At 41.9% G+C, this 249,022-nt stretch overlaps 4 protein-coding genes across 12 annotated transcripts; 1 reads left to right on the top strand and 3 right to left on the bottom strand.

Annotated features, from left to right (window-relative positions):
• Positions 1 to 24,365: 24,365 nt before the first annotated feature.
• On the bottom strand, positions 24,366 to 42,463 carry MANSC1 (MANSC domain containing 1). The gene is made up of 4 exons (XM_061204818.1): positions 42,172 to 42,463; positions 37,426 to 37,746; positions 34,262 to 34,402; positions 24,366 to 26,135 (listed from the first exon to the last, which is right to left on the bottom strand). Exons 2-4 carry the CDS (start codon positions 37,646 to 37,648, stop codon positions 25,264 to 25,266), a joined length of 1,236 nt encoding a protein of 411 aa, XP_061060801.1. The 5' UTR covers positions 37,649 to 37,746; positions 42,172 to 42,463; the 3' UTR covers positions 24,366 to 25,263.
• A 3,228-nt stretch (positions 42,464 to 45,691) lies between these two features.
• On the bottom strand, positions 45,692 to 46,228 carry LOC133101064 (large ribosomal subunit protein uL5-like). Its single transcript, XM_061205651.1, has one exon. The coding sequence runs from the start codon at positions 46,226 to 46,228 to the stop codon at positions 45,692 to 45,694; it is 537 nt and encodes a 178-aa protein (XP_061061634.1).
• Positions 46,229 to 54,817: 8,589 nt separating this feature from the next.
• On the top strand, positions 54,818 to 152,219 carry BORCS5 (BLOC-1 related complex subunit 5). 2 transcript variants are annotated; one of them, XM_061205209.1, is made up of 4 exons: positions 54,818 to 54,859; positions 57,591 to 57,734; positions 119,199 to 119,356; positions 151,577 to 152,219. In XM_061205209.1, coding segments are annotated over exons 1-4 (534 nt in total). In that variant the 5' UTR covers positions 54,818 to 54,858; the 3' UTR covers positions 151,808 to 152,219. The 2 variants fall into 2 exon arrangements, with proteins under 2 accessions (XP_061061192.1, XP_061061191.1); XM_061205208.1 differs by lacking the exon at positions 54,818 to 54,859 and adding an exon at positions 54,866 to 55,232.
• Positions 152,220 to 158,228: 6,009 nt separating this feature from the next.
• DUSP16 (dual specificity phosphatase 16) lies at positions 158,229 to 244,021 on the bottom strand. 8 transcript variants are annotated; one of them, XM_061205334.1, is made up of 11 exons: positions 243,281 to 244,021; positions 236,503 to 236,626; positions 231,402 to 231,464; positions 230,238 to 230,315; positions 222,024 to 222,067; positions 205,265 to 205,855; positions 204,134 to 204,272; positions 187,184 to 187,347; positions 170,992 to 171,151; positions 165,551 to 165,674; positions 158,229 to 162,011 (listed from the first exon to the last, which is right to left on the bottom strand). In XM_061205334.1, exons 6-11 carry the CDS (start codon positions 205,490 to 205,492, stop codon positions 160,832 to 160,834), a joined length of 1,995 nt encoding a protein of 664 aa, XP_061061317.1. In that variant the 5' UTR covers positions 205,493 to 205,855; positions 222,024 to 222,067; positions 230,238 to 230,315; positions 231,402 to 231,464; positions 236,503 to 236,626; positions 243,281 to 244,021; the 3' UTR covers positions 158,229 to 160,831. The 8 variants fall into 8 exon arrangements, with proteins under 8 accessions (XP_061061317.1, XP_061061321.1, XP_061061315.1 ...); XM_061205338.1 differs by lacking the exon at positions 222,024 to 222,067; XM_061205332.1 differs by lacking the exons at positions 222,024 to 222,067; positions 230,238 to 230,315; positions 231,402 to 231,464.
• Positions 244,022 to 249,022: the final 5,001 nt, after the last annotated feature.

The following is a 249,022-nucleotide window of genomic DNA, read 5'->3' as shown; positions in this document are numbered from 1 at the left end:
TGGTTTACCTAGAAGTGAGGGACAGGGGACTTTCAGTGCTAAAACTGGGATGGTTCTGGGGAAAGCCAGACGGTTGGTCACCCTCTATCTTCCTCTCCAGCTCTCTGATCTGCTGCTCTCCACTCCGGCTTCAGAGAATCTCTGTGTCCAGCCTCTCCCCCCCTGTTTTTACACCCTATCTTTGATTATGTTATTCCTTTCGTCACAACACATACCTCTACCTTTTTTTCTTAGCTACTTCCTACTTTTCCTTCAAGACTATATTCTGAAGTGTAGGTACCGATTTCTCCAGGAGACCTTCTTTAGGTCTTAAATGTCCTGTCTTTGTGCTTCCACATCACCTCACACAGACCTTTATCATAGCATTTAAATTTACTGTATTTAAATCATCTGTTTCTTTGGTCATCTCTTCCAGAATCTTTTATACTCCTTTGTAAAGCATCTTTTTATCCCTATCCCTAGTAGAGTTCCGAGCATATAGTAGGCAGGTAATAAAGGTCTGTGAGCAGATCAGATGATACTAGAACTCTGTAAGAATTTTTCTCAATTCCCTTCTACATACTTCTTGCCAAAGAGAAGAGGTCTCCCTCAGGGCAGCAAGGAGACAGCTCAAGAAGCGGGCAGAGGTTAGGCTACAGAAGCCTTGGCCTTCCATGCTCAGGGGTACAGACTTTCATGGTTTAGCAATAGAGAGTCATTAACGGAACTGAAACAAACGTTAACATGATGAGTGGGCTTTTTTCTGTGAACTCAAGAAGAGCCAGAGCAGGAATAAAGGAAATGTGGGTAACCAGCCCAGCCAGAAGAGAAACTACACGGAAGACCTCCTAGTCTACCCAGAGTTCTACACACCCTCCTCAGGGCCAGAAGCACCTCAGAGTGTGTCTACCCGAACCCACAGGTATACCTGGCTGGAGTGAGCAGTGAAGAACAAAGAGGGAAACACTTCCTGACAGGAAAAACTCAAATAGTTTCGCTGCAGAGGCATGCATACAGGCAGGTACTGTATAAACAATTCCCTGGCATGGTGGTTCTCAAACTTGCATCAGAATCACCTGCGAAGGAGCTTATTAACACACAGATGGCTGAGGCCCATCCCCAGAGATTCTGATTCAGTGGGTCTGAAGTGTGGCCACAGAATTTGCACTTCTAAGTCCCCAGGAGGTGCTGTCAACCTGGGGACAACGCCATGAAGACCACCACCCTAGCACCCACTCCACATCTCTCTCCTCAACAGACGATCTTGCCTGTCCTTTCACCAAGGCCAGCAAGGTCCCCTGTGACCCAAGACTTACCTCTGTCTTTGCTAACAACCTCTCTCATTCTTCTTTCACAGACTCATTCTCCTCTCGACATTCTCAGATCTGTGCTATGGGGGTTGAGGGAGCAGGGAAAAGACAAGAACCCTTTCCCTTGATAGAGTTACTTCTTAACCATCACTCTATTCCTCTTTCTTTTCCTTGCAAACTTTTTTTTTTTTTTGGCCATGCTGTGCAAGTTGCAGGATCTCAGTTCCCTGAGCAGGGATTGAACTTGGGCCACAGCAGTGAAAGCCCGGAATCCTAACCACTTGGCCGCTAGGGAACTCCCTCTTGCAAACTTTTTAAATTGTTTACATTGACTATTTTATTCCCTCACCCTTCATTCTCTCTTTAATGTCCTGTAATCTTTCTCCTACCCCCATCCACCACTTTACTGTTCATCAAGATTGTTTGTAACTTTATGATCACCAGATTCAGTTGTTGTTTGTCAAACTTGTTATGTGACACAGATTTGATATTATTGACCACTTCTCAGTATTTATAAGAAAAAGTTCTATGTTTAGAACTTTTCGCATAGGCCTCCCATCCCTTCATTAACTCATTTTGCTTCTCCCTACTAATGCTACTTGCTTCCATGTAATATAATTGGTTTGTACTTACTGGACAGAGATTAATGCGTCTTGATAATAGAACCTCAATTTGGTTCAGGTGTCCAGGTGAGATAGGCTCCTCCTACTTCTGGGGGGGATAAACCATGATTGATTTAAGCCAATTTATTAATCCCTATGCCCACTACCAGTGATTAGCTCTGTTCTGGCCAATGAAACAAAGGAGAAGTGTGGTGGGGGACTCCTGAGAAATATTTTTCTTCTTTAGAAAAAAAGAAGCATGAGGAGAGATTACTTTTCCTGCTTCGAATATAGTTTGATGAGGATGTGATGGAGCTGCAGCAACCATTATATTACAATGAAAGGTTACATCCAAGGACAAAAGCCAACACATGGAAGATGTCAAAGCAGAAAGCTGGAAAGCACGTGGATTATCAACAACATCATTTTGCAAGTGAATTAACAAACTCCAGAATGATCTATCTCCAGACGTCTGTTATGTGAAATAATAAACCCCTGTTTGGTCTGAGCTAGTGCTTCTCAAACTTTAATGTGCACATGAGTCACCTGGGGGTTTTGTTAAAATGCAGGTTCTGATTTAGTAGGACTGTGGTGGAGCCTAGCTTCTGCAGTTCTATCAAATGCCCAAGTGATGCTCCAAGGACCACATTTTGAGTAGCAAGGATCTAAACTGTTACTTGCAGTGTAATGCATCCTGACCTCTAGGATATCTAAGTATTTGCTTACAAATGCAACTGAAGTGTTCATCACAGTTTCATTTTTAAAAAAAGCTTAAAGCCCTAAGTCAAAGGAAAGGAAGAGAAAAAAGTATTTTGAAAGTCATAAGATCCAGGATATTTTGGGCTCTGGGTATATGTTAGGTAGAAATGGGTGATTGTTATCATTGTATTTGGGGTGGCTGTGAATGAGGTTAAGGACTAATTTTTTTTTTCTTTGCTTAGGTAGACTTTTGAGAAACATTTCTCTTCCTGTTTTCACATAGAGAACCTAATTTCTCCTAGCTTTTTTTTCCCCATTGGAGTTAAAAATAGCATGGATCTATTTATTTGTGCCTATTTCCCTTAGGATGTCTGCAGATGTTAAGAGATACTTCAAAGCTGATAAAGGAACCTCACATTTTCACCCAGAAGTGGGTGGAGAATGGAGGCCCTTGAGCCCTATTAATTTACTTGGGTATCACCGTCATTTTCACTGCTAAGAAATTTTTCTTTTATGAAAATATGAATATTTTCATTTTAATGGCAGTTTTATATCTACGGTAAACTTATAGGCATTAATTCATTCACTACCAAAATGTATATTTCTCAGAACCAAGACCCACAGGCCATTTAACAGGATACATTTAACAAAAGAATAAATTAGACAAGCAGGAAAAATGAAAATTACATCTATCTAGAACTGCAGAAAGGATTTCAAGTCACCAGATTGCATGCTATTACCAATTCTTGATTAGCGATATTAGTGCAGTCAATTCATTTATTGATTCATTAAAATCCTAACTGAGCTCCTCTCTGTACACAGCACTTAGGTAATATGGGTGAATACTAAAAAACAGAGCTCAAAGTCAGTTACATTTCAGGACATATAGCGTAGTTGAAAACATTTGACATGTGCATAGGAAAAGCTAAGTAACAGTTCATAATGGAAAACAACCACACAAGAAATTTTGAGAAGCAGAGTGCCAACTGAGTGATAAGGATAGTAAGTGCTAAGAATTCATAGGCACCAGCACTCTCACGATTTCATGAAGTAGCTAAGATTCCCTCTTAGGAAATAGAAGCAAGACGAGTATTCTATTCAAGGAAGACCCAAGAGCAAAAGCCCATTCAGGGACTAGTGAATGGGCCAATCTGACTGGAGAGATTTTCAGACGATGAAAAGTAAGGAAGTCATATCCTAGCAGAGTTAGAAAATATCTAAGATTTCATCAACCAGTTCCCTGGAAGAAATTGAGACTGGAAGGTTAGTTTGATTGATCAGCATCTAGTAAAGGTGAAAATGCACATCTCATAGGTACCGGTCAGCATCTTGGCAAGAAAAATGTGCTCTCAGGCTGGGTCACTGAGGAAAGTTTAATAAAAGGACTATTTACAAAAACATGGGTAGGGTTAATTGAAACTTTAAAAAGCAACAAGGGTAGCAATAGTGGGGAGTTTGGGGAACTTCATTGCAACCCTTAGGCCTGAAGAGGTAAAGAGAGGAGTGTCACCAGATCCCAGAACCCAAGGGGCAGCAGCCTTAGGGAGCCTTAGGGAGAGAAATGCAGTCAATCCACAGAGACCCAGCAGGATGCGAGCCAGGAGGATAAATGCCCAGATCTCACTCTCCTCACCCCCCTGCTTTCCTGATGGTACCTCCCACTGGCTAACTATCCAACAGGAAGCCAGTAGGGAAAGGGAATTCATTGATGTAGTCCACAGAGGTCAGCTTTCTGTGGAGGAGAGAGTGGATCTGAGGGGCAAATGGAAAACACCCCTCATACCACATGACCAACATCGCTACTTCCAGGTTTACACCCTACAGAAACTCTTCCAACGTGTGTACAAAAGGACATGCACGGATATTGTCGTGCAGAATTGTTCACAGTAGATTGGGGGGGAACCTGATAAAGGGCTAGATAAATTGAGGTATTTTCATTTGTTAGAATATAGAGCATCCATTAAAATGAATGAACTGTGTATCTATATAAGTGTGTGTATCTATATAAGTGTGCGTGTGTATTGTAGAGAAATACGTAACAGTATAAAAACGTTTAAAACAAACAGAAAAGACAATTGTTGTATGTTATCTATGCCTACATATATGTAATAGAAGTATAAAAACATGAGTAGAAGAATATGTGAAGTCAGAGAGAACAGAGTTATGATAGTGGTTTCCTTTGGTAAAGGAGGAAAAGGGAATGATATTGGGGGAAGATGGAATAAAGGACCTTCAACTATATTCTTTATTTTAGAAAGATCCGAAGCAAATATGGCAAATATGATAACTGCTAGGAAGGGGGGGGGGTGGAAGGCAAAGAAATGAGACAGAGAATGACGGTGGATAATACTTAAAATGTAGGTAGAATGATTACAAAATGCTCCTCTTGGGAGGTGACATTAGAGAGGAGACTGAAATGAAGGGAAGGTAAAGCAGATAAATACCCAGGGCAGGCATACTGCAGGCTGAGGGCACAGCAAGCGCTAACACTGAGGGGGCAGCAGGTGTGGCCTGTTCAAGCTCAAGGCCAGTGTCAACGCAGGACAGTAAGTAAAGGAGAGGGTGGTAGGAAAGAGCTCAGAGGGTTAGGCAGGGGCCAGGTCCCCCTGGAGCACTGTGGGCCATAGTAATAAGAGGGTAAGAGGGATGGGGAATGGGGAGAAGGAAAAAAAGGTCGGTATCTAAGAAAGGAGAGAAGAGGGTCAGGTAAGTAGCCAGCCCCCTCCTCAGGGGAATAAAATTGGGGTCATGCTCTAGAGAGCAGCTACAGTGCTTGATGTCAAGGAGGAAGCAGGTATTAGTCATGATATCTGTATCTACATCTATAGATATATTTACATAATAAAATAATAATATATAATATATTTATACAGATATATACATATACATACATATATAAATGTATATATATACAGATTTTTTAATGTATTAAGATGAAATTCACATAACACATAATTAGTTATTTTAAGTGAACAATTCAGTGGCATTTAGGACATTCACACGTCGTGCAATCACAACCTCTATCTAGTTCCAAAACATTTCCATCACTCCAGAATAAAACTCTGCATTCATTAAGCAATTTCTCCCCATTTCCTCTTCTCCCTCAGACTCTGGCAGCCATCAGTCTGCATGCTGTCTCTACGGATTTACCTATTCTGGACACTTCATAGAAGTGGAACCATAAAATACAACCTTTCGTGTCTGGCTTCTTTCACTTAGCAGAACATTTTCAGGTTCATCCATGTTGTAGCATGTGTCAGTGCTTATTCTTTTTTATGGCCCAATAATACCCCATTGTGCACGTATTTGCAATCATGATTTAACATGTTTTACATTGTAGGAAAATACACATGACATAAAATTTACTATCCTGGCTATTTTTAAGTGTATGATTCAGTGGCATTGAGTACATTTACATTATTTCACAACACTCATCACCATCTGGGAACTTCTCCTCAAACTGAAACTTTGTTCCCATTAAACGGTGACTCCCAATTCCTCCTTCTTCCAGCCCCTAATAACCTCCATTCCACTTGCTGTTTCTGTGAATTTGACTGCTCTACGGATCTCACATAAATGGAAGCATACAGTTTGCCTTTTTGTCACTGGCTTATTTCACTCAGCATAACATCCTCAAGGCTCATTCACGTTGTAGCGTGTGTCAGATTTTCCTTCCTTTTTTAAGGCTGAATAATATTCTATTCCAAATGTATATACCACATTTCATTTATCCATTCATCTGTTGATGGGCACTTGGGTTGTTTCTACCTTTTCGTTATTGTGAATAACGCTGCTATGAACATCGGTGTACAAATATCTGTTCGAGCTCCTGCTTTCAATTATTTTCTGTATTGTATTACAGTTCGCCAGAGAAACAATAGGAGATAGATAGATCCGTAGAGGGAGAGAGAGAGAGGGAGAGACTATTACAGGGAATCGGCTCATGCAATTATGGAAGCTGAGAAGGCCTATGATCTGCCGTCTGCAAGCTGAAGACCCAAGAAAGCTGGCAGTTTAGCTCTAGTGCAAGTCGGAAGGCCTGAGAACAGAGCGCCAGAGTGTAAGCCCCATCCTGAGAGCAAAAGACAGATATCCCTGCTCAGTAGTCAGACAGAGAGAGAGAATTCTCTGTTCCTCCACCTTTTGTTCTGTTCAGGCCCTCTGCAGATTGGATGGTGCCATCCACACTGGGAAGGGTAATCTGCTTTATTCAGTTCACCTGTTCAAATGCTAATCTCTTCCAGAAACACCCTCACTGACGCACCCAGCAATAATGTTTAACCAGACATCTGGGCATCCTGTGACCCAGTCAAGTTGACACATAAAATTAACCATCACAGGTATATACTCAGAAGTAGAATTGTTGCATCTTATAGTAATTCTATTTTTAATTTTTTGAGGGACCATCACACTGTTTTCTACAATGGTTATACCATATTACATTCCCACCATCAGTGTGCAGTCATGATATTTTAATGTTCCCCAACTCAGTATGTGTGGGGAGGACTGGAAGATTGGATTGTCTGGAGTAGACAGTCACCTGCATATTGCCTGATGGGTCTCTCATTGGCTCTACAGGACAAGACCAGGAAGACAGGCGTAAGCCAGGTGCTCATTGTGACAGGAAAATACACAGGTTGGTAGTCCTAGAAGAGGTTTGGAATCAGGAACCAATGGGTCAGTTGAGAGGTTGGTGCCTCTATGGAAAAGAGATGAAAGCAAGAGACATTATGTAACAGAGAAGAATAAACATGACTCCATATTGGATCTCTTCTTTTAGCTCTAACCTTTTGCTCTGTTGCCTGTGCTTAGTCATGCTGGCTCTGCACCTTTTATAAAAGAACGTTGCCTATAACCTGAAATATACATGATAGCCCAGTCTCAAGGCTCTGACCTTTAAAGGTATAACACTTTCCCTTTCATATAGAGATAAAAAGTTGCAGAACAGAAAATAACAATTGTCTTGTTGCAGGTTTATAGAAACATTGTGTCCAGACCTAAGTGGACAGCTGTAAGAACAAAGGATTCCTGCACCAAGAAGTCTGCAACAACCAGCCACACTCCCTCCCCCTTTAGTATAAAAGAAGCCTGAATTCTAACTTGGGTGAGATGATTCTTTGGGACTGTAGTCCACCATCTTCTCGGTCTGCTGGCTTTCCAAATAAAGTTGCTATTCCTTGCCCCAATAACTCATCTCTTGACCTACTGGCCTGTCGTGTGGCCAGCAGTATGAGCTTTGACTTGGTAACAATTAGAAGATGGCTAGAATAAAAAAGTCAGGTAATAACAAGTGTTGGCAAAGATATGGAGAAATCAGAGCCCTCATACCCTGCTGGTAGGAATGTAAGATGGTGCATCTTCTTTGGAAAACAGTCTGGCAGTTCCTGAAATGTTTAAACGTAGAGTCACCATATGACCCAGCAATTCCACTCCCAAGTATAAACCCAAGAGAAATGAAAATATATGTCCAATTAAAAACTAGCACACAAATGTTTATAGTAACATTATTCATAATAGACAGAAAGTGGAAACAACCCAAATGTCTACCAACTGGCCAAATGGGTAAACAAAATGTGGTCTGTCCATAAATGAAATATTATTCAACCATAAAAAGGAATGAAGTACTGATACATGTTACATCATGGATGAATCTTAAAACCATTATGCGAAGTGAAAGAAGCCAGTCACAAAAGACTGTATTTCACAGGATTCCGTTCATATGAAATGTCCAGAACAGGGAGATCTATAGAGATTGAAAGTAAATTAGTGGTTACTTAAGGCTGAAGGTAATGGGGGTATATGGAGGTGATAGCCAAAGGGTATGGGATTTCATCCGGAGATGATGAAAATGTTTTAAAACTGACTGTGGTAGGGACTTCCTTGGTGGTCCAGTGGTTAAGAATCCGCCTTCCAATGCAGGGGACGCGTGTTCGATCCCTGGTCGGGGAACTAAGATCCCACATGCTGTAACTAAGCCCACAGGCTCTAGAGCCCGCGCGCCACAACAAAGATCCCATGTGCTGCAACTAAGACCTGACGCAGCCAAATAAATAAATTAAAAAAAAAAAACTGACTGTGGTGATGGTTGCACAGATCTGTGAATATATGAAAAACCATAGAATTACCCACTTTAAATGGGTGAATTGTATGGCTTGTGAAATATATGTCAAAGTTGTTTTAAAAAAAGAGGGATGTTAGAGAACAGAGCTTTGACTTCATGAGTGACTAGTTTCGGGGGCTAGAGAGAAAAAGGAGGAAGGGAATGCCTACTACCAATCCATCATGATAGGGAGAATGTGACAGAAATAGGGCAGTGTGGAAATGGAGAGAAATAAAAATGCAGTTTGGAGGAAGAGATCTAATAAGGTTAAGGAAAAATATCAGGACACTCTAAGTGATTTTTAGGTTGATTTTAATTTTCCTAGCTTCTTTCCCAGAAGCTCCTAGAAAATGTCTTTTTCATATATTTTTATATCTCATGGGCCTATATCAAGTCATGGCCCTGGACCAAACACAAATCAATCTAGGTTTGACAGAGGGACTTCCCTGACAGTCCAGTGGTTAAGACTCTGCGCCGCCACTCGCATGCCGAGTGGCACGGCCCAAAAAAAAAAAAAAAAAAAAAAAATCTGGGTGTGACAGAGACGATAATTATCCCTCAGTTTCCACACTTCCCTTTTTCATCTTAGCAGAACCACCACTTGCCCCAGTTTTAGCTGAGAACATGGCCACTTCCCAGCTTCTCTTTCCCCTTGATGTGACCATATGACGGAGTTCAGGTCAATGGGGTGGGAGGGAAAGTGATGCATACAAGTTTCAGATCACCTCCGTAAGGACTAAAAAACTGCTGGCAGTGAACTCTCTCTTTGCTCTTCCTGCAGACTGGAATGTGGATGTCGGCTTCCCCTGCAGCACGTGGTTTTGTAGAGAAAAGGGAACATGAAAAATCAAGTTGCTTTTCCAAAGAAGAACAGGGGATGGGCATTGAGCAACCGAAAGCAGAAACTGTCTGCTACACCCTAGGTCAGGGTTTCTCAGCTTTGGCACTGTTGTCATTTTGGGCTAGATGATTTTTTTTTCTTGGTGGCACCACACTGCTTGCAGGATCTTAGTTCTCTGACCAGGGATTGAACCCAGGCCCTTGGCAGTGAAAGCTCAGTGTCCTAACCACTGGACCACCAGGGAATTCTCGGGATAATTCTTTACTGGGGTTGCAGGGTGCTGTCCTCTACATTGTAAGATGTTAGCAGCACCCTTGACCTCTACCCACCACTATATACCCCTGGTCGTGAAATAAAACATGTCTCTAGACACTGACAACTGTCCCCTGGGGAGGGGGCAAAAATCTCCCCTGGCTGAGAATCACAGCTCTGGAGTCTTGAAGCTGACTTTTCTGCCTCTCACCCCTAGTCTTTTTCTTACACGCCTGGCAGATTTTCTTTTGTAACAGAAACATGCCATGCTTGGAAATAATGACTTTATTTTGTGCATTCATAGGGTAAAATCTAAACTCTCAAGCAAGGCTTACAAAAACCCTTCCCAAAAACTACCTTGCTAGTCTCACGTACAATTTTATTCCCACATACCCATTGCTCTAGTGATACTGAATTTCTCACTATTCTCAAAGTTGCCCTGCTTTTTTTTTTTTTTACTCCTATGCCTTTGTACATAGTATTCTTTCTGCCTGGAGTACCATACTCCACTTTTCTCTTAGGGAAACTCCCCTATACTCTTCCAGACCCAACTTGAACATAACTTCCCGTGTTTTCTTTTTTAAAAAAGGCCTTAAATTTTCTAAGAAAACTGTCTCTCTGTACAGTTTTGTTCATCCTTCTAGGGTTACGTGTGGCACAATGTGTTGTAATTGCTTGCACGTTAATTGTGTTTGAATCACCGCAACGCCTGACACAGAGACGTTGCTCAATCACTGCTTCATAAATGGATGAATGAAGTGAGGAAAACTGCCACAGAAGTCCCTTCAGATTTCACCAATACAAACTGTAGCTTGGCCAGAGAACCCAGACTGGGATTATGACAGGTGTCCCTGCTGCTGAAGTAGAAAGCAGGTGGAAGGCGAGCCTCAGGACGTGGAATTAAATACTTTCTACCCTGTGTCTCGGTAGCCCATGGATCAGTGAGCATGAAGTGTGTAAGCAGTAATTTCTAGCTGCTGCTGCCAGGGAGATATTGAATGATGTACCACAGAAAGTATCATGTTATAGTTTGTTACACAGGAACCTCTGTGAGGGTAAACTGGGCATGGTTTGCATCCCAGAGCACGGGCTCAAACAAATCCATTTGTCTGTTATATTTGTAAAGTCTTGATTTCAAGAATTTAAAATATGTGTTTTGGAGACAGAGGTATAGCTAATACCTGGACCATAGGAATCCTACATCAGTAGCTGAATTAGAATTCTAGTGTCCAGGTAGCTCCCAAAGTCGAAGAGGATGTCCTTTTACACACTCACAAGGCTCGTTTTAATCTTATTGGATCTCAGGTCTCTTTCTACTTCAGGAGAGAGATTTCCTAGCAGAATGTGCCCACCTAGAAACAGCCTCCAAACTGCCTTTGCTGCTTCTCATCACTAGTCCTCTCACAAAACTGGCAGAATAACCTTTCTGTTAACCCAAATATGTCATGCTTGGGAACTGTAGAGTCTGTTTAGGATGACACAAACCCTGCAGTCGGGTCTGAGAATAAAAATGTCACAACTGATCCACCAACTCTGATTTTTTTAAAACTAAAAATATTAATTCTGTATAACTTCAAAGCACAACTCTGCACTTTGTAATATGGATAAACCAGATGGAAATTCATGAGGGAGAAGATGAAGAAAGGGCAGGCAGAAGGAGAGTCCCTTGAGTTGGTGAGAGATAGGAGATCTCAGGGTCCCCACTGTCATGGCTTGCTTGCCCTGGTCTAGTGGATCTCCATCTGTCTTCTGCACACTATGACCGCCTGGGAAACTTAAAAAATAATGATGCCCCTGCTCCAGTTGAATCAGAATCTCGGGACATGGTCGGTACAGCCACTGCTTAAACATCCAATCATACATCTGGAGTCTGAAAAGGCTTCTGTTTCATAAGCAGAGCACGCTAGAGTTCCACCATGGCTACGTGGAGCCAAGGAGGCATTGACCTCCCCTGCCCCCAACCCTCCGATCCCCCATGCCCACCAGAAAAAATAGGATAGTGTTACCAGAAGAAGCAGGAGGGATGCTGGGCAGGGGGAAAAAAATGAAAAATAATTACTATAGTTTTTATAATTGTGCTAGGGCTTAAAGTTCATACACTGGTCCCAAACAGCAATTACTAGCTGCCTAAGTCCTATTTTAGTTCTGGATTTGGATGGAGTTGAGCTTGAAGCTATAAGTAAACAAGGCTGGGAATGCAGGATCCAACACAGGTAACAGCAAAAGGTGTGGGCATATTTTCTTAACTTTGAGTGAAGGGCATAGAAATCGGGAGGGGAAGCTCCCTTTTTTTTCTTTGTTAAGGTTCTATCTTATAATGTTGGAAATTTGGAGGTAAATATTTATAACCCCCCAAAAAATTTTCAAATGGGTTACATAAGGTATAGTCAATTGGATTAAGGTATGATTCATAATCTGTATGTGTAATTCTGTTTCTTAATCAAAAATTGCATAATGTTTGTCAACTTTACAACTTAAGGCTTAAGAGAAGAAAGTGAACACTGCTTTGGCTCCCTCCTATTCCAGAGACACACTAATAAAGGCAGTAAAGCTTCATTTTACAGGCTGTATATACAGGTGTGGTGCAGATAAGGCACTGATGCTCCAGGTGAGAAGATCAAATAATCAGCGTGTCACTATGAATTTCCCTTGACTTAGGCTCCTGCAGGTCTGGAGACCACCTGGGTGGTCTTTAATGAAGAATGTCTAGGCTTGGTCCATTAGGCAAAGTGTTGCCTGAGGATCCCTGATTCTTACCCACATATGCCCAAACCTCATTTTATGAGAGTCAAGAAAGCAAGAACAACAACAATAATAAATATAAACGGTAAAGTGACTTGGATTTAGTTGTACTATGTAGGTTCTGTGCTGAATATTTCACCTATCATATTTCATCTAATCCCCACCATAACTCTGTGAAGTAGAAATTAGCACCATGTCACTTGGCTGAACTGGGTATGTCTGAGCTAGGTCTTTGAGATGTACCTCTGAAACTGAGGTTTTCCCACTTTTATCCACAGCCCCTCGAACTGGGGAACTGCACCTCTGGCTCCTTAAATGCCTCAGATCACCCACAAGTTCCAGCCCCTGGGATTGATGTCTGAGGCCCTGCTGCCATATCTCCCTGTTGCCAATGTCCTCTCTGGCCTTCTTCCAATCACCTGCCATTGCCTGCCCCACCCCAGCTCGGGCTGACTCTCAGATTCTACAGGGACTTGGCTTATAAAAGTGAGAGTCCATCTGTCTTTTCCCCTTAGGCTTATCTTTTCGTCTTGGCATTTTCTCCAAAGCCTGTGACCTTAGCCATGCACCTATACTGAGGTCAGGGGCCTCTGCTTGTTCCCACTGGTATGCCTGATTTCTGGCTTATCCCGTGGTAGATTTCAAAAGAGGTGTTTTATGAAAGAGATGACTTTTTTAGACTCCAGGCACATGATTGGATATTTAAGCAGTGGTTATACATGTTTTCATGCTTATAAGTGCTGTAGCAAATGCTTCTTCTCCAAAACATGTAAATTGTGGAGCCCTGTCCTTTGGGGGGGGTCAGAGGCTTCGGTATTAAAAATATAAATGTGGTGTTATAAGTGTTTTAAAAAATAACTTTTGTGTTTTTCTAATTATAAACATAATATTTTAGTTTTTTATAGAAATTTGTAAAATACCGATAAATATAATGAAACAAAATCACTCAAAGTCCAATGACCCAAAAATGGATAATCACTGTGAACAGTTTGGTGCATTTGGTAAATTTTCTTTAAGCCTTTTCACACATATAAACCCACATATATACAAAATCAGGATTATACCTAATACAGTTTCATATTTCATTTAATATTATCTTGCTAGCATTTACGCATGTCATTAAAATGATTTTTTTCCTAGATTTATTGAGGGATATAACAAATAAAATTATAATATATTTAAAATGTAGGACTTCCCTGGTGGTGCAGTGGTTAAGAATCCGCCTGCCAATGCAGGGGACATGGGTTTGAGCCCTGGTCCAGGAAGATCCCACATGCTGCGGAGGAACTAAGCCCGTGCGCCACAACTACTGAGCCTGCACTCTAGAGCCCGAGAGCCACAACTACTGAGCCCGTGTGCCACAAATACTGAAGCCCATGCACCTAGAGCCTGTGCTCTGCAACAAAAGAAGCTACCGCAGTGAGAAGCCTGCGCACCGCAGTGAAGAGTAGCCCCCGCTCGCCATAACTAGAGAAAGCCCGCGTGCAGCAACGAAGACCCAATGCAGCCAAAAAATTAATAAGTAAATTAAAAAAAAATAAAATGTGCAATGTGATGATTTCATATAGATACGCATTGTGAAATTATTACTACAATCAATTTACACATCCATCACTTCACAGTTACCTTTATGTGTGTGAGAATGCTTAAGATCTACTGTCTTAGCAAATTTCAAGAGTACAAATATTATTAATTATAGTCACTGTGCTGTGCATTAGATCTTCAGAATGTATCCATCTTACAACTGAAATTTGTACCCCGCTCCTTCTTTTTTGGCCACACCACACGGCTTGTGGGATCTTAGTTCCTGGACCAGGGATCGAACACATGCCCCGTGCAGTGGAAGCACAGAGTACTAACCACTGGATTGCCAGGGAATTCCCCCAAATTTGTACCCTTTGACCAACATCTCCCTGTTGTCCCAATTCCCCCAACTCCTGGCAACTAGCATTCTACCCTGTTTCTATGAGTTCAACCCTTTTTTTAAAGGTTCCATATAGAAGTGATACCGTACAGTATTTGTCTTTCTCTATCTGGCTTATTTCACTAAGCCTAATATCCTCCAGTTTCATCCATGTTGTTGCAAATAGCAGGATTTCCTTCTTTTCTATGTCTATATAATACTTTATTGTAGGTAGATAGATAGATAGACAGACAGACAGAAAACACATCTTTATCCATCTGTTGATGGACATTTAAGTTGTTTCCATATCTTGGCTATTGGAAATAATGCTGTAATGAACATGGGAGTACAGATATCTCTTCAAGACAGTGATTTCATTTCCTTTGGATAAACACCCAGAAGTGGAATTGCTAGATCATATGGCAGTTTTATTTTTAATTTTTTGAGGAACTTCCACACTGGTTTCCATAGTGGCTGTACCAGTTTACATTCCTACCAACAGTGTACAAGGGTTCCCTTTTCTCTACATCCTCGCCAGCCTCTATCTCTTGTCTTTTTGATAATAGACTTCCTAACTGGTGTGAGCTGATATCTCTTTGCAGTTTTGATTTGCATTTCCCTAATTAGTGATATTGAGCATCTTTTCATGTGCCTGCTGGTCATCTGTATATCTTCTTGGGAAAAAAGTCTGTTCAGGTTCTCTGCCCAATTTTCAGTCTAATCACTTATTTTTAAAATTTTGAGTCGTATGAGTTCTTTGAATATTTTGGATATTAACCCCGTATTGGATATATCATTGCAAATATTATTTTCCCATTCAGTTGGCTGCCTTTGCATTTTGTTGATGGTGTCCTTTGCTGTGCAAAAGCTTTTTAGTTTGATGTAGTCCCACTTGTTTATTTTTGCTTTTGTTGCCCTTGCCTGTGGAGAGAGATCTAAAAGGATATTGCTAAGAGTGACGTCAAAGAGTTTACTGCCTGTGTTTTCTTCTAGGAGTTTTATGGTTTCAGGTCTTAAGTTTAAGTCTTTAATCCATTTTGTGTTGATTTTCATGTACAGTGTAAGATGAGGGTCCAATTTCATTCCTTTGCATGTGGATATCCAGTTTTTCCAACACCACTTATTGAAGAGACAGCCCTTTTCCCATTGTATGTTCTTGGCACCTTTGTTGAAAATTAGTTATTTGTATCATTAAAATTCTTTGAAAGTATGTTCACTAGCTATATAATATTCTACCTTATAAATGTACTATGAATTATTTAACTAATCATATTCAGAGACCTAGACTGATTCCACTGATCAATGTGCTGCAATGAACATACTGTGCATTAATTTTTATGTGCAATTCTATGTCCTTAGAATGGAATCCTAGACGTAGAATCATTGGATGGGACAAATGGTAAGATTATCTAAAGCAGTGGTTAATCGGTTTTTAGTCTCAGGACCCCTTTGTTCTCTTAACTATTGTTGAAGACCTACAGAGATTTGGTTTATATTGGTTATATCAATATTTACTATATTAGAAATTAGAAATGAGAAATTTAAAAAAATATTTATTACTTCATTTAAAAATAACAATAAGAAACCCATTCTTTTCGGACAAATGGGTGAATCAGTGAGAGGTACAAGTCAAGCATTCAACTTTCCTGCAGCGGACTAAAGAAATTCTCATTTCTAGTGATCCTGTTCACAAAGATGGAAGATGGAGGTGCAGAGAGGACGAGGCAGCCTTCCTGGAGGCAGAGGTGGGAAAGGTGGGGAGTCTGAGGGAGAGTCAGCCTGTCTCCCCATGGGACACATGGAAAATTTTCAGGACTCCAGCCCACTGGGTGAAACTTCAAAGGCTTAAGCCACAATCTTCCCTCTCAAACTTCTAAAATGCCTTATAAAATACCTCCTTTATAGAGTTTTAAATACCTGCTTTATAGGGTTCTTTTTACAAACATGAAGCCACTTATTCTCAAAACCCAACGATGAGATAGACTCCACGGATAGGAATTCTCCGTCTTTTCACGAGGAAACTGAAGCCCTGGGAGGTTGTGTGACTCGTCTCAGGCCCCTGGGGCATTTTGCGGCGAGGACTAGTCACCACCCGCCCATCTGTCCGTCCGGATTGCTCGCCCAGCGGTACTGCCCGTTGATTCCGCAGAGTGAAATTGTTGGTTCATCAGTCTATCTTCTAAATCTGCCGCTTCTAAAAGTGATTAAAAGGTACAAAAAGTCCAAGTTATTCCCTAGGCTACCAGGCAGGTGCCTAGCTTTGTTCTGGGGTGGTCGGACCCCTCTCACCTTTTAATTTTCCACTGAGAGATTGAATGTACAAACAGACAACGCCAAACCATATATGACAGTAGAACTCTGACTCACAGCATCTGCCGCAACCAGCTGGGGAAGCCAAACCACTCGGCTTCCAACTCAGGAGCCCTTTTCCAGCCAGGACCAACCTGAGAAAGCCAAATATGCCCCCCAAACCAACCACAGAGGTCGCCCCGATTCTTGGGAGCCCGCCTCCACCTTCCCCATGCCAACGACCCTCGACTCGGGCACACCCCAAGCCTTCCCTTTCTTTCATTATGAAGCTTCCTCACTCCCCTCTCGGGCCTGAGTCTCTGCCCGATGCAAGTGACGGTGGCTGAGGCCCTCACTGCCGCAAGCAAGCTCCGAATACGTAGCCTCTGTGCTCGTTTGACTCCTCCGCGTTTGTTTCCACACCACCGAATGAATAATGAAGGATGTTACAAAGCCCCGTTATGAAAAAAGCATCAGTTATTAAACATTTGTAAAGTGCTTGACAATCATTTCAGTGTGCCTTGGAAACTCCTTGTGAAGTCCTGCTATCCCCATTTTAGAGCTGAGAAGATTGAGAAGGAACCAGGAGATGAAGCCATTTGCCCGATCTGCCCGGAGCTGGGATGAGAACAGAAATCCCCGTGTTGTTTGAGGTCTGTTGTTTATCCACGGAGCTCGCCCTTCACTTTGGAATCATTACCATTTTAAAGCATTTTACTCTGGGTTGAGTGAATACTAAGAAGTAGATCACATTTCAGCCTGGCAGGCGCTAAAGTATTGTTTTTAGTTTGTTTTTCTAAGTTTTAGTAGACGCCATATGGGCTCCATTAACTTTACTATGTAGCACAATTTTGAAGATCGTTTCTTTTCCAAAATATTTTTCACCGTCATTTAGCATTTTAAAGTTCAGCACACACATCAACCCTTGATACTTGTTTTTCTCAAAACTGTGGCCTTTTTCTCTCCCCGGCAAGGGGGGAGAGAGGGAGGTCATAAATCCAGCCAGGGGTGTGTTGTGTTACTCTGGCTGGGTGGGGTGACATGGTGGGGACAGTGTAACCTGCCCACGCTGGACGAAGTCCTCCTAAGGCAAGGGCTTTCCTTTTTTTTTAAAGAGAGCAGATTTTGGTCTCCACCCTGCTTCACGTCTGAAGATTGCTGATCATGTTGACTGAAGGGGATGAGAAGAAAGCCAAGATGCGCAGAACCTGACTTGAGTTACAAGAAGCCCCGTCTGGAAGGCAGAGGCAGGAGGGACTGGATGATTCTCTGTAGCTCCTTGTTGGCTGCAAAAATGCAGCTGCCCCTGTTCCTCTCCATCCCAGGGCATTCAAAAAGCAGGCTGTGTGGCAGCAGCGTTTGGCCTGTGTTCCACTGAACTGGTCTGCCCAGTGAGGAACACCCTAGTGATTTGTTAGGGACACTGGCTGAGGGTTCACCTAGGCACCATCACTCCCTCTCCCTCACTTCTAACCTTATATGCTGGCTCCAAATTCTATTTCTTTTACATTATCCTTTCAGATTTCTTCAGTTTGGGTTTTTTTTTTTTCCAGGTTATTATGTATAAACATGCATAAAGGGACTTCCCTGACGGTCCAGTGGTTAAGACTCCGCACTTCCACTGCAGGGGGCAGGGGTTCGATCTCCGGTCGGTGAACTGAGATCCCACATGCTGCGAAGTGCGGCCAAAAATAATAAACAAACAAACAAACAAACATGCATAAAAGGTCTGCAAATATATGTGATCAGGTATGTGTTGTGATGTCTGGTAAGGGTTTTCTTTTTCCTCTGATGATGGGAGTGAGCTTTCAGTGATGTGAGAACAGGCCAAGTCTCTGAGGAGACAGGCAGCTCATCAGAGGCTGCCCATTCTGTGTTTCTGCCCATTTCTCGCTGGAGCCAAGGCTCCGAAGGCAGAGGGGAGGCTGGAGGGGAATGCAGGTCTCAGGGCCTGAGGGGCTGAGGGTGGTGTTGGAAAGAGAGGGGAGAGGAAGGACCGGAGGGATGGCGCGGAGCATGTGCTGTACCCACACGAGGGCCCACCACTCCCAGCTTTTATAATTCTTGCCTGGCTTGTTCGGGCTTCCTTTCATCCCATGAAACAAAGGCCCCAAACCTTAGAGTTTAGAAGTCTAGAAAATGTTCCAACTAACACATTTACTGATAACCTATTCAATGCAGGGCCAGCACGAGTTGTCACAGACACAAAGCAAGGATGGAGAGGCAGAGTTCGAGGCTGGGCCAGACCTTGCATGCTCTGAGCTGTGTCTTTCGTATCCTTCCTGCACTGTAATTAGGACTAGATGAGAAAAAAAATTAGGCATGAGTGCCAGCCACAGGTGGCAAACAATAAATGATGCTAGCAGATAAAAAGAAGTATAAGATGGAGTGCTGATCTTCCAGGCACTTTCAATATTGCTGGGAAGACAAATTGTCCATATGAAAAGGTGAACACAAATACAATGTTACAGAGTAATGCTGTTGGCCCTTGATAAAGACAGTATTTGCATATAGTCATTGAAACAGAATTTAGCCTTTAACCAGTCCTATGTGTCCTCATTTTCAAATATTTAAATGTAAATGGATGTCTCTCATGGAGAACAGATGAAAAACAAATGTTTACTAAAGATGTTATAAATTACGTAATATACAATGAGATTGAAACTCAAAATTAAACACCTCCCACCCCATGTCTGGGTGTGTATGTTATTAGATGCGTTATTTCCATAGAGACACAGCCCTGCTCACAGTAGGATGGCTTGGTGGAAAGAATATTGAATCAGAAGGTTTCAGTTTTGACTCTTTTGCTAACCAACATCATAATTTTGGGAGAGATAACAGATTCTGGGCCTTATTTTGGCAATAAAAGTGCTCTAAAAGTTGCCTTAAAATTAACCAAAAATGCAGTCACTATGGAGAACAGTATGGAGGTTGCTTAAAAAGCTAAAAATAGAGCTGCCATATGATCCAACAATCCCACCCCTGGGCATATATCTGGAGAAAACTATAATTCAAAAATATACATACACCCTTATGTTCAGAGCAGCATTATTCACAATAGCCAAGACATGGAAGCGACCTAAATGTCCATCAACAGATGAATGGATAAAGAAGATGTGGTACATGTACATATACTGCTCAGGCATAAAAAAGAATGAAATGATGCCATTTGCAGTAACATGGATGGACCTGGAGATTACCATACTAAGTGAAGTAAGTCAGACAGAGAAAGACAAATACCGTATGATATCGCTTATATGTGAAATCTAGAACAGGACACAAATGAACTTACCTATGAGACGGAAACAGACTCACAGACACAGAGAACAGACTTGTGGTTTCCACAACATTGTAAATCAACTATACTTGAATAAAATAATTTTTAAAAATTAACCGAAAATATAAGAGCACCAACAAAAACCCATTCCGTCAGCTCATCTTCCCATAAGCTAAGTAAACTGTACTACTTTAACTCTAAGAAGAGAAATAAACAAAATCAAATTGCTTATCTACTGATTCCTCAGCACATGGTCTTCATTAAAATAACAGTATACACTTCATCATTGTGCACCTGGATTATATTCCATTTTCCTAAAAAAAATGCATATAAGTGGGGTCTTGCCTGTATTTTCTCTTCATGATATAGAAGCTGTTACATATCCAGCTGATCACATTACTGCCTGTTGCTGAAAGGCATGAACTTCAACAAACAGGTTTTAAAATTCACTCGTGATCATTTATCGAGTGTACTGTGTGCCAGGCACACACTGAGTGTGGGAGAATCACAGGAGCATTGCTCTCGAACACAGTGGTGTAATATATAAATGGATACATGCAAAGAGACCATGGAAATGTCCTGCTGATGGTATAAATCAAGAGCCGTGCCAGAAATCCAGGAGGAAGAATACCTCTCCTGGGAGACCCTGGGAAGACTGCAGTGGAGGTGATGTTTGAGCTGAGTCTTGAAAGATGAGTGGAAATTTGCCAGGTGAAGGAGGGCAATTTACAAGCAGAGGGAATGGGATGGCTCATGAAAGTGCCTGGCACGTTTGAGAAAGAGTGCAAAGGTTTGTGTAGCTGCGGCCCAGGTTTTGTGGGAGGGAAGGAAGCTGGGAGGACAGTTAGGTCAGGGCTAGAACACAGGAACCTTGTTAGCCTACACTCGGGGTGATCACCCCTGCAGGTAATAGGGGGGCACAGAGGTGTACTGCATGATGTATTGTGTGTGTTGTGCTTTTAAGGGGAGTGGAGGTCATACGGAGTGAATGTGTAACTTGGGAGTAGAGTAAGGAGAAATGGGTTAGGGAGACCAAAAGGGAGGTGGCAGTGGGAAGGGTTAACTTTGAGAAGCAGGGACTTCCCTGGTGGTCCAGTGGTAAAGAATCCGCCTTCCAATACAGGGGATGCGGGTTCGATCCCTGGTCAGGGAACTAAGATCCCACATGCCACAGGCTAACTAAGCCTGCACGCCACAACTACTGAGCTCATGAGCCTCAACTAGAGAGCCCGCGTGCTGCAAACTACAGAGCCTACAGGCCCTGGAGCCTGCGCATCACAACTAGAGAGAGAAAACCCGCACGCCACAACTAGAGAGAAGCCCGTGCACCACAATGAAGAGCCCACATGCCTCAACGAAGAGCCTGAACACCACAAGACCCGATGTAGCCAAAAAATAATAATAAATAAATAAATAAATAAAACTTTGAGAAACATTATTGAAAGAGAATAGATAACACGTGGTGAACCCTGGCTGTGGAGGTGGAAGGGCAAAGCAGAGTATGACTTTGACGTTGCTCAGTACAGGGGAGACTGGGTGGCTGGTGACACTATTAATCCAGATGCAAGAACATGGAACATGATGGGTTCTCTACTCGGGTGTGCCCCCACTAAAGGATGACCATTAACTATGGCACAGGTGGCCAGTGACCGAACAAGAAGGCAGGATGACAGTGGCTGAGAAGCCTGCCCCAGAATGAGACCTCTGATCTCCTCATTTCCATGCCTCTGGCTCATGGTATCCATCATTCGGTTCAATACCATTTGAAAGCTGTTATCTAGAAGATATCTGATCTACTGAAAACCTCTTTTTTTGGTTACTTCTTATCTGTCCTGTTATAAGAGTGTAAGTGTGGGAAGTCTGGAGCCAGATCATTCAGGCAAGTGACCTCCAGCAAGTCAGTTAAACCTTTCTGTGCCTCAGTTTCCTCATCTGCGAAATAAGGATAAAAATTCTTCATGAGGTTGTTACAGGAATGAAATGAGTTAGTCTACGTAAAAGGGTGCCTGGCACACAGTGTAAGTACCTTGTGAGTGTTTGCTATCATTATTAATAAGTAATGGAATACTTGACTAAAAGTGGTACAAATATTAGAGATTTATTATCACAGAACAAGATTGGAAGTGGGCAGTTCCAGGTTGGTGCGAGGACCAGACCCTTCCCATATCCCACTCTGCCATCTTCGGCTTGTTAGTGATTTCTCCCCTCATGGTGGCAGAAGTAGTAGTAGTCCCAAATATCAAGTCCTCACGTGACCGGCATTTCAAGCAGGAAATAAGGGCTTTCTTCCTTGTGTAGCCCTCACTTATCAAGGAGGAGAATCTTTCCTAGAAGCCCCAGTTGGTTTCCTTTCAGCTAGAACTGATGGGTCACAGGCCCATCCCTAACTGCAAGAGGAGCTGGGAAAGAATCTGGCACTTCCAATCTATAAACAAATGAAGCAAAAGTGGAGCTGGGCTGGCTGTTGCATGGAGAATCCGCAGTGCCCGTCACAGTCTGGGAGCCAAAGATTTCAAGACTGCCTCACTTAGGCCAGGGATAATTGAGAAACAAGGACATCGCACTATTCTTCCAGAGTAAATGAGCCATAGACTTCATCCTTCGGGGGTCATTAGCTTTTTTAAGGATAGCTTTTAACTCAGGTGAGTAACTTGTTGGTGAAATACAGAGAGAGGATATTTTTGAGCCCGGGGACCTTCCTAGTCTTCTCACCTGTTCTAGGCTGTCACCTTCCCTTCCCACAAACCAAAGGAGGAAGTTTATAATTCAGTTCACCTTGTCTAGAAGGTTGGCTAGGCCAGTCACTCTTAAAGGTTCTTAAAAGGAAGTGGATGCAGGCTTCACCACCTTTTACTGCCCCATGCAGCATCTCACCCATGGTGATGGGGTAACAAGCAGAGAGCTGTGTGAGAAGAGCTACTCTTTCCCCTTGAGAAGGACGTCGCAAATCAGCAGTTCCCCTACAATCTACATCCCCACAGTCATGGCCAGAGTTTTGGCCCATAGCATCTCTCATCTGGGCTCCCAATCAAATTTCTCCATCGCAAGAAAGACTGCAGACGGCAAGGTGGATGGCGAGCTCCAGAAGAACGCCTTTATAAACATCCACAGAAAGCCCTATTTCCAACATCCAATTCCGTTAACAAAGAGAGGAGAAATTTTAAAATTCCAAGGTACTTAGTTACTAATCTGATTCTGGCCTACATGTGGATATTCAATAAATACTTGTTAAATTAAACTGAGTCAAGGTTTTATTTATTCAACATACTTAAAGCTTATGTAAACCCCTTGGAGATTTGTGTCAAGTTGTTAAGTTGGAAAATACATGAAAAGTAGTATTTTCAATAGACCAGCTTTCCTCTTAATGAGCTTTATGAGCTTAGTGTAAACCAGGGGGGAGGGGGAGGGGTTCCAGGCGAGGGGACGGGAAGGAGGAAGGAAGGAGGAAAAAGGAGAAAAGCCTGTTTCTGTCTCTGTCTACATTTGCCTTCGTTGCTCTACTTATTAACCAGTTACTGCCCTCTAGCGTTCACTGTATAAATTCTCACCTGAATCCCATTTTTGTCTTTAAAAACCCTGATGACACCAGGGACCAAACCTCTTGATTTGCAAGCAAGCAAATTGAAGTCCAGAGAGATGAGATGTCGAACTGATCCAGGCGGTCTCCTGGATTCCCAGTTACCCCACTGTAACTTGTCCAGCAAACCCCCGTTATTCAAAACATTTCTCAGACACTGTAATAACTAATCAATAAAAATTACAGCATGCTAATCATTTAATAATACAGGCAGACCTCGGAGATATTGCGGGTTCGGTTCCAGACCACTGCAGTAAAGTGAATACGACAAGAAAGCGAGTCTCACGAATATTTTTGTTTCCCAGTACATATAAAAGTCATGTTTACACTGTACTGTAGTATTAAGTGCAATAGCATTGTCTAAAAAAAGTATATACCTTAATTTTAAAATATTGCTAAAAAATGCTAACCAACGTCTGCGCCTTCAGCAATTCGTAGTAGTAACATCAAAGATCATTGATTACAGATCCCCGGAACAAATATAATAACAATGAAAAAGTTTGAAATATTGAAAGAATTACCAAAATGTGACATAGAGACATGAAGTGAGAAAATGCTGTTGAAAAATGGCACCAATAGACCTGCTTGAGGCAGGGTTGCCATAAACCTTCAATTTGTAAAAAATGCAATATCTGTGAAGCATGATAAAGTGAAGCACAATAAAATGAGGTATGCCTGTAATTTTAAGTGCTATTATTTCCAATGTTATTCCAAATAAAGTGTTATTCCACTTTATTTATTCCAAATAAAGCCAAACTTGACGATTGGTCAAGTTTAGATAAGGACTTATAAATAATATTGTTACATTTTAAATTTACTTAAGTTTGGAAAATGCCTATTTTACTTTTTCTTTTTTTTTTTTTGAAAAAATAGTTAACTAGAACAGACCCAAAGTAGATCTGGCCATTTATCGGAACTTATCATCATCTCCATGCAGGCTAATATTCTGCTAGAATTCTCCCAAAGGAACCTCTTTTGCTCATTGATGGGATAAGGGGGGTTTGTCATTTTAACTTAGAACACATATTTTCATCATTTAATCATTTTGCTGGTGGGAATAAATTTAAAGTTATCCAGCTGGACATGTCACTTACAAGAATATTACTGAGTACCAAAAGATTTATTCAGATATTTAATTGGAAGGAAATACATCTGGAATAAGTTTTATTGGAATTCATATAAAAAGGAAAGTAAATCCATTAGAATTAATACCATAAACAGTCGACTTTATCTGGAACCAGAAACATTAATGAATTGGAGCCTAGGAGTCCTAACCCTTTTTCCTTGTAAAAAGCCAGTCGTTTTCCAATTGATGTGGCAATTATTCTTTATTGCTTTAGGTAGAGCTTTGTTTTCAGCTAATATTTTAGAGACAGATCCTTCAAATCACCCAGTTTGTTTCTTTCCCCCGCTTCTTTTTGAAGAACAAGCAAAAAGAAAGCAGTAGGAGGCATCTTTGCCTGTCTTCAAAATACCTGAAAAATCTTACGAAGATGAGCAAATCAGCAGAACCTCGCTGCATAGGGGCTATTAGTAACTACATGAATAAAGAGACATCTAGGGACGTCCCTGGCAGCCCAGTGGTTAAGGCTCCCCACTTCCACTGCAGGGGGCACGGGTTCGATCCCTGGTCCTGGTCGGGGAACTAAGATCCCACAGCCAAAAAAAAAAAAGAGGCATCTAATGTCCTCCTTAGATGTCAGCATAGATGCCATTGATCAAATAATCAAGCCTTGAGTAACGTTTCCTGCGGAGGGATTCTAAGAGCGTTCTGCCCAAGAGACCCAGGCCTATGGCGAGGAACAGAACCCCAAAGAGCACGGTCCCGACCAGGAGCCACTGTTCAAATGCGAGGCCCTGCTGACTTTCCGGAGCACTGCTCAGGGAGGGCCCACCAGAGCTGGCCTTCCCATCTTCCTGGGAAGCTGCTGTATTTGTAGTGGGAGAATTCACATTTGACAAAGGAAACATAGCAGGGTCCCGGGCAGCCTCTGTGTTCAAAGTCAAGCTGGAAATGTCTCTAAAGGGCACCGTGTCTGGTGGGCCTTTCGAGTCTGTCGATGCCCTAAAGACGGAAGTCGGAACCTCAGTTGTGGTCGTGTTAGTGACCGTGGCTACAGGTGGGGCAGAGGTGGCCCCCTGAGGCTGAGAAGTCACAGAAGGTATCCCTGCAGCGCTGGCGGCAGGGAGAGATGCAGGCTTTGGAGTGGTCAGGACGGTGGGCAGAGAAGCAGCTGCCACTGTACTGGGGAACACTGTCACGTCTTCAGGCAGCAGATGAGCTACCGTCTGTTCTGAGGGAGATGGTGACTTCTGAGAGTGGCCTTTTTCTTTATAAACAGTCCACTGTGGACTCGCCAGATCAATCTTGAGTAGTTTCTCCAAGTGATCTGAGGATCCAAACTTCGGAGAGAATGAATCTCTCCATAAGACCGTGGGCTCTGAAGCACCTGTGGGAGGAGGGGGCGTGGGAGTGATGGTGTGTGAAGACCTGCTGCGGAACAGAGACTCTTCTTGGGCTACCTCCTGGCTTGGCAAATCAGTTCCCGCCAAAGATGGAAAATCTGAAGACGGAAAGAAAATAAAAAGAAGACTTCCATATTTCCATGCGAAGGGAGGTTAACAAGGACAAACGTTATCAGCTTGTTCAGTAAGACCTCAAACTGTGGATTCTTGACATTTCATGGTGCAAAATGGAAAAACACGAATTGCTAAATCAGATCCTGATGACCCTGCCTCCTCCCCAGATGCTGTGGTTTATTTCTAGAGTGTTGGCCCAGAGGAGAAGAGAAATGTGCAGAGGAGGATCGGGCAAATGAAGGAAGAGGTGGGAGGGGACCAGCAGAGATGCTAAGAGGAGCTCAGCATGGGCAGCAAGAGGTTTAGGAAGATGGAGACCCTTCAGGGGCCAAGGCCAGGGAAGGCAGCTGGGCTGGGGTGATGTGGCAGCAAGAGGACTGGCAGAGAAAATGCTGGTGTGAGGCACAGGCTGTGCCAGCTGGGACCGCAGTGACAACTGGGAAGCAAGCCATCACTAGGGGAGATATCACGGGGCCGGGGGGTAGCCCACAGGACAATGAGGAGAGGAGACAAAATCCCAGTGACTTGCCTTCCACGAGGAGGAGGAGGAGGAGGAGGAAGCTGGAGGGTCCCTGAAGCCAAGGCAGCAGCACAAAGCTGATGACGTTTTTCAATGAAAAAAAATGGGTTTCAGGGACTTCCCTGGTGGTCCAGCAGTTAAGACTGTGTGCTCCCAATGCAGGGGTCCCAGGTTTGACCCCTGGTCAGGGAACTAGATCCTGCATGCCGCAACTGAGAGCCTGCGTTTTCATATTTTTAATATTTATTTATTTATTTGGTTGCATCAGGTCTTGGTTGCGGCACGCGGGATCTTCCTTGCGGCATGTGGGATCTTTCGTTGTGGCACACAGGCTTCTTTCTAGTTGTGGCGCATGGGCTTCAGAGCCCGTGGGCTCAGTAGTTGTGGCACGTGAGCTCTAGAGCACGCGGGCTTAGTTGCCCCGCAGCATGTGGGATCTCAGTTCCCTGACCAAGGATCGAACCCACATCCCCTGCATTGGAAGGTGGATTCTTAACCACTGGACCACCAGGGAAGTCCCAATAAATAAATATTTTAAAAAAAAACAAAAAAACAACCAGCTTTCAGCACCATACTCAGGGGAGGAAGGCGATCTGAGAGATTTTCTTTTGACCCTTGAAGATTAAAATTTTAGAGCCAATATCTTAGGTTCTGAGGACCATGGACCAGTATTTGAAATCATGATGGCCACGTGGCTAGCATAAAGAGCAGAAAATCACACAGTCCCAACTCCTGCTGAGGAGGAACCAGCCTCAGATCCTCCTCCTGTGTGAGAAAGTTTAGAGTTTTGCTCTTTGTCACACATGCCGTTTATCACAGCTCGAACTGAAAAGGCTGGTTAAAGCAATCCGGGGCAGAGAAAGACCGCTTGAATTGCTCTGTATCACTCTGCTACTTGGCTAATCATTTCACTTAAATTAGAATGGCAGAAACACAAGGAAGGAAGCAAAGGTGATTCTCTCCTCTTCTCTTTTCCATCTTCTATTTCAACTCCCCTCAATACCAGTTTCTAAACTAGACCTCACTCTCCTCTCTGCTAACAAATAGATCCAGAGGCAACTTCAGATTTGTGACATCTTTGACTACTCTCTAAGCTTCCACTACTCAGAGGTCCTTTAGAACTGTCACTTATTAATCCATCTAGGACAGGGGTCAGCAAATTATGGCCACTTCTCTTTATATGGCTTGCGAGTTAAGAATGGTTTCTACATTCTTAAATGATTGAAAAAAATCAAGAAGGATAATATTTTGTAACGTGAAAATTATATGAAATTCACATTTCAGTGTCCATAAATAAAGTTTTATTCGCATACAAGCATGCCCATTTGTTTACATATTGTCTATGGCTGCTTCTACTACAAGGACAGAAGTGAGGAGGTCCAACAGATTGCATATGGCCCACTAAGCCTAAAAGACTTGCCTGAAAAGCCTAAAATACATATTATTTGGCCCTCGACAAAAAAAGTTTGTGGATACCTGCTCTAGGACACTCTAAAATAGAATTTAGATGCCTGAAATTCCTCCAACAATGCTGAAGAAAAGAGTTTCTGCTGCAGGTGATATCACATTCATAGGCATAGTGTCACCACGAGATAAAGAGCACCTGTATTTTTAGGTCGTGTCAGATATTTTTAAAAAGAGCAGGACTCATCATATTTCATTTTAAAGTTTAAAAAGAAGGCTAGGGCTTCCCTGGTGGCGCAGTGGTTGAGAATCTGCCTGCCAATTCAGGGGACACGGGTTCGAGCCCTGGTCTGGGAAGATCCCACATGCCGCGGAGCAACTAGGCCCGTGAGCCACAATTACTGAGCCTGCGCGTCTGGAGCCTGTGCTCCGCAACAAGAGAGGCCACGATAGTGAGAGGCCCGCGCACCGCGATGAAGAGTGGCCCCCGCTTGCCGCAACTAGAGAAAGCCCTCGCAGAGAAACGAAGACCCAACACAGCCATAAATAAATAAATAAATGAATGAATGAATGAATGAATGAATAAATAAATAAACAAATAAACAAACCCAAAAGTTAAAAAAAAAAAAAGAAGGCTAAATAAATGCTCTGTGATATGTGTGAACTCAAAACTTAAAATAAGGCCATTGACAAGAATGACCAAAACAGCTGTTTTCTTTCTCAAGAATACAAGGTCATAAATAAAGCAAAGCTAGGGCTATTCCCATTTCTTGATAAGATTCATCTATTGGCAAAGATCCTAGAACCACACAGGGATCCTCCACACCTGCTTCATTCACCTCACCCACTGATGTTTGCCTTTGGGGTGTGGTGTTTTCTCTCAGTCACATAGCCATGAGCTACAGAAGGAGCTGGGAAATGTGTCCTCAACCGCTCCTTTGAGTTTCATTTTCAAGTGACTTCACTAGATAAAAAATTTAGGGACTGACTATTAACTTGGAAACCAGCTGAGCAAATAGACTTTCAATTTATTCTATTTCTGAATTCCCCTATTCTAGTCCTTGGAGGAATGACAGACCACCAAGCTCCAAAAACAAACAAACAAAGATTAAATAATGCCAAGCTACAATGGTTTTACAGAATGAACAGAGCACACTATTATCTTTCAAACTTTCAGTCTGTAAATATTAGTCAATTACAGGAAATAGAGTTCATCAGGAAACAAACCACCAAACATATCTACTGAATTTCACTCTGACCAGGAGGCAGATATTTATTTTTATGGGGCAATCTCAATCCATCAACACGGGCAGATTCATAAATAGAATTACAAACACAATTTGTAAACATCTGTAGATACAGACAGCCCGCTGCACACCAAGTCCGGGGTTGGTGCCATTTTGCCCCTAGATAGCCACCGGCTCTGGGCTGATGGTGCCCCCTGGTGGCTGACACAGGAACTGTTCGATTCTAATTCCACTTCATTCACTACCTTCACACTTGCCCTTAGAAGGTTTAGGCACAAGCCAAGTTCCCTTTTCTCCCAGTTCCACTGGAGAAAATGGAATCTTTACCACATACTCCCTCTTTTACACATGCATTATAAAATCAATAACATGACAGAAGTATTATGAAAGTTATAAAACAAATTCAACGATAATTTCTATCATGTCCCAGCAACTATTAACATTTATGCATACCTTAAAATTAAAATTTTTTTCATGTAATTTAAAAACTGGGTGTTTTTCACCTGAAATTTAGGTGACATTTTATTTCTACAGCTCAAACTTATTTTTTAACATCTGCATTGTATTCCCTCAGGTGGATCCATTATACTTTACACCCAACCATTCCCTAGCATTTGGACATTTAAGCTGTAGAAACTTTTAAACTAATTTCCTTTAAACTAATTCAAAAAGTGCTGTTTTCACTTTTTAAACTAATTACACAATAAACAGTTTCACAACAACAGCTTTTTATTTGGTATAGATTTTATGGAAGTCGAATGACTGGATTCAATTACCTATAATTTCTTTAATATTCTGCTTTAATTGTGAAATAGCTGATAGACATAGGGAATACACACTGACAGTGGAAGAAAGGACACAATGAAGAAGAGGCAGTGAGAAGGGATCAGAGAGACAGATGTGATGGTCCAACTTCCACCTGATGGGAGCTCTTGAAGGAGAAAAATAAACATTCCAATTAGTGTCTTGAGCCCTGACCTCACTGGAAACTCAGACTGCGATGTCCATTTCCTGCTGGATACCATCCCCAGGTGTCCAACAGGCTCTGCCACGTTCCAGGTGATGAAAAAAAAAGAGGACAAGCAAGAAGCCATACCCGCACAACACTGTAGGTCCCGGTGTTTTTAGCCAAGATTATATATAGACGTAAAGGAGGCGAACAGTCAGGGGCAACTGCCCTGGCCAGTGTGAAGCCCAGAAGGGGCAGGGAGACGACAAGATACTTTCCACCCAAGGTAAGATCCTGGGTGCTCTGAGAGGCCTAATTTGTTCTGTGCCATAGTCTTTTTTTTTTTTTTTTTTAAAGATGACTGTTAATGTTACCAAACTTATTCTTTTTTTTTTTTTTTTTTTTTTATTTATTTATTTTTGGCTGTGTTGGGTCTTCGTTTCTGTGCGAAGGCTTTCTCCTGTTGTGGCAAGCGGGGGCCACTCCTCATCGCGGTGCACGGGCCTCTCATTATCGTGGCCTCTCTTGTTGCGGAGCGCAGGCTCCAGACGCGCAGGCTCAGTAATTGTGGCTCACGGGCCCAGCTGCTCCGCGGCATGTGGGATCTTCCCAGACCAGGGCTCGAACCCGTGTCCCCTGCATTGGCAGGCAGACTCTCAACCAGTGCGCCACCAGGGAAGCCCCTGTGCCATAGTCTTTTTAAAAAATTATTCTTTTTAACAACTGTGGTAAAATATACTACATACAATGTACCACTTTAACCCGTTTTTAAGAGTATAGTTCCGTGGCATTGAGTTTGCGCAACCCTCACCATCAACCATCTCCAGAATTTTTCATCAGGCAAAAGTGAAACTTTGTACCTTATCTGCCAATCTTTTTAGACTTGGGCTTCTACCACTATGTAGGAAGAATTTACACAAGCAATCTGTGCTTTACGCTCCTGTTTAAGGGAATGTTTGACACGTCAGGTTTTCCTGCTTCATGAACGAAACTCAGACACAGCCTCACTCAGGAGACAAAGGAGAGTCAGTGTCCGGATGCCCTGGGCAGCATCATTCCTCAAAGAACCCTGATTGCACTCTCCCTCCCAACCGCAAAACCACTTCCCCGGCTCAGTAGACGGCACTGCCATCCATCCAGATGCTCAAACCCAGGACTAGGACCCAGTTTCACTCTTCTCTTTTCCTCATTCCCCACATCCACACCACCAGCAAGCCCTGTCAATGTTATCACTGAAATGGCTCGTGTGTTTACTTTCCTCCATCTCCTCCACCGTCTCCCTGGTCCCCAAGGCCACGACCTTTCACTCGGATCTCGTCCCAGCCTCCTACCCAGTCTTCCCACATGCCCTCTTGCTGCTGCGTCATTGTCCATTCCCAATAGAGCAGTCACAGTGAGCTTTGAGAAATCACCTTTAAAACAGCACGTTATATGTGCCTGCTGAAAACCTTCCAACGGCTTCCCATCATGCGCCGAAAATAAAAACTCCCTACCCCCTACAGAGCTTGATGGGATCGCCCCACTTTCCTTCCTTCTTGCATATCACTCTTTACATGGTTCACTATGAGTCAGCTGTTGAGATTGGAGTGTTTGAACAAACACTCCCAAACCATTCTGCCTTAGGATATTAGAACAGGCTGTTTCCTCTGCCTGGAAGGTCTTCCTACAATCTTCCCACATCTGGCTCCTCCGTGTTCAGATCTCAGCTTAGGGGTTACATCTTCACAGACGCTTCCCCTGATCACCTAATCCAGATGGTCCACTCAGTGATTATCTATTTTTTCTTTTTTGGCTGTGCTGTGTGGCATGCGGGATCTTAGTTCCCGGACCAGGGATCGAACCTGCGTCCCCTGCAATGGAAGCGAGGAGTCTTAACCACTGGACCGCCAGGGAAGTCCCTCTGTGATTATCTATTATGTTGTCTTAGCTCAAGTATCTGCATAGCTCTTATGACTATTTTTTTTTGACTATTTTTTTAAATGGGAATTTTGTTTTAATTTTCTCTGCTTTGAAAATATATTCTTATATAAAGACCATGTTTCATTTTATTATGATCACTGTTATTTTTTTAATTTAAACTTTTTTATTGAAGTATAGTTGATTTACAATGCTGTGTTAATTTCTGCTGTACGGCAAAGTGATTCAGTTTATATATATATATATATACTTTTTTTTAAGGGTAACCACCTCTTTTTTTTTAAATAAATTTATTTTATTTATTTATTTATTTTTGGCTGTGCTGGGTCTTCGTTGCTGCCCGCGGGCTTTTTCTAGTTGTGGCGAGCGGGGGCTACTCTTCATTGTGGTGCGCGGGCTTCTCATTGCAGTGGCTTCTCTTGTTGCGGAGCATGGGCTCTAGGCGCACAGGCTTCAGTAGCTGCGGCACTGTGGCTCACGGGATCTAGAGCACAGGCTCGGCAGTTGTGGCGCACGGGCTCAGTTGCTCTGCGGCATGTGGGATCCTGCCAAACCAGGGCTTGAACCCGTGTCCCCTGCATTGGCAGGCGGATTCTTAACCACTGCGCCACCAGAGAAGCCCTACATTCTTTTTTTTATATGCTTTTCCATTACGGTTTTTCATAGGATTTTTTTTTTTTTTTTTTGGCTGCAGTGGGTCTTTGTTGCTGCATGCCGGCTTTCTCTAGTTGCGGCGAGCGGGGGCTACTCTTCATTGTGGTGCACGGGCTTCTCATTGCGGTGGCTTCTCTTGTTGCAGAGCACGGACTCTAGGTGCGCGGGCTTCAGTAGTTGTGGCACACGGGCTCTAGAGCGCAGGCTCAGCAGCTGTGGCACACGGGCTTAGTTGCTCCGCGGCATGTGGGATCTTCCTGGACCAGGGCTCGAATCTGTGTCCCCTGCATTGGCAGGCAGATTCTCAACCACTGTGCCACCAGGGAAGCCCTTTCATAGGATACTGAATATAGTTCCCTGTGCTATACAGTAGGACCTGTTGTTTGTCCATTCTATATATAAAAGCCTACATCTGCTAACCCCAGCCTCCCACTCCATTCCTTCTCCACCCCCTACCACTGGGCAACTGCAAGTCTGTTCTCTATGGCCGTGGTGACTATTTTTCTTGATTATTTATTTATTAAGGTCTCTCTCTCCTAAAATATTAGTTCCAGAAATGAGAACCTTGTTTTTCATGTTTAGTGTCGTATCTTTCTATCCTTAAGGCGTAAAAAGTGCTTGGCACATAGAAGATGCTAAATAAAATTTGTTTCTTATTGAATAAATGAACAAAGGGAATATTATTAATACCTAAGGGTGTAAGGTCAAAAACTTTATAAAACTGAAATAAAAGTAAACTTCATACTTGAAAGCATTTCATCCTGAAAAATTAACAAGCCAAAATCTCACCAAGGCATATCCAAATAATTATATTATTTTTACTTGTTTATTTTCTGTATTCTGAGCAAATATGTAATTTCCAAATGTGGAGACTCTATTTCCAATGCCTGCACAAAATTTGGCATGTAGCTTTTTCTCAAAAACTTCTTAAATGAGCTTCCTTGCAGGTCTGGATAATAAAATCCAGTGAGTTTGATTTCAGAGAATGTGATTACAAAATAATTGGAACCTAATGACAAATGTACTGGAATTTTATATACTGTATTTACATCGTCTTAACCCTTTCAAAATAGTCACCCCTGGAGACCAGTATCCTTATTCCAGTATTGCTGACACGGTTCTAAAGACGTGTTTCAAAATGTTTACATGAAAGATCTATGTGCCTTTTATCTTAAGAAGGTAAAAACAAAAACAAAACAAAATACTATCATTCATAGGTATAAAATACTTTCACTGGAAAAAAGAAAGATGTTTGGTTGAATCAACTGAATTTTAAATCATGAGATTTTTTCTGATGTGCCTCTATATTTGTGATCCCTTTTGGCAGTTCTTCTTAAACTCTTGCAGGCAACCTTTCTACATGAATCATATCCTTAAATAATTCCAATCACAAAAGACAAAGAACAATATTTTTATTACCTCTAATGATCCTGTAACTCATAAGTCCCTTTGCTGGTTTCAGGGGACAGGCTTCCTCACTGGGACAGAAAAACAGGTAGCAGTTGGGTAGTTTAGTTGTTTTTCGAGTGTCGAAGATCATCAAGTTACATGCTTTGTCCCCTGCAATGAAAGGTTTCATAAGCATTATTCTGAAATAGGATCTTCCAAAGAATACGGTGAGCAGGAAAACATTTATTCTAGCGGCCAACACAAAAACCTTTGTTCATTGCCTGCTGGCCGCTGAGTCATTTCCTTTTCCTTAGTTTAGTCACTGAAAGCAATTTTTAAAGACCTTGGGTTTAAAAATCAGAATGAAGGTAATTTTGGCGAAACATTTTTAATAGTACATTTCATTCTTTAGAAAGAAGCCTTCCATTTACTAAAATATTTATCAAAACATACATAGAAATACAGAGTCTACAACTCACTACTGAGTCCTTCGGAAATGGATCTAACCCTAATGACTGTACGTACCTCTTGCATCCTGAAGGCATCTTAGATGCCTACGAAGCCATCAGTCTGGTTTTCTTGGTGTGGGGCGAGGGGAGGGTGGTGGGCAGGGAGGGTCAGTAAATTCAGCCTTATACATATCATGCCTCCTTCCACAATGGAGCTGCATAGCATATGGAATGCCAAGTCTATTTTTTACTTTTATCAGTACCATTCTTCTTTTGGTTCTTCAAATCTCTGCTCTTCCTTATCATTTTTGTTTGTCTCCCAATCAGGCAGTGCTCAGGGATCACCCTTGACTCCCCCAGTGGGAAATAAGACTGAGTTCGTTTCTGCAGGGGTTTTATCCTATCATGTCTCCATTAGCCAGGTAACAAGAAAGGTACTCTGGTTACTTTGGCTTTTCCTTTCCCCACGATGTGATAATTCTACAAACCATTTTTGGGGGCACTTAGGTAAAGGGGAGGGTCCATAGGGTCCAAGTTGTACACAAAATTGTGTGTCCTTTGTATTTGTGGGCATTTTTCTAGAGTCTGTGGGTATAGGCAAATTATCAAAGTGCTCTTTTGGAACCCTAAATGGTCAAAAACCAATGCTCAGTAAAAGAGGGAAAAGTCTGAGATCCATTAACTGAGACCCACAGTACCTCTGCTTAGAGTAAAGCAGTAACAGTACTTTTGCTTGTAGAATAAAGCCACAAACCCTCATTTCTTACTAAACACCTATCACGGAACTGAAGAGAAATGCAAGGTTTCCTGTGTTGCCAGGATACGCCCACATGGCATTCAGTCCTATTTGCAGGTGATGTTTCTATTCCACATGTACGTTGATATCAACATTTAAAGAAAAACTAGAAATTTAAATGAGATCTCTATGACTTCCATAAATTACTTCTCTATGAAGAGTGTCCAAAAGCACACAGCTCAATTTGAGAAGATCATTGAAGTATTTGTTTCCTCCTGACAGCAAATACCTGGTGTCATTTCTACAAGAATGCTCTAGTTCTCTGATTCTCTAACACCAACGGGGTGTCTTACAATTCAATTCAATTCTAATACTAACTGCCTGGAGTGAGAATCAGACCCTACCGGTCTAGGGCTCAGTCCCATAAGACTGTCCCCACTCAGACGCCAGTCACAGTATCGGGTCCTCAGGTCACTCACACATACGGCAAACTTGGCTATCACTCCCACCCCCTCACCCCAGGTTCAATAACTTGCTAGAACTACTCGCAGAACTCAGGAAAATGCAATACTTACCGTTATAGTTTATTACAAAGGATACAAATGAACAGCCAGATGAAGAGGTACATAGGGCGAGGTCTGGAAGGGTCCCAAGTGCAAGAGCCTCTGTCCCTGTGGAGTTGGGGTGCCTCCTGGCACATGGATGTATTCACCAACTTGGAAGCTCCCCGAACCCATCGTTTAGGGGTTTTCATGGCAGTTTTATTACATAGGCATAATTGATTAAGTCATTGGCCATTGGCGACTGAATTCAATCTCCACCCCCTTTCCCCCTACCTGGAGGTGGGTAGAGAAGACTGAAAGTTCCAAGCTTCTAAGCAAAGCTTGGTCTTTCTGGCAACTAGCAGCCATCCTGGCGTGATCGAGGGTCCCATCAAGAGTCACCTCGTTAGCATAAGCTCAGGTATGGTTGAATGGGGCTCCTCATGAATAACAGAAGAAGCTCCTAAGCTCAGAAAATTCCCAGGGTTTTAGGACCTCTGTGCCAGGAATCAGGGACAAAGACTATAAATAAATATAAATACGCAAAAGTCTGTGTCCTTCAATTTCATGTCCATGTGTATTTGTCTTATTATACCACAATCATTATAGCACGAAACGGAAATAAAGATCTAAGAGAAAACATATGATTTAGTCAGCTGATAAATCAAGTAAGGATCACGAGTCCCGTGTTCACTAGCTCTTCTAGGGTCCTTGATGACAAGGTCTTTTCCATCTTATTCATTGTTTTATCTCCAGCACCTACCAAGGCATTAGGTGCTCAGTAAACTTATGCGGTTTTTTTTTGTTTGTTTATTAGATATATACTTCTGTTTTCAGGTCATAGGTTTGGAGCCTGAAATATGCAAGGCCATGGTTCAAACCTGTGGGCCTCAGTTTCCTTCTGTGTCATGGAATGGGTCATTCTAAACCCCTTCCCATGCCTCTTAGATTCCTAGAAGCTGCAATTAGTGGCCAGTGGCTTCCTGACTCACCTGTGCCACCAGCTCCAGGGAAGGGAGATAAAACGGAAATTTTGTGCTTCTACTTAAAACTCAAATGCTGATTCTCCTATGGGATGACTTTAGAATTTTATTTTTTGCCTCAACTCCCTTTCTGTTTAAACGTTCTTTCTAATATCACACTGTATTCCAATATTCCATGATGTTGGAAGCCAAGCATTTAAATAGGACTTTTGTTTTCTATATCTCAGATGCCTGTTAGAACATAACACCAGTGGTTTTCAACCCTTTTTCTACCCACATATCTGGGTGATATATATACACTCATCAGTAACTTTGGCTCAGCTTAGGGGACGGGAGAGCACACCATGGAACATTCCCTAGTGATTTTGCTACCCACTTTTCTACCCCATTGAGAATCACTAGTACAAACCATTCAGCCTCATCAACCAGCTACTTACATCACAAAACACATGGAATAAAGAGTTGCCATGGCATTATTACTTACCTGATATGTTTTTTGTTGAGCAGCAAGAATTAACGCAGTCTTCTTGAGTTAATGTGTGTATGGGCTCATTGCCTCTGATTCCCTTGGAAAGGGATGACTGGATGTCAATGACCATATCTTCTAGACTCTTGGTGGGGCAGTTCTGACTGGTGGACAGCCTTAGTGTCAGGAAACAAATTATTACACGAGTGTAAGTCAAGCTCCATCCCTCCCGGAAGAACATTTTAAATTTCAGTTTAGTCTTGGTCTCCAAAGGTCGGATAACTCTCCCTCTGGCCTGAGTTTGCTTCAAGAAGATTGTACAGATGATGGAATTTCTCTCTAGCACAAAAATAGAAAATCATCAATGAGTTTTGTTTCTTTGAACAAACCTAGAGAAGATACATTTCATTTCCTTCAAGTCAATGTAAACAACTCACAATTCATAGGACAGTAATAAACAAGTATTTATTTGTTTCACTTTTAATAGATTTGAGACAACCTTTCATTAAAAACTTGGCAAAAAGCTAGTAAGCACACACACATACACTCTCCCATCAATGCTTAAAATCTGACAAGTATCTATGAAAGAAGAGGTAGTCTGCTTTTCAGTTCTAGAATCCTTCCTCTTCTTGCCTCTCCTAAGCAGGAGGGGAAAGGACACAAAATCTGTGGTCATTGATGAAGCAGTGATCAGCGCTTTGGACATATTTTCTTTCTCAGTAATAACAATTAGCATTTTTAAATCACCTACTGAGTGGTAGGCAATGTGCTAAGAAAATTACATATATTGTCCTTCTAGGAATTAGCTCATCAACAGGGGGAATATTCTGGCTCAGTTGAAGGAAACTGTAGGGGCAAGTGTTCTTTCTGACATCCCTAAAAACACAAAAGTCATAATACATATAATGCCAACTCCATTGGTGAGCTGGTTCTTCCAGAAAAAAAACGTTAAACTGGCAAGGCTATACCAGAAAATATCCTCATTTCCAGAATACAAATTGTTCACTAAATGATAGCCTAGATCAGAATTACCGCTTCTTTTTTTTTTTTTGGTTATGAACCCTTTGGTACTCTGGTGATGCTTAGGCTCTCTTCCGACATGTTTTAAAATGTATAAAAGATATGTTGTTAAATGTATAAAATGAAATATATAGGATTACAAAGGAAGATAGTTATACTGAAATATAATTACTGAAAAGTTTTTAAAATGTGCCTATAAGACTCTGATAAAAGATATCAAAGAAGATCTAAATAAATGGAGAGATATTCCATGTTCCTCAATAGGACTACTCAATATTGTTAAGATGTCAGCTCTTCCCAACTTGATCTACAGATTCAATGCAATTCCAATCAAAATCTCAGCAAGTTATTTTATAGACCTCAACAAACCAATTTTAAAGTTTACATGGAAAGGCAAAAAGGCCCGGAATAGTCAACACAATACTGAAGAAGAACAAAGCTGGAGGTCTGACACTACCTGACTTCAGTACTTAGCAGAAAGCACTGCTAATCAAGACAACGTAGTACTGGCAAAAGAACAGACAAATAGATCAATGGAACAGAATAAAGAGCCGAGAAATAGACCCACACAAATACAGCCAACTGATCTTTGACAAAGGAGCAATGGCAATTCAATGCAGAAAGGATATTCTTCTCAAAAACGGTGCTGGACAACTGGACATCCACATGCAAAAAAAATCTAGACATTGACCTTACATCTTTCACAAAAATTAACTCATAATGGATCATAGACCTAAATGTAAAATGCAAAACTATAAAACTCCTATGTAACATAGAATAAAGTCTCTGTGACCTTAGATTAGGTGAGTTTCTAGATAACAACACCAAAAGCAGAATCCATGAAAGAAAAAATTGATAGGTTGGATTCCATTAAAATTAAAAACTTCTGCTCTGTGCAAGACACTGTTAAGAGAATGAAAAACTAAGCCACAGACTGGGAGAAGGTATTTGCAAAACACATATTTGATAAATAACTGGTAGCTAAAATACACAAAGAACTCTTAAAACTTACCAAAAAGAAAACAAACAACCCAATTTAAAGTGAGCAAAAGACCTGAACAGACACCTCACCAAAGCAGCATATGAAAAGGTGCTCAATATCATTGTCATTAGGAAATTGCAAATTAAAACGAGATGCCACTACACACCTATCAGAATGGCTAAAATCCAAAAAACTGACAATACTAAATCCTGACAAAAACCTGCATACAAATATTTATAGCACTTTATTCATAATTGCCAAAAAACTGGAAGCAACTAAGATGTCCCTCAATAGGTGAAGGGATAAACAAACTGGTATATCCACACAATAGAATATTTTTCAGCAGTAAAAAGAAATGAGCTATCAAGCCACAAAAAGAGTAACCTTAACTGCATATCGCTAAGTGAAAGAAGCCAGTGTGAAAGGTATGATTCCAACTCTATGACATTCTGGAAAAGGCAAAACTACATCGACAGTAAAACATCAGTGGTTGTCTGGAGGAAAGGGAAGGGCTGAATAGGTGGAGCACAGGGGATTTTTAGGACAGTGAAACTATTCTATATGATGCTGTAATGATGTATATATGTCATTACATTTGTCAAAACCTATAGAGCTGTAGAACATAAGAGTGCATCCTGGGGCTTCCCTGGTGGCGCAGTGGTTGAGAATCTGCCTGCTAATGCAGGGCACACGGGTTCAAGCCCTGGTCTGGGAAGATCCCACGTGCCGCGGAGCAACTAGGCCCGTGAGCCACAACTACTGAGCCTGCGCGTCTGGAGCCTGTGCTCCGCAACAAGAGAGGCCGCGATAGTGAGAGGCCCGCGCACCGCGATGAAGAGTGACCCCCACTTGCCGCAACTAAAGAAAGCCCTCGCACAGAAACGAAGACCCAACACAGCCATAAATAATAAATAAATAAATAAATAAATAAATAAAGAGTGCATCCTAATATAAATAGGTAGACTTTGGTCAGTAAAAAAAATAAAGTACAAAATAAAAGTTTTTAAAAAAACAGTATATGGTAATACACACAAGTTTAATACCTTCCTTGCTAACTGTTATGTCCAACTTTCTAAAACAGTAAAATGAAAGTAACATTTATGGTTCTCTATGCTAAGCACTTTACATATATTATGTCATTTAATCCTTACAAGAATCCTATAAGCTAGATCCCATTAGCTCCATTTTCAGTTAAAATAAAAACAACTGTGTGATAAATAACAGATGGTAGGTCTAATCATTGCCATAATTTTGAAGTAGTGTTGAATGTAATGATTTTGAGATATATGCAGTAAGTCACATGACATAGAAATATCTATGATTTCTACTGGTGGCAAATCAGAGCTACCCTACCACTAATACTCCTGTGGCTTTTGCCTACATGCCTCTTAAAGGAAATACTACACTACATTTAGAGGTTAGCAAAATAAACTTTTCCACCCAAGTTCACAGACTTTCTGAATACTGTCCATGGACTCCCCAGGTTAAGAATCCTGGCACAAGTTACTTTTTATGCCGCCACACTTTGCAAGTCACTGGAGAAAACAAAACAGGAACAAAAAAAGAAAAACCAGGCCAACACTTCACTTTGAATGGATTCTAAGAATCTCTCCTCAAGCTGCTGCAAAGAAACCTGAACTGTGCCAGGGGATGCAGGAGAAGAGCTGTGCTTTCAGTACCAGCATCTTTATTGCTCCTGGATCACAAGCAAATACTAAAGCGCTTATCTCATTAATGGTACCAAACAATTATTAGGTAAATTAATTCTTCTAATACATTATTACTTAGGCCTTAAAGGTCCAAAGATGAACAGATTTTTAAAACGTGGCGAATACCTAAAATGGAATATTATTCAGCTACAAAAAGGAATGAAATTCTCATACATGCTACAATCTTGAAATCATTATGCTAAGTGAAATAAACTGGATACAAGAGGACAAATATTGTATGATTGCACTTATATAAAGTATCTAGAAGAGGCAAATTCACAGAGATAAAAAGTAGAATTGAAGTTACTAGAGGTTGGTGGAGGAGGGAATGGGGAGTTACTGTTTAATGGGTACAGAGTTTTCCTATCGGGGATGCCAAAAATGTCCTGAAAATGGACAGTAGTGATGGTTACCCAATAATGTGAACGTACTTAATGCCACTAAATTGTACACTTAAAATGATCAAAATAATATTTTGTTACAGTATGTCTATTTTACCACAATAAAAAGATCAAAACAAGCTTACAATTAAAAAAAAAAGGTTCAAAGTGAAGTTGAATCCTGTTGAAATAGAGTGGGAAAAGGATACAGGTGGGAAGGAGAAGATGCACCTGAGCTTTACATGCCTGCTGACTGGAGTTACGGGATCGTACCTGCAATCAGTCAAATATTGGAAATCATTTTTCTCACAGCGTAATCTAACTTAATTTATCAAGGTGTTTATAACTGTGTATAAACACACGCTCTACAGAGTACTAGACAATTAGCGGGTTCGATAAATACAGGATACAAATCATACAAGAAAAAATGGGAAATCTGCCTTTTCTTTGAGGAAATGTACGTGGCTCACTAAACCATTCTTCTGACCCTGCTGCTGGCTTGCCTAAAGACCGTCTCCAGGATACGGGGGCCACCAGCATCCGGCTCAGCCAGTTCTCCGAGCTCCCGGACGGGCGGAGGAGGCTTTCCCCGGGAAAGGGCGGGGGGCGCCGCTGCCCCCGCAGGTGGCGATACTGCCCGCGGGGGCTGGACGGGAGGATGGAGAGCCTTTACCTGGAGACGGGAGGACCGGGCCCTGCTGCCCTCCCGGTGCAGGGCAGCCCCGCGCGCTCGGGGAAGCAGCGGCGGATCCGCGAGGGGCTCGGCGAGGACGCCCGGGAGACTCCGCAGCTCTCGCCCAGCCCTGGGTTTGTGATTCACGAGTTCCTGCTTCCGTTGCGGCGGCCGAAAGTTTGCCGGAGGTGGAAGGGCACGTTCCCGCCCTGCAACCCGGAGCTGCTTCCCAGCAACCTGGAGCAGGCCCCCTGGGCACCGGGGAGAGCCGGGAGCCCCTCCCCGGGTCCCCCGGCTCCCGCCTCACCCACTCCCGCCCTGCATAGCCGCTGTGCGCGCTGCCAGGGCGGGGGCGCCACCCTCGTGGGTGCCTGAGGGTCTGCAGCTGCGCCTTCTCGCTTCCTGGAGACCAAAGAACAGGCAAATACCCACGATGAAAGTCAAACAGTACACAAATGTACACTGTACAGGCATACCTCCGTTTGCACTTAGCAGAGACTGCTTCTTTTTTTTTTTTTTTTCCAACAAATTTAAGGTTTGTGGCAATCCTGCCTGGAACAAGTCTATTGGTACTGATTTCGGAGAGGCAGCGGTGAGTGGTGGCATGAAGCGAGATCTTAATTCCCTGCCCCGTAATTGAACCTGGGTAGCCTGGATGAAAACTAGGAATCCTAGACACCACACCCCCTGGCTCTTGCCCCCAGTGAAAAATGCATTTCTCATGGAGGCAAAAACTGTAAAAACAGGTACAAAGTTTATTATTGGAGACATAGCACAACAAGTGGGAGAGCAGACAGAGAAACATTTGTTTAGTTGAGGTAGAAGCAAGGCAGAGATGCACACCCGGAGAGAAAGGGTGTGGGCGCCCTCCCCCGTGAGGAGGAGCACGATAAAGAGGCGGTTAGGTCATTTATATAGGGCAGTTCTTCCAGGTCTTTGTTTACCTTTGGCCAATTATCTGGTTTCTTTTTCCACCTGCCCTGCCCTAAGACCCTCCCCAACACGCATGCGCAACTTTTTCCAAGCTAGATTACAGCCCAGAGGCCTATGGGACCGCCTTAGCATCACATATTATGGGGTGGCGCCCCCTCCTTTTTGGCCCCCAAGGAGCCTTTCCGTGCATGTGCAATGTTTCCCTTGCCCCAAGGATGGGAATTTATGACCTTGATCTTTTAACAGGGTTTAGTCCCACTCTGTCCCTGCCATAAAGATGTCCAATGTCTGGTTATTTACTCTATTTCTGTTGCTGGTTTTTACATCGAGGTGCAGATCTCGAAATATAGACAGGAGTCCGGTCATAAATGTGTAGTCCTGGAGCCCGTTTGTCTCTTGCTTCAGGAAATGTAAACAGGGGGTTGGTAATGAATGTCCGGCCTGGAGCCCATCTCCTTCTCACCCCAGGAAGTGTGAACAGGATGCCAGTTGGAAATGTCTAGCCTGGAGCCCATCTATCTCCTACCTCGGTGCCACATCTCCAACAGCATTTGCTCGTTTTTTCATTATTATGATATTTATTATGATGGTGATTTGTGATCAACGATCTTTGATGTTACTACTATGACTTGCTAAAGGTTAGGATGATAGCTAGCATTTTTTAGCAATATTTTAACATTAAGGTATGTACTTTGTTTTTTAGACATAACGCTACTGCACACTTAATAGACTACAGAAGAGTGTAAACATAACTTTTATATGCACTGGAAAACCAAAAAATTTGTGTGACTTTATTGCAATATTTGCTTTATCTGGAACTGAACCGTGGTATCTCCCAGATATGCCTGTACAATGAAAACCCTGCCTCTCACCCGTGTCCCAATCTAGTTCTCCTCCCCAGAGGCAACCACTGATCAGTTTCTTCACGTTCAAGAGTTTACAGTGCCTGGGCTTCCCTGGTGGCGCTGTGGTTAAGAATCCGCCTGCCAATACAGGGGATACGGGTTTGAGCCCTGGTCCAGGAAGATCTCACATGCCTCGGAGCAACTAAGCCTGTGTGCCACAACTACTGAGCCTGTGCTCTAGAGCCCGCAAGCCACAACTACTGAAGCCCGCGCACCTAGAGCCCGGGCTCCTCAACAAGAGAAGCCACCGCAATGAGCAGCCCACGCACGGCAACAGAGTAGCCCCCCGCTCGCCGCAACTAGAGAAAGCCCGCGTGCAGCAACAAAGACCCAACACAGCCAAAAATAAATTAATAAAATCAAAAAAAAAAGAGTTTACAGTGCCTTCTATCAGGGGCATAGTTAAGAGAATCCTATTTCAATCGTTCAAGGCATGGCGGGTCCTTAATTAGGTTGGCAATTCTTTTTTTTTTTTTTTTTTTTTTTGGGTTTTTTTTTTTTTTTTTTAAACATCTTTATTGAAGTATAATTGCTTTACAATGGTGTGCTAGCTTCTGCTTTACAACAAAGTGAATCAGTTACACATATACATATGTTGCCATATCTCTTCCCTATTGCATCTCCCTCCCTCCCACCCTCCCTATCCCACCCCTCTAGGTGGTCACAAAGCACCGAGCTGATCTCCCTGTGCTATGCGGCTGCTTCCCACTAGTTATCTATTTTACATTTGGTAGTGTATATATGTCCATGACACTCTCTCACCCTGTCACATCTCACCCCTCCCCCTCCCCATTAGGTTGGCAATTCTTGAGTTAAACGTGCAAGTCAAGACTCCGGGAAGGCATTGGGATTCCACATGATTTATTGTTAATAGGTATGGGTAATAATGATGAAAACAATGGTGTCTATTATTAAAATTTTATCCCTGATATTTAGCATAGTACCTGGTATGTAATAGGTATATAGTAAATATTTAACAAAAATATATTTGTTAATTGCGTGAATGGAAAAGAAGGGCTAGGCGTAGGTTTTACAAGTGTGTTTCTAAATTAGTGCTTGCTCCCCCCAGCCTCATATACAGGTGAACAAGTGCAACGTTACTAAACCACTGACACAGCTTGCCAAGTGTTCTAACCTTTCACGGTATCTCTACCTTGGTCGGTGTGAAAGAGCTTTCAAAACTAAGGCACGATGCAGCTGTAGATTATTATTCTAGGCCTGAGAACCAACAGCTCTAGTTTTAGCCAGTAGCTACTGGAGGCATATGTTGCCAGAGATGCCTGTGAACAATGGTCCATTGTGTGAAACTAACTCTACTAGTTGTATCCAGAGGATGACCTGCTCTTGAATTACAATAATGTTGCGAATATTTATTTTGAAGAGTGACCAAAGTAAACTCCAGTGTGAATTCCCATTGGAGTAATTTTCCTAATGCAACCAGAGACTGATGTGCTGAGTACATTTTATCTGTAGATGATATACACGAAGGTCCAGGGTATAGAGAGGTCACAACCTTTGAATCTCCTTTCATAGGTGGTCCATGCTAGGAGCTAAGTAGACCTTTCCCCACTTAGGAACTTCAGATTCAAGGTTTTGGTTTTTTGGGTTGTTTTTTGTTTGTCTCTTTGTTTTTTACATTTCACTGAAAACTTTTCATTGGCCTTTTGGATTGAAACGGGAATTTACTTGTCAGGAAGGATGATCCCATCATACTTCTGCTGAAACCAGCACATGGCCTCCCCTTTGCTGATTAGGTGTTTGGCCCCAATGCAGCCTGTCCTGCGCTTCTTGTCTGTGATGCTGAAACCTGACCTACCCAGCACCACGTAGAAGTTTAGGCCGTAGATGCCAATGCTTGGGTCATATTTGATCCCCAGATCGATGTGTTCTTGGATCCCAAAACCAAAGTTTCCAGTACCTGAGAAGTTATTTTTTCTTAATTCGCACTCTCGCACCTTTAGACCTTCCTCCAGGATTTCTTCTGCGTTGGCCTCACAGACTGTGCAGTGGACGGCAATCTTTTCATTTCTCCTGACGCCAAAGGATCTGAGAGTGTATCTAGCTTTGGAGAACACAGGGGTCTGGCCTGTGAGCTGCTCCAGCACCTTGGCTGCCCCGGTCAGTCTGTCTCCACTCTCCCCTACACAGATGTTGAGGCAGAGCTTGCAGATGCGAAGTTCCCACATGGGGTTCTCCTTGTCACCTTGATTCTGAACCATGACGGGAAACAGGAAGAGAGCCAGATGCAAGGTTTTGATACAATGAACCTGGTTATGGTTGAAGTAATATATTTTTCAGTTATGACAGTGAACAGAGGACATTGATGAAAATAATGATTAAAGAAAAATTTTCTATTGATATGAACCAGGAGTTTAAATTAGAAATTGTATCCATTGTCACCTTGTTGCCGAAGAGATTCTAAATCCTCTTCTCCTAATACTTAGAAGTACCATTTATGCGGAGGCAGATTTTTTTAAGTATTTTATTCAGAAAATATGCATTAAGCATCTGCATGGGAAATTAAAGACGGATAAGACACGAATCTGTTATTGAACACAAGTTCATGTGCTCTACGCACAGTGAAGCCAAACAAACTAAAATGTCAAGAGTTTGGAATTGGGAGCAGAGAAAGGTTTATTGCAGGGCCATATGCTAGGAGAACGGGTGGCTAGTGCCCAAAAAACTCCGGAACTCCCCGAAGCGTTTCAGCAAAGTCTTTTTAAAGGCCAGGTGATGGAGCGTCCCAGCATGTGTGATCAGCTCATGCATAATTCTCTGATTGGTTGATGGTGAGGTAACACGGCAGTTAACATTATCAATCCTTAGGTGCCAGAAGGTCTGGGAGCTGCTTGCCCATTATCATCAAATAGTTAATTTCTTCCATGTGGTGGTGGTTTTTAGCCTCTGAAAAACTCATGAAATATGCGTGAGATACTGAGACCAGCTGGGACCAGGGAACCTTTGCTGCAGTGCTTGCACCTGGACAAACCTCTCCTCAAGCAGCAAAATACAAAGAAACTATATGGGACTAAAAATAACTGCGTGCATGCCTTGGGGCAAATTATGGACAAAAAGATACAAAAGACCAAAAAACTCAAAAGCCAGTTTTGAAGAGCCCGGAGCCAAAAGCAGGGTGTTGGGAGAAAAGAAGGGTACTGAGCATGCCCCCTGCACTCAACACCACCTAAGGGGTGGGCAAAACACCTAAGCCACCCCTCTGGCCCCACATAAGGAAAAAGCTTGTTCTCGCTCCCTCCTGCTGCAGCGGGGCCCCAGGAAAGCCTTGCCTGAATTTCTTGTCTGGCCTCTAGTCAATTTCTATTGATTGGGGAAGGCCAAGAACCCTGGTCGGTATCAATACTATATCTGGGTACTCCAGAGAAGAGCTACAGCAGAGGATATGGGGGAGGGTCTGTCCTGGGAAGGCCCCATAGGGTCCTGCTTGGTTATAAATCTATCTTCAGGATGCTTATTGTTCAGTGGGAAAGACACACAGGTAAACCAATGATAGTGTAAAGACTACATGTTATAATAGAAGATGCTAACTAAGGAAGCTCACAAAGGGGACATCTAATCTGCACTTCTGGGGGGAGGTGCATAAGTTCAAATTTTTTTTAAGACTATTTTTTTAGAGCACCTTTAGGTTCACAGCAAAATTGAGACGGTACAGAGATTTCCCATATGCCCCTGCCCCCACTCATGCACAGCCTCCCCATTATCAACATCCCACATAAGAGAGGTATATTTGTTACAACTGATGAACCTATATTGACCCATTAAAATCACCCAAAGTCCACAGTTGACCCTACACTCATTCTTAGTGTGCATTCCGTGGGCTTGGACAAATGCATAATGATATGTATCCACCATTATAGTATAATACGGAGTATTTTCACTGCCCTCCAAATCCTCTGTGTCCAGCCTATTCATCCCTTTCCCTTACCCCAAACCCTGGCAAACACGGGTCTTTTTACTATCTCCATGGTTTTGTCTTTTCCAGAATGTCATGCACTTGAAATCATACAGTATGCAGCCTTTTCAGATGGGCTTCTTTCACTTTGTAATATGCATTTGAGGTTCCTCCATGTCTTTTCATTTTCCATTGTCTGGTCCAGAGTTTGTTTATACATCCACCGAAGGATACTTTGGTGGCTTCCAAATTTTGGCAGTTATGAAAAAAGCTGCTATAAACACCTGTGTGCAGGGTTTTGTGTGGACATAAGTTTCCAACCATAAGTTAACTCTTGAAGGATGAAGTTCAGTTAACTAGATGGAGAGAGAAAAGCTGAATATTCCAGACAGAGAAAACAGGACTTCTCAGGGAATTTCATCCAAACTGGCATGAACTTTGCCTGTATAAAAAGGGCTAGGGACTACCCTGGCAGTCAGTGGTTAAGAATCAGCGCTTCCACTGCAGGGGTGCGGGTTTAATCCTTGGTCTGGCTGAGATCCCGAATGCCATGCAGTGTAGCCAAAAAAAAAAAGGGATAGAGAGAGGCTGGGGTCAGAGCAAGAATGTTCTCATATGCTAAATTTTAAACTTTATCTTGAAGCCATGGGGAATTATTGAAGGTTTTTAGCAGGGCAGTGATAGGTTCAGAGACCTGATTAATATTCTAGAAAATTCTCCATGCCAGCCACATGAAGGATGCATTGAAGGAGGTGAGGCCAGAGGCTTCTGTTTTCCAAGGAATGAGAGAAGCGAGGAGGCCCTGAACTGTTCACGGAGACAAAAGAGAAATTAAGGAGAGAGGCACTCCAGACGCGGTGGTGGGCTGGATATGGTGGTGAGGCTAACCAGGTTTCTGGCTTGGGAGACCAGGTGGATGGGGTGCCCGGTAAAATAAAGACACAGGAGGAGGAGCTAGTCTGGAGTAGACAGAGGCATAATGAGTTTTAGAAAACTTGAATCCTGGTTTTATCACTTACTAGCTGTGTGATCAGGAGTAAACCCCTTAACCTCTACGTAAAATTAGGAAAGTGTTATCTACTTTGTAGGCAGGTCATACAGGGACAGTATATATGAAAGTGCTTTATAAACAGGAAAAGGCTATTTAATTCTTACTTATTGTGTATATAAGCCCCATAGGTTGCTATTCATGTGGAAGTGATTTTAGGGGTGCTACAGGTGTCAATCTCAAACGTATCCTACCTCTGAAGCCCCTCCAGCGGTACCCTGAAAGGCTGGGGAAGCTGGGTCCTCACCCCACTCCTTCTTTCTAGCAAGGGGAACTCTTTCTTTTTTTTTTCTTTTTAATTAACTTTTATTGGAGTATAGTTGATTTACAATGTTGTGTTAGTTTCTGCTGTACAGCAAAGTGAATCAGTTATACATATTCACATATCCACTCTTTTTTAGATTCTTTTCCCCTATAGGCCACTAAAGAGTATTGAGTAGAGTTCCCTGGGCTATACAGTAGGTCCTTATTAGCTATCTATTTTATATATAATAGTGTGTATATGTCAATCCCAATCTCCCAATCTATCCCTCCCCCCCCTTTCCCCTTGGTAACCATAAGTTTGTTTTCTACATCTGTGACTCTATTTCTGTTTTGTAAATCAGTTCATTTGTATCATTGCAAGGGGAATTCTTTCTTGCTGGCAAGTTCCCTCTTTGTGCTGAGTAGTGCTGGCTGCGGGGGTGGGACAGTGTGGACAAAATGAAGCTACCTTCCTTCTCCAGCAGAATCCTTGTGTTATAAACGCCCATTTAGGGACTTCCCGGGCAGTCCAGTGGTTAAGGCTCCGAGCTTCCACTGCAGGGGGCACAGGTTTGATCCCTGGTTGGGGAACTAAGATCCCACGACCTGCGGCCAGAAAAAAAAAAGTCCATTTAATTTTCTTGCCACCAGACTGTAAGCTTCCTAAGGATAGGGAGACTGAGTCTTGCTGGATCTTTCTTCCCGAGTGTCTAGCAAGTGCCTGGCAAATTATAGGCTCCCAATAAACTCTGAGTCAATGAATGAAGGCATTTTATCTTCCAATATCCTTTTTCTGAGTAACAGGTTTATTGAGATATAGTTCACATACTATACAATTCGCCTAAAGTGTGCAATTCAGTGATTTTTAATATATTCACAGAGTTGTGCAACCATGATCACAGTAAATTTTAGCTTTCTTTTTTTTTTTTCCTTTGGCTGCACCACGGGTCGTGCGGGATCTTAGTTCCCCGACCAGGGATCGAACCCGTGCCTCCCACAGTGGAAGCACGGAGTCCTAACTACTGGACCACCAGGGAATTCCCACCACAATAAATTTTAGAACATTTTCAACACTCCCAGAAAGAAATCCCCACACCCATTAACAGTCACTCCCCATATCCCCTCCGCACCCGCCCTCCTTTTCAGCCTTAGACTTACTTATTTTTGTCTCTATAGTGTCCCTTGTGGACATTTCATGTAAATGGAATCTACAATACGTGGTCTTTTGTTGTGGGCTTGTTTCACATAACATAATGTTTTCAAGGTTTATCCATGTTGCAGCATGTATTAGTACTTCATTCCCCTTTTTTTCCCCCGCCAAATAATAGCCTACTATACCACGTTTTATTTATCCATTCATTGAAAACAAATGGAAACATAGGAGGCCCCAGCCTCTGTGCCCCCACAAAGATGAACAGTTAGACAGCTATCTACAAACAAAACCAGGCCTGGGAGAACTCTGGAGTCCACTTAAGAAACTACAGCAACCCAGCAGAACAAAAAACTTGAGAATAACTACACAAGGAAAGAAGGAAGGTAGCTTCATTTTGCCCACATCATCCCATCCCCCTAGCCAGCACTGCTCAGCACCAAGAGGGAATTTGCCAGCAAGAAAGAGTTCTCCTTGCTAGAAAGAAGGAGTGGGGTGAGGACCCAGCTTCCCCAGCCTTTCAGGGCACCGCACGATGGTCCACGTTTGGTTTCACCCCACCCAGACCTGCAAAGCTAAGACGTATAGAGATGGCTAGGAACGAGAAAGAAAAGCAGGAACTTCTAACAGCAGTTATGCAGCAGAAGAGATCACGGTTCCAGTGACCTGCTCTGCAAACAAACCCAGCAGCTTTCACCACTGAAGAAACCGATGACCAGCACAGCTACCTCAGACCCCACCCCCATAGATTTCACCCTACAGGTATTCACACCCACTGATGACAGCTGCCTGTGTCCCTCTCTGCTCCCTCCCCTGCCCCTATCCTCCCCTGGAGTCTGGAACCACACTGGCAGCCAGCCCAGGCCTCTGTGGTTGCATGAATGCAAGATGCCAGTCTGGACCCTCTGGTTGACCTCCACCATCATGTGCACAATCTGGGCTAGCCCTTCCAGCTGCAACCTTGCATGCCAACCACCTGATGCCCGTCACTGGCCTCCACCGTAGTGCACGTGCCTGGGGCAAACTGTGTAGCCACAGAAGGGCGTGCCAACAGCCAGGGCCCCCGCAGCTGCTCGTGGGCCCAGATCAGGCCTTTCTGTCACTGGCCTGTACCACTGTGCTCACCTGCAGCCAGTCCCTCCAGATGTGCACCTGCATGCCCCTGGCCAGACCCCTGTCACTGGCCTCCACTGCCGTGCACCCACGGTGAGACCTGGCAGCTAAAGGAGTGCTAGCCAACAACCAGGACCCCTGCAGGTGCCAATGAGCATTTGGTTGGCACTGAGCCTTTCTGCCTGCCCAGTCCCCCACTGCTATGTGTGTGTTGGCAACCAGCTCCTGCTTCTCTATAGGCACCTGCAGCTGCACCCCCGCAGCTGAGTGTGTGCATCCCTATGGCATCAGCAACCACTACTACCTGTCTGGTCTCTAGCCACTGGATCTGGAGGGGCTGCTGAGGACCCCAACAGCCCTTAGAGCCACTATAGACACACTGAAGTGCTTGCCAAGGGCCACAGTTGTTGACACTGTGGATTCCAGTGGCCTGAGTTAAAAGATATCATGTAACTCTGAACCCTGTGCCACCACATACCCCTGCACTTGGCGCCCTGCACCACTAGACTTGGAGTCACAGCATGCTCCAGCACGTCCCCACCTGCAAGTGAAAATCTTCCTTTACCAAAGTCAGCTCATAAAGCCTGGAGGAGGTGACTGCTTCTTCAAATGAGCAGACACTTATGCAAGGTTACAGAGATCACGAAGAATCAGGGAACCATGAGTCCTCCAAAGGAATATAGTAAGCCTCCAGTAACTGGCCCCAAAGAAATGGAGATCCAAGAATTGCCCGATAAAGAATTCAAAATAATTGTTCTAAAGATGCTCAGAGAGCTAGAAAAGAACACAAACAATCTAGCGCTATCAGGAAAACAATACAAGAACAAAATGAGTTCAACGAAGAGAGAGAACACATAATAAAAGAACCAAACAATAATTTTGAAGCAGAAGAATATGACTGAAGTGAAGAATTCAACAGGGAGCTTCAACGGCAGGTTTGACCAAGCAGAAGGAATCAGTGATCTAGAAGGCCACTAGATCAATTGAAATTACCCAAACAGAGGAGCAAAAAAGAAAAAAGAATGAAAAGGAATGAAGAGGACTTCCCTGGTAGTACAGTGGTTAAGAATCCGCCTGCCAATGCAGGGGACACGGGTTCGAGCCCTGGTCCGGGAAGATCCCACATGCCGGGGAGCAACGAAGCCTGTGAGCTACAACTACTGAAGCCTGCGTGCCCAGAGCCCGTGCTCCACAGCAAGAGAAGCTACCGCAATGAGAAGCCCGCGCACCACAACGAAGAGTAGCCCCTGCTTGTTGCAACTGGAGAAAGCCTGCGCCCAGCAACAAAGACCCAACACAGCCAAAAATAAATTAATTAATTAATTTGAAAAAGAAAAGAGAAGAAAAGAAAAGGAATGAAGAAAACCTATGGGACTTATAGGACACCACAAGAGAGACGATGTACGTTATCACTGGAGTCTCAGAAGGAGGAGAGCAGGAGATAGGGTAAAAAGCTTATTTAAAGAAATTATAGCTGAGAACTTTCCAAACCTGGGGAGAGACTTGGACATACAACTTCATGAAGCTAATAGCTCACCCCGAAATCTCAATCCAAAACGTTCTTTTCCAAGACAAATTATAAAATTGTCTAAAATCAGAAACAAAGAGTGAATTTTAAAAGCATCAAGAGAAAAAAAATCTCTCATACATAGAGTTGTCAGCAGATTTCTCAGCAGAGACCTTGCTGGCCAGTAGAGAATGGGATGATATATTTATCTATTCATCAGTTGATGGACAAAATATTCCTTTTAGAATGAAACGTTTATCCTAAGGGAAGCATACAAACCACCATCACATCAGTACAGATTAGGGTATGGAACACAAGATAAATATACTTTGGTGTGGAAGAGAGGGAACAAGAGTCAGAATATGACTTACTCTCCCCACTCCTACTTCTTCTCTCACCCATCCCCAAAGAGGGAATGTCTTGAGAGAGAGCCCCAAGAGGGAATGGGCACATTGCTTAGTAAGGCCTTTCCAGTCCCATCAGCCTGGTGGTTTATGTAAACTTCAACAAGACTATAGTCTTTTAGGAGACTCTTTTGATCTCTCAGGCAGTTTTCAGTTCTATCTTCACATTCCCACAAAATACTGAATTTACATTCATTTGCACTTTTCTCAAGGTACAGTGGGCCCTCCATACCCAAGTGTTCCTACCCTTCGAAATTGGAGGGGCAACTGTAAGGGATTTGAGGATCCATGGATTTTGGTATCTGCTGGAGGTCCTGGAACCAGTCCCCCGTGGATACCCAGGGACTGCGGATACCCAGGGACGACTGTATTGTAATGGTGAGCAGAGGAAAGAGCATGAGATTTGTAACCAGAGAGTCCTAAATCCTAGTTTCACCACTTACCTAACCACGAGGAAGTTACCTGTTTATGGGCGGCAGGGTTGTTGTGAAAATCAAATGAGTGAAAACAGGAGAAATGTCTGTGATATGGTAGAGTGGAAGGGACTTGAAAATCATTTCATCAATTTGACGCTCTCAGGGCATTTGCTGGAAATTTCGTGAAACAAACAATATAAAATGAGTTGCAAAGTTCTGAGAACCCCAGAGCCACCCAACTCCTTGGTGGGAATGCATTGCTAGGTGTAAGTCCTTGACCTGCCAAAGTTGGAAGTTTCTGTACTGCGTTACCTGTAGTACTTCTTTCTTGCCTTTGCTCGTTTCAGAAGGCCTCGTGGATAATTGTCAAGGTGGCCAGAAAGTGACTAGACTTGGGGCATCCACTTTCCTTTGAAGATGCACAAACGCCCTAACACATGAATCAGCATTTTCTACTCATTTCCAGCTCCTTCTTTCACCATCTAGTATTTTTTGTACGGTCTTCCACTGCCAAACTTCCAGCTTTGGGAACTGAAACAGGAGCTTGGCATCCAGGCAGTTGTGGATTCCAATTCTAAATCTATCTAGCACCTCTCTTTCCCCATCTGTAAAACAAGGTTAAATTTTTTGCAATATATTACAAATATCGTATCATTATGTTGTACACCTGAAACGCATACAGTATTATGTCAATTATATGTCAATTAAAAAAACCCAAAAATAAATACCAAAAAAAACACACACAAAAACAAACTCCCCAAAAGCCTATTAATAAAGTTCTAACGATGGGGATAAAGTGCCTAGTGTGTGGATGATACTTAAAGGTGACGCGCAACATTGCAACAGGAAACGGGTAACCCTTTGGGGCGGTTCTGGTTTTGAGGTGATCGGGCCCTTTAAGGCTGCGCCCCCGGAGTCGCCAGCGCGAGTTTCCCCGCCCTCCCTCGGGCGCGGGGCGGTGGCGTGGGGGTGGGCCTTCTAACCCGGAACTGACGGCTGCGCGCTGCCGGCGCCGCCAATCCGCGTCCGAGAAGGAAGGAGCGTGTGGCGCCCGAGCGAGTGAGTGAAAGCGGTGCCGCCCGCCGGCTGCAGGCGCGGCTGGTGCCCGGCGTTTCCCCGCCTCCTTGCCTTGGGTTTCCCTAAATAAGGCAGACGAGCGGTGTGTAGCTCCGCCGCACCTCCTTGCACGTCCTTCCCCGAATAGGGCCTCCCCGTCCCCCGCCGCCCGCGCCCCCGCCTGGGCTGGGCGCGCCATCCCCACAGCGCAGCCTGTGTAGCCTCCGCATCCCGGTCTCCGGCCCCTTCCCTGTCTCCCTGTCGCCCCGCCGCCCGAGCGGTCGCCGCCCGTTCCGCCGTTCCTCCGCTGCCAGCACCATGGGCAGTGAGCAGAGCTCCGAGGCCGAGAGCCGACCCAACGATCTGAACTCCTCAGGTCGGTGCCCTGATCTCCACCCTTCTCCAGCCAGCCCTGTTTGCTTGCGGGGCGGGCTGCCTTCCAGCCTGCTGGGGACTGGGACCGGCGGACAGGAACGCACAGAAAGCCCTCACCATGCTTTTTTCTTAAAAAAGAAAAAAAAAAAAAAATTACCGTCTGCCCTAGCCTTGATTCCCCTGATGGAAGCCGGTACCTGTGATTGCAAGCTAAGCCAGCGTGGGCGCCCGAGCCCATTATTTGTTTTCAGAACAGCTGTTCCTCTCAGCTGCAGCCTACTCTTTGAAGGAGGACCTAATTAATATTTGGCTTTAGTATTCATGACTGACAGTGAGATTTGGGTCGCGCAGTGGATGGGTTATAGGACCTGAAAGAACAAATTTCTTCTTAAAAATGGGTCCTAGAGATTCTTTTCCAGAAGGGATGTGTGGCAGGTGAACAATCGCTGAATGCAGTCCAGAAACTGCATCTTCCCATCGGAAGGTGTCTCGGCTCCCTTTCTAATGTAGAAGTTGGCCAGGAAGGCAAGATCTGGTGTTTTTCCCTATTCTTCCCCCACCCATGTTGTTTAGATTTCTCTCCCGAGTTTGATGTAGGAATGGGAGGATTATTGTTCCTGTAGTATAGTGAGCCCTCAAATAAAACAGCTGATGCTTAATTGAGGATCATTTGCTCCTTTTTTTGTTGTTACCCACCAAACTCTAGGACCACTGGGACTGTCCCAGATAAGCTCTGGAGTTGCTAATCCAAATTGGCTTATATCTGGGTCCTTAAAAGAGCCCTGGTCATGGACTGCTGTGATCTTGGTAGGATATGTAGTTCAGAAATGTAGAAGCTAGCAGGTCTATGGGTATTCCACACTGAAATGTAACCTTCAAGGCTAGTTCAGTCTACCATTCTGGGGGCTAGATTGAGACAGCTTTTAACGGTGAGCAGCATCTACTGCTACATTCATTCTTATTTCTTTGAAAGATCCGGAATGTAGTATCTATTACAACAAATGCAGTAATAATTGTTACCCCTTACCTTCTTGCCTCTGTGTCGGGCCAGAAGCATATTTTGTGAGAAGCATGTCATCTTTTTAATAGGCTTGCTCACCTACTAACCAACAGCATGGGCTGTAACCAGTACTAGAGCATACTAACCAGTACTACCGATTAGCATAGGTTAGAATTTACCTGGTTCCCTGTGCTAAGTGCTTCACATGTGTTCATGTTTAATCCTCACAGTAGCCCCATTTTACAGACAAGTAGTAGAGACTAGCTAGAATCTAGTAAACTCTGTTTTCCTCTGGAATCTGGGGAAGGAGGAATCACTGAATTTGTACTAGGAAAGATTTCTGGCTTGGGATTTGTAAAACATTAGGTAACTTACCGAAAGAGGCGAAGAGAGACTTCTTGAAGAACAATGAAAGTAGCTGAGATTGTAAAAGAGTGAATGCCAAGCCTTAAGAGACGTTAGCCTCCAGGAGGCAGGGCAGTTCTATGGCATACCTGGATCAACCTTTGAGACATGATTATGATGGGCCTGCAAATACTACCTTCTAGAGTGTAAAACAATAAAGATTCACTGTTGCCCCAACCAGAAGATGTTTGGGAGCAGAGGATGTCTTGGTCTGGGGAGTCCTTGATAGTTTGAATCACTTCCCTCTAAATGGATTACATTCTCCTAGGTACCTGAAATTGACCTGCCTCTTTAGCAGTCCTTCAAGTTTCTTTATTTTGCCTCAGCCTACAGTGGACCTGCCGGTTCTTTCTGCCCTGTGACTCTAAGGGTGAGGGGGCTGGTGCCATCATCTAGAGTTAAGAACCAGGATTTTTTTCCTGTGACTAGGATCTATTCATCATGCTGGGCTTGCTGTGATAGGGTGGCTACACAGCTTTGCAACCCCAGCGTCACTGGGATGGGCCATGTACACCAACAATCCATTTACCTCCAATTTCCTTCTTAACTTTGTTTCTAGCACTGGTGACTTTGGGCAAGTCACAGCTAAATTTTGTATGCTTATTTCCTCATTGGGAAATAGGGACAAATGTCAGGAGGATCAAAGAAGTAAAAATTAAAAACAATCTGGTTATTATTTTGTGTTTTGAATAATAAACTTTTAATTACAAAAGCAGTCTCATAGATGTTGTATGGTCCTATAAAGTTTGAAGGTGTTTTTGGAATACCATGGGAAATAGAGGTAATTCATCTCTGTAATTCATCTCCCCTACCCAGCCCCCACTGCAGGATAACTGCGGTGAACATCTTTTGTGTAAAAAATATCCTTTTTAATGACTACAGTGAAAACAGCTTTGGTGAGACGGAGGTCGCTAAATAACATGCAATTCCTGAGTGGTGTAACTTTATTTTCAGTGGCCCCTTCTCCAGCTAAGCATAGAGCCAAGATGGATGATATTGTGGTTGTAGCTCAGGGCTCCCAGGCCTCACGGAATGTCAGCAATGATCCCGATGTCATCAAGTTGCAAGAGATTCCAACCTTCCAGCCACTTTTGAAAGGTAAGGGCTTGCATTTCTTAAAAAAAAATTTATTGAAGTATAGTTGATTTACAATATTGTGTTAGTTTCAGGTGTACAGCAAAGTGATTCGGTTTTTTATATATATATGTGTGTGTATACACACACACACACACATATATTCTTTTTCAGATTCTTTTCCATTAGAGGTTATTACAAGACATTGACTGTAGTAGCATCCCACTGACATCTATAGGCAGATCTTCCAGACGGAAAATCATTAAGGCAACAGAGATCCTAAATGACACAATAGAACAGTTGGACTTAATTGATACATACAGGACACTACATCTAAAAAAACAGAATACACATTCTTTTCAAGTGCACACAGAACATTCTCTAGGATAGGCCACATACTAGGACCCAAGGCAAGCCTCAATACATTTACGAGGATAGAAATTATTTCCAGAGATTGCATTTTATCTTATCTGGACTTGCTGGAAAGGTGTGCATAACCCCACCATTCTCCCCTGATATCTCTGTGCCTTATGCATCTTCTTTAGGTCTTTGCTTAAATGGCATTTTCTTGGTGAAGCCTTCCTTGACTGCTGTATTTAGAATTGCAGTCCTTTTCCCTGCCTGTTTTTCTCTGGAGTACATAATCACCCTTGACTTACTGCATAGTTTACTTATTTGTTTACTGTCTGTATTTCCCTGCTGGAATGTAAAGCTCCATGATGGTAGGAACTTTCCATGTTTTGTTCACTGTTGAATCCTCAGCACTTGGAATAGAGCCTGGTGTAAAGCAGGGACTGAGTAAATGAATGAATGAATGATGATGAAGTTGGCTTACCTGTCTTATTTCCACAAAAAGATTTTCATTCTTATTTTTGATCTGGACTATGGTTTGACTAGTTCAGCTCCATAGAGAAAATCTCCATGATCACTGATACACTTATAATTAATCCTGGCAACTGTTTTGTTTGACAGAGAGTTCGTGTCTGAAAGGAGAGAATGTGTACAAACCGTCATCCCTCTTAATATATGATTAGCATATATTGAGGTAGTTACCTTTTAATATGAATTTTATTATTCATTTGATAATTTTATTTTATACTTTTATTAACTTGTTATTAATACATGCATTAATTTATTTTATTATTTTCATATCTTTTTTAAGTAGTGGCAATGATTTTCTATTAACTGAATGGGGTTTCTGCTGTAAGAATCACTCTGTCTCCCTCTCACCACAAAAGATTAGGAAATGTAAATGATTTAGTTGACCTACCCTGGTTTACTTAACCTGGTACAATATAATATGAAACATCTTACATTTATAGAGCTATTTGTATTAAAAGGTTCCCTCCCCTACACACACATGTACAGTATCCCTTTAGTTCTTACATCATTAAATATGTTTGAATGATTTGTGCCAGATTAGACAGCTGGCAGCTAGAGGTTGAACTTGAACCTTTATCACTGATGTCAAATCCTGTACTAGTTAAACTATTCCACACTGTACTTAAAAAACAAAAATAAAACCAAATGGTGCTTTATAGATGATCCATATACTTCTCATTCTTCCCAGTACTTCATCTGCTTTACAGATGAGGAAATACAAGCTTTCAATCTTCCCCCGGAGGCCTCAGTGCTAGACACTGGTAAACTCTTCTGATTCTTATGCAAAACAACACATTACATCCCGTTACCCATCTTCTCATTAGTTTCTGTTATTTTGAGGAATAATGTGATTCTCCAAAGAAGCCAACATTAGTGAAATTTCCATTTTCATATATCCTTGTGCAACCAGATTTAAAACACACACCTTTATCTTTAGAAACGTAGGGGCGGACACTTGTGTTCTGTCCTCCATCCCTTCTGGAGTTGCATGTATTGCTCACAGTCACAATGTTCGTGCCTCCACTTCCTGTTAACTATGTCCTCTCTCCTCCCAAAGTCGTCTAGTCCTGGGTGAGGCCTGTGAGATCTAGTTTTGTCCCCACTTCTGGGAAATGCTAAAAACAAACAAAAACTAAAAACTAAAAAAAACAACCCCAGAACTTTGAGATGTATTTAATAATTTTCTGGAATTAGTGTTTCTTCTTTAAGCATTTGAAATAATTCATATTTTATGATAAGTTGACTAGTAGGGGAAACATCTGGGAGAAGGTTTGGTGTTAAGGGAAGCTCACCTCAGATTTAAAATCATCACTGGGAACCCCAAGAGTGAATTATTAGTGTGGTGCAGTTAATGTGACACAGCTGGACTTGCTTGCATTGCTACCTGGATTTTATTTATTTTTTTTTTATTGAAGCATATTTGATTTACAATATTGTGTAGTTTCAGGTGTACAGCATAGTGATTCAGTATTTTGCAGATTATATTCCATTGTAGGTTATTCCGACATAATGGGTTTAATTCCCTGTGCTATGCAGCATATTCTTGTTGCTTATCTATTTTATTGATATATTTAGTAGTTTGTATCTGTTACTCCCATACCTCTGATTTGTTCCTACCCCTTTTCTCTCCCCTTTGGTAACCTCAGATTTGTTTTCTATATCTGTGACTCTGTTTCTCTTTTGCATATACCTTCATTTGTATTATTTTTTAGATTCTGCATATACATGATATCATATAGTATTTGTCTTTTTCTCTGTCTGACTTATATCACTAAGCATAATATTCTCCAGGTCCATCCACATTGCTGCAGATGGCAGTATTTCATTCTTTTCTAAGTCTGAGTAATATTCCATTGTATATATATTACCACGTCTTAATCCAGTAATCTGTTGATGGGCACTTGGGTTGCATCCATATCTTGGCTATTGTAAATAGTGCTACTGTGAACATTGGGGTACATGTATCCTTTCGAATTAGTGTTTTTGTTTTTTCTGGATGTATGCACAGGAGTGGAATTGCTGGATCATATGGTAGTACTATTTTTAGTTTTTGAAGGAACCTCCATACTGTTTTTCACAATGGCTGCACCAATTTATACTCCCACCAACAGTTTACAAGGGTTCTACTACCTGGATTTTAATTGTGACTTGGCTACCAACTGGCTGTGTTGCCTTGACTTTGTTTTTCACCTCTTTGAACCTTGGTTGTTGAGTATGTTGAGAGTAGGTGCAGGAGAGAGGAAAACTCGCGAGAAGCAGCATGTAGTTAAGAGGAGTCCTAGGATTTGGCTAAGGAGGGTAGAGAAATCACCTGAGGAGAGTGATGTGAAAATAGAAATGGTAACAAGGGGCAGTGGCCAGACTGCAGGGAACAAAATAAGCCAGTGAGCATTTAAGTTGATGCTCGCGTTTCACTTGTGAAGAAGAAACATCTTGGACAGTGGTTAGAAAAGGTAGGCAAAGGGGACAACTGGGTGGAAGTGATAAGTATAATCATGATAGTAATAGTAGCTAGTCCTCACCTCCCGTGCTCTGCATACCTATTATTCTTTCCATTTTCTACATTAAAACATTGAGGCTCAGAGAGCTTCAATTCATTGCCTAGAGTCCCATGGCTATAAGTGATAGCCCATCTCAAGATGACATCAGGACATCGAGTTTTAACTATTTTGTACATAGAATAAGACTCAGTTTCAGACTCATAGATACAGAGAACAAACTGGTGGTTGCCAGAGGAGAGAGGAGTTGCAGATGAGGGAAATAGGCGAGGGAGATTAAGAGGTATAAACTTCCAGTTTTAAAATAGATAAGTCATAGGGATGTAAGGTACAGCATCAGGAATATAATCGGTAATATTGTAATAAGTTTCTATGGTGACAGCTAGTAACTAGATTTATCATGGTGATCTTTTCGTGATGTATAAAAATATCGAATCACTATGTTGTACAACTGAAACGAATATAGTGTTGTAAGTCAATTATACTTTGATTTAAAAAAGAAAGACTCAGTTTCCAATTCCAGCGAAGCCCATGGTAAAAATCATGAGGCTGTAATGGGAAATAGGGTGATGGGCATGAGCTGGTTTGGATTTTCAGGTGCCGTGTTTGTTACAGAGCCTCCTGCTTTGACATTGTTCTGCCTGGTAATGTAAAGCCCTGCATCTGCTTGCTGGCCTGGGCAGGGATCACTCATCTCTGTTGCCTTTATACTCTAATCTCTTTCCCCCTTTACTGCTTTCAGAATGAGGCTGTTTCTCAAAGTAGTAGAAGGGCCACACAGTGAGGGCTACCCCCCAGGTTTGATTTCAGAAAGCTTTTATTCCAGTTAATGACAGTGTATTCTTTCAAAACAATACATTCAAGTACTACACAGAGTTCACAATTGTTCCATAATGTCATATGATGTAATGCTAATGCTGGTGGGTGATCTGCAGAGGCAGTGGCTGGGCGAGTTTGGGGCTATTCCTATGACTGAGGTAATGTGTGCATTTTTAATAAGCAAGCAGATTCTTTCTTTGGTCTTAACCCTTTTGGGTAACTATCCCAGGGTATAATTTATGCTCCATACGCATGCCAAATAACATTACATTAGTAAAGTTCCTCTTTTATTTTAAGCCAAAAGAATTTCTTTTTTTCATAGCAGTCTCTGAAGTACCAACTTACTTTGAAATGTAACACACTTAAGAGAAAATGAGAAATTAAAAAATTAGAAGGTAGCAATAAATGGCCACGACAGAGCACAAAAGCAAAATGTAGATTTGATGCAAATTAGATTCCCAGAGGTTAAACAAACCCTATGGATTTCTTACTTAAAATTCAACCATTCATATTTTTTAATTAATCCCACTATCTTATGTCATTCTATAGAAATGAAATACAGGTGAAATGCAATATTGATGTTTTATATATAAAAGTTATAAAATAATTATTCTGTTCACTCCTGGCGATGAATATATGTGCATGCGTGAGAGGACATGGTGGTACGTACATATATGACTTTCTTTGCAACTGACTGATCATTTTTGTTACTGACTCTGGATACAACAAGATATAAGATTGTCAGACTTCCCTGGTGGCGCAGTGGTTAAGAATCCTCCTGCCAATGCAGGCGACACAGGTTCAAGCCCTGGTCCGGGAAGATCCCACATGGTGAGGAGCAACTAAGCCCATGCGCCACAACTACTGAGCCTGCGCTCTAGAGCCCATGAGCCACAGCTACTGACCCCGCGTGCCACAACTACTGAAGCCCACACGCCTAGAGCCTGTGCTCCGCAACACGAGAAGCCACCGCAATGAGAAGCCCGCGCACTGCAATGAAGAGTAGCCCTGGCTCGCTGCAACTAGAAAAAGCCCGCATGCAGCAACGAAGACCCAACGCAGCCAAAAATAAATAAATAAATAAAATAATTAAAAAAAAAAAAAAGATTGTCTTGCTGCCTAAGGAGGGGACTGTCTTTGTTACCAACAAGGGAGATCAAACATATACAGTGTAAAAGCCTCAGTGACACTAAGCAGCTCTGTTGGGAGTTCTGTGCTTGGTTGTTAAGAACGTGATGCATATGTCCAAGTATATTCTTTTATTTACTTGTAGTTTGCTGTTGACAGTTCTGACAGTGCCCAGAGGTAACGTTTGTGCAGATGCCAGTGGGACGGGTGCAGAGACAGGCAAGCCAGTCCCCATGCACCGCCTCCACCAGGAGCCCCTCCTCTCTGCTGGGTCACAGCCACTGCTGCCCTGGCTGCTGCTTCTGCAGATCTGTATCCAGGTCCTGACTGGGTTTTACTCTCAGAGTCCCAAGAATCCTGGACTGCCCCACACGTGCTAGTTATTGCCACGTATATTTTCTTTGCTTATAGACCAGCTCCATTGTTCCATAGGACTTCATTTAGAGACACAGGTCCTAAGATAAAATTATTAAGAATTTCAGAAGGCAGCACAAGAGCGTTGAACCAAATGTGGGGGACCCCTTTTGAGAACGGGACCCTGTGGGACTGCACAGTTGCACGGCTGTGAAGCAGTTGTAATCCCACAGGTAGTTCAGGTTTAGGTGCTGTTTGATCCAGAGGTTTATAATGTCAGGGTCTCATTTTACTTTTCTGTAATTTTCTCTGTCTTCTCACTCTGTCGTCCTTCATGTATTGGTTCCATCCATTGACTAGTTTTCTACATGAAAGCAAAATGGCTACAGGAGTTCCAGGTCTTTTATCCATATAATGCACACTCTATAGCAAAAGAGATTCTCATTAGTTAGTCAGGCGTGGGTCACATGGTCATATGCCTAGGTGACAGGCTACCTGATTGGCTTAGTCTAGCTCACATGCTTCACCACTAAAGTATAGTAAGGTTTTCTGGAACCATATGGCTCCTAGCATGGAAACTGAGGACTATTAGGCAGGAATTGCTACTGTGGGAGAAATCACAAATGTCCACTACAGACTGTTTCTTGAATTAATGAGTGACTGACAGATTGGAGTACTTCATCCTGGGAAAGGATTTGTAAATATGCCTCTTGCTTCCAAAATCTTAACTGAAATTGTAACTAATATTGTATAAACTGATGTCTAGATAATTATAATATGGCAATTGTTAAAAGAACTGTGATAAGAAAAAATCCTATTGCCTATTTAGAGATATTGAAAAGGAAGCACTCAGTACCAAAAATGTTATCAGTGTTTTTCCAGCACTGCTGGAGGAAGATGCCTCAAGGCTTCCAATGACCAATACTGATTATATTCTAGGTATATGTGTCTCTGAAGATATAAAGGATAAAACACCAACGTCATGGGACTACCTTTCAAGCAATAGCAAAACTTCTTATTCTGTGATTAACGGGCAGCTTCTATTATATACAGTAATTTGGTTTTTGTGATGAACCTACACACCAGGAGGAAATGTTGTATACAAATGTATAGTAGCTATTAGTAAATCAGCAATTTAGCTTAAAAAAAACCATGATGCATGTGAAGGAGATTTTGACAATTAAAAAGAGCCTGGGGCTTTCCTTGGTGGAGCAAAATCTCACAAAACGGCAGTGAAGGCTCTCAAATCACATGGAACGTTGAGAATTAGCGCTGGAGGTTGAAGCAGGGAAAGAATGAATCAATGGAAAAGGTTGATGTGAAGAACATGAGGGAGCTGGATTTCAAATGACCAGTTTATTCACATCTTTCTCGCCAACCCACTTATCAGCCAGACAAATAATATAAACGAAGAAGGTCCTGGCATTTATCAGACATCTGCCTGTGCCAGCTGTTGGGCCTTACCTCTGCATTGGAAAGTGGAGTGACAAAGGAGGGGATGAGGAGGTAGGTCTTAATCAGAGCCACAGTCTTCTCTGAACCGCTGAGCCGTGACCTCCAGACCCAGGGTTGATCCTCAGAGTGTATTTTCCCCCAGATACCATCTTTGAAAAGTTGATAATTCATTCCCGATTACCTTGTAGGTTTATTTGTATGTGTAATAGCACTTCAGTTAACCTTTTAAACGTGGCCATTAACTGGCGAAGTGTGAGTCTTACTCAGAAGAGTGGGATGCACTAGGAGAATGGTCACTCGAAACCAATGGAGAACGTTTGCGAGAGCAGCCTCACTTTGTTCCGCAGTCCAGCAAATCTCTGTGCCTGCATCAGTTCTTGTTTCTTTCCAAGAAATCTCAGAGGAGGTGTGTCTGTGTCTTTTAGTAAAGAATCATATATCTTCTAAAGAAATTAAGGGAAGAAAAAACCATATGTAGAATGTTTACACCCATGTTGATCATTTCTGGAATTCTTAATCCCTTCCTATGGATTCACGTTTCCATTTGATGTCATTTATTCTTAGTCTGAAGAACTTCTTGTAGCATTTCTCATAGTGCAGGTCAGCCGGAAACAAATTCTTTGTTTTTATTTATATAAAAAAGTCAGTTTTGCCCAGTTTTGTTATAAAGTTTTTTCTTTTTCTTTTGGTAACTACTATATTTTTGAGGATATACTGTGAGACTTTATGTAATCTTGTTTTTCAACATACTTTCTTTCACCAGTCATAATATCCATTGATATTTCTTGCTTGAATTAATTATACAGTGATGGTTGCCAAACAGTGATTTTTCTAACTTTATCATTCCTTCTACATTTATTAGTTTGCATTTTACTGTAAGGAAGACCTTTCTCTTATCCCCAGTTTTTATTCATTTATTTGTTTAAGTCAGTGTGGAACAGTGACTTCCTATTTTATTCAATGAGTTGTGATCTGTTAAAGTCATTACATTTGGCCTTCCGTATCGGTGGGTTCTGCATCCACAGATTCACCCAAGGGCGTATTGAAAATAGGAAAAATATTCCAGAAAGTTCCAAAAAACAAAACGTGAATTTGCTGAGTACCAGCAACTATTTACATAGCATTTACATCAATTTATACAGTATTTGCATTGTATTAGATATTATAAGTAATCTAGAGATGATTTAAAGTATACGGGAGGATGTGCGTAGGTTATATGCAAATACATTTTATATAAAGGACTTGAGCATCCAGGGACTTTGGTATCCACGGGGGTCCTGGAATCATTCCCCTCATGGACACCAAGGAGCGACTATTTATTTTTAACTGCAAAATGCTCCAAATTTGGCTAGTTGGAATACCATCAGTTTAGCTTCCTGTGTCCTTTTGACGTATTCTCATTATCCTTTGAACATACTTTTATTTTATGGCACGATATAATGTTCCAGACTTACCTTGCTCTTCCTGGGCCTCAGCCCTAGAATCAAGCATTTCTCCAGGAGCCCTGCTTCTTTTAGTGGAGGGTGGTGTTTAGAAACCACTCCCAGACCCTCTTGGTGTGTTTAGCAAGGAAATATATATATGTGTATATTTATATATACAAACACACATTTACACCTGTATTTTTATATTTAACCTATATATATTGAAAAGGATGAGTTCACACTAATGTGCACCATATGTCCTTTGATCTATAGGGTTATAGTTATTATCAAATACTTTGGCCATTATTTCTTCCAGTATTTTTCTGCCCCCTCCCTTCCCAATTTCTATGTTTGACCACCTGGTGTTTTCTCACAGGTCATTGATGCACCTTTTGGATATTTTTTTCCTTTCTGTCTTTTTCCTTTCTGTCCTACTTTGGGTAATTTTTAATGCTGTGTTTCCAGGTTGAGTGGTCTTTTTTTTCTGTCATGTCTATGCTGCCATTAATCCCATCCAATGCATTTTTTTTAAACTTTTTATTTTAGATTGGAGTATAGTTGATTAACAATGTTGTGATAGTCTCAGGTGTACAGCAAAGTGATTCAGTTATACATATACATGTATCTATTGTTTTTCAAATTCTTTTCCCATTTAGGTTGTTACATAATATTGAGCAGAGTTCCCTGTGTTACACGGTAGGTCCTTGTTGGTTATCCGTTTAAAGTATAGCAGTGTGTACATGTCAATCCAAAACTCTCTAGCTATCTCTTCCCCCCACCCTTGTATTTTTAATTTCAAATAACTGTGTTTTTCAGCTTTAGATATCCCTTCCCCTCTTTTAAAAAAAAAAAGTCATTTCTTTGCTTTATCATGCTTATGTTCTCCTCTACTTTTTGAACATATAGAGTATATTTATAATAACTTTTAACTCTTGTCTGCTACTCCATCATTTCTGGATCTGTTTTTTTTAATTGAATGAGCTTTCTCAAGTCACATTTTCCTGCTTTTTTCAAGCCTGGAAGATTTTTACTGTATGCCAAACATTGTATATTTTATGTTTTTGGGTGCTGGATTTTGTTTGATTCCTTTAAAGGAGATTGGACTTGGTTCTGGCATAAGGTTAAGTTACTTGTAATCAGTTCTAGGCTTGCTTTTGAGTTTGGTTAGGGCTCATCCAGAGCAGCCTTAAGTCTGGTTTAATTAAACCTCCCTACTAAGGCAATACCCTTCTGAGGACGCTACCCCTTGCCCCATATATTATGAGGTCTTTCCACTCTGGCTGGTGGGAACATGAACTGCTCTTAGCCCTATGTGAGTTTCAGAAATTGTTTGGCTTACTGCTTTCCTGGTTCTTTCTCCAGCCTTGTGGAATTTCGGCTCATAAATTCACAAGTTAGCGTGCAGGGGTTCAAGAGTGCCCTGTGTGATTTCCAGAGTGTGCTTGTGGAACGCCCTTCCCTCCCATCCTCTTTCGTGTAAGTTCTAGACACCTTAGTCTCTGCAAACGCCACTCTCTCTTCAACTCTGAGGCCACTGGGCCTCCCTGGTCTGCATCCTGAGACCTGCCTTTCAGCTGTAAGCTGGGGAAGTGATAGAACTCACTTGTTTTCCTTCTTGTGGGGCCTAAAGTCCTGCACTGCCTGTTATACAATATCTGAAAAGAGTGTTTCATATATTTTGTCTGGTCTTCTAGCTGTTTATGACTGTCAGGCGTAACAGCAGATAATCTTTCATGGGCAGAAGTGGAAATCCTCCCCCAAAGATGCTTTTTAATCCATATTCTTCTCTCAGTTACCACTTCTTCATTTTACTTTTGTGCCTCATGCCCACAGCTTTTGATAACTACATTGGGCATTCATTTCTGCAAAATATTGGTAAATTCCTGCCCAGGTCCTGGTGGTGCTCCAGATAGCAGAGATACAAAGAATATAAGACACCGTTTCTGCCCTTTGGGAGCTTATAGTTTTGTGAGTGATTTAGACAGGTAAATAACTCGTAGTGATATAGTATGTGTAATGCTGGCCAGATGCCCAAAAGACTAGGTAGGCATGGAGGATGGAATCATTAATTTGACCTGGGAATTTGAGGTAGGCTTCACAGTGGAAGAAATATTTGAGCTGGGCTTTCAAGGATGAATGGAAGGTAGCCACATCGAGAAGACAGGGTCGGGGGGGGTGTCCATAGTTTAAAATCTTCCATATAAATAAAAAGATAAAAGTTGCCAAGAGAATTCTTGACCAGAATTACATCTGGGATGTACTGCTTTAATTTTCTGTTCTTAGTCAATGTATGCAGGTTACCCAAATGTATGCAGGTTAAATTCTGATTTTAGTTTCAAGCCATATTAAATATCAACTTACTGGAATAATTATCAGATAGTTTATATACTGATTATTCATTCTTTTCTGTTTCTCTAAACTTTCAATTTGTGTTATATTATGACTTTAAATAAAATATACATGGTTTTCTTTAGCTAGAACCCAAGGATATATCTTTCTAAACAATATCATTTCCTGCATGAGCTAGCCTTTTACCCCTGGAATATAACAGTAAAGATGGATGTACAGTATATATTTCCTTTTAAGGTTCTGGTTTGTCAGCAGTTTCTGCTTAGTGATAGCCTAGAAACAGCCTAAGGCTGAATAGTATAAAATTTTGTTAGTCATTTTCAATTTTTCTACTTTTCCAAAATTCGCATACAAAAATTCTTCTATTTTAAAACACACTAGCGACCCACCACCAGTCCCTCCCATCAGGAAACTTGCACAAGCCTCTTAGATAGCCTCATCCACCAGAGGGAAGACAGCAGAAGCAAGAAGAACTACAGTCCTGTAGCCTGTAGAACAAAAACCACACTCACAGAAAGATAGACAAGATGAAAAGGCAGAGGGCTATGTACCAGATGAAGGAACAAGATAAAACCCCAGAAAAACAACTAAATGAAGTGGAGATAGGCAACCTTCCAGAAAAAGAATTCAGAATAATAGTGAAGATGATCCAGGACCTCGGAAAAAGAATGGAGGCAAAGATCGAGAAGATGCAAGAAATGTTTAACAAAGACCTAGAAGAATTAAAGAACAAACAAACAGAGATGGACAATACAATAACTGAAATGAAAACTACACTAGAAGGAATCAATAGCAGAATAATTGAGGCAGAAGAACGGATAAGTGACCTGGAAGACAGAATGGTGGAATTCACTGCTGCAGAACGGAATAAAGAAAAAAGAATGAAAAGAAATGAAGACAGCCTAAGAGACCTCTGGGACAACATTAAACACAACAACATTCGCATTATACGGGTCCCAGAAGAAGAAGAGAGAGAGAAAGGACCCGAGAAAATATTTGAAGAGATTATAGTCGAAAACTTCCCTAACATGGGAAAGGAAATAGCCACCCAAGTCCAGGAAGCGCAGAGAGTCCCATACAGGTTAAACCTAAGGAGAAACACACCAAGACACATAGTAATCAAATTGGCAAAAATTAGGGCTTCCCTGGTGGCACAGTGGTTGAGAATCTGCCTGCCAATGCAGGGGACACGGGTTCGAGCCCTGGTCTGGGAAGATCCCACATGCCACGGAGCAACTAGGCCCGTGAGCCACAACTACTGAGCCTGCGCGTCTGGAGCCTGTGCTCCACAACAAGAGAGGCCGCGATAGTGAGAGGCCCGCTCACCGCGATGAAGAGTGGCACCCGCTCGCTGCAACTAGAGAAAGCCCTCACACAGAAACAAAGACCCAACACAGCCAAAAATAAATAAATAAATATTTAAAAAATTGGCAAAAATTAAAGACAAAGAAAAATTATTGAAAGCAGCAAGGGAAAAATGACAACATACAAGGGAACTCCCATAAGGTTAACAGCTGATTTCTCAGCAGAAACTCTACAAACCAGAAGGGAGTGGCATGATATACTTAAAGTGATGAAAGGGAAGAACCTACAATCAAGATTACTCTACCCAGTAAGGATCTCATTCAGATTTGATGGAGAAATCAAAAGCTTTACAGACAAGCAAAAGCTAAGAGAATTCAACACCACCAAACCAGCTCTACAACGAATGCTAAAGGAACTTCTCTAAGTGGGAAACACGAGAGAAGAAAATGACCTACAAAAACAAACCCAAGGGCTTCCCTGGTGGCGCAGTGGTTGAGAATCTGCCTGCTAATGCAGGCGACACGGGTTCGAGCCCTGGTCTGGGAAGATCCCACATGCCACGGAGCAACTAGGCCCGTGAGCCACAATTACTGAGCCTGCGCGTCTGGAGCCTGTGCTCCGCAACAAGAGAGGCCGCGATAATGAGAGGCCCGCGCACCGCGATGAAGAGTGACCCCCCACTTGCTGCAACTAGAGAAAGCCCTCGCACAGAAACGACCCAACACAGCCATAAATAAATAAATAAATAAATAAAAATTAAACTTCAAAAAAAAAAAAAAACAAACAAGCCTTCAAAAAAAAAAAACAAACCCAAAACAATTAAGAAAATGGTCATAGGAACATACATATCAATAATTACCTTAAACGTGAATGGATTAAATGCTCCAACCAAAAGACACAGGCTTGCTGAATGGATACAAAAACAAGACCCATATATATGCTGTCTACAAGAGACCCACTTCAGATCTAGGGACACATTCAGACTGAAAGTGAGGGGATGGAAAAAGATATTTCATGCAAATGGAAATCAAAAGAAAGCTGGAGTAGCAATACTCATATCAGATAAAATAGACTTTAAAATAAAGAATGTTACAAGAGACAAAGAAGGACACTACATAATGATCAAGGGATCAATCTAAGAAGATATAGCAATTATAAATATATATGCACCCAACATAGGAGCACCTCAGTACATAAGGCAACTGCTAACAGCTCTAAAAGAGGAAATCGACAGTAACACAATAATAGTGGGGGACTTTAACACCTCACACCAATGGACAGATCATCCAAAATGAAAATAAGTAAGGAAACACAAGCTTTAAATGACACAATAGACCAGATAGATTTAATTGATATTTATAGGACATTCCATCCAAAAACAGCAGATTACACTTTCTTCTCAAGTGCGCACGGAACATTCTCCAGGATAGACCACATCTTGGGTCACAAATCAAGCCACAGTAAATTTAAGAAAATTGAAGTCATATCAAGCATCTTTTCTGACTACAACGCTATGAGATTAGAAATGAATTACAAGGAAAAAAACGTAAAAAACACAAACACATGGAGGCTAAACAACACGTTACTAAATAACCAAGATATCACTGAAGAAATCAAAGAGGAAATCAAAAAATACCTGGAGACAAATTACAACAAAACACGATGATCCAAAACCTATGGGATACAACAAAAGTAGTTCTAAGAGGGAAGTTTATAGCTATACAAGTCTACCTCAAGAAACAAGAAAAATCTCAAACAATCTAACTTTACACCTAAAGGAACTAGAGAAAGAAGAACAAACAAAACCCAAAGTTAGCAGAAGGAAAGAAATCATAAAGATCAGAGCAGAAATAAATGAAATAGAAACAAAGAAAACAGTAGCAAAGATCAATAAAACTAAAAGCTGGTTCCTTGAGAAGATAAACAAAATTACTAAACCATTAGCCAGACTCATCAAGAAAAAGGGGGAGAGGACTCAAATCAATAAAATTAGAAATGAAAAAGGAGAAGTTACAACAGACACTGCAGAAATTCAAAGCATCCTAAGAGACTACTACAAGCAACTCTATGCCAATAAAATGGACAACCTGGAAGAAATGGACAAATTCTTAGAAAGGCATAACCTTCCAAGACTGAACCAGGAAGAAATAGAAAATATGAACAGACCAATCACAAGGAATGAAATTGAAACTGTGATTAAAAATCTTCCAACAAACAAAAGTCCAGGACCAGATGGCTTCACAGGTGAATTCTATCGAACATTTAGAGAAGAGCTAACACCCATCCTTCTCAAACTCTTCCAAAAAATTGTAGAGGAAGGAACACTCCCAAACTCATTCTATGAGGCCACCATTACCCTGATACCAAAACCAGACAAAGATACTACAAAAAAAGAAAATTACAGACCAATATCACTGATGAATATAGATGCAAAAATCCTGAACAAAATACTAGCAAGCAGAATCAAACAACACATTAAAAGGATCATACACCATGATCAAGTAGGATTTATCCCAGGGATGCAAGGATTCTTCAATATACACAAACCAATCAATGTGATACACCATATTAACAAACTGAAGAATAAAAACCATATGATCATCTCAATAGATGCAGAAAAACCTCTTGACAAAATTCAACACCCATTTATGTTAAAAAGTCTCCAGAAAGTGGGCATAGAGGGAACCTACCTCAACATAATAAAGGCCATATATGACAAACCCACAGCAAACATCATTCTCAGTGGTGAAAAACTGAAAGCATTTCCTCTAAGATCAGGAACAAGACAAGGATGTCCACTCTCACCACTATTATTCAACATAGTTTTGAAAATCCTAGCCACGGCAATCATAGAAGAAAAAGAAAAAATACAAATTGGAAAAGAAGAAGTAAAACTGTCACTGTTTGCAGATGACATGATACTCTATGTAAAGAATCTTAAAGATACCACCAGAAAACTACTAGAGCTAATCAATAAATATGGTAAAGTTGCAGGATACAAAATTAATGCACAGAAATCTCTTGCATTCCTATACACTAATGATGAAAAATCTGAAAGAGAAAGTAAGGAAACACTCCCATTTACCATGGCAACAAAAAGAATAAAATACCTAGGAATAAACCTACCTAGGGAGACAAAAGACCTGTATGCAGAAAACTATAAGACACTGATGAAAGAAATTAAAGATGATACCAATAGATGGAGAGATATACCATGTTCTTGGATTGGAAGAATCAATATTGTAAAAATGACTATACTACCCAAAGCAGTCTACACATTCAATGCAATCCCTATGATATTACCAATGGCATTTTTTGCAGAACTAGAAAAAAAAATCTTAAAATTTGTATGGAGACACAAAAGACCCCGAATAGCCAAAGCAGTCTTGAGGGGGAAAAACGGAGCTGGAGGAATCAGACTCCCGGATTTCAGACTATACTACAAAGCTACAGTAATCAAGACAATATGGTACTGGCACAAAAACAGAAACATAGATCAATGAAACAAGATAGAAAGCCCAGAGATAAACCCACGCACCTATGGTCAACTACTCTATGACAAAGGAGGCAAGGATATACAATGGAGAAAAGACAGTCTCTTCAGTAAGTGGTGCTGGGAAAACTGGACAGCTACATGTAAAAGAATGAAATTAGAACACTCCCTAACACCATACACAAAAATAAACTCAAAATGGATTAGAGACCTAAGTGTAAGACCGGGCACTATAAAACTCTTAGAGGAAAACATAGGAAGAACAGTCTTTGACATAAATCACAGCAGGATCTTTTTTGATCCACCTCCTAGAATAATGAAAATAAAAATAAACAAATGGGACCTAATGAAACTTCAAAGCTTTTGCACAGCAAAGGAAACCATAAACAAGACGAAAAGAGAACCCTCAGAATGGGAGAAAATATTTGCAAATGAATCAACAGACAAAGGATTAATCTCCAAAATATATAAACAGCTCATGCAGCTCAATATTAAGAAAACAAACAACCCAATCCAAAAATGGGCAGAAGACCTAAATAGACATTTCTCCAAAGAAGACATACAGATGGCCAAGAGGCACATGAAAAGCTGCTCAACATCACTAATTATTAGAGAAATGCAAATCAAAACTGCGATGAGGTATCACCTCACACCAGTTAGAATGGGCATCATCAGAAAATCTACAAGCGACAAATGCTGGAGAGGGTGTGGAGAAAAGGGAACCCTGTTGCACTGTTGGTGGGAATGTAAATTGATACAGCCCCTTTGAAGAACTGTGTGGAAGTTCCTTAAAAAAACAAAAATAGAATTACCATATGATCCAGCAATCCCACTACTGGGCGTATACCCAGAGAAAACCATAATTCAAAAAGACACATGCACCCCAATGTTCATTGCAGCATTATTTACAATAGCCAGGTCATGGAAGCAACCTAAATGCCCATCGACAGACGAATGGATAAAGAAGATGTGGTACATATATACAGTGGAATATTACTCAGCCATAAAAAGGAACGAAATTGGGTCATTTGTTGAGATGTGGATGGATCTAGAGACTGTCATACAGAGTGAAGTAAGTCAGAAAGAGAAAAACAAATATCATATATTAACACATATATGTGGAACCTAGAAAAATGGTACAGATGAACTGGTTTGCAGGGCAGAAATTGAGACACAGATGTAGAGAACAAACGTAGGGACACCAAGGTGGGAAAACCACGGTGGGGTGGGGATGGTGGTGTGATGAATTGGGCGATTGGGATTGACATGTATACACTGATGTGTATAAAATTGATGACTGATAAGGACCTGCTGTATAAAAAAATAAATAAAATAAAATTCAAAAAAAAATTTTAAAAAAACCAAAAAAACACACTAGCATTTGAGACTGAAATGTTTATTTAGGAAAGCCAGTGTTTTAAAGGTATTTTCAGAACTTAAAAAATTGCATTTCTCCCAGCCCCCAAAACTGAACTGATTATTAGACATTAATTTGGTGCTAATTTAATCATTTTTGGAACTGGTACCACATAATATTCCTCACTGTGAGCACAAGTGGAAGCCACATGCTTTTTTTTTAGAACTGTGCTATTTCATATATTTATTTATTCATTTAACCAAATTCATTAAGCTCTTGCTATTTATCTGATATCGTTAGGCTAGAGACACAAAAGCAAAACACATTACTCCTTCCCATGAAGAGAGCTCACTGTCTAGTGAGGGAAACTATATTGTTAACAGATAAATTGTGACCCAGTATGGTAAGTGCTGTAAATAAAGTGTAAACCATCAGAGAACCTAAAGGGTGGAACAGCTTATTCTGTCTGAAAGAGGCAGGAAAGGTTGACTAGAATTAGAACAAGTTAGAAGAATTTATGTTTGTGGTCTTGATAGTAATTATTTCCAAAACTTTATTTTGCGTAATAAAGCTGATTATAGGGCCCCAAACTCAAGAGTCTGATTCAGTAGGTTCATTTGTAAGGTATCATCTGTATGTTGAACTAGCATTCCAGGTGATTCTGAAATGGGTTCATGGACCACACTTTGGAAAACATCGAGCCAGAAGTTTATGAACTTGAATCTTACCTGAAATTAACAGAACTGTTAGATCATTCAACTAAATGATTCTAGAAAATTTTTTTAAAGAGATGTGGTTATCAAAAGTGTATCTTGGAATATGTTATTAGGTTTCTACTATTTTTGGATGAACTCAGTTATTAAAACTATGCTTCACAGTTAATGCCTATACATTAAATTTTAGACTCATTGGGAATTCATTATTTGTAGAAGAATGTTAAAAGTCACAGGTTTTTGATAATGTTTAAGTGTGTTTCCCACCAAAATCCAGTTTCACAAAAAGCCAATGAAATGCAAAGTGATATTTTAAAGAATAAGTTTCGATAGATAATTATTTGCATTATATGAGCAGATGAAAATCATTAACAAAAGTTTACTGACATATGGAAGTGTCAGTAAACAAACATATGGAAACAAAAATGCAGTTGTGATTTGCCAGATTTTTGGATCAGACATACCACCATTGGGGGTTACTTGGTTCTTCATTCAGTCTTTTTAATTGAGGGCTTTTGTTTCACTTATAATTAAATTATTAGTACGTTTTATTTCAGTAAATCTTATATCAAGATTAATATTTACCAGCTACAAAAGAAGGAAAAAATGATAAACCCCAGTGAGAGGGGTTAACAGTTATATAGGCCAAAGAGACAGTGAAACAATTTCTAATGCTAGTAAATACCATAGTTCTTTCTCATATTTTGCCACTTGTTTTCGTAAGATGGCCTCCCTTTAATGTAGTTTAATTTATAGCAGTGCGGTTTTTAACCCTTTTGCCACTAGATGTCACTAGACTAAAACAGTTGGTAAGCTGGTTGAAACTTGCTACAACTTGTGGCAATATTTGCAAAAGCCTTTGGTTAATTAAGTTTACTCTGTACCATCTGGGTTTCTCATAAAACCAGGTCACAGCTTGCTTCAAGCACAAGCTGGCTGGAAAATATACATGTTCTGTGACACATTAGCAATCTATAATTAGTTATTTTAGTGTTTATCAGGACAGAAAAAGAAAAAATTTACTACCACAGGAAACTTGCAGTGACCTTAATTTTTTGAAGAGAAACTCTGTTTTCAGTGTATCACTGTACTCAAATGTTTATCACATAAAAGATTTCTGAAGAATTGGGATTGTGTCTTAATTATCTCTAATTTCCCAGGGGCTACCACAAAGCTTGGCACTTGTAGGTATTCAGTAAATGTTATTAAGCATTAGGGTAGTATAGGAGATGTCAGAGGGAAAAAAGGCCACAATCCTCCTCTCAAAAAAGTCTCATTTGGGAGACAATCTACAAAAACATATGCCCACAGCACAGGGTAGTGTGTATGTACCAAATGAGTACTGCAGTTGTTAAATTCTGTGGGATTCCAGAGGGTCAGTAGCTCTTGGGAGCTAGGGACAGTGATTAAAGGTGTCTTCAAGAAAGGGTATTTAGAGATGAAAAGGGAGGGCAGGTACAAATGAAGAAAGCAATGGCCAAGGTTCAAGGGTAGGAAAATGTGGGCAGTAAAGATTCAGAAGGATTAACAACTCAAGGGCTCTGAATTTAAGGCTTAATATTGGACTTAGTATTTTTTAGGGGGGACATTAAAGGATATTGGAGTGGGGGAATAATAATCCGTTTGGTAATGTTTTGTAATTTACAAAACACTAGCACTTGAAGAAAGGTGAGTTAGAGATGATTACTGTTTGATTTTAAAATGCTTCTGTTCTAAAGTCTATTAAAAACATTTCTATTTTAAAAGAGATAATCTAGATAGAGGGCTAAGCATTGTGCCTGGTACTTAGTAAACCCTCAATAAATGATCCTTGTTAATAATAATATTATTAAATCAGAAAAAATGTTAGGGTCATTCTACAAAGTAACTGACTACTGTTCTTCGTAAGAGTCAAAGTCATGAAGGACAAGGAGTGACTGAAGAATTGTCATAGATGGGAGGAGACTAAGGAGACCTGTAATGTGGGGTCCTGAAATGGATCCTAGAATAGAAAAGGACAATAGCAAAAAAAAAGGGAATTTGAGTAAGGTGTGTAGTTTAGTTGATTGCATTGTACCAATGTTAATTTCCTGGTTTTGATCATTGTACTATGGTTGTGTACTGTGTTAATACTAGGGGAAGCTGGTGAAGGGCATATAGAGGAATCCTATATTTCATGCAGTTTTTCTTAAAGTTATTTTAAAAATTAAAAGTTTAAAAATATAGTAATGGCTTAGAAAATGTTGCAATTCTATATTTGAACTGGATGTTCTACTGAGGTCAGATGTTAGAAGAAAAGTTTTACAATCTCCTACCTTGTAGAATCTTTAGGATGGACAGCTACTAGGATGGCTTAAGGCAAGAGTGAGTTCCCTTGAAGACAAGGGAGGAGAACTTCTGAAGAACCTCAGTCCATTTTAACACCTCTAGACATATTGTAGCTAATACATAAAATTTTCCAGTGTCTCGGTCTTTAAGGCCACTTGAAATTTGGCTCTTCAAACTGTAATTTAATACCCTCAGCCCCCTTTTCAGGATGTTCATAGTAATCTAATGAGGCTTCCCAGGGCTTTGCCATCAACCCATACACTGTATTTTAATAAGAAAGGATTTCTTACAGCATTCTACCTATGAGCCTTTCTATATATTTCATCATCTTTACTCAGATTACCTGTGGGCCAGAACAACAGTGGAGGAACATCTCGTGTTTGTAGAGGTGTTGGGTATAATTAAGTTCTAAAATCAGTGCAAGAATTTTATATTTACTTATAACCTTGGAAAATTTTTAAAATTATCAATAAAGCATACTTTGAAATATTTATGCTCCTGTACTTTAAATGTTTAGGATAAAAGGAAAGTCTGCATGCACATATCTGGACATCAGACCTTTATGACCTATCATAAATAAGGGATTAGTTTGTAGTTTTTTTTTCTTTTTTTTCCTCTTGTGATTTCTTTGGCATGAGGGAATACTGGATTCATGAAATCAGTTGGGAGGTATTTCCTCCTTTCTTTTCTGTAAGAGTTTGTGAAGGATTGGTATTGTTTTATCTTTAAATATTTGGTATAATTCACAGTGAAGCCACTGGGCCTGAGATTTTCTTTCCTTGGTATAGGGCTATTCAGATTTCTATTTCTTGAGTAAGTTTTAGTAATTTTTGTCTTTCTAAGAATTTATTTCACTTATCTAATTTATTGGCATAAAGTTTTTCTTAATCCCTTTTAATCCTCTAAATTTCTATAAGGTCAATAGTGATGTTCCTCTTCCATTCCTGATTTTGATCATTTGAGCCTTTTATCCTTTTTCCCTGGTCATTCTGGCTACAGATTTGTCAGTTTTGTTGATCTCTTCAGTGAACTAATTCTTGTGTTATTGATTTTCTCTATTGTTTTCCTGTTTTTAATTGCTTTCTGCTCTAATCTTTATTATTTTCATCTGCTTGGTTTGGATTTCATTTGCACTTCTCTTTCTAGTTTGTTGAGGTACAAGTTTAGTTTATTGATTTGCCATCTTTCTTTTTTTCTGAAATAGGCATTTAAAAGCCATAAATTTTCCTCTGAGCACTGCTTTAGTCATCACTAAACACAACAAAACCTAGAATTTCTCTTGTTATTGTCTAGGAGTTTTATAGTTTTGTGTTTTACATTTAGGTCTTTGATCCATTTTGAGTTAATTTTTGTGAAAGGTGTAAACCGTGTGCACTTCTAAAGAGTGTGTCCTCTGCAGTTATTGGCTGAAGTTATGTCAAGTTGGTTGATTGTGTTCAAGTCTTCTATAAACTTATTGATTTTCTGTTTAGTTTTATCAATTATTGAGAGTAAGGTACTAAATTAAACATCTGTTATTGTTGAATTGTCTGTTGCTCCTTTGAATTCTGTCAGTTTTTCCTTCATTTGTTTTGAGGCTACACTGTTAAGTGTGAATACATTTATAATTATATAATAATACATTTATAATTATATCTTACTGATGTAGTCACTCTATCATTATGAAATGTCCTTTTTCTCTAATAATACTTTTTGTCTTAAAGCCTATTTTTTTTTTGGTTGTGTTGGGTCTTTGTTGCTGCACGCGGGCTTTCTCTAGTTGGGGCGAGTGGGGGCTACTCTTCGTTGCAGTGCGCGGGCTTCTCATTGCAGTGGCTTCTCTCATTGCGGAGCACAGGCTGTAGGTGCACAGGCTTCAATAGTTGTGGTGTCCGGGCTCAGTAGTTGTGACTTGTGGGCTCTAGAGCGCAGGCTCAGTAGTTGTGGCGCATGGGCTTAGTTGCTCCACGGGATGTGGAATCTTCCCGGACCGGGGCTCGAACCCGTGTCCCCTGCATTAGCAGGTGGATTCTTAACCACAGTGCCACCAGGGAAGCCCTTAATACCTATTTTACCTAGTATTAATATAGCCACATTCTCTTATAGTATACTTTCTCTGTAGTATATATCTTTTTTCATCCTTTTACTTTCAACTCATTTGTGTCTTTGAATCTAAGGTGTGTCTCTTATAGAAAGCATGTAGTTGGATCTTGCTGTTTTATCTAGTCTGACACTTTTTGCCTTTTGGACTTTCATTTGCCTTTTTGCCATTTCTTTTCCGTACATTCTATTCTTGTCTATTTTGTCCCTTTGTTTCCTCCTTGACTGCCTTCTTTTCTATTAAATAAGTATTTTTAGTGTACTAGTATTTTAACTCTTCTGTTGATGTTTTTTAAACTGTATATTTCTTGGAGTTGTTTTCTTAGTGGTTGCTCTAGGGATTACAATATGTATCTTAATTAATCAGACTCTACTTCAGATTAATACTAAATTAATTCTGGTAAAATATATAAGCTTTGCTCCAATATAGCTCCATTCTTTATTTCTCCTTTCTACTATTATATATAACACCTATGATAAAACATATTAAAAACATAAATATATCTTTATATATATTATTAACCCCAAAATGCACTGTCATATTTATTACTTTTAAAATGTTTACGTCTTTCAAGGAAGTTAGGAGAATAAATGAGTAAAAACATATTTATAGAATCTTTTATATTAACCCACACATTTACTATTTTTGGTGTTCCTCATTTCTTGTGGCTTCAAGTCACCAACTGTTGTTATTTTTTTTTCACCCTGAAGAGAGTTCCTTGGGTATTTCTTGTAATAATATAGGTCTACTAGCAATGAATTTTCTGTTTTTGTTTATCTGGGAATGTCTTTATTTTATTTTCATTTTTGAAAGATAAATTTGCTGGTTGACAAAAATTCTTGGTTGACAAAAAATTTTTTCCCCAGTACTTTGTGTATGTCATTCAACTCTCTTCTAGCCTCCATTGTTTCAGATAAGTCACTTTTCTCTTGCTCTTTGACTCTGGCTTACAACAGTTTGTTATGTAACTATGTGTTGATCTCTTTGTATTTTTCCTACGTTGAGTTTATTAAGCTTCTTGAATGTGTGGATTAATATTTTCATCAAATTTGGTAACCTTCTCCTCTCCTCTCCTTCTGGGATTTCCATTGTGTATGTGTTCGTATGCTTGATGTTGTTGCACATATCTCTGAAGCTCTGTTCATCTTTCTTCAATCTTCTTTCTCTGTTACTAAGATTGGATAATTTCTATTTTCAGGTTCACCGATTCTTTCTCCTGCCATCTCAAAACAGTTGTTGAACTGCTGTAGGGAATTTTTTATTTCAGCTATCGTACTTTTCAACTCCAGGATTTCTGTCTCCTTATGGGCAATTTCTGTTTGCATATTCATTGTTGCCATACTTTTTTTTCTTTAATTTCCTTTAGTTTTGTGAACTTATATGTGTATAGTAACTTCTTTGAAATATTTGTCTGCTATATCCAGTATCTGGGATACTCAGAGACAGTTTTTATTGGCTGCTTCTTTTCTTGAGTATGAGTCACACTTCCCTGTTTCTTCTATGTCTTGTAATTTTTTGTGAGAACTGGACATTTTCGATAAAATATTACAGTAGCTCTGGATTCTGATCTCAGGATTTTTGGTGTTTTTTAAATTGAGGAGTATTTGACAATTAAATATTGTATATGTTTAAAGTGTACAATTTGATTTGATGTACATATTCATTGTGAAATAATCACCACATTCAAGCTAATTAGCATATCCTATTGTTACTTTTTGTTTGTTCGTTGTTTCTTTGCTTAGTAACATGCTTGCTAAACCTGTAAAATCTCTCTTCCCTGTGATTTATGGCCACTGATGTCTCTGTTCCTTTTTAAACTTGTTTTATTTTTAAGTCTGCTTTCCCAGGGGTTGTCCTTATGTTTCCATTGCTTGTTAGTCAGCCAGTGATTGAACAGGGATTATATTCAACCACCTTGATCCAGTAAGGTTTTTGTCATCTCTCAGTGGATCTGCGTGTGGGTAAGTAGCACATTCAAAGTTCAAGCCATTTTCAAGTCTCTCCCATCTTTTGAATTCCACTGGGTCCTTTCACCTCTCGTCTTGGCGTGCGCACAGCCTCACTTTCAGCCAGGAGTGTGTGACTGGTTGGACTCTCTCGGGTCTTTGCTGTAAATGCATGCAGCCTCAGCCAGGAATAAACTTGCTCCAGCCATGACCACAGCCTTGTGCTAGTAGAGCTTTTAGCCCTTCCCACCTGCCATCTCTGAGATAGTCATTCCACCGACACTATCGCTGGGCATGGATGTTACCCACTGCTCAAAATCATGTGAACCTCTTTCTACTGCAACAGAAAAGTTGCTTATTCTCGCAACCTACCCCATTCTGGCACAACATCTGCTTCAACTGAGGCAGGAGGGGTAGGAGAAGCTCTAGGTTAGAATGCCACAGATTGCCACTGTTCTTATCCAAGTTCATCTGTTTTTTAGGCATAAATGCTTTTTAGATTATTGTATGCCTTTGATTGATTTCTCAAGCTTCAAAATGCTTGTTTTTTAAAATTTGTCCAGCTTTATAGTTGCTTTTTATGGAGAGGATTTGTTGATCACCTCATTTAGCTATAGTAAGAAGTCATACCTGGCTCATTCATTTGCTGTTAGTCTAACTCTGTGTTATATTTAAAGTGGATTTCTTGTAACCAGAATACAGTTGAATCTTGCTTTTTTATTCATGTTGAAAAATCTCTGTCTTTTAAACAGTATCTTTAGCCTTCTTACATTCGATGTAATTTCAGCATTGTTGCATTAAACTCATCCACCTTGCCATTTTCTGTTTATTCCATCTGTTCTTCAATCTTTTCTCCCTCTTTTTCTGTCTACTTTAGCATTAATCAAATCTTGTTATGATCCAATTTTTATCTCCCCTGTTGGCATATCATTTAAATGTTAAAAACTTTTTGTGTGGTTGCCTTAGGGTTTATAATGCACGTCTTTAATTAATCACCACTTCACATATAGTATAGAGTTTTTATCACAGGAAGGTATTTATACTTCAGTTTCCTCTTCATATTTTGTGCTATTGTTGTTATATATTTTTCTTTTACATATGCTATAAACCCACAATACATTGCTATTTTTGTTTTAGATCAGGGTGGCAAACTTTTTCTGTAAAGGGCCTGATAGTAAGTATTTTAGGCGTTGTAGGCCATCTGGTCTTTGTCTCAACTACTCAACTCTGTCATGAAAGCAGCCATAGACAATACATAAAAGAATGGGTGTTACTGTGTTCCAATATAACTTTACTTACAAAAACAGGAAGTGGGTGCGATTTAGCCCTTGCGCCATACTTTATTGACCCCCTGCTTTAGACAATCATTATTGAGAGCTATTAAAATTAAGAAAAAAAGGTAGTTCATATTTACCTTCATTTCAGCCATTTCTGGAGATCTTCATTTCTTCATATTGATCCAAGTTTCTGTTTGATATCATGTTCCTTTTGCCTGAAGAACTTCCTTTAGCATTTCTTGTAGTATGGATCTGTTGGAAATGTATTCTTTCAGTTTTTGTTTGGTCTGCAAAAGTCTTTATGCTTAATTTTTAAAAGATAATTCTTATCATTCCTCTGTATATAATGTATTTCTTTTCTCTGGCTGCCTTCAAGATTTTCTCTTTTTTTCCCTTTTCCTTTTTCTTAAAAATTAAGATGTAATTTAAATTCACTAAAATTTACGCATCTTTTTTTAAAATTTAATTAATTTATTTATTTACTTTTGACTGCGTTGGGTCTTCATTGCTGTGCGCGGCTTTCTCTAGTTGCGGCGAGCGGGGGCTACTCTTCGTAGTGGTGCACGGGCTTCCCATCGCGGTGGCTTCTCTTGTTGCGGAGCACGGGCTCTAGGCACGCGGGTTTCAGTAGTTGTGGCACGTGGGCTCAGTAGTTGTGGCTCGTGGGCTCCAGAGCGCGGGCTCCAGAGCGCAGGCTCAGTAGTTGTGGCACACGGGCTTAGTTGCTCCACGGCATGTGGGATCTTCCCGGACCAGGGCTCGAACCCGTGTCCCCCGCATTGGCAGGCGGATTCTTAACCACTGCGCCACCAGGGAAGTCCCTACACATCTTAATATACAGTTCTGTGAATGTTGATATATCTGTACAGTTGTGTAACCACCCTAACAATCAAGAGATAAAATAGCTTTATCATTCTCCCAAACTCCTCCTGTGTCGTTTTGCAGTCAGTTTCACCCTTCACCACAACCTCTGACTACCGTTGATCTGTCCCTGTAGTTTTGCCTTTTTCAGAATATTGTTTAAATGGAATCATATGGTATGTAGCCTTTTGAGTCTGGTTTCTTTCACTTAATAATGCTTCTGAGATTCATCTATCTGGTTATATCAGTAGTTTGTTCCTTTTTGTCGTTGATCAATATTCCATTTTATGAATCTACCATGGTTTGCCTATAAAGCCACTATAATAGCAGTTTTGCAGCTGTCACAACGTATGGCAGGATTGTTTTCCAAGAGATTTAATAAACCAATTTATAGTAAAACAAGCAGTGTCTGAACGTGTTAGTTTCATAGTATCCTCTTTAACACTGGGCATTATTTACATAATTTTTTATCCAAAATGGAAATATCTTTTAATCTGATCATAAAAGTCATGTGTGCTCATTTAAAAATTGTGGAACAGGCTCTTTGTAGACAAAACAATTTCAGTTCCTTGTATAAAATGATTTTGCCCCTCTCAGCCCTCTGAACTGAAACCCAAACATACTCTGTTTTGGCCCTTTTAAAGTGTGACCCCTAGCACTAAACAGAGTATTCCAGGTGTGAGCTGGATCTTCTGCCCTGCTCTTCAAGCTGTATTTCTTTTAAGACAGCCCAAGTTTGAAGTTGCTTTTTTGGCAGCCACATGCATTTGAGTCATATTGAATCATCTAAAACCTAAAGTCCTTTTCACATGTGCTGATGTTAAGCCACACCTCCCTCATTCTGTATTTCTCCAGGTAGCTTTTTGGACATTCAGTGCAAGACTTTACAATCATCTATAGTTCGGTGTCACGTGGCCTGTGTCTCTAACTTCTTGAGGCTCTTTTTGGACCCCCATGATTAACATACTTTGTCCTCATTCCAGTCATTGAAAAATGCTTGATAGGACCCAGATCAGAGAGCCAGAGAAGAGCTCAGGCCATATTACAGTCAACAGACACAGAACTCTTGCCATCTGTTAAGGATATTTTTTTTAATTTTCTAATTTCTGTTTAGTGTTCTTTGGGATAAGGAGATTGCCACCTTATATGTAATTAGTGAGAGGTAATATTCAATATTGTAAAATTTATTGAGACTCATTTTGGTATCTTTTTATTAGCACCATGTTTTATTATATATGTCATTGATGCAGTATTTATTATGATATCCTATGTATAACCCTATGTATATTATTATTATTACAGTACTTATTTAAAATGTTGAGGTGTTTTTCCTGAGACTTTAAACCACATTGTGGACCACACTTTCCAAACATATAGTGGGAGTCACCAGAGAGGTAAAAACCACACCATTGATGGGAGAAAAAAAATCCTATTTTAAGACCTGCCCCAAACCTAAATAGGCTAGTAGTGTCATGGCTGATGCTAATTTAGTTTGCATGAAATCAACAAAGAGGAACTGCTAGCCAGGGATAGTTAATATTCAAAAGCAAAAGAAATATATCTGTAACTAAAGAAGTTAAAATAAATTTCATCATGACATCCACTGTTTTCTTTGGATGTGGTTATTGAGCAGTAGTAGATAAGCATATTAGTAAAACCACTGTAACAGGCAGCGTTCCATAGTAATGCAATAAGGAAAAATAGGACAAGGCATGAGTAATTATGGAAAGGAAACCAGACTCATAGGGGGCGCATATAAGAAAAGGTAAGAGTCATTTGGAAGTCTGGTCCGAGGACCAGAGGAAGGCTAACATTAACATTGTGGCCAGATGGGCTTTATCTTTCTGCTGTTCTTTCCATTTCCTGCCAATATACTAGAAGAGTTGGGAACACAATATCAAGGCAGCCCCACACATTGAAAGTGTGAGATGGAAATGAAAAAAATGTTCCCAGATATGAGCATAAAATAACTCCTTTTGGTTAGACAATTAAGCCATTCTTTTAGCAAGTTGAAGCCAGCCCTCCTCCGACTTGCAGTAAATCCTGGCAAGAAGCTGCAGTTCTGGGGCCTCTTTATTTTGGCTTTGTTTTATCCCTACTTTTGCTTTGGAGACATTCATTGACTCTTACTCCTTCCAACATGGGGACAGGACACAGGTTGCTGAGACAAATGTTATGGGTTCAAAGAGAAAGTATACAGAAAGATACTAACTATCCCTAGCCAGGTTTTTTGCCTAGGCCCATATAAATACATTTTAAATGAACATTTTTAATTCTTTCTAATTAATTATGCACACGTCTGCCAGAATCTTTCTTAAGCCTAACTCAAGTTATGTGATTCCTGCTTAGAGTGTTGGGTTGCTCCATACTGCCTGTCAGATTCAGGTCTGAGCTCCTCAGCTCGACGTGAAGATCTCAAGAAGTCGTTATATCCCATCAACTACTGCTTGCATGTGTCTTGAGCTCTAGGCCAAATTGGACTGCTTCCTTTGCTTTACCACCTCCAAGCCTTTGCTCATGCTGTTCTGTCTGAAGGCTGTCTTCTCCATTGTGGCCTGCTCAAATCTGACCATCCTTTGAGATTTTTTTTTATTAATTATTTATTTTTGGCTGCGTTGGGTCTTCATTGCTGTGCGCGGGCTTTCTCTAGTTGCTGTGAGCGGGGGCTACTCTTTGTTGTGGCGTGCGGGCTTCTCATTGCATTGGCTTCTCTTGTTGCGGAACACGGGCTGTAGGTGCATGGACTTCAGTAGTTGTGGCACATGGGCTCTGTAGTTGTGGCTCACCGGCTCTAGAGCACAGGCTCAGTAGTTGTGGCGCACGGGCTTAGTTGCTCTGCGGCATGTGGGATCTTCCTGGGCCAGGGCTCGAACCCATGTCCCCTGCATTGGCAGGTGGATTCTTAACCACTGCACCACCAGGGAAATCCCATCCTTTGAGATTTTGATTGTTCATTTGTTCAGCAAATATTAGAGAGGCTACTATGAACTCTAGGCCCTGTTCTAGTAGGTGAGCCTGTAGTGAAATATAAATTCTTTGCTCTTGTAGAACTTACTTTCTTATAGATCACCCCACTAGAATGTCAGTTTGCCTCAAACCACCTCCATCATCTTTTTTACTTTCTCTAAATTGATATGATACATCTTTACACAAATCATGATGACCAGAAAGAAAAAGGTAAGATATTTGAAGTGATCGCTGTGGCTGGGCAGAGAACATTCCAAAATGCTCTAATTTTTAAAGCTTGTGTCCTAAATGTAGAAAGAAGCAAATGTGACCATAGACTGGTATAAAGGAGTGATAGGAACTGGGATGAATAGGGTCAGGATATACAAAGGTTAGGATAAACAGAGGCTTCTGAGGTGAGGGACATGAAGGATAAACAGAAATACAAAAAGTTATGTTCAGGGCAAAAGCAGCTATAAGTAGATATAGGCAGCTTCTTGTGCCAGCTGAGGTCATGTTAATGTATGACACAGCAGAGCTATTTATTACCTCTTTTGCTTCCATATTTTCTGTTGAGAAGAAAGATAATAAACTGGAAATGATAGAACAAAGGAGTAGCTAAAACCCCAGATGGAAGGAAGACATTGTAGGCACCATTAGCTGATCACAATGCGTTGTTTTCTGGTGCTTGTCTCGTCACCCCCGCTCTATCCCTCCACCGCCTCCACACCCCTCCACACCCCTCCACACCCCTCCGGTCCAGGGAACTGAAAGAACGTGTAGATGAAATGACTGAACCCGCCGTCTTTAATGAATTGTGGAGAACAGAAGAGGTGCCAGAAGCTTAGACATATAAAAAAGTATTTTCATTAAAATGGGAAGGGATGAGGGAAGATGGGGCAATTGATAGAGGGAAGATAATTCCAAAATGTGCATCACTGTAACATTCCATCCATTGGTGCCAAATCTTTGTACCTGCAGAGCTTGCTGCCTTTTAAAACATAGACTCTTGTGCCTTCATCAGCCTTGTCTTTTGCAAACTAAATATTTTAAAGGTAAGCACACAAGAAGGTCACCAGTAAGATGCCACAGGGTTATGACCTTGACTTCTTATTCAACATCGTATCAATTACTTAGCTCCAACCAAAGGATCCTGGATATACTTTATAACTCATTAAAGATTTGTTGATTGGCTTTAAATAGAGGTAGTGGCATAGTAATCAAATTTGCAGATGATAAAATGTTAGGAGGAGTATCTAACATGATGCATGACAGATCCAGGGTTCAAAATGATCTCAACAGACTTGAAAGATGGGCTGAAACCACAGTGACATTTAAAAGCAATAAATGTCAAGTCCTGCATTTAGATTAAAAACAGTCAGTTACATAAGGACGGGGTGTGGGAAAACTGGCTCAGCAGCAGTTCAGTGGGGGTTTTTAGTGACAGCAAGATTGAACTGGAAGCAGTAGTCTCAGGCACTGGTGCCTCTATACCTGCAAGAGTGTTCTGGGTGTCGTGTTTAAGAAGGTATTTATAAACTAGGGTATATCCTGAATAAACGACCAGAAGGTCGTTGTTTGGAAACCGTGTCATGTAAAGAAGTCTTGAAGCAGATAAGAGTTTTTAGGCTGGAGAAGAGATGACTTAGGGGAACACATCTCTCCTAATATTTTTTTAAATTAAATTAAATTTTTTTATTTTTTATTTTTTAAAAAAATTTATTTATTTATTTATTTTTGGCTGTGTTGGGTCTTCGTTTCACTGTTGCGGCCTCTCCCGTTGTGGAGCACAGGCTCCAGACGCGCAGGCTCAGCAGTTGTGGCTCATGGGCTTAGTTGCTCCGCGGCATGTGGGATCTTCCCAGACCAGGGCTCGAACCCGTGCCCCTGCATTGGCAGGCAGATTCTTAACCACTGCGCCACCAGGGAAACCCCCTAAATTTAATTTTTTTAATGACTTAAAAATCTTTTATTGAAGAATAGTTGCTGTACTCTGTGTTCTAATATTAAATGGCTGCTGAATAGATATAGCATTAGATCTACTTTTGTGACGTCCCAGTGACCAGAACTGAGGTCAATGGGGAGAAGTTTTTGGGATGTAGAGTTTGGTTTGATATAAAGAACTTTCTATAATAATCACTCTAATGGTAATATTTATTGAGCAGTTGCAATATGTCAGGCAGTGAGCTAAGCACTCTTCATGCAGCCTCTCACATTTAATCCTCACAGCAACCTTGTCATGTGGGTACATTTTAGTCCCATTTTATAGGTAAGGAAACTGCCGTTCAGAGAAATAGATTTGTTGAATGTCGTGCAGCTACAAAGTAGCGAAACAGCTGTTCATAACCTAGATTTGGCTGGTCTCAAAATCCTGTGCTCATAACCACAAAGCTGTCTTGCAAAGTAATGAACTGTTCCATTTCTAGATATGTTTAAGCAGAACTGAAAGGATCCTCTTTCATAACTTAGAGTCAGTTCTTGCAATTCACAAGAATATGCAGGGGCAGTGTGGCATGATGGGAAAAGAATGCAGACTTTGGAGTTAGTTCAGGAATGGAAAATATCACACATGGGCCATATGATCTTGGGCAAGTCACTTAACCTCTCTGAGCCCCGTTTAATATCTACCTTAGGGGGCTAGTAGGCGGATTAATTTATTTGAGCAGCATGGCTTATGTGTAATATGTATTTGGTACATAGCAGGGATTCAAAAAATAATTGCTTTAATCATGCAAAACGTTCTTCTTAGTTTAACAATTTTGATCATTGGACTTAGACCACCATCATTTTAACTTTGTATGTTCCTCTCTGTATTTTTTACTATTAGGGCTACTTTATCTCTGAAACAATACATGCTAAATGCCCCAATTAGAACAGAAGCTTTGGTTGCTAGACTTGATTTTGTTTACAATTTTGTACAGGTCAGGTGTGTATGTTTACTTTTTATAGTTTTTCTGTTGTCACCCTTGCTGATAACAAATAGCAGCCACCTCCTAATTGCTGTTGGCTTGGAGACCAAAATAAAAATCAGTAGGCCCTTAGGGGCCATCTGAAGGGCTTCCTGTTAATAAAATACATAGGCATTAGTGTATGGAATTTATAATAACTATTTGGGTGACCTGTAAGCCATTTTATTTGTTTTCCCTTGTTTCTTGGCTTTTTAGGGAGTTGAAATTCTTAAATAAGTGAGATGCAATTGGATGTGACATGATTTTTGCTCCTGGGTAGTTTTACAACCTAGTAGAAAAACCAAAACATCATGATTGACTTAAAGCCTAGACTCTTAGAAGCACAGTGCTCATATAATATCATATGATGTTATAATACCTACCATTTGTTGAGTGCCTGTTTACCATGTACCCAGCTATACTAGTTGCTCTCCATGAGGAATCTTCTTTTTTTCATCTGCAAAACAGTCTTATGAAGCAGGTATTAACGTCATCCTCATTTTGTAGGTAAGAAGGCTGAGCTATGAGAAAGAGAAGTTAGACAGCTTGTTCAGTTTCCACAGAGATGTGAACTCGGGTGTGTCATATTCCAAAGACCCAGTTCTCCTGATCACCCTGGGCGAGGTGGACCACAGTCATAGGAAGCATCTGTGCAGAGGAGTTATTAATTGAGCTGCACCTGAAAGAACAGGCAGGATTTTGGTGGGATGTGTCGGCTTGGGCTGGGAGGGGTGGAGGGAGGAATTCTTGGGTGGGAGGATAGTATGAGCACAGTGGGCCTGCATCTGCTGCTCTTAGGGAGCTGGGGTGGAGACCATGAGAGAACCGCTTGACCAAAGAGAAAGGTGCATGCATCTTGAGGAGCAGTAAGAAGTAAGGTCAGAAAGTTAAACAGTGGCCAGATCATGGATGCCCTTGAAAGCCAGGGAAAGGAATTTCGAGGTGATGCTGTAAGAAGCAACTGGAGTTTTATGTTTGTTTGTTTGTTTTAAAGATTTTTTTTGATGTGGATCATTTTTAAAGTCTCTATTGAATTTTTGTTACAATATTGCTTCTGTTTTACATTTTGGTTTTTTGGCCGTGAGCCATGTGGGATCTTAGCTCCCTGACCAGGGATCAAACCTGCACCCCCTGCATTGGAAGGCGAAGTCTTAACCACTGGACCTCCACGGAAATCCCAGAGTTTTATGTTTGTTACAATAGGGAGCAGGGTGTTGACAGGCTGAGAGCTGTGTGTTTTGGAAGATTGGTATGACAGTAGCCAGAGATGAACACACCAGTTAGGAGACTGTTGTAGTTTTCCAGTTCTGATGAGCTGATGAAAGTCTGGACTGGGGTGGGGACAGTGGAAGGAAGAACAAATTTGAGAGACATTTTCAAGGAAGGAATGACAGGACTTGACAGATTAGGTGTAGGAAATAAGGGGAAAACAGCTATAGGGTCGCTTGCTTGGGAGAGCAGAATGACAGCAGAATTGGGGAGGGAAATTAGGTTTTTAAATTGGCCCTGCAAAACCACAGCTAGTAGGAGTCATTTCGGTGCTGCACACAGAATGTTCCCTGGCTGAGAACCATTATAACACCCCCTCTGATCCCGGAGGAGAACACTTAAGAAGGTGGTGCTGGGATGGGGTGGGGTGAGGAGTGTAGGAGGGAATGAGAGGGGCAGGTGTCTTTCAAAGTTTGCTCTGTTTTCCAGACTTGATTTGCTGTGGGTCCATTGAATGCAGTATTACAGTCATGGCAAACGCCTCCGTGCTGATGTGTGTAAACACAGATGGGATGTTTTATAAAGAGCAAGCTAAAAATCTTGGGTGGGAGTTGGGGGGATTATGACTCTTCGTGTTATTATTTTACTCTTCATGCCAGGGACCAATTCACCCTTCTGGGTCTGTATCTTCAAACAGAGTGAATGCTAATATGAATTTACAGTACTCAGGTTGGAAATTGCTACCCTTATTTAGAAGCCATTAACCTTTACGTTGATAAAATGATGTTCTTCACTGAGCACTGAAATCTGTGCTGAACAGCTGCAGCCTTTCCGGAGCACTAACTTAAAAAGCACTCGTCATACTTTTTGAAAATCAAAAGCATGTGGGTGGGATGAAGTCACCTGAGCAATTTTCTATAATTACAACTTTCAAGGCCTTTTCCTTTGTTTTTTTTCAGGCTGACTTCACACGCGCACACACACAGCACAAACCTATGATTTTCTTTTTCTTTATAGACTTTTTGCACTTGTTTTTGTTAAATAGTTGCAGTTCTCAGGGAAGGTAAATGCTTTCCTGTTCCTCTCCTGTTTTATTTTAAACCTGGTATCTCTGAGGGCTTTGGAACCGCCCCAAACAGAGCTAGCTATCTCCCTAGACTTCTGAGCTATGAGTGACTCCTCTGAAAGTGTGTGTGAGTGCTTTGGAACCAGTGCCTTGATATCCTGGACAGTGAACCAGGAAAATGTGAGCATCATCACACGTTTTGTGTGTGGATTAGGTTCCTCAGTGGCATCCTAGTCAGCAAGTACTGGAATGCGACAGAATTGGCAGTTGTGCCGGGACCAATCCACATTGGGAATTCACTTCTACATTCTGATAATTAAGTGAGGTTAGCTGCTAATATTCCCTGAAGGAAGGAGAAGGAGGGAGTCATATTGTTTCCAGTTGTGCCTTTTAATTAACCGAGGGATGGAATGGAAAGGGTTTTAAAGAAGACTTCATGAGGGAGGATTAGTACCTGACATAGCTCAGTAGTTCCATCATAGTTGGACACATATTAAGAATACCAGCACCAATTTTTCCAGCAAACTAACTGAAAATAATTCTGAATTGTAGCTTCTTTTATGTGTAGAATAAAATTGTTGGCTTTTCAAAATTATGCATTAAGTAGTGCTTTGCCAGAGTGATGTTGAGCAGGAAGTAGTGTAATACATCTGTCTTACTATTTTAAAGATCACCCATTTTTCTTCTTCTTTTCTTCCCCTAAGTAACAAAAATTCTTTACCTAGAATAGACTTTTGGGGCTTACATTTTCTTTAATATTGATAGTTCTTTCTTGTTACTGAAAGCAGAGGTATCGTTTTCAGGGAGATTAAAATGATCAGGTTACCTTATGTTATCTTTTGCCTTCTTAGTAACAGAGGCAATACTTTGTCTTCCTGAAGCCGTTTGAAAAGATCTCTGTATACAGGTATAGTGCCTCGGGTCATAGAAACGAGGTGTTATGTCACTTGTTTCAGAAGATACCTAATGCATCAAAAACAAATGACAGGGAAAACAAAATGCAGTTAGTAATCTTGTTGCTTCAAAACGAGCAAACGTTTTGTGAGAGCGAGTTCTTGCTGGACATCACTAAATAAGAATGAGTTGATGTCACACTTGGCAAGAAGCAACTCCGAAATTTTTTTTTTTCCATACAAATAGTACAACATGGTGGGGAGGGAGGGGGGATTTCGGGCAAAGGGTAAAGGATTACAGGGAAAGAGTAAGCTGGAGAAGGAGTAGGAGAATGAGTTGCTTGTTACAAAAGCATTACTATGATATAAAAGCCATGTTTGTTTTGTCAGGAGGTATCTGAGTTGGAACTTGAACTGATGAAGGAGAGAGATGTTTACCGGGCTCCTCCCACGCTCCCTCCGAGCCTTGTGTGCTCGGATCCCTGTGGAGGGTTGTGTAACTGCCTTGACTCATTTTCAGGGAAGAATGGCCCCTGTAGCTGTTTTGGCTCAATAGAGGGCTGCAGCAAGTTATGAGTCAAGAAGTCCCTAAAACCCAGTAATAGCAAACTTAAAATCATTTTCGTTAGGATTTCCAAGCACCAGTGGGTAATACTGCAGACTCTGTGGGGTATGTGACACCACCTGCCTCCCTCTTCCCAAAATTCTGTGCAGCCTTGGGAATGGGGGGCAACCTGATGGCCAACTTCACATATTCCTAAAAGCCCCTATCAGGTACTGCTAACCAACCTTTGTGCTGCCTTGAATTCACGGGACACATCTTAAAGAAAGCACCAGACCCTGACTGGACCTTGCCTTTCTAGCAAGGTTGAAGAGAGTCTTTCTGGAGGTATCGTTGCCAGTAGACAAGATCTCCAGGTTACAAGGTGTGATGCTTATGGTCTTCATCTCCTGAGAGCACGCTGTGAAAAGATTGTTCCACCAAAGATGGTTATTTTTAATAGAAGCAATTAAACCTTTGCAATATTGAAGTATATCTCCTTTTATCAGGCCCAGATCAAAAGAGGCAGGGGCCAGGTGCCTTGGATGTCCTGTGATTGTATCACACGGTGAGAGCTTATGAGTTCCAAAGGTGTGAACCTGAAATTTGGAAGGACCAGTAGCAATGCTTTTGGCCAAGGTATTTGGAGCGTCTCTACAGATTTTGCCAGTTGAGTCTTAATAGTGCTATTAGAGCACTCGACTAACCCTGGAACCAAATGTAGTCCTTGTTCTGAGGTCCCGTGGCTTAAATATTGAAACTGAGTTTGGGTAAACTGTAATTTTTCTTTAGAGACTTTATGTCCCCTCAAGGCCAAAAGTTTTAACAGGTGGATGCTGTCTTCGTGTGAAGAGGTTTGAGAAGGGGAGCAGAGAAGCAAATAATCTACATATTGTAACAAGGTTGAGCCTGCAAAAAACTTTATATCATCCAGATCAACTTTCAAGATTTGTGAAAAGTAAGAGGGACTTTCTTTGAAACCCTGGGGCATAACCAGGTGTATTGCCTTTCTTCCCAAGTGAAAGCAAAAAGGTATTGGCTAGCCTTATCAACTGGAATACTAAAGAATGCACTGCGTAAATCGATTACAGTGAAAAATTTGCTTTCATTGGGAATGAATGTCAGTAGTGTGTTCAGGATAAGAGCAACAAGGTGTCAGGGGATAGCCATGTTGTTTATTGCTCGTAAGTTCTGGACAAACCTCCATCCTTGGCCATTGGGTTTTCTCACAGGTAAAATAGGAGTGTTACAGGGACTAGTATTATTGTGGCCCTGGGCCTTGTCATCCTCTACTATGGGCTTGACACACTGAAGAGCTTCTTTATTTATAGGATATTAATTAATACTTGGGCAAGGTTTTGAGAGATCTCTTTGAAACTTGATAGGAGGTGAACTGTGAATTCTACCAATATCAGTTGAAGATTTTGCCCTCAAGGTGGATAGTAGCTGATCCAGTAGGGACAGTTGATCAGTGTCCCCAGATTCAGCTATAGTGCCATCAGAAACGGAGCAAATAAAAGGTGTCAAAGGGTCACTTAATTCACTTGGTTGGCTGCTTTGACTGCTACTGTCAAATTCTAGAATTATTTCCCCCTTTTGGGAGAAAGTAATTTCAGCATGATACTTTTCTAAGAAGTCTCAGCCTAATAAATGAATAGGTAGGGGTAGAGGAACTGAGGAGAAAAGGGTATGTATCTCATAAAGGGAATAGGTTCAGAGATAGGAACCTGTTGAGGTTCATTAGAGACCCCTACTATTTGAACTGTTTTAGTACTCCAAGGCAGGGGCTGCTTTACAGCAGTGGGGTTGAGCACCAAGGGTGTAGCTCTGGTGTCATTAAGGACAGAGAGAGATTCATTCCCAATCTGGAGAGTGGTTTCTCTGAGTCGATTAAGAGGGAGGATTAGGTACAGCCCATGTAGTTCCTTGGAACCCCATCACTGGAAATTAGGAGAACATTGGAAAGGCTGGCTAGAGGGATGGAAGCCTGGAACACTTAAGTTTGCAACAATCTTTTTTCCAATGTCCTGGTTCTTTGCAATAATAGCAGAAACCGGGGCAGGTGTGTGTGTGGGGGGGTTGTGTGTGGGGGGGTTGTGTGTGGGTGTGGAAGGGGTTGGCTTGGTTCAGGGGCCCTCATTTGCCCGAGTTGAAAATTAAAATTTTTTTTTTCTGTCACACCTCGAGGCTTGTGGGATCTTAGTTCCCTGACCAGGGATTGAACACAGGCCCTTGGCAGTGAGAGCTCAGAGTCCTAACCACTGGACCTCCAGGGAATTCCCAAAAATTAAGAATTTTAGTGATATTTCTTTTAGGTGGTTCATGTAGCATGCGAGTGAGCTGATTTGCCAAATTAACTAAATCTAGAGTGGACATAGTTTTCCATTCCACCCTGGTGCTTTTAAGGAAACGAGAAAGATCCCAGTTCAGCTCATGAATAAGCATAGAGTTAAAGGCTACCTGAGTGGATTCAACATCAGAAGGAAGACCGGAATTTTCTTTGAAAACAGTCTGAAGTCGATTATAATAGCCATGAACAGGTTCATCAGATTTTTGTGTGCAAGCCTGAATTTTGTTCCAGTCAGGAGGCTTAGGAAAAGCTACTGTTATTGCTTGGTGGAGGTTTTCAGCATTTTGTCAAGTTAGGGGTTTGTTTTTCTTAATTTTGTTCAGAATGTTCCCATCAGGCAAGTTTCATCCAATGTTTGACCCTCATCAAGAAGCATGTGGACTGACTAATATAAATCTGAGAAACCAGGTTGAGAAATTTGAATAACTATGTTAAATTCTTCAGCAAACCTGTGGGTTACTATAGGGAACTCTTTTAACTGTGACTCGCAATTTGGCCTTACTCCAGGAAACATAAGAAATTTGGGGTTTATTTGCATCCTCAGAAGAGTTACCTTTAAAGGGGCAGGTTCTGATAGGTTCAGAGGGGAAGGGACTGGGGAGAGGTTCAGGGAAAGGGGGAAGTATAGTGAGAGCATTAGAATGGGAAACTGAGGGTGTAGAGGAGGTGGCAGTGGTGGGGAAGGGGGTGGATGATGGCACTGGAGGTGGGAGTCAAAGGAAATGGGACAGGGGAAAGAGAGCTCAGAAGCCTTTTTTCCTTTTTTAGTTGTTTGTTTGCCTCAGTTAATTTATAAATTATATTTTGCAAAGAGGCAATTTTAGACTCTTGATAGCATTTGGAAGCCTCAAAATACCAGTCAAAATAGGCATCTCATTCAGTTTTAACAATTTTAGAGCCATGGCTGTCCAATTCTGTTTTAAGAAAAGTAATTTTGGGGAGTATGAAAGTTCCCTTTAATGGCCATTGTTGTTCTCAATTACTTTTGGGTTAAGTTGTTCCATTTGGTTAGAAATGGGCATGAGGAGGGACCTCAATTTTTAAACATAAAACTGGCTGGGGTCCCAGAAGAGGAGGCACCCTCAAAGCATTTTGATGATTGGGATCCCATTTCTTAGAGGTTTTTCTCTGGAGCAAAAAGAAAAATTCCTAAACACCTGTTTCAATAGGAACAGTCTGGTTCCCAGAGGAATTGGATCAAAGGCCAGCACAGTTCTAATAGGAACCACCTGGTTCCAAAAGGAATCAGACCAAAATCCAGCATGGTTCCAATAGGAACAGCCTGGTTCCAAAAGGAATTGAGCCAAAAGCCAAGCAAGTAGTCTCAGAAAGGACAAAGCCTTTAAACAGATCCCTAATAAAGCCCAGAGAACTCAAAATGCAAAGAGAGCAGAGCTCAAAATCCAGGAGAGACTTGCCCTGTAACTCCAGGGTTGGTAAGAAAGCAGTGGGCCCATTTGGCTCTGTGGTTACCAACACCTGTTTGCTCACCAGCCTCAGAGTTGTTGGGGTGGGGAGGGTTCATCTCTGGATCCCACTTCTGACACCAGGTAACGTTGACCTTAAAAATAAAAGTCAGACTTCCCTGGTGGCGCAGTTGTTAAGAATCTGCTTGCCAAGGCATGCGACGCGGGTTCGAGCCCTGGTCCGGAAGATCCCACATGCCCTGGAGCAACTAAGCCCATGCGCCACAACTACTGAGCCTGCACTCTAGAGCCTGCGAGCCACAACTACTGAAGCCCACGCACCTAGAGCCCATGCTGCACAACAAGAGAAGCCACCACAGTGAGAAACCTGCACACAGCAACAAAGACTCAACACAGCCAAAAATAAATAAATAAATAGATAAATAAATAAATAAATAAATTTATTTATTAAAAAATAAAAGTCAGTTATTTTACCAGCAAAAATGGGTTTATTCAGGAATAATAGAGAATTGCAATTCAGGATAAGCAAGCCACTGCAAAAACCATAAGCAAGTCCAATAAATAAAGGTTATTTTATAGAGAAAAAGTGGGAAGTTGGGAGGGGTTGTTTTGAATGAAAGTCCCTTGGAGAAAAGTGAAAGTACAGGATGATGATGATTTCTCACTGGCTGCCTTGCTGGGGTAGTCAGTTTCTTGTACCAGATGCAATGTACATCTTTTCCTGTTGGGTCCTGTAATAGATGACTCTTTTCTGTTGGTGTTTCTTCTGTTGGGATCTGAAATTGACAATTCTTCCTGTAATTGACATCAAGTGGTACTGAATGAGAACTCCCTCTTCTGGCCTCCCAACTCCATTTTAGTGAGGCTTCCCTTTATTAGTTTTCACACCCAAAAGAGTAAGAATTATTGCTGTGGATAGAGAACCTTGCCCTCAATAGCGATTGCCAGCTGCTACCTAAAATTTCTTTTTTCATTTGAAATATCTTCACAGGTAGCAAAAATAGCAAACACCTGAGTCTTCATTTACCAACTTTGTCGAACTTTAGTGTTTTGCCGTATTTGCTTCCGATCTTTTTTTTTTTTTTTGCCCCCAGGAGAAAAATATTTCAAATAAAGTTAAGTCCCCCACCACCAACAACAACCTTCCCTAATATTCCTTCTCCCTTCCTCTCTGCAGGGAGTCATTGATCTGACTGGTGTTCATCATGCACATGCATTTTTTTTACGGCTTTACTTTTTTTTCTTTTTTAGTATTTATTTATTTGACTGCACAGGGTCTTAGTTGTGGTACGCAGGATCTTTGTCGATGAGTGCGGGATCTTTTAGTTCGGCATGTGGGAACTTTAGTTGCGGCACGTGGGATCTAGTTCCCTGACCAGGGATTGAACCCGGGCCCCCTGCATTGGGAGCGCGGAGCCTTAGCCACTGGACCAACAGGGAAGTCCCTCATGGCTTTACTTTTTCCTACATGTTTATGTGTCTCTAAACAATATCTAATATATTCTTTTATGTGTTTTGTCTTTATATGAATTGCATTCTACTAGATGTTTACTTCATATACTTTTATAACTTGCTTTTCTTTTTTTTTGGTTTATATTTTTGAGATTTATCCATGTTGATATATGCCTCATTTTTTCACTGCTGTGCAGTATTCCATTGTATGAATATTTCACAGTTTGTTTATCCATTGTCCTGTTAATGTTGGAGTTGTTTCATACTTTTTCACTATTAAACAGTTTTGCAGTGGGCACCTTGTACATGTCTCCTTGTGCACATGTGTGAGAGTTTTCTCGAGGGTATGTAGCTAGGAGTAAATTGCTGTCTAGTAGGGCACATGTATTTTCAGCTTTACTAGGTATAGTCAAATGACTCTTCAAAGTGACTGTGCTGATTTATATCCTTACTAGCTATGTATGAGAGTTCCTGTTGTTCCACATCCTCAATCACACTAGATATTGTCCCAGCTGTTCCTTGTTTACTGATTAATTTAAAGACAACACTGTGCTTAGCAACCACCTCAAACATAGGGTCAGATGCATACTTATTTTTTTATATCAGGCTTCCTCCTTTTAAAGGAATTATTTTCACTTTCAGAGTTACAGAACCAAGATAACGATTAGATCGTTTTTTTGGCTCATATTTATTTTTAGAAATTAATGTTTCTTTTTTATGATCACAAAGTGAATATATGATTATTTTGGATAATTTGGAAAAGAGTTACAAAAAAGAAAATTAAAAATTCCACCACCTACATATAGCCATTGTTAACATTTTACTATGTATTTCCTTCTAGTGTAAACATATATATGATATACATTTACTCTCCAATTAGAATCATGCTAAATTTGTCATTTTATATCACAGTTTCACTTAAGATTATATTGTGGCATTTCCTGTCATTGACTCTTATTTTAAAACTCAAATTTAATAGCTGCATAACACTTCTTCGTATAAACGTTATAATTTAATCATTCTCCCCTCAGAGGACAGCTTTGATATTATTTTAGTACTGCAATAAACAATCTTGGTATATAAATCTTCTTATGAGTTTCAGTTTGTTTCTTTGGGATAGATTTCTAGAAAAGGTCGGTAAATATGTGTGGAATTAGTTTGAAGAGATTGTAAGGAAGGCATCCAGGGAGAAGAAAAAAGCAGTCGAGAGAGGAAAATAGAACATAGTTCGGGGGTCATGAGATCCATTAATTTAGCTTCTCTCATATTTGAGTTGAGTGGCAAATCTGTCCTTTAATTGAATTTGGGCACCCTTCTCTTATTAGGGATGATATTAGAGGTGAACTTCACTCTACCATGGACACCAGAGAGTTGCTTGTATATTGTAGTGTTCAAGGATTATAGCATTTTAGAATTGGAAGGGACTTTAAAAATTTTATCATCCAATCTTCTACTTCTTGCAGAGTCCCCAAATTGAGTGTATTTTGTAGACTATCTCACTGAAGTAGACGTATAGGCTTGACTTGCTAAATATCTAATCCCAAACAGGTTGTTGTGATAAAAGGCAGTCTGCTCCTTTATTGGACAGCTTTGATTAGTTGAGTGTGGTTCTGTCCCTTAAGCCCAAATTTGATTTTTTATAACTTTCACTTACCATTTCATTTTTTTTAATTGAAAAGCTCCCTAAAAATAATGCTGGAAATACTTCACCTTTATGTATTTGTCTGTTAGCTTCTACTATAATTAACATGAAAACAAACATATGTTTGACCTGCTTTTTGTCTTTGTTTCCTTCCAAGGTATAATTTAGTTTTATCTTGTCTTTGTAGTGAAAATTATATATGTGAACATAGGTAGGCTAGAAAAACCTTCCACATATTTTTATACTTGGTAGACAGAAAAGTTCCAAAGTGCCTATAGGTACTACTCGTTTTATCATTATTTCTTTCTGTGTGTCTCTCTTTTTTTTTTTTTTTTGCCCAAAGGTGTTACATATATTACCTTCTTTAAATCCTGAATTACCTCTTAGGGTAGGCATTTCCCTCATTTGGCAGGCAAGGATGCTGAGGCTCAGAGAAGTTTAAAGACTTTTCCTGTCCCACAGCTATTAAAGGTAGAGCCAGGTGTAAACACAGGTCTAATTCTAAAACCTATATATTTAACCAGTTTGCAAGTCTGTTCTCCTCACTTATTTATATCAATTTCATAATATAAAATCATAAAATCAGATGTACTTCTGTTAACAAAAATGTTCATATGTTCGGGTTACTCAGTTAATATATCATATTGGTGGTGCGGTGAGACTGCTGGCAGTATGTTGCTTCTACTTGCTCCTCTTTGGTAATCCCAGCCCCTCTCTGCTTGGTTTGGGCACACCAAGGATTTCCTTCCCATCTCTCCCTGGCACCCTATGGGGCTCCTTCCCGTCTCTGGGGAAACTGAAGCACAGGGTGAGAAAAGAGTAACAAATACTTACATAATTTTTTCTTTCTGACTATTATCAACTGATATGTCCCATAAAGAAGGATGTTTTCGCAGCTGTGTGCTTTAGGGATAGTGGGGAAAGGTTGAATTTTTATAACTTTGGGTATCTTCTACGACAAAGGCAGTGGCACACATGCTCGATGGGCTTGGAACGTCGAAACCCGTTCTCTCAGCCCTGTGAATCTTGCGTTTATGTCACATTGGGATCCAGATAACGTTATCTCAGTGAACTTGAGACCAAGGGTCAGAGGACCAAGGAGGGGACTTGTTGAATATATGATTTAATTACACTAGATCAATCAAGCTTTGACTTAGTGATGACGGGATATACTGTGTGTGTGTTTAGGAGGTTGCTAGGGGAAAAGAACAAAGTTTAATCCTCGGTTTTGTTGACCTTTGGTATCACTTTTAGCAGTAGTTCCATAGCACTGCCTCTGCCGAATTTTCAAAAGACTGCAGTCAAGTGATTTATAGATTAAGGCCTCATTTACTACTTGCACAAGAAGAGCCTATATCTTTCAATACGGGTGACATAAGTTTACTTTAGAGACAGGAATGATTTCATTTCTTTGGAGAGATATGAACAGAATGTGTGTCTCTTGCTCTGGTGAGAAATAAATTTAAATCTGAACTTTGCTTGAAGGAAATGGAATGGAGTGGCTGAGCACTCGAGCCTTTAGGATTAGGGAGCTTTAGCCAAGGCCCAAGGGGGCACTAATTGTGTGTTTGCAGAACTCATCCAAATATGAGCATTCAGTATATGAAACAGCAGACATCTATGGAGAACTACTTTGTATACGTCTATAAGGCACTTATGTGCCTTGGGTCTGAATTTCAGAGACAAAAATACATGATTCTTTCCTCAAGGACCTTACCAGGTAACTGGGAGAAAGCAAGATGGTCAATAATAATACACAAAAAGGATGCTATGGTAACTGCCAAAAATGAACCTTCCACCAAGCGTATTCCAGAGATCCAGCCCCTGAAGAGTAAGATTGTCATAAATGAGCTATGTTGCTGCTGAAAACATTTTGATTCCAAAGTATAATCAAGTCTCAACTAAGCAGAACTGTCTTAAGCATAAATTAAGAGGAAAATGGTATTTTAAATAAGTTGCCAGATTTTGGACACTAGAATTTCAAGAATTGGCAACTCCAGTTCTTGGTTTGGCTACTGTATTATCTCCCTTAAATTACAGTAATATTTCTGTCACCAAAAATCATTAATTTACAGTATTTCTTCGTTAATTGCATCACTGTGATTTGTTGTCATGATTATTATTACTATTTACTTACTTAGTATAGAGGATACTAAAATCTGCCTCCTAAGGTCATCCTGACAAGTAAGGTAAAATGTATAACATGATCAGCATGGTGCTTGGCTAAGAGAGTGCCATCATTAATGTTAGCTGTAGTTTTTCTCAAAATTTAATGCTTTATATAGTACCTGACATATAGTTAAATTTTGGTAAATTATAATAGTATATGGCTTATTGTTTACAAAGGGCTTTAACATATCTTGTTTAATCCTCTCAGCTACCTTCAAGGTACATAGTTTTACCCCTGATAGAGAAATCGAGGTTAAGTGTATCAGTCAGATTTTCTGGCTGATTTAAGCCAAGAAAGAATTTATTGAAAGGACAATGGCTAGTTTACAGGATCTCCAGAAGAGCTCTAGAATCAGGTTTTGGACAACCTACCCAAGCATAATGGCCAAAATCAGGCCACGGAACTGACCCACTGAGGTCACTACTTGCTGTCACGACCAAGCACTTGACATGCCTTGTGCCACACACGGGGCCAGCTGGCCGTAGAGACTGAACTTTGCCACTGGTTCTGCTTCTGTTGCTTCCTCAGAAACACTGGTTCTCCAGAAACTGCTGTCACCAGAGAAGGTACCTCTTGGAAGGCCCCTATTTTGCACCATTTGCTCCCTATTTAGAGGCTGGGGCATGTGTATAGATTGGTGGAACTTCTGTTACGACCTTGTGTTCTGGCTGCAGGGCAGGTGGGAAAAAAGAGGCTCTTGGTTCTTCAGCTTTGGTATAATAGGTGACTAGTTTCTCGTATGTGACACTTTGCTTTATTGCCAGCTCCCTGGGTCTTAACTCTCTCTCTTTATAGAAAAAATACTCTTTATTTCCTGTTAATTGTATATAAGCTGAGTAGAAATCAAGATCGTTTTCCTTATTAGTAGACTTCATGTGTAGAAAAATCAGTTTTTTTCTCAAATCCATCTTGTGCTTAGAAATTAGCTGTTATAAATGAACAGTATTGCCTCAGCATTTTAAGCTGCTAATAAATGAGAACTTTCCATATGATCAGGGTGTTTTCTTCAGTGTAAACAATCCTGTGTGTCTCATTATCCACGTGACAGGGTATGTAATCCTTCAAGGAAGCCATGAGTTAGCACCTACAAGAAGGGCAACCCCTCTGAGCAAGGAAGTCCTGGTATTAATATTTCAGATGGATTTTTTGTTGCATCCTTTTCTCAGTACTTCATTTGTTTTTGTGGAAAGTGAATCTGTGATTCATCTTTCTGAAAACCTAAAAAAAAAAAAAAATTCAGGTTTCCAATGTGCTTGCCGTTGGCTCTAAAGCGATAGCCTCTCCTCTTTTAGAGTTGGTCTTAGTGTGCCTTGCAGAGCCTGTATTTCTAAGAAGCTGTGTACACAGACTTCAAACTACTGTAAGTAGAATCATATGTTAAATGCCAATTTTTAAAAGAGCACTTTGTTCCTTAAAGCAAACTCTTTTAGCAAGGGAAGAAGCCTTTGGTGCTCCAAACAACCATCCTCACTTCGTCTGGAAAGCTGCAGTTTTGGGGTATTGATGTTTCAGCAAGTGGAGAACACCTGGGCGTGGTGAATGTTAGCTGCCAAGTTGCAGGGAGGACCCAGGTGCCTCATTTTTACAGGCTGGCAGTCGTTCTTCCAGACAAGTGAGGCAGAGTGGGCTTTCTGTGTTCATTCAGTGAGAGGTGCTGAAAGGTTGTAGCATCTAAACTACGTATGTTTGTAGTAGACTGCTTTTTTTTTTGGGGGGGGGGGACGCACCATGTAGCATGCGGGATCTTAGTCCCCCAACCAGGGATTGAACCCGTGCCCCCTGCAGTGGAAGCGCAAATTCTTAACCACTGGACCGCCAGGGAGGTCCCTAGACTGCATTTCTCTTATTTGCATACTCAGAGTAAGGGTCTTCTGAATTTAAATATGTTCCTTTCTGCAAATAATTCTAAATCAATCTTTGTAAAAAAAAAAAAAAAGAAAGAAAGAAAAAGAAGCATGCATGGTACAGCAGTCTAGAATATTACTTTGTCTCTCTCCTCATAGAAACATGGAATTTTCAAATGTAGACTTGGAAGAAAACATGGTTCAACTCGCTCAGTTTTCAGAGAAGGAAATGAGACTTATTTTTTTCCCTTTCGTTTATCCTTTTTTATATTGGTATATATAAATTGGTATATATAAATATAAATATTGGTATATCCTTTTTTATATCCTTGGTTTATATTTTTCTTTTGTTCCCTATTGGCCACACGTTTTTTGACCACTTTATTAGAGGGGTATTGTGAAATATTTTTGTTTAGCGAAAGTTAAACTCAATCTACTTGACTTTTTTTGTTGTGTAAAACATAACATAAAATTTACCATCTTAACCCTTTTTGAGCCTGAAATTCAGTGGCATTAAGTCCATTCACATTATTGTGCCACATCACCAGTGTCCATCTCTAGAACTTTTCCATCATCCGAAATTGAAATTCTGTACCCATTAAATAGTAACTTCTTATTTTCTCCTCCCCTCAGCCCCTGGCAACCGTTATTCTACTTTCTTTCTCTATGAATTTGACTGTTCTTTGTACCTCATGTAAGTGGAATCATACAATATTTTCCCTTTTGCGTCTGGCTTATTTCACTTAGCATAATGTTCTCAGGGTTCGTCCATGTTGTAGCGTATGTCAGAATTTCCTTCCTTTTTAGGCTGAATAATGTAACATTGTATGTATCTACCACATTCTGCTTATCCATTCATCCTTTGGTGGATGCTTGGGTTGCTTCCACTTCTTAACTCTCATGAACAATGCTGCCATGAACATGAGTGTACAAATACCACTTCGAGACCCTGCTTTCACTTCTTTTGGGTATATACCTGGAAGTGGAATTGCTGGTAATCGTATGGTAATTCTATGTTTAATTTTTTGAGGAACTACCATGCTGTTTTCCACAGTGACTGTACCATTTTACATTCCCATCAGCAGTGCACATGGGTTCCAATTTCTCCGCATTCTCACCAGCACTTGTTGTTTTCTGCTTTTTTGATAGTAGCCATCCTAATGAGTGCGAGGTAGTATCTTACTGCAGTTTTGATTTGCATTTCCCATATGATTAGTGATTTTGAGCATCGTTTCATGTGCTTATTGGCTATTTGTATATCTTCTTTGGAGAAATATCTATTCAAGTCTTTTGACCATTTTTGAATCAAGTTGTTTGGTTTTTATGTTGAGTTTTAGGAGTTTTTAAAATGTATTCTGAATATTAACCCTTTGGGTTGTCTTTTTACTCTGTTGATAGTGCCTTTTGATGCATAAAATTTTTTAATTATCATGAAGTCCAGTTTGTCTATTTTTTTTTTCTTGTTGCTTGTATCTTTGGTGTCATATACAAGAAATCATTGTCAAATCAAATTCGTGAAGCATCTGCCATTTGTTTTCTTCAGAGTTCTATAGTTTAGGTCTCTGACCCATTTTGAGTTAATTTTTGTATGTGATGTTAGATAAGAGTTCAACTTCATTCTTTTGCATGTGGATATCCAATTTTCTCAGCACCATTTCTTGAAAAGACTGTTCTTTCCCCCATTGAATGGTCTTGACACCCTTGTAGGAAATCATGTGACCATATATGTGAGGGTTTGTTTTGGGCTCTCTCTTCTGTTCCGTTGATCTATATGTCTGTTTATGTCAGTAGCACATTGTTTTGATTACTGTAGCTTTGTAGTAAGTTTTGAAATGACAAAGTATGAGTTTTCCAGCTTTGCTCTTCTTTTTTAGGATTGACTACTGAGGTTTCTTTGAGATTCCATATGAATTTTAGGATGTGGTTTTCTATTTCTGCAAAAAATGTTGGAATTTTGGTAGGCATTGCATTGAATCTGTAGATCACTTTGGGTAGTATTGATATCTTAATAGTATTATGTCTTTCAGTTCATGAAAGATGAGTTGTCTTTCCATTTATTTATGTCTTCAGCTTCTTTCAGCAGTGTTTTGGAGTGTTCATTGTACAAGTCTTTCATCTCCTTGGTTAATTCCTAAGTATTTTATTCTTTTTGATACTTCTGTAAATGTAATTGTTTTCTTAATATCTTTTTTGGATTGTTCATTGTTAGTGTATAGAAATGCAACTGATTTTTGTGTGTTGACTTTTTTTTTTTAACATTTTGGGTTTTTAAAATTTATTTTATTTATTTTTGGCTGTGTTGGGTCTTCGTTGCTGCGCACTGGCTTTCTCTAGTTGCAGCGAGTGGGGCTGCTCTTCGTTGCGGTGCACACGCTTCTCATTGAGGTGGCTTCTCTTGTTGTGGAGCACAGGCTCTAGGTGCACGGACTTAAGTAGTTGTGGCGTGCAGGCTCAGTAATTGTGGCTCAAGGGCTCTAGAGCGAAGGCTCAGTAGCTGTGGCGCACAGACTTAGTTGCTCTGCAGCATGTGGGATCTTCCTGGACCAGGGCTCGAACCTGTGTCCCCTGAATTGGCAGGCAGATTCCTAACCACTGCACCACCAGGGAAACCCTTGTGTGTTGACTTTGTATCCTTCTACCTTACTAAATTCATATATTAGTTCTAAAAATTTTCTTTTAATCTTTAAGGTTTTCTATATTAGTTCTTATTATTCTAGTTCCTTAAGTTGTAATGTGAGGTTGTTGACTTGATATCTTTTTTTCCTTTTTAATGTAAGCTTTTGTAGCTATAAATGTCCCCCTTAACACTGCTTTGCTGCGTCCCTTAAATTTTGGTATACTATGTTTTTGGTTTCTTTGTCTCTTAGTATTTTAAAATTTCCCTTGTGATTTCTTCTTTGATCCATTGGTTGTTTAAGAGTGTGTTGTTTAATTTCCACAAGTTTGAATTTTTCAGTTTTCCTTCTGCTGTTGATTTCTAACTTCATCCTGCTGTGATTAGAGAAAATACTTGGTATGATATCTGTATTTTGAAATCTATTGAGACTTAACTTGTAAGTCTGTCCTGGGATATGTCTCATGTGCACTTGAAAAGAATGTGTATTCTATTGTTGTTGGGTAGAGTTTTCTGTATATATTAGATGTAAGTAACTTACTGTGTTGTTCAGGTCCTCTGTTTTCTTACTTATCTTTTGTCTGATTGTTCTATCCATTATTGAGAATGGGATATTGATATATCCAACTATTACTGCAGAACTGTCTATTTCTCACTTTAATTCTGTCAATTTTTGCTTAATGTATTCTGATGGTCTGTTATTAGGTGCATAAATGTTTACAATTGTTATGTATTTTGCTGTATTGAATCTTTTATTAATATATAATGTCCTTCTTTGTCTCTTATAAACTTTTTTGATTTAAAGTATATTTTGTCTGAATTAGTATGACTACCCTTGCTCTCTTTTGGTTACTGTATGCCTGGAATGTCTTTTATCATCCTTTCTCTTTCAACCTATTTGTGTCTTTGGATGTAAAGTGAGTCTTTTGTAGATAGCATATGGTTGGATTATCCTTTCTTTTTTAAATCCATAATGCCAATCTCTGTCTCTTGATTTGAGAGTTTATTCCATTTACATTTAAAGTAATTAGTGATGAGGAGGGACTTCTGTCATTTTGCTTTGTTTTCTTTTATGCCTAATAGCTTTTTGTCCCTCATTTCCTGCATTACTGTCTTATTTTGTGTTTAGTTGATTTTTTTGTAGTAAAATTTTAAAATTCCTTTCTTACTTTCTTTTGTACATTCTGTAACTATTATATTTGTTGTTACTATGGGGATTATATTTAACATACTAAAATAATAACACTCTATATTGAATTTATATCAGATTAACTTCAGTACCGTAAAAACTCTGCTCCTTTACAACTCCATCTTCACTCCTTTCAGTTGTAGATGTCACAAAATTACATCTTTATACATTTCCCAAAAACATAAACTAATAATTTTTTTAAATATATGTCTCTTAAATCATATAGAAAACAAAGTGAAGTTTCATACCATTGTTACAATAATGCTAGCTTTTATAATTGTCTGTGTATTTACCTTTACTGAGATATTTATTTATTCATATAGTTCCAAGTTACTGTCAAGTATCCTTTCATTTCAACCTGCAGGACTTCTTTTAGCATTTCTTGCAGGGCAGGTCTAGTGGTAATGAATTCCCTCAGCTTTTGTTTATCTGGGAATATCTTAATTTCTCCCTCACTTTTGAAAGATATCTTTGCTGCAAATAGGATTCTTGGTTGACAGTTTTGAATATAAAAGCACTTTAAATATATCAGCCCACTGCCTTCTAGCCTGTGAAGTTTCTGTTCAGAAATCTGCTGATAATCTTATAGAGGATTCCTTGAATGGAATGAGCTGCTTTTCTCTTGCTGCTTTCAAAATTCTTTCTTTGTCTTTGACTTTCGACAGTTTGATTATACAGATCTTACTCAATTTACAATGGGGTTATTTTCCAATAAACCCAGCGTAAGTTGAAAATATCATAAATTCATTTAATACCCCCAACCTACCAAATACCATAGCTTAGCCTAGCGTACCTTAAACATGCTCAGAACACTTACATTAGCCTACAGTTGGGCAAAGTCATCTAACCCAAAGCCTATTTTATAATAAAGTGTTGAATATTTCATGTAATTTATTGAATACTTTTCTGAAAGTGAAAAACAGAATGTCTGTATGGGTACAGAATGGTTGTAAGTATACCATTTTGATCACATCGCTGACTTGGAGCTGTGGCTCACTGCTGGTGCCCAGCATCTTGAGAGAGTATCATACTGAATATCACTAGCCTGAGAAAAGATCAAAGTTCAAAATACGGTTTCTACTGAATGTGTATTGCTTCTGCACCACCATAGAGTCAAAAAATCGAGTTGAACCATCATAAGTTGTGGACCATCTGTAATGTGTCCCGGTATGGATCTCTTTAAGTTCATCCTACTTAGCGTTTGTTGGGCTTCTTGGATATATATATTCATGCCTTTCATCAAATTTGGGAAGTTTTCAGCCAATATTTCTTCAAATATTTTCTCTGCCTTTTTCAAGAGAAAAGTCCTTTTGGGACTTCTGCAGTATGTTTGTTGTTCTGCTTGATGGTGTCCCACAGGTCCCTTAGGCTCTTTTTACTTTTCTTCAATCTTATTTCTTTCTGTTCCTCAGACTTGGCAATTTCCATTGTTCTACTTCAAGTTCACTGATTCTTTTGCCTGCTCAAATCTGCCTTTGAATCTCTCTAGTGAAATTTTCATTTCAATTATAGTTTTCAGCTCCAAAATTTTCTGTTTCTTTCTTTTTAGGTTTTCTATCTCTTGAGATATCTCCATTTTGTTTATACCTCATTATTCTTGACTTTAATTCTTTGAGCATCTTTAAGACAGTTTTAAAATCTTTGTGTAGTAGATCTGCCATCAGATCCTTTTCTGTTTCTGTTGTTTGGGACAGTTTCTGTTGTTTGTACCTTGGAATGCTTTTCTGTTTCTTGTGGGTTTTGTGTTTTTTTGTTGAAAACTGCACATTGAATTTAACAGTGAGGTAACTCCAGAAATCAGATTATTCTTCTCCAGGGTTTACTGGCTTTTGTTTCTGTTTTCTGCTTTTGTTTGATTGTTGTAGGCTATCTCTCTGCTGAGGATTAGGGCTTCCCAGATCTTTTCTGAGCCTGTACCTTTCCTGGGCATGCACAGTGACTTTCTGATTTCCCCCAAATATGTGGTTGCTTTTGAATGTTCTCATGTTCAATGTCTAGCTCCAAGAGGGGAAAAAGAGAAAAATGAAAGGGAAGAAAAAAAGTACCAGTCCTTTAAGTCCCCTGGAAGTCACTTCAGCTGGAGAGTGAGGGGCCTGCAGTAATGGAGGATGTGCAACAACAGTGGCCACTGCCTCCTTGTCTGTACCATGGTGATCAGAAGACCCAATCAGTGGTCAGAATACAGACCCCTGATGTTTGAAGGATAGGGTCCTTTTTGCCCACCCTGGCTCCTGCAAGCTGTGTGTAAGTTGCTCACAGCTGCCTGCCACCGGGGTTGGGGGATGGGTAGGTGCTGCTGTGCTAAGAGCTGAAAGTGACTGAAATTAACCACAGTTTACCATCCAGTCCTTCCACTGGAAGTTGAAGCCTTCTATAGACTCCAGAGCTCCAAAGTATAATAGTTACATCAGACAGATTCTGCCTGTGCAATTGTTGTTTAGGTGGGCAGACAGATTCCTGGTGCTTCCCATTCTACCATTTTCCCCTAATGCTCTCTGTGTTTAGTTTTTAAAGGAACTACCATATTGCTTTCCACAGTGGGTGCGCCATTTTACATTCTCACCAGCAATGCATAAGGGTTTCCATTTCGCCACATCTTCACCAGTACTTATTATTTTCTGTTTGGGTAATAGCCACTCTATTGGTTAAAAGTGGTATCTCATTGTGGTGTGTGTTTCTTTTGTTTGTTGTGGTTTTTTTTTTGCATTCCCCTAAGGATTAGTGATGTTGAGCATCTTTAATGCGTTTATTGACTTTTTTGCATCTTTGGAGAAACGTCTACTTAAGTCCTTTGCCCATTTTTGAATTGGGCTTTTGTTGTTCTATTTCATTTTAGTCCCTATTTATATCTGCATTCTTTGTATTTAACTCCTGCTTCTTCTAGTAATCTGCCTGAGGTGTGGGATCACTTCTTTATTATTTTCTACAGTGCTGGTATATAGAAGGAGGTGCTAGCAAATATTCATATATGGTAGGGTTGGCCAGTCATACAGCCAGATTTGAAACCCTGCTTATTTGATCATGGCAAGAGTTGGTAGTTGGGGACTTGGGGACCTTGAGAAAATTAACATGAATTGAGTACCTACTCTGTGCCAGATACTCTGCCAGGCATAACTTGATATAATTCTCACAGTACTCCTTTAATGTGCATAGTATTTAATTTATTGATGAAGGGTTTGAGTTCAGGGAAGTTAAGTGACTACCCTCACATGACACAAGTGGTAAATGGCAATCCCTGGATTCAAATTCCCAGGTCTATTTGACTCCAGAGCTTGTACTTTTTTTCATTATGTCATGCTGCCTCCCTTCCCTGGCCTGAAAGTTCAGCAGGAAAGCAAGGCTTTGAACCTGGGAACTGTTGAAGGAGGATGATGAGTTGAACCTTTTGCTTAACTCTTTGGGAGGAGATTTTAAAAAACTAAGTTCATAACGGTGGATAGGATTCCTTGAGGATAGTGAGGTGTCTCATTTGTGGTTACTGATCATTTTTGTAAAAGCTGTATCTACTTTTGGTTGTTGACATCCGCTGTTCTTGTTTCTTTGGTACCATAAACCAGGGCCGTTGACCATGGACAAATGGGTGCCTGAACCTAGAGGGATGAAGTGCTTTCTGTAACCTACCACAGATTCCCTCCAAGCCTGAGTGCCCCTTTACCTCCTGAGTCTTAAGAAAGACGAGATTAAAGGGAACAGATATTTATCAGGATCCTGTATGCTAGGCAAACCCTAAAAGGGAGGTGATCATTATCCCAGTTTTACATGAGAAAACTGAGGCTCAGAGGTATAAGGTAAATTGTCCAAATTCACACAGCTCAAATAATAATGGGGCTCAAATCACATTTTCCCATATTCCCTGTCTTAGTACATTTGGGCTTCTATAACAAAATACCACAGATTGGATGTCTTCAAACAACGGAAATTTATTTCTCACAGTTGTGGAGGCTAGGAAGTCCAAGGTCAAGGTTCTGGCAGATAGATTCAGTGTCTGGTGAGGGACCACTTCCTGATTCACAGACAGCAGTCTTTTTGCTGTGTCCTACATGGTGGACAGGCCAATTGAACCCTCTGGGGTTTCTTTTATAAGGACACTAATCCCATTCATGATGGCTCTACCCTCATGACCTAATCACCTCTCAAAGGCCCTGCCTCCTTATACTATCACATTAGGTTTCAGCATATGAATTTTGGGGGGGACACAGACATTCAGTCTTTAGCACCACCTCAATGAGAAAGTTCTTCTTTCTTGGCCCTCTGGTAGGTATTGGAAACCGTTAGGAGGGAGATCCTGGGAGCATTGTTTCTCTCCACACCAAACATTGTGATAGGTTGGCTGCTATTCTAGGGCTGTCTACACTTGCAGTCTCTTCTGCCACATGGATTAACCAAAACAATGATGGTGGCCATTCTGGGTGGCTGCTTCTCCTGGGTGAGATTGGTGTGCCTCTGAGGTGACTGAAGGGAGATAAAAGTTCCTAAGGGAACCAGTCATGGAGGGCACCCTTTTTCTGAATACGCCAAAGGAATTGATCACTAACACACATCATAAGGTCCTGTCCAAGTGGGTCAGGTGTTTTTAGACTTTTCCCTTTCTTTAAGGGAAGGTGAGAGAGTGCCTTTGAGAACTAGAGTTCATATTAGGTAAATAATACACATGGTTTATGTGGTTTTGACTTTGAAATATACTGTGACCAGCAGAGTCAAAAATCACTTATTAGTTTGGGGGAAGATTTCTTTTTTAATTATCTGTTGCTTAATTGTACCTTCACAATAACTTTTGTCAAAGTTACATGCGTTCTGCTTTCTGGATTCTGTAGGAGGAAATGGATCTTGTTATACTGTTATCCAGATGTGAGCCCATTACTCACAATACTCATTTCCAGTCCTGGAAGCAGCTAAGCGTCTAAAAGTTAAGGGATTCAGTTTGATAATAGCAGAGGTTAATACCCATATGGCTCTGTACTATACTTTAGAAAAACTTTTTTTTTTCCTACCTGACATTTCAGAAAGAAAAAGATTGCTCAGCAAAATATTTTCCAAATTTCTAACCTGATGATTTTTCCACTCAACACTTTACACAAAGAGCTAGGTACAGATGGCAATTTGCTGGGTCTGTGTAATATTCAGGCTTGGTCCTCACCCATTCCCTGGAGCCCACTCTCCATTCCTGTATAAACAAAGTGGTTTCAACAAGGTCTTAGGAAATGTCTCCAGTATTTACCATTTGCAAATATGGAATCCATTAAATCATGTTTTTAACTCAATAAACATCTACTTTGTATGCATCACTGTTTTACGCTAAAGAAGAATTAGAAAACGGAGGGTAATGGCCCTGTTCCCTAGCACAGTAAAGAAGACATAATTTAGAAGCTTTTATTTAACATGAAAAACTAACCATAGATATGTAGAAGAACAGAGTATTAGGGATGAAGTGTCATGATCTCTAATTTTTTTCATATTGCTCAGGAAAAGAAAAAAACAGAAAGATGAAGTAGATATGATAAAATATTAGTTGCTGATTCTAGATGGTATCTGAGTATATATTTTTTTCTTACTTTTCTGTATGTTTGAAAATTTATGTAATAAAATGTAAAAAAAGAAAAAAAAAACTTAACCATAAAGACCATTTATAAAACTATACAAAAGATAATTTCAAGGGGATATAGGGTTCATTCTCTGTTACCTAAGCTAAGGGTTTAGGTTATTATTAGAGTTGGTAAGTAAGAATTGAAACAGAGGTGTAAGCCTAGAGGCCCTCAGAGGCCGGGCCGGTGATGTGAATGAGTGAAGCTGGCTGTCGGGGTTGAGAGAGCAGGAGAGCACACACCTCATTTAAAGCATCTACAATTAAAAAAACAAAAATTTAATGTGCATTCAGAATAAAAACAATTCGGAGGCCTGGCAGTATGTGGTCTTCTGAAAATGAAAATATTTACCATCTCTAAATTTACCCAGCTTTCTGTCCTCCCTCTTCCTTTTATCAGAAGATATAGGAGTGGGTCAGTCATCAAAATGGGGGAGGCGGGTTCCTGACACTTGAGAGTGATGGGAAAACTTTGTACCCGTTGCCTGTAGGGTTGGCCTGGCTTGCCATAGCTCTGTAGCTTCAGGAGTAGAAAAAGTGGCCCATCTTTTTCTCTCTGTCTTGCTCCTTCTGTGTTCTGGAGCAGGATTTGTGGCAGATTTTCAGAGATTCCTGTGAGTCTAAGGAGCACATTCTGATAATAGACCCACGTACCTGGGCTTTGTTTTTAGGTGATTTGGGGGAGGGTACAATTGTGCTTTATAAGGGTGATTGGAAGTGTAATTTCTTTGACTTTGGAGTTGGCTGGGCAGCTTGATTGGAACACCTTAGTGTGCCTTCTAGACTTGGCAACTTTCCCCCCACTTCCCCCACCTTTTTGTTTTTAAGAGGAAGAGTCAGGGTTTTGGTTTGAGAGCTAACGCTGGGTTTGGGGCCCTCTGCTTCGGGCCTCTGGTGACCTGGGCTGGCCCTGGAGCTTTCCGCCTCGCCGCTCTCCAGCGCAGCCTCCGGAAGTCTTCCTCACTCACCTCGGAGGGGCAGGTGTGGACTGAGACCACGCCTCACTCCGAAGTATATGTGGAGAAGACAGAGTAGGGACCCCGAGAAGCCTTTTTTCCTCCTGAAGTCTCCCTCAGCTCACTCTTTCCTTGGAATTCCAGCAACAGAACTGCATCCTCTTAGCCTAGTTGGAGAGCCTTTTATGTACCAGGCGCTATAATGCACGAGATAAAAAGTAAAACATGGCCCCTGTTCTCCCCCAGCTCACAGTTTGTTAGGAGGCTTTTTAATCACCTTGGAGAAGATACTGTTTGAAGGTATATCCAGCCATATAGGCCCTGGTGAGCATGAAAGAGAGGGAACTGGTTTTGACGGACAGAGTTGGGGATACTTGGGGTGGGGAAGGGGAGAGAACGCCCAAGAGGACATCACTGATAGATGAGAAGGACCTTGGCTGCTTTTTGTTAAAGTGACTTTATTTATGTAAACATTTTGGAAAGGGAAATACATTCATATGGTTTAAAAAATGTTAGAAGTATACTCTGAAATTCTCCTTCCCGACCCTTGTTCTCCATCTGTCTAGTTCTTGGAGTCATTCCAGAGTTTCTTTATGACAATACAAATAAATATGAATATATGTTTGTATTTACTTGTACCCCTCCCCAATTTTTACACAGTGATAGCACACTCCATACACTATTCTATATACCTTTCTTTTATTTTTAATAAATTTGTTTATTTTTGGCTGCGTTGGGTCTTCACTGCTGCACACGGGCTTTCTCTAGTTGTGGTGAGCGGGGGCTACTTTTCGTTGCGGTGCGCGGACTTCTCATCGTGGTGGCTCCTCTTGTTGCAGAGCACGGGCTCTAGGCGCGTGGGCTTCAGCAGTTGTGACGTGAGGGCTCAGAAGTTGTGGCTCGCGGGCTCTAGAGCACAGGCTCAGTAGTTGTGGCGCACGGGCTTAGTTGCTCCGCAGCATGAGGGATCTTCCCGGACCAGGGCTCGAACCTGTGTCCCCTGCATTGGCAGGCAGATTCTTAACCACTGCGCCCTTTTATTACTTAATATCTTAGGGAGATTTTTCCATGTGAGTATGTACCTTCCTCATTGTTTTCTATGGTCACGTAATTCCATTTATGGATGTTCCTTGATTAATTAGCAAGCTCCCTACTGATGGATACTGAGGTGTTTGCTTATCTTTTACTATTACAGTCACTGCTACAGTGAATAACCTTATACATAATTATATGTCATTTAGCATGTGTGCTAATGTATATATAAATTCCTAGTAGAGAAATTGCTGCATTAGAGGCTTTATGCATTTGTAATTTTGATATCTTTGCCAAATCACCCTCCATGGCAGTGACAACTTACATAAAAATCAGCAATGCCTGTTTCCTTATCGTTCCACCTAGGGAGTTTTTATCACACTCTTGGATTTTTACCTATTTGATAGGTGTAATATCGGCTTGAGGTGAAGTTTTAATTTCTATTTTTCTTATTATGAGTGAGGTTCTGCATCTTAGAGTTGAGGCATTGGTATTTACTTTTCTGTGAAACACCATTCATATCCTCTGTCCATCTTTCTTTTGCTGATTTTTTACTTGCCAATTTCTAGGAGCTCTTTATCCAATAGGAAGCTTACCCTTTGTGATATGAGTAGCAGTGGTTTTTCTTGTTTGTTTGTTGTTGTTTTTTTTAACTTATACTGTTTTTTGCCATGAGGAATCTAGTTTTTTATCTTGTTGGATATATCAGTGTTTCCTTTATGGCCTTTGCATTATCCTGGCCCACTTTTGATGGCACAGAATCATTCATTCCTCTTCCCACATTGCCTCCTCACTCTCTTTTTTTTTTTTTTTTGTCTGTGCTGCACGGCTTGCAGGATCTCGGTTCCTGGACCAGGGATTGAACCCGGGCCACAGCAGTGAAAGCACCAAATCCTAAGCACTAGACTACCAGAGAACTCCCCGTTCTCACTCTTTTTCTACTTCAATCCTTGATTGACAACAAAAAGCCGTTCCTTTCTTCCGAAGTCTGCATTCCTGGAACTGTATTCTTTGTCAGTAGTAGGGTAGCCCTTGATAATTTTGTTAGGAGATTTTAGTGGTCTGAAAAATCCCCCATTTGCTAGGTTACGGGCACTCTAGAAAACAGTTTGGCAGTTTCTCATAACACTAAACGTGCAGTTGTCATGCAACCCAGCAATTGCACTGTTGGGCATTTATCCCAGAGAAAGGAAAACTTACGTTTACGCAAAAACCTGTACGACGACTGTATAGCGGCTTCATTTGTCATGTCCCCAAACTGGAAACAACCCAAATGGCCTTCAGTGGGTGAAGGGTTAACCAAACTCTGGGATGTACATACTGTGGGATACTACTCAGAAATAAAAGGAACAAACTACTGATACATGCAACAACTTAGGTGAATCTCTAAGGCATTGGGTAACATCTTACGGAAAAACCCGGTGAACTTTTTGGCCAACCCAATATTATGTTGGGTGAAAAAAATCCCAAAAGGTTACATGTTAGATTATTCCATTTTTGAACATTTTTGAAATGACAAAATTTTATTTATTTATTTATTTAACTCTCCTTTATTCTTTTTTGTTTTTAATTAAATTTATTTATTTTATATTTGGCTGTGTTGGGTCTTCGTTGCTGCACGCTGGCTTTCTCTAGTTGCGGCGAGCAGGGGCTACTCATCGTTGCGGTGCGCGGGCTTCTCATTGTGGTGGCTTCTCTTGTTGCGGAGCACGGGCTCTAGGCGTGCGGGCTTCAGTAGTTGTGGCTCGTGGGCTCCAGAGCACAGGCTCAGTAGTTGTGGTGCACGGGCTTAGTTGCTCCGCGGCATGTGGGATCTTAGTTCCCGGACCAGGGCTCGAACCCGTGTCCCCTGCACTGGCAGGCGGATTCTTAACCACTGCGCCACCAGGGAAGCCCCTGAAATGACAAAATTTTAGAAATGGTGAACAGATTAGTGGAGGATTGGGGAAGGCTTCCGAAGACAAACTTTGACGTGGGCGAGTTCATTCTGATGGTGCCCAGCGCATGTGCTGTTGTCGTGTTTATTTCGGAGGACCCGTGTTGTGCCATTGGCTCTGGTGTGCGGGTACTGCTCTCAGTGGGGTGGGGAGTGCCTGAGAGCCCCAGGACCCTGCTAGGGATTCTCTGAAGTCAAAACTATTTTCACAGTTAATACTTAGACATTTGCTAATTACTTTCACTCTCTTACAAGTGTACAGTGGAGTTTTTCAGAGGCTACATGATGTGAAATAGCAACAGATTAAATGCAGAAGCAAGTCTGAGAATCCAGCTGTTTTCTATGAAGCCAAGACATTTAAAAGACTTACAAAAATGTAAACGAGTGCCACTCTTCTCACTTTTTTGTTTTGGGGAGTAGATTTTCTTTAAAATATGTTATTTATGTTAACATGTAGTGGGATTATTATTTTTTAAAATGATTTAATAAATATTCAAGAATTTTCTGTTTTAATTTTTAACAGATGAATATTGATTTAAACTACATACACAAGTGCTCTTTGGGGGTCCTCAGTAATTTCTGAGAGGGTAAAGGGGTCCTGACACCAAAAAGTTTGTGAACCTTCAGGCTGACAATAAGCACTTGACCAGAAGTCAGGAGGCTTGAGTTCTAGTCAGGACTTTGCTGTGTGACCCTGAGCACGTCATTTAGCCTCTTTCATTGGTATTTCATCTTTTGTAAATGCTAATAATTATCCGGTTCTACACACCTTAAAGAAAGGGAAGATAATTCTGTGTGAAAGGCTTTGAAAATATAACGTCCTGTTCAAATTTAAGGGAATTTAATAGTTACACAACTAAACTGATGTTGAAAGAAAATGTAAAGGTTGAGGCTTATGGTGTGTTAGTGGACATCCTGTTCACCTTCTAAATGTTTTCCTTTTTGCATCTCCTCCTAACAGTTTCCATATATATATACATTCTTTCTGTTTCTCAGACAACCATTTTAATTAGTTAAAGGAATTAAGTAGGTACATCTTCCAGATTTTTCAGTCAAGAGGGGTTTATACTTCTGATGCTTTAAAGTAGTGCCGTAAGGTCAGGTGCTCTGTCTTGGAGAAATCACTTATTATGTGACTTTAGGAAAGTTACTTAACCTCACGGCGTCTTGGGTTTCTCACCTATAAAATGGGGCTAATAATAATTTACTTTCCTGAGCGATTATATGAAAAGTAATGCGCAGGAGGCACTTTGCCAAGTGCTTGGCACGTAAGATGCTCCATAAATGATAGTTGCCGTGATCGTCACAGGTATATGACAAAAGATGCAAGATTAAATTTAAGCCTCTTACCCTGCCTTCAGTGAACTTGTTATTAAGCTACTTTATTCACACGCTTATTAGTAATTTCCATTTCATTTGGTTTTATTCTTTTTTTGCTTCCCAGGGCTGTTGAGTGGCCAGACTTCTCCAACAAACACCAGACTGGAGAAGTTGGATTCTCAGCAGGTGCTGCAGCTCTGCCTCCGTTATCAGGATCACCTCCGTCAGTGTGCAGAGGCTGTTGCTTTTGATCAGAACGCTTTGGTCAAACGAATCAAAGAGGTAACTTATTGTGAGAAAATATCATGGCTGACTCAATCTTGTGATTCCCTGTGACTCCTGAGTCCTTTTCTCCTGGGGTGTAGAGCCGATGATCCCAACTTTCTGGGAAGTAATCATTTTCTATCTAAATGTCTTGACATCTGTCCCCATTGCTTTGAGAAGATTGTCTTACCCAGCAGTGGAATGTGATGGTGGAAAAGAGTGGTCCATGGAGTAGACGAATCTGGAGTTTGAATCCTGGTTCACCACTTATTTGCTTGGGAAAGTTACTTTACTTCTCTTGGTCTCAGTTTTCCTCATCTGAAAAATGGGTCTAAGCGTAGTAATCTACCCGCAGGGTTGAGTGAATATTAAATTGCTTAGTAAGTGTTAACTGTTATTAGTATGTGTGAAGTCCTGCCATACTGATTTGCTTTGGCTAACATTAATTGATTTCAACCCTTTCCTGTGTGTAATTTATATTTTGTTTTCCAGTCGGGTATCAGTTCTTTGAGAGCAGGAGCCCTGACATCTCCCTCAATTATATTTTTCACTGTGTTAGCAGGAAAAGCTCGGTGATTCTTATTGGTTGGATAGAAACAATTATGCCTACTTAACCCACAGGGTTTTTGTGAGGAAAGACACAAGATAATTCATGTGAAAGTACTTAGTAAATGAAAGAGTGTGGTACACATGTTGAGTAATTATGAATAACAGAAAGTAGGTATTCTTTTAAGCATTTAAATATATCACTGATTGGGCCACTGCATGGCACAGCTCTGGGAGCACCAAGGTATAAGTAAATACGTTTTCCAAAGTTTTCAATCAAGAAGGGATTTCTGTTCTGTTACCTTGAAGTAATGTCATAAAAAGAAAAGGTCAGGAGCTGTATCGTGGAGAAACCACTTACGTGAATGGCACTGCCTGGAGTTTAACAAAATAGTCCTGATCATTGACTCTGGCAAGAGAAGGTGGACATGAGGAAATACACAAGGAAAGGGTGGAGAGTCACTGCAATTGATGATCAGTTTGTAATCTCAAGGATGTAGTATGTCTATAACTAAGTAGTCATTAGTTATACTGATAGATTTAAATTTGTCAAGACCTCCAGTATTTTACTACTTACCTTTCATAAAATGTATGCATGTATGCATCTCTCATGGACTAAATACTTTTATATGGAAAACTATTAAATATGACCTTTTATTTTGGTTGGCATCTGTGTGGCCTTTCAGATATTATATTTATTTTACTACATTATGATCTAAAGAGCTTAAGTCCCAAACATGACTATGCATTGGATTATATGAATTATTATTATTGGATTTTGTTTCTTTTAATACTGAATTCTCCTCGCCCCCAGTAGGTCTAGGACATGGTCTGCGAATCATTATTTTAATAAACTTACCAAATGATACTAATGCCATTCTCCGTGACCTGGGATTTGGGAACCACTGGTCTAGAGCATTGTTTTCCAAAATAAGTTCCATAAAACTAATTCCATGTAAAGAAGGTCAGACTTTTTGCATAGTTCATAACCACCCTTGGAAAGTCACAATGCATGTTATCTTATTAAAAAGTTCTTAGGAATCTTACAGTAAAGAAAATCAGCGCTTTTCAAACTTCTTTGATTTCGGAACCCTTATCTTAGGTAACATCTATTAACATCTTATAGAAGTAGTGTTTTTTAGAGCTTTCTTTGGGAAAATGCTTTTGTGGATGTAAGACCTTATCATTTTTGACTGTGCTAGAAATTAATTATGATATTAACTTTCATAGGATTTTAGAATAAATCAGCTTTTTAATGCTTCCTGTCTTCTTCTTGAAAGGTCCTCTACTCCATTCCTGTCATTTCATAGTTAGGAAAGTGTGGTACAGAAAGATTAAGTGACTAATTCATTGTCCAGGAGCTGGGTAAAGTATTTTGTAGCTGATAGTACCAGACAGAGCTCATTATACCACATTTTCAGGACTCCAGAGCAGTGTTTTTTGGCCCTGAATGAGTGTTAGAATCACCTGGGAATTGTTTCCTCCAATATATATGACGGAAAATTTTACGCACACACTGAAGTAGACAGATACCCTTCCTGTCCTCATTGCCCAGCTACTACAGATAATCAGCTTGTGAAGACTCCTGTTTCATCCACACCCCGACTCCCTCCCTGCCACCTTCCTAACTGGTTTGTGTTGCAGGAAATCTCAGGCGTATCATTTCATTCATGAGTATTTAAGTATGCATCTTTAAAAATAAAGGACTCCTTTAAAAACGTTTTTAATTTGAATTACTTTTAGACTTAGAGAAAAGTCACAAACATAATTCAGAGAGTTCCTGTATGCTTCTCACACGGCTTCCTCTAAAGTGAGCATCTTACAAAACCTTAGCCCAAAGACAAAACCAGGAAATTAACATTGGTACAATACCATTTACTAAACAGAGACCTTATTTGAATTTCACCAGTTTTTCCACTAACGAAAGACCCCTTCTCAAAAACACAGCCAGAGTGCCCTTATCATACCTAAAAGATTACCTTAATTCATTCAGTATAGCTGAGATGCTTTGAAGAAAATACTGATGTGTAGATCTCACTCCAGAGCAATTAAATGGAAATCTTGGAAGGCTGGGTTGGTGGGAAGGAAGCTGGGCATTGATTGGTGTTCATGAACGTGCTCTAGATCAGGGGTCCCCGACCCCCGGGCCCCTGTTGGGAATGGGGCATCACAGCAGGAGGTGAGCAGCAGGAAAGCGAGCAAAGCTTCATCTGCCGCCCCGCATTGCTCCTCATCGCTCGCATTACCGCCTGAAACATACCCCCCCCCGCCCCGCCCGGGTCCATGGAAAAATCATCTTCCACGAAACCGATCCCTGGTGCCAAAAAGGTTGGGGACCGCTGCTCTCGAGGATTCTCACGTGTGACCAGGGTTGAGCACCAGTGCTGTGGAGCATTCATTTAAAACAAAATTTTAAACTGAGTTTAAAATTCTGCTTGAGGAGGCTTGGGATTCACTTTGAGCAGTCAGTAGTGACCCAGGATTGTTACCAAGCAGAGAACAGCAGTCCCGGTATGAGCAGTACCTTGGTAGTTCTCTTAGGGCCGAGGAGGTGAGCACTGCTTTAGATTCTTCACTGAAGACCTGTCTCCTCTGTGGGTGCAAACTCCTGAAACATACACATCCATGTGTGCTCAACTTCAAACCTAAGGGCTGAAATTAGTCACTTCCAAATGAATAAAGCAGAGGATGTAGTTTTGATCAAACACCAACTCTCTGATATTATTCCAGATGTTTCCTGGAAGTTGAGTTGCAAGTGTGAGGAAGTAACATAATGCTATATGTGTTGAAAAGTCAGGGAACTTAATAACCGTGGAGAATGTGTGTTAGTGGAAGTAGAACCCGGGTCAAGCAGAGGCCCAGAAAGCTGCAGCACTTGTGATCACTTACATTTGGATCAAAGGGAAACATGGCTGTAACAGTTTCTGATTCAGAGAGAAGAAAATCAAGGAGTTAGCTGAGCTTTCCTATTGCTAAATTTGGATGATGCTTTTTAATAAAAAGTTGATGTTTTACAAATTTCTGTGTAAGAGAGGCGTGGAAGCCAGGGGTGGTCTTCCTTCACACCAGAGTCTTGTACACTGACCACTAGTTTCCTCAGTGGCTTCAGGATGACCCTCAGCCAACCAGCCAGCATGGCTGAGCAACTACTGCTGACCAACTTAGTGTGAGGTCCTTTAAGGGTTACAGAGAAGCGTGACTGGTCCCTGCTCGCTGAGAGCTTAGTCTGGGCGAGGGCATGAAGGTACGCAGAACAGTAAGGTGAAAGATACAGTGCCATCAATGCAGAGTGCTCAGTCGTGGTTCACAACTGTAGTCCTAGGAGAGTTAAAGATCAGGATATCCTGGGATATAGTGGGTGAGGCTGAAGCCACGTCGTAAAGGAAAACCGGGATTTGGGAAACGAGTGGAGAGAAAGCGGAGAGCGCTGCTGGCTGCAGGAACAGCTGGGAGTCTCGGAAGAAAATTAACTTCGGGGCTTCCGGGGACAGTGGAGAAACTAAGTTTGTTCCAAGAAATCTCTCCATTAAGAACCACAGATGTTGGAGCTGGAAAGACCTCAGAGACCTTCTGGTCCAGGACCCTCATGACACACAGATGCAGAAATCGAAGCCTGTTAGAGAAAGTAAGCAATTAATCCATGGTCACAGAGGAAGATAGAGGCTGAAACTGTAGAATTAAAAGTGGATGAAGATTGGGACTTCCCTGGTGGCACAGTGGTTAAGAATCCGCCTGCCAGTGCAGGGGACACGGGTTCGGGCCCTGGTCCGGGAAGGTCCCACATGCCACGGAGCAACTAAGCCCGTGCACCACAACTACTGAGCCTGCGCTCTAGAGCCCGTGAGCCACAACTACTGAGCCCGTGAGCCACAGCTACTGAGCCTGCGAGCCACAACGACTGAAGTCCACGTGCCAAGAGCCTGTGCTCCGCAACAAGAGAAGCCACCGCAATGAGAAGCCCGCGCACTGCAACGAAGAGTAGCCCCTGCTCTCTGCACCTAGAGATAGCCTGCACACAGCAACAAAGACCTAACGCAGCCAAAAATAAAAATTAATTAATTAATTAATTATTTATTTAAAAAAGTGGATGAAGATCAAAGGAGGTTTCGGGTGTTTTTTGCAGGTGGTATATTTGAACGTGCTTCCGGGTTGAGGGGAAGAGATGGAAGAGAAGAGATGGAGGGTGAAGGATAGAAAGGGGATTCTGAGAGTGAGGTCTCTGAGGCAGCAGGAGAGGGATGACTTAGAGCCCTGAGGGCATTTGTTTGAGAGAACAGGGAAGATCTAGGCAGGTTTTTAAGAGGCTGCCTGGCACAGGACAGTCATGCCTGAGGAGCCTGTGTGTTCTCGCTGAAGGAGAGGGGAGGTCATTTGCTGAGAGCAACTGTTGGGTAGTAGTACAGTTGTGAGGACCAGAGCCATTGAAGGCTCAGCTGAGGTGGAGGAACTTGGACCTTGATTTTGTGGGCAGTTCTGCATAGTGGTTCTGAGTACAAACGCCAGAGCCTCACTGCCTGAGTTCAAACCCTGGCACTGCCTCTAGCTGTGTGACCTTGAGCAAGTTACTTGATTCTTCTAAGCCTCAGTTTCCTCTTCTGTTACATGGGGATGAGAATACTAGTCTACTGCAGAAAGGTTCTCTTGAGGGTTAAATGAGTTACTCTAAAGTATGGGACCATGTCTGCCATGTAGTAAACACTATGGTGTTAGCGCTCGTTATTGTTTTAAATAAAAATGATGACTAATAGAAAAAAATAACAACAACAAAAAATAATGACTGATAGGGAAAAGCCTAACCTTATTGCTGTGAATTGGCCTGTGTGAAGTTTCTTGATACCAGTAGTAGCCTAAATATTGGCTCATTTTAAGCTCTACTCTCAACAACCTGAGTATCACAAAGAACTAAATGGAGGCAAGACCGATCATTTATAGCCCAGGCTGCAAGCCCTGCGTGATTTCTTTCATGCCACAGATATGTGCTTTCTGGCATTTGTGTAGTTAATTTAACTGTTTATCCTGCTCTGTGAAGAGCAAAGTGGTGCCTGGGGAACGTGGATGGTGAGAAATGTGAAACCGGACGGCAGCACGTGACGCGTCCTCGGCTTCTGGGCTGTGGATGCCTTGCCTCTTACCGTTCCTGTGATTTCTGTGATATCTCGTCGTTTCTAGTTAAGGATTCAAGTTGGCAGGCAGACACTTTCAGTTTTAGGTCACATCTGCCATTGAAATCTGGGTTACTGAAAGGTAAAGGAGGAAAGAACGTGCATCTTTCAAATGTGCGGGCTTTCACCAGCGCGGGGGCAGGAGGCAGGTGGCAAATACACAGCCCGAGGAAGACGTTGTTAAGACGTCTGGACTGGCTCTGGTTGCTGTCAATGGGCAAATATATTCATGGTTTAGAATACCTTCCTAACTAAGATGAAGCCGTTAGGTTAATTTTATTACAGTTGCTATGTGCTTGCTTAAAGGCCTTGAGACTAAATTCATGAGTGATTCTGGTAGCCTCTGTGTTTCATTGTTAGGTGTGTGGATAGCATGCCTTCTTAGCATTAACCAATGTGAACCATTGAATTGGAGGTTCAGATGGACACAGAAGAGTTGCAGTCCTTAGAAAGCCACACGATTTCCTGGGATTATAAAGACACCCTCAGGTTTCTCTAATTCAGCCCTTTGGTGGCACACATGAAGAAAACAAGGGTTCCTGAGTTTATCTGGAATTTGTCCAAGGTTTTTCTCCTAGTTAATGACCAAGATGATAGAAGTCGAATCTTCCTGATTGCTGTCCTCTTATCTACCTTGCCATACTACTTATGTTCTACTTCCGTGGAATCTTATCATTGCGTTTCTCTTCCTTTTTCATGCAGTAGGCTCTCAACTAGTGTTGGAAGGAGTGAGCTACCGTTCATGGGCCTGCACACAGAGCCGGGCAGGGATTTCTTTCAGTCGACAAAACTGTAATGTTTAAGACCCAGCTGGAGCCATTTTCCAAGTATTTGACCCGACTTCCTGTACCGTGTTTCCTCCCATGGGGCTGGGGGTGAGGCTGACCAAGGTTAAATGAGTTTCTCACAGTTTGCACAGAGAATCAGTGTTTGAACTGGCATTAGCATTCACTCTGAGCCCCTTCAATGAAAAGCCTGGTTCGTGAGCCGTTGGCCAGGTGAGGCCGTTACCCTGCCTGCCACCTTGAACCGAATCTTCTTTAAATGACAATGTTGTTAGATTCCTGTGGCTGCTTTTAAACATACCCTGGCATTGGTCACTGCTTGCTTGACTTCAAATTGTAAAATCGGTTGGGAGTGTTTAAAGCTACAAAGTTTGAACAAGAACATTTGAGATGTTGGGCTTCTTTTTGCCGAAATACTGAGGGCAAGGCATTTCAGGAACATTCGGGGTTTCCTTTCTATCTTACAAATTACTCTGGTGTGAATTACAGGTTGAGCCCTTAGAACACAGAGTTGTCCCCCCTTCTTGTCCTTTGGGCAGCCTTTCTTTTTGGGAAGAAGTACAGCTGGTCCCTTGAGTGGCAGGAAATCCAGATGGGGGATTGGACTTATTCTGGTTTGTCTGGCTGTAAGGTATGCTGTACAGCACTTCCTCGGGCCTGGGCCCACACTTCCTTTTCACCAGCGCTGTCCTGCCACAAGGCAGAAATCCTGGAGGAGGGCCCAATCGAGTTTATTACTTGCCTGTTGGAAATGTAGGCTTGTGTTTTTTGGCGAGGCATAAGCAAGACCCAGTTATTCGACTGCCCTGAGATTTACCTCCATTCAGGTTCTGGATATGGACATGAAACATGTGTGAGCAGCAACCCCATTTCCCACCTGCCCTAGACATTCCCCTGGACAGCGGGCTCTGCCAGCTTTCCCAGTACTGGCTGCATGTGCCAGGTACTTGAGCCCCTGTCCCACTCCCTCCCCGGCTCCTTTCCAGCCTGCGAGGGTAGGCCATGTTAGAGGCCCCTTCAGCTGAACTGCAATCTGTAAGCCAGCAGGTGAGCAGTATTAAGGGCACATGGTTATAGAACTGGAAATAGGGCCGGGAAAAGATATTCCCTGTCCTGTGTCTCTTTCAGTGAAGAAAAACAAGGAATTTTAGCACATTTGAATGTTGCTGTAATGCTTAGAACAATGCCTGGCACATAGTAGACATATAATAAATGCTTGTTAAATGAACAACTTAATATAGTCTTCAGTTCTGTCAATATCTTTGTCATAGTGACTGATAAGCTTTCTCATTCTATTAGAGAAAATATAGGTTATGAGAGTTCTATTAGGTACGAGTAGGCTAGACTGCAGCTATAAATAGACTCAAAATTGTGTAATAGCTCAAATGCAAGCAAAGTTCATTTCTTGCTCACGTTCAGGGTGGATGTTTCTGGTTAGCAGGTGATTCCTCCATTGAGTTCAGGGATTCAAGGCTTCTCCCATTTTGTGGCTCTGTCATATCCGGAGACCACATTGCTGATAGCATCCAGTTGGCAGAAGGGGAAAGAGAATGGAGTAGCACAGATGGAGGTTCTCCGGGACCAAACCTATAAATGTCACACATCACTTTGGCTAGAACTCAGTCACATGGCCACAGCTAACTCCAGAGGAGGCTGGGAAATGTAGTCTATATGTGTGCCCAGGGTCGTACTAAATTTTGAGCTACATTTTGAACATCTGTGTTATCTTTGAACTTATGTTCCTAAAATGCATCTTTAGCTCAACTTTGAGATTCACAAGGGTTGGTGCAAGGTCCCAAGGTCCCATGGTAGATTTCACTTGATTTAGGTCCTTCTGTCAGTAAAAACCAAGTGATATTAAGCAAACACTTAAGCCATTAACACTAAGTGAAAAAGCTAGTACACAACATTATATAGTTAACATGATTTCAAATATGTTAAATATCTTTTTAAAAAGATTAGAAGGAAATATGACAATTAGCTGTGGTTGCCCTTGAGTGATGAGATGACCAGTGGTATTTGTTTTTAGACTAGTTCATTCTGTTTTCCTGTATTTTACAAATCTCTATCTTGAACATGCATTTTTTTTCCAACTTGGAATAACTCTGTTCTCTTTTTCTCACAATATATGAGCCTTATTAGGGTTCTGTCTCCTTGGCTGCAGCTTTTTGCCTCACTGAGATAAGAATATGCCTTTCAGAACATTACATGCATGTGCCTCTACATGTCCACTTCATTTATGAACTCATTCAGCTCTGGGCCAGGCTCTGCTCTAGGTGCTAAGGATGTATCACTGAACAAAACAGACAGAATCCCTTCCTCATAGGCCTTACATTCCACTGGGGAAGCAGACAGATAATAAACACGTACAGAGCAAGCCAGGAGACTCTTCCTCAAAACTCTGTCTATACCTAAAATTTATCAAAAATCTTTTGACGAATGACAATCACAGTACCCAAGATTCTATCCATTATTAACAGTCTGTTCCTTGTCACACTTATCTGGATGTTCTGAACTAGAGGCTCATTTGCTCTCTCTGTTGTTACTTGGGAGGACACTTACAGAGCCACCATACTCCTTTTAAAAACATCTCTCATTCTTTCAGGTCTCAAGGATTCCCAAAGGATTTCTCTAGGAAGTGTCCTTAGAGCTTGAGGCAACAGTTAACTTTTTTCCACCCGTGTTGACAGACCGTGCTTTGGTATCGTGAGATTTTATTTTATTTATTTATTTTTTTAAATATTTATTTATTTATTTAGGCTTCGCTGGGTCTTAGTTGTGGCATGCGGGATCTTTAGTTGCGGCATGCGGACCTCTTAGTTGCGGCATGCAGACTTCTTAGTTGTGGCATGCGGACTCTTAGTTGCAGCATGCATGTAGGATCTAGTTCCCCGACCAGCTATCAAACCCGGGCCCTCTGCATTGGGAGCGCGGAGTCTTACCCACTGGAGCACCAGGGAAGTCCTGGTATCGTGAGATTTTAGATGCCGTCCTGGCCTCACTCCCCAGGGCTCGTTCTGCACATGAGTAGAGAGCATGTCGTTTGTCTAAGGTCATGTGAAACAATTACCAGAGCTGCTCTTGCAGAAAGTTAAGGCGGCAGCCAACCTGCAGCCCAGAGCAAATGGGACAGTGAAGGTGTAAGTCCTCTGCAGGACTCTGAGGAGCTGTGTAAATTAAAGGATTCTTTTAGGGAGTGGAAGTCGTTTCTTTCAAATGCAGCAAGACCAACAATGGGGTGATTGCAAGATGTTATTGTAGAAGCGTGAGCATTCGTGGCACAATTACAATATAGTTTAGAAGTGATTTCTTCCTGCATTCTCGCGCACCTCAGCCATTTTCTTTTTATTAAGGTATAGTTGATTTACAGTGTTTGTTAGTTTTAGGAGTACAGCAAAGTGATTCAGATATATATATAACCACACACACACACACTTTTTCAGATTCTTTTCCCTTATAGGTTATTGCAAAACATTCAGTATAGTTCCCTGTGCTATACAGTAGGTCCTTGTTGGTTATCTATTTTATATATAGTAGTGTGTGTATGTTAATTGCAAACTCCTAATTTATCCCTCCCCCCCACCTTTCCCCTTTTGTAACCATAAGTTTGTTTCCTATGTCTGTGAGTCTGTTTCTGATTTGTAAATCAGTTCATTTGTATCGTTTTTTTAGATTCCACATATAAGTGATAGCATATGATATTTGTCTTTCTCTGTCTGACTTACTTCACTTAGTATGATAATCTCCAGGTCCATTCATGTTGCTGCAAATGGCTTTATTTCACTCTCTTTTATCAGCCATTTTCTCTTTCACCCTTGCTGATACCAAGACTCTGTCAGCACGTACCTGCCCTGCCATCTTGTAATCGTCATAGTTGTGTTCCGCAGAATCCACTCACTTTAGGCGTCACTCGGGTCCCCACTCCCGCCCCCCCTCCCGTGTGCTCCCTCCTGCTGGACTCTGCCCACCCTCCATCTCCGCCTGGTGCATCTCCATTCCCATCTGGCTATGCCAACAGCCTGTCCAAATGCACTCCTGCTCTCACCTGGTCAGAGGGGTCTCCTGCCTCATTCCTCTCCTCGTGCCCAGGAGGTGTTCACCGGGTGAATCTGGGTGGGGAAGTGGAGTTGTCACTTCAGCTGTCTGCACGGGTTAGTGACACAGGCCTCTGGACTCTAGGCCAGGTGCACACATGTCAGGAGAGGTCACCCGGCAGAGTGTTTAACAGCATGGCCTCTGGCGTACCCTGAGATCTACCAGATGATTATGTTAGTCTTATCTCCATCATCAGCGTCATTGTCGTCTCTTCCTGGGTATCTCTGGTTCTTTCCTCAGGCATAGGGTACAGGATTTTAGCTGTAAAATACCTACCTCCACACCACCTCCGAAGTCTGTTCTCTACTCTGAGTCAAAAAAGGGGTTATATTCATGGCTAGTTTGGGTGCGTAAATGAGGGAATTATAGGACGCCTCATTAACCCAGTTTTACATTGTTTAGTAGTCACTTTAGCTCAGGTTTTAAAATATTGAATGTGTCGCTTAGGTCATACAAACTTACATTTATTTCCCTTTAATCCTGGACATTGGGAAGGGGAATCCAGGTTACTGATGTGGCTCCCAGATTTTCTTCATATCTGCCCACTCCGTCTATTACCATGGCTCCTGCAGCTCCTCTCCTAATGTAGAAGTAAGCGTGGTAACAGTAAGACTGCTGTCGTTTTTTTACATGTTTACCATGTGCCAGGTCTAGAATAGGCATTTTATATACATTATCATCTACTTCTGACAGATACAGAAACCAAGGTTCAGAGACCTGAAAGGAAAACCATTTAAGGTCACATGGTTATTAAATGGTAGAGCCTGAGACTCAAATCCAGATCTGAAACCCACATGTAAGACTCCAGAGCCCATGCTTTTTCTACTGTCCTTTTCCTTTACTTCTTTATCCAAAGGATTTTTACTTCCCAGCTCCTCTCTTTGTTTGTACCTAATGTCCTCTTTCCCTAACCCCATATTCCTTTACAATATTCCCTCTGTGGTTTCACAGCATACTTTCATATTTCAAATGCAGTCCTTAATGGGAAGCAGCCACACTTAAGGAAATAACCCTGATCACCCCACATTTACATCTTGAAGATGCCAGCTCTGCCTATTTGAGGCTAACTTTCCCACACTCCCAATCGGTCACTTTTTCGAGAAAGGGATGTTTACTGTTATCTCGGAGGACCATGGTAGCAATGAAGGTGGACAGAGGGACACCATCAGGGAAGCCAGACGGTGGTCTCGTGCTGCCCCCTCCCACTCGGGAGGGCTGCAGAGAGGGGGCTTTAATGAGAGAGAAAGCAGAGCAGGGACTTCTCAGGGAAGCAGATCTTTTAGGGTGTCTGTGGCCCCTGAGCTAGTATCAGTATCTTTCGTAGAGTGCAGTGAAAGTCTCCCAAGGGAGGGAGGAGTGGAATTTCTGCCCTTGAGTTTTGATTTTTACCCTGATCTTTTTCTCGTCTTGTTTTGCTGGCTTTCAGTGTCACTCTAGCCCTTTTTCAGGGGGAGGGGGGATGGACGGGGTGTGTGTGTATGATCTGCCTGACTTTTATGTTTTGAGCTTTGGGACCCGCTTAAAGGTTTTGAAGTTTCTTTCCTCCCTTCCTGCCTGGACATAATGCCTCCGAGGGTAAGACGGCACATGGGGAAGTTGGACAAGTCATAAGCTAATTATTGGGGCACAGTGATGCCACTCAGATTCCTGAGACCCCAGTGTCTCTTCATTCTCTTGGAGGCCGAAATAGAAGGTGTTCCTTTACTGAGACATTTAGATACATTGTTTGAACAAAGGAAACAGGGTCACTGCAAAATGTCCATTATGTGGTAATCAATGCCATTCAGTCTGTGGTGTAATTAATGAAAACACTGGCGACAGTCTGCCCATTGTTTGTCCCTTGCGCAACAGGAAATGGCAGACTAATAAGGAGCTGGAGAAGGCTTACGTAATTCCAGAAGGACACAGAAACTGTGCACAATTGTGACTGACATCCTTCTAACTGCAGGTCTAGGCCCACCTGAGAGGTTCCTCTTCCGGAGGGGCATGGGGACATTTGATTTGACCCTGTCATTTGATTTTTTTAAAAATTTTATTATTATTATTTTTAAAATTTATTTTTAATTTTATGTATTTTTTGGCTGCATTGGGTCTTTGTTGCTGCTCATGGGCTTTCTCTAGTTGCAGCAAGCTGGGGCTGCTCTTCATTGCAGGGCGCAGGCTTCTCTTGTTGCGGAGCACAGGCTCTAGGCGCGCGGGCTTCAGTAGTTGCAGTGTGCGGGTTCTAGGGCACGCGGGCTTCAGTAGATCTGGCTCACGGGCTCTAGAGTACGGGCTCTAGAGCACAGGCTCAGTAGTTGTGGCACACGGGCTTAGTTGCCCCGTGGCATGTGGGATCTTCCCGGCCCAGGGATAGAACCCATGTCCCCTGCATTGGCAGGCAGATTCTTAACCACTGTACCACCAGGGAAGTCCCTGTCGTTTGATTTTGACATCAATTCACAATAGATTTTTGTGTTCCTTATGGCCAGAAATGGTGTCTTGAGAAACTCTGTTTTATTCATTTATTTCTTTTTTTATTAAAGTATAGTTGGTTTACAGTGTTGTGTTAACTTCTGCTGTACAACAAAGTGATTCATATATATACATTTATATATATATATATATATATATTTTTTTTTTTTTTGGCTGCATTGGGTCTTCATTGCTGTGCGCGGGCTTCCTCTAGTTGTGGCAAGCGGGGGCTCCTCTTCGTTGTGGTGCGTGGGCTTCTCATTGTGGTGGCTTCTCTTTGTTGCGGAGCACGGGCTCTAGGCGCACAGACTTCAGTAGTTGTGGCACGTGGGCTCAGTAGTTGTGGCTCATGGCTCTAGAGCGCAGGCTCAGTAGTTGTGGCGCACGGGCTTAGTTGCTCCGCGGCGTGTGGGATCTTCCCCGACCAGGGCTCAAACCTTTGTCCCCTGCCTTGGCAGGCGGATTCTTAACCACTGCGCCACCAGGGAAGTCCCTACATTCTTTTTCACATTCTTTTCCATTATGGTTTATCACAGGATATTGAATATAGTTCCCTGTGCTGTACAGTAGGACCTTGTTGTTTATCCATTCTCTGTATACTAGTTCGCATCTGCTAACCCCAGACTCCCAATCCATCCCTCCCCCACCCCCTTGGCAATGGAAGTCTGTTCTCTACGTCTGCAAGTCTGGAGAAATTCTGTTTTAGATCACAGTTGTGACACACAGTTAGAACTCATTTGACAAGGTAGAGCTAGCTATGGAAAAGTTGGCAGTAGTGTTGCGTGGTGGCCCTTCAATCAGCAGATCTGGAGTCCAGCCCTGGCTCTGGCAGTACCTGCTGTGTGGACTGACCCACTCTGGGGTGGCCTCCCTCTGTAAAGTGAGGGGGGTGGGATTGAATGATCTCCAAGGACCCCTGCAGCGCTAAAATTCCATGTTCTGAGCCCCCTCTGTGAAGTCAAGGATTGTGAAATGCTTATACAAGTGAAAAATCAGAGTACAAAGTGTACAAACAGACTTTGCCAGTGAAAATGTCATTCAAATTTATCTGCTAACAAATAGTTTATTCCCTTTGGTTTCCTCTTAGTTTTTGTTTTGTGAATGTTCACATTATGTCTGGAAACTTGTTCTTTTTGTTATTAAAAAAAGAAATGGTGGTTAAATTAGAAACAAAAGTGTTCTTTCATTCTACCGGAAAACTGTAAAACTTGCCATTTAAATTCATCTGTCAAGAATTTCAAAAAGGTCCTGAACACATTGCCCAACATGGTGTATATTTAATTGAAATGAATTGATGTTTGAGTTAATGAGCTCTGTAGAAAAGATAGGCGAAGATTAGGCTAAAAAGCATGGGTGTGAATTCTGGCTTCACTGCTAGTACAAGCTGTGTTACCCTGGACACATTTTTATGATCTCTGACTCTCTGATTCTGCAGCTCTAGTAGGAGAAGGGAATTTTCCCCGTAGGCCTATTGCGAGGAATAAAGATAATGTATGTGTAGTACATAGTACAATGTCTACTTAATTGATACTCAATGAATAGTAGTTGTAACTGTTATACATTATTTTATTACATTAATTAAAATATCTAGGGAATTACTAAATATTATATACTGTGTTCCACCTTCCTGGTCATCCTAGTATACTATACATAAATTGCTAAAAGAAACAGTCCCACTAGTATGGATTTCAGTTTTTGTTTTTGGTAGACCGTGTAGACTGAGGTTTGCCAGAGAGGGATTTCTCTTCTTGTCTGACTTACAGATCAAGGCTGTGATATGAGAATAAATGGCAAGAGTTTACTCTTATAAGCTGTCATTGTAAACTGTTGCCTTCAGAAACAGAGTCACTTCAAAATGTCCAGTATGTGGTAATTGGTGTCATTTAGCCTATGGCATAATTTTTGAAAACGTCTGCCCATTGTTTGTCCATTGTGCAAGAGAGAGGCACCCCGGAGAAGGTTCCCACAGAGAGCTCCTAATCCTCTGCAGGGATGGTCATCTGGAGGAAGGTCAGAAAGCCAGAAAACACAGATTTTCCTTGCGGCATGGCATGCAGGATCTAGTTCCCTGACCAGGGATCGAACCCGGGCCGCCTGCATTGGGAGCGTGGAGTCCCACCCACTGGAGCACCAGGGAAGTCTCTGCTTACAAGTTTTTGTGTGAACATATGTTTCAGTTCTCTTGAGTATATATCTAAGAGTGAAATTGCTGGGTCATATGGTAACTCTGTGTTGAATTTTTGGCAAAACTAAACTGTTTTCCCAAGTGCTGCACCATTTATGTTCCCAGTAGCAGTGCACAAGGCTTCCAATTTCTCCACATCTTCAGCAACACTTGTTATTGCCTGGCTTTTTATTTCAGCCATCCTAGCGAGTGTAAAGTAGTAGCTCTTTGTGGTTTAGGTTTTCATTTTCCTAATGACTAAAGATGTTGAATCCCTTTTCATGTGTCCAGTGGCCATTTTTACATCTTCTTTGGAGAATTTCAAGTTGTATCTGCAACACCAGATTTTGCCCTTGGGACAGTACTAATTTATAGAGTACTAACTGCTAACTGCTCTCTAATCAGGAGAATTGGTAGTTCTGAGATTCAGAACACACGAAAGAGTGAAGCTCTTTATAAAACATTGAAGCAGTTTCTTTTGAATGTGATCATATAATTGGAGAATTTCTTAGTTTTATTTTAGTACTATGAAAAACAAATCTCCAAGCGTATTTGGCCATTCAGTGGAATTTTTTATAATCACATAACATTACATTTTTACAGTTCTGATCTGTTTTTAGATCACTCTTATATATATCATCTCATTTGTAATCTTTATAACATTACTGTAAAATTGGATTGGATGGACAGACGGACGGGTATCATTATTCCCATTTTTAAAAAGTAGAAGCTCAGACTCAGTTTGTGATGTGTCCAAGGCCACATAACCAGTAGGATTTAAATTCAAGCCTTCTGACTTCTATCTTTTTATGTTAGTGAATTATTAGCCATGTCAAGGATGGGGGGTGAGCCTACATTGCTAAACATCAGTGATATACCCATCTCCAAAAAGACATTAGATGCATGGCCACGTCCCCATAGATTGTTATTGACCTGAAAATTCATTTTTTGGATAGCTGTAAAACAGAATGAATTCTCAGTTTTCCATGTAGCCCCTCTAGCTAGAAAAAAGCAATAAAAGCAGAATTGTGCGTCACTGTGTATTCATTACATTTGGGGGCACAGAAGGATATCCATCAAAAGTACAAAGCTGGGGCTGGGTTTGGAGGGGTTTTTTTTGTTTGTTTTTTTTTTGGTTTTTTTTTTGGCTGCCTTGGGTCTTCGTTGCTGCGTTCGGGCTTTCTCTAGTTGTGGTGAGCGGGGGCTACTCTTTGTTGCGGTGCGCGGGCTTCTTATTGTGGTGGCTCCTCTTGTTGCAGAGCATGGGCTCTAGACACACGGGCTTCAGTACTCGTGGCTCACGGGCTCTAGAGCGCAGGCTCAGTAGTTGTGGCGCACGGGCTTAGTTGCTCCTCGGCATGTGGGATCTTCCCGGACCAGGGCTCGAACCCGTGTCCCCTGCATTGGCAGGCAGATTCTTAACCACTGCACCACCAGGGAAGCCCTGGGTTTGGAGTTTGAAAAGAGAGCAGCCCTTGGTTTGCTGGCCTCAGCACATCGTGGCCTCCACCTCCCAACCCCCATGTTCCTAAATTGACCTCCTTGGGAAACTATAATTTAAACGTAGAATGAGTGCAGAGAAAGTGAACTATTTGAGACCAAATAAAAATTGACCTTGAGGCTTAAGTTAACATTAAGAGCTGAACATTTAAAGGGTGGGAAAGATGAGTGACTTTTTAAAATGTAGTCTCAATTAAGTCCTTAAGCAATTTTTTTTTGTTTTTAACATTTTTAAAAACCTTAAGTTACTGAGGGAGAGGAAAAGCAATAGTCTGTTGATCATATAGACTTGAATTTTGTTAACTGTGAAACACAATTTACCTATTCATTTTCTTTTGATCTATGAAAAAGTTAAATTTGCTTTTGACCACCTTGAACCTATCTACAACTTAAGGTTTTAGAATTCAGAAGATGTACAGTCTTCTTTCTGAAGCTCTTACTGTTGTTCACGCATCTTTTTTCTAACTTAGAACTATAGGCCCTTGTAGTATGTATCCCTACTTTGACAAGGTTACCTTTACTTTGAAAAGGAAGTTACATCAAGCATTTAGACATCTTCCATAGGACGACCCACCTGTCCCAAACCAGCATCAAAGCTTATTCTATCAGGATTTTTTTTTTTTAATATTTATTTATTTATTTATTTGGTTGCACTGGGTCTTAGTTGCGGCAGGCGGGCTCCTTAGTTGTGGCATGCGAACTCTTAGTTGCAGCATGCATGTGGGATCTAGTTGCCTGCCCACGGATCGAACCCGGGCCCCCTGCATTGGGAGCATGGAGTCTTATCCACTGTGCCACCAGGAACGTCCCCAGGAAATTTTTAATAATTTTTGAAGCAGTGTACTCTTGTTGGAGAAGATATCATTCATTAAAGCTCTTCTGCTTGTTTTCAAAGTATTTTTGAAAAAAATATATATATCTGCAAGTACATGGGTATTTTTAAATTTTACTATGTTGGGTAGCAGCAAACAGTGGTAATAGTAACTCATTCTCATGGCTGAACATATAAATCAAAAACACATGGAAGGACTTGTAGGTGAATAATGATTTCAGTTATTAAGTAGTGTGAAATGTTTCTGTAAGGGAACTTTGGGGTGAGTAATGTGACTCTTTTGTAAGATTTTCAGTAGCAGAAGTTCAGAACAGAAACGAAACATGTCAGCAAAAAACACAATGGTAGATTGTCCTCTGAGTGATTGCATAAGCCTTGAAGATATTTAGTGTAACAGGGATGAGGCATAACAATAGCTCCCTGCCTTTACAACAGAGATACATGTGCCTATTTGGATATCTTCAAATGTCATTCTTTCTGCCCTTATTTACTTAATCTTGCTTTTCCATTTTTCATGTAAAAGAGGTTTCTAGACATAGTTTCTCTTTCAGTTCACATTTATTTTATAATTTATGGAGCTCTGGGGGGTTCTTTTGGTTTTGTTTTTTGGTGGTTTTTTTTTTTGGCCATGCTGCGCGGCTTGCAGGATCTTAGTTCCTCAACCAGGGATGGAACCTGTGTCTCCTGCAATGGAAGGGCAGAGTCCTAACCACTGGACTTCCCTGGAGCTCTGTTTATCTGGGGCTGTTCTTTATCTCATTTATTCCTCACATTTAATCCCGTGAGATAAGTCCAATCATTATCTCCAGTTTAAGGGTGACGAAACTGAAGCTCAATGAGGTTAAGTAATTGGTTCAAGGTTACAAAGATAATCATATGCACAACCAAGACTTTGACCCAGTTCTGTCTGACACCACTGTCTTCACCTGCAAGCTACATATAGTTGTCCATAAAGCTTGGTGACTCAAGCCTCACAATAATTCTTTGTTTATTTCGTTGTTTCTGTCGAAGCCCCCTCCCCTTCTGAGAGAAGCCCACCCCTCTCAGAGCGATTCTGAGTCACTCACCTCCAGCTCAGGATGCCTCCGATGTGTAGATAGGTTATTCCCAGGCTCTGGATGGTCATTTCACACCGGAGGTGAAAGCTCTGGTGAAACCTTGGGAGGTGAACTACTGAGAATTTAAGCCAGTGGGTCTGAAAACCACTGAGTCCTTTTCTGCCACCCCAGCTCAGCCAGGACGGGAGCGTCCGTGAAACAGGTCCCTCCCGAGGTGAAGTGCGCAACCTCATGGACGTTGGTGTCATGAATAGCCATTTCTCGTCTGGTAGCAGTAACTATCCAGAGACAGGGATGGCATCCAGGGTCATCTTGGTCATGGACCTGAAGCCTCCAGAGTCCTCAAAGTGATGTGAAAATTGACCAGAATGTTTTCCCTTCCACACCGTGTCGGGCCTTCCCCAAATGAGTTCTGGGGAGACTTGTCTGGTGAACATCTAGCTACTCTCTTTTTCCTGGTCTGTAGTCCAGCTTAACAGCGCCCGTGGGTTCAATCTTCAAGCAAGTTTTACTCTTTTGCTTCCTTGGACCTTTTGTCCCAAGAGGACCAGATCCCACTTCAAGCTCATCTCTGGCAGGACTTTTCTGTAGGCTCCCAGGCCGTTTCCAGTGGCTCTTCACTGGCCTCCTCTCCCCTCCTTTTCTTTTTAATAAATTTAGTTGATATTCAGCTCATCAGTTGGAGGCTCACTTTCCTGGAAGGGATCTAAATTCTCCTTTTAAGGATCTCAAAAGCAGATCTTTTAAAGAAATGCAGTGAATGTTCTGAGACGGAGGCCCAGGTCAGTTCTCCTGAAAAGATCCCAAATTTGGATTTTTTTCTTAATATTGAGTTTTAAGAGGTCTTTATATATTCTGGATATGTCTATTATCAGATGTTGATCAATCGATCGATAGATAATATTTCTTCTCTTAGTCTGTGGCTTGCCTTATCGTTTTCTTAATGGTATCTCTCAAGGAGAAGTTTTAAATTTTGATGAAGATCAATTTAACCATTTTTTGCTTTATGGTTAATGTTTTTTGGACCTGTTTAAGAAATCTTTGCCTACTGCAAGATAGCAAAGGTTTTTCTTCTAAAAGTTGTATAGTTTTAGCTTCTATGTTTAGGTCTGTGATCCATTTCATGCTAATTTTTTTGTATGGGGTGAGGTGTAGGGGTTCAGGTTTTATTGTGTTCTTCCAAAAATTGTTGAAAACCTTTCTTTTCCCCATTAAATTACCTTGAAAACTTTGTAAAAAAAAAAAAAAATCAATTGACTCATGTATGTTTAGATCTGTTTCTACACTCTGTTCAGTTTCATTGATCTATACATGTCTCTATGCCAATCCTGATTACTATAGCTTTTTAAAAAAAAATCTTTATTGGAGTATAACTGCTTCACAATACTGTGTTAGTTTCTGTTGCACAACAAAGCGAATCAGCCATATGCATACACATGTCCCCATATCCCCTCCTTCTTGAGCCTCCCTCCCATCTTCTCTATCCCACCCCTCTAGGTCAGCGCAAAGCACCGAGCCGATCTCCCTGTGCTATGCTGCTGCTTCCCACCAGCCAACTATTTTACATTCCGTAGTGTATATATGTCCATGCTACTCTCACTTTGCCCCAGCTTCTCCCTCCCACCCCATGTCCTCAAGTCCATTCTCTATGTCTGCCTTTTTATTCCTGCCCTGCAACTAGGTTCATCAGTACCATTTTTTTTTTTTTAGATTCCATATATATGCGTAAGCATACAGTATTTGTTTTTCTCTTTCTGACTTACTTCACTCTATATGACAGACTCTAGGTCCATCCACCTCACTACAAATAACTCAATTCCGTTTCTTTTTATGGCTGAGTAATATTCCATTGTATATATGTGCCACATCTTCTTTATCCATTCGTCTGTCGATGGGCATTTAGGTTGCTTCCATGTCCTGGCTATTGTAAATAGAGCTGCAGTGAACATTTTGGTACATGACTCTTTTTGAATTATGGTTTTCTCAGGGTACATGCCCAGTAGTGGGATTGCTGGGTCATATGGTAGTTCTACTTTTAGTTTTTTAAGGAACCTCCATACTGTTTTCCATAGTGGTTGTATCAATTTACATCCCCACCAGCAGTGCAGGAGGGTTCCCTTTCACCACACCCTTTCCAGCATTTATTGTTTCTAGCTTTTTTGATAATGGCCATTCTGACCAGCATGAGGTGATACCTCATTGTAGTTTTGATTTGCATTTCTCTAATAATTAGGAATGTTGAGCATCTTTTCGTGTGCCTTTTGGCCACCTGTATGTCTTCCTTGGTGAAATGTCTATTTAGGTCTTCTGCCCATTTTTTAACTGGATTGTTTGTTTTTTTGATATTGAGCTCTATGAGCTCTTTGTATATTTTGGAGATTAATCCTTTGTCTGTTGTTTCATTTGCAAATATTTTCTCCCATTCTGAGGGTTGTCTTTCTGTCTTTTTTATGGTTTCCTTTGCTATGCAAAAGCTTTTAAGATTAATTAAGTCCCATTTGTTTGTTTTTATTTCCGTTACTCTAGGAGGTGGGTCAAAAAAGATCTTGCTGTGGTTAATGTCAAAGAACGTTTTTCCTATGTTTTCCTCTAAGAGTTTTATAGTGTCTGGTCTTACATTTAAGTCTTTAATCCATTTGGAGTTTATTTTTGTGTATGGTGTTAGGGAGTGTTCTAATTTCATTCTTTTACATGTAGCTGTCCAGTTTTCCCAGCACCACTTACTGAAGAGACTGTCTTTTCTCCATTGTATATCCTTGCCTCCTTTGTCATAGATTAGTTGACCATCGGTGCGTGGGTTTATCTCTGGGCTTTCTATCTTGTTCCATTGATCTATATTCCTGTTTTTGTGCCAGTACCATACTGTTCTTGATTACTGTAGCTTTGTGGTATAGTTTGAAGTTGGGAAGCCTGATTCCTCCAACTCCACTTTTCCTTCTTAAGATTGCTTTGGCTATTCGGGGTCTTTTGTGTTTCCATCCGAATTGTAAAATTTATTGTTCTAATTCTGTGAAGAATGCCATTGGTAGTTTATTAGGGATTGCATTGAATCTGTAGATTGCTTTGGGTAGTATAGTCATTTTCACAATATTGATTCTTCCAGTCCAAGAACATGGTATATTTCTCCATCTGTTTATGTCATCTTTGATTTCTTTCATCAGTGTTTTATAGTTTTCTGAGTACAAGTCTTTCACCTTTTTCGGCAGGTTTATTCCTAGATATATTATTCTTTTTGTTGCAGTGGTAAATGGGAGTGTTTCCTTAATTTCTCTTTCTGATTTTTCGTTGTTGGTGTATAGGAATGCCAGAGATTTCTGTGCATTAATTTTGTATCCTGCAACCTTACCAAATTCATTGATTAGTACTAGTAGTTTTCTGGTGGCATCTTTAGGATTTTCTATGTATAGAATCATGTCATCAGCAAACAGTGACAGTTTTACGTCTTCTTTTCCAATTTGTATTCCTTTATTTCTTTTTCTTCTCTGATTGCTGTGGCTGGGACTTCCAAAACTATGTTGAATAAGAGTGGCGAGAGTGGACATCCTTGTCTTGTTCCTGATCTTAGTGGAAATGCTTTCAGTTTTTCACCATTGAGTATGATGCTTGCTGTGGGTTTGTCATATATGGCCTTTATTATGTTGAGGTAGGTTCCCTCTATGCCCATTTTCTGGAGAGTTTTTATCATAAATGGGTGTTGAAGTTTGTCAAAAGCTTTTTCTGCATCTATTGAGATGATCATATGGTTTTGTTTTTTTTTTTAATTTATTTTTGGCTGCGTTGGGTCTTCGTTTCTGTGCGAGGGCTTTCTCCAGTTGCAGCAAGCGGGGGCCACTCTTCATCGCGGTGGGCGGGCCTCTCACCATCACGGCCTCTCTCGTTGCGAAGCATGGGCTCCAGACGCGCAGGCTCAGTAGCTGTGGCTCACGGGCTTAGTTGCTCCGCGGCATGTGGGATCCTCCCAGACCGGGGCTCGAACCCGTGTCTGCTGCATTGGCAGGCAGACTCTCAACCACTGCGCCACCAGGGAAGCCCCGATCATATGGTTTTTATTCCTTAATTTGTTAATGTGGTGTATCACATTGATTGATTTGCATATATTGAAGAATCCTTGCATCCCTGGGATAAATCCCACTTGATCATGGTATATGATCCTTTTAATGTGCTGTTGGATTCTGTTTGCTAGTATTTTGTTCAGGATTTTTGCATCTGTGTTCGTCCGTGATATTGGTCTATAATTTTCTTTTTTTGTGATATCTTTTTCTGGTCTTGGTATCAGGGTGATGCTGGCTTCGTAGAATGAATTTGGGAATGTTTCTCCTTCTGCAATTTTTTGGAAGAGTTGGAGAAGGATTGGCGTTAGCTCTTCTCTAAATGTTTGATAGAATTCGCCTGTGAAGCCATCTGGTCCTGGGCTTTTGTTTGTTGGAAGATTTTTAATTACGGTTTCAATTTCATTACTTGTGATAGGTCTGTTTATATTTTCTACTTCTTCCTGGTTCAGTCTTGGAAAATTGTACCTTTCCAAGAATTTGTCCATTTCTTCCAGGTTGTCCATTTTATTGGCATATAGTTGTTTGTAGTAGTCTCTTATAATCCTTTGTATTTCTGCAGTGTCAGTTGTGATTTCTCCTTTTTCATTTCTAAATTTATTGATTTGTGTCCTCTCCCGTTTTTTTCTTGATGAGTCTGGCTAAGGGTTTATCAGTTTTGTTTATCTTCTCAAAGAACCAGCTTTTAGTTTTATTGATTTTTGCTATTGTTTTCTTCATTTCTATTACATTTATTTCTGCTCTGATATTTATGATTTATTTCCTTCTACTGACTTTGGGTTTTGTTATTCTTTCTCTAGTTGTTTTAAGTGTAGGGTTAGATTGTTTATTTGATATTTTTCTTGTTTCTTGAGGTGAGATTGTATTGCTATAAACTTCCCTCTTAGAACTGCTTTTGCTGCGTCCCATAGGTTTTGGGTCGTTGTGTTTTCCTTGTCATTTGTTTCTATGTATTTTTTAATTTCTTCTTTGATTTCTTCAGTGATCGCTTGGTTATTTAGTAGCACACTGGTTAGCCTGCAAGTATTTGTGTTTTTTACAGTTTTTTTTTCCTGTAATTGATTTCCAACCTCATAACGTTGTGGTCAGAAAAGATGCTTGATACGATCTCAATTTTCTTAAATTTTCCAAGGCTTGATTTTTGACCCAAGATGTGATCTATCCTGGAGAATGTTCCATGTGCACTTGAGAAGAAAGTGTATTCTGCCACTTTTGGGTGGAATGTTCTATAAACATCAATTAGATCTATCTGGTCTATTGTGTCATTTAAAGCTTGTGTTTCCGTATTATTTTCTGATTGGATGATCTGTCCATTGGTGTAAGTGGGGTGTTAAAGTTCCCTACTGTTATTGTGTTACTGTCGATTTCTCCTTTCATGGTTGTTAGCATTTGGCTTATGTATTGAGGTGCTCCTATGTTGGGTGCATAAACATTTATAATTGTTATATTTTCTTCTTGGATTGATCCTTTGATCATTATGTAGTGTCCCTCCTTATCTCTTGTAACAGTCTTTATTTTAAAGTCTATTTTATCTGATACGAGTATTGCTACTCCAGCTTTCTTTTCATTTCCATTTGCATGGAATATCTTTTTCCATCCCTTCACTTTCAGTCTGTATGTGTCCCTAGGTCTGAAGTGGTTCTCTTGTAGACAGCGTATATATGGGTCTTGTTTTTGTATCCATTCAGCCAGTCTGTGTCTTTTGGTTGGGGCATTTAATCCATTTACATTCAAGGTTATTATTGATATGTATGTTCCTATTACCATTTTCTTAATTGTTTTGGGTTTGTTTTTGTGGGTCTTTTTCTTCTCTTGTGTTTCCTGCTTAGAGAAGTTTCTTTAGCATTTGTTGTAAAGCTGGTTTGTTGGTGCTGAATTCTCTTAGCTTTTGCTTGTCTGAAAAGCTTTTGACTTCTCCATCGAATCTGAATGAGATCCTTGCTGAGTAGAGTAATCTTGGTTGTAGGTTTTTCTCTTTCATCACTTTAAGTATATCCTGCCACTCCCTTCTGGCCTGCAGAGTTTCCCCTGAAAGATCAGCTGATAACCTTATGGGGATTCCTTTGTATGTTATTTGTTGTTTTTCCCTTGCTGCTTTTAATATTTTTTCTTTGAATTTAATTTTTGTTTGTTGGATTAATATGTGTCTTGGTGTGTTTTTCCTAGGGTTTATCCTATATGGGACTCTGTGCTTCATGGACTCGGTTGACTATTTCCTTTCCTGTGTTAGGGGAGTTTTCAACTATAGTCTCTTCAAATATTTTCTCAGACCCTTTCTTTTTCTCTTCTTCTTCTGGAACCCCTATAATTCGAATGTTGGTGCATTTAGTGTTGTCCCAGAGATCTCTGAGATTGTCATCGATTCTTTTCATCCTTTTTTCTTTATTCTGCTCCTTGGCAGTTATTTCCACCATTTTGTCTTCCAGCTCACTTATTCGTTTTTCTGCCTCAGTTGTTCTGTTATTGATTCCTTCTAGTGTATTTTTCATTTCAATTATCGTGTTGTTCATCTCTGTTTGTTTGTTCTTTAGTTCTTCTAGATCTTTGTTAAACATTTCTTGTATTTTCTCAGTCTGTGCCTCTATTTCTGAGATTCTGGATCATCTTTACTATCATTACTCTGAATTCTTTTTCAGGTAGATTGCCTATTTCCTCTTCATTTATTTGGTCTTGTAGGTTTTTTACCCTGCTCCTTCATCTGTGAGAAATTTTTTTGCTATTTTTTTTTTTTTTTTATGAGTGGGATTGTGTTCCTGTGTTATTGGTTGTTTGGCCTGAGGCTTCCAACACTGGAGTTTATAGGCTATTGGGTAGAGTTGGGTATTGGTGCTGAGATGAGGAACTCCGTGAGACCTCACTCTCATGAATATTCCTTGGGGTCTGAGGTTCTCTGTTAGTCCAGTGGTTCAGACTCGGAGCTCCCACTGCAGGAGCTTCGGCTTGACCCCGGGCTTGTGAACCAAGATCCCGAAAGATGCCTGGGGTGGCAAAAAAAGAAAGAACAATAACAAAGTGAAAAATAAAATTAGACTAGGAAACTAACAGATATATTAGGAAGAATATAAAAATAAAAATATAGATGAATCAACAACCAGAAGGTACATCAGTACCACAATAGTAAAAAAGAGGAGGGAATAAAAAAAGGGAGGGGGGAAGAACTTGGCTCTGGACGGTGGGGCCTAAGCAGGGGCGATGTTTGGGTGGGGGGCGGGGCCAGTGCTCAGGACCCACAGGGCTGGAAAAGGCCCTGGGGGCTGTGAGAGGCGGCCCTTAGGCTCAAGGAACAGAAGGGGCCCAGGCGTGCCCCCCACCCCTGGTCTCAGAGTGCAGGACACCTCATCTGGGAGCCCAGCAGGCTTCCTGGGCTTGAGTGAGTGGAGCAAATGCCCTCCTCTCCTCTCCTGCTCCTCCAGTCTAGGAGGGCCTCTCCTCCCTGCCTCTCCCGATCTCCCCGGCCTCCCTCCTATGCCCCGAGGACCCACGTGGCCTGGATGGGGCTTTGTGGCGGGGGTACCGCCTTGGGAGCTCAGCAGGCTTCCCGGCCCGAGTGGGCCAGGCGATCGCCCTCCGCTCCTCTCCCGCTCTTCCCGGAGAGTCCCTCCCACCTGCCTCTCCTGATCTCCCTGGCCTCAGGGGCACCGATCCTGTCTGGCCTCCACTTCTCCTCCCTCCTCAGTCCCTCTGTGTCCTACCGGTTCACTTTGGGGTTCCTCCCATCACCTGGGCCTCAGAGTCCCTCACCAGCGGCTGACAGGCGCCCTAGTTGTGGGGAGACGCTAACTCCGCATCTTCCCACACCACCATCTTGACTCCGCCCTGTAGCTTTAAATTAAGTCTTGAAAGAATTACTGTAAGTCTTCAGACTTTGTTCTTTTTCAAAATTCTTTTGACCATTCTGTTTACTTAGAATCAGCTTATCAAATCCCTACCAAAAAAAGCCATCTAGAATTTTGATTCAGGTTGCAAATGAATCTATAAATCAATCTGGCAAGAACTGACATCTCAGTGATATTGAATCTTCCAATCCATGAACATGGTATACCTCTCCATTTTCGCGATCTCCTTTAATTTTTCATTGCAGGGTTTTGTAATATCAGTGTGTAGGTCTTATACATATTTTGTGACATTTTCTCTAAGTTTTTTATGTTGATGCAGTTGTAAATTTTGTATTTTTTATTCCATTGTCCAGTTGTTCATTGCAAATATATAGAAATACAATTGATTTTTGTATATTGACCATGTATCTTGCAACCCTGCTAAATTCACTTGATGGTTTTATTAGTTTTTTGTTCTAAGTTTCCTTAAGATTTTCTAGGTATACCATGTCATCTGCAGATTAAGACCCTTTTATTTATTCCTCTCCAGTTCCTGTGCCTTTTATTTCCTTTGGTTGACTTATTGCAGTGGCTAGGACCTCTAGTACAACTTTGAATAGAAGTGGTAAGAATGGGCATCCTTGCCTTATTCCTGATCTTAGGGAGAAAAGTGTCTTTCCCACTATGATGTTAGCTGTTGGGTTTTCACTGATGCCCTTTATCAGACTGAAGAAGTTTCCTTCTGTTCCTAATTTGCTGAAATTTTTCATAATTTGTTGAATGCTTTTTCTGCATCTGTTGAAATGATTATATGATTTTTCACCTTTATTATATCGAAATGACAAATTACTTTGATTTTCAGATGCTGAAAAAGCTTACATCCTTGAGATAAACCCCACTTGGTAATGATATACTATCTTTTTTGTATGTTTCTGGATTTGATTTGCTAATATTTTGGATCCATTGCTGGCAGTGGACTGACCAGGTGGGCAAATAGGCTGCCCCATCCACATAAGGTATTTGGAACGACTTTGAGCCCCTTCTGTAGATGTCTAGTGTCATAGTAAAGCCTGCACTTACACCCACAAATAATCTCACCTCCTTTTTCACCTGCCCTTTGAAAGGTACTGCCACCAGAGACAGTATATGAATATGTGGGGCAAGGTTTGAAGTATGAGTTTAAGAGTAAACAGTGAGTTCCTTAGGGCAGGGACTTTATCACATTCATTCTATCAGTGTAAGATTAAATCGAACTGGTGTTACAGAGACCTAGAATTATGGTGGCTTATACAGAATGGAAATTTTTTTTTGACCTTGTTTTTTTTTTTTTAAAAAAATATTTATTTATTTATTTATTTATTTGGTTGCACCGGGTCTTAGTTGTGGCAGGCAGGCTTCTTAACTGCGGCTCATGGGCGCCTTAGTTGTGGCATGTGAACTCTTTGTTGCGGCATGAATGTGGGATCTAGTTCCCTGACCAGGGATTGAACCCAGGCCCCCTGCATTGGGAGTGCGGAGTCTTTTTTTTTTTTCGTTTAATAGCTATGCATTGATTTTAATGTGCATTAAGAAAACAGCAAATCCATGAATTCACACCTACTGTATATTATTTAGACCAGTTCCTCTTTAAATAAGTTTAAAAAACAAATTGATTTGAAGAGCCAGTATTGACAGACTAATAAATCAGGTGCTTATAGGTGTGTGGCAAAGTGAAGGCTGACTAAGCCCTGAGAAACCTGCTTCAGTAATTCCAGGAAAAAGGTGGGCTGTGGAGTCTCACAGAGTAGCATGTCCTGTTAGGAACACTCACATTCTTTCCCGCCTCACCACCCCGCAAGCTTTAAATCCTTGTCCTAAAACATCAAAACAACTCTAGTTCTTTTGCATTTGTATTCTATGACTTATTTTGCATATTATTCTCAGTATCTTACAATAACTTGCTTTCTTTAAGATATGTGAACTTACATATTTGCTGCAATTTAAAAGTGTGATTTTTATAACATTTCAGGACTAGGATTCTTTTTCCTTGAGGAACACATTTTCAATTTTATAATGAAATTCAGCTGGAATATAAGACTGCATATTGGAAATTACCTTAGAGACAAATTTTCAATATCTTTTTCATTTATAAATGAGTTGCATTGTTATTAAAAAGCAACTCTATTCAGTTACATTCCTTTATTTTACACTCCACCTCATTCCATATAGACTTGAGACGACTCTAGCAAGAACACATGATAAAATAAAAATTTTAAAAACTAAGACTGGGAATTTAAAGTAAGAAGTCAGGGGGAGGGAAAGTAAAAGCACAAATATGCAGGCTTTACAGGTCCAAGTGGTTAATGTAGTAAAGTTGAGTTTCAAATTTGGCTTTGAGCTCCCTGGCAACTGAGGAGAAAAGAGACACACAATCTTTTCATGATTTTCATTTTGGGGAAAGAGGAAGCATGTCAGTTCCTCAGGGAAAGCAGAACTTCTCCCAGGGAGTGCGGAGTCTTAACCACTGTGCCATCAGGGAAGTCCCGACCATGTTTGTTTCTTTTAAATTAATTTTTATTGGAGTCTAGTTGATTTACAGTGTTGTGTTTCTGCTGTACAGCAAAGTGAATCAGTTATACATATACATATATTCACTCTTTTTTAGATTCTTTTTCCATATAGGTCATTACAGAGTATTGAGTAGAGTTTCCTGGGCTATACAGTCAAAATGGAAATTTGTTGTTCTCTCCCACACCTGGTACGACTCTCATGGGGAAAAATCCTCATGGACCCAGACTTCTTCTAGTTCACTGCTCTGCTGACCCACAGATTATGACCTTAGTTATTCTCGTGGTCGGTGGGGGCTGCATCTGCATTTCAGCAGCAGCAGAGGGAGGGAAGGGACAAAGGAGGAGAGGAGGAGCATGCCAGCTAACTTTTAGGAAGGCGCCCGGAAGCTCCATGAGAGACTTCCTCATATACATGCCGCTGACTAGTACTTAGTCATGTGGTCACAGCAAGGCCAGGGTTTTGAGGCAAGAGTCGTGGGGAATAAATAGTCATTCTCTGTCTGTTGGAAAATCTAATAGTTTTTTCATTTAAATGGCTTTTCTGGAAGTTCCTGAAACAAAGTTATTTGCAACATTCCTCCTTCTGGGCCTGAGTTTCCTGGAATAGTAAAGTCATGTTAACAAAGAGAGTGGAAAAGAAAAGTCATGTTAATGTACACAGTAAGCCGTGTGGGTGTAAATAGTTTTGGTTCTTAATATCTGTATCGCTAGGACTTTGCATTGTGCATGGCACACGATAGTACTCGGTAAATGTCTGTTAACTCTGTGTGTTGTATTTATGCTTCCTTGTTAGAATCTACATGCCAAACTAGAAACAGGAAAGGTGAATATGTTCCTGATTGTCAAAATGGTAAGATTCAGAATTGCATTAGATACTGACATTGCCCAAAGTCATGTCAGAAATGCTAGAATAAGTCTATACCTGGGGTTCATGGGTACATCCTAAGGAAGGGATTAGGGGTCAGGAGGAGTATTGTCTGAGCAAAGGGCAGGGCATGAGAAGTAGGCATTACCCATTTTATTACGCTTTTCCAGGTATTAAAGTCTTAGTTGCACCAAATTGAGAGTTTACTTGCAGCAATCAGAAAGAATGGGAGATTTAAAAGGCAGTTACTTTTCCATCACGTGATTTGATGCTCTTTAATGCCATGCCATGTACCAACTAAAATCTCGTGTGCCCCTAATGGTACACTGTCTCAATTAAATACAGTAAAAGGAAGATGCTGGACGGAGGAATTCTGGGTTTTAGTCTTGGTTCTGTCACTGTGAGACCTTGGAAGTCGCTCAGCCCCAAGTTTCCTCTTCTGTGGTTTTTTCCCTCTGGGACTGTCATGGAATTGACTCTTGGAAGACATACTCTAAACATGTTTGAACAGCGTGCTTGAATTCAGTGTGCTCACCTGAGCATTAAACATGACATGGCTTTGGACAGAAGCTCTGGACACATTAAACGTGGCCTCAGCTGGATGTGGAAGTGTGTAAGGAAGTGTATGCCATTGAACAAGAACTTTGCTAAGATGGTTGTAAAAGCTGTCTGATCAGGTGTTAATCAGGCCATAGGGGAGGGGATGGGTTGATTGCCAAGGGCCTTAGGCACGATAAGGTAGAGCCTTGGAGGCCATTTCAGATAAACTCTGACTCAGGAGTCTGTCTAGTCTGGTAGAGTTGGGGGCTGGGGGCCAGGAATGCCCCTGCCAAGTGAAACGTGATGACCCGAGAAGGTTCTGAATTCTGGTGCAGGCTGTTCCATGAGCTGTGCTGGTCCCCGAGGGGGGGTTCCAGCTGGCTCCCACAGTCTCTCAGAAGGCGGAGTATTCCTAGGTGCTGGATTGAATTGCCATCCTGAAAAGGCTGGCGCTGTCAGGAAGACGATAATTTCCTGCTTCACCACCTCCAAAGTGCTGAGTGCCTGAACAGGCTTACAGAGAACCCTCTGAAGGTATAAACTGTTTCCACCTTGTCTGGAGTTTCCCATTCAGATGGATTTTTTTTTCTCCCTGCACACCCCAGCCCTTCACCAGCTGTCTTTCATTGTCCCCTCGGCATTTCAAAACAAGTGATGGGAGAACCAAGGGACAAAATGAGCCCTGAGTTCTTGTAACAAACTCCCTGCTCCTCACCACCGTCCCTCTCTCCCCACACGTACAACGTCAAAATAGAATTGGTTATTTTTGGGGGGGGCGGTGCCCTGGCTTGAGTCTCTTATATGTTAGAGTGTTTGTTTTGTTTTTGTCTTTATCACACCATTTTCGGAGGCTCTGCGGTAACTCGCGTTGAGGGCCAGCGCTTTGCTGGATGCCGGGGTTGGGAAGGGCCGTGCTCCTGGGAGAGACAAGAAGGAAGGGTTGAGGTGGCATTTGAGCTTTGGGACAGAAACGTGAGTCTCGAGGGTGTGACTGTTCCCTCCCTGGTTGGGGAAGGAAACAAGTGGGGAGGGAGTGGATGTGGGTCCATGCAGAGGAGGGTACGGGCATCCGACACGCTGGCGGTTCCCTCCTCCTCCTGTTTTTATCCGGATGATAGGTACCAAAGAACCTCGCCAGGGGAGGAAAAGAGGTCACAAAAGGGGAGCCCAGAGCCTCAAGTTTGCTTGACTGGGGGGAGGGTGCACGAAGCAGTCCTCTGTTTGCCCCGCATGGTATATAGACTTGACTTGGTTGGCATCTGTGGTCCTGGCGGGGAGTGCCACCCCCTCCAGGCAGCTCTCCCGGAGTGACTGCGGTCTGCAGCCTCCAGGGAGGAGGGAGGACAAAGCTGAGTCCTGAGCACGTCTCGTCATCTCGTTTCGTCCTCACAGCAACCCTGCAAGTCTGCCATCAGTCCCCTGATTTTTGCAGATGAAAAGCCTGAGACAGAAAGCATACATATTAGCAACTCAAGTGGCAGAGCCGGAGTCAAACCTTGGTCTGCCTGGTTTCTGAGCCCAGGATTCTTTCCTGTAGAGAGAAAGAGCTAGAAATCCCAGGGTCTCAACAAGGACTAGATGCCTCACGCTCCCAGAAGGCGGAGCTGGAGGCCGTCATCCCAGTCTCCCTGTGCAGAGGGTTCTGGGGCAGCAGCTGGTCAGGCCGTGTCCTGGAAGGTTTTTATGCCCAGCGATTCCGCTTCCTGCAAAGCTGGTCGCCCCCCACGTGGCCTGTGGGCTCCGCACCTCGTGCTCAGCCCCCAGCCTCGTGACGGGCCTTGTTTCCTCTGGATTGAATGTGTCTCACTTCTCTCCCTCTTGCAGATGGATCTGTCTGTAGAAACCCTCTTTAGCTTCATGCAGGAGCGCCAGAAGAGATACGCCAAATACGCCGAGCAGATCCAGAAGGTCAACGAGATGTCGGCCATCCTGCGCCGAATCCAGATGGGCATCGACCAGACGGTGCCGCTGCTGGAGCGGCTGAACAGCCTCCTGCCCGAGGCCGAGCGCCTGGAGCCCTTCAGCATGAAGCCCGACCGAGAGCTCAGGCTGTAGCTGCCTCCCCCCACCGGCTGTGGCCGGGGGACCGCCGGGGCCCCAGGACGCTCGGAACCAAAGGCGTTGGAGGTGACTGAAGGCCACTGGGGGTGTTAACGCTCCCTGAGGGCACGGGAAGCAGTCCAGCCGCCCTGGAGACTGCGATGCCCCAGCCCTTCCCTTGACGCGCTCTCCCTCTGCAAAGCCAGCAAACCTACTCTCAGTGGTCACCGAAGTTGGAATGTTTGAACTATTAGGGATTCTTTACAGAACTCTGCCTTGGGACTTATTTTTATTTTGCGTAGTTTTTTTTTTTTTTTAATTGACAGTGTATATTATCTAGTCTAGCTTGCAGACTGAAAATATGAAGAGAAGGGGAGAAATATTTTAAGAAGCTCTGTGTCCTTGACGCCTTCGTGAAATTTTTCTCGGTAGGCTGTCTTGTGGGTTGTAAACATAAAGAACTAATTTAATCCAGGTGTGTGTGTTGTGTTTCCATCGCAGCAAGTCTTTATCTGGCCTGGCATTGCTCCTGTGTCAGCTTAGGGTGCCCCTCCTGTGTCGTCATCGGAAACTGAAGACTCCCTTTCCACAGCCTGGTCGGGTTCATCTCCCACTGATAACTGGTTTCCTTGATGCAGATACAGTTTAGGTTTCCTCTTATTACATCAGCGCTGGCAGGACTCCAATTTTTGAGGCAGGTTTTAGCCCTCATTTGCTTTACTAGTTTTGCAGACTCGCGGAGCAGAGCGGAGAGTGCTTACCCAGCAGGCGTCCACGGAGCCCACTGGATGGGCCAGGCGTTGTGCCGGGGATACAAAAAAGGCTGAAGAGGAAAAACTCCAAGTGCTGCTGAATTTCTATGGGAGATTAGGAAATGAAGCAATTTGAGTAACCACAAAAGTACTCAGTGCAGTACTTTGCACAGCATAAACATTCTAATGGAAGAAAAGACTGCAGAAGCAAAGAAGTGGAACGTACGAACAGATCCGGGCAGGCAAACGGAGACCAGCAGCCGGGGATCTAGGGAGGTCACTGGGGCCCACGGGGCTCCCTAGATTCCTCCAAACCTCAGAGGGTGTTTTTTGTGTCCAAACAGCCTTAGGCATATTTGTAAGGTTAAAATTGATCCCACTTAGTTTAGCATCTCTCAGTTAAACTTTATCTGAGTCTAACCTCGAATTTTGATTGAACACTATCTTGTAAGGTTCTTAGAACCCGGGATAAAATGTAGGGCATAAAACAACTGGATGACAGCAGAAATATGAACATTCCAAGCTAAATGGAAAAAATAATTTAAAAAAATTTAGACACAGGAAAAAAATCAATAGCTTCTAGCATTTTCTAAGTACCAAAAAAATATCAAGATTGCTCATTCCCTCTGAACTGGAAAGGCAAGTTGGAAACCAGAGCCAAGGGACGAGGCCAAGGCAGCATCTGCCTTCTTCAGAGGGCAACCTTCTGGGAACTGCTTCTTTACCCATCAGGAAGGAAGGCGGGTAGAGACGTCCAGCCAGAGGAGATAAAGGGGTCTGAGGGAGCCAGGGAGGGATTGGAAGTGGGGAGCTAGACCTTTAGAGTTTGTTGGGCCACTCTGGTGAAAGAAGCTCGTCTTTATAATGTCTTTGGTGGTCAGGATTTTAGTGGGGCTTTAAACCATTCCTAGAGCAATTCATTAGAGTACAATCAAGAAAGATGTTCTGTAATTTTAGAAACCTGTTAAATAGCTAAGGTTATTCTAGGAACTGTCACGGAGGGGAAGGCAGCCACATTTATCGAATAATGCATTCCCCCCCCCACCCCCCTGTGTTCAGTGCTCCTTTCGTGTATTAAATTCCCATGTAATTGAGGATCTAGTTCTGGACTGTATTCAGATCCATTGATCTTTCTCTCCGTACTGTTTCATGCTGGTTTTTGTTCGTTTTTTCACACTGTCTTACTATTATAATTTCACGATGCATTTTAATATCTGATGTGGCTAGACTAGGTACCCACCTACTCTAATTACTATTTTTTCCTAACTTCACTTTTTTTTTTTTTTAACTTCAAACTGGCAGAAAAGTTGAAAAACTAATAAAAGGCATTCTCATAGTCCCTTCCCCTAGACTGACGGAAAGTGGCAGTTTTCAGCCCTCAACCATCATTGTCTTTTTTTGAGTTCCTGGAGTATACAGAACCTGGCCCTGAACACAGAGACATGCTTGTAGCTTTCAAAGAAGGAAAGGCTGGTTGTCTACAGAGCTGTCAGAATAGCCCAGGGATCACGTTCCGTTATCCTCACTGCACTTAATACAATTTACAAATAAAAGCACATAACCAAGTGACATGCAGACTGAGCCTGCGAGGACAGAGCTTTCTCAACGGTGTTGCAGCAGCTGATGGTCTGGACGTGGCAGAAAGCTGACCTCGCACAGCGTGCACAACTTCTCTGCCAGCCAGCACTCCATCCAGTTCTTTTCCTTCTTATAAAGACACTAGACAAAACATGGTATATTAACTTAGATTTGGGTCCAAAGTAGATAGACTGCTTATTCCTGGGTAGAAGCAGAGAAGAACAATAGGCAAATCTGATGTGTTTTGAAATAATTCTAGTTAATTTAATATTTATGGTATGTGGTGGTTTCGCAACGTTATCAACTTTGGCTAAGTCGAGTTATGTTTCCTGGAATTCCCTTCCCTGTTCCTTTTTGGTTAGGGTTGGCCACAAGAGAAATTTGCATGAGATTTGTCAGTGGAAGTGAAGCAGCATCCATGTGTATTTGATGAAAGTCGCTGTCAGTCAGGCCCTGTTGCACTTTCGGTGTGGGCAGCAGCTCCTCCGGCTCCACAGAACTCTGCCTTCAGCTTTTCCAGATCCTGGGCCAGGTATGAGGACTAACTTCTCCTTAGGCCTTCTGCAGCAGGGAGGATGAGGGCTGAGAGAAGGGAAGAGCCAACGTGGGTTCTGGTGGGAGACAGATGTGGTTCCAGCTTGTTGCTTGCAGGCTTCAGGTGTCTTGGCTCTCTGCCACTGCCCATCCATCCCCCACTGCACATCCAGCTGTTTTCTGGACCACCTGCCCAGCGACTCCTTGTGAAGAAGAAACAGCGCAACAGGGACTCTTATCAGCTCCTTTAATTAATTGCTTAAGGTGAGTCTCTTGAACAACCTCCTTATTCTACATCATTCCTGGTGGTTCTTCTCTGATTGAACCCTGACTGGTAACATTTTACTTTTCCCTCCTCAATATTTTACTTTTTCCAATGGATTCTAGGAATCTGAGGGGTTTACTGTTTCAAGAGACAGTAATGCTGGATCTCTGTTGGTTAATGACCAGTGACCTAGCTGGACGCTCTCGGATGTTTCAGGGATGGGGAGGCTGCCTGGGGTTGTCAAAGAGCCCTGGCTGGAAGTTTCCACCCCCTCTAGAGCACGAGGTGGTCTGGGTGGGGTCTCACGCCCCTTCCAGCTCTTAGATCCCAAGTCTGCGGTTCTGGTACATCACCCTCGAGAAACAGTGAGGAGCATCTTTGCCTGTTGTGTCTGAGCGGTGGCCCTAGGTCTTGGTAGTGACTTTAAATTCTGAGTTGCCAAGGGAGAGCTTCTTTCCTTCTTTTTGTTAACTATGAATTAGACAGGTGTCAAGTGGCTCGCTTCCTTTAAGGACCTGTTCTGCTTGTCAGTCTATTCACCTCTAGTTATGAACCCCATCCAACAGGCCGCTATACTGCAGCCTCCTTGTTTCACTAGTTGAAGTGGAAGATCAGTAGAAAGGCCTTCACCCCTTGTATTATGTGCATATAAGTTTACAATAAATGAATTGTGGGGTTAAGAGCAAGTGATAGATTTCATGGGCAGCTTTATAATGATTTTATAGATTTCACATCTTTATTTCCCTCAAAGTTTTATCATTCTTAGTAACTTATGTTCTCTGCCAGAGTGAATATTTGATGAAATGAGTTTTTAAGGATTCCATATTCTAAGTGCACTCGAGAAACTGGTTTGGTTTGTTTGTCTTTGGTAAAGTATTCTCTAGCTTATTTCTTTGCTTTCTCCTCCGACGTGTGAAAAAGGTACATTATAGGTATTATAAACATGCTGTTCCCAAGGCTACGTAAACTAATGGCCCTGGGGAACTACATGTGCCACTTACTCTTTTGGGTTGATTTGTAGAACTTATTTAGCTTTGGCATTTCCCCTAGCAAATCCCAAGGAAAACAAGGAGTCTTCAGTAATGAGAGCTGTGAACAAACACGTATTAAAATCCTAGAGTAATTGAAAATTTTGTCTTCCTGTTTTGTTTACACCTCAGCTAAACCCAGATATGTAGTATTCAGTCGGAAATTACTTAACATGTTGATACTAAAGATTGAAGGGCAGCGTGGAGAGAAGGGAAATGTTTTCTTCTTGTGGATTTTTTAGGTGTATGTTTTTTCTTAATTGTGAGAGAAGTAATTTTGCTTTTCTTTCCCCTACCCTGACTTTCATTCCTTTGTTAAGAGCTACATAGTGCCTCAGAGATGTCATTGTTGTTTATTGGTTTATAATAAGTAACACTGAATTTCTTGCACACACACAAGGCATGTACCTTCCATTCAAATGTTGTGACTACAGAGGGAAAGGGTGACCAGATAACTTAATTATTCACATGCTTCAAACCATAACATTAAAACTTTTTTGGCAACTAAATCTAGTTGCTTATTAGTATGAGGAGTATCTCATGTGGTGAGCTGCGTGTATGTGTGTGTCCATTGCTCTTAGGAATTTGTTCAGGGTCATCAGTGTCAACATAGGACATGATAGAATTTACTGACGATTTGATTAATTTTCTTCACCAATCAAGGCATATTCCTACTGCTACCTTTTCTATATAGTGAAGCATGATTTATGTTAAAAGCTTCTGTGAACCAAGTATTTTTAATTCAGTCTTTGAAACTGTCATACTTCCCCTGACCAGAGAACCCAGGCCACAGCTGAGCTAACCCTCTCCCAGTTATCCTGTTTGCCTATGACACCCTCCTACAAGGTATCATTCTGCATGTCCTATGGGAAAGCATTTCCAGCTGACTCTGGTGTGTTAGCCAGAACCAAAGGAATGAAATTTGTTTTTACATAAACCCAGTTTGATATCTATATGCACATAAACTGCAACAATATGATTGACTTGTAAACATCTTCCAAGATGGTGGTGTAATTCTCCAGTTGATTTTGCAACATTGTAAAGATATAACCAAGTATAATTTTGCTGTACAAGGATGAATGGGCCCCACAGAATGCAAGAAATACCTTGCTTCCCTCTTTCATTGATAGAGGCAGAAGAGTAATATTCAGAGAAAAGCACCTAGACCTAAATTTTGTTTACTAGACCTAAAACATATCTGCTTAGTGTCAGAAAGCGAAAACCACCAGACAGGAGTATCTAAGACAAAATGACGGTGAAGGTTCTGAGGATAACAAGGTATTGTTCACTTGTCCCGGTATCTATACCTTCCCCATTTCCCCTTAGCCTGAGCCCTGGTCTGATGATGTCAGACCCAAACTAGTCCTTTGACACCAGCCTGCTGCGGCTGGTGGTCCCCAAGAGGCCCTCAGATCTGTCTGCGTTTAAGTAGTAACTGGCTTGACTTTCGGGCCTTCCAACATCTACAGCTTCCCATCCAAAGCCTCTCACTGAGACACCTGCTCCCTCCTGCCACCTCCCATCTCGAGGCAGATTTATTCCATATGCCCTCTCTTCCTCTATCCCATGCCCACCTCCATTTTGTGGTAAGGTCCTAGTCAAGACAGCTCTTCTGGTCTTCACTCACCCAGTCCAATCCTTCTTGTTTTTAAATTTCCTTACATCTAACTTCAACTCAGAAGCCTTTCACAACCAACTGAAATGATGTCACCTGTGATTCTTCTTATTGCCACTATCCCATCTGCTTGCACTGAAGGTAAATGCTTTATTCCTTTAATGCCTAATTCTTTACTAACAACCTGATGAGGCTGAGCTTCTAGTCTCATAAGTCATCATGCCCAGTGTCATTTATAAGCATTATGTGACACTGGGCATGATGTACATGGCAAGGATGGAGAACAGATCATTAAATAACTACTCTCCCTCAGTTTTTCCTATAAGGATTATAAAACCGTCCACATATTACATTAAATGCACCACAAATGTTTACCTGGTCTTTTTTCTTCCTACCTTGTACCTATTCTGGTTTCAGTCAGTCACCAAACCTGAGGTCATTGGAGGTTTCTACACCACGGTGTGCGTCTGGCGTACACATTAAAGAATGAAGGCGATGGCCGTAGACTGTTAGCGCCTGAGCGTGTTCCCTGTGAATGATGGATCCCGTGACACAGCTGATGCCTCCGGCGGGAGGACAGCAGGCCAGGTCCCACCAAGGCCTCCTTCACCACTCAGACATGCTGTAGAGAGAGGTCCTTTCTCATATTTATGTATAAACAGGTACCAGTTTTGATTTTATTTCATCATATTAACATTCATGACACATCAGAATGAGAAATGCACAATTCAACCATTCAACAGCTTGCCTTACTACAAAAGAACACTATATTCATATTAAACATTTATACAGTCTTCCCACCTAACTTTACAAATGTCCTAAACCATTTTCCAGCATTTCTCACGTAGAAGTCTAGTTCTGTCGTATAAAATCACCATCCCGTATCATCTGGTAGGCTCCAGGGCTCCCCCTCGGATTCCACGCGGCAAAGAGTCAGCCGCCGCCCTGCCCGGCCCTCAGCCACCCACGTGGCTCTGGGGCTGGCCCGAGAGGCTGCCCCTTCGGCAGGGCAGTCTCCATTCCAAGGGCTGATTACTCGAAGTTAGTGATTAAGGACCAAAGGGTGTAGCACAGGACCACATCGGTCACAGGAAGGAAGGGGACCATGGCCAAGAGAAATCCCAAATGATGGAAGGCCAATTCCGCCCAAAGATCGCATTAAAACCAAGTCCCACAACCCTCCTGAAACATACAGCATTGGAGCCATTAATTTCATTTCTCAAAAATGTTCCACAGTTGTGACCAGACTCTGGAAGCAGGGAGCTGTTACACGTTTGGTGCGTGTGTACATAACACATCAAAAATTACTGTGTGAAACCTTGATAATGTCTGATTACATCCAAAATTTACATGTATATAGAAAAGCTAAATCACTCTTAACAGAACTTTTCCAGTATGGTAACAACGCACTCCCTACGCAGTTTACTGTCTTCATTTTATACCCATATCATAGCCCATTATTTGTGCATAACCAGTTATGTTCTATGAAGCTCATAATCGTCACAATCAAGTCAGTTTTGAATCATGTCATTCTATGCTGGTTTTAGCAGTCACCATGGGAAACATGAAGTCACATCCAACTCACAGGACTGTCCATTTCTCACACGTAGAAAAACCTGAGATATGAGTCAGCAACTAGCTACACTTACAGTAAAGAACAACGCTAACACCCACCCACCACCCTAAAAAAAAGCTGCTGACGTGAATTAAGGCTTCAAAACAGGACCAGACTGTAGCTGACGAAACTCAAGCCCGTAAGTTTAAAAGCAGGTAAGCACTGTCACTTGTGTACTTGTTCTAATCACCTCCTCTTTTCAGCTGCCAGGATTGATTCCATAGTGATTGCAGGTCACGGACTGAGACCACTTGGTCCCGCTCCACTCTGATATGTCCGTTCTACTAAAAAATGCTGGGGTTAGTTTCCGAGAACAGCTTGGCTGTGTCTTTCCGCTCTGCTTGCAACGAAACAAACTTCAACCACCTTCTCCTCACCTTCCTACACTGTTTATCTCTGAACATTCGTTGCTTACCAAAGCCTCTCTCAGCCCTATCAGTATGAAAGTCTAATTATAGAAATACCACCTTGGTCGCATGTTAAGGGAAAAAAACCACTGAGAAAATAAGTTTCCTGCTTCTCCTCAATTAGCAATTGTACCTTCACTAATCCTTCCGCGGTTTTCTGCCTCCTGGTAGTTTCCTATAAGATTCTACCTTACCGTTCCATTTTCACAAAACGCATCTGCGCGATGAACCCGAAATGGAAGCTGTCTAGCGGGGCCGAGGACGTGACGGTGCTCCTGCTCTGCCGCCGAATAAATTCACGTCTGGCTTGAAACTGACCTTCATTGAAAGGGTTGACAACCCCATCTCGAACAACTCTTTGATTTATAAAGAGGGAGGTAGACTTGTTTAGCCTCCCAGCCTTAGCTTAAATCGTGATGCTGCCAGATTCCTGGCTGTTCAGTGGATCCTAGATCGCTTCCTTCCCTTCTTCACAAAGCTGAGAAGAAGAAAGAACAAATGAACGCCCTCCATCCAGGCCCAACTGGAAATGTGTGCAGAGACCGTCTGAACTGGTCTGAAAGGGGTGACTAGCTACCTGCCTGTTCACAAGGCCTAGAAAACGGGCCACCAAGCCTGGTAGTGGTGAAAGCCCCGACTTTCCGTCTGAGGTACTGGGGTTGCTCTATAGTAGATCTTGGCAAGGCCCCTAGTGGTCGGTCAGCAGAACGATGCTCGCATCGCTCGGCTGTCAGGTGCGCTGGGGTGTGTGAATCAGCTTTGGATGTGGTCATTTCTCTTGGATTTACCATTAGGTTCTGTTCCTAATAGGTTCTCCCCGCCCGACCCACAGGCTGGCTCAGTCTCAGCGCTAAGGTGCACTATGGAAGGGACCGGACAGGACTAGTGTTTGAGATCTCTCTTTGTAGCACAACAAGAAAATGGTGGGCGCTTCTGTCCTCAGACACCAAATAGAACTCGATTTAGTAAGAACGAGAGGATGTGCAGTCCACTGCATAGAATTGTTTCATGTGCCTGGGGGGAAAGCTAGCCTCTGCCCTTCCACTTGTGTTGAGAGAAATACTAGCTGCTCTCTCAAATGCAGATATTAGAACAACGGTGTTGATCCATGTTTTGCTTTTACACCATAGCTCCATTTTCCAAAAATATATATGTATGTACATATATATATTTCAGATTTACAGGGAATATTTTTTTGTGAACAAGGAAAAGAACTGTCCATAGAAGTCACAAGTGTCTTTCTTCTCAGGAGACCTCGATGATTTCCATGCTGCCTGAAAAGCTCGACTGGCTGCCCACCTTCCCCAGTTCCTCCCGCGACCGGTTTTCGGACATGATGCTCTCGCCAAACTCCATCTGGCAGCTTCTGCGTTTGAACTGCTTCTCGAAGGGACTCTCCTCGTGCCAGCTGCGCCGGGAGTCGGCCCTGTCGCTGGGCTTCTGCCGCCGGCGCACGGAGTGGCCCGGGTCGCCGCCGCAGGCGGGCAGCTGGCCGCAGCTGAAGGCCGGGGCGCCGGCGTGGCCTCCGTAGACGGCCGAGGCCGAGTAGAAGTGAGTGGGCTCAGGGGCGAAATACCAGCTCTTGGCCAAGGAGGGGGCGGAGGGCTGGGGGGCCAGGATGTCCGAGTGCCAGCCCTCGAGGCCCAGCCCGGCGGCGGCGGAGGGGGCCAGGTGCTGCTGGCTGGCCGAGAGGCCGAAGAGGAAGCGCGGCTGGCAGTGGTCCTCCACGCTCCCGCTGCGGGGCAGGGGCGACAGGAGCGGCCTCCCCGCGCGGGGCCGCGCGCCCTGGCCCTCGGGGGCCCTAGGAGGCTGGGGACCCCGGGGGGGGCCGGCCTCCTCCCGCTCCGGGCTGGCCTCCGGCGTCTGCTCCGACACCTCCCGCACCGGGGAGAACTGGCACGGCTTGCCGGCGCCCTCCAGGGCGGAGGAGGGCTTGTAGGGCTCCGGGGCCGCCTCCGGGGAGGAGAGACCGCGCAGGGGTGCGGCCGCGCCTGCCGACGGCGACACCGCCTTGATGTCCAGGGAGAAGGAGCGCTTGAGGCGGCCGCTGTCCTCCCGCCGGTCCGCGGGCAGGTGGAGCCCGTTGAGCGCCTGGACCAGGGGGCCGTCGTCGGGCGGCGAGGGCTGGGCGCCGGGCGCACCGGCGGGGGGCGCAGGCCGGGGCCCCGAGGCCTCCGGGGGAGCGGCGGCGGGGCGGGCGCGGGGCGGCCCGAGGGCCGGCTGGCCTCCCTGCCCGCCCTCCGCGGGGACGGCGACGGGGACGGGGACGGGGAGGGGCTCGCTTGGCTTCTCCAGGTGCAGCAGCTTCAGTTTGCTCTTGGACCCCGCCGCTCCGGTCTGGCTCTGAATCCTCTTCTCGTAGTCCAGGAGCTGGCCCAGAAAATTGAAGTTCGGAGATATAGTAGGTCTTTTTTCTTTCACAAATCTACGAAAAGAGGAAAAAACCAAAAAGCCTTGAATCTGACGACCACCTGTTATCGTAAGAATGTTATTAAGCTACAGAAGTGAAGAGCTGAGACGGAATCACCCGAGAGACCCTCCCAAGACCTTTGTCAGGTGGCTGCTCTAAAACTTCGGGCAGGGGGTCAAGGAGGAGAGGAGGGCCTCTGCATCGGGGAGCTTTACAGCCTGAGCCCGGAAGTGCTAGGAAGCAGGGGGCCAGGCCCCTAAAGTTCTAGGTTGAGCCTCCTTATTTTCAAGGACCCAAGGCTTCCAGTGCAACTGGTAAGAGAGGATTCTTCCCTCACCGCCTGGGATGACACCGCCTCCCCCCGCCCCACACCGGTGCTGCCATCAGAAGTACAGCTTAACAGCCGTGGGCCACCTTCAGCTTCCCAACATCAAAGGCCCCACAGCCACTTCAAGACGTTGCACATTTTTAATTAACGATCAAAAGAGAGTATCAGATGGCCAGGGCATCACAGCACACACTTGCGAGTTCCTTCCCTTCGGATTCAGTGTGACAGAATAACCAGCTACACAGTGGTCTCTGTCTGCTGAGCACTACGCTAATGCACTAAAGAGAGTATTCGCTCACTCAGCTCTCAAACCTGCCCTCTGTCAGGTGGGTGTAATTACTCCCATCACAGAGGTACACAGAGTCCTTAGGTGACTTGCCCCAAATCACACAGCTACTAAAGGATGGTGCCGGGATTCAAAACCAGGTCTAGGGACTTCCCTGGTGGCGCAGTGGTTAAGACTCCGCGCTCCCAACGCGGGGGACCTGGGTTCAGTCCCTGGTCAGGGAACTAGATCCCACACGCATGCCGCAACTAAGGAGCCGGCAAGCCGCAACTAAGGAGGCCGCCTGCGCAGCTAAGACCCAGCGCAACCAAATCAATATATATTAAAAAAGAAAAAAACCAGGTCTGATGTCGGGGTTCATTTCTGTAACCACCTTGTTTAAAAAAGAGTCATCAAGGGATCAAAACTAGTAATAAACAGCTTTTATGTTTCACTGTAGAAACAGAGACTCTTTCTTTAGAAATAGTAGATATATTCTTCAGTGGCCCCTGACCCTTAAGACACTTGTCAGAAGATGCAGGAGTGCAACTACACTGAAAATTTGTATTTGAATCAGGAGGAAAGAGAAAATTCCAAAATAAACTCCTTGGAAATCAGTCACCTAAAGCAAATTAATGAAGCCAGAAATAACTGCCTCAACTGTGACAAGTTTAAATACAGGATCCTCGTGATGAGACCTCGTAACAGGATATAAGGGTGGCTTCCCTGCTGGTTTCTACTGGGCGCAGGAGGACCTTAGGGAGAAGCCAGAGTGGAGGACGAGGAGTGATGCGGACACAGGGAGGACCCGCCTCCTCAGTTCCTTCCTCAAGTGAGAAGCTGTTCAGGTAGCTCATTTCTTTTTTCCAGATTTTCCAATTTTAGAAGAAAGTCCAGTTGTTACAGGAGGCCTGGCTCCACGTGCCTATATTTATTGATCCTTTGTCACACGCAAACTAACCGCCTCTATCCAACAAGATACACAGAGGACTCCGATTCACGCGTCCCTGGACACAACCCCAGTCCTCGGTGCTGCTGTCACTGGCTGCCTTCTGTCTGGAGAAAGGGGGGTGGAGGCAACCCACTCCAAATTATACACTTCAAAATCTGGGCAACTCTATGCACAGCCGCATGCGAATCAGGTTAGAGCACACCCTCACTCCACACACAAACATAAACTCAAAATGGCTTAGAGACTTAAGTATAAGACATGACACCATAAAACTCCTAGAAGAGAACATAGGCAAAACATTCTCTGACATAAATTGTACCAGTGTTTTCTTAGGTCAGTCTCCCAAGGCAATAGAAATAAAAGCAAAAATGAACAAATGGGACCTAATCAAACTTACAAGCTTTTGCACAGCAAAGGAAACCATAAATAAAAAGACAACCTGTGGACTGGGAGAAAATATTTGCAAATGATGATGTGACTAAAAAGGGCTTAATTTCCAAAATATACAAATAGCTCGTACAATTCAATAACAAAAAAAAAAAACCCAATCAAAAAATGGGCAGAAGACCTAAATAGACATTTCACCAAAGGAGACATACAGATGGCCAATAGGCACATGAAAAGATGCTCATCGTCGCTAATTATTAGAGAAATGCAAATCAAAACTACAATGAGGTATCACCTCACACAGGTCAGAATGACCATCATTAAGTCTACAAATAATACGTGTTGGAGAGGGCGTGGAGAAAAGGGTACCCTCCTACACTGTTGGTGGGAATGTAAATTGGTGCAGCCACTATGGAGAACAGTATGGAGGTTCCTCAAGAAAACTAAAACTAGAGTTGCCATATGATCCAGCAGTCCCACTCCTGGGCATATCCCCAGACAAAACCATAATTTGAAAAGATACATGCACCCCTATGTTCACAGCAGCACTATTCACAATAGCCAAGACATGGAAACAACCTAAATGTCCATCAACAGATGAAAGGATAAAGAAGATGTGGCATACACACACACACATACACACATACATACAATGGAATGTTAACCATAAAAAAGAATGAAACAATGCCATTTGCACCAACATGGATGGACCTAGAGATTATCATACTAACTGAAGTAAGTCGGAAAGAGAAAGACAAATACCATATGATATCACTTATATGTGGAATCTAAAATATGACACAAGTGAACATATCTATGAAACAGAAATAGACTCACAGACATACAGAACTGACTTGTGGTTGCTGAGGGGGTGTGGGAGAGGGAAGGATTGGGAGTTTGGGATTAGCAGATGCAAACTATTACATATAGGATGGATAAACAACAAGGTCCTATTGTATAGCCCAGGGAACAATATTCAATATCCTGTGATAAACCACATGGAAAAGAATATGAAAAAGAATATATGTATGTATAAATGAATCACTTTGCTGTATAGCAGAACTTAACACAACACCGTAAATCAACTATATACTTCAATAAAATTTTTTTAAAAATCTAAGCAACGCTAGATTGCAGGAAATTCTACTCAACGAACGGAGTTTGACAATTATTTGGTTTTATACTTGCATATATTGGGATTTTTCCACAGTGAAAGAGACACAAAATCTGAAGCACGGTAGTAATTCTATAATGAGTATTCTCCTGGAGCGTTTCTTTCTCATGTGTAAATTAGAACAAATGATATTTCCCCAACTAGGCAAAGATATAAACTCAAGTAACAGGATGGAGATCTCTGTATTTGCTCTTGCTTAAACTTAAGAAGTAGCTGAGGATGAACTTGATACCTGTGAGGGCAGAATTAGTGCTAAATTATAAAAATGCATTTTTCTCCAATCTTTGAAAAACCATTTAAAAATCCAGTCACCTGTAAAGAGTATAACTAAAATCATCATGATCTGCTTTAACGTGGTCACCACCACCCTCTCCCCACCCCCTCCATGTCTTCTCATGCTTCAGGTCAAAGGAGAAGCCAGTCTCACAGGGCATGTTCCTGTCCTCACCTGTAAGCTTCATCCAAGGACATATCCATCCTCTTCATGATGTAGGCGATGGCGATGGTGGCAGAGCGAGAGATCCCTGCCAAGCAGTGCACTAGGACACATCCATTGGAGGCTTTTGCTTTCTCTGTATGAGTCAAATTCAGAACGGGTCATTAATGACAACTTTGTTCAGCAGTGAAATCTTATTTCCATTTACTCACACAATGTCTTTCATCTGGCAACTCGAAGTAAAGCCCATCTATTTACCTATTTTTCCTTTCAATATTCTTTTAAGGAGGTAGGGGAAGATGATTTCCCCACGATTTACATATAGAACAATGAAGGTCCACATGTGTTAATAAACAATGTGTCCCTAATGTGTGTCAGTTTGCCTCTTATTCAGTACTTTTCACCATGTATTTTTTACATTATTTTAATAACTTTCCCTGAGTATAAATCACACATTGTGATCACGTGATTCTACTTGTTTAGTGTAGAAAACTTCAGAAATACAGAATAGTATAAAGAAAATAACATCCAAAATCCTAAGATTTAGCTAATATTTTGTTTACCTATGTTGTCTGATAGTTAAGTTTTTTTCGAATTACGTAAGAGATACATTTTTTTCCAGTTTTGAGATATAAGTGACATATAACATTGTACTTTAGGTGTATGACATAATGATTTGATATATATGAGCAATTAAATTAAAAATTTTTTTTTTCATTTTAAACATATGCGACACACATTAACTGTGTAAAAAGCAGGGAGGTGGGGATGGGGAGAGACTTAATCACAGTGATACCACATCACGACGCAAAGAGACGCCAAGTCAAGCAATTTGTAAAATGCCGACTCCTAGAATCCACCTTCCTATAATTTCCCTATTTTTCTCTGGGAGACTTTTCTGTGTGTCATAAAGTGGCTCACTTAACTTTACTTGCTGAATTTAAGAAGAAGCCATGTGTGTACCATGAATCAGTTTCAGTAGGTCACCTTAATGAGGACCAAGGGAACTCTGACCTCTTCCTTGATATCCAGGAGATACTTTTTTTTTTTTTTTTTTTTTTAATTATTTATTTATTTATTTATTTATGGCTGCGTTGGGTCTTCGTTTCTGTGCGAGGGCTTTCTCCAGTTGCGGCGAGCGGGGGCCATTCTTCATCGCGGTGCGCGGGCCTTTCACTGTCGCGGCCTCTCTTGTTGCGGAGCATAGGCTCCAGACGCGCAGGCTCAGTAATTGTGGCTCACGGGCCTAGTTGCTCCGTGGCATGTGGGATCTTCCCAGACCAGGGCTCGAACCCGTGTCCCCTGCATTGGCAGGCAGATTCTCAACCACTGCGCCACCAGGGAAGCCCCCAGGAGATACTTTCTGACTGCGTCATGCTAATTCCCCGTAACATGGTAGAAGGACTCGTGGACACCGTTAGAACCAAGAACCAAGGAAATTCGATGGCACGGTACTGCCATCTCTCACTGTAGGTGAGCTTTAAAAGCTTTCTCGTGGACATGGATGAAGTTATCCCACAGCCTGGAAGCAACTACCATTTTAGCCAGTACAGTGACTACCTTATATCTGAACAATTACGTATGTGCTTACCCTTTACCTGCACGCTGCTGCCATGAGCTAAATTCTTCCCTTTTCATCCTTGTTTTCATTGATAACTACCAAAAGTTTACTAAACCTTATGTTAAAGTTCTTGTAATTAACAAGGTATCCAGGGAATCTGCTCTGGCAGCTGAATAATACAATATACAATACAATAATACTTCAATCTCACCACCTCTGTTATACATATAACAAATTCCCAACGTATAGGACTTATTGTTATGTACAAAACACCATAGAGCTTTAAGGTACTACATGAACAATCAAGCAGCTTCCCTTTAGACAGGGAAATCAAACACAATAAAACAATAACAAATGAACACAAAACAACATTGAAACAAAGAAAAAAGGACACGCTATACAACCTAACAGTATATAAACACATGTACGTAAAGTCCAAGCCTTCCTGGGCTACACAGCTCTCTTCCTCCTCGCAACTATTCAGTATTTAGCCTATACTGCTGTTAGTATTTCCTCTTTCACCTTGGCTGCTAAGAAGCCCAAAGCTAAGGTGTTCACTCAATTTCAAGAGATAACTGTAATTCAGATTTTACTGTGCCTTTCCTAGTCCCGTATTACCTGGTTCTTGCCCTTCTGTCCCACTTTAATGGGTATGTGTGTGCATGTGTGTTATCTTTTGAGCCCAACCTCTTACTGTAAGCTGCTTCAAATTCTTATTGGAAGTAGGCTGGCTTTAAATATTTTTTTAATGTTGACAGTACTCTCTCATCATTTTTAATAATTATCGCGAAACTAGACTAGGAGGACCGAGAAGGGTCTTGCTTCTAACACTCCCCCAAAGGGTTTAACACTGAGCACACAGTGTGAACCCAGTAAATACTGGCTGGCTGACCGATACATATTTTAAAAGGTAATCTTTATAAAAAATTTGAAAAAGGCTGGAAGGAAATAAAGCAATGATGATAACAGATGTGTTAGGATGTTGAGGTTACAGGTTTCTTTTTCAAATGTTCCGCATGGTACTTATACTGTTTTTACAATTACAACTGCTTTGACGATATATTTTAAAAATCGAACTAAAAAGTGATTATACTGAAGTGGGGTTCATTAGAACACATTTCTTGGCAGAATTGAGTGCTAAACTGAGTCTCTTCAGGCAAAGGAGGTAATACCTGTTGACCTGGCGGAGAGGAGAAGGGAAACATTTGAGAAAGACCCACGGTGGGGCTGGACAACCACTCAGAAAACAGCCTTGGCTGGTGCACGCTGGGCGGGAAGTGACCGGAGAGGAGGGTTCAGAGGTGGGAAGCAGGTGTTGGAGAGTCTGGGAATGTTGGGCTAAGGACTCGAGGCAATTAAGGAGCCTCTGCAGGTTCCTGAATAGGGGGCAACAAGAAGGCACTGACGGGGAAAACTGGAAATAAAAAAAAGCAGGTTGCCACTACAACAATCCAGGAATTAAACAAGATGTATCTATTTTTTCAATTTTATCTATTTTTCAGTTTTTTCTATTTTATCAATTCTAGGTTAAAAAAAGAGAGGATAACAAATGAAATGGGTTAAGAGGGAGTCAGTGACAGGGAGAAGTTAAAGAGGCTAAAAAGAAGGAAGAAATAACTGAGGTGACAGAGTACAGCTCTAAGAAAAAATAGAAAAGGACTTAGATAATTTTTAAAATAAAGCTACTATTTATTAGAGCCAATTATGAGTCAGGCACCTTGCAAGGTGTTTTACATGCATCATCTATTTTAATCCAAACAATATCCCTGAAAGGTAGAAACATTATCTTTAGTCTCCAGATCAGGAAACTGAGGAACAGAAGTTTTAGTAACTCACCTGGAATCACTTAACTGATAATCAAATACAGTTTGGCTCCAAAGCACATACTCTTAATTACCTCCCTGGATTGCCTACAGAAGCCCTGAGTTTGCGGTGGGTGAGGCGGAGCAGGAGCCCGTGCGAGCAGCCAGCTGGGCCGGGGGCCCTGGTCAGTGACTCGGGGCACAGACGGGTAAATGCGCTCGCCGCTGCCTGCGTCCACTAGGAGTAAAGGCAACACCCCATGAAAACTGCGTCCTTCCAACAAACCTTACTGAACAAACAAACTTATTGAAATTTAACCTGAATACTAAAAACTATGAGCCTATAAGTTATTAAGTCCTGGTATGAGGGTATGTCTTCAAATTATATTCTCTGCCATGACTAACCATAGCTTAAAACAGCCTGGACGAGACTAGCAACTGTAGTGAACATGGGCTGAATTCCACAGTGGGCTGGACGTGTTGCCCTGGATCGTCTGGGTGGGAAAAGGATGGTGGCCCTAACAGTAAACAGGGCCAAGCAAGTGAACTACTGGTAAGTAAAAACATCTTCAGATATACAATAAATCACGATACATATTTGGGTGGGTATTTCACCAACCAGCAACATGGTAAAATTCCTTTTGTAGGAATTAAAAGTGGCCAAGAGCTCCAATGAAAGAAGAAAGTAAGCTGGGGGCAAAGTTATTCATATTCTCTCTTTTCTACCAACCTCCTAAAGCTTAGACATTGTCATGACTTAACAGAATCAGGTTCTAGTCTAAATAGATTCTGAAATCGCACTTTTAGCTGAAATTAGAGCCAATCATCTCTGGATCAATGTGACATGCAATGGGAACATTAACTATAACTGTCGTCTTTTAAAGAGGCAAACGTTGAACGATATGCTGAATATTTCCTAGAAGTAGAATGGTGGGGAGGATTAATTTGGGGAGTTTTGTTTGTGATTATTTTAATATGAATTATCAAGCCATTTATCTTCAGGTGTTTCACAGAATGCATGCCAATTAAAGAGGAGACGACTTGGCAATCTGAAATCTTGAAAAAAAAGAGATCTGTTTCAGAATTGCCCGAAGTTCCAAAAGCACTGTCTAGAAAATTCTTCTCGCAGATGAAGGATATAGTGAGGGGCTTAATTTACATAGTTTCACTGTTTAAAAGGAACTAGTTCTTTTTTTTTGAACTTTCAGTAACCAATTCAGAGTATTTAATTATGGATGAGGGTGCTCAAACGTGTGTGACTAGGGGGAAAACTAACGAAAACTCTTCACACGGACATCAAGAGTCACACCCTGTTATGCCGCTCAAGAGCAAAGAACGCGTCTCCTCGGTTTAGCCACTTTCCACCAAAACCACATTTCAAATACACATCATCGATTTCCTACCAGCAGACCTGATCCCGAGGCACCAAAATGTCACAACAGCACCAGAAGCTGGGAGTCAGGGAGGCTCCAGGGCTGACGGGCCCAGTGAGCAGGACAAAGTACAGTCCGCACCAGACCCTGTCACAGACAACGCCAAGGAATGACCACACAAGTATTAGAGAGAGTGTGTGTGAGTGTGTGTGTGTGTGTGTGTGTTGGAATTTCATTAGATCCAATACTACTTGAAATTACTGGCACACGGACTGAGGCTTAGGAATCTTGTGACATAAAGACTTTAAAGGTAATGGGATTTGTTTTCACAGGATTTGACTTTTCTCTGGGGAAAACATAGCAGCAAGGCAGAAACAGTTTAAGGAATGCCACCACAGTTTCCAAAAGTCTTTTTATAGGATTTGACGAAGTGGGTAAAAAGTTTAATCCCAATCACAGATCCCATTAGGCTTAACCCTGGTAGTGTTAAAGTTAGCTAGGATGTCACAAGGCTAGTCCCTTAGGGATGGCATGGCACACACACATCACCTTGGCCACTAAATGAGATAAGCAGCATCATGTGTTTTCAGACTTTTGAACTGTATGAAATAGGTTCCTTTTCTCTAATGGAAAAAAAAGGGGAGGAAGGGAGGGAGGGATATACCTCTACATGAGACTATAACCCAAAGGGCTTGTAATATTACTTGAGCTACTCACCAATGAAATCTACTGATTTGTCCAACCACGGCAAAATTTTCTCACAAAAGCTATCATTCACAGGCACTCGCAGGAAATGAGATTCAGGGATAAAGTCAGGCTTGGGACAGGTGTTGCTGGCATTTAACACATAACCAATCCCATTCTGTTGCATCAGCTCCTAGGGAGGGAAAGAGCAATTAAAGTAACTAATAACATACTAGCATGATCATTTTTAAAGAGAAAAGTTTAGCATAATGATTAAAATGACTAGTTTCCGTGAAACAATCAGACTACATTCAATCAGTGAAATCCAATAAAACTAGCACAATGACATGTAAAGACTTAAGTTTAAAGCAGAATCTAAAACTGAAGTATAGTTAATTTACAATGTGTTAGTTTCAATTGTATGTCAAAGTGATTCAGTTATACATATATATATATTTAGATTCTTTTCCATTATAGGTTATTATAAGATACTGAGTATAGTTCCCTGTGCTATACAGTATGTCCTTGTTGTTTATCTATTTTACATATAGTAGTGTGTATATGTTAATCCCAAATTCCTCATTTATCCCTCCCTACCACCTTTCCCCTTTGGTAACCATAAGTTTGTTTTCTATGCCTGTGAGCCTATTTCCGTTTTGTAAATAAGTTCATTTGTATCCTTTTTTCTTTTTAGATTCCACATATAAGTGATATCATATTTGTCTTTCTCTGACTCACTTCACTTAATATGATAATCTCTAGGTCCAACCGTGTTGCTGCAAATGGCATTATTTCATTCCTTTATATGGCTAAATAGTATTCCATTATATTATATATTATACTATACTATATACACCATATATATATATATATATTTTTTTAAACTTATGATCTGGCTCTCTTTTTTTTTTTTTAATTATTTATTTATTTATTTATTTATTTATTTATGGCTGTGTTGGGTCTTCGTTTCTGTGCGAGGGCTTTCTCTAGTTGTGGCAAGTGGGGGCCACTCTTCATCGCGGCGCACGGGCCTCTCACTATCGCGGCCTCTCTTGTTGCGGAGCACAGGCTCCAGACGCGCAGGCTCAGCAATTGTGGCTCACGGGCCTAGTCGCTCCGTGGCATGTGGGATCTTCCCAGACCAGGGCTCAAACCCGTGTCCCCCGCATTGGCAGGCAGATTCTCAACCACTGCGCCACCAGGGAAGCCCCCCACCATATATTCTTTAACCATTCATCTGTCGATGGGCATTTAGGTTGCTTCCATGTCTTGGCTATTGTAAATAGTGCTGCAATGAACAGTGGGTTGTGTGTATTTTTTCAAATTATGGTTTTCTCCAGATATATGCCCAGGAGTGGGATTGCAGGATCATAAGGTAGCTCTATTTTCAGTTTTTTAAGGAACCACCATACTGTTCTCCGTAGTTGCTGTAACAATTTACCTTCCCGCCAACAGTGTAGTAGGGTTCCCTTTTCTCCACACCCTCTCCAGCATTTATTATTTGTAGACTTTATAATGATGACCATTCTGACTAGTATGAGGTGATACCTCATTGTAGTTTTGATCTGCATCTCTCTAATGATTAGCAATACTGAACATCTTTCCATATGCCTATTGGCCATCTTTGTGTCTTCTTTGGAGAAACGTCTGTTTAGGTCTTCTGCCAACTTTTTGATTGGGTTTTTTTTTTATATATATATATATATTAACCTGTATGAGCTGTTTGTATAATTTGGAAATTAATCCCTTGTCAGTAGCATCGTTTGCAAATATTTTCTCCCATTCTGTAGATTGTCTTTTTGTTTTGTTTATGGTTTCCTTTGATGTGCAAAAGCTTTTAAGTTTAATTAGATCTCATTTATTTATTTTTGTTTTTATTTCCATTACTCTAGGAGACGGCCTGAAAAAGATATTGCTGCGATTTATGTCAGAGTGTTCTGCCTATGTTTTCCTCTAGGAGTTTTATGGTTTCCAGTCCTACATTTAGGTCTTTAATCCATTTTGAGTTTATTTTTGTATATGGTGTTAGAGAATGTTCTAATTTCATATTTTTACATGCAGCTGTCCAGTATTCCCAGCACCATTTACTGAAGTGACTTTTTCTCCATTGTATATTCTTGCCTCCTTTGTCATAGATTGACCATAAGTGTGTGGGTTTATTTCTGGGCTTTCTATCCCGTTCTGTTGATCCGTGTGTCTGTTTTCGTGCCCAGTACCTTACTGTTTTGATCACTGTAGATTTGTAGTATAGTCTGAAGTCAGGGATCCTGATTCCTCCAGCTCCGTTCTTCCTTCTCAAGATTGTCTTGGCTATTCGGGGTCTTTGTGTTAACATACATACAAATTAAAAAAATTTTTTGTTCTAGTTCTGTGAAAAATGCCATTGATAATTTGATAGGAATTGCACTGAATGTGTAGATTGCCTTGGGGAGTACGGTCTTTTAACAATACTGATTCTTCCAATCCAAGAACATGGTATATCTTTCCATCATGTTGTGTTCAATTTCTTTCATCAGCGTCTTACAGTTTTCAGAGTACAGGTCTTTTGCCTTCTTAGGTAGGTTTATTCCTAGGTATTTTATTCTTTTTGATGTGATGGTAAATGGGACTGTTTCCTTAATTTCTCTGATATTTTGTTGTTAGTGTATAGAAATGCAACATATTTCTGCATATTAATTTCATATCCAGCAACTTTACTGAATTCATGGATGAGCTCTAGTAGTTTTCTGGTAGCGTCTCTAGGATTTTCTATGTATAGTAGCATGTCATCTGCAAACAGTGACAGTTTTACTTCTTTTCCAATTTGGATTCTTTTTATTTCTTTTTCTTCTCTGATTTCTGTGGCTAGGACTTCCAAAACTATGTTGAATAAAAATGGCAACAGTGGGCATCCTTGTCTTGTTCCTGATCTTAGAGGAAATCCTTTTAGCTTTTCACCATTGAGTATGATCTTAGCTGTGGGTTTACTGTATATGGCTTAATTATGTTGAGGTACATTCCCTCTATGCCCACTTTCAGAAGTTTTTTTTTTATTATTATAAATGGATGTTGAATTTTATCAAAAGCTTTTTCTGCATCTACTGAGATAATCCTATGATTTTTACTCTTCAATTTGTTAATGTGGTGTATATCACACTGACAGATTTGTGGATATTGAAAAGTCCTTGCATCCCTGGGATAAATCCCACTTGATCATGATGTATGATGCTTTTAATGTATTGCTGGAGTCGGTTTGCTAGTATTTTGTTGAGGATTTTTGCATCTATGTTCATCAGTGATATTGGCCTGTAATTTTTTCTTTTTTTGTGATATCTTTGTCTGGTTTTGGTATCAAGGTGATGGTAGCCTCATAGAATGAGTTCAGAAGTGTTCCTTCCTCTGCAATTTTTTGGAATAGTTTCAGTAGGATAGGTGTTAATTCTTCTCTAAATGTTTGGTAGAATTCACCTGTGAAGCTATCTGGTCCTGGACTTTTGCTTGTTGGGAGTTTTAGAATTACTGATCCAATTTCAGTACTGGTAATTGGTCTGTTCATATTTTCTATTTCTTCCTAGTTCAGTCTTGGGAGAGTGTACTTGTATCTTTCTAAGAATTTGTCCGTTTCTTCTAGGTTGTCTACTTTATTGGCATATAGTTGCTCATAGTAGTCTCCTATGATCTTTTGTATTTCTGTGGTGTAGGTTGTAACTTCCTTGTCACTTCTGATTTCATTGATTTGGGCCCTCTCCCTTTTTTCCTTGATGAGTCTGGCTAAACGTTTATCAATTTTGCTTATCTTTTCAAAGAACCAGCTTTTAGCTTCACTGATCTTTTCTATTGTTTTTTTAGTCTCTATTTCATTTATTTATGCTCTGATTTCTTTCCTTCTGCTAACTTTGGGTTTTGTTTGTTCTCCTTTCTCTAGTTGCTTTAGGCATAAGGTTTAGGTTGTTTATTTGAGATTTTTCTTGTTTCCTGAGGTAAATTTGTATCACCATAAACTTCTCTCTTAGAATTGCTTTTGTTGCATCCTGTAGGTTTTGGATCGTCGTGTTTTCATTTTCATTTGTCTCAAGGTATTTTCTGATTTCCTCTTTGATTTCTTCAGTTATCCACTGGTTGTTCAGTAGCATATTGTTTAGCCTCCATGTGTTTGTGTTTTTTGCAGTTTTCTTCCTGTAGCTGATTTCTAGCCTCATAGCGTTGTGGTTGGAAAAGATGCCTGATATGATTTCAGTTTTCTTAAATTTATTGAGGGTTTAAAGCGGAATTTTTTAAGGGCAAAATAGGCTGTTTAGAAGATCACACATCACTAATATAGTCAATTCTCTATTATCTTCATTACTAGAGAGAGAAGTGGAACAAAGAACAGAAAATAAAACCACGACAGTTTACTATGACTTTCCCCTCCTTGGCAACTATGTAAATTTATTATGACCATGTTAGATGTAATCCCCAAATGCATGAATAAGTGCATTGATTTACAAGATTTGGGAGTATGCTAGAATACTTTTGTTTGTTTGTTTTGTTTATTTTGTGCTATGACTTCAGAATATATGCACACACAATGAGAACATTTTCTTCCCAAACCGAACATGCTGGTTGTTCTCTAAGATACAGTCCTAGGCCATCTTCTGGCTGTAAATACTCTCTCTGAAGGCTGACTCTGTTTCCGTAGTTTTAATTATCACCTCTACATGCTGATGACTCTTAAATAAATAAATACACACACACACACACACACACACACACACACTCTTTAATTTTTGACACGTATTTCCAGCTGCTTCCTGGATATCTCTATTTGGATGTTCCTCAGGACCTTCAAACTCAAAGTGTCAGAAACACAGTACATTCTCTTTCTCCCTTCTCTGCCTCAAATTCTTGTTTCCTCTCTGTAATCCAAAACCGGTTTTTGGTAATAACATCCACCCAGACACTTGAGCTAGAAAATGGGATCATTTCATCCCGTTTTTCTTCCTCACCACCCCCATCCTAATGTTGCCAAACCCTCCTGCTATCACCCCTCCCGTCCAGCCTTTCTCTCTGTTCCCAGTCGCTGCTCAGTGGTAAGCCCTCACCATGGTAGCAAAAAAGCCAACAGGGAGCTTTTGAAGTTTGCAGTGTTTTCCTCTCCAAACAACAACTAGAGTAATCTTTCTTGTAATTAAACACGAGCTACGTGCTTTATCCACGCTTAGTTTCATCACGTCTCACTGCCTGCTCCTGTCCCGTACAACCTCCAAATCCCATCACATGTGCATCCCCCTTCCCCGATGTTGTTCACACCGTTTCTGAGCTCAGCAGGCCCTGTTCCTCTTCCTGATGACTCTTCCACTTTTCTACTTTAAGTTAACCTTACTATGAACCCCTCCTACTGGTGCATAATTAACCATTCTGTTCTCTGCCCGTCCAAAGGACTTTGGACATGCTGTTAGTAAAGCACCGAGCACACCGTGTTATCATTAGCAGATTCTCTCTTGTCTCTCCTATTAAGCAGTGAAGTAGTGAGATCTTGGCCTGATGCTTGCTTGTTTTTCTCCCTTCAGCACCAGGTACATAGCTGCACTCAGTACGTGTTTGTTCAGCTAACATCCCGTCCACCATTTTCCATTTTCTATACCACCCACTTCATTTAGTCATCCATTGCTGCCTCTCAGGAAATGTTCTTGGCCTGAAATCATTCTCTTCTAAGCAACTCTGGTCACGTCTTCCTTTTCTTGGAATGCTACCTCCTCTACAAATCTGTTCCAACTCCAACTCCCCGAAGGACAGTTGGTCATTTTCTCCCTATTTTAGCCTCCTGCCAACTCGCTCATCCCTTCATTTACCACCTTCAGCGCAATAAATATATTGCTTTACAGAAAAGGTAGACTGAGTAAATCCAGATCAGGTGTGCAGCCCTCTCAGCTATCAGATGACGGAGTCAAGAAATAGCTTTTGGAGCTAGGCGAGCTTCTTAGAGTGACTGACCCTCACCTTCCGAAGGTCTCGTAGGCTCCTGTTAGATCTCAGTGGTGTTTACAACTTTTAAACGTCTGTACACGAGCGAAGGTCACACTGTTTTCTACCACTGTCTGATCACCACACTGTTTCCCACGCAAGAACGGCAGCGTTACTGGAGATAAAATTCTTCCAGGCCTTTCTCATGAACGCTCCTTAAAGAAAGGAACCTTTTTACATTTCCTTCTCCTTTCCATCAACAGTGTGACAAAGATTTATTAAATTAAAAGTAGTCTGATAATAAAGACATAGGAGTTTCTGAGGAGAGAGGCTGATGCGGGCAGCGTTACCTACTCTACACAAAAGACCACAGGCGATGCTCACAAAGGACAACACTAACGTGAGACAAGTCAGTAGGGAGCATCAAATGTGATTTCCCCACACAAAGTCTAGAACAATGTACACTTCTGACAATTAGCCTAATAGTCTACATTCTGTAGAAATGACCACTTAAACCTAAATTCAATAAAAAATTTGTTGGGCACCTTTGCTACAGGTGCTATGTTATATTAACAATATACTACTATGGCACATGGTACACATTAATAAACAACATCTAACATTTACTGAATGCCTACTATGTACCTGGTACTGTGCTAAGCATTTAAATGGACTGTCTCATTTAATCCTCACAACCACCCTTTGAGATGGATACTATTATTCTTCTCATTTTTAAAATGAGGAAACTGAGGCTTAGGGAGTTTATGTAATGTTTCCAAAGTTATACAGCTAACAAGTGGTCCAGAATAGAAATCCAAATCCAAGCATATTCATCTCCAGAATCTGTCCTCTTAACTGCCATACTCTACTGAAGTTCTTTTTAAAGCAAATTAGGTGGAGCAATAAAGTAACTGGCCTACATACAGACTTTCTTTTTAACCAAATGAAGTAACAGAATATAAAGTTTTAATTGCATCCTTTTTCACCCTTTTTAACTGTAACCAGTTAGGAAACAAAGGAGCACCCCTCTGGGCATGGACTTCTCTGAGGAGACTCTCGGAGCAACTCAGGACACTTGATGGCTATTGGAGGAGACTAATCAGTCCTATTTTACCTCTTTTTTCCCTGATTGTCACCTCAGTTGCAGCCACGGGCATCACAGCGTGGCCCTGCTGCCGTGTTCACACTGGCACCTGCTGCCCCCGGCTGAGGCCTGGCTGCCCACGTGCACGTCCCCCAGCCTCACGCCGCTGCTGCCACGTGCCCAATGGTCATGGCCCGACGGAAAGGAAACACAAAAAAGGGGCAGTTCTGACCTCATGTAAGAGACATCAGTCATCCAAGCCTACAACGCTGTTTATGTCTCAACAATATTCTCCACATATAAAACAGTGTGCCACGAAAAGATGCATTTAAGTAGTAGCTTTATTTTAGATAACTGATGTAAGGGGGGAGGGGACATGAATGTGTTGAAATGGAGTGATAATAAAATAATTTAACCACAAAATGAAATGAGAAAAAAATGGTAGTTATACATCAGTGGAAAAAATGAGTTAAAAGAGGAAACCGTTAAAAATGTTACATATATACGTAAAACATTTTAACTCAAAACAAATAAATGTACATTAATTCACTGATTTCTGATGCAGGACCTTGGTTTTTTTTTTAAATACGTTAGCTGATTGGAGTTCTTAAGAAAATCACAACCAAATGCATCTACCACTTATACTTTCCATTCTTTAAAGAGCAAGAACTAGTAAAGCAATAAATCAGTGCAGAATCTTCTAGATTATGACTGTCCCCTAAATATTCTACAGCTGCCTTCCCCTGCCTAGTAAGACAGAAAAAAACGTAGAGCAATCTCTTTCCTGAATCTTTTTTTTTTTTTTTTAATATTTATTTATTTATTTGGTTGCACTGGGTCTTAGTTGCGGCAGACGGGCTCCTTAGTTGCAGCTTGTGGGCTCCTTAGTTGTGGCTCACCGGCTCCACAGTTGAGGCACATGGGCTCCTTAGTTGTGGCAGCATGCATGCGGGATCTAGTTCCCTGACCAGGGATCAAACCCCGGCCCCCTGCACTGGGAGTGCGGAGTCCCAACCACTGCGCCACCAGGGAAGTCCCTTTCCTGAATCTTTTGAAAACATTTAGCTTAGGTCATAGAAAAACCACTCTCTTTCCTCATTCATATTTCATCCGTGTATGCAATATTTTAACTAACGTACATCGTTATAATAACAAGTACATTGGCCTAAACAGGTCCGAGAGCAAACACAATTGCGTCCTGGTGAGCAGACTGTTCAAATGGGGTTAGTAGCCCTGCGACGGCCCAGAGCCCACTGCTGCCAGGAGGTAGGTGTCCACCTGCCGAGGGCGGCAGAGCAGAAGGGTGGGTGGGTGGAGGGGCTGCAGTCAGCTGAGGCGTCACGTGACTGTCACGTGACTGTTCTGTTCCCTTCTCTCCTGATAATGTTTACGGCCGGGCATATAAGTGGCAGAGAGGGCATCATACATCAATGTTCCCGACAGCAAGAACTGGGATGGAACTACAAGTATGAAGAACGGGTTTGTTTTATAGAATCATGACTGCTTTTACTCAGAGATGGAGGTCTGTGACTTCCTACCACATTTTAAGGAATTTACGTAATTCATTCAGCGTTGTTTCAGTGTGTTGTGTAAAGTGTACACAGCTCAGTATCACTCTGTCCCGTCATTAAACGTCGTAATCCTTAGGCTTCCAGAGAGCGTTCATGCTGTTTAATACTTAGCTCAACTTTGTGCTCAGTCGGCTAACACATGCTTCCTACCGATAACGTAATCTTTCTTCTCTGGCCTTCAAATATCCTTCCGACACCGTGGCCTCTGGGTTCTCTGAGCGCCTCACCTTGAGCAATCCCTCCCGAGGCCCGGTCTGGTCTCTGCCGTTACCAGTAACCATAACCTCACACAACGCGCTGCAGGACGCCACGTCCTTCCTTCCAGCTTACTGTCCTCCACCACCACTCCTGGCGTCCCTCAATCCCCCCAGGACCTCATTCAGCCTTCTCTCCGTCCTTCATCCTCATGACGTCTGTCCTTCCTTCCGGGCCCAACTTAAATTCTGTGGCCAGTCATTACACAGTTGACCCTTGAACAACTCAGGTTTAAACTGTGCGGGTCCACTTATACATGGATGCTTTTCAACAGTAAACACTACAGTATTACAGGATCCACAGATGGTTGAATCTGAGGTTGCAGAGGCCCTGCGGATGGGGAGGGCCGACCATAAACGATACGAGGATTAACCCCCGCACTGTTCGAGGGTCACCTGGAATCCCTCCCTCGCTTTCACCCTCAATTACTGTGTCCCTCCGTCACCTCTTCACACTCACTCGGCAAGATCACAGGCCTGGATAAACCTGGCTCGCCGCCGAGTCTGCGTCTGCACGCAGGCAGCTGAACGCGGCCCGAGAAGACCACTCAGCAACGCTGCTGCCGGGGCCCCTTCCGGTCACGCTCCTCAGCGGGCACTCTGTGCCCCTGGTCTTCACCTGGCCTCTAGCCTGGGTGCCATTCCAGCCCTTCCCCGTTCTTTTCAGACTCTCCATATGTCCTCCCTCACCCTCTCTCTCTGCTCATGGATGATCTACACTGAGAAAACAGAAACAATCAGAAGGAAGTTTTGATAAACTTCTACCACCACTTTCCCTTCTGCCAGCACACGTGCCTCTAAACCCTCCTTCCTCCTGTTACTGTGGGTGAACTCAGTGTGCAGGACAAGCACACGGGCACCAGTCCCAGAAAACTGGGAGCCCGGCTCAGCACGTGACCGTTCACTACCCGAATGACCTTGGAGGGGCTACCTGACCTCCCTCAGCTTTAGTTTCCTTACCTGTAAAACAGGGCTAATGATCTCTATTTTGTAAAGCTGTTTTGAGGATAAAGTGGCACATGACATACAAGTTTCAATAAATGTTAGTTCCCTTACTTTATCTTATTTTTAAAATAATAGTTTGTGGGAATGTAAACTGGTGCAGCCACTACGGAAAACAGAGTGGCGGTTCCTCAAAAAATTAAAAATAGAGCTGCCATCTGATCCATCAATTCCACTTCTGGGTATTTATCCGAAGGAAACAAAAACACTGTCTCCAAAAGACACATGCAACACCTTGTTCACTGCAGCACTATTTACAAAAGTCGAGACATGGAAACAACCTAAGTGCCCACTGATAGATGAATGGATAAAGACGACATGGTATTAAGTATACAATGGAATATTATTCAGCCTTAGAAAAGAAGGAAATCTTGCCATTTGTGGCAGCATGGATGAACCTTGAAGGCATTATGCTAAGCGAACTAAGTCAGACAGAGAAGGACAAATACTGTATGATCTCACTTACATGTGGAATCTAAAAAACAAACAGAAACTGAATTCATAGATACAGAGAACAGATTGGTGGCTGCCAGAGGTGGTGGAGGGGAGGGGTAAAGGTGGTCAAAAGGTACAAACTTCCAGTCATAAAACAAGTAAGTCATGGAGATGTAATGTACAGCATGCCGATTATAGATAATAATAGTGTATTGTATATTTGAAAGTGGCTAAGAGAGAAATCTTAAAAGTTCTCATCATAAGAAAAAAAAGGAGTAGCTATCTATGGTGGTAGATGTTAACCAGATTTATTGTGATCATTTAGCAATATATACAAATATTGAATCTTGGATATAATGTTACTCGAAACTAATATACTTGAAACTAATAAAATGTTATACGTCAATTATATCTCAATTAAAAATATCTTATAAATCATATGGTATATAAATTATATCTCAGTAAAGTTGCTGCCCACCCCCCAGCCTGTAATGTATATCTTTCACTAATTCAAACTGTCCTTTCTCCTAATTGGCCTCAAGTAGGGAAATTACAGTGAATGTAGCAGGCTGGGTATAAAAAAGGGTTCAGCTGTAAAGTAGAAAAGATTACCCCCTAAGAAATTAAAAAATAGATTCTAGTTTCAAAACACAATTAAGAAAGTGTTCAAAAATAATTTTTGTGAGTCAAAAAATAAATCTTAATTTTACTGCTATGATTTGCATTCACTTTTTTTTTCCCTTTAAGTTTCCTTCTCCTAAACCATGAAATAAACTTTGCCCTGTAGTTGGACTAATTTCTAAATATGGGCTCTATGCTCTGTTGGTACAGACTGTGGAGTAATATATGGAATACAGCTTAATATACAGCCTTAATACAACTGCTCTGTTTGGTCAAGTTGCCCATGTTCATTTAGGCTGAGGACAGAGGTCCCATTAAATCACACAGGCACTGAAAATCTAGCTAAAGGAGTTGTAATTTTTCTTTCTGAAGTCAATTTAATGAGTGAGTTTGCATTTGCCACTCTTTTGCCTTCAGAATTGACCTACTTCCTCCAGCCAGCCTTCCTCAGCCAGCCACACCCAGTGTACCTACCACTCACCCTAGACCCTTGTATACCCTACCCGGTGGTGACAATAACAGTGTCCCTATAAACCAGGAACTGCTCTTGGTGCCTGGCATAAGGCCACGTCACTGGAGCCTCACAAGAACACTAGGAGGCAGGAATCATTTCAGTTTGCAGGTGAAGAAGCAGATTCGGTCATGTGGCTCAACTGCTCTGGCTGGTGAGGCGAAGACCTGGGAAGCGAATCCTCCCCGTCCAGAGCCGGCTCTCGCTCCTGCCCTGAGTCACCTTGTTTGCGAATTACCGTCTCAGGAACAGGTCTTGTCTAACCAACCTGCACTCTGTATGGCGTTCTACACACAGTGGACCCTGAATAAATACTTTTACTGATCATTTTGACGACATGAGCCTTTGTCTTCCTAGATCACAGAGAAACCTGAAAGCAGTATTTGGCTATACGGTGTCCAGGCTACAGCCTAACTCTCACATGAAAACACCAGAGAAAGTGGCAGTAGTCCTGGTGACGGGCAGAACAGCAAGGCAGCCCAGGAAAGCCAACTGTGCATGTTAAAAAGACTGAAATAAGAAGCTACCCCCAAAAAGCTGACTGCACCCTGTTTAAAATGGGGAAAGAGGGGGCACAGCAGCTTTAGTGAAGAAGCCGAAGAGGTCCTGGCTCAGGAACTACTCGCGGTAGGGAATCCCATCATACATCCCGTGTGTAAGTGGGAAACAAAAGTCCATTCGAAATTTTAACTGGTAAAGGAGAAAAAAACATCAGGAACTTTTGTCTTTCCCATTATAACTAGAGATTCTGGTTCAAGTCCTACTCAGTCAGATGTGAACTGGGCACCAGCAAACTGCTTTAGTGTAACAGCCGTACAACTCCAGTACAAAGACCAGAGGAGGACAGATTGTGGGAAACAGAGGACAGATGTGAGGGGAAAGGAAGAGTGTTCTTTTTGCTACCAGTGCCTTCTTACAGTCTTTTACAGAAGAGCTATGTCTTTGAGACCTAAGTAAAAACAATCACATGCTGAGAGCATTGACCTGCACCATCTGGTCTGTGGAAGCACAGGTACACGTGGCACGTCCACAGTGAGAGGTGCAGAGACCATAAGATACACACCAGATTTCAAAGACCTAGTACCAAAAACTGTAAAGTGCCAATAATTTTTTATATTGATTGCACGTTGAAATGATAATATTCTAGACATATGGTGATGAATGTTATTAACATTAATTTCACTTGGGTTTTTTTTTTAACTTTTTAAATAAGGCTGTCAGAACATTCTAGATTATATACGTGGCTTGCATTATACTTCTGTGGGATGGTGCTGGTGTAGAATATGCTGTAGAAAAAGCAGGAGGAAACAAATCTCAGCTGTGATTCAATAGATTGTTAAGATTTGTCAGTCCTTCATAACAGTCTGTTACAGAGATTTCAATTTCCAGAGGATGAGGATTTCTGGTGTTCTACAAACACAGAACTTAGAGCCAGAGTAGTTTGGGTTTGAGGATGTCTCTATCACTCACTAGCTTTGAGGTCAATGACTTTCTAGCCACAAAATCTTGGGTAAGTAAGTGACATAACTCAGAGCCAGCCTACCTCCAAATCCTATTATGAGGGTTAGATGCAGTAACATAAAGAGCCTCGCATTTTAAATGATAAGCACTCTTATCCTCCTCAGAAAATTTCCGTGACATGCTTTTAACATGTTTCAGTGGCACTTTATTAAAAATAAATAAATAAATAAATAGGAAGATGACTAATAAAATTAGTGGTCTTGTGGTGGCTGTTCTTAGAAACGTCTAAGTTTGACTAAAAAGGAAGGTACTATTAGGGGAGATGATAAAATCTTCATCTCTGGAGATCTTCCAGAAGAAGAGAGCACATTATTTCTCCTGGCAAGTTTAAACCAGAGAGTGGAGCAGGAAGAGGAGTTTATGCTGTTTTCGAAGGAGAGGCACATCCAGTTCTAAAACCCATCAGCGGGGTGACGCTGTGGAATTTACTTAACATTTCTGGAATTATGATTTCCTCATTATTGAATGAAGGAGGCTGGCCAAGTGATCTGTAAGATCCCCCCCAGCACTAGGACTCTTCTCAACAGTGAATCCAGAGGTTACATACATAGAAATTTCTGCTCACCACTTTGAAAGCACTCTTCTCACCACTCCCTAGTCTGCACGTCGGTAGCTTCTACAGCAGCTTTCTCACAGTCTTCCCGAATGACTCCTTGCTCAAGCTGTTTCCCCGTGAGCTTGCATAAACCCATTCTCCCCCTACAACCATTTCCTTTCAAGGCATCTATGTGCCTATCCTGTTTAGCATACAGACATGTAGAAGCCAGTTAAAAACAGAAAACGACCAGCCCCCGGCGCACCTCAGCTTCAGGTTCCGGTTTAACTGCTCTCACCCTGCAGGCCTCAGCTGTTAACCGACACATCTGTTAAACCTGGAAAAGGTATGCAGCAAAATCAAGGTACCACTGCACTGAATGTCAGAAGTAACAACAAGGACCTGTAACACAACTACTTGTAAAATCACCTGCCATACCATACGACCCAGCAATCCCACTACTGGGCATATACCCTGAGAAAACCATAATTCAAAAAGAGTCATGTACCAAAATGTTCATTGCAACTCTATTTACAATAGCCAGGACACGGAAGCAACCTAAGTGTCCATCAACAGATGAATGGATAAAGAAGATGTGGCACATATATACAATGGAATATTACTCAGCCATAAAAAGAAACGAAATGGAGTTATTTGTAGTGAGGTGGATGGAGTTAGAGTCTGTCATACAGAGTGAAGTCAGAAAGAGAAAAACAAATACTGTATGCTAACACATATATATGGAATCTAAGGAAAAAAAAAAAAAAAGGTCATGAAGAACCTAGGGGCAAGATGGGAATAAAGACACAGACCTAAAAAAAAAATAAAAAAAAAAAAAGACACAGACCTACTAGAGAATGGACTTGAGGATATGGGGAGGGGGAAGGGTAAGATGTGACAAAGAGAGAGAGTGGCATGGACATATATACACTACCAATCTTAAAATAGACAGCTAGTGGGAAGCAGCCACATAGCACAGGGAGATCAGCTCTGTGCTTTGTGACCACCTAGAGGGGTGGGATAGGGAGGGCGGGAGGGAGGGAGAAGCAAGCGGGAAGAGATATGAGAACATATGTATATGTATAACTGATTCACTTTGTTATAAAGCAGAAACTAACACACCATTGTAAAGCAATTATACTCCAATAAAGATGTTAAAAAAAAAAAAATCACCTGCCAGCTGACTGGTTAAGTTTTACTGGGGGTAATTCTGAACAGGATCCTTAACTAGGAATTTTATTTCATTTTGTTTTATTTGCTGATCTAAGGATTAAATAAAGCATCTCCAGGTTTGCCCCAGGGATGCATGTGACTTTAGGAAATTAATTTTGCTTTCTGTGACATAGATTGCTTATCTCTCAAAGAGAACTAATAAAAATCAAGTGCTCAGGGACTTCCCTGGTGGCGCAGTGGTTGAGAATCTGCCTGCCAATGCAGGAGACACAGGTTCGAGCCCTGGTCTGGGAAGATCCCACGTGCCGCGGAGCAACTAGGCCCGTGAGCCACAGCTACTGCGCCTGCGCATCTGGAGCCTGTGCTCCGCAGCAAGAGAGGCCGCGATAGTGAGAGGCCCGCGCACCGCGAGGAAGAGTGGCCCCCACTTGCCGCAACTAGAGAAAGCCCTCGCACAGAAACGAAGACCCAACACAGCCAAAAATAAATAAATAAATAAATTAAAAAAAAAAAAAAAAAAAAAATCAAGTGCTCAAAGACATCGTGACCCCACCAGAAAGGCTCAGTGCAAGCGTAAGCTATCAAATTTCAAATACCTCACAGAAAGAGCAGACATGTTAGCAAAAATGTCCAGGCAAAATTTTGAAGAGGCAGGAGTTTTGAGAACAAAAAAGAAAAAAAGAGCAAAAAGAATGCCTCCTTGCTGCCCAACGAGAGGGTGTTTTTTCTTTCCACGTGCTAAAATAAAGCAAGCCCACCTGGAAGCTTATTTTACGGCCAGCCCAATTCTTTCAGCTACTCAAGCAGAAATGCCCAAAAAGCAGCACCTGTAAATCACCAGCAGTTGAATTAAGATCTTTGATTGCTTTTTCAATTAGAGGTGATGTAAACAAGAGGTTTTAGAGACAAATCACTTTCCAGGCAGTTAGAGCACTGCTTTCTAGCACCACTGGTTAAGAGCATGTAAGCTGTGGAGACAGACGGATCTTAGTTCTACTGCTGTTATGTGTGTACCGCTATATATAATGGCCTCAATCAATCAGTACGGCTCCTCTGTTGGGTACACCTTGTTCAGAATGGCTCACATCCTTCTCATCCAGGGTTTACGGTCCTCCCTCTTCTTTCTCAACCAAACTGCTCCAAGGGGCCTCAGGCGGGGCGCCTGCAGCGCATCTTCTTAGCGCTGGCCCTCACCATCCTTTTATACCCCCCTCCCTGCTCCTCTAGCCAGGAGTCATCATGAGATCTTCCTCAATCCAAGCCAACCTGAGTCCCTTTCTAGTTGCTGCAGTAAATACATACATTTCTATATGTGAAATAATCTAGGCGGCATTAGTCTTCCTGGGTGTGCCCAACCGCAGGTCTCTTGGACCTATAAGAACAGCACACTTGACAACAGCTTAGCCTTCCTACGGCGATCAGAACGTCACAGCAGACGGCACTGGGGAGGATGGTACGGCTGCTGGGCTGCTCACAGGGGAGCTGCACTGAGAACACGGGGTGCGTGTGTCTGAAAGGACAGCCCACCGGCAACCCAGTGCTTCTCCAGCTGCTGTCAAGAAACCCTGCAATGAAGGATATTTTCAAAGCACCCACCTTGTTGAGGACATCTCGCTGGCAGCCAAGATAGAGATTGGGCAGAATTCGGGTTGGCCCAATGTTGGCAACGGGTAAGCAAGGCTGAGAAATGCAGGTGGGGACTAGGGTGGACTTTCCTTCACAGAGGCCAGGGAAACAGCGGGAGAACTCGGCAAACCCACCTAAGGACAGACAGGGTACAGTTATGCCGTGCACAAAGATGAAAACCAGCCTTCTGCTAACTACTCAGATACAGCTGTCTGAAAAGAACAATCAGATCCCACAGATGGAAGTGGATCCCCGTCCACAGCTCCTCGGTCTGGGGTACAATCCAGCACCAGCCCTGGCTCTGCAAGCCCACAAAAGGGACCCCAGGCCCTGAAGGCACTTACAGTGACGCCCCCCTTGCGCTCACTCCCTTCACCTTCGCGCATCCTACGTCTTCTCCCTGCTCCCTGTCCTATTTCGTGTGACTTAAAGAGGACTGAAAGTAGCAGATAACCAAGCCAAGACAGATGCAAAATGGGGATACAAAAACACATGAACTGAGGCCAGATGGGACTTCTTCAAAATAAAATTGACAGAGTTAAAAGTTCCTTTTAGAATGAACTTTAAATCTTCCTAGTGTATAAGTTTTATATTTCAAAGATACCACATACTCCCCTTACTCTTACAAATATTCTCTATATCGAGGGTCGCATAATTACCCCCGATTCCGGGGTCTCCTGTTCATTGGCTGAGCACTGTCAACAAGGGCCGACAGACCCTAATTGCTCAGCTTACATGGACGCCTTGTGGCAAGATTTCTGGACTCAGAGGAATTCAGTGTTTTCTAGTCCCGTCCTTATAATGACCTACTCTATGATCTTCATCAGGTCACAATCTCACTACCTGTTAATGAAGAGAAATCTATTGGCTAAGGAGACACTCTCACCTCCTTTCAGAAAAGAAAAGATGAACAAGGTCTTCACTGGGCGTTCCAATCTAAATACTCCTTGCTATCCAAATCCAAACACAAGAACTGAATACATTCTGATACATTTTCAGATAAATCCCTCACTCTCCAGACCCTCACTAGTCACTACATCTAAACTCGGAACCAAAGACATTTGGATTATAGGGAATGTGTATATTTTTAACACTACTAAATTAAAAAACAATTAACTTGTTAAGAAGACAGAGCAGCCTCATTTTTACCTCTTTAATCAAGCCTTAAAAAGGACCCTAGTTGGGACTGACATATACACACTACTATGTATAAAATAGATAACTAATGAGAACCTACTGTATAGCACAGGGAACCCTACTCAGTGCTCTGTGGTGACCTAAATGGGAAGGAAATCTAAAAAAGAGTGGACATATGTATACATATGACTGATTCACTTTGCTATACGGCAAGAAACTAACACAACATTGTAAAGCAACTATACTCCAATAAAAAATAAAATAAAATCTTAAAAAGGACCCTAAAACCTCATTAAATATTTATCTCCATCTCCTTGAGCTACATTCCATTAGCCTTTCCTGCGCTTCCAGAAACATATAAAATATGCCCTCAAAAACTGCAGAAGTGCAGGGAGTTGACGGGGGAGGTGTCACCCTTTTTTATCCCCTGTACTATGATCCTCTGGACTCCTGCGTCCACTGTCCGTGCTCAGCATGGGGCGCACGGCGCAGCAAGCTGGGACCGCAGCAAGTCGGTGACAATGACCACGCCACCTGCAAAGTGTAGGTGTGCATCCCTAGCCTCCAACCCAAGTGTCTGCACTGTTTTTACTCTTAAGCAGTTTGCTTATTAAAGTTCTTAAGGTAACCTGATAGAAAGAGCAGGGGGTTCCATTACAGAAACCCCACCTTCCTTTGTGGGACCGACGAGGCCCTGGGGACCTGTACCTGTTCAGCGTTAAGGTTTCATTTCTTGCCCTTTCCAAACGCGCTCTCCAGCCACACAAAACTCACTGTCACCTCACACTTTCGTGCTGTTCTCTCACCACCACCAGCCCGCCCCGTGCACACACACAGGGCCTACAAACCACACACACGTGAGCCCCGCGGCCGTACAGCAGGGGGAGGACGAGCACAGGCCCCTGTACCTGAGTCTGCGTCCTGGCTTCCCCACGTTCTAGCTGTCAGGTGTGGACAAGTGACTTATGCCCTCTGGCTATCAGCTTCCTGTCCGTAAAACGGGAATAACGATCACAGCCCCCTCACAGAGCTGTCAGAGGACTGAATTAGCTAATACGCGTGAGTGCTTTGTGCCTTCACGGAGTGAGCCCGCCATGGTACAGTGATCCGACATCGAGCTCCCAGATTCATCTGTGGGCCCTCCTCCTCCACCCCTGATCTGCAGCTACACCTCGGTAGGATACACCTGAGACAGAGCGAAAACAGTAATGCTTCTAAGGCTGCATTTCCCAGAGTCTGCTCCAGGGCGCTGGCATCCTGCAGGAAGCTGACAGACGGGATATTGGTCCAAAAAGTAAGAGAAACACTGCATATCACGTCTCCCTGGGAGACTCACAGCACACATATTAAAAGCATATTAAAAGCTCTGAAAAAAAATCTCTAAGGAAACTAGTTTACTTTCATTTAATTTAAGGGTCCCAAACTTATTTGACCATGGAATTTCCCATCCCATTTTCCCCCCTAAAATCTCTTAAAATCTTAGCTGGTGGAACTCACACTCAAGGAAATGCTGTGCTAGGGCTGTTGCATCTACTGAAATGAAGTAAATTAGAATCCCTACACCTAAAGTATAAGCCACGGCAATCTCAAAAAAGGGGTCAGTTAATATTGGCATACGTATATGCCTGTCACTGCTTAGGATTTATAATTTTATTTCATTAATGTTTTGTCCTTTTCAGTCTCTTAATTGCATAATGCAGTTATTTAAGGTGAGTTTTTCCCTCAAAGCAGTTCTTGTAATAATAAATGTTAAAAGAGTCTATACATTATTTGCCTATCTTACACCTACCCAACACGATAACTGACGGCCACTATTTTGATTAGAATTTAATTTAAATTTTAACTTCCATTAACTTTCCTTGTTCTGGTGTTTCTCTAAAGAACTGTTTTCATAATTTTTCCTATTCTGGCTCCAAAACAGTTCATGGGATGATCTCTCTTTTAAATCCAACAAAACGAGAGTCCAGTAAATGTTCTCAGATAGCAGAGAAACCAGACAATCCAAGGAAACTCCACTTGAATTCCATTTGAAACTGATAAGTCATCATATTTATAGATAATATAAGGACTCCCAGAGTTACTGAACATTTACTATGTGACAAGCATTGCTCTAAGCACTTTACAAGGATCTGTTCAATCGTTACAACTGCCCCATGAGGTAGGTGCTTCGATTACTCCCATTTTACAGATAAGGAAAGAGAGGTTCAGAAAGACACAGGGTGATAACCAACAGAGCTGGACGTGAGCCCGGCTCGAGATTGTACTCTCACTCGCTCTGCTAAACTGTGTCTCTAAATACCACGGAATTAACTGCAACGCTCTCTAGGATGTGGGGACAGCCTGCTGACATCTCTGGGGTCCTGACCTCATTTTAGCCTCATCTCACCAGGCTGAAAATGGCCACGGGCCTCTCCCAAACTGACGGAAGAGGCTTGCTTCTCCCCAAGCCACATGGTTCAAAAACTTCGATGAGGGAGAGAAAAGGGAAGGAGATCTGACCTGACCAGAGAAACAAGAACTCTGTAAGCGTGCGTCACATGAGACCAGTAACAAAGCTGAGGAAGAACTAGCGGGGGATACAAAAAACACGGTCATGGCCGGCTTACGATCACAGTTTGTGAATCGCTGGTAAGACTGTTGCTGCGTCTCGGTGACTTGCAGCCCGTCTTCCACTGAACTACGTTCAGAGGGGACAGATTCTCCAACAATCGTAAACTGAAGGCCGGCCAGCCTGGGCTGTTTGAAGTGCAGCTCTATCATTCATTTTATCCTAAATCACTTCTAACTTTGGTGGTCCTAACAAGTAAAATGTGAGTGTGGCTCTAGAAAATTCTAAGGAAACAGAAGAAAAAAAAAAAACGAAAGAAAGCAGCCACTATTCAGCCTCAAAACAAAACCCCAAAGCCAAACAAAACAGCAATAACACATTATAAAACAAACAGAAACCTTTTTTTTTCTTACAAATTTTTTCAACTAATCTCTAGCAGCACAAATCCAAACAGCCTTAAAATATTTAACAGATTTTGCGAAATCAGAGCATTCATTTAGTGCTCAGTCTGGCTTGAAATGTCCCAAACCAGGACTCCTGGTAACTTCCACAAAACACTACCTCAGCCAAAGAGTACATTTTCCCTGATCTTTATCTCTGACAATGTTCCACTCTGCTGACATCCTCCTTTATTGACAGTTTTTTCCATTCGCTGACCTTTCATTCATCGTTAGACTCCAGTGACCCCAGTTTCATTTCATTAATTAACAACAGATGAGACACTGCCTGACTTACCCAAACCCTCGAGAAACTATCTGTAGCCTCATCAGCAACTCAGTTTTGAAATATGTCTGAAATGTCCCTCTTCCTCTTACAAGAAGAAAAGTACAATTCATCTACATAAACTTTCTGTTACAAACGGCTGACAGACACAGAATCAAGAGTCATCTCTGCCCTTGTCCCAACTCTGCTGTCCCCAGACCCTAAGTTAGAGTCTATTATGACAAGAAGACACAACATCAGTTCATGATCTCCACTTGTTTACTGTGAAAGCAGCACTGAGAAACTGACACGCTTCTTGAAAAAGTTTAAAAATATTTTTTAAAGTTGTTCAAGTATCTGACTCACCGTCCAATCTTGCCAAGTTTCTCCTGTCCCTAGATTTTATGCTGCTTATCATCTAGGAATGGAGAAAATAGAAAGTCGAACAACGCACGCGGGCTTCCCTGAATCTCAGAACGCTGTACCGGCTTTGGCCCCTTGTGCTAGGAGTGTTTGTTTTAAGAGGAAGGAAGACACATATGCAGACACCCTGGCCTGTAGAGAAACGGGGGTGGGGAGACCAGCGGATAGACATATGGACACCACTGGCCTCTACAGACTTGGATGAACAGGCAGACAAACTGCAATGTTAAAAATCCATATTTCTGTTAGTCTTCCACAAATTTACCTGTAGAATGCATGTTTATAAATAAAAACATACACATTACTTTGGACGGAGAAAACACTTGGTACAGCTTAAAGGCATTCATAATTTGTATATCACTTTCTTCTCATTCAGTCAAGAAACACTTCTTCCCTTAAGAGTACCTCCTTCACAATTGAAACCATAAATATAATTTTCTATAAAAGCCAATGTCAACCACCATTCCATTTTCAGAGGAAAAAAAAAGTCTGCCATGTAAAATAAAATACATAAAACGATGCCACTAAACAATTCTAACTGGTCGGTCTTCTCTTCCCTCTGACCCTTGCAGTTATAAATCACAGAGTTGTTTCTTAAAATAAAAGAATATTTACAAAAGTAGCACTTTACTACAGATTAGCAATGTTAATTTTAAGACGCAAATTCTCAACATGTATCCGTATCCCTTTAGTCAAACCAGAGATAAATGTCAATTCCATGACTTTGAAGACAGTTCCTTACAGGGAGAAACAGAGGGCTGCTCACTTATGCTTCAGTTCAAATGGGGAGCAAGTCATAAGAGCTTTATCAGCTGACAGAGCTGCCTAAGCTGGGAAGGGGGATTAAAGGCAGCCCCTTCCCATACTGGGGATGAGTTCCATGGCTATGTACAGAAATCTATTTACACAAAGCTCTACTTTATGAAAGATATTTTTCTAAAGTCATATGCAAATTTAATTTCTGTACATTAAATCATTTTCACAGTTTATACAGTTTCAGCTTTTAAATATAGTTCTCATGCAGTTTAACCCTTTTGTAAAACAAAGACCCCCTTTTTGTGACATAAATACGACCCATTCATTTACTTATTCTAGAATGTATGTGAAGGATTTAAGTGGAGTATTCCTGCACCTGTAGAGAACCGTTCTCTCTGTACTGAAAACAAAATTTGGGCTTTGCTATTACACAAAGGAGACAACCCTAATATTAAACAATGAAATGTTGAAATGTGTATTTTGGAAGTATTTTAATTGCTCTCATGAATAACTATTTTGCACTTTAGTCTGAAGTGACTGATTCAGGCAACTTTATCCTCTAACCATTTAAAAACACACAGGCATGGTAACAGTTCTCCCAGGGTCAGTGGACTGTATACATGGAAAGTTGAAACCACTGACATAAAATGCAAAGGAAAGGCAACATAATTTTGTACCTCCAAAGAAAGCAAACAAAAATATGTAACCGTACTTTTCCAGTGTACACAGGTTGGTCTGGGTAAGCCCAACCACACAGGCTTGACCGATCACTTCCAGGAGGGTAGAGAGCACGGCACACTTTCCTCAGCAGCATCAGCAGCGATTATGTCCTATCCAGTCAACTCTCCGCGGAGCAGCACAGAAGAGAAAAACCCCAAATGACGTGGAGCGTTCATTTTAAACTCTTATTCCACCTCCTCCATCCACTTGAGAGGATGGTGGACAGACATGCATTTCTGTGGAGATCCTCCAGGAAGCCTGAGAAGTAGCCTCCATCTCATAAAACTTGCCCCATAAATAACACCCCCAAAAAAGCTCACTCTGTATGAAAACAACCTATCACCTGGCACAGCTGGGGAATGGGACATTCTAGCTAATTTTTTTTTTTAAACAAAACAATCCCATCTCTCTCTTTCTTATAATTAATTTATTTATTTATTTATTTATTTCGGCTGCATTGGGTCTTCATTGCTGCGCGCGGGTCTTTCTCTAGTTGCGGCGAACAGCAGCTATTCTTCGTTGTGGCGCACGGGCTCAGCTGCTCCGCGGCATGTGGGATCTTCCCGGACCAGGGTTCGAACCCGTGTCCCCTGCATTGGCAGGCGGATTCTTAACCACTGTGCCACCAGGGAAGCCCTCTAGCTAATTTTTGGATTAACAGTTATCAAACACACAATAAACGAATTAAAAATTTTCAAAATACTAGCGTTAAAAAAAAAGCACTAAATACTAAAATAATGCAACTTATAAGAGTTCTCGTGACTCATAATGTCTAAATCTTACATTTATCAAGATAATGTTATCTAGATCAATTCGACTGGCAAAATCGAGAAGTGTTGTTTAGTAAAGAGTTCTCAGAAGATGTCGAGTGATATTTTTTACTCTTTTACTGATCTTTCAAATTGGCAATACATAACTATACCCAGAGGCTCTTCTTCAACACACACGCACACGCAGGTGCACACATGCACACACGCACACACACCCGCACACACGCACACACGCACACACACACCCGCACACACACGCACAGCCAGGCAGGACTCTCAATACATGCCAAAGGCAACAAGCGCTATAAGCAGGAGAGAGGTTCACAGAGGCCACCCGACTGGTCCTCCAGTGACTTTAAGACGTGAGCCACAGCCAAGCGAACAGCAGCCTGGGGCTTCCTGCGGAGGAAGGACCTAGAAGGCCTCTGCTTCCACCAGCACGGAAGGAGGAAGTTACTAAGGAGATCACCTTTGCTCACGTTTACCTGAAAATCAAAGATTTCCGAGGTTGCATTTGGGAGCCTGAGGTCCCAAACTCCAACCTAACATTTTCAATCCTATTTTGGTCATTTTCACTTGAAAGACTTATCAATACTTTTAAAATACATTCCAAGCCAATATCTCGCTCTCCTGGGTTCTGTATCCCTGTTCGCGTCTGCCCCGTTCTCCCAGTCACCTCAGCAGCAGCCACCTGGTATGCCAACACTCGGACTTGCCTTTGCGATGTCCGTCTGTCTGTCCCTGCCCACCCCCCCCCAGCCCACGAGCTCCACGCTGCACTGTTAGATAAATTCAGGAACAGCTCTCTCTGATCCCTCCGTCCTTTTCCCAACTTGTTTCCACTCTGCTGCCAGATTAAGCTCCTAAGATAAAGTGTTGATGTATCCTCTGCTCCCAAATACCCACAGAATACAATCCAAAATTCCTGATCGGACACTCAAGCCCTTCATCATCTGATCCCACTCTACTGTCCACCCTCACTGTCGCTATTCTACCCACCACCGTGTCCCAGGCTCATTCATCTTCCTACTGTTTTCCCACCGCACCTGGGCTTTCTCATCTCCAGCCTCTGGCAACAACCAGGGAAGTCCCTCTAGTTTCAATTCTATTCTGTTGCATTTTTTAAAATTCTGCTGTATTAAAAAAAAAAAAAATTCTTCCCTGATAAGTGTATTTAAATATGATCTTGCCAACTTAGAACTTCTATAAAAGGTACAGCCATGGGAATTCCCTGGCAGTTCAGTGGTCAGGGCTCCGTGCTTCCACTTCAGGGAGCGCAGGTTCGATCTCTGGTCAGGGAAGTAAGATCCCACAAGCCACGCAGCCAAAAAATACACACACACACACACACACACACACACAGCCATCACATGGCAGTAAGAATTTACCATTGACCTGGTAATTGTGAATTCTCTTTCCGTGTGTGTGTGTGTGTGTGTGTGTGTGTGTGTGTGTGTGGTGACCTCTTACCTCTCCGGCTAGAATACCCTGTGAACTGTCTGCATAAGAATTGTGTCTCACACTCCTTTGCAATCACCTCTGCATTTAGCACAGGGCTTGGCACATAATTAAATGTTTATTGAATCCTCCCTTGATACAATGAATAGCTGTTGATGGACATAAGTCTTGTGTATTTTGGGTGTTCAAAAGGATTTCCTGATTCCATTCAGAGCTGAAAGCTCTGTGGGCCTGGGTGTGAGCCCAGAACCTGCTTCCTACTCCTTGACCACAAGGCCCCAGAGGACCCTCAGGGTGAGCGAAGCGGCACAGGGCAAGGAAGACATTTCTCTGCTACGATAGATTAAAAAGGGAGACTTGGTAAATGCTGCTTTCATCATCCAAAAGCCCCAGTGAGTCCTCAGGGTGCTTATGTCCAGGAAACTTTCCATGAGAGGCGGGTTCCCTCGGCGGCTCAGGACTACAGAGTCTGGTACGACATCCAGGGCTCAGGGAACCAGGGGCACAGCTCTCAGGAAACGAACTGGACCAACTATAAGCAGATCCTGGCTAAGGATGAAGTGGCTGCCGGATGTGCCCCTGGTGACTGTCAGGGGACAAGGCCTCATGAGACTATACATCGGGAGACGATGCTCTGAGTCCCGCGGAAAAGGGAACAGGAGTCTGGTCTCCGGAGGACGACTCTTCAGAGTCCCATCTGCCTGGCGTGTAAACTGTGCATGGGTCACCACACAGCTCACTTCTTGGGGCTTTTCCCGTGAAGCTCAGGCTTCCTAATCCACCCCGAGCAGGCCCTCCCGGGACCCCCTTGGGTGTGTCCGCTCCGGCAGCCATCCTCCTCCAGGGCCAAGCGCACCGCCTCCCAGCAGATGTGGCAGACCAGCGGGAAGGAAAGGGTCCCTGTTCGTCAGCCAAACAGCCCTGGAGACCCCTGGCACCCACAGGAGGGTTCAGAGCCATGCCGTGAGCACTGCTGCGAGCCGGACACAGCGCTGGGTGATGGGACAGCGGTGACCATGACAGAGGCCCTCTCTGGAATTGACAGTTTAGTGGGACAAACTTCAACCAAATAATTAGATGAATAATTGGCTAATTATGGTGGGTGGCCAAAGGAGTGTGTGTGACAGAGGACACCCAACTCTGCCTGGGAGCCAGGGGGGGCTTGACGGGCACCGTGAATCCAGCAGGAGACACCCGGGTACATGGGGAGAGGGAGGCACTTCGAGGAGGAGGAGGGTGCCTCTGGGCTGCAGGTCTCGAGCAACCGAGGCTAAAGTGCTAAAATACACACACACACACACACACACACACCCCCCAACAACCTGAGGACGGAGAGGGGCACGAGATGAGGGCACAGAGGCAGGCAGGAGCCGCCACTGCTGGGCTTCGGAGTCAGGGAAGGATTCTGGAATTTACCCTAAGAGCACTGATGCAGACTAAGCTGGGGAGTGATATAATCACAGTTACACTGAAAATATCAAAGAGAGACGTAACGTTGGCGAGAGTGTGAGGAAAGGGCAGAGAGGCAGCAAGACAGGGTGAGAGATCAGGGAGGAGGCTCCGGGGGCAGGTCTGAGGGGCTGATGTGGGCCTGAGTTGGAAGCAGAGCGCAGAGAGGCCAGAAGAAAGATCTGGTGGCCAAGAGGTGACAGGTGTCACCGAGCCTCCAAGGGCCCCCAGGCCAGCCCAGCAAAGCACAGACTCGTCCTTCCAGGCTGAAGGGCCCACACAGCCTGACTGCACTTCCTCTCAATTCCCCTTCCTCCCGTCACAAAAAGTCCACGCGGTCTCCTGGCTGCCTCCTAAAATCTGTGTTCACTCCTGACATTTTTAATTATGTCAGTCCACAGAGGACCCTCCCCACCCAAATCTTACTCATACTTCAAGGTTCGATTAAAATTCCACCGCCGTCCTCAAACCTTCCCCAACTCCCGCAGGCGACACCGAGTCACCCCTTCGCACTGTGACACACAGCTCCACGCACTGTCATCTGCGTCTATTTCATCCGCTCCAGACGTGTTGCCCCAAATTAACCGAGGGGTCTCAAGGGCAGGGGCAAGATGTGCACTCTTCCAGTACCCTATCCCCCAGGCCCACCCCGGGGCCCACCCAAGGCAGCCCTCGAACACTGTGAGGCCAGCTGAATGGACAGGACACAAATGACATGACCAGGGCAGGGGAAGACTGATGTCACCACTGTCACCCAGGGTGCTTCTGTGTAGCTTGTGCAAAATGTCAGGGTGAGGAACTGTCTCGAGCCTGGTCTGCAGTCCATTTGTTAAACAGTCACAGCCTCAGGCATGATGTCTTAGACACCGGTAGCTGGTGAGTGACAGAGCTGCCTTGTTACCACACAGGCAGGTAAGAACTGGAGAAAAGACGGGCTAGATAACCTCATGCAAACTGAGAAGCAGAGCCAGCAGCTACACGGCAACCAGTGGGCGAAACGGCACCTATTTTTAGTCTGTTTTCAGTGGCTCTCACCGCAGCTCTTTAAACACAAGGAGAGCCAATTCCTGAACAACTGCAGTACTTTGACTGGAATCCATTAACGTCAATCTCTTTTACCAGCTACTACAGGATCTGAAATGGGATGATTGAAGATTTCCCTTCTCTAGACACAGGGACAGAAGAAATGCCACACTGGTTAAGAGAACGGATGATGACAACGGCGCACACAGCAAATCTGTAAGCGGGAAGATCAGGTTCTGCCCTGCTTCCATCAGGAAGGTAACTGGTTCCACTAAACCAAAGCTGCACATTTATTACACAGAACTGCTGACTGAATCTAGATTCCAGTTAAACTGAAAATGTGTCAAGAGTCAAATACATTTTTATTCACTCCTAGCTCTAACTACAGTAGCAACTCTAACTCAAAACAAAGAAATATGTCTTTGGCCTTTAGCCACAGCAGACATTAATCTAAGACCTTAGCTGTGTTCAGAGACGAAATGTTTCTAAGAGCCCTCAGCACTGTGCCTGACACTGACCCCAATGGTATCTTCTATCATTATCCAGAGTGGTATTTCGGCTCAGGACAGAGTAGACTTTTATTTGATGATTCCCCCCAGCTGAAAAAATTTAATGCTTAAAAATTTTATATACAGTCTATTTTTATACATTGCTTCTTCCATAAAATGTGAAGTAAGAATATGACTCTGAAGTCCACAAAGAGGCTGAGAGAGAGCTACCACAGAAAGCACAGGCCTGATCTGAAGTGGGCACCCCTGATTCTCAGTCTAGCCTCCTGAGGGAATTCCAGAAGACTCGGGAATTATTGCAGACAGGGGCCTGGGTGCACAGTGAGAATAGTGAGAGCTGGGGAGAGTCGCGCAAGGGCTCTGTTATTTTCCTCGTCTGTAAATGAAAGGGCTGAGGTCTGTGATTCAATTAGGGTTTTTTGCTGCAGGGCAATCCTGTGCCTCATCACAGGATAGAAATGAGTGCTGTAGAATTAGCAAACTTTTGTGGGTCCCTTTTGCTTTTACTCAGAGTTACAACAGCGAGGAAAGAGAAGAAAATAATAGAACAGCAATCTTTATTTCTACTAAATGAACCCACTTATTCTCTTTTCTCTATGTTAGCACACGCAAAAAAAGTCCAAATTCGGTGGTTTTTCTTTTTTTCTAATATATTTATTTTCAACCTGGCACCCTTAGAAATATATCGATAATAGACAAAGGCAAGTAAAATAAAGTAATATAATGAATAAAGGCCAAGAAACAAGATTATTTTTTAGAGAGAACTAGTCTTCTGAAGGTTAACAAGACCAAAAAAGTTGATCAACAAGTCAACGTTGGCAACTGTTTATATCCATCAATGATGAGGGACAACTTTCCAAAGGGATCCAAGTTCATTCTTTTTGGCTAAGATGAGGCTACGACTCATAGTAAAACCCTTTAATCCCATGGGGGTGAAACAATGCTATGGTTTAATCTGGCTTGGTTATTGGGAGACTACTGGGAGACTTATTAATGGCTAAGCAGGATAATCAATTTACTTTTTTTTTTTTTTAATAAATTTATTTATTTATTTTTGGCTGCGTTGGGTCTTGGTTTCTGCGCACGGGCATTCTCTAGCTGCGGCGAGCAGGGGCTACTCTTCATTGCAGTGCGCGGGCTTCTCACTGCAGTGGCTTCTCTTGTTGCAGAGCATGGGCTCTAGGCTCGCAAGCTTCAGTAGTTGTGGCACACGGGCTCAGTAGTTGTGGCGCACAGGCTTAGTTGCTCCGTGGCGTGTGGGATCTTCCCGGACCAGGGCTTTAACCCGTGTCCTCTGCAATGGCAGGTGGATTCCTACCTACTGTGCCATCAGGGAAGTCTCTCAATTTACTTTTAAAGTACAAAAAAAATTATTTCAACTGTTCTCAATTCATATGGATTCAAGGGCTTATATCCTCCTATGAGTGGCACTAGGTTTTCTAGAGCTCGTAGCTCCTCATCAAAGTTCAGGATTTAAGCCCTGTTTAATTGTACTAGTGTTTTGTTTTGTTTTTTGGCTGCGCCACGTGGCTTGTGGGATCTTAGTTCCCCGACCAGGGATTGAACCCAGGCCCTCAGCAGTGAGAACTCAGAGTCCTAACCACTGGGCCGCCGGGGAATTCCCTGTACTAGTGTATTTATTAGATCTTAAAATCATGTTGAAATCTGTTTAAGTAGATGAAATCTGCTTAAGTAGATTTTCGTATTGGATACTTTTCCCATAACAGCTATATTTTTGCTCTACCTGAACGAAGACAACTTGCAAATCATTTATGTCAAAATGTCCTCAAGTTTTCGCTACACTTGCAGATTAGTTTCATCACTGTTTAATATAATCACTTACAAACTAAACTAAATGAATAAAATAAGTCATATGCAATACAAATGGTATAAACCTACATGCAAGCTAATGTATATTTCAGATATTTACTGAAAACTGAAGAAGTGCTAGGCCTTGTGGGGAACACAGAGATGAACAAGACACAGTCCTCGGCTTGCAAAAGAGAATCCAGGAGGGGGGTTAAGCTAACAAATGAAAAAGATACACGACAACATAAGTTTAAATAAGATTTTAAGATAATAATCAAAGACTCGCATGTGGCATATGGCTATCAAATATTAGTCACTTGGTTTAGAATACTGGCTGGGCTTAAAAAGAGGGACAGTTGATCAGTCAGGGGTCAAGATCGCTGGCTGAGCAGGCCCACAGATGTGGCCAATACAGGCCGAGTTCATTGCAGAACCAGGTTCTAAGTTTCAGGACCGGAAGGCTTGGGACCCCGGCCTCACTGATAGTCAGCTGTCCAGGTGGCTTAACAGGACCCCTTCCCCTGGCGGAAGCTGAAGTCTACCAGGCTAGCCTGTCCCAGAGCAGAACCTGCCGTCCCATACGGAAGAATTAAGTCCGCTGCGCTCCAGTGCAGCCTCCCCGAACCCGACCCTCTCCCGAAAGGGAGCCTTCATCGTTAATGTCCACGTAACTAGGTCCCACAGGTAAGTCTGGGTCTCCTCTTGCTTGAGGAAAAGGGCTTATTACGATGCTTCCTCGGGCTTCCCTGGCGGCGCAGTGGTTGAGAATCTGCCTGCCAATGCAGGGGACACGGGTTCGAGCCCTGGTCTGGGAGGATCCCACATGCCGCGGAGCAACTAGGCCCATGAGCCACAACTACTGAGCCTGCGCGTCTGGAGCCTGTGCTCCGCAACAAGAGAGGCCGCGATAGTGAGAGGCCCGCGCACGGCGATGAAGAGTGGCCCCCGCTCGCCGCAACTAGGGAAAGCCCTCGCACAGAAACAAAGACCCAACACAGCCAAAAATAAATAAATAAATAAATAAATAAGATGCTTCCTCTATCAGTTCCTCAGGGAGGTCCTCTTCTTCCCCTTCTCCAGAGTCACTGCTCTCTAGGTCAGGTGGCCCTGAGAAGGTGAATGGAATTCGGGCCACAATTCTTCACTCCATATACTGATATAATGACCATAAAAAAACCATCTGACGTATTTAATACTTTCTTCCTGAATAATCTCAAAGTAACTGAAAGCTCTAAAGTGATGGAGAAAATTACTCCAAGAAACCACTTTGTCTTTCTATTATCACATCCCCACAGGGCCGACAAGCATCTGTAACTGCTGAAAGCATCGGGGGCAGCTTGTAGTGAAACTTGTCTCCAGCGACCCTGTCATTTCCCGTAGCACCTGTGGGACGCTAGCATGCTTTTCCAAGGTCAGTTATTTTCCCCGAAGCAAAATATTTAAGAAACACGTGTTGATATGTCCTTCTACCCCACATCCCTGGGACGTCCTCTGAGCAGCTGCTGGACCTTGGCAAAAAACAAAAAAACGAAAGCAAAAAACAAAGCACTGCTGAGAAGTGATGGTCACGCCTTCCCCAGCACTCTCTTCTACCAACTCTACTTCTCTGTCCACTCTGAGGACAGGCTCACTAACCAAGGGAATTTCCAACTGGTCAGAAGCTTTCGGATGGCTGGGAGGCTTTTAATCATCCAGAACCCTCTCTGAGGTGTCCTAAGAAATCTCGCTGCTCAGAAACTCTCAAACAAGGTCATTCAGTCCTTGAAGCCACCTTCTAAGCTAAAAGAAATACAGGATTCTGGGGTGTGGATGACGAGATGGAGCTGTGAATACACATATGTGGTTCTCGGAGCTGCCTCGATGGGCTTTCGTTTAGGCCTAGGACACATTTCCTGTACAAAGTGGGGATGCCAGGGGTTCTGACCAGCACCATCCCACGTATCCCTAGGGCTGATCTCGATGGTCAGAATGAGTCCTCTTCCTTCCTTCCTGCCCAATAAGCACCCCTCCCAAAGCCGCACATGGCTGGAAAGAACCTTCCACATAACAAGGCAGAGCTTCTCGGGAAAGAGGAGAAACTACTTGAGTAACTAAAACTCGACATGAGCTCATTCCTCCAGGAGCGTCTGCCTGGCCAAGCTGTCGGGTCAGAGCCCCCGTAGAGAAAACCGTCTCAAACAAGAGCAAGCAGGGATAATCTCTTTCCGTCTGGGTGTACCCTCTTTAAGAAAAACCCTGGTTCCGTCGATAGGATTCCAAGGTAAAGTCCCTCCCAGTGGCTCCAAGAAGCATGACTGCGTTCCTAAACTCAGCAACCGAGGTGAGTGGAACTCTAATAACCGTTGTCAGATTTAACAGTTACACTCCCAGTAAAAGACCATGCCTACCAACAGACACAGAACCTAATGCTGTAATTCTCCATTACAGAGTTCTGAGAACTACGTTCTGAGACAAGCTGGCTTCACTTTAGGACAGAATTGCGGCACAGATGAAACGTGTGCCGACAGACGACCTGAAAGTGACAGGTAACTATGCTTATTCTTTGAAACCAGGAGCAAAAGCCGATGAGAGAGAAATAAAGACACAGAAGTCTTATTTAAACCTTCAGAGAGTTTAAATGTGGTAACAAACCAACAACTGATTCATCCTATTCTCTTACAACTGAAATGTCCATAGTCTAACAATCCATTGCCAGTAACATCAAGCTCACTGGACTCTCCTTGCAACAAAAGACGAAAGGTGCGAAAGTGACAATATCTGTCAATATTTTGTTTTTCTTAGATCAGGTTTTTAAAAGTGATCTTGCCGATCACTGTGGCAGAATCTGCTGGACACAGCGGCTTTGTGGTAAAGGTTACTGCGCAGTGTCAAACTGTATTCCCTGCTCTGGGAGCCAGAGTGAGTGAAAGGGCTTCAGTACTGTCTGCCAAACACGGAAAGCAAAGGATGAACAGTCTGCTTTGGAATTTGATGAGATGGAACTCCCACACCACCCTCCTTTAGGGCAGATATAAAATAGTTAGTCCTTTCCACGCACTTTATAAAGTCATCTGGTTGCTTAGCGTTTGCAAGTTGAGACTTAAATTTAGTTGTGAAAACAAAACAAACATACGTAAGTTCGTTTTAAAATTTTCCCTCTAATTATTGGAAGAAATATTCTGCACACATTCTCTTTCTATCTCATTGTACATAATGTCCAGGATGGGTGATCTTATCGCTGGAGTCCACTTCAACCAAAAATGTTTAACAGGGGTTCACCCTGAATACTGGACGGGTTCTCTCCTTGGGGGTGGGAACTGAGGACAGGAGCTGAAATGTAGAGCATTCGGTGTTTGTCGATCTATACAGGCACACAGATCTACATGGCACTTCTGGCTAATAAATACCAGATGAAGAGGCGTTTGAGCTAACTCAAAAATACACTGACCAATGGGGAAGAACAACAGTATTCAGGTTAACTAGAATAGTTACGTCAATCAAAAGCTATAAATAAGTCATTTTACACAATGACCTCAAAGTTGCATCCACCTAGCGTGCTTTGAGCTCATTGTGGAATCCTGCTTACTCACAGGCTCAAGGAGATTCCGAGCCCTCACAGTTCTACCACAAGCCTTACCTGCAAGCAGGTGAACAGAGCTGAAGCTCCTCTCCAGTTTACCCAGGAGTACGGTGAGAAAGCAGTCTGAGGCCAGAGAGGCCACATCTTGGGAGCTTTGGTCGTAAACTACAACCTTCTGACTGCAATCTATGTCGACCTAAAATGCAAACATAAGGCTGTTAGGGAGGAAAGCGAGGAAAATAATCTCATATACCTCTGCTGCTGAAGCAAGTAACTGCTTCCTGTTTTCCTTAATAATCTGAATAAAAATGAGAAGTGGTCAATTTACTGGATAAACCAAGCATACACATGGTTTAAATGTTTGTAAAAATCAACATTTACGAGGCAAACTTGATGCTATTTCTGTGTAAATGTGCTCAAAACTCCTTAGTTTTAAATCCTTAACACGATAACAGGGTAAAAACATGTACAACAAAATAATACGCAAAATAAACATAACGATCCCCGAACTAAAGAAACATTTAAAATGGTTTCTACTCAGTAACAAATCAGCTTTTCATAAAATTAAAGCATGAACTCATTTTTATTCCTGAACAAAAGAAATAGCCTTACCTACCACAAAGCTGACATTCTGGTATCCTGAGAAAACATCTCCTTGAAGATCCTTAAATTCTGACCATTACCTTACCTTCCCACAAATAAAAAACACTTGTAATATAATTAGTTTCTACTTTCTTTTCAAGGCACTTGAAAAGAATGATTTCCTTTCAGTACATTTGTAAACAACATAAAACAATGTATTAATGTATTAGTTATTAATAATATACATACAATATTATATACTATTATATAATTGCTAATAATTGAGTATTATAATATACTGTATTAAATGTAACTTTTTATTTGTGTTAAATTAATAAAACAATTTTTAGCATTAATAGGGAAACATAGCACTTGATCAAATAAAAACAAGTTAAGCTTTCTGTGTAGTTTAGAAATATTCTGAGGTGTGACAGTGTCTACAATTAGTGAATTATTCTGAGGTGTCATAAGGTATCAAAGTTTAAAAAAAGCAACCAAAACTTCCTCAAATTACTTTCTCCCCTTAAAAATGAGGCTTCATTTAAAATGATTCCCCATTCAGCATTTCCATTTATTTTAAAAAGGAAAAAAAAAGCAAGCATGTACCTTATGTTTGGCTGAGTGCTGGATGAGCTCTGTAATTAACACTTTGTCCTGTTGCAACCTTCGCTTCATAAGCTTGGAGCAGTTGATATTAATGGCTTCCAAAATGTGGGATGTATTGTATTCCACAAATGGCCGGCTATCAATTAGCAGCACTTTTTCCGTTCCACTTTCCAGCAGAGCCACCAACCTCTCAGTAACAATTTGAGTTCCAATCATCTCATGGGCCATGACAACAATAAGTCCTCTTTTCCCACCTCCTCCTTTAATTTGCCACGATGATGTAATGGTGGTGTGCTCAAAGGCTCAGCCACTCCATTGTACTGAGATGTATGAGGTCAGGCTGGTGGCGACTGGCAAGAGGAGAGTTAAACCCATTTTCAGCAAGAGCCCTCCAAGTGAATGTCTCTTTCTCTTTCCCGTTGATGTGCTCTCGCAGAGGCCTCCTGCCACAAAGCAGCCCCTCACATTTGATTCATAAAGAGATGACTGGAATAACCATTCCAACAAAAGATGCTTTGGGGCAGCCAGTGCATTACATCATTCTTTACCTCTGTTCCCTCGTTCCAACAGCTTTACACGGGGCTGAAAAGCCTACATGGAGAGAGAATGACAGACAGAAAACAAAACATGGGGGTCAAAAAAAGAAAGAGCATCGGATTAGAGGGAGTGTATGATTCATAATATTTACCCCATTAATCTAATTCCATACTTGAGGCACTGTTTCATGTGAACAAACAAACAAAAAGGACAAGTAGGTATGGCTTCAGAAAACGTACTAATGATAATTCGCTTTCCCCGCAAAATATAAAAACTCAAAGATGACAAAACAAGACATAGTCATGAATTATATATAATCACCTGGGGGCCCAGAACTACTTGACTTACAGTATGAAATTAAAAGAGCTGTAAAAAGCCAGTCCAAGTATTTTTATTCCAGATGGGTTTCCTCCATTTTATTTGCTTATTTCTTGAAAATAGCACAAAAAACAACCACCTAAGATCAGGTTAGCAATCTGACGTTATCAGGACATAAAAATCTTTCCTGATGGCTTGAGAATTACTATGATAAATGGAGTGTGTGTGCTGTGAGCATTCCTTGAAACTACCCTCAGGAAGAAGAGGCAGGAAAATGGGAGGATCTGTCAATTTCGGCTGCCTTTTAAGGAAGAGGAGGGGCAATGACTCATGCGCTTGTCACACCAAGTGCTGAACTAGCTGCTGGGGGCCTGTGAGGCATCCACTCCGCCCCAGGCAGACTCACAGCTAAGATCCTGGCCGGTCCTCCGCTTCCAGGTCTCTTTTTCTTGTGCCTCATTTTTAAGAGACTCACTGATTCCCAGCCTCAGAAAATCTCACACCTTAACCTTGGACTCTAGGTCAGCAACCCAGGCATACGAGAGCCCTTAATACTGGACCTGATGCTTCCTTATTCTTGCCAAACTCCTAAGATAGACCATTTCCTAGTTAACACTAGTTGGAGTTTTGTGCCCATAGCTTAAGCCCCGCACACTGACCTCCAATATTCTCACGTTCCTATCTCCCCGGTCCATCTCTGCTTACAGGAAATGCCCTACTACATAAAACTAGATGTCCACTGTTGGCATTCGACTTCTAGAGGTTAAACTACTTGATGGCAGACGTTTTGTATTGTATTTCTTACTTCCACAGTGTTTTGCACATAAGATTTTCAATTTACACTGTTACAAGTTAGTAAAATCCTCCTTGTTCCAAAAATGACTTGATACTGAATAATTCATATCTGATTAACTGATTCTGGATGAGGATGATAGACCCCCTCAGACATCATTGGGTCCCGTTTCCTAATTTCAGACTCACAAATTAGAAACTGAAGCATGCAGAAGTAGGAGCAGGCAGGAGAGAGAGAGGAGTGGCCTTGCCCTTTACTTGTTATGTAGCTTCGGACAAACCATATTAACCTCTCTGAACCACACTTTCCTCATCTCTAAAATGTACATATAATATTGGCCTTGTCTCCTCACAAAGTTTGTTTTGAGGATGAAATTATGTCAGTTATCTAAAGAGAGTAAGTCAGAAAGCAACTAGTCATCACACAGAGAAAGGAGGAAAAATGCTGTAAAGATGCCAATGGTGAACAGAGCTGCCTTGCATCTGGAATCTGAAAGGCATCCCTCAGCAGATAAAGACGGGGCAATCCCATCCTGCTACAGGCCGGCTTCAGCCAGGCTGTGCCGCTTCTCAGGGAGTCAGACATCCACGGAGTTAGAAGGCACCTGAGAAGCCATCTCGTCTACCCTCACATCTCACAAATCAGCTCCATATAATACATTATTTGTCCATTTCGTATCTTCATTATACGAAGGTATTATTTTTAGTACAGCTTAATGGCAATGAAGCACAAAAGTCATCTCTACCTTCGACTGAAGAAACCAGAGCAGAGAATTTGTCCTACTCAATCAACCAATGAACATTCGCATAGCACCTACCCAGGGTATTTCTGACTCAAGTCCTGACTGTCCGGTGACACAGTTCACAGCCACGCAAGGTCCTGGGCTCAGATGGCCTGACTCCCTCACTGGGGCTCCCACTCCCGGGTTACCCTGTTTTCCTAAGAACCTGTCCCCACAATGAAGCTGCACTGAGACAGAGTGACGTGACTTGCCCATGCGGGAGCCCGGGCAGCGCAGAAAGTGGAAACCCGAGAACGGGAGCAAGTGGATGCCAACAATGGCCTGAGTCTCTGGGCCCCATTGGCTCCTCTCAGTGGTGCAAACCGGGCAGGACAAAGCAGTTATCTGGGTTAGCAGATCGAGGGACAAAGGGAGGGAGAAGACAGAAAACATGCAAAAGCTGAGTGAGAAAGTTCTCATCTTTGCTTCCCTCCAGCCCACTCTAAGAAGCCCAAATCACTGAAACCCAAGGTAGGCTGTGGCCAACAGGTCGACCGGGAAGAAAATGGTCATTCCTCCCCAGAGAACCAGAGTCAGTTGTTCCGGATAGAAAAAGACCCTTTCCCTGACCAAGAAGAGGTCTGGTCAAAGTGACCCTGACATGAGGATGTAGCTGAAACAAAACAGTGAAGGTGAACTGAGGATAAAGTTACACCTTTCACATTGTCCTGAGGCCAGCTGGAGCCCTCTGACAGCACCTTCATGCAGCACCTTCACGTCTGATGTTCTGAGGTCCCAGGTGACTATGGAGGAGGCCGAGGCTGCCAAGGGGCTGTGGAAGGTGAGGTAACAACAGCCTTAAACCTCGTTCACTTGCAGCTACAGAATTCTGGGGAAGACCTCATCCTAGGCTACAACTCTAATTTAGAAATTTCTCTCCATTCATTGTTCTTTCCGAAGAAGGTCAACACACTGAGATCAGGGACACATCTGTGATAGTTTTTTTCTCGGAATCTTTTGCATCAAGTAGGATTTAAGAGATGACAGGAGAATATTTGATAGTTGGCAGCCCCAACAAGCTCATTTTACCCCAAAATCTCTTCAAGAAGTCAGAAGGCATACGAATTTTTAGATGGAACACGGGGGCCCAAGTGCATATAGCAAAGCCCAGGGCAGGCCAGCTTTGCTATTTACCTATTTTCTTAGACAATTTTAAAAGTTTTAATTAATTTCTTTCTATTTTTAATACGGAGTATAGTCACATGGCCCAAAAAAAATTAAAAAAAGAAAACTGTATACACACTATGAATACGTATACTTTATCCATCCAATGTTTGTCCACTATATTTCAATAAAGCTGTTAAAATTGCCATTATATTGAAAGTCCAACAAATACATTTAAGTGAAAAAAATGAGCACATTGAAAATCCTTCTCCCGCCCTTGTCCTCCGTCTGCCCAGGTCCTCCCTGGGCCTCTAACTGGTAAACACTGTTAATAGTTTCTTCTGATTTCTTCCAAAGATTTTTTTAAATGAAAATAGAATAAAAAACACTATATATTCTTTTCTTTTTCCTTCTCTGTTCAACTGGATACACAGTACTGTTACACATCCTGCTTTTTCTTTCACTTAAAATACTCCAATTTGATTTTTTTCCAAATTTAATTAGAACGTGATACAACCTATACATCCATGGGTCTCCCATACATGCACTTTTGGAAATCTAAATAAAACATGTAGAAATACTTAACCTTAAAAGACAACTCCCAACCATAATTCAAAAAGAGTCATGTACCACAATGTTCACTGCAGCTCTATTTACAATAGCCAGGACATGGAAGCAACCTAAGTGTCCATCGACAGATGAATGGATAAAGAAGATATGGCGCATATATACAATGGAATATTACTCAACCATAAAGAGAAACGAAACTGAGTTACCTGTAGTGAGGTGGATGGACCTAGAGTCTGTCATACAGAGTGAAGTAAGTCAGAAAGAGAAAAACAAATACCGTATGCTAACACATACATACAGAATCTAAAAAAAAAAAAAAAAAGGTTATGAAGAACCTAGGGGCAGGACAGGAATAAAGACGCAGATGTAGAGAATGGACTTGAGGACACGGGAGGGGGAAGGGTAAGCTGGGACGAAGTGAGAGAGTAGCACTGACATATATACACTACCAAATGTAAAATAGATAGCTAGTGGGAAGCAGCCGCATAGCACAGGGAGATCAGCTCGGTGCTTTGTGACCACCTAGAGGGGTGGGATAGGGAGGGTGGGAGGGAGGGAGACGCAAGAGGGAGGAGATATGGGGATATATGTATATGTATAGCTGATTCACTTTGTTATAAAGCAGAAACTAACACACCACTGTAAAGCAATTATACTCCAATAAAGATGTTTAAAAAAAAAAAAAAAAAGACAGCTCCCCCTTTCCTCTAGCATTACACCCAATCGGCTGTTTACCTGAGGACCAAAAGGCTGAGGAGTAATTCACGACAATGTGCTCGAAGGGTCAGCAAGGTGCTTTATGGCATCCTAATGGAAGAGTATCCTCTGGAGCTACTCTGACTCAAGAGAAATTTAAAATGTGACACTCATGTTCAAGGAAGCACGAAATTTCTCTCTTAAAGGACAACCTGCTGCAACCTGGGCTGTTCCCACCCTAAGAGAGGGCGGCACCACAAGTTCCCTGTATGGAGGCCATGGGGCCACCGAAGGTCAAGGCCTTCAGCCGCGTCACTCTGCTGCCACCCCGTCCCTGCAGACCTCACGGGCGCTGTTCAAGGTCTCCCACCTGGGCCGGCCTCCGGGCTGCCTGGGGATCGTGCTGAGGGAGCCCTGGACCACGACGCTACCCAGGAGATGGGGCTGGGGCAGCAGAGACTCTCTTCTCAAGAGAAGTGTGATGGGACGTCCCAGTCCACCATCGAGGAAATCTAGGAGGCAGCCGGCCTTCAGAAGACGGCGACATAACCCTTCTATATACATACAAGAGAGTTTTCTATTTAAAAAAAAAAAAAAAAAAAAAAAAAAAAGGGAGGGAGATGCAAGAGGGAAGAGATATGGGGACATATGTATATGTATAACTGATTCACTTTGTTATAAAGCAGAAACTAACACACCATTGTAAAGCAATTATACTCTAATAAAGATGTTAAAAAAATAAAAATAAAATTAAATTAAATTAAATTTAAAAAAAGTCAGTATTTATTGTACCGAAGACTAGTAACCTTAACCAGGTCCACTAAACAAATATTTACGAAGTATCTTAGTTTCAGAAATAAAGGATTTAAAAGACTTTATTTATGAAGAGATGGAGAGAGGCAGAGGCAATATATTAGTATAACAAAATACACACATCAGGGAACAATGTGGGCAGATCCCCTAAAGAAGGGCCAATTGTGGTACATTTTACATTTCAGCAAACAATTTACGTTTCCTATTTTATAACATTTAATATTGACATAAACTGTGTAAGAACCTTCCGCCCTAACATACAATATTTGAAGTTTTTCTGTGTAACTTACGTTTGAGATTCCATTCCGTTACCTATGGAAATGCATCTATGACTTTATAATGGAAATTAGGAGAGTGTTATTTGTTCAAACTCACTCTACATCCAACTTCGCAAGAGTATCAATGGACTAAAGAATACCACTGAATTAGTTATGTCAGAGAACTGGTTAAGTCTAAGACTATTTTGATGATCAATTTAATTAAAAGAACGAAATAAAGCTCAACTGGCTAAGAACCAGTATTTGCCATTACAGTAATTAGCTGAGAGGAAAAGTGTTTTGTTTTGATTGCAGCCTTTACTTGACTTGTAGCCTTTAAAGCTAGTGTCCAACCAGCAAATTTTTTAAAGATTGAGGTCGTTTTTAAACGACTGGTAAGTGTCTCCCTCCTCTTCTCAGATGAGGCGTTATTCTTTTCGACTTCCCAGATACGACCCTGGCTTCTCGGCCGGTCACACTGCACTGGGTCTATTCCACCAGGAGAGAGGTGAGGCCCTTTCTCGCACACGATTCTCCCTCTGGGGCTGTCGCCGGCACAGCTACCCCGGTGCCCACATCAGGGCCCACGGGCTGCCCCCCATCCCACCCCCCAGCTCCATTTTAAAACCTTCCTTTTTCAAAGGAATTCTCAGGAGAGGGGAAAGGACCCCAAAGCTGTGTCTGCTTTGTTAAGTCAGGACAGTGACCGAGCCTTGTTTGGTTGGGCTTCAGCTCAAGCTCAGATTCTCAGAGAATTTATGGAAAGGATATAATCAGGTGAGAAGTTTAAGACTGGCTTGTAGTTTAGCTATTAAACTACAAGCCAGTCTTAAATTTTTTTTCCTCCAGTAAAACTGAAGAAATAGGCAACAGGATACCCCGAACAGGCTTTCAGCAGAGCCTTACACACAGACTGTTAATAAGAGAAAAACTGAACAAATCAAAAGGGAAAAAAGAAGGCCATGATGTCCGGAAGCAACAGCATCTCGGACTCTGACCATTTTAATTCTACACTGATTAAAGCTACTCCGCCTCACACGCTGCGGGTTAGCCCTGATGGAAATTCTGAGGTCTGGTATTTGGTAAAATATATGCCATAAAGAAACAAAAACAAACCCAGAAACCATCCTCACCAAAGCCAAGAAGGCAATACGACCTTAATGCATTTTTCAGTCACCTATTCCTGCCCTGGACATATTTTCTTACCGCAGCATAGAGGACGCAACCCGACTAGTGGTGGCGATAATGGGATAGAGGTTGCTTGAATCACTGTCTAGACAGAGCTACGCATGGAGACAACATTTGTCAGCACTGGAAAAATCCAACAACCGCCTCTCAGCAACTCACAGCACTGTAGGAAGAGCCTGCTCTTATCAGAGGCTCAGGTTGTTTACGCGCATCTCAAGGATCCACAGACAAAGGCTGCAAGAGTAGCCATCCTTCAGAGACTCAATACAAGGCCTCTGCTTCAGACACAGACCAGCCCAGGCAGAGTCCAGATCTGCGAGACGCCTTACCCAAGTTTCTGCTGAGGAAGCGCACTGCACTCTTGGAACTGGCTCAACGGAAGCCTCCTGTTTATGGTCACCTGCTCTACCAGCTTCCCCCTCCCTGACCCACCTGAGCTCCCCGCCCCACTCCACCCCCTCCCCCCTCCTCCCCTCCTCTTTCCTGCCTCCACACCAGTTATCCATCCCCGACACATTCCTGCCCCAGGGCTCCCTTACTTACCCTTCTGCATTTAATGCTTCCACCTGGCACCCTGCCTGAAAACGACGGACTCTACCCCCCAGAAGCAGTAGTCTTGAGGGGGTGGGAATGAAGGACCCCTGGATAGAGTAGCTGGCAAGAGGAATGTGGCCATAGGCTGGTTTAATCTGAGAGCTGAGGAGAACCCGTTGTGGAAGGATATTTGCAATAAAGCTGGGCTGGAGGCAGGGGAGGAGAGATTCAGAATGTTAGACGGGGAATAATTAGTACGTCCTGGTTTTCCTGAGCATCTGTCAGGCCTACTGCAACTCATTCAGTCAACTAACAAATGGTTATTGGGCACCTAATAAGTGCCAGGCACTGCTGTGGAAATGCAGCAGAAATGAACGAGGCAAAAGCTCTTGTCCTCCTGGAGTTTCTAACTGAATGATGAGAGATGCATAATAAACAGCAACAACAACAAAACATGTCGTATGAGAGATGGTGATCAGTGCTAAGGAGGAAAAATTAAGCAGGGAAAGAAGAAGGAGAATGGAGGTGGAGGGGTTAAAGTTTTAAACAGAGTAGTCAGAGAAGTCCTTGCTCTGATGGTTAAGTAAAGACCATGAGGGAGGTAGAAGATGGCTACATGGACTCCTGGGAGACTAGTTCTCTATGTCAGGGCTTGAGGTCAATGAATATGTTGACCAAGGTAATGGTGAATTGGGCAAATGCCAGGAAAAGATGTGGCAGGTGTTCAGTCTTCCTTCAGAACTATGGTTATATCTTTTGGAAATGAAGCATTTTTAGTCACTTGAACTTTTAACTTAAGTGTAAAATACACATACACACACACACACACACAAACACACAAGAAAGTTTAGTATAGTTTCTTCCTTTAAACTACAAAGGAAGAAGCTGTGGTTCCTATGTTAGTGCATTACTTGGCAAAGAAATAAAAAGAAACACTGTAACAAGAAAGATTACTATTAATGCTAATTTAATACAATTCTTCCAACTCCACAAATGTGTAGTACCTAATAACAGAATCTTGGCTTTATAACATAGAATGTTGGAAAACATCAAAGACATGTTGAACAAGATGCATGCTTGAATAGAGCTATACAACAAGGAAATCATTTAAAGGAGGTTAACATTAAAATAAAGAAAAATGCTTTCAAGGAGCTCTCCTTGTCAGAAGGTGTATCGAATCCTTACCACAAGGCCTTTGTAAGAGAGGTTACTGTATTCAGGGGGTAGGTGATACTAATATAAACTTATCATCTTTATCCATGCACCACAGTTAGCCCACCTACCCCCAAACAGCAAAATTCCACTATATAACAGGTGTACTTTCCTGACAAAGAGCTGAATTACTAAAGATATTACGACCAAAATAAACATGACCAACAATGAAAGATAATCATGATATATAAAGAGAGTATAATCAAAGTACAGAACAGTAGGTAAAGCAGAACCTCAAACACCCACATATACACAAACACACAAACATATATATTCAAAAATGTCATAATAGTTTTGCTTGGGTAAAGGTAATATTTATTACATTCTTTTCTTTCCCAAAGTCTTGGAAAGTGCAGAAAAAAATTAGAGAAAGGGCACGACATCCGCGCAGACCCAGGTCCGGGTGGCTCTAGTCCTCCTCAACAGCGCTGTCAAGAAAAGTGCAGGCTGGGAATTCCCTGGCAGTTCAGCGGTTAGGACTCGGCGCTTTCACTGCCTTGGGCCCAGGTTCGATCCCTGGTCAGGGAACTAAGAGTCCGCAAGCCTCGTGGCACGGCCAAAAAAAAAAAAAAATGTACACACACACACACACACACACACACAACAACGACAAAAAAGTGTGGGTTTGGGCAAAGCAAGAATACCAACAAACACAATATAGGGAAGCTGATGTTTACCCTCAAGGTAAAAAGCTGAATCTCTACTTCACAAAAGGACTTACAAAGGATTATTTTAATAACAATAACGTTTGGGGGGGGTGAGAAAAATTAAATTTTAAATTACACACTTGTGACTATAAACCCGGACTTTTAAAAAGGGTCAGCTGAGGTGTAACTCTTTTAATACAGAAGGGTTTTTTTTCCATATACAAAGGACTCGTAGCTAGCTTTCTAATATATTCCCTAACACTCTTAAAATGTATTTCAATTTATAAAATTTCCAAAACAAACCTACCTAAAGCATCGCAAACGAAACACAGTGTGACTTTTACTCCTCTCACTGGAAAAGCACAAATTCTTTTAACAAAGTCGCTAAGGGGTCTGTCACTGTCCTCAGCTCCTAAATAGACGCGCACAAGACTTGAACAGATTCCAGGCGTGGCCTTCAAGCCTGGACCACACCTGCTTCCAAGGCCCTGAGGCTAAAAATAACCCTGGGGCCTCAAAAATGGGACACCAGCCAGGCCAGGGGTAGCTGCCGGCCCCCTGCTCAGCTCCAGTGACAGCGAAAGCGGGAGCTACGAAGCTCGAAGCTCGACAATCACAAAATCCTCCACCACAGGCTCCTGTCTGTCTCTCTGTGCCAACCACCTCCATCCCAGGCCGGCTCAGTTTCTTTTCCCCTTGATGCCAAAACTAACCCTAGGAACTTAGAAACAAGTGAGGTTTTATGGTGTATTGTTTAAAAAAAACAAAACAAAAAAAAACTGTGGACCAAGACTCAGGAGACCTTGTTCCTAAGTTCAGCTCCTCTACGAAGATGCAAAAATGTCACAGCAAGAGTCACATCCTCCAGCCTGTTGTTTCCTCACCTGTGATTACGTAACATCTAAGGATTATCTAAGGATATGATGAGATGGCCGTCAGCGCATCTCAGGTCTTAGCAAGTTGCCCTGACAAGGAAAGAGTAGCAGGGCTGATGTGATCACCAGGCAGTCATGTTGAGGAGTTAGTTTGCATCCTACAACAGACAAGTTAAAACGGGTAACTCCTGGACATTGGCTCCGCAAAAAGCATGGTGAGCAGACAATTTCCCTTGTGGCGGAGGATTTCCATTGCTCCAAGACAATGACTCCCGCTTCTCTGCCAGCCCCCGAGTTTGCAGGATTCCCCTCTGGGACTGTTACGCTACCAGGTAAGGAAGAAAGAAAGGGAGGGAGGTCGGAGGAGGGGCAGAGGAAGGGGCAGCAGCAGCAGCATCGCTGTTCCCTCCAGGCTCCCGGGCTAATTTAAGTCACTGCATCTGTCTTCACGCTTCCCCTTCTGAGGCCCGGGGAGTCACTGGTGTCAGGAGGCTGCACCACAGGGCAAAGCGGGTGACAGGGCCAGGACCTGGGCCAAAGAATCATAGCGCCACAAGATAGAAGGAGACCGCAGAGCAGCCCAAGATGCTCCCGAGATGGGAGTCCGACTGTGCCCTGTCCTCACCTGTCGTTACTTTTTCCGCTTTGTCCTTTCCACCTTCTATCTTTGTCCTATAATTTGGCTCTAACACACATCACCAACTGGCAACTTCTGTGCCCTTATTTGTGCTCAGATGCTTTGATGTTTCTTTCTCACTCCCTCTCTCCCTTCATATTCACCTTAATTTCCCTACTTGGTATTAAAACCGAGCTTCTTCCTTTCTAAGGTTTACTCCTTATCATTAATCATTAATTTCCTTTTTCAGGGGGAACTGCCAAGGCCCTACATGTGTTGCTATTACAGTGAATAGTCATAACTGCTCCAGACTGCTCTGACACAGACATCCGTGGATTCAGGTGTTTTGTCAACCTTTAAAATCTTCTGATTATTTGTTACCTTAGAATTAAAAGTTTTATTTCGGAGGAGAGAGGTAAAATTTTCCAGTGAGGTATTTCATACGTGGTCATACTGAGTAGAGATGATTACTTCGGGATCTTTTTTTTTTTTTTTTAATTTAATTTATTTATTTATTTATTTTTGGCTGTGTTGGGTCTTCACTGCTGCGCGCGGACCCTCTCCAGTTTGAGGCGAGCGGGGGCCACCCTTCGTCGCGGTGCGCGGGCCTCCCACTGCAGCGGCCTCCCTCATTGCGGAGCACGGGCTCCAGGCCCGCAGGCTTCAGTAGTTGCGGCACGGTGTGGCTCACGGGCTCTAGAGCACAGGCTCAGTAGTTGTGGCACACGAGCCCAGTCGCTCCGCGGCATGTGGGATCCTCCCGGACCAGGGATCGAACCCGCGTCCCCCACATTAGCAGGCGGACTCCCAACCACTGCGCCACCGGGGAAGCCCTACTTCGGGATCTTACATTTTCACTAGCCCTCAAATGCCCTGATGATCTAGACACTAAAAGTTAAATCCCTATCTAAACCTCAGAGGAAGACAATACAAACGCTCAGTGTCTTCCCACTAGCTTATTTAGAAACTAACAAGATCTGAATTATTTTGTAATGGAGCGCTCGGGTCTGAAGCAGGAAGCAAGCGCTGCACGTGTGGACAGAGCTGTCTTCATCCGGAGTCTGCCGGCACCTGTGTCAGCAGCCTCCCCGCCCACCCTGCCTGTTTCCTCCACCCCCAGCCTCGGGTGAGCACAGACCCCATCCGGAGGACCTTCCAAGAGAAGGCAGAAAAGGCAGAGAGGAGAACTAAACAATGGCCAGCCTCTTATCTCAGCTCCCAGTGGCTCTATTGGCTAATTTTTAAAAAAGGATTTCCCGCACAATTTGAATAGCAAAATAAATAGTAATGGATTATAACCCACAGAATAAAATAAATAACCATGAGTGCCAAAAAAAAAAAAAAAAGAAATTTCTCACAAAACACTTGCTCTATGATGAAAGTTTGAGAGGATGGTGTTTCTATTTGCTTTTTTTTTTCTTTTTTAATAGGTTGTTCTGTCATCTTAACTCCCTCCATCAATTCTGGCGTGACACCGGTCGGGTTCCGGCATGCCGCATGCAGCAGGGAACACCTTCGTACCAAAGCCTCACTTTCCCTCTCTGAAAAATACCAAAGTCTGTATTGGTTTAAGTTAAATTAACTTAGATGTCTAAACCAATGTAGGGCACTGTGGGAAAAACAGAAGAGATGGCAGGTCCCTGATGTTAATTGGTTGAGTAAATAGTTTTAAAAAATGACATGTGGACAAACACAAAATGATAATGTGCTGGCAGATGTACAGCAGGTCAAAGAGGAAGGCTTCCTAGGGTTTTGAAGGAAAACAGGGACATGAACTGCCAGAGAGAAGAGGGAAGAAAATTGCAGGTGAAGGCAATGCAGGAGCAAAGGTAGAGGGATGGGCTGTGTGCAGCTTTTCCCGGCCAGAGCACAGACTGCATCAGCGAGTAACAAATAAGCTGGTGAAGTAGGAAGGGCCACTGCTGACGCACCTGGACGTCTACAGCCATCGAAGCCACCGCGAGCTTCAGGAACGGAACAGGAGAACATCATAGAGGAATGTCTGTCTCTCTGGGAGCCTTGTACGGATTGAAAGGAGAAAACAGGAGAAAGGAGACTAACCAGTTCTTACCTTTACAGTTCTAGTTATCTGAGGATGGGCTCTGCCTAGGAGGGTGACTGTAAAATCTGACAGGAAAAGAAAGATCCAAGAAGCTGGGATGGTCAAAATCCAAGGCAGCATGCCGGGCACAAAACACCTATATTAAATAGCGTACTTCCTGACTGAAAGTGCCCATGAAAAGGGCTGTTTAGACTTCATTATTAAATTATTCCACCATGAGAACATCATCTGAAAATATCTCAATACCCATTCTGTCCTTGCTTCAGATGAACCAATATCAAGCAGAATGAACAAAATGTACAAGTTCAAGTTTTACTAGTCAGGGTCTAGTGAGAGACCAAAAGAATTAGACATAGTAGAAGGTCAAAATTATGTAAAGCAGAATGTAAGCAGAGGTGAAGTCTGATGTTGGCATTATGGGTGACTTGCTCCTATATATTGAATATTTTTCGGTAATTTCCCAATTTTCCATTATATATGAGTGTATATGTATATAAAACTTTTGCAACAGAAAATGAAAGTATATAGTTTTAATCAGTCATAACTCATGTCATTCTCATGCTGTTCAGAGAAGAAGATTTGGAAGTCAAGGTACTGGGGCCTATTCTCTGCATTAGCTAAGTAAAAATTATTTTGTAGGAATCATTAACCAAAATAAGTTTTAATACAGAACCATGGGACTTATCTAACAGTGACTTAGTAGTCTGAAAAAATTAAAGAGATTTTTAAACTGTAATTACATATCCCTGTGACAACCATGCTCCAAGGCACATGGCATTCGAATGTATTCCAGACAAAGCAATATAAGTATATATGGTTTAGTACAGGGCAATGTTCCTTTTCCAAATGTAACCTTCAGTATCAAAGACCATATATTCAAAATTAAAATTAAAAGCAAAATGATTACAAATACAGTATGCCTGCCACAAGTGAATTTAGTATAAAGCAGACCACAGGATTGTCTATTAAGTAACTCACTGACTTAAAAACCAAAATATCCAATTTCACCATCTCATCTAAAATGTAGTCCATGGCATAGAGCCTAAGAATAATGTTCATACAGCTCTACTGTTTTATCCCTCTGCCTAGATTCCCAAATAGGTTTAAAAGAAACCTATCACATTTGCTATCAACACATGTAAGCATCAAAGAGCACTAAGTACAGTGCAGCCAATGTTTAGTTTTCTCTCCTGCATATAGTGTTTGTTTTTCTGAATTCTAGGATTGTGGACTTTAACTAATCTGTAAAACTACAGGAAGAAAAATGAAATGGGTTAGTAGAATAGACATGTGTTCATTTACTGAGTGCCTACTATATTCAATTCCCTAGAGAGCAACTTCCCACTTTTGTTTAATCACAAGAATTACTTAGGAACTTGATTAAAAAAATATGATAAAAATAATCACGGGTTTGAGCCCTGGTCCAGGAAGATCCCACATGCTGCGGAGCAACTAAGCCCACGAGCCACAACTACTGAAGCCCAACTGCCACAACAACTGAAGCCCGCGCACCTAGAGCTCGTGCTCTGCAATAGAGAAGCCACCGCAATGAGAAGCCCGCGCACCGCAACAAAGAGTAGCCCCCGCTCGCTGCAACTAGAGAAAGCCCGCATGCAGCAACGAAGACCCAACGCAGCCATAAATAAATAAATAAATAAATAAATTTTTAAAAAAAAGACACGATGGGGTCTCTCAATGTTCACATTCAATGAGTTATCAAGACCTACTGATCTTCAGTCTATCTCACCTGGAGGACAGAAAGGTGTGAAAGCTGTGTTTGAACTGAACATATTGGCAACAGGAATTGCCAGCAATGGAGGAATGGGCAGTCAGCCAGAGACCATCCGACTCTCACAGCTGAAGCAGGATGTCCATTTAGTCTAGTGCATGCCTTCTGGTAGGTTAATAGCATCCATTTACAAAATGCGAAGTATTTGCCCAAAGTCACACAATTCGTCAGTGGTGGAACAGAAACTAGAGCTTCTATGAATAGTGCTTTCCATAACCCTACAGAGCTTAATCAAACATTCTGCAAATTTCAATAGGCTCCCGAAAGGCAGAGAAAGCAATAGATTTCAAAAGATGAAAAATAACACACCCTTTTAAACGCCTGATGCGTGTGGCTGTGAAGAGAAGGGGCCTCATCAAAAGGCCAGCGCGCCACGCAGTTACAAATAGCCACATACAAAGCAGAGAACCAAGCGACGAGGTGACAAGCCTTCACAGAACACTCACGAAGACTGAGCAGCCCTGGGAGCAGAAGCTGGTCTGCTTCACTGAGTCACTGTGAGAACACAGCGAGTATGTGGAAGGGCGGTACTTTGTAAATTGGAACATTGACTAAAAAGCTAATAACACAGGATGAATGGGGAAGTATTTTGGCTAATACAGTATTTCTGAACCTCGGCTGCATGTGAAGTCACCCGGGGAGCTCTTAAGTATCCTTAAGTACCTCAGACCAACAAATCAGAATCCCTGGGGAGTGGGCCCCAGGCATCAGTCTTTTTTACACAAACAGGTAAAGGTGGATTCTTTACCTCCTCCCAAGGGTCACAAAAGACAGGCCACTTGCAAGGCAGAGTTTAAAAGGGAGCAAAGGAGAAATCTGGTGATGCACACAGTGCTGTAACTCGTCTGCCCTATTTCTTGAGGTACGTGTTTTATAACATCTGCTGGAAGCCTGGGGTTCTGGATATATTATCAGGTAATGGATCAAGTTCTCAGTGTCGCAGTTTCTCTAATTCCAATAATAATAAAGGAACACAATTACTTATGACACCCAACAGAAGGCCACAAGGGTATGCTGGGGCACAGAACCCCACTGTGGCTTAATCAAACAGCTTATGGTTGAAGCAACCCAGTTTCCAATCTGTTTTCACTGTGTTTTAGAGGTAGATGTATCAAAAAAAAGGCTTTTAAAGGCTGGGAGGAGACAAGGTAGAGCTCAGTTTTCACCTGTGTACAAACAAATGCAAGTTAAATATCTCCGCCCAGGAATTTCCCATTACTAAGGGCAAATCACCACTACAAGGGCAGACAATCTTCTGTAATTCCTCTCTCTAGTCCAATCCTGTAAAACTTCATTTAATAAGCTGATGACGGAAACCAAGATTTGGGCCTCCAGCCAAACAATCTATATTATATTAAATAAAGGATGTCCCCACCCTTCTCAAGGTTGTGCCAGCAATTTCTTAAAAAAAAAAAAAAAAAAAAGGCGGCATTCAACCAAAGTCAGGAGTTTTTATTCACAATACACCTTATTAACATACAGTAGAAGAAACTAGACTAGGAAGTGTTCACAGGCTGTCTCCTCCGAACAGTGGGTCTCCCCGTGGCTCATTCACTGAACAACGGTTTTTGAACATCCAGTCTGTGCAAGCCTCTTTGCTCAGGTACCTCGGGGGGACACAATTTAAGACAATACCATAGAAATAAAATTTGTACCCAGGCCATCTGCCAGGCTCAGCAGGATGGGAGGGCTCCAAGAGTAAGAGAAGGGAGGACTTCCAGGGGTGGCGTCTGGAGGTCAGCGAGGGGGCGGCAATGAATCTCACCAGCACATATGTCCCTCTGGATGTTCTCCTACCCCAGCTCCGAGGATGCTACACAACCTGTATTCAAGGCCAAGGGAAGTCTGGAGGAAGCGGGGACATCACCAGCCAGCAAAACCTTCTACAGATTCTGGAGGCAACCTCTTTTCAGCTGGTCCTTGAAGGCTGGCTGTTTCCTGCCAGGCAACCCTTAACACAGACTCACCTTCAGGAGGCAGACAAGTTGCTGGTTGTCACTGTGGCACTGACCTAGCAGGGGGGAAGGGGGGAGGGGGAAGGAGGTTCATCTTCCTTCAGACCCCAGGTACGCACAGTACCCTCCCCCAACACAAATACAAACACAAAAAAGAGAAGAATGAAAGGGAGGTACCCGCTTTACAACTCTGACAGTCATCTGACAAGATTACACTGACTTAACTTCTGCCCAGCAGCATCTCTTGCAAAGTGTAAGCAGGAAGAATACAAAAGAGGAACTCATTAAAATTAGTCCATTTTATTGGAAGGCCCAGTAAGGCAGGCAAAAGGCATAAGTTCTCAGGAGCCAGGCAATCTAAATAGTTGTAGACAGAAGTTAGCTGTCTAGACCCACGGTCCTCAGGCTTTTTAGTCTACACACCACTTGAGAACGACAAAACTGCCTGGTCCACGTCTCCCTAACAATTGTTTCTCTGACTACAGTCATCCCTCAGTAACCACAGGGATAGGTTACAGGAGCCCTCACGGACACCAAAATCCTAGGATGCTCAAGTCCCTTAAATAAAATGACGTAGTACAGTGAATACAGTCAGCCCTCCACGTCTGTGGGTTTTGCACTTGGAAACTGTACTCGTGATCCATTACAAACCCTAGAGGAAACAATGGCCAAGAAAGTTCTGCAGAGCACTATAGTGAGATATGAAGCCTAGATCAGAATTTAGATATGAGAGTACTAAAAACATGTACACAAAAACCTGTACAAGAACGTTCATAGCAGCATTATTTATAATGGCCCCAAAGTGCCTCAACTGATGAACGGATATACAAAATGTGGTCTATATCCAGACAACAGAATATTACTCAGCCGTTAAAGGGAATGGATTTGATACCAGCGACAACATGGATAAACTCTGAAAACATTAAGCTAAGTGAAAGAAACCAGACACAAAAGGGGGAAGGAGGGAGATGGGGAGTGACTGCTAATGTGTAAAAGGATTGTTTGGGGTGATGGTTCAATAGCGGTGATGGCTGCACAGTTCTGTAGATATACTAAAACCACTGATTTGTATACTTTAAAAGGATAAATTTTATAGTTGTGAGTTTTATCTCGATTTCTTTAAAAATATAAATTTTATGGTATGTGAATTATATCTCAGTAATTTTTTAAAAAAAGACAAAGAAAGGCCAAGGAACTACACCAAAGAAAAGGAAACTAAAAAAGATACATGACAAGTAAATGCAGTATCTGATCCTCAACTGGATCCTGTACTAGAGGGAAACAATGCTATGAAGACTGCTGTTGGATTGACTGACAAGACGGGAATACAAATGGTGGACTGAACAGAGGTATTAAATCCAGGCTAGGTTTACTGGGTTTGACAGCTCTACTGGGGGTAGGAGAATGAACTTGTTCTTTGGAGACCCACTGACGTGCCTGGGGACAGAGGGCTATGATGTGTGCAAGTTATTCTCAAATGGGAAAATAAATCATGTATATATGTGAAGAGAGAGGGCAAGTGATAAAGCAAAGAGAGCAAACTGTTAATAGTAGATGCTGATCTTTTTTCTCTAAGTGTAAAATTATTTCCAAACAAAAAGTTTAAAATAATTTACACATACTGTAAGATCCAAAACTTCTACTTTCAATAAATTATCTTATATAAATATACTTGCTCAAATACGTTTTATGTGAAATATTGTTCACTGAAACATTTTGTAATTATAAAAAGTCAGAAACAGTCTCAATGTCAATGAATGATAAATGGTCTAAATATATTATATTCCATATAGCTCTAAAAAGAAAGATGTCTATCTATATGTACTGATATAGAATGGTTTCCAACAATATATTCTTTCATGAAGGAAAAAAAAAACCAAAACAGGGATACAGGAAGAATGGGTTTATCCCTAGCCACAAAAGCAATAAAAAAAAAACTCAAGAAGCCTAGGAATGTCTTGATTTAGTCAGGAAAGAATTTAAACCTGTTCTCTATATTTATTTATGGAGCTAGTTATTTGTATCTGTAGATACAAATAATTTGCTCTCTTACAACACTGATAATATGAACTTTACTAATGAAAAAAAATACAATCTTGGATGCCGTTCACTCCTATGGTTAACTCAAAATATTTAACGAACTTTTTAAATTCAAATATAACATATATTCCAAAAAGCATACAAATCATGAATGTACAAAGAACTTTTACAAAGTTAACATACTCATATAACTACCATCCTGATCAAGTACTAGAAGATTCTAGAAGTTGGCCTCATATACCATCCCATCAACTAATCTCCTTCCCTAAAGGTAACCACTATCCTGACTCCTTACCCATATATTAGTTTTGCTTGTATTTTTTTAAAATTAATTAATTAATTAATTAATTTTTTGGCTGCGTTGGGTCTTCGTGGCTGAGCACGGGCTCTCTCCAGTTGCGGCGAGCGGGGGCCACTCTTCGTTGCAGTGTGCAGGCCTCTCATTGCGGTGGCTTCTCTTGTTGCAGAGCACGGGCTCTAGGCGCGTGAGCTTCAGTAGTTGTGGCACACGGGCTCAGTAGTTGTGGCTCACAGGCTCTAGAGCGCAGGCTCAGTAGTTGTGGCGCACGGGCTTAGTTGCTCTGTGGCACGTGGGACCTTCCCAGACCAGGGTTCGAACTCGTGTCCCCTGCATTGGCAGGCGGATTCCTAACCACTGCGCCACCAGGGAAGTCCTAGTCTTCTTGTTTTTGAACTCTTTTGTGTCTGAACTCTTTTACTCAACATTATATTCGAGCCCATGTTGTTGTCAATAGCAGTAGTTTTTCCTGTTTGCTGTTCTATGGTATTTCACTGACTATACAACAATGTATTGTATTTCTCCATTCTTCTACTGATGGACCTTTTGGGTTGTTTCCAGTTTGGAGTTATTATTAATTATGCTATGAACATTCTTGTACACATCTTTTGGTGAACATAAGCACACATGTTTCTGTTGGGTATACAACTAGGACTGGATTTGCTGGGTCAGAGGCACAGTGAGTGTGTAGAACTTTAATATACTACTACCAATTTTCCAAAGCAATTGTGCTAATTTACAATTTCGCCATCAGTGTTTGAGAGTTCTGGGTGCTCTGCATCCTTGCTGACACTTGATATTGTCAAGTTTTTTGTTGCTGTATTTGTTTCTAAATTTTAGCTATTCTGGTCAGTGTGCAGGGATAATTCACTCTAGTTTTATCGAGCATTACTTGATGACTACTGTGTTGAGCACCTCTAGAAGCTTTTTTTAACCTCCTGTATTTAGATCTACAATTGACCTGGCATTCTTTTGTGTGTATGATGCAAGGTAGGGGGCAAAATTAGTTTTTTTCAATATGGATAAGCAATTGATCCAGGATTATTTATTGAACAGATTTTTCTTTCCACATTGCTGTATGATGCCATCTTAATCATAAATTAAGTGTATGTGTATGTGTGTATGTGTGTGTGTGTGTGTGTGTGTATAAAATATATGTATTACTTATAAATACACACATACTTTTATATATTAATTGTGGGTCTGTTTCTGGTTTCTGTTCTATTCCATTGATCTATTTGTTTATTCTACACTGCATATACAATAGTGTAAATTCTGCAATTTGTTTTTCTTCAATATTATTACCTTGACTAATTGGCCATTTGTGTTTCCATATAAATTTTAGAATCAGCTTGTATAGTGATTTTAGACATCTTTCATTAGATTTAGTCCTAGGTATTTGATATTTTTTGATGCTATTATACATATCATCTTTCTTAAAACTTCATTTTCTGGTTACTACTGCTATACAGAAATACAGATTTCACATACTGACCTGGTATCTAAACTTACTTTTTAAAAAATATTACTTTTAGTTTATAAAAAGTAAAATTCATGTTTTTTGGTATATAGTTCTATGAGTTTTGACCAGATGTATAATGTAACCATCACCACAACCAAGACAGAACACTTCCATCACTCCAGAAAATTCTTCATGCCACTCCTTTGTAATCAGCACCTTCTCCCCACCCTGAACCCTGGCAACCACTGACCTCTTCTCCATACCTATAGCTTTGCCTTTCTAGAATATGACTTAAATTGAATCATATAGTGCATCACTTTTTGACAGTGGCTTCTTTTACTCAACATACTGCCTTTAAGATTCATACCTGTTGTTGCATTTATCAACAGTTTGTAGGAATTTGCCACCATTTGTATATTCATTCACCGGTTGTAGGATATTTGGGTTCTTTCTAGTTTTGGGTGATTATTCATAAAACTGCATAAATATTTGAGGACAGGTTTTTGTGTGAACATAATTTCTCATTTTTCTTAAGTAAATACCCAGGAGCAGGACTGACGAGTCATATGGTAAGTGTACGTTTATCTTTATAAGAAACTGCTGAACTGTTTTCCGCAATAGCCGTACCATTTTGCACTCCCACCAGCAACATATGAAAGTTCCATTTGCTCTGCATCCTCACCAGAACTTGGTTCACATTTAGGAAGTTCCTATTTTTGTTTGCTAAGAGCTTTTTATCATGAACAGATACCAGATTTTAACAAATAGTTTGCCTGAATTACTGAGATAGTCATATGATTTTTCTACCTGTTACAGTTAATGTGGTGAATTATATTAACTGATTTTTTAATACTATCAAAATATTTTTATATGTACATTCCCAATTTAATTAGAAAAGCTTAATGATCAAATCTTGTTACTCTAATAATAGGTTAGAAGGTACATGGATAAATGAAGTCTAATGATATTCTAAAATCCTACACCTAGCCAAAACTGTATGATCCCTTCAGTCACATTTCCTAGCAAATCTTTCCCCCCAAATACAAAGTAGATCAGAGGCATGATGACCAAATCACAGTCTGAGAGCCTTATGTACCACTCTGATGTTTAATATTTGGATTCTGAACCACTCAAAAGGAAAAAGAACTCCCATTACAAATGATATTGATGTTGTAATAATAGTAACACCACATACTTTTAGAAACCAGAAACCAAAATGTATAGTAGTAAGTTACATTTCCCATGCAACATAAATAAATGGATGAATAATGGAAACGTGATAGTTTTACATATTATAAAATTTATGAAATGCTACCATTTGGAGGGGAAACCTTACACCCTTTTGACATTGATGAATTCTGGGCTACTAATTACCAACCATAAGTTAGTTTTGCCTTTTCACTTTACCTGTGTTCTGGTGGTTATGTTTTTTCATAATTAAATGACTAACCTATGATCAGAGGGATGGTGATGAGGAGCCCCACAGGGCCTAGATAATCTTTTGCTATGAAATCATCATGTTACCAAATGCATTTTCAATCCTTGAGTGGACTGTATAATCTAGATGAAGGATGACATCAGGTGGCTCTGAACATTTTGGCAGCTTTTCACAATGTAGCTCTCTGAAGTTGCCTCAGCCCCTGCATTACCCCTCCCCTGCTCACACACTGGCTATATTTAGCATTTTGGCAAAAGAAGGGACTGGCAATATTCCATCAAGACCTGACAACAGGCCAGAAGGCAATGGAGATGCCTCAGATGGCCAAGGACGAAGACACTGCTAGACTAGATATCCTGGGTTCTGTTGCAAGCACGACCAGAAACTCACTCTTTCTGAGTCATCATGCATATTCCTCACTTATTCCTATGGGGTTTACTGGATTCTGCTTGTTTACCTTATTACCTCATAGAATACCGTTAGCATTAGAGCATTTTAAGTCACAGCGCCATATGGCGATAACGTAACTCCACATAACTAAGATGAGCTCCCTAAAGACTGGTTATCTGTCAGACGGTATCTGTGAGATGCAAAAAATTAAAACTACCAAGTGTCTGAAATCTAAAAGTAATTCTAAGCATATCCTATCAGAGTCCACGGTAACCTTCAACACCAACCACCACAATCACATTACTTTTTTAAAATTATTACCAAAATATCACTATGAAAGCCATGGACAGGGAATAAACAAATCAGTTGGGTAAGATTTCTTTAAACCCAACATTTAACACAAAAATATAGCTAGTTTTACAGAAATGAGAATTCACTGAATTTAGTTCTGTTTGCTCTCTGTGTTCAAAACAACAAATACACTGTCCAATGAACTTTGGCTTCTATTTCCTCATGACTGTGAATAGGTTTAAAAAATAACAACTGCTGTGTTTCTCCAGGGCGAAGTCCAAGCCCGAGCACTCTGCCACGTGTGAGGACTCGTGTGAGGCGGCAGTTAAAGAACTGACCTGTAGGCCCAGGATCTGGAGGTGACACCATACTATAAAGAGCCAAAGGAGTTAAAAGTTAGCAAACCAGGGGCTTCCCTGGCGGCGCGGTGGTTAAGAATCCACCTGCCAATGCAGGGGACAAGGGTTCCATCCCTGGTCCGGGAAGATCCCACATGCCGCAGAGCAGCGAATCCCGTGTGTCACAACTGCTGAGCCCGTGCTCTAGAGCTGCGAGCCACAAATACTGAGCCCGTGTGCCACAACTACTGAAGCCCACGCTCCTAGAGCCCATGCTCCGCAACAAGAGAGGCCACCGCAACGAGAAGCCCGCGCACCGCAACGAAGAGTAGCTCCCGCTCGCTGCAACTAGAGAAAGCCCGCGCACAGCAACGAAGACCCAATGCAGCCAAAAATAAATAAATACATTAAAAAATTTAAAAAATAAAATAAAAAGTTAGCAAACCGAAGATCCAATAGGACTTTGGTGGAGCACTTCTTACTAGCCATCAACAAAGACTTCTTAGTCTAGGAGTCACATATTACTGAGGTTCCAAGGAAACTTTAGATGTTAGAGGTCAGTTGGTAAAAGGCAATACTCTCAAAGCTCGGTATTTTAGATCTGGAAGACACCTCAGTTATCATCTTGTCCACCTCCCTGGTTTTATAGGTAATAAGGAGGAGGAGGGATAGGAAGAGGAGGATTAATGAGGCCTCAAATCCTCTTTGGGAGTAAAAGCCCTCAATTAAACAAGCTGCACTGATAGTGGCTAAAGATGGGGGAGTTCCTCCGCAGTTCCTGCAGTTCCTCTGCTCCGCCCACTGCACTTCTGTATCCTGCACTATAGCCCACCTGATCTGGGAGCAGTTCTACTCTGCTAATTCATATTTTAACGAGAAAATGGCATCTTACAAGTCAACAACAAAAAGTTAAATAACCGATCAAAAACTGGGCCAAGGACTTAGACACTTCCCCAGAGATGATACACAAATGGCCAACAAGGAGATGAAAAGATGCCCATCATTACTAATCACCAGAGAAATGCAAATCAAAACCACAATGAGGTATCACCTCACACCTTTAGAATGGCTATTATTAAAAAAAAAAAAAACGAAAATCACAAGTGTTGGCAAGGATGTGGAGAAATTAGAACCTCTGTCCACTGTTGGTGGGATTGTGAATTGGTACAACTGCTATATAAAACAGTATGGCAGCTCCTCAAAAATTCAAAAATAGAATTACCATATGACCCAGGTATTCCACTTCTGGGTATTTATCCAATAGAATTGAAAGCAGGGTCTCCAGGCGATATTTGTACATCCATTATTCACAATAGCCACCCCAAAATCAACAGATGAACAAAATGTGATTAAACACACAATAATAATAATACAATATTATTCAGCTTTAAAAAGGAAGGAAATCCTGCTACGTGTTACAACATGGATGAACCTTGAGGACATTATGCTAAGTGAAGTAAGTCACAAAAAGATAAACGCCGTACGATCCCACTTATACGAGGTATCTAAAATAGCCAAATTCATAGAAACAGAACATAGAACGGTGGTTACCAGAGCTGGGGGAGGGAGAAAAGGGGATCTGTTGTTTAATGGGTATAGAGTTTCAGATCTGCAAGATGTAAGAAGTTCTAAAGATCTGTTTCACAACACTGTGGACATTCTTAAGAGTACTGAACTGTAGCTTGAATATGGTTACAATGATAAATTTTACATTGTTTTTAACCACAATTTTTTAAAAAAAGAAAAGAAAGAAAATGGTAATAGATCTCTTCCCTCTTTTTGCTGTGTCCCTCCCAATCTTTCATACCTAAAGGGCCGAGAACTGCTCCAGGACACTGTCTTCCTTCCCCTAAACTAGCCTACGGTAGCAGCCAACAAGCACTCGGCTCCTACATGCAGCGAGCAGGGCTGCTCTGCAGTCACAGGTGAGAAGGGGAAATGGCCAGGAGAGGACTTCAGGTGGACTGACCTCCACTTCTGATTGTGACTTCATCCCTCAGTCTAGGAGAGTGGAGACTGATGTGCTGGACCCCTGGCTGAAGAACCCCTAGGGCAAAGAATAACGTGTTTCATAGTGATTTGCTTAAACCATGAAGAGTAGATAATCAATCAAGAGGTGCTAGCAACAAGTATAAACTCCTGGATGACCAAGGTCACAGGCTACACTTCTTTGCATCCCTTCTAATACCTCACTCTTAGACGTCACTCAGTAATACCTGTTCATGCTGAGGACAGTGACATGCCGATGACCACTGGCAAAAAGAATGGATCTTTGGTCCAGATAAAAAGCCTACCAGACTCAGAAGTTAAAGTGCTCACTGTAATAAATGAACTAAGGTCATTTGTACAATAAAAATCTCCACTGATTTCACAATAACTTTTATTAAGAACTTGTATAAAACTACTTTTTCCTGGCAAGTGGATACCATGCTGCCTAACACTTGGTACTTGGAAATCCAACCCCCCCACCAAATACTGTGTCGCCTTAAATTAACATCACGTTAATTACATTCTATAATGAGACAGCCACTGGCAGCATCTAAGACCCTGCCACACAGGTCATTCGTTTGCCAGAAAAAATTGCTTGAGTTTGTCTTTCAGCTAGGACTGTATTCAAGAGAAGAAGGGGTTTTCCACTGTACATGATTTTTATTGTTGGTTATAAAACCAAGAAGCTATAAAATCAAGCTTCCTGAATATTTTACATTAACAAGGCTCTTAGTCACTCACATAATGAAAAATGAAAACAACTGCTTTAATTGTATAGTTAAAAGGGTTTCAGTAGAAGGAAAAGTTTGTGTTATTTGGATATTCTACAGTAATGAAATTAGACGCTGCCCCTAAGCTGTTTAAAACAGCTGTTAAATACATATACGTACACCCATTTTATTCTTAAAAATACACTCCAAACTGCAGATGTCTTTTGGCCCCTTTGAGTGCCAGAGTTAATAAGGTTTATCTTCAGGATCTCCCAATACTGATAAAACACAATAAACTGCATTGGCATCCTTCTATAAGATTTTTGTTGGATAGAAGACTAATCCTTTTTAGGTTAACATTTCAACAGCCTCCTTTATAAGCAGTGTAATTGCTTGGTAATTTGTTAGAGTTGGGAATATGATTTTCAACTCACTGTATATCTGAATTCATATAATCTTGACGGGATTCTGTAGGAGGAGCCAGATCACCGCTCTCTCTGAAACACAAGTAGAATCCCATTTCAAGACATTTGAAACATCAAAGGTTCTGCCTCATTCAAGTCAAGTTCAGTTGTTACAACGCATGAAGGGTATCACTCTCCTTTAGCCGTCCTCTAATTTTATCTAAGGCAAATATGCATTGCAAACACTATTAACAAATAAGAACAAATGCCCCATAAACAAAAGGTGGTGTTCTACCAGGTTCTAACCAACAGTGCTTCAAATGCTTCCTCTGCTGGGTCAGATGGCATTTTCTTAGAACACAGTACTGAGGCTATCTTGATTACAGACTGTACACGTATATGTATATGTTCCCCTATTAAAATAAAAATGCTATTAGTTTTCCACTTTCAATAGAAATTTGGGGTATAAATAATATCATATTACCCAACTGCCAAAAAGCCAAAACCTAATTTTAAGCTTCAACCTTCTGTACCATCAAGATCTTTATTAGAGACACTGTCCAGCTATCAAGATGACTATAAAACACCAAACACTTCTATATCCTCTCTCTAATCCTGTCCACTTTTTTTTCTTTTTTTTTTTGGCCGCACCATGTGGCTTGTGGGATCTTAATTCCCCAACCAGGGATCAATCCTGGGCCCCCAGCAGTGGAAGTGCGGAGTCCTAACCACTGGACCTCCAGGGAATTCCCCTGTCTACTTTTTTTGATTAAAAAGATAGAAATGTGAAATGATCAAAAGACAGGAACAAAAGAAGAGATAAGAATTTTTGAACCAGAAGGTACCTCAGAGATTATCTAATACAATATTCTTATTTCACAGTTGAAGAAGTTGAGACCTAACTGTCTCTAAATTTGCCCTACGACTAACTGGGATTCAGGTCTGTGTAAACTTCCACTAAAATAAGAAAGAAAAGGGAACATGTAAGAAAGAAGGAAACACGTAAAATAGTCTCCAAACTAAAGGAAAGTTGATGTAGCAAGCTACTGAATACTCTGTGCTTTCCTTTCTGCATATTTGTGACAGACACACAGCCAGCCACCCAAGAGACATTTCCTCCCCTCTAATGGCTGAGTCCCAGTTTTTCCTGGGCAGCAAGCAATGTGTCTAAGCCTAAGAAATGATACACGATGTGCGTTACACCAAACCTGGTACCCATTCCCCTTGTACATACACTCATTTGCCCAGTATCTCCTGTGAAGGGAGGCGGTCTTGTGTGAAACAGTTCAAGCAAAAGAGACTTCAGCGAAAACTGGATGGAAGCTTCTGGGAAAGATTTTGTTCTCTGTCAGGCAAGCACAGGAATGGGGACTGCTTGCTCTACTTCCTCCTTCTTGCCTTGAAAAGGGATGTGATGCCTAGAGCTGAGGCAGCCATTTTGTGACCTGGTGGCAGTAAGGGAACATGCAAAAGACGGCAGAGAACCTGGGGCCCTGAGGGCACTGCTGAGCAGCTGGGCCTCCTTAGACCACCTCTGAACTTCTGTGAACTGCGTAATAATAAATAGCTTACGGTTTAAGCTTCTGCTCATGGCTTTCTGTTAACTACAGCTGAAAGCAGTACTGAATTTAAAAAGATTTTTTCTGTGCCCTGCTACGATTCTCCTGCCCAAGCACTCCCATTACAAATGTATACTGTACGTATACACATGCAACTAAAAAGTGACAAGATTATATGTCTCCTGCATAGTTAACAGAGACCAGTTTAATGACTTTATAGTTACAGTACCTCAACTATATGACCCTATTAAAACAAACGTCATCAGTAGATAAAACATAAGGGGAAAAAAACATGACTCAGAATCATGTTTGTTCTTGATTACTGACTTTGATTCTTCCTTCTGCCATCTCAAATCCTTTCTGGAAATGAGTACCACATAAATAACAAACTGATGAATGATATCTATCTGAACTAAATTCTTCTGTCTCCTTTAATCATAATTGCCTGTTAGTAAAAAATTAAATATTAAAATTTCATTCTTGAATTTGCAGCCCCAAACCTGGCCCAGTCAATATTTTCATATACTGATGCCTGTAACCGAAGCTTAGAGACTTACCAGCACTACACCAAATTCATGGCATTGCTGTTTTCTTCTGCACAGGTTATAATAATAGAATTTGAATACTGGTAAGACATTCGAAGTCAGACTACCCACTACAGTTATTTCAATAGTTATTTCAACTGTATTTTGATGGGAATCTTTCAAATATACGTTCATCTCCATGACTCCGGTTGCACCCACCTCTGTATGCCCCTGGGCCCCGTTCTCCCTGTGTTCACCACACAGTCTTCCTCTGCCCCCCATCACTCATCTCCATCTCTGCCCACAGCCCAGTTCTGCCTGCAGCACCTCCCGTGATCACTAATGTCTACTCCATTCACAGCCTCCCTGCTTGGAAGAAACGGACAACGGCCGTGAACATCTGTTCTCCTCTCAGGTGTGCTAGCATCTCTCCCCTGCTGTCACTCAAGGAAAAAATGGCTGAGTACCCTGATTTTGAGCATAGATACAAATGAGTATGAATATATATATGTAGACCCAGTGCTTTTTTCGCTTAAAAAAAAAACACAGAGAGAACAAATGCTCATTTTTTGTTAAGTCGTAAAGCACTTTTGCCAACTCCACCCTCTGTCTACCCTTTACCCACCACTCTCTGAGGTTACACCACCTTCCACCACTATGATATCCGGACCACACGGCTCGTCCCACACACTAACATATTTCCCTCTTCCTGACAAATTAATCAGCTAAGATGGAAACATTACTTTATTGATACAGATGTCTATGTTAGACTCCTCTAAAAATATGTTAGGACAGGGCACCAGTTTACATCAGCATTTTCAAAGTATGATCCAGAGATGCCCCGGTGTGAGGTCCCCGAGACCTTTTCAGGGGATCCACAATGTCAAAACTCTTTTTAGTAATACAAAGATGTTACCTGCCTTTTTCACAACAGTGAATCCAGAGAATACATAGTGTGTGATGATAATGTATCATTCTGACAGCTAAGGAAACATATGCTTGTATATTCTTGTGTTTAGAATGTTCTAAGGTAGCAAGTTTAAGGTATAAATATGCATGTTTTCAGAAATTTTCAGTGTGTTCTCAGTACTTCTATGTTCCTAGCAAGAGCAATCTTTGGTTATATCGGCTATAATCTCCACTACCTCATTATCATCCAATGAATTCATTGAGGGTTTCAAGAAAAAGAAATGGAATGTCTTAAATTTTGACATGATGAGCTCTTCAGAAGCAAAAGATTGTTTTCAAATTAGAAATGAAAAAGCATCATAAAGGTAAATTATCAGAATGCACGGGTTTGGAGCGGTGCACAAGATAGCTGAGAAACTAAGAAAGCTTTGCACGGCTGACATTGCTGAATGTCTGCTGGATGAAGGGCCAGTAAAAGAAATCACAGCAGTGGCACTTCCAACGATGCAGTAGCTCATCAAATTAAATGTTAATATCTACAAGTTAATACCTCTCCTTAAGCACTGTACTTTTGCTTTATAAGCGGACAAATCTGCAGACATGGGTGGACTTACTGTTTTGTTTTTATTATTCCAGTATCCATGCCAACTAATCATCGAAGGGCTTCTTTTATGTGAATGCTTGGCAACAAATACAAGTGCTGCTGAATTACTCAAAGTATTAAATAACTTTTTGAATCTCATGATTTACCCTGAAACGACCATGTTGATATCTCCTCTGATGGTACAAAAGCAATGGAGGGCAAAACTGCTGGCACTTTAGCGTGAATCACGGCAAGGGTACAAAACTTTACTAGTAATAATTATATTCTTCACTATCAATCATTTTTAAAAAGCCAGTTTCACAGATGCCTTTGATAAAACAGTAAAAGTTATTAATTTTATTAAATCTCACTCTTGAGAACGTGGTCTTTTTAATAATCTGTGTGATGAAATGTGAGCATTTCATCATACCAAATATGCAGAAAAAGCATTTCTACATACCTAATACATAGGCCGTCTTGAGGAAAAGCATTTATGCAATTGAGTTGTGAGCTAAACTATACACTTTTTCCATAGAATACCATTTTTGCTATAAGAATGACTGGCAGACAACTTACTGTTATATATAATTATTTAGACTTAGGTACCTGGTATTTTCTCTAAAGTAAATAAAGTGAGCCTGATGCTTCAAGGAAAAAAACTAACAATATCTGCTGCTGATGATAAAATTTGAGCTTTCAAGAAAAAAACAGAATTTTGGAAAACTTGAACTGCACATCAAAATCTTGACTGCTTCCCAATTCCTAAAGACTTTTTGGATGAGATTAATGGTCATATTAATGAATGTGATTTGCTAAATATTGTGTAATCAAATGTGTCAACATTTGAAAGATCTGCAGAACTCAGTCAACTGTTATTTTTCAAATGACCAACGTATGATGTTATAAAATCACACACAGGTCAAAGATCCATCCAAAGTGCAAGGTGGACCAATAGATTTTTACATTACAGAGAACAAAAAATTCACTGATAAGGTTTCAGATTCAACACTGCAACTAACCCTTAAGAATCTACCACTTGCTGAGTTTTGATATATCAAAGAATGTTCACAATTATATGAAAAAGACACTAAAATACCCTACCCTTTTGCTACTCTGTATCTGTGTATAGCTGGGGGTTTCTTCATGTACTTCAAACAAAGCAACATGTCACAACAGACAATATAAAAGCAGTTATGAAAATCCAGCTACCTTCTATGTAGCAATGCATTGGAGAGAGTGGCAAAATGTAAAACCATCTCACGTCTCTCACTACATTTTTTGTTTTGGAATACCTTTTTCATTAAAATATGTTATTTATGTTAACCTTTAATGTGTTTGTTACTTTTAAGTGAATAAGTATTTTAAACATTTCTCAGTTTTCATTTCTAATATGCTAAATATTGACAGATATAGTCCACATAAACAAAAGATCTTTGGGGTTCCAGTAATTTTTAAGAATGCAAAAGTGTCCTGACACTAAAATGTAAGAAAACCTCTGGTTTTTAACACCACAAAAAAGAGTGCTTTTAAGTATGTGTACATAAGAGAATGGGCACCTGAGAATGAGTCAGAAGGTCTCGGCTCCAGGTCCGCTGCCACTTCTTACTTGCTTTGGGATTTGGATAAATTAGTCTCTCTAAGGTCTTAGTCTCCTCATCTGTGAAACGGGTAATTCATGTCCTGTTCAGAGAATAAAAGACAAAATACGTGAAAACAACTTATAAATTACAGGTGTATTATTATTATAAGATCTCAGAGTTAAGAGTTTTAATCTTGTGACCATATTTCTACAAAATTATCCCTATTTAAAAATTTTTTTTTACTAAATACAGAACTTACAGAAAATGCACAGGGGAGAGTTTCTGACTGGTCAATTAGCTCAAACGTCCAACCACATAATTTTACTGTATCAAATTTCATCCTCTACAGTTATGATTGGTAATGTGTGTATTTTAAATAACTATTATGTATATTTCCAAATACACACAAAAGTACAGAAAATAGTAACAAACCCCAATGTACCCTCAACAATTATCAAAAATTTGTCAATATTGTTTCATTTCCCATTTGTGTGTGTTTGTGCCTATCCTGAAGTTTTTAAAAACAAATAATAGGCATCATTTCATTTTGCCTGGAAATACTTCCATATGTATCTTCAACAGATAAGAATTTTTTTTAACATAACCACAATACCATTAATATAGATAAAAACATCATAGTTATAATTCTTAAGTATCATCTAATACACATTCCATGTTCTAATTTCCTGATTGTCTCCAAAAAAAAGTCTTTGTTAGTTTTTAGTTGTCTTGCAGCATCAAAATATCATTCTTACCAGTTAATTTACAAGTGAATACAAGATTATCAGCTAAAGCTGAGAAGGAAGAAGAAATAATACCATGCTTTATATACCATGTACAGTTTATAAAACAAAGTCAAGAACTATTTTTCCTGAGAAATGTGCTTCTCCTCCAAGAAAACAACAACAAAAAATAACAAGAGAAACCCACTACAAAATAGGCCAGACTGGGGACACTTGAGAATTCTGAGAAGTGACCAGAAGAGGACATAGCTCAGCTGCTGAGGAAGGGAAGAAATTGTAAGAATCCACCACCTGCCATTTCAGAAAAGATGAGGTCAGGTCAGCCCCAGGGTCAGGCAGGCTGGAGGTGAGGTCAGGGTCCAGGTCCCAGAGTGAGCATAAAGCTTAAACAAGCCGGGTGCCCAAGGCTGGAAGGCAACCCCCTGCAGGCTTCAACTCCACGCTCAAAAATCAGTGCTCTAAGCTAGAGAGAGAATGCAACCACCATCAAAAGTAACTATTTGTGAGAATTCAATTTACTCAGCAAACCTTTGTCAAAAGTGAACTCGACTTGGCACTATCCTAAGATATGAGTTATATTTTTTCGTCATTTATACAGTTAAACAATAAGCAGCATATATGTCTCTACACATGACTTTCCCTATTAATTTTAAGGGGAAGAATGGAGATATTTAATATTAATTACCTTGCCATGTACCATTACAATTTATATTTATATTTTTCTGTAAACTGCAGTTTAGCCCACCCGTCACCCAGACATTAAAACAAATTTGATTTCTACTGTCCTTCCCACATATGTTTGAAGAGTACACGTCACATTAGCTTTGATCACACACATCACAGACCCCTAGCATTTATCACTACAACTAATTCTTTTCTAAATGGAGTATCTAGTTTAGAAGGAAATCAAGGAAATGCTAAAGAATCTCCCACTTCCTATGCAAATTGTTTTATTTTCCATAGGCTTATTCCAAGCGTGTCAGAATGTATTGTAGATGAAAACTGGTTAGGTGCATATAGAAAAATTTTCAAGATGTGGCTCTATAGGCACATACACTTAATATAAATCCTTTTTGAAAATCCTTTACCTCAGTTCCACCTATAATTTTTTTTTCAAGTTTAAAACTACAGAAAGAATGGAGAATGAGAGAACACATTTCTTAAAAAATGTTTGAGAAGTACTTCATAAATGTGTCCAAAAACATGAAAGAGTCACTAAGAAATTTTTAGCTGACACTACAAAGGACATCTTGTCAACAACAACAGTAAAACCTGGCAGTCAGACAGCTACAGAGTCCAGACTTCCCCATTTCAGAACTGACCCTTTTGTATCAGGTCTACTACTTGTAGAAAAACAGTAAAAATCCTAAGTTTAAGATAATATTTCCGGTGAGACCACTAACTCCCCTATCAATCTGTAAGGAGAATGATTAACCACACAGAGCGCAACACAGCCCAAATTTACCATCAGATTCCTGCACCATGTGGATGAGGCCTGGAGGGGGTGTCACCCTTGACCCCATTTTCTGGTAACTGAGCTGGAGAGCTTACTTGTAGTTTCTGTACATCTTTTGTTTTGTGCGCTCTCATACAAGGTACCATCAAAACGAACTGTCCTTGGAGTTTAGCTTCACTTTATAGCACTATTGTGATTATCGTTCTTAATGGAGACTCTTACCTAAGTATACAGCCCAATACATACAACTCTAAGTAAACTGTAAAGAATGACATCAACCTCACTGTAAAAACATGAGGTTCTTAGCAAATAACAGCAGAAGAATTGCATACAAATTGTTAACAAGGAGTTAAAAACTCAAAGCGTGCATGCTTCAATCTACAAAATATTACGTAGGTTTCTTTTTAAAAATTGGTTAAAGATGAAGTCAATTAATGTGTAGACGTCTTTTCAAATTGGTTTGGACTGCAAATAAATAATAAAAAGTTAAATCATTAACATTATTCACCAGGATATCACAGGCAAAATAGGTTATTCACAGAATAAGTGGGGCTATAAAGAGCACTGTATAATTTCCTCTACTCTGTTCATTACTATCTTCACAAGACATCACTCTCTGACATCAGATTTTCCATGTAGTGTTTACTTGTTTACTGCCCTTCTGTCTTCTCCTACTAGAATGTAAATTCCATAAGGGCAGAAACCTTATCTTATTTTCCACTCTATTCCAGGTTCGGAGAACAGTGTCTAGCACACAGCAGAGGTTCCAAACAAATCTGAATGAATCTGCTGAATGAAGGGATGGATGGATGAATGGCCTCTCCCTTTCACCTCCCCTACTTCCTTTCCTCCATACTCATGTTAACCATCCTTTGAGGCCAGGGTCAAACTCTACTATCCCTGTGAAGATTAGGTCCGCAATCCTCCAGTCTCTTTCTCCTTCATACCATGAATTTGGTACTTCCCAGCTGTCTGATAATTGTTTACCTTTGCATATGTATATAGCTCCTTTAAAATTCTCATAATCCTCATTCTGGGCAGGGACCCGTGCCCCTAACTTTTGGTATCCATCTCAGGATGTGTAAAGAGTACACCACTAATAAATGCTCTGTTTGACTGATTCATATCTGTAGTCAATCCAGAAATCAATTCAGTTAAGAGTTTCAACTTTTTATAACCTAGCCCTCCCTTTCCAATAACTCAATTGAAATTGCAGCGTGTCCCCCTCTATTTTTTAAATTTATCTTTGGCAATTTCAAGCTTTACATTCTCATATACACAACTATAGCTGCTCAAAATGCACTTTATCCATCCCCCTCCCCCAAGATTAATTTTTGTATGTAATAAAAAAATCTTGTGACTTTTTGGTGATACCTACAATGAGGTATCTAACCCCAATCAAGACGGAGGTAAAGTTTCATCACTCTCTTCCTGTTGCTGAGGTATTGGAGGGTATTTTTTCTTTTTATGCCTTTTTCCTTTCATGTCAAGATGTATCCCATTTCCTTCTTCCCTGATCAAGCTTCCCTGGCAAGCTTTTATTATTTCTTTGTACCTGTCCTTGGTAATCTGCCTCAGATCCTCCTTTCTGAGCCACTCCTGTTTCCTTCAGTCATTTATTTGATTACATTTCAAACTTCTCAGTCAGTTTGTGTATGAGACTGGTGTCTTCTTAAAGCCTGAGCCTGCTTCTTTAAATCTGGCCAAACTTTATGAACCCTATATCCCTTCACAAAGCCAACCAACCCTTGGTCAATCTGGGCTAAATGAAATGTACAAAAATATCAGATTATCCACAACACAAGATAATCAGAAAAAATTTGACATCTGGCTTTGGAATATATCATATGTGGCTTTGGGCAAGATTTACTGTCTTAATTATATTTTTGCTTAAGCCACAGTTAGAAACATTTTCTTTTATGATGGTGGATATCTGTCTTGGTTTTAAATTTTGATACAGTTAATTTTTTTAAAAAAGCCAATCAAACATCAACTGTGGTTTTTCCTATGAAGCCTTTTTAACTAGTTTTTTCAATCTGTTGAAAACTGTCATAAAATCTTGTTTCTGTTTCCCCTGATCTATTTCTTCCCTGTTTTTGGGCTTCTGATCCAAATCAGCTTACCCTATATTAATTTACTTCTTTAATTTAAAGTACCATTTGCTTGAGAATGCAAAGCATTATAAAAACATTACACGTCTAGTAAAATTTTCAGTCCAAATAACACTGGATAGAAAACTCCGTTTTTTTTTTTTTTTTGATACTCCAGGAAAAGTTGGGTTTCTAGGATATATTACACTGGTAATGCTAGCAAATTATATTTAGTGGGCTATAACGATTGGCTGAAAAATAGAAAAACATTAATTTTGAACAGCTATGTAAGTCAGCTTCATCAATATATAATCCCATAGGCCAAAAACTCTATAGAATTAAATTCCCAATACAGGCATTTATAGAAAAGAGCATCAAAACAAACTCACACATCAACCCTGGCCCTTCTCCTGACCCCAGCCTAAACTGTGCACCAATCTCAGACTTGATCTCAGCCTCACTGCCACAAATGAGTTTCTAATGTTTAAGAAAAAGGAAAAGAACTAGGTTAACAGAATCTTCTCTTTTGCCCCCTTTTCAGCTACTGCCATTAAGCTTTTGGTCAAAGAGATCCTTAATCCTCAATTTTACATGACCGTTTTCACTTTACAGCTATTCAATTATTTTACATTCAAATGCGCATTTATAGCGCTTGAACCTATTTTTTTTTCATGTTAGTCACCATATTACCAGCAGAATTAAGAATAAACTCATTTGTACTGTTTCCCCCCATGTAGAACTTTGATAAGTACAAATTATTTTACCTAAAAGCCAACTTTTGGGCTGGTGTCTTTTAGGCGAAGTTTTTACATAAGATGTTAAATGTTAACCCCCCCCCCAAAACCTTTTTAACAACAAGCTTTCACACAGTCATCAAACTCAGTTAAATTCCAGAACTTTACTTAAAAAACAAAAACAAAAAACTCTCACAGTGCCTAGTCACATTTTGACTAAAATCCCCATTCAAAGCCCCAAATTTTTAGTTTTTTAATTTACCTTCTCCAGGCTGCTGCCTTCACCAAACACAGAATCCCACAAGTCTCAATTAACTACGGCCTCCCCAGCTGTTTATCCAATACACATGATTCTCAAGGAAAGGTAAATAATTCACAAGTGACTAATTCAATTGGTAAGAATTCTTCTCTTCTTTTAAAAATTTACCTCGACTTCAAAAATCTCTTTTCAGAATAGTATAAATCCTTTGAGGAAACAGTTGTCACCTATGTGCACTCATAAGATGAGTGGCTTAAAGAGGCATTTTTCTGACAGTCTAAGTTCCCCAAATACTAGTCATAAGGTCTTTCATGGATGGTAAATTTCACACACACACACACACACACACACACACACACACACACACACACACCCCGGAAAGAAAGGAAAGAAACATACCTGGTCATTTTCTAAACAGGTTTGATAGGTTTGGTTCCCTTGTAAGAGCAGAGTATTTACTTACAATCTTTTAAAGCAGAAGTGGCAGCCAGAGCACTGGGTAAATAAAAACTTCAGAGAGGTTTAAAAACCCTGCATCTTAACTCACTTCCCCCTGATTCAAGGGGACGGCACTGCAAACCCCAGGGCAAATGAGATTATGTAACAGGTTTTTCCTCTCCACTTTATTCATCACAGGCTGGTTGGAGGTGTGCTTTCTCCAAACGATTTGAGGCACCCAGGACTTGATTTAGGATCTCTGCAGCTGACGTTTGATACACTTCCTTAGGATTTTGCAGGATCCATTCATTTTAAGATCTACTTGTATTTTCTCGAGTTAATTACCAGGTTGCTGCTGTTGTCGTTTTAAGGAAATAAACCCAGCAGCACCTGAAAACTTCAGTTTTGCACCAATATCTTTCTCCCCTGTGTTTCATTCCGTGAAGCTACACATGATAACACAGACCTTCGGTCGTCTCCCTGGGCTTTTTCCTTTCTCACGTTTTACGACTGGTGTAAATAAAGAAGTCACTGGCGCACCGGGCCGGGCCCCCAACACCGGGCCTCAGGGGTCCCAGGAGGAAAAGCGAGTTGACTGAAGAAAGCAACCCCGTCACCACCCCGGTGGCCGCGCGGCTTACGCCAAAGGCGAGCTGGAGATAATGGGAACCGTCAGGCCGGGGCCCCACTTGGCAGGCGTGTTGTGTAACAGTCGCGCCTGGAAGTGAGCAGCTTCGCCCGCGAAGGGACCGCGTCGGCGGCGGCTCCTGGCGGCGGGACCCGGCCGCCCGGCCCGAGGCCCCCGCCCCCCGCCCCCCGCGCCGGCCCCCCCGCCGGGCGCCCCCCCCCCGCCGCCCCCGCTTCCCACGCGCGCGCCGCTCCGGCCCGCGGTCGCCCCCCACCCCGCCCTGGACCCCGGGCCCGGCCGCCGGGAGGGCAGCGCCGGCTGGGCGCGCGGACGAGCGTCCACGCTACCGGCGCGGCGGGAGCCCGGCCCCGCGCCCTCCCACCCCGCCGTCCGCGCGGCCACTTACTTTCGGGGCCGCCGACCTCCCGGCTCCCTCGGGGTGGGGGGGGAACGAAAGTCGTCACGGCGTCTCCCCGCGGGGCCCCCTCGCCTCCCGGACCCGCGAGGCGCCGCGACGGAGCCGGGAGGGCGGCTGCGCTCCCGCTCGCGTCCGTCCCGTCGCGCTCTCCTCCTCCTCTTCTTTTCGCTATATTATCTTCTCCTGCTCGGAGGGGCGGGGGGGGGGGGGCGGGAGGCTCGGGACGCGCGGAGCCGTTTGCAACTTTTCTTCGCTCTTTCTCTCTAACCCCCCACCCCCGATCAGCCTTGAAAAAACACTGTCGAAAGGGGCGAGGAACCTGGGAGGTGGAGGTGGCGGCGGCGACGCGGAGGGGGTTGGGAGAGGTGATGGTGGTCGTTTGAAAACTGCTCAGAGCCCCCCAAACAGGGATACCCAGAAAAAGGGGGAAAGGCGGGGGGTTGGGGGTGGGGGGTTGGGGGGAAAGAGAAAGAGTCGCTGGTCAGGAAACTTCAAGCGCGGATGAGGTCATTGGTTTAAAAATAAAGAGATGGCGTCACTTGAAACCAATCCCAGTGAATGAACTCAGCGGAGCCCCGGGGAAAGGAGGAGACAGGCGAGGGCAGGGCGGTGGGCGCCGGGCGGGGCCGTGCGTCCGACCGAGCCCGGAGCGCGGCTCGGCGCCTGGTCGCGGCCGCTCGGGGAGGGGTCGGGTCCCGTTCCGTTCCGGGGCCCGGCGGCTCCGGGACAGGTTCCGCGGGCGCCGTTGGGAGGAGCCGGGCGGCCCGGGGAGGCGGCCCCGCGGCCTCCTCCTTCTGCGCCCGCGCGCCCGCCGGCCGCCCCCGGGGCCCCTGATCTCCCCGAACCCCGGCCCCCAGCCCCCGGCCCCCGGCCCCCGGGGCCCCTGATCTCCCCGAACCCCAGCCCCCGGGGCCGGGGCTCGGCCGCGCGCCTTCAGCGCTGCGCCCCAACAGGTATTTCAGGGTGTCCCCCCCCGCCCCTCGCCGCCCCAGCGAGGCGCAGAGCCTTTTCCGCCTCCTTGGGTTGTTTCCAGCTGCCTCCCCAGCGTGAAGAAACGCCAATGATTTGAGAGCATTACAATCGCTCTTTAAAAAGTGACGAATCTAAAACGCAGGGCGCTGCCGTCTCTAAGGAAAGAGAAGCTACAGGTACTTTAAGAAAGAAATCACACTCAGGTGGTCAAGCGCTCAGCTCCCTCTGTGTGTTTGTCGTTGAAAGCCCTCACCTGAATGCTCCTAACATTCATTACTTCACTGTGCTTATATTTACTTATTATTTCTATTTACATTTGTAAATGTAATGAGCGCGAGCATGCTAAAATGCCCTTCACAGGTATGTTCTGTATCGGGCAGCACAGACCAGAGGTTCACCGCCCCTTGCGAAGTGCAAAAGCAAGACCCCGTTGATTTAACTTCACACACTTCGTGCATTTTTTATTTGGATTAATTAAAATAGCTTTGTTTTGAAACTACATTACACACTTTGGGAAACTAGAGACCTGAGGTGGCGACAAACCGGGACTTGGAATCACTGAACAGGACAATCGGAGCTTTATTCTAGTGTGCTTTGAGCATTTGAGCATGAAGCTGCTTCTACTGAGAAGTACTCACGTGGATATCACATAACAAAGATGTGATTAATGACGGAAAAGCACACTGCGAGCGGACTGCCCCATGAGCCAGAATTTGTGTGTAGGAATAGTAGCTCCTAAAATATTCCATTTACAATGTACTGGATTTGGGACATTGGTCCCTAAAGGCCAATCTTTGTTGGGGAATGTCCGTTTGGACACTGCCTGGGGCTTTTTGTTGTTGTTCTGTTTTTGTTTTTGATTGGTAAAAGAACTGAGAAGCAGGCTTGGGGTTCATCTAACGAAAGATGAAACATCTCCATACTCCTTTTCTGCCTTTAAATCCTGCAGCTTAAGTGCATTCGTTCTTATAATCATTTAAGGTTAGTATTAGGGTAAGCCTCTAGGAACTTCCGGCCCATCTTTTACAGGAGGAAAAGGAGCCCATCTGGAGAGGGGGAGAGCGCTGAGCACTCGAGGCAGTAAAAGACGCCTGAAGGCCATGGATGCAGAGCCGACTTTCTGCCTCTGCCTTTGACCTCTTTAAGACTTCTGCAGAGGGGAAGCAATCTCTCCCGCGGCGCCCTGCCCTCTGGTGGCCGGGGGATGTTACTGCAGCTCCAATGGGATTACTGCCTATGCTCTTAAAGAAAACCCCTAGAAATCGACTGCCCATATAGACCTGCTGTTTCTAGAACGGTTTCAGAGGGGTAGTTGGAGAGGATCTGCATCTCCAGTCTGACTAGCTGGAGGAGTTGGGATTTGGGGGAAGGAAGGAAAAGAGAGAGAATCCTTGTCCTGGAGGTGGAGAGCCTGGATCTTGAAGACTTCTTCTTTAGATGCTGCAGTTCCAGGCGCCTTATTCTGACACGTCTTGAAACCTCTCTCAACTTTCTTCATTTATACAACAATTAAATTGGAACGCTTTCCATGTATGTGGTGCTATGATAGCTATTATGGGAGTCTCCCAGTGCATATCATCTAACTAGGGAACGAGACATGCATGGATTAAAACTAATGAAAAACTAAATTAATGATTGAGTGGCATACGACATTGGTTAAAAGAGTCCAGCGGAGAAAAGGAGCGATGTCAGCTGGGGTTTGATAGTTAAGATCTAGTTTGGGGTAAGAGGGTTCAGCGGAGGGACGATTCTAGAGGGGAAATGGCAGGAGTGAAGACGTGGAGATGGAATGCATAAGGGGTATTCAGGTGAGGGATGAGTAGACCCTTCTAACAGTAGTAGAGATTGGGGTGAAGCAATCAAGAATTAGGCTGAATTTGAGATTTAGAGGCACACTGCAGAGGTACATGAATGGTAGGATACATAGCTTGTTAGTAGTCCAGCAAATAAATATTGAACAAGTTTACGTCACTAAAGAGTACATTCCTCCTTGTTCTACTAAAAGAGCTTCTGTATATGCCAACAACAAACAGGTAGGAACAAATGTAAAACAGTATCATTTATTGATACAGTTGCTCCAAAGAATATGGAATATTTAGGTATAAATCTAACAAATCATGTACAGGATCTGTATGCTGAAAATTATAAAATGCTGATTAAAAAAAATTAAAGAAGACCTAAATAATGGGCTTGGAAGCCCCAATATAGTAAATACGTCAGTTCTTCCCAAATCGATTTATAGATTTAACACAATTCCTATCAGTAATCCCAGCAAGGTTTTTTTGGTAGGCATAGGCCAGCTTAACCTAAAACTGCTTCCAGTATGTTTAAAGGATTGAGTGAGTGCTAGGTTCCCCAAAAGCAGACAAACGGCTCATGTATTTAGGGAGCCAGCAAAGCAGGGGCTCCAAGGTCTTACAATCAGACCATCTGGAAAGAAGCTATTTTTGTTTCAGTACACGTAAGTGTATGGTTTAGTACTGTTTCTGGTTAGAGTTTAATATGAGGGAGGCACACCAAATTTTTTGGCCAGAATTAAAGATGGAAGAGGAGCACCATCATCTTTAGTGCTGAGACCCCCTTAAGGTTTTTGTTTGTTTGTTTTTTAATGTATTTATTTTATTTATTTATTTATGGCTGCGTTGGGTCTTTGTTGCTGTGCGCAGGCTTTCTCTAGTTGCGGCGAGCGGGGGCTGCTCTTCGTTGCGGTGCGCGGGCTTCTCATTGCAGTGGCTTCTCTTGTTGTGGAGCACGGGTTCTAGGCACAAGGGCTTCAGTAGCCGTGGCACGCGGGCTCAGTAGTTGTGGCTCGCGGGCTCTAGAGCGCAGGCTCAGTAGTTGTGGCGCACAGGCTTAGTTCCTCTGCAGCATGTGGGATCTTCCCGGACCAGGGCTCGAACCCGTGTCCCCTGCGTTGACAGGCAGATTCCCAACTACTACGCCACCAGGGAAGCCCCCCTTAAGGTTTTAATCCGTCCCTGGCTCTGGGACTGCGGTTATAACTGAGAGGCAAGGCCCCTTCCCTCATGGAACTAACATTCTCGTGGGGAGAGAAGACAAAAACAGCCAGGGCTGTAACAAGATCAGTTTAACTGGAGAAAACTGGGTGTTGTGATAGCGCATGGTTGAGGGTGGGGTGAAGGTGGTTGGCGGAGACATTCCTGAGGAGGGGGCGCTTGAACTGAAGCCTGAATGCAAGGCGGGATGCGGTCTGGGCAGGGGCAGCAGGTCACTCCGAGACTGTTCAGCAGAAACAGAGTGACTTGTAGGGAGGGAGTTGGTATGTTCCCAGGGCAAAAGGGAGGCCAGTGGAGCTCAAAAGTATAAAGCGATGGCGAGCAGGAGCCAGACCATACAGGACTTTATAATGCACGGTAAGGCATTTGCATTCTACTCTGCAAGATTTAAGCAGGTTAGCACATGACCTGATTTATGAAGAAGATATTTACAAGTAAGCATAAGAGTTTAGTTTTGAAAAGGGAGTTTTGATGATATTCTATAAATATTTAATTTAGCAGCTCCCTCTTCCAATGGGAAGTAAGCATTTCTGATAATTTTGTTTTATCTCCAGGGATCCCATTAATGTTCCCAAATCAAATATTCTTAGCCTAGGGTTCATGGCTTCCAGGGAGTACGTGGACGGGCTTCAGACGGTCTAGGAGCCCCCTAAAATTTTGTACGTATATGCTTATGTGTGTTTTCCTGTGAGTGGGTCCCTAGCTTTCAACAGGTTTTCAAAGCATTTTCAATACACACACAAAACGGATAAGACCTACTTTACCTTTAAGTCTTGGCTGTGTTTTTTGGATGGTAGTTGCTGCTACTGTCCTAGGGCTCATGGCCCCATACAAACGAATCACAGCTCTGGAAGGAAGCAAGTTCTGCCTCAAAGAGGTGAGACACTATGTTGGAGGAGAGCACTCTTCTGGCAGAGTAGGAGACAATATTCTAAGAGTTTGCCTCTGAAGGAAGTTCCTGGAAGAAAATCTTACCTCTGTGACGTGAGAACAAGAAGACACCTAAGACATTACCTGATACCATCCCACTCACTTTACATAAAAGGGAGCGCAGGTCCAGAGAGGTTAAGTGGCTTGCCCAAGAATGCACAGCTAGTTAGGGACTAAACTGGGATTAGAAACAGTTCTCCCATCTTTCAGTACAGTGCTCCGTGCTCCTCACTGGAAGGTTTATGAAGAACCTGGACCAAGTATGGTGCTTAAAAGTCTACTGGGAATGAAGTGTTCAATTCCATTCAATTAAATTAAACAAATACATGCTCATTTGTAAGGAAATGGAAGGAAGGAGGGAGCTGAAGGTGTTCGAAAACATACAATCCCCTCTCTGAAAGAGATGAAAAGCCTCAACGTCAAATTAAGATGTACAACCAAGAAAGAATAAATGGCAACAACACTGTTATCAGTGTATCTCTGATCTTTGTGTGGCAAATATGTAAACAGACACAATAAGTTACAAAAACTAGATGACTTTTCATTTATCAATTAGGCAAAGATTTTTAAAACGGGTATGGGACTTCCCTGGTGGAGCAGTGGTTAAGAACCCTCCTGCTAATGCAGGGGACACGGTTTCGAGCCCTGGCTCAGGAAGATCCCACACGCTGAGGAGCAACTAAGCCTGTGTGCCACAACTACTGAGCCTGTGCACCTAGAGCCCGTGCTCTGCAACAAAAGAAACCACCGCAATGAGAAGCCCGCGCACCACAACGAAGAGTAGCCCCCGCTCGCTGCAACTAGAGAAAGC

Source organism: Eubalaena glacialis, chromosome 11 (assembly GCF_028564815.1).
Source record: "Eubalaena glacialis isolate mEubGla1 chromosome 11, mEubGla1.1.hap2.+ XY, whole genome shotgun sequence".
In the NCBI taxonomy this organism is placed as follows: domain Eukaryota; kingdom Metazoa; phylum Chordata; class Mammalia; order Artiodactyla; family Balaenidae; genus Eubalaena; species Eubalaena glacialis.
The sequence above is the reverse complement of the archived record's forward strand: the minus strand, read 5'-3'. Positions and strand labels throughout refer to the sequence as shown.

Excerpts from the sequence above, each read along its gene's own strand:
- BORCS5 (XM_061205208.1), top strand. The coding sequence starts at position 55,175 with ATGGGCAGTGAGCAGAGCTCCGAGGCCGAGAGCCGACCCAACGATCTG. Across the intron at positions 55,233-57,590 it reads CAACGATCTGAACTCCTCAG|TGGCCCCTTCTCCAGCTAAG; the intron begins GTCGGTGCCCTG and ends CTTTATTTTCAG. Across the intron at positions 57,735-119,198 it reads CTTCCAGCCACTTTTGAAAG|GGCTGTTGAGTGGCCAGACT; the intron begins GTAAGGGCTTGC and ends TTTGCTTCCCAG.
- DUSP16 (XM_061205334.1), bottom strand. The coding sequence starts at position 205,492 with ATGGCCCATGAGATGATTGGAACTCAAATTGTTACTGAGAGGTTGGTG. Across the intron at positions 187,348-204,133 it reads CTCTGTTCACCTGCTTGCAG|GTGGGTTTGCCGAGTTCTCC; the intron begins GTAAGGCTTGTG and ends GTCTGTCCTTAG. Across the intron at positions 162,012-165,550 it reads TCCTTGGATGAAGCTTACAG|ATTTGTGAAAGAAAAAAGAC; the intron begins GTGAGGACAGGA and ends CTCTTTTCGTAG.
- LOC133101064 (XM_061205651.1), bottom strand. The coding sequence starts at position 46,228 with ATGGTTCAGAATCAAGGTGACAAGGAGAACCCCATGTGGGAACTTCGC.
- MANSC1 (XM_061204818.1), bottom strand. The coding sequence starts at position 37,648 with ATGTTCTTCCGGGAGGGATGGAGCTTGACTTACACTCGTGTAATAATT. Across the intron at positions 34,403-37,425 it reads CTCAACAAAAAACATATCAG|GGGACAAAGCATGTAACTTG; the intron begins GTAAGTAATAAT and ends CTTTCATTGCAG. Across the intron at positions 26,136-34,261 it reads GAGTTACAGGATCATTAGAG|ATTTTCCATCTTTGGCGGGA; the intron begins GTAATAAAAATA and ends TTCCGTCTTCAG.